This window comes from Larus michahellis, chromosome Z (genome assembly GCF_964199755.1).
Source record: "Larus michahellis chromosome Z, bLarMic1.1, whole genome shotgun sequence".
NCBI classification, from domain to species: Eukaryota; Metazoa; Chordata; class Aves; order Charadriiformes; family Laridae; genus Larus; species Larus michahellis.
Genome location: NC_133930.1, coordinates 87,132,827 through 87,418,050, shown reverse-complemented (window position 1 = coordinate 87,418,050; position 285,224 = coordinate 87,132,827). Strand labels below are relative to the sequence as shown.

The following is a 285,224-nucleotide window of genomic DNA, read 5'->3' as shown; positions in this document are numbered from 1 at the left end:
GGCAGGCACTCCGCTCCCGGCCCTGTAAATACTCACGCCGTGTATCACATTTTTTAGTGTAGAAATGGTTTTGACTTTGATGTTTTCAAGGCGGGTGTCCACATTTCTAGATGGTTACATAGTCCTTTTGATAGATACATTATACAGTGCTTTTTTTAAAAAAAGCAAAAAAGCTCACGAGCTGCAATCCATTCTGGGTGGAACAACAGGGAAAGGTGTCCCCAGCTTCTAAATTTACCCGGTTTCCACCACCGCACAACAAGGCCTGCCGAGCGGAACAGACCAGGCTCGTTCTGCTTCTCTCCAGCACACGGAGTGCAGGAACCCGCTCCTGGCGTGGGCCGAGCTCTTAGGGTCAGCGCTGCCCGGTTTGCAATAGGCTGCAGTGGGTTAATGTTGAAACCGTGCTTTATATTCAGCGAGACACACCTGGTCACCTACACAGAAATTCTTATCTCTCGGCCCTCTCAAAAATATCCTGCATTTCAGCAGACCAGTACCATTTCCATCATTTTTCAGTGTAGACTTAAATGGGGGGAAAAAACAGCACTGTGTCTCAAAATCAGTGTAAAATTACCGCCTTTGAGGGTGTAATGCCTGATTAATGGTTGTGAAAACACAACAATGACAAAATGTGAATACAAGTCATATTTCTACATTACCAGTGTATTTCTAACAGCTTAACAACTAGCTCGCACACAAATAAGAGTTATCGCAGCACACAACTGTCCCAGCTAAAGGCACGTTACTGAAAGGCTGTGCCTGGTGCCGAACTCAGCACATCTTCTTTAACCCCCCATCTCTAGCACATTTATTGAGATTTCTAATGACACAGCAACCGCTGGAAGAGTTTGGAAGGTTTTCCTTTTCCCAAAGAAGATGGTTCACACTCAACACGAAGGCACAGATGAAGCACCACCATGTCTCTTTTAATTACTACCAGTGACTGCAACTCATCACAAAGTAAACATACTCTGCATACTATTAACGACGAGGAATACCTGGCAAGAGCATCTGTCCGCGTTGGCAATATCTGAGCAGCTGCTGGGCACAGAGGAGAAGTGCATGGCTCTGCATCCAGCCAAAAACAGGGACACGGGGTACCCCAAAATTATGCCTACTGGAAAGTGCCTTTTTTTTTGTCACAAGAAAGGGGCAGATGGGGTTCTGTGTCCCAGGCAGGTCCTAACCCCTGCAGAGGCTATCTTTGTGGGATATTTTACGGGTTAAAAGGCAAACTAAGATGTATTTTAGAAAGCACAGGATCATAAAGCAAGGCCTAGAAGTGTTTTGTACTGAGGAAGGGTGCCTTGGACTAGCATTTTAGCACTCATTAAAAGGTGTGCTGTACGTCACCCGCCACAGTACCTGCTGCTTTCACTGGTCATTCTCAAATTTCTGTTTTTTCACTTTGCTTGTACCTCTAGACTGTAAATGAGAAATTACCTGTTCCCAAACCATTTAGTTCAGAGCTTCATATACTGCAAGACAGCAAAGAACTTTTATTCCTCTGGTTCAAGAGAAATACTGTCTTTTCCCTACCTACCAGGGTACTTTCTAAGTCGCCTTCTAAAACACATCCTCAAGCACAGCATCTTGCTGACACGGAGACACAAACACCCTCCATATCTAATACAAATTTCCCTCAAACCAGAACCACCTTATCCTTGAAAATAAGATGCTGAATTCATCGGGTTTGTACTCTACACTGCTTACAGAGATTTCTTTAGTTCCATAAATACCGATAAAAGCAACACAAGTTCTGTAAGTAAGCACATGTTTCTTGTTTTCTTATGTTAGGGCACCCTTACACTGAAGGCAAGTGGTAGGTTCTGCCAACTGTACTTAACGTGTTTGTAAAACCATAAAGATTAAACAGTATAATGTTATAAATCCTATTACAGTATATAATCTCTAAATTACACTCAAGTGGATAAAAAAATACACAGCTTGTTAATGAACTTTACATTTTCATAACACCATTTACTCTGCATAGAAGAATTCTGTTACTTTGGATAAAAAGTTTATGAAAATCCATTTCTCATAGCTGTTACGCACAACGGATTCTGTTTGTCCTGGAATCCATTCCCCTGACAATGTCGGCCTCGGAAAGGGGCGATTTCCTCACCCCCGTCCCCCTCACCTTCTCGGGGCTCTCGCACAGCACCTTGCGTGGGAGCAAGAAGCGAAGCGGAGGTGGCTCCTCGCTGGGTGCAGAACACAGACCCCGGGCCCCCGCCACCCCTCCCTGTCAGTCAGGAGGGCATCGGCGGCGCCGGGCCGGCAGAGGGACAGCAGAACGCGGATGGCGCAGGCCTGCGGACACCACCATTGCCTGCGGACACCCCCTTGGCTCGTGGACAACAACGCTGCCTGCCGACACCGGCATCACCCCCCGACACTGCCATCGGCCGCTAACCGCCTTCGCTCGCCCGGCCCGTGACAGCCGAAAACCGTCTTTCCTTCTGCCGGGCGCCAGGGAACCGCGCGGGCAGAGCGGCGCAAAGCACTGTTGTGTGAAAGGGAAAAAAGTATCTTTGTCTGTCCTGGTGGCTCAAAACGGAGGAAGCTGGAGTTTCAGAAACAGCTTTTTTGCAATGGATGAATGAGTTTTCCCGATCCCCTATAAATAACATGGAAACTAATGTAAATCTGTGAAGCCACAAAGCCCCACCACTGCCTCCTGGGTGGGTTTTTAAGGCGTCAGGTTGTAAAGCTGTTAACTTTCTGACCAACAGCAGAAGAACCGTATTTACCAAAACACATGAAGTTTTAGAACAGTTTCACACCAAGTGAGCAAAGAGACCTTAAGCACTAAAAATCAGCAATTCTGAATATAGCATACACAGGAGATAGCATGCTGCTTTATGAGCAAGGGGTTGTAAGATCCTAGTAACGTTATTTTTACTAGTAAAAGTGCTAGAAAAAATAAGTAAAATTACTTTCAAACAAATGTTAAGGCTGCAATCGCTATTCTAATTGTCAAAATGTGCCAGCATCAGTGAAAATAGGAGTATGTGAGGAAAACTGCAAAAGAAAAACATCCCCTTTTCAGATGCAAACTGCAAAACAATAAAAGGGTACAAACAACAACCTATAGCTAAGTGTTACTAGAGAACAGCCCTTCTTACCGTGGGTACTCAGGTAAATATGTTCAACTAAAGAAATTCAAACTACATAAACATTTACTGTAATGCTACTCATGTAGACTAAAAAAATGGTATCACAAAAATAAATCAATGGAAAAACACTTCACCAGTGACATTTTAACAAGGCCTACCATAACTGAGTTATGCAGCCATGAATTTTGTTACGGTGTTCCCCTCGCCCTCCATACTGTAATTCAGTTTATAAAATAAGGCATGCCTGTCGTCATAACTTTGAGAACAGGATTTGAAGGATCTGGCATCCTTGAGTCTGCAACAAGACGATCTGAATGCAGGATTTAACAAATTCATTTCAAACTCCTTAACTCCAAAGGTTTGAATCTTTTTAGTTTTTCTTCAAGAGGCTACAGAACTCAGCATTTCTCAACAGAAAGTGCAATTTTGCTGCAGTCAGACATCTGTCGCGTTTGGTCCCCGGGCAGCTGCCCCTCGCTCTCCACCCTCCCAGGCGGGAGCCGTCGTGGGCACAGGCGAGTGCCCCTTGCAGTGACACGGGCAGCCGGGCACCGGGACGTAAGGGACTGGAGCTGCATACCCCGGCCCCGTCTTCCAGGACGCGGCAGGCGGTATTCCCGGAGGGGAAACCTGGGTGCCTGGGCTCCGGGAATGGGAAGGTGAGCAGTGTGGGGAGCGGTGAGCAGCCCGTCCTGGGGCGGGCAGGACCAAGGCGACGGGGCGCCGTGGGCAGTGAGCCCAGACCCGCACAGGTCCTGTGGCGGTGGAGCTGTGTCTGCCTGGATGCCAGGACTGTCCCGTGCGAGCTCTTGCGGAAGGACGGGCAGTTCACAGCCCCTGGGAACTGTGTGCCACCTGCGGTTTTAAGGCACCGTTTTCATCTGCCTGCTCATGAGCTCAGTGCAACACTGCAAAACCGTCCTCTTGGCCGGCTCACTCTGATCCTTGGGCTGAAACAGAAGGAGGGACACAAAGGGGATGGGAAAGGTCCGGGAAGAAAATGGAGGTGAGGGAAAGGAGTGCCAGGAGGATCGTGAGTGTGCGATTTTGTAAGAGGTCCAGGAGGGAGCCAAACCGGGTACGAGGCACAGCCATACAGACGCCTCCCTTACCTCGCTCTGGGCACCCATCAGAATGAACACGCTAATATTTCATGATCCGACTCCAACCCAATGGCCACAGAAGTTGGTGGCGTGACTGACAGATAAGGGGATCAACGTTTGTCTCTAATTGTTTATTTGGTGACACTTACTTCAGCTTTTTAACCTCCAAGTCCTATTTTATGGCTCTGTGACTGGTCAAATAACTGCACATCCCACACACCTCTTGCTTATCAGCCACCCTAACAATATTCTGGGGTAGGACCATAAAAATATTTTTGCTGGTCTGATTTGCCTTCTGTCTCTTTTATAATTAACTCTTACTGGCAGTTCTGTGTAGCATGTAGCTAGATTCCAATTCCTTGAAAAAATTAAAAGCAAGGACCTCTACAGAGCACTGTCTCTTCTCTGCGCCATGAACGGGCTGCAGCTTTCAATTAAAAGGGGTGGTAAAACGATATTCCTGCAGCCATCATTAGAGAGGGACGGCATTTCCCAGTACCCACAGACAACTCGTGCTGATCTGGCAGACACGTCCCTGTGCCCTCTGTCACCGGCACCTGGTTCGAAGCGCTGGGGGGAAGAGCGTCTCAGGTAAACCCGCCTCATCTGCTAGATTACGAAAACACAGCCTGTCCAGCAAATCCAGAGGAAACTCTCTGCTGAACAGGTTTCTGAGGCTCCTTCAGGCTGACGCCATTCACACACGTCGGGCGGGCGCTCGCTGAGGAGACAGGATCTCGTCCCATGCTGGAATCCTGGTGCCGGCGCAGACTGACGGAGGCAGAGTGCTCAGCTGCCGGGGGAAGCTCCAATGACAGGACCCACACCAGAAGAACGAGCAGCTCCTGCCCACAGTCGCAAGGTGGGTCAGGGGGCTTTGACACGAGCAGCAGACCCAGGGACACCAAGGTGCTCCCGGCCCCACTGTGAAGGGCCGGCAGCCGGGCGGTTCGTCCCATGCCTTGTGTAACCTGAACAACTGTGGTACCGCAGAGCATCGTGTGATAGCAGGTGACCATCACCCCTCTTGCCGAAGGAGGACCATGGGACAGCAGGAAGGCGCGGAGGAGACCAGCACAGCCGCTGTCTGCTTCCCCTTTTGCAGCTGGGCTCTGCTCGATTCCCAGCAGTGTCAGTTTTCATGGAAGCATAAGAATGGGCTGAAGGTCCTTTGGATTTCTCTGGAATTCCTCATGGCACCCACGGAGACACACGTGGCAGCGTCTGTGAGGCCGTGTGTCCGGCAGCACCGTCACCAGCAGCCAGCTGAGCCCCCCTGGCGACGCCAATCGCCCCGAGCCCCCCACAGCACTGGCTGCACAGGCGCCACGGCCACCGCCACCGCGGCCACAGGCATGCCGATAGTGGCGAGGTGTCCCGCGGGGTCCAAGCAGAAGAGTAAGCAGACAAGGAATGAGATTCCCCCCAGAAGACAGTCTCACTGTTTTTTTCCTAGCATTGACCGAAAAAGGAAGAAAACACTTTTCAAAATATGACAATTGAACCCCAAACACTAAACTGAAGTACTAGTTATGGATTGTATGAGGCTGCTTTAACATCGCTATATAAAATTACAATATTATGATAAAAATTTAGTCAAATGGCAAATTTTGTAATTTTTTCCTTCAGTGTTAAGTATACAAAGTACAACATAGATGTACTTGTTTAACTTTGACTTTATGACTTATGCAAAGCATCACCTATTATTCCAGTGCAAGTCTCCTTAAATAAACTTTTCTAAGACGTTGTGAAATGGAGGTTGTGGATTAGCAAGCAGCGAAAGATGAGGTCATCTAGGCCTATTGAAACAGCGTTTTGAGACCTCGCGGACCAACAATAGCGGAACTTCAGCAAATCCTCTGAAGTACACCCCCTTGTTTTCCACGCAGCCTGGATTAGTCTTGAGCTTCTAGATCTAAAAATACAATAACCTTTTCACTCATATATAATAAAGAGAAATAGACTATAGTAAAAAAAAAACCCTAATAGGTTTATTTACATGCCCAGCACATAGAAGTCTTCTGTATTTACAATACAGAGGGCAAAACAATACAAAACAAATGGCAATTCAAAAAAATTGCGTTTTTTTCCAAGCCGTTTGGACGTAGTTTGCCATTTTCACAGTGGTGTAAAATAAGAGCCATTCATGTCTCAAACTGACAAATGCACGGGCCTCTAGTAGTATCAAGGCTGTATTTTAACAAACCTAGTTTTTAGGAGAACATAATAGTATAAGAATAAACAAATTCACATGCGCAATTAGGTCCACCAGAAATTCCTGAAAATGTGCAGAAGAAAAAGTTGAACACCATGGGCTGTTCTCTCCAATTTAGGGTTACTTTTGACAGAAATTGAGGTGTGTCTCGGGCAGATCCTGCAGCTGGGGAGCAAGAATTTTGCTACTGATTTCAGACAGGAAGCTCAAGCTTATAACAGAACGTGATTTTTATATAAACGCACATTTGACATTTCAAAGCCACTGAAAAAGAATCGAACTTATGACTCTACTTTGGTTTTTCAAGGTGTTCTGGCAACAGGAATAAAGGAAAATAACTCACAGGTATGCTATAAATAACGCCCGGTTTGTGCTGTCGAAGAGGACGGACGAGGGGCTCCACTTATCACAACAAAACGTGCGGGCAGGGCATTGCCACACCACACACAGACTTTTACATGAGAATTTTAGCACTCGACTCTTCTGCAGAGCTGTCATCACTTTATGCTGCGGGAACAATGTAATGGGGTCTTGAAAGGCTGGGAGTACCCCGGCTTGCTAAGGATAAGTGGGAAAAAACTGCACTACTGCTTTCTATGCCAGCTGCCTTCAGCCTTGAACAAAAAAGAGGAGGGAACACGGAGAGAAGAGCAGATCACCGGCGTATTTATTTCCTCCAGCAGTAAACAGTCGGCTACGGGCTTCATAGCAAACTCACCGCAGTTTTAAAGCCCACCATAGCAAGGTGGCTGAAAACAAGGAGCTGCAAGCACCATCCTATGGAGGCCACGCAGATGTAACAGGGGACCGGTCCCTGGTGTGTCAGTGTCTGGTTTTAGGGGCAAGAAAAAAATCTTACAGTAGTTTCCTCAGCTACCTGAATACGAAATGAATTCAAATACATCTTGACCCCTTACAGAAATAGTTATTTCTTCATAGTTTTAGGACAGTAGCAAGATGAAATTACTGTAGATCTTTCCATAATACCTAATTTCTGCATTAAAAAAATCTCAAACCTGAAGAAAATGTCTTTTTAGCAGTAGAAACGAAAAAATGCAGCCCTCATACGGCACACGTGCTTTGCAAAGCGGGGCAGCTACTCTCAAATCTCTGTCATGGGCTGGGGAATGGGGAGACAAAGGAAGCCACATGCCCAGGCTCACAGAGAAATCAGTCTCACCAGCCAGCACAAACTCATCTCTCGAGATTCCCCGTGTCCCAGGCACCATCACAGGGGTGGGATCTGCGTCCAGCCCTGTTTCACCCAGACAGAGAAGGGGCTGGCTGGGAACAACCATCCCAAGACTGAAGGCAGCTGCACCAGCACCACATTCATGGGCACCATGTTCATGGGCACCACATTCATGGGCATCATGTTGATGGGCACCATGTTCACGGACACCATGTTCATGGACATCACATTCATGGGAACCACGTTCACGGCCATCACGTTGATAGGCGCGACATTCATGGGCACCATGTTCACGGGCATCATGTTCATGGGCACCATGTTCACGGACACCGTGTTCATGGACATCACATTCATGGGAACCATGTTCACGGGCATCACATTCATGGGCATCATGTTCATGGGCAACCACGTTTGCTCCCATCCTTTGGTGAGAGCAGGCACGCACAGAGCTCTCTGGGCTGCATGTGGTGCGTGGTGCTGGCAGCCCCTGGGCACAGCGGGCGCACGGACTGGGCAGAGCCGCTGCTGGGCCAGGCTGACGGTGGCCGGGCCTGGGTGGCGTGGTGCTCCCGCGTGCGGTCAGGACGCGGTGGCAGCCCGTCCCTCGCGGGTGCGCCCAGCACACGCTCTGGCAGACCCGGCCCCTCGCGTTAAAGGCTGCTGGGAATTGACACTTCCGCGTCCCTGGTTTTGCTCGGCAGCTGAAACAAGCCGTTGCTGCAGGAGGAACGGCGGCAGGATTGCCCTGCTGTTGTCAGACACCCACCTCCCGCCACGAACCGCCGGGCTCGTGCCAGCCCCCAGCCTCCCTCCGCACTGTTAAAATAAATGCTGGAAGTGAAAAATCTCGGGAATCTGTTTTTTCTGTGAGGCACTTATCACTTAGAAGTAAATTTCTCTTGCATGTGCCAAGAAGGAAAGCCTCTTTTCTATGTTGCTGGCAAAACTGTCAATCATCTTGATGAGCAGCAAATAAATGAATGCCCAATGATGGGATTCTATATTATCCTTAAAAAAGAAATCCATCAAATAAACATCAACAGGTAAATGTTTATACCCGACAGCCATCAATTTCAGCTATCCATGCAAAGAGACAGGTGAGCTGGACTGGTAAACCTCGAAATTAGAGAGGTATTAATCATCTGCTCCCAGCCAATATAAACAGATGTTATTTTTAAACAGGCAAAATCATCTCTTCCTCTGAAATTTATTTGCAACAGATAATGTTCTGTTACATTTTTAATCAAGCAGATGAAGTTACATTTAAATTGAAAATCTGCTGCACTCAACTAATCAGGCAAGTAAAATTCTGAGATGATTGAACGGCGGTACAGAGCACACTATTACAGCAGGTAAATTGTGAAATTTACCTGTCACACCACACAGCTTATTGTTCAGCCACAGCGCCTGCAAGTTGGGAGCAAAGAACTAAGACAAAAAAAGGAAAGGCATGTTAAACATATTTATAAATCCATCGTATTTTAGGAAAACGCCACTAACAATGACAAGAAAAAAAAATAAGCTCCACCTCTTTCCTACAAAAAAGCCAATAAAGATTTACGCAGGTTACTCCTGTGTGCTTCATGTGAGTCTAAGCTGCGTGTCCGGATACGCTGAGATCAAGGCACGACATGAAAAACCTCTCATATTTCTCTCACAAAGTAAAAAGCAAGAAAAAAATACTTTAAAGTCTCTTAGGGAAAAACCAGAGTGATTTTTCTGTTACTCCATTTCCCATCTCTCCGACAGACGCGTCGGCAGGCTCTGTCCCCAACCTCTCCGTGCCGTACCTCACCCGCTTTCAAACGCCGCTGTCAGTGTCCCGACTCAGAGGTTCACTGACGATACACTCACTCATGTAAACGCTGCCGTGACAGAAGCAGCACTCATCTAAATAGATGAAATATAGAGTTCAACTACCTACTGTCTACAGAAACACCCTAAAAGACTTTGTTACAAGAAAAATGCCAGAAACGAGCATCTTTCATCTTAATTTTAAAATGAGATCCATACAGTCTTATGCATGACATTTATAAATTATGCATAGCTCTGAGGTTTTTTTATGTCAGGATGAACAGAAACTGACAGCAGACATCTGGAAGACTGTCAATTATTCCAGTTCCAGAGCACTCACACCTCTTAGGCGGCCGCGGGCCAAGTGCGGGGCGCAGACCCGGCACCATCCAGGGCGAGCTGCCGGTGACGCTTCGCTCCGGCCCGGCTGCTGCAGACCGGCACCGCTCATGAAAAACCACACAAACCCTGCCATAAATGCAGTAATCACGTTAATTTGTCCTTGCGAGTATCTGTAATTATCGCATGGTGCCAGAGTACGCACGCACTGCTTCAGCTCAGCAGCGCATTTCCACGTCCTCAGCCACACGATGCCAGCCAGTACTGCTTCAGAATGCATCTAGAACCTGCCACTCTCTTTAATAACAGGGTATTTTTAAACCTGAAAATAACACAGAGATCCTAATGCGCCAGGGTAAACACAGGCTACACGTGAAAGATTGCCGGAAAGTCGGGTCTGAAAGCGGAACACTTGTAAAGTTCTTTCATTTCCCTCACTACTTATAAAATAGTACAAAATAGTTACTATCACAAAATAGTAACTAAGACTAATTTCCCCCTTTTTTCCTCTAGGAATTTAATAAACTGTGTTATTTGCATATGTTATTTGTTAAACAATAGTTCCTACAACAAGAAGTTTAACCGTTAGTCTAGCACGGTGTATTTGGGCAAGGGGTACATCCTGCTGTTTAGAGTCCAGATTAGAAAAGCACAAGGTGTTTTAAAAAAAATCAATACAGTAATTTTCCGTTGGCATATTTTAAACACTGTAATAGTTCAGACAACGCAGCAGCTTAAAAAATAGCACCTACATAAAGACTTTTAAGTTCCAGTTAAAATGAATAATCTTAAATTCTGTAAGGCCTGTAGTTAAGCCCTGGTTGGCCATGACCCGGTGGCACCCGGTGTCGTCGCCGCAGTGACCCACAGGGAGAGCTGCTGCCCAGCCCGAGAGCTGGGGGGGTTCAGCCTGGAGAAGAGAAGGCTGCGGGAGACCTTCCAGCCCCTTCCAGGCCCTCAAGGGGCTCCAGGAAAGCTGGGGAGGGACTCTGGAGCAGGGAGGGGAGCCGTGGGAAGAGGGGGGTTTTAGACTGGAAGAGGGGAGGTTTAGATATCAGCATACAGTGTGCACCGGATGGGAATTTAAACCCTCCTTCCCCAGCTACCAACGTTTTCCACAGCTTCGCTCTAAAGTCGCAGGATCCCTGACCTATTTTTCTCCCTGCCCCCTGGTGAACTGCCTTATGGATGTCAGAGGAGAGTCTTGTGAAGGCTGCAGAGGACGCTCTATCTCCTGTGCAATCCTCACTGCAGCCAGAAATCGGGGACTCGCCTCGCATGGCGTTCAGGCAGCCATCTAGTACAGTCAAAGGAGCACAGCATTTACATTTCCCTCAACTGTTGTTGAAAAGTCGATAAAAATACGATTATTTCTTAAGTGAGGAAAGTCTTTCTTCACCAACCAGATAAAAAAGTTGCCCAAATTTTGAAAAGAACTCTGCTTATGTGTCCTGGAGAGATAAGACAGTATACATCCACCTGCGGTAGGAATGGTGTGGAGAAAAACGTTACAATACAGTTTCTGATTTCACTGTGATCACTCTCTATCAAATACATCAAGCAGTGAAAACGGATATTATCCAGAGTGTGCAACATTCTGGATTTTATTAATACGATTCAGCAAATGTAAAAAAGGAAGTGAACTACCCTAACGATGACCGAGCGGCTGCCCCGGACCCTGGTCTCGCGCTGCGTGGAACAGTTTTTAATGGCTGCTGCCAAACACCCAGGGTGCGTCACCTTCACCTGGGTGGGGGGCTTTGATGTTTTTTTTAAATAACTTACTAGACCCACAAAAAGGCTTGAAATGGACGTTATGTTAGAATTTAGAACAGGGCATCGGTCACGAAGACCCTGCCGGGCGGCGTGCAGGCGCCAGGAGCGCCCTGCCCCGAGGAGGCTGCGCCGGGCAGGGCGGGGGGAACCAGGGGACCAAATGGGCTCGCTCTCGACAGCTGCTGCCCAGGACAGTGCGGCTCTCCCGCTGCTGCACCGAGGTGCTCCTCGTGGCCGGGACGCGCACCCCTCCGCAACCCGTGGTGCGACTGTGCCGTGCCAGCGCCGTGTGCCCACCAGCCAGGATGAAACGTCCGGGCCACCTCCTGGAGGACACCGGAGAATGACCCCAAATCTGGAGGGCATAAGCGTGCATCTGAAGTTGAGCACGTGTCTGAGTGCTTGGCTGAACCAAAACCTTTGCGTGTTTCCATCTCATTCACTGCACACTGTTCAAATTATTAATTAAATGCCTGGGCAATTTTAACATTGGGCTTTATTTTTCTAAGCACTTCAAGTTTTTCCTTTGGTGCTACTTATTTCTGTGATTTTTCCCAGCATTTAAAAAACATTCTATCATGTCAAAAATCTACAGCAACTATAGAAAGCTATACACTGAGACGGATCATGCAAAAAAATTCCCTTTTCCTAGTTGCCCTTTGATACATCCAGTCTTTAAATCAGATTTCATGAGTTATGATGTAAGAAATAAACCCAGACTAAAGCAAACTAGTGTTCAAGTATTAGACGCACATAACAGAGGCCAAATCTTTGGGCAGCACTGTAGTATCATACTGCAAATTAATATAGAAGTCTGCGATTGTCCAAATTTGGAACTTCATCCAACAAACATTTAAATTTGATTGTTCACCGAGTGTCCCTGCAGACCTTGCTGTGGCCAACAAGTAGTTCCAGGCACCGCGGCCCTCGCGGCGTCCGGCTCTTCTCGCTTCAGACTCACTTCTCGCTCCTGACTTCAAACGCCAGGGCATGCGTAAACCTGCACATTATCACAGGGCTCGGCCGCTGAAGAACTCACATCACCAAGACAATTTCCTTCACACCACGATAGCTTTTAGAACTGAGACTTGGAAAATACCCAAGTCTGAGACAAGATATATTACGCAGTAACTTTTATTTTAAAGTTCTTTAGGAGTAACTTGCAACAAAATATTGTGATCAATTATTTAGAACTAATGTTGCATATTATTAAAGATCAGCACTTAATGTTAAAACTGCATAGCTTTGATACTTCAACTTAATATCTGTATTAAAGATTATTTTTGGACATAATTTTCCTTTCAAAGGAAACAGAAGTTAGCCAGAATTGACAAAGCCTTTAAATATTATAAAGCTGAAAATTCAGATGACATGAATTCACACATTCAAGAAAACTAAAAATTCCTTTCAAATGAGAAGCAATTAATTTCTAATCTTTCACATATCTGTAAGTGTTGCAATACTGCACAAACTAATTTTTTGCATATATTCTAATTTCTTTGGTATTTAACATGTGTTAAAATTGGCTTCTTCCCAAAATCAGGAAATAAATTTTGAAAATAATAGTATGGTATTATAGTGACACATTAACGATGAAATGAAAAATAACTTTGATTAATGTTAAATGGAAACGGAAGCAACTGCTAGCAAATTCTGCGATTCATTTATTTAAAATAAGAACTCTTCTCTCAAACGGGATGTTTCTCCGGAAGAGGCGGTGGTGCAGGGGCTGCTCCGAGCGGTTTGGTTTGTATTTCCAAGCAGTAAATCACAACCTTGTGCCTCCCGTTAAACCGGGGTGGGAAATGCACCTTCGAGACGTTTGAGCCCGAAACGTAAAAGGCTGTAGCTGGGCTGAGACTTCCGCCACCTCCGTTACAATTCAGACAATCTCTGCCTGCTCAGACCGGATTTCACGTGTTCCTGGAGAACGGGAAATCACACCCTGCGCTCACCGCTGCCACTCCTCGCTCTCAACTGCAGCGCTTGTTCTGAGAACTGGACACAAATAAACCCAGCCACCCCGCGCGCCCTGCGCTGCCTACCAGCCCGAATTACTCAAAAGATCACACAAAAAGAGTGAGGGAAGGTACTCGGGGAGGGGCAAGGGGCAGAGACCTCACTTCTGCTCTGGCGGCAACCTGGAAATGCAATGCGTGGAGTGACAGGAGCACGAGGGGCGTTTCGGCAGCGCAACCGGTGTGAATCCAGCAGAGCATGCCAAGGCAATTCGTGCTACGCAGCTTCCTCTTTTTTTGCCATTTTTTTTTTAATTAAAGGAAAACTGCTGTGCTAAAGACACAAAACTTACTGTAATTGAGACTTTTAGCTTCTAGAATCTGTGCTTGGTTACCGTAACCCAGCAGAAATTATTTTCTAAGATTTTGGAGGGCAGTTTTGTGTAGCACGTGACTACCTCTGACTTCACAGTCACAGCCAAGGCTGAAAGCATCACATCCGCAAGCGGTTCAGAAAAACCTGTGCCCCTCTGCTGCATGGGCCTCCGCCAAGCGCCCCCCCCATCCTGGCAGCACCCTCAGCTCTGCAGCCGGCTTCTCCGTGAAGTGCAGCACCGTACTTTCACTTCTTAAATCCAACAGTACTTGCTGGGTTTAAGGAGATCTTGGTGATATAGAATGAAATAATAAGAACTTCACTCAATTCACTGGTTTAACAGACTCATTAAACCCTGCTGTTCCCAGAAGAAACTATTATGTTTTTAATTGTGCATTTGTCACTTACCTGTTTTGTCACACTTCAAGCACAACAGCCAGGATTTCAGAAATAATAGCAAGCAAAGAGAAAAAGGACATGCACTAAAGTTTCTCTCTTGCACTAGACTTTTCTCTTGCAGTAATAACAGAAGCCGAGAGGAGGCTTCAAATAAAGATTACGATGAAAACCTGAATGTAACTCTGCTCCTCGGACCACTACCTTTACCACTTCAAGGGCAAGCCTGTTTTCAACACTTTTAGCAAAGTCAAGCTGTGCCTTGAGTAAACAGCCCAACTTGAGGAACACTCAGTTCACCAGGTACCGTATCTAAGTGAACAGCAGAAAAATCACACTTACTCTTTACCCTAACAAAAAAGGTGCACTTGACAGTTCCTATTCTGTATGTCCTCCCCCACTTCCATGAGCAGCAGGTGACTGTCTTCCTTCAGCCCCTGGCTGCGGAGACCTCAGCGCCCGCTGGGATGCGCCCGGAGGTGGGGCGTGGGGAGCAGCAGCCCCGGGCTCCAGCGCCCTGCTGCTGCCGGACCACCACGGCTCCCCCCTCGGTCGCCATAGACCTGAGGTGGACGCTGTGTGCACTCCCTGGAGAGAGTACACGAAGCATGGGAAATAAGTTTTGGCGTTTGGAATTTCTGTTGTTAAAGCTAGTTTATCAGAGGAGACCTATTAAAAGCTTTTCAAAGTTTTATTACTGTTTTTCTAATTAAAAAAATAATAGAACTAGTGTATTTTGCTCCATGTGTCATGTATCTTTGCTTGAATTAAGGAAGCCATGTTACTAAATAAACAAATTAATTTTTGTAAGTATCAGAAGAGCATCGTGAGCAGCAGCCTGAGGAATGACTGAAACTCTCCTCAAACTGCGACAATGAGCTTTTGCCCCACAAATCGCAAAGCTCACTGAACTACAGACCCAGCTCCTCCAGCGAGGCTGACTCCGGCGCGGGGCTGGAGGAAGGGCACAGCATGGCGGGGCAGAGCGTGGCCCCGCAGCGCGGGTGGCGACCCGCCTCACCCGGCTCTGCACGCGGCCCTCGGGGCTGCCCTGCGCTTCCACCAGTCTGTGAGCTACTGCGACGGCCGTGCACCTCCCCAGCGCGGTGGCCAACGGGTCCCAGGAGGAGTGGGAGCAAGAAGGGCTGGGGTGGGAAGGGGGCGTCAGGGTGGGGGTCGCAGGACCCTTCCCACCTGCCCCGCGTCCCCGCTGCCCCGGGCAGCAGTGCCCACGAGCGACGGGATGCAGCACCAGCCTTCGGGGCTGAGGACACCTGCGCCCCACCAGACACCCGCCAGCCGGTGAGGGGGGCTCACAGCCAGGTGTGCTGCTGGTCCCTCTCCCCAGACTGACCTCTCATGCTGAAATCTGTTCTCATGGCTCTCTGGCCACCAGCTCACGGTTGAAACATGAGTCTTCTGACTCGCTCCTTCTCTCCCACCATGTTGCTGCTCCAGGTGCCCCATCTCCAGGCTGCACCCGATGTCCTCCCAGTACACCCCTCACACAGCACGCTCCTCCCCCCCTCCACAAAGCCAGAGCAATTATCCAAACCCCCAGCATCCTTCATCTCCATCAGCCAGACACCTCCTCTCCTGGCCAGGGCATGCAGGGCCCGTTATCTCCACCTTCCATGCTGCTGCCCAGACAGCTCTCCCAGCCGTGGCCCTGCAAAGGGCTCCCTTCGAGCCACCAGCCATGGACTCCCCAAGAAGCCTCCGCGCTCTGCTCCCTACACCTTCAACAGCTCACTCCTGCCAGAGAGTGTGTGGTGTGGGAGGAGGGGAGACAGTCGTGTGGAGGATGGGTGAGGCGTGCACAAACCATGGCAGAGGCTGAGGACCCCCATTCCACAGGGAGGACGGCTGGCTGCCACCACAAGGCCCCCAGCACTGGGGCGTATGCCAGGGGTTTTGCTGGAGCCAGGCAAAACGTACCTGTCATGACCACAGACCAACTAGAAGTTGCCCAACTTTGCCCAATGTCCTCACTTGCTCCTTTTACTGCACCGCTCACCCCGATACTTAAATAAAGTGACTGCTTGTACAGAAGAGAGATGGAAGATAAGGCTGTGGCCCATGGGTTCATAAAAATCAAAAAACAGTGACATGGATTTTACTAATATCCATGGGGTGCAGACGTCGTGAATACGCTGACCTCAGCATGCTAACCACACAGGTGAGGCTGTTCCGTAACGGGGAACAAAAATTAGCATGTATGCTACCAAAATGCCCCTGAGAAAATCCCAAACTCCTACTTAAAATGTAAGATTTGTAGACAGAATGCACTGTCTCAACGTGTACCTGAAGTCCATCCCGTAAAAAAAAAAAAAAGAACAAAATAACACACTGTTACTATTTCCCTCTGAGTTTACTATAAAATTTGCCTTCTCAGTAGTGCATGTCTTCCTTTCACAAGTCTTAAATTCCACTGCAGCCTCTGCGTGAGGCTCCATGCTGCTCCAGTGATGCTCACCAAAAATGCACTGAGAAGTTTTGCACTGAAGGATTTTAATTATTGAGGTAATATAATCCTTGTTTCCTTGAATTACAATCCTGGAGCCTTAAAATCCCACCTGCCCTGCAGGGATTTCCTGCGCTGCAGGGTCATCTCCATTTAATAACAAGAAGTCCCAGCCAAATGCTCTTCCTTTTTAAGACGTAAGAGTTACTGATTTGGATTTCTGCTTTTCCAAACATAAACTAATGCAAGAAACTTGGTATGTTGAAGGCCCCTTGGGTTCAAAATCTGATTCTCATAATAGGACTTTTGAGCTGCCTTCTTCATTTCTATCTCTTTCTATGACCATGTGACCCACCTTCTGGATGCGGGGAAGGCTGTGGACGTTGTCTGTCTGGACTTTGGTAAGGCCTTTGACACTGTCCCCCACAGCATTCTCCTGGAGAAGCTGGCGAGTCATGGCATAGGCAAGCGTACCCTTCGCTGGGTTAAAAACTGGCTGGATGGCCGTGCCCAGAGAGTTGGGATTAATGGGGTGAAATCCTCTCAGCGGCCGCTCACCAGTGGTGTCCCTCAGGGCTCAGTTTTGGGGCTGGTTTTGTTTAATATCTTTATCAATGATCTGGATGAGGGGACTGAGTGCACCCTCAGTCAGTTTGCAGATGACACCAAACCAGGTGGGAGCGTTGATCTGCTGGAGGGTAGGAAGGCTCTACAGAGGGACCTGGACAGGCTGGATCCATGGGCCAAGGCCAACCGTATGAGGTTTAATAAGGCCGCGTGCCGGGTCCTGCATTTCGGTCACAACAACCCCAAGCAACGCTACAGGCTTGGGGCAGAGTGGCTGGAAAGCTGCCCGGCAGAAAAGGACCTGGGGGTGCTGGTGGAGCCAGCTTAACACGAGCCAGCAGTGTGCCCGGGTGGCCAAGAAGGCCAACAGCGTTCTGGCTTGTATCAGGAATAGCGTGGCCAGCAGGAATAGGGAAGTGACGGTGCCTCTGTACTCGGCGCTGGTGAGGCCTCACCTCGAGCGCTGTGTTCAGTTCTGGGCCCCGCTGTACAAGAGGGACATTGAGGTGCTGGAGCGTGTCCAGAGGAGAGCGACCAGGCTGGTGAGGGGTCTGGAGACCAGGGCATCTGAGGAGAGGCTGAGGGAGCTGGGCATGTTTAGCTTGGAGAAGAGGAGGCTGAGGGGAGACCTCATTGCCCTCTACAACTCCCTGAAAGGAGGGTGCAGAGAGGTGGGGGTTGGCCTCTTCTCCCAGGGGAATAATGACAGGCCCAGAGGAAATGGGCTGAAGCTGCGGCAGGGGAGGTTTAGGTTAGATATTAGGAAGAATGACTTTACCGAAAGAGCGGTCAGGCACTGGAACAGCCTGCCCAGGGAGGGGGTTGAGTCACCATCCCTAGAGGTGTTTAAGAAACGACCAGATGTGGCACTTCAGGGCATGCTCTAGTGGCAGAGACTGTAGGGGTTTTTTCTGTGTGTATGGTTGGACTCGATGATCTCAAAGGTCCTTTCCAACCATGAAGATTCTGTGATCCTATGGTTTACTTGACCAAATGTTGGAATGGCAGTTGGCAGGAAACTCTCCCATTTATAATTTTACAAAGGTATGAAATTTAGATGCCTAGCTTTTTATCCTACATTTGTTCTTTAAGCAGGACGTATTAGCAACCCACATACGCAATGCACCCTAAACACCAAGAAAACCTGGACTAAATTTGCTAATACTGAAGATGCTCACGGTTCAACGTGTGGCTGGAGTCACCGTGGCTGGAATCCTCCGGGGCCAGGGAGGAGCCTGTCCGTCCCTGCGCGGACATCGACCGTTGCACAGCGGGACCAATGACACAAGGCTGCAGGAGGCCCTTGACTGGAAGTGGCCAGAGCTTCCCCGTCCCATGCCATGCCATGCCATGCCATCCCGTCCTGTCCCGTTCTGTCCCATCCCAGTGGGGGCAGAGTCCCGCACAGAGTGAGAGTCAGGGCTGGATGCTGTTTGGGTCCTCAGCTGACGGACAAGTTGGCTCCCACCTGACACTGAGCACCTTCCCCAAGCCAGGATCTAACACCATCAGCACAAACAGCCAGCCGCCAAAGCTCAGACTGCCATGCTTAATTCAGGCTGGGCACAAGCCGACGTGAGCACCCCAGCCAGTCCAACCATTCTGGGACATTTCAAGCCACGCTGACTGATGCAGAAATGCTGGGACAGTTCTGCGGCACACCGGCTGCCAGAGGGCTCACTCACAGCTGGGGCTGAGCTCAAGCACTTGTGCTGCGTGCCACGGTGGCCACCCCACGCCCAGGGCTCAGGGGAGCACACTGTGGAGAGAGGCGAGCAACCCAGTGGCCAGTTTGGCTCTGGCAGGGCCAGCAGACTTCTGCCAGGGCTCATAAACCCCCCAGGGACCGAGCTACATTTCACAGGTGGCACCCGCTTTCCAAAACATCTTGTAGTACGTGACCATCAGCCTTTTCTTCTACTGGCTTGGTTACCTCATCTTTTACCTAATGCTAAACGGATGAGCATCATTGCGCACACCAGTCCTGTGCTCATACGGGTAAGAAAAGGTACCGCTGGTGAAAGACCTCCAGACTCTCGGGACTGGTCTGGATTGCCATTGCCAGACAACTCTTGCCTTGGAGTTGCAGCTGGATCCTGCAGCTGGATCCTGCAGCAGCACAATCTTCTCCTTCCCACCCGAGGTTATTTCTTCTGCAGCCAGCCTTTGGACTGCCTGATCGCGGCCACTCAGCACAGGCTCTCCCCAGAAGATGAAGAAAAGTCTGGCTCGTGGTGCTGGTGCAACTGCCTCCATCCTTCCACCTTTATCCTCGCCCCCTGTAATGGCCTGTTGCAGGGGGGACTGGAAGAGGCACAGCTGCACAGCAAACCCCACTCAGCTCCACCACGCACAGACGACTTTAGCCTGAGCTTCTGCCTCCTACCCCAACAGCACCTGCAGCTCCGTTCCCACCTCCCACCTCCTCCTCCAGAAGGTCTATAGATAAGGTGACCAGACCATTTTGTTGGCCGGGGGCCTCCTTAGACCCTGGTAGTAAAGAAGTCACCAGCACTAACACTAAGATGACGGGCTACACAAAACCGCCACTCAGCAAACATCAAGAAACAATACCAAATGCAGCAGCAGTCAGCATTAAGACATTCAATACCACCTCATAAACTCACACAACTCAGAAGATTCCCTTTCCCAAGCCACTGAAAATAACCTCTGCCTGCAAAATGGCATTTAACAGTTTTCCTTTCTTCTTTTTTTGGTGTGACAGCTAACACACACTTTAAGGCCACTGAGTCCACTACACAGCTGGTTGCTTTCTAGCCCTTATCATAGTTTTCAAAATGTATGAATAATTTAAAATGACGACATTGACAGTATTCCAATTAAATAACAATTTGACTGTATCCTTCAAACTATCACATGTGCCATCAAAAATGTTATCTGCATAATTCCATAGATGAGTTCCTCATTATTCGAAATTATGTCAAGGGATTACTTGGGGTCAGGGAGGTATAGGGCAAAAAGGCCAAGAAAAGTAATTTGGATGCTCAACGATGGAAATGAAGAGCTTTTGGCAAGATGACTAGAGGCCATTTTTCATACTTCGGATGATCCTGTAACTCACTGGTGGAACTTGGAAGAGGTGAATAAATTTTTAATCAGAATAAGTAGAGAAAAAAGAGCACAGTAGAGAAGCTGGCAGTAATGTTCTGCCTCTTTTAGGATGAAAAATAAGTATTCCACATTTGGGATGGGGTAACAAGACTGACCACGTCCCGCTATGTCATCTGGCAACTCCTACACCCATACTGCTCAGTCTCCATTTTGCCAAGCTCTCGCACACGATGGAAGAGGCACACCGTGTTGTAAACAAACAGTTCAATCTACGCCCAGAGAAATATAATTAAAATAGGACAGCTGTAGGAAGTATTTGTTGGAAAGCGATATTCGGGAAAAAATTACCCAATGAGCTTTGTCAACGGAAGAGCACACTGCTTAGAGGATCCGACACTGGCAGAGGAGCACCCCCAAAAGAGACACTGTGGACAATGCTCAGCACAGCGTGCCCGTCCCGGCTGGCCCATGCAACACCCCACCACTGAAAAGCATCTAAACTACACAAACTTGTTATCAACACATTTACATTCGCTACACGTGGAAGTGCACACGTTAGACACTAAGGGTGATCCGTGACCTAGGTCACCATTTCGCACCTCTGGCCACACATGACAAAATGTACCCCAAGTTCCCTTTCAATCAGCCTCGGCTTTTCCTATGGAAGATGGTGATCAGTGATGGAAGCGGTAAGAATCCAACCCACAAACTGGTTAAAATGTCGCCCTCCTGACGTGTGTTATGGCAATGGTGGTCTGGCTGCAAAGGAGTCAAGAGGGGACCGAGCAGTCTGAATGTGGGCAGTAAACGGCAAACGAGAACAGGATACGCAGACGGAATTCGGTCCAAAGGACGTCGCAGTCACAAACCCCCGCGGCCGGGGGACGAGAGCAAATTTGTACCAGATGCCCCGAAAGCCAGTCCCCGTCTGCTCCTCTCCATCAGCCAACACGACCCAGCTCACAGCCTCTCGTCGGGCAGAGGCACTGGGCCTTTGGCACATCCCGCTGCTGTCAAATGCAAGGCACAGAAACCTCGAGGAACATTAAGCCGCTGACAGAGCCCAACAACAACTTCTATTATTCTTTCCTTCCCTTGGATTGCTGATTATCTTCGAGCCCAGGGATAAAACACTGTAGTGTCAAAATGAAGAAAAAAGTTATCCTGACACCACAGGCTAACACTGAAACATCTTTCCAAAGGTAAAGCTTGCTAGTGCAGTAAAAAGACTGAAAAATTAAATTTCTCCAATATAGTGTAATATATATTAGAAATTCAGTCATTTTTCAGCTTCCAAAATACCTTGTGCCAAATTCTATGTGAATTACAGATTATTTATTACCAAAAAAAAAAAAAAGGCAAGTGAGAGTCTTTGTTCAAGACAGAAGTCACCATTAATGTGTTTTTCATAATTTGCAGTCAAACGAGGATTTTTTCTGTTCCCTTCCAACTTATTTATAGTTTTTAAAAGATCACCATATATTTTAAGGAATATCTCTCTTAAAAAAAAAAAAAAAGAAAAGAAAAAGAAACAAGTTAAACCAAACATGAAGTAGGAAACGTTACCTTAAAAGTTTTGCTTTAGTAGTTGCCAAGCAGTCTCATTGCGATTTCTGTAAAGCTTTTACAAGGCAAATACCTCGTACCATGTCAAAAGTAGCTTTGGAGGAGTAGCTTTCAATAGACAAGTGTTAAAGGTGAAAAAATCCAAAACACGGCTATTTCAGCTACGAATCGCCCCCAAACCGTAGCTGTATTCCCAAACACATCCTGTAACAACATTTCCTACACAAACTCATCTCATCTTTCTGCATCAGAAAACGAGAATGAAATAAAATTGGAAATCATATTTCTCCATTTTTGCTGGTTTAAGAAGATTATTTAAATGCAAGAAGCTTATTATTTTGCAAATTCATTTCATCTGGTTTTCTGGCGTATTTCAGCCATTGATATTTGGGTCCAGGACAGAATGCAGCTGAACTTACTGGTGCTAATATTTTGTCAGCAGTCTCTGGCATCAACAACTTAGCACAACCGTGGTTTTTGCAGTTCTTTGTAGTTGTCATTAACTATTTTGTGTTTAAATTTCAGAGACAACTAACATGTATCTCTTCACAGAGACTCCATCCTAAATGTTTTATCTAACTCCTGTGTAATCAGAGATATCATATATGCATAAATATAAGGATCCTTGCTGTAAATAAAAATACAGGGATGAATTTTGTTAAATAAAATTGGTGTGTGCGGAGTTTAAATGTATATGGGCAGCATAACTGGTTCTGCAAAGATACAATCAAAGTTTATTTTGAAGCTCTATGATTATACTGCATTTTGTATAAATATTACAGAAATTGCTCTATTAACTATGTGTTTTGGGGAAAAAAAAAGTCTTCAGAAGAGTCAACGCTAAAATGTAAATGAGGAAGTACCACGTCCCTCTGGTGGGCTGTAAGATGAGCCATTCCCTCCTTTTTTCTCATGTCTCTTTCAGACCACTCCCCTCTCAGTTTTACAAGGGGAAAATAACCTTAACTTCTGAATTAAAAACATATTCTTAGATCACTGATGGTTTCACACTTATTGCCTCCAGACTACCTTGTGCCACCCTTCTGCCCCCCATGACGCGCGGTGCCTGGGACGCAGCGCATTCTGCAGCCATCACTCACAGAAGAGCAGCATTAGTGATTTTAATTACTGCAATAACACACAAAATACCACCGAAAACATTGTCCTATATTGCTGTACCTGTTCCACTACTTACAAAGTACACTAGAAAATAGACAACTAACTGTATTTTTATCACAAAAAACTGTATTCCACTGCTTAGAGCAAAAAGCAGAAAAATCACTGATTTTTAATCAAGAAGCACATGTGGAGTTAGGATGCCTGTATTACGCAGCTGAATATGGAGGTGCAGCACTATCACCTGTATACAAATTTGATTAACGAAGTCATTAGTCAACTGTTTTCAACTCCAAGCATTGTTAATATTTATGCTCAGATCACCTGTCCTAATTTTTGCTCACTGAACCACACTGACATTGGTCAATAATTAAAACTTAGAATTTTAAGTGTGGGGAGATGTGAAGAGAGTCTGATACTGATGCCTTGATGTCATTTTGATTTTTCTTCCTTTCTCCTCCTCTCCTTTTTTCTTTTCCTTGATGAGAATTGCCTGAACGGACTCTGATTTTTCATTCCTTGCATACAGAATTGTGTCCTATATGGCAGTTAATTTTATTAATAAACTTCAAAATTACGATGATAGAGTTAAATGTTGGAAAACAAACTGAAAAGAACTCGCTGTCTGAATTTCACATTCATATTGGAAGAGCTTTTTTTATCCTTCCCTTCATCCTTGAATTGGTTGACATTAAGAGTAATTTTCATGTTTTCCTCATTGATGGTATGTAAACTATTTAAAAATAAACCAACTACCTAGACACAGGGCAATGGCTGTTCATTTCCTCCAAAACAGAACAGCCACTTCGATCCCAGTTATTGCCTACCCTGATTTATCCTGGGGACTTCTGATGAGCCCCTGCGGTCAGTGCCCTCAGAAAGAGATGGCAGAGAGCAGATTAAATGCCGAACATTTAATGCCACCACAGCTACCACCACCAGCCAGCGATCCTTTCCTGCCTCTCCTTATTTCAGGTGGCGCACCCAAAGTTAAAACCGACATAACTACTTAAGAGAAGATGAACCGCAAATACTGGCTGGCTAACTCAAAACCCTAACCCCCCCAACTCCGTCCCGGCAGACATCCCGTTGCTGGCAGTGGGACACACGTGCGGCCGATTCCTGCGCTGTGCTCGCGCTGCGGCGTGCCACGAAGCTCTGCGTGGGAACACCCGCAGATCCTGCCACGGGGACACGTAGGGTTTTTGCCGCGGGGACGTGTAGGGTTTGCTGTGTCCCTGCCAGGCACCGGGCTGTCCGTCTGGGGTGGATGCTGCTGCCATCACAACCCACCCCTGCTGGAAATGCTCTCCTTCGGGCATTTACATTCTCAGAGAAACTACAGAAAAACAGAGCTACAGCACGCTGAAAAGCTGTTCTTGCAGCTGTACCATTTCCGAACTATTGACAAGGATTTTTTGGTGTGTTTTTCATTTATGTCTATTTTATGAGCAGATGTCCTCTCCGTAAGATACAAACTGGAATGGCAACATCTGAGCAGACTGAGAAATGGTCTCAGTTTTACTGATGAAAAAAGCAGATATTTGCCAAATTCAAAAAAGAAAAAAAAGTTTAAATGAAGTTATCCTTAGCATCCAATAGATTTATAGTAAGAACATATACAGTAAGAATTAAAAAAAATGTCATTTGGGAAGAATACAGTTCCCAAAGAGCCTGCTTCCTCCTTCAAAGTCCTACAGAATTTTAGCTTCACAAAGCAACTCAAGATTAGTCAAGCTTTGAAATTAAAAAAAAAGAAAAAAAAGGAGTGGGGAGGACAACTTTGGAGGTGCATTCCCTGTGATGATGAATGTGGCATACAAAACAAACCAACTGACTGGGCTTTAAATTAACTACATACTTTAGATGTAAGGAATTTGCAGGCTCAAAACCAGTTAGCACTGAGTATCACTGTCCTCAGCCACCCTAATTCCAAGGGCAGCCCTATCCTTCCATCGGCATGAACAGCCTCGGGCCCAGGCGGCGTTGCTGGGTGCCCGCGGTGTCCCACGCTGTGACGAGGCGCGAGGGGCTCAGCAGAGAGCTGCCGGCCTGTCTCTGTCGGCGTTCATCTCCCTCCCCAGAGCTCGGACCACATGGGCTCAAAAGCAGCTTCAGCAGCTTTCTTCCCATTTTGACGCAGTGTTTCGCTGCCTCACCAAGTACCTGGAACGTTTTCATGTGCTCCCTCTAATTACTTGAGTCCACTGGAGAATGATTTTCAAATGGGTATTTCCATAAAAGGGAAAGTATTTCTCAGCTTTTGTCCCTCAGAGTGCACACGTGCATGCCACAAAAAAATTACATCACTGACATACGTCATAAGAGGTGTCACTTGTATTTAAAACCATACTGCACTTTGAACGTGCAGGCTAAGATATATATAACTAGCTTGCAAACTTCTCGCTCAAGACCTCAGCGAAAGAGAGCTTAAATAATGCTTGCCAAAAAAAAAAAAAGATTTTTGCAATTTACTGTTTTCTGAAGTCGGTAACTCCACGATCATTTCCAAGAGAAGGTAATTTTTAAGGTAAATCACAACACTCGGGTTCAGAACTGCCTATTAGCAACGGTGCTTCCACCCAGAAATGGCAAGAGCAGGACAGGAGACTGAAGCCGGCGGGCCCCGGCCGCGGACTCCTCAGAAGTAGTCAAACAGGGAAAAAACACTACGAGGAGAGAAAAAAATCATCATGAGCCTCTCCGATGAGACGCCAATCGGTGCCGAGCACGCACCGTCTCACACTGAATCCCGCCGCTGATCGGCCCCACAAGCGGCCGGAGCCCCCGCCGCGCCGGCAGCCCCCGCTGCCCCGCCGGGCCGATCGCCAGCCCCGCCGGGGGCCGCCTGCCGCCGGGCCGCGGGGGACGCGCGGGCCGGGCCGGGGCGAGGCGGGCCCGGGAAGGGCGGGCGGAGGGCAGGGGCGGGCGGGGACGCGGACAGGCCGGGCGGAAGGGGCAGGGACAGGCAGGGCGGGTTGGGGGCGCGGGCAGGCAGGGGCGGCCGGGGTTCGCGCACGGGCCCCCCCAGTGCAGCCGGGGGGCACCGGTGGCCGGAGGGTCCCCGGGAGCGTCCGGCGGAGCAGGGTCCGGAGCAGCGGCCGCGCCGCGGGGTTCGCAGCCTGCCTGAACCCCCCCAGAACGCGGCCGCCGCCGCTGCGCGCCGTGAGCGACTCGCTGCCCTCTGTGCTGGAGCAAGGGAGACGCCGTCGCTCCGCCTGCGCAAGGCTGCTGCCTAAAACGGGAAAAAACCGCACAACACGCAAGTGACTGCCTGATGCCTGGTCTTCAGGCTTCGTTTTTGACAAACGGACGTCGCACGAGGACAATTTAATTTTTTTTTTTTCTATCCAGAAATATAAAAGTTTCCAAAAGATTTTTTTAAAAAGAAGGGTGCGTCAAAAATTAAATAAGATAAAAACATACAAACACGCTAAATCACTACCACCTTAAAGGTCAGTACGGACGTGTTTCAGAAAAACTGCCTCAGGGAATAAACCGCCTCCAACGTCAGCTCACCAAAACCCCACAGAACAACCCACGGGGAGGTGCACAAACACACACACTACAAACGCCAGCTGAATTGTCCCTCTGCTCTGATGGCTGGCACGGATTTCTTAAAGGAATCCTCCTCTTTGCTATTTTAAATTTTATGCCAAAACAAAATTATAATTAAAAGTCTGATGAGGAAATCCCCCTAGTGCACTCCCACTCAGCTTTAGCTCTAGAAGTACCAAAAGTTCAGGGAAATGGTACGGAAACTGCACACATTCCCCGGCGCCTGGGGGAACGGTCCTGTTTGTGCGGGGCTGTGGGGGACTGAAGCCTCTTGCACCGACCTCCGCCATCTCGGCTGCGGATACAGGCTGGGGACGCTGCTGCCCCCCTCGGAGACGTATTTCAGAACACGAGAGGAATTCTCTGTTAAAAGTTGGCAACTTTTCTCACTTGAGTTTTCTTTGTAAAGCTGCATGTGCATGATATCCCACATCAACACGATGCAAGCGGAAAAGCTGAACCTTCACGTACACGTCTATAAATACACATACAAATACACACGTGTGCATATGCTTACACACGTGTAGTATTGCAGCCCGCCCGAAGCGCCACCGGAGCCCCCCATGGCCTCGGGGGGCGGGGGAAATCCCCGGACCGCTGCAGATAAAGTTTTAAAAGTACAAGATGCAGTCGTGGCTTACCTTCAGCAGCGTCTACGCCGGGACGTACGTACAACCGTAACGCAACTACTGTCACCGCGGAGGCTGCACAACACCCCCGTGCCTAAAGGGCAGGGAAAACTCTGCTGTTTCGCCATGCACAGGGAGTTTCAAAAAGAGACCGAAAAAAGCATCTGGCGTCCTCCCCCCGCCCCCGCCCCTCTCCCTCCGCCGCTGGGGGCTAGAGGGGCTGATGGAGGGGGATTTATCGAGTGCTGAGGGTGCCTGGCCGGGACCTCGCTGTGCCTGGCGGCTCGGGACTCTGGGGAGGGATGAGCCATAGCAGCCCCCGCAGCACGGCAAAGCGCAGGTAAAGCTATCTGCTTTGGGCAAAGGATTGCTTTGTGATCGTCGCCAAAACCTGCCATATCCAACAGGCCGCCTCAGCGCCTGCAAGTGTATTCCTCTCGCCTACACTGCAAAAGGAGGGAAATGGAAGAAAACCAACCACCATGTATGAGACCCGAGACTGTACGAAGAGGGCAAAGGAACTCACAGAACGAGCACCCAAAACACATCGAGGCAGCCAGTCCTGTGCATATGGCTCTCTACAGGGTGCGGGCGATGGCTTTACTGCTCAGCAACATAAGTCATGCATCACCTGCCCACAACGAGAAGTCCAGTTGACTAGATAGAGCTTTTATTTTCTTATTTTCACACTTCTAACAAAGTCACTATCTCCCAAGGTATATACTCAAGATACTTGGCGCTGTTGCATACAAAATAAAATCAGAGACATTAGCAAGAGTACCAGAGGAAAACCAGACAAACATCACCACCACCATAGGAAGTGCATAGAGGTTGAGCCTGGCAGATGGGAAACCTTCCTGGTGCTAGAAATTTTCATAAAAAATTAAACAGCTTAAAGCTGAATTCCACAACTGCAAAAACTGCCGCATTAATGGGAAATGCCGCTGTGAGCTGGAAACCCTCAGCAGAGGCAACGGGTGACGGCCTGCTCATACAACCTCCTGCACAGTCCTCGGTGTCACCCTCACCTCTCCCACCTTTGTCACCCTTGCCTCTCCCACCTTCCAAGGGCGATGAGCTCCGGCCAGCGGTGCTCCGGCACGGAGAGCTTCCTGGGAGAGCCTGGCCGTCATGAGCATCAGGCAACTGGAGAGGTTCTGGTGACAAAAACCTCCCTAATCCAGAGTTTCTCTGGATATTTGCGGCGTTACTCTGATTTACACATGGAGTTTGGAATCTGTCTCAGCACAGGCCGGAAGCGACCCAGGCAGTTACGGAAGCAGGAGGAAGCACAGGGATACAGAGCGCCAGGAGCGGGGTGAGGTGTGAGCCCACACCAGCCTCTTGCTGGCCGATGGCACGGTCCTTGCTGGCAAAACCCACTGGAGGAACGTGGTTGCGGGTGAAATACACGAAAGTCACGGAAGGCATGCAACACTTATCAATAAGAATACTGGGAATATCAATTATATACATTAACAGAGTATAAAGACAACCACTGTAACCATCCCAGGACTCGTCAGGTTGTGCTATAGATACTGTGTGTATGTACCTGCACACGCACAGATATTACAGTATTAAGGATCTACTCTGTATCTCCTCCAGACCGAAAAAGCAAAGAGCCACCCAATACCAACTGTTACAAGATGAACGGTTGCTGTGACGGTATCACAGCATAAGTTTTCTGTGCTCTTCATTAAGAAAGGTACAAACGGCCTAATGCGCTGCCTGCCGTGGTGGCAGCACAGCCGCTCAGCCCACCTGCACTTCGGACCTCTGCGGTGAGTCCCCTCCGCACCCCGAGACACAGCGAGGTCTCTGCAGCAAAAAGGGACCAGTTTCTCTAGAAATGGGCCAATTACAGCCTAAGGGCTCACAAAATGAAGCATGTGCTGTCCTTCTACACGTCGATTTTGTCCACAGCTTTGAAGGACAAAACCACTTCCACTAGGTGCTACGATAAACAGGACAACACGTAACAAAGCATTAACAACGGGCCATTTTATTCCTCCTGTCAGTCCTTCTCTGGACTTTTACTCTGTTTTAAAATTCATTAATATAAATTCTTTTTTTCCTGTGCTTATTCCATGCACATATCTGCATGATTTACGTCCCTTTGTAGCCCTACTAAAACTTAACTTTTCCCCTTTTTAAACCAGCAAGTCTTTTGTCTTCAGTATATTCTCTATTGCATTTTTTAATTACTTAAAAATCTTGAGCTTCTCGTTCAGAAGGATTAAATCAGTCTCCCAGCAGGATTCAAAAATTCAGTTGCAATATGAGAGTTTCTCCCCACCTGTAAGAAGCCCAGAGAAACAGGGACAAGGAAGAAAGATTAAACCGATGACAGAAGTGGAAAAAAAAATTCCCCTTATAACAATCAACAGAGCAGCAAAAAAAAGAGAAAAAAAGTGAAAAAGTCACCCAGAATATATGACCATGTAAGCATGGGCACTCTTGCAGAAAACCTAGTCAGCAATCCAAAGCCATGGGAAATTTAAATTAGAGCTAAGGTCCACAATAGCAGAGAAATCTGTACAGATAAAAGGGCCTGCTCAGGCTGCAGGTATACTTAGTCTGGATCTCTTCAGATTTTCAAAGGAACTTTATTAGTTTTATTAATTTTTTTTTCTTAAATAATCAAGAGATTCGAGTGTATCCACATTACACGGTAAAGAAGATTAAGTTTTTTTTCCTTTAATCAAAATATCCATATGCATGTGCTGTATCTTCCAAACGGGAGGTGGATTCCCACTGCTTATTACGGCTCCGGGGTGCATTCTGCTGCAGTAACTCACGCACAAAACACTCCTACTACATTTAGGTATCGTTAGGGTTCTAGCGAACACGAGCCAGAAGAAAACCCCCCAAATCGCAGGCAAAGCCCAAGCGCTCAGCGGGGCACCGTTGTGAGCAAAGCCGATACGGGGTTTCAGCAGCGCGTGCACAAACACACCAACACGGCAGCGGGTGACCTCGACCTGCGCCTCCCCGGCAGCCAGCACGACCTGGCACCACTGCGCCAGCGCCCCCTTCCCAGCCCCACGCCAGGCTCCCATCAGGAGTGGGGACAGGGACAGGGGGCTCCCGGCAGGGAGGGAGGACCAAGGACCCCCTCCTTGGGAAGCCCCTCCATCCCGAGCGAGCGTCGCAGGCGGCAGGGACGGCGCGGTGCCACGTGCGTGGCGTACCGGACAGCACGGGATGCTCGCCAACGCCGCTTTTACCCCAAGGCCTTCCCGCCTGCCGTGAGAGGACTCCTCCAGAGGGGATGCTGAGCCGCTGCCGCCGTGCGATGGCCACGGCCACCGTCTGCAACGTCCCCGCGTCTGCCCCGGCCCCCGGAGACGCAGCAGCGAGCGGAGACGCAGCGAGCTGTCGGCCGCCACGCAACCCTGCTTCTTCGGGGCTCGTGGCTGGGGTTTTACATCGGAGTTTGTACATGGACCACACTCGTAAGTCTTGCTGCTTCTAAGAAACGCAGCACCTACCATTATGTATTAGTAATAAAAACATTTTAATTGTGAAACTAATTTTCACCAAGAAATCTTTTTTACTTTTGAAAGCAACCTTTGCTGAAATTTAATTCAGCGATTCCACAACTTAGGCATCCAAAAAGCACAGGGAACTATGGCTCTAGAAATAGTTTTTCTGCAGCCTAACAAAAAGAAAAATTTCTTGTAGATATTTTTGTAAAAAGAGTAAGTTGGTGCTACAAATATCAAGACTCTAGAATAAAAACATACTATATTGTGCAAAGGTCGCGTTCAAAACTAGCTGTCAAGGGTAAATTAAAGAAGAAAAGCACAACTCACTGTACTTTTTTGTCATTTTAGAAAGAAGCTTACACCTCTTCACCATTTAAAAATACACTGAGGGATTTGAATAACAGCACAGAGAGAAAAAAAAACAGATGTGGTCAGATTTTTGAATAGTTTCTGTAGTATCACACAGAGTTAAGAGAAAATTAAGTCATACATCTAGAAGAAGCCATTTAAAAACTGATAGTTAACAAAGCGTATTTCCTTTTGAGCATGGCTGACAGAGATAAAACAATAAGCTAAATTTATCAGAGACTGCTATTTCTGTTTTGACTCCGTAAACCGTAGTTACTGCTGCTGAATAGAAAACTCCTTCCTATATTATTTTTTAGGGAAGAGGCAAAAATAAAATGCTTTAAAATTTCTTTTTTTCAGTTTAGGCATGAATTTTTTTATGCTTTCATTCACTAAATGTTTACATCCCGCCTCACTTTTTTTTTCATTTTACAGATGTATTTTTATTATGGTTTCTTTGACTAAATGAGAGGCTTGATTACTAAGGATAGAAATCAGTGCATAGCAAGACCTCTAAACCTGGTAAACAAGATGGAAATGGACGCCAAAAGGGAAAGCTGAAAAAACTGCTTTAGAAATACTAACTTGCGCTTCATTTTATGTTCACTATTTCTTTTTGTACAGGGCAGTTTTACAGGACAGCAGGAGCAAAAGTGGACACAAAACCCCATGCCTCAAGTGAAATGATTTACCCCTTGGATGCTGGCTTCCTTCCATAACTACTTTCAACACAGAAGATTAAAAATACTCGTATTTACCGAATTCCAGAAGTCAATCTGTTAGGAAACACAAAAATTACGTAATGTATTCAGACAGCTAGAAGGTCATGTGATAAACAAATTTAAAAATATCTGGCAACTCCCCGTAAGCCTCAGTTTTGTGCTTTCTGCTCTGAATCTTCTGCTCTTCGCTTGTCTGACGTTACCACCAGTGCCAAAGCAACACCAAGTACGGCTTCTACGCAGTCGTGGAACAAGATGGTTCAATAAAAGCATGGTGTCGTCCTTGGCAGAGCCCCTCTGCGCCCCCGGGCTGGAGCACGCTCCAGCTGCACAGGCACCGCTCCCGAGCAGAGGCTGAGTGGTCCCTGCTCCCGGCCCGGTGCTGTGGGGGGGAGGACCCCCGGGACCCCCGGGTGGCAGCTGCGCTGAGCGGCACACGTGGGAATGGCTCCAACTACCGCGTGGCCTGTCTCTGCCCGCAGATGTCATGAAAACGCGCCCAGAGCCGCTCAGAAGGTGGCCCCGGGGTTCCTGGGGAGCCTGTGGAGATGCCACCATGAAGGGCATCGGGACGCGATGCTCCGTGCCAGGGCAGAGCCGTACCCAGGGCTGGTGCTGTAACAGCAACCTCTTGTGCCAGCAGTAGTACCTCCAGCAATGCTCTTGTAAAAGCCTCACTACCGTGGTAACAGGAAAAAAAACAGCGCAGAGAAGAAAACAACCATTCCCTCTCTGTGAAGCCAGCAGAGTACCTATGTGCTGTTTTATAGAAACTTTGGATTAAAAAACAACTACGCAAACCTGCCAAGCCCAGAGTGTGATCACATTAGCCTGTTGTCTCCGAGGAAGGGACTGGGTGGGCAAAGGATGAAAGAGGGAGAAGATAAATTGTTTTTTGTACCCCTTAGTGGCCGGACACCAATGCTGCAGCTCTGAAAGCCGTCTTTCCAAAAGCCGTGAGGGAAAAAAAAGCACAGAGATTAGGATTGTGGCTATACATGGGAGAGGAAATATGTTAACAGGAAGCTTTTAATGAAGGAATGGATGAAAGACTTCCAACTACAGGAGATTAACGTTCTTATCATATATACTCTTATTGCAAAGTGGAGGAAAGGGGTGGGAGGGGAGAAACCTCCTTCAACGACCTGGAAACTCTATGACACTAAAAATGAATTTGGTACACTTAGTACAGTTTGTGATGATTCTCTTTGCACACTTTCTTCTAGACTCTAAACATTTAAAAAATCAGGTAAATCATACCAAACACGATTTTTTAAATGCCACGTGAAGCAGGTAGGACCTTTTTGCAACGTAACAACCCGCAGAAGCGCACTTTTCCAAATGCTGTGCAAGGAAACCCACAGGTGACCAGGTGGGGGCAAGTAATGCGCACAGGTTCGTGGTCACCGTCTTTCAGCTTGGCCGACCGTGGGTAATTGAAGTGCCTGCTTCGCTTCCAAGCTATGCACAATCTACCACAGAAAAACAAAGTCAGAGACACGATGGACACAGTAAGTGCTGTGCCTGACATTCCTCTGTGTGAAACAAGGAAGCCAGCGCCCATCCTCATATCCCAAATAACGAACGGCTGCCAATCAGCTGTACTTGCTGAGAAACCAGCAGACACGCAATGAAAAGTTGGATTTTACAGAAATACAGGGACAAACGTGATTTTGATTAACATGATATTAGACAAGCAAAAATAAAAAGTGAAAGGCATCTAAAGCCATTTGGAAAGAGGGCAGAAAGGGAGGAAAAGCTTTCAGCTGTGTACTGAACAGCAGTGTTTGTGGGGCAGCCCTGACTTTCAAGACGTCAACTGAGGACAGAAGGGTACAGGTGAATCTTGGTTTAGCATCAGGAAGCAGAGCTCATTTCCCAAGGCAAAGGGACATCTCCTCCGTCACAGCAGAAGGTGGTGGCTGAAGCTAGAAGGCCGCATAGGGGGAAGACTGTGCTGAAGGCATCAAGAAAGTGTTATTTGTTTATAGAGAATATTAAAAATAATAAGACTGTTAGACAAGAGCAGGGCAAGCAAGTAAGATGTAGAGGAGTTAACCAAATAAGGAGATACACTTAATTCCTTTCCTTGAGGGTTATTTCTGACTCTGGTGGAGCCTCAGCATCTCTATTTCAGGGACTAAGACATGAAAACAGACTCATCAAATGACTGACACAGTCAGAGAATTGTTCACGTTTCAGTTTCCTTTTCAATGTGAAGCAAACTGGACACTAGACAGGCCACGACACTGTCACAGGAGGTCTGTCCCGTTTACGCAGTCACAGGCAGTTTCAGGGGAGAAGGGAAAGGTCAAGGCTTCACCAGTCACTACACCCTACGTCCATTCTTACTGATACTATACTACTGATACTGATCCCTAAAATAGAAATTTACATACTCTGTAGTCACCTAGATACTTGATCTCGTTCTTTAGAAACCCTCAAAACAGAACTGTGCATGTCTCAAAATAATTTAAATTAATATCTTTGAGACAGTAATTTGGCAACACACATTTTTAAAATGCATTTCTTCCTTCGGATTTAAAACTTTTATGTTTACATTTCAGCAAAGGAATCCTATAAAGGACTATAAAGAACTGGAGTTCTATATGCTTCGTAAGCTTAACATACAAATTATGGTTACTTTACATTAGGAAGATTTATGTCTTTTTTTCCCTAATACTATTTTGATGCTGTTTTGGCTTTTCATTACATACACACATACATACATCACCAATTTATTTTAAGCCTGTGTCTTTGCATCCCCATCACCACACATGCTAGAAACAGGGTGCCTGAGCCAAACTTTCACGTGCCGGAGCTACCCGAGTATCATTCCCTGGAACGTGGGATGAGAAGCAGGGGTTTGAGGGGCGCCCGGTGCCACGGTACCCCAGTGCCAGCATGGGGCACGGCACCCACAAACGAGTCACCACTGGCCTGAGCACAGCCAGAAGAAACGCGCAAAGGTTACAGCTTTCTGCAAGGTCGTACGTACATAGGAAGGCAGCAGCCAAAACGAAGAGGGATGTGTGTGTACAACGAGCAGTGGCTCCCCAGGGGCCGCCTGTGCCTGATGCACGATCCAAACGTCCCACGTCCCCAGGCACGAGGCGGCTCTTGGCAAAACCACTATTGATGTGAGGCAAGACACAAAGAGGGGCTTTGGGGAGGTTGTGATGTGGCTTTGAGAATAAAAATCACAGTAGGAGAAGAACAGTTATATTTATGAGCCTCTTGTGTGACTGTCCACGACTTCCCATTCCAGCATCGCAAAAAATGCTTACATCACCCACATTAAATGAAACAATTTTTGTTCTTAAGAATATGTCAAGTTTACACACCACAGGAAAATTCTGCTCCTGCTACCTGGTTTGAATGCGGCTTGCTTATTGTCAACATCTATGAATAGATCTATATGAACAAAAAACATTACTACATTTGTTACAAAAACATGCCATAAGTTAGCAAAATTGTATCCTGATATTAACCTCCTGTATTGATTTTTAAAAGCCTCTTTCAGTTGGAACCGGCAGACCTTCACTAGAAAAGCATAAAGAATGAAGACACGAATTTTCATTTTCATGTTACACGTACTAACCATAATCACCCCGATAAATTAATTAGAGAATGTTCCCCAAAATGTGTATATGTAATTTTGAAATATGCTTAAAGTCTCAAGCACTGTTTAAACATTTTTCTGTCTTCTGTTTTTTTGAGTAATCTTTAGCGCTACCATCAGCAATTTTGGTACGTAAATCCAAGAAGATACACAGACTAAATTGAACAAAAGAAACTAACTCCTGGTCATTTGCCTGCCCAGCACTCATGAGGAAAATAGACGCTACCCAGAAAAGGTATTAACTGTGCTACGCACAAACTGCATCGCTGTTACAGCAGTCACCACACGTCACCAAACGTTAGCTTCCCAACAGGCAGAGTAATTTAAGAAAAAGACAGGCTAATTAGCTCTAGTTTCAAAGAAAAGGATGGGATGTGAAAATACAAAAAAGAAAGAGATTAATGGAATTTAGCAACTTCAAGTTAATTCTTAGAAACTGCATTTTAAAAGATTTATAGGGAGAAAAAAATTATATAAATTCCAAATATAACGTGGCTGTCTGGGGTTCTGGCACGGCAACTGAACGCTCTGCCACTCTCCTGGCATCGCACTGGGAATAGGAAAAGCATTTCTTAACTCTGCGAGGCTTGGCCAGGCACACCTTCTGAGATCAACTGCGGGCTACGGTCTGACTAGCAACAGGCGATGGGTAACTATGCAAAAACATACACAAGAACAACTCTAAGCAATAAGTTATTGAACATTTACGGGCAAGAAACAGGTGTTTTACCAGAAAAGAAGACAAAGACAATGTCTCAGCTTTCCCCTCTCAAACAGCGTACCAGCATGTGAACAGCAGCACTGTTTGCTCAGCCACCCCGAGGAAAAACTTCACCACTACCAGCCTGCAGAACATTTCATTTCCCTGCACCCAAAACCGCCTCATTTACATCTGTACCAAGTAAAATTATGGTATACTTTAAAAAAATAAAAAAAAGAAGAAAATTATTATAAACTTTTTTTTTTTTAAATGAAGCTTTTTAAACATCTGGCAAAGGTCCCCAGCACTGTGGCTGATGGGGCTCGCCCTGCCACCGAAGCAGCCTTCTGTCAAACTGGCAGGGGACGCTGTTTCTGGAAATCATCTTTGTGCACTGGGAAACCAGTGGGCAACAAGCAAGGATGGCTGACCGTCTAAGAGAGTTTTTAGTTGCTGGTGACAAGGTACGTATTCCATAGTATGATTATTACAAATGCGTATCTAAAATCTGCCGCGTTAACCATCACATTTAGTAACTTTGCATTGTAACGTGGAATAATATTTTGCAAAATACCCAAATGTTAGATGTTAAGCCTCAGCGGTTGGGAACCTCTCTGAATTATTCAGTGCAGAATCCATACAAGAAGTTACAGTAAATTTTATATCAACAGCCCAAACTGCCAGACTCCTGAAGGATGGGTTACAGAATCTGCTTCTGGAAGGAGAACCAGCTCAGGTGGTCCCCCCTCTGCTCCATGCCCTCCCCTGTGACGGTTCATCCCTCTCCTGAGCTCTGATTTCTCTGGTGTAGCACACAGCACAGCCTCAATGAGCACCAGTGTCTGCACCGCTGAGAGGCAACGAGGCAAGGCAGGCAGGGCAGGGGGGCAGAAACATCATCACACAAAAAGAGGAATGGCACTACTCCCTGGGTTACGAGCACCAATTACTTTCCTACCCTGCAGCACTTTTCAGCAAACTTTTTATTGTTAGGCAGTTCCTACCTCTGATTTTCTTTATGCCTTTAGTCCTCAAACTGTTTTTTTCCTGCTAACATTGTTTACAATTAGAAACCTTTTTATTTCACCTCCCTTCACCCTGCAACTTCTTATATACTCTTAGGAATACAAAATGCACAGCAAAGTTGTAAAGTTCACAAGATTAATCACTCTGATATCACTTCAGAATTTCTACCAGAAAAAATATTGTCTTTCCACATATGACACTACTGAAATAATGGTATTGAAATGGTATAAAAAATGGCCATTTCCTTCATCATAGTTTTGCACCCATCATTACATCCTCCAGTTTGCTTTCTGTTTATCTTTCTTTTCAAAGATTGGCATTGGTATCGTTGCAAACAAATCTTCCCACATACAGAAGAATAAACAAGCAATTAAAAAAAGTACTAACCTTCGCTGACAGGAGTTGCACAGCCTTCAAGGTTCAACATTATATCTTCATCTCCGTCATCTGCACCGGCTCCCAAAAGCATCCAGGTCTCGACATTATCACTTTCAGATAACAAGCTCTCCTCCTCCGAGCTGTCATCTATTACGAACACATCTTGGATGGCATCAGCTCCAGCAGAACTCACTGGGTCAAGCTTCCCACCAGCGCTTCCCCTTTGCCTTGAAACGTCAGTGCCCGATCCAGCAGCATACAGGGTATTACATCCAACAGCTTTGGCATGATTTGGCGTGGAAGATCCTGGAGGGATATGTATTTTACCTTGAGATGAAGAGCTTGTTGACTTCTTTACTTTGCTTTTGTAAACACTGTCTTCATCTGGTGTATCAGACAAGACAATGACCTCAGGGTCATGTGAAACCCGAGTACCACAATCAATCAATTCAATGATTTTCTCATCTTCACACCGTTTCTCAGTTAGAACTGAACTATCATCCATGGCTCCTGCAACATCAGCTTCTTCATCCATTTCCAGTGTGCTCATTTCTCCAAGATTTTGGGAATAGTGGATCTGGCTATAGAGATGAAATTCCACCTCACTATCAATGCTCTGCTCACTGGATGACTCCTCATTATAAAGTTCATCTTCATACACGTCAGTATCCTCGTTGTCTTCATATCCAACAAACATTCTGGAAAGCAAATAGTCTGTATCTACAAAAAACCAAAAGGTTATATCAGAATGGTCATGAATGTATGCCAAAACCCATCTGACAGATGATACCTTTGGTCTTTCTGAAATTGCTAAGGTTAGTCATGGAGCTCTGTGTACAGAAAGTAAAACTGAGCAGACTTAACAGCTGCAACAATCTATGCTCAAATACATAATAGCAAAAGCTACTTAAGGGTGCATCTGATTTAATCTCAACTACTACTATAACTACTACTACAACAACTACTACAACCCTCAGCGACTTTGGCTTCTGAAAGTTGCACTTGACATACTCTCAGCCTCCATAGCTGCTCTCCATCCTGGGTCCAAAGCCAGAATACCTGCATGGATCGGGAGGCAAATAAGTGCCTGAATCCGAGTTTTGATTGTTCCGCCAACTACTATTAATTCTGGGTACTTTGCAACTTGTTTTACTAAGTAACATCTTATATACATACCTGAAAGAGCAGGGAAGGCACATTCAGCAATATCTGACAGAACTAACTTGGAGCCTATCTACACTTGAGCTGCAAAGCCACCTGAGCTGGCACTTCAGAATGTAATCCTATGAGAAGTGCCAGGGCTATGATACAGAAGCACCCAGACACACTCTGCACAAGCTCAAGCCTGATGGTACCATAAAGAAAAAAAACAGTAAAGGTCGTATACAAATCTGCAGCCTTCATACGAACTAGCATGTCATATTGTCCCATTAGGACTTATGAACTGAGTTACAATGCCACGAACACGCAACTGCAATGTTCTTAGGCCTGAGGAGGATACGCCTGCGGTGTCTGCCCAGCTCAACACTAGCTATGACATCTCTGCGCTGCTACCAGTTTAACAATAATTATCTACAACCTTTAATAGCTGTTTTGGTCCATCTAGGATGAAAGCCCCAATGGCCCTTCTCATGTGCTCAGCGATACTGCTTTTTAAACAAATATGCTATAAGAGCTGGCTGATGGGACAAAGTGCACCCTCAGCAAGTTTGCAGATGATGCAAAATTGGGACGAGTGGTTGATACACCAGGTGGTCGTGCTGCCATTCAGTGGTGCCTCAAGGGGCTGGAGAAGTGGGCAAAGAGGATCCTCATGAAGGACAACAAAGGTAAACGTAAAGTCCTGCACGTGGGAAGGAGACATGCTGGGGGCCCACTGCCTGGAGAGCAGATTTGCAAAAAAGGACCCGGGGATGGGACAAGTTGACCATAAGCCAATACAATTCTGTGACAAAAAGCATCCTGGGCTCCTGAGGAGCAGGGTGAGGGAGGTTATCCTTCTGCTCTAGTGTGCACTCAAAGACCGTATCTGCAGTGCTACATACAGCTCTGGCCTCTCCAGTGCTGTAAAGATGGACATACTGGAGTCAGCACAGCAAAGGAGCACTAAAACAATTAAGGGACTGGAGTATCTGTCACACGAGGCCAGGACGAGACAGCAGGGACAGTTTCTCTTCTCATTCTTGAGAAGAGGAGGCTCAGAGGGATCTTATCCACGTACATAAATACCCGATGGGGGATGTAAATAAAAAAAATGGGGGAGGGGGCGTAAATAAGACAGAGCCAGGCTCTTCCAAGTGGTGTCCAGTGACATGACAAGACCAGTAGCAGAGCCAAAAAATAAAACACAGGAAATGCCACTTAAGCATAAGAAAAAAACCTCTTTTATTCTGGACCTCTTTTATTCAGAAAGGCTGTGGAACTTCATCCTTGAAGATGTTCAAAACCCAGACAGACATGGCCCTGAGCACACTGCTCACCATCACCCTGCTTTGAGTCAAGGCGGATGGATGAGACAACTGCCAGAGGTTCCTTCCAGCCTCAGCTATCCTGTGACCCCAGCCCAATGGCGAGTGGCTCCAGAGTTCACTACTGGTCCCCACTGAGACTGAACCCCAGAGAAATTCTGAAGTTACTTTGCCTAATTCATGGGATACATTATTTCATTTACATGACTACATCAGGAAGGGAGGAGAGGAAAGGGAATACTTTCTGTGAAAAGTCTCTCATTTTGGTGTTATAGTTACTCCTAGGGAAGGTAACAAGCTTTTTTAGACATGAAAACCGTCAGAGGGAGGTCAGTTTTTCAGTTGTGGAAGGAAGTGCATGGTATTGTTTGAATTCACATACTGATACACAGGTACCAAAATTTAGATTTGGAAGCCTTATACATAAGTAATTTGTGCGATTATGGTGTTTAAAGAACCAAAAGGCCCTTACTGTGACAGCTTTCTGTGCACAGCCTGCACGAGTCCTTCCCTGATCGTGATAGATTTGACCTCGTTTGTATTCTTCTTATACCAGCAGTCAAACTAAAGAGAAAAACATTTTTCCCACAAAAACAAAGCAAAACCACACAAAACATGAGCACACAAGCGGGAAAATGCAACGCTTACAGACAGTCTGTACTCTGTACCCTTTTCTGTTTAGGGTAGGTGTTCTACTTCCAGTAGATCAGCATACATCATCCCTCAAGAGTTACAGAGAGTAAGTACATGATCATTGCTGAAAACATGCAGCTAAACAAGACTGCTGGCTCACGAGTGTCAAAGAGCGCCCAAGGAGCTGACTCACACGCACTTCATAATGAGGACAAGAGTAAGAAGAGGCAGCATGGCACTACACTTACTTTGATCTATCCTCCCCAGAAGCTCAGGTCAACAACGGCTCCTCCTCTTCCTCAAAGGTCCACGCACGACTGGAATGATGAAGGGCTCTTCCTCTTGCTCAGCATGTATGGCAGGCCACTGGGAAACACGAAACACCAAACATCAGCACCACAACGCAGCCTGGAGATGCTGTTCACCATCCTCAAACTCAGGTAATAGCTAAGCCCCACCTCTTAACCACTGAGTGAAAAACACCTGTTTCAGGTGCTTGGCATCAAAGCAGACAAAAACACTGCCTCTAGGAAAGGGAAGAGGAGCTCAACAGACAAAGTTTTGACAGATTGTCAAAGTGAAGCAGTCTCTTACTCCATTCATACTGATACTCAAATAGAGAAAGACATATCTGACTGCCAGTCTTCAGCGACTTAGATTTCCTTTCACCACTGAAAGATTTCGACTATGGACAATTGTCCTTTTTGCTACCAGCTAGACTATGACAAAGACTTCTCTCATGTCTGGCACAGGCTAGACGATTTGATAGGTAATACAGGCTGCAGAGAGCATAACACACTGACGCATCATACTTTGGAACTGGCCTGCCTTACCTTTAAAAAACTGCCAAATGTCAAACCCTAGGCCCGTCCCCTCAACGAGAGGAATACCATTCCTACCTGAACCCAGAGCACAACTTTCCTCACAAGTACCTGACTGCCTCTCTGGTAGGACCTAAATAAGAACAGTTCAGGTAAGGGGCTAATGATCTTAAAATTCAAAAATCACGGCTATCTGAATGTCTTTTAGCCAATTCTGAACAAAACTCCAGAAGGCTATAGTTGGAAATGGCAGGAGATCATTTTCCCGGATCATTTACAAAGACGGCTTGCCAGCACGTTTTGTCTAGTCCATTAAAAAATCCAGCATCCCCAACTTGATAAAGTAACAGAAGCTGGCAGCAGCACAGTGCAGTCAGAAGGAAGGCGCTGAGGGTGACTTGTAGGGAGGAAGAGCACAAACAAGTTAATCAGAACACCCACAGCAACTTCCTCAGCCAAAATTCCACGGCAGCCTGGGACACTCAGCTGCAAGATAAGCGCAGAAGGGGCTTTGTGTAAGTGGCAGTAAGATGCCCAGGCCAGTCCTTCCCATGCCCATGCCAGTAGGTTTCTCCCTACCGACTCCTTTCTTCTGCTTAACTCCATTATTTTTGCTGCTCTTACTTTTTCAACTCTTAAAATCTTTCAGAGCTCACACAGTAACCTTTTCCTCTCTTCCTCTTGCCATTTGAAATATGCATTCTGCTTAACTTCAAATATTGTGATTTCTTGAAAGAAAAAACCCTCAAACAGACAAAAAATGAACTGCAAAAAAGATTACTTTTTCATCCTTTGCAAATATGGCTTTTCAGATAAGTGTACTACTCCCACCACAAATCACCAGTGATATCCAAATATTTCCTCATTTTTCTTGCTCTTTGCCTGATTTTTGCAGTAATGCCAAATCTAACACTTTATGACAAAGTCCGCACTGAAAATACAGCAACAAATGTATTTTCTGCTGTCTTAGGAGGTAAAGACAAGACATAACCCTATCATCAGTCTCTCTGTTACAGACAGGAACAACAATAAAATGGAAAAAAAAGGTCTTTTGAGGTAATTACCAAAAATTTCCTAAAACCACAAGGATCTATCAGAACAGAGGTTCAGACATCAGAATGGCAGCAGACATCAACAGGCTTCACAGCTGTGTGCAGAGCAGACCTTTTCTGTCTTCTATCTACTCATATTTTAATACATAAGCTGCCTTTAGACTGTTCAGATATGGCACAGGTACAACCAACATGAAATTGATAAGCAACTTAAATGTTCGAATATAGTTAAATGAAATCTTTCATTTCAGCTGGTGTAACTGCTTTTGTACCCTTCATCAGAAGTTGCATACCTCTGTTTTGGGAAAGATAAGCAAGCAAAATTATTAATTGTTATGAAGCCAAATCAAAAATGAAAATCTTTGTTCTTCTTGTTTACCTAAAAAGGCATACAAATGTCAAATCTGTATGTTTGTTTTTTTTTTAAAAAAACCCATCAATATGTGGTTATTATTGGAGTTTAATGTCAGGAGACAGTTTTTGTCTTCCTCTGTGCTGTGTTTCTGTACCAAATGTAACACAGATTACATTTAGGCTTACAGAGATAACTGAGCTGCACTCAAAGCAGATGAGAAAGAAACATTTTTCATTTGCCGCCCAAGGTGAGATGTGCAGCCATCAGAGACCTGGTCGCTCCCTGCACTGATGTGCTCAGTCTGGAGCAGAAATGTCCTCACAGTGAGACACTCAAAAACGCTGTAAGGTGGATTCCAGGGCAGTCACCCCCTTGGTTTTCAGGAAGCAAACCCCATCAGGTACATACTGCAGCTATCGTCTCAGTTTCAGGTAGCCAAGAAAAAGACCAACAGCACCATAAAGGTGATCTAATGGTGACATTAGTTATTTTGGGCTAAACTTTGTTACTTGTTTCTTGCAAGGATAACTTGCATTGATCAATGCTGAGATGTAAAACTCGCTCTGATGTCGATTTGCAGTGTGTTTGAGAACGCGTTTCTTTTCTGTACTTCCTTTAAATACAGTGCGAATAAGTGTAAAGGAAAGAAGAAAGAGAAGAGGTAAATGTTTTTCTAGTGACAAGTTATACCTTCAGGAGATCACTCGAATATATCTTCCACACACAAACCCTGCAAAATAACAAAACATTCGGAGTTTACTTTGAGCCTTTTAGAAGATTTTTTTTCTTCCTTCTTCCCCTCAGATCAACAGATTTGTTTTTTCCTGAGATCAGGACTGAACTTGGCCGGCTGACCCGGAGGCGGCTGTGCCAGCGGGAAGGAAATACGGATCCCCAGTATGTGGGGAGGAGAAAAAGGAGGAACCGGTTGAGGGGGGAACCGCTCCACACCGCGGCGGGGCCAGACCCCGGCGGCACCGGGGCGGGCCGGGCCCGGCCAGGCCAGGCCGGGTCGGGCCCGGCAGCCGGGGCCTTCCCGTGGGGGGAGGGAGCCGGGTCGGAAGGGCCGGGCGACGCCATGCCGTGAGGGGCCGTGCCGGGGGAAGGCGGGGGGAGACGGGGGGAAGCTGGGAGGGGGGTTCGGGGCCGGGGTCGGGCGGCCGGTACCGGCGCCGCTGCCGTACTCACTGCCGGCCGCGCCGGGACACGCCGAGCAGGAAGTGGCGGCGCGCGCGTGCTTCCGGTCCCGCCCACCCTCCTCGCCCCGCCCACCCTCCTCGCCCCGCCCACCAGGAGGCCCCTCCGCGTGCGGGGGGCGGGGCCTCCTGATGGGCGGGGCGAGGAGGGTGGGCGGGGGCTGTAGTGGGCGGGGCGCGGGGATGAACAGAATCACCGGGTTTTTGCCCCAAAATGGTCTAGGGGGCTGAGAGTTGGTGGGGTTCAGCCTGGAGAAGAGAAGGCTCCAGGGAGACCTCAGAGCCCCTTCCAGTCCCTCAAGGGGCTCCAGGAAAGCTGGGGAGGGACTCTGGAGCAGGGAGGGGAGCTGTGGGACGAGGGGGAAGGGTTTTAAACTGGAAGAGGGGAGATTTGGGTGAGATCTGAGGAAGAAGTTCTTGGCTGTGAGGGCGGTGAGCCCCTGGCCCAGGGTGCCCAGAGAAGCTGTGGCTGCCCCATCCCTGGAGGGGTTCAAGGCCAGGTTGGACGGGGCTTGGAGCAACCTGGGCTGGTGGGAGGTGTCCCTGCCCAGGGCAGGGGGGTTGGAACAAGATGATCTTTAAGGTCCCTTCAAAACCAAACCCTTCCATGATTCTACAAAAACCCTGGCCCAGGTTGCCCAGAGCGGTGGTAGGCACCCCATCCCTGGAAACCTTCCAGGTCAGGTTGGACAAGGCTCTGAGCAACCTGTGATAGGTTCGTGGTTGGACTCAATAATCTTTAAGGTCCCTCCCAACCTAGACAATTCTATGGTTCTATGGTCTAGTTGAAGATGTCCCTGCTCATTGCAGGGGGTTGGACCTGATGGCCTTTAAAGGTCCCTCCCAGCCCAAACTGCTCTGTGACTCTATGGTTTTTCAATCTCAAGCAGTGCCTGGAGAAGGCAGAGGACCTGGCCTGTGATGCTGCAGGGCATTTTGTAGGAGATGGGATGCTCTGGGTCAGCGATGAATTTGGCAGAGTAGCTGGATCCCTGTGGATGAACCAGAGCTGTCCTGTGCTGCGCTGCCAGGCCCTTGGGTGTACGGTGCCGGGCACATCCCGTGGCTGCAGGGCGAGCTTGCCCACCGTGCCCACTTGGTTACGGCGGTTACACCCCCGGCCCGGCCTTGTCTCCATCCAGGAGTGCGTCAAGGATCTCCAGTGCAGAGCTCCGTTCTGTCTGACAGTACAGACGATGAGTTGGGCTGTTTTCCTGAATGAAAACCCTGTGACAGCCCAAACGACCAAAGAGGGGTGCCCCTTCCACAGATGGGACCTGCTGGGCTGGCTGGAAGCCTCGCTGGTGCTTGTGGTTCCCAGCATCTGAAGGGACCCACTATTATCCATGCTATCCTCTCTTGATGGTGTTAGCTCTAATAATTAGCATTTTCAGTGACACTTTACGGAGCCTTAGGGCTTTTCTTACCGGGATCGTAATGAACCAGCACCTCCCAGTGCAAAATAGCAGCCTCTTCCCTGACTTGCTAATACAGGCATTTTTCTCATAATTCTGACCTGTCAGGGAGAGCAAGTGATCACGTTTCTTTATTTTACTGTCTTTGAATTTTAGAATGAATTTCTTCCAGCCAGGAGGGACACAACAAGTGTTGCAGATTTTCAGGTATATGCAGTTGTATGAGGATTTGCCTGAAACTGGAATGTTCACTTAAACCCCACTTAATATTTTTCATCTATAAATGGGTTTGGATATCATTGTTTCATAAAACCAAACATTCTGTGAGATGAATTTCTGCATCAGGCTGCTTTACCTCCTGCTCTGATGGCAGCAGTTCAAGGATTTTCCTATACAGCTTAATAAAGGTGAATAAAAATTAATGTAAGTAAAAGACTTTAAGGGAGCTAAAGTCACCCTCTGAGGTAAAAGTTTCCTCTGTGTAAAAGCATGTTCCAGAAACAAAATTGAAATGACTGATAGAAATTCTCGGTGACACCCCGGTACCCACCCGGAGGGTGCTGGAAAGTTTAAGATGCTTCCTTTTTATTGTTTTTTGCTTTCTAGTTCAAATGCTCACAAAAGATAGGAAAAGCAAGCAGTTTTCACTTAAACAACACCTAATTCTTTAACACACTGTGGACTTTCAAATAACTATCTTTGTCCTTTTTCTCTTGAAAGCAAACATCTGTGCCCATGTAGTTTTCAAATGCTCTGAGCTTGTGATGAGAATTCTCAGCTCACAGTTTTTGGTTGAGTTACTTCCATGGAAATCTCAGTGGTTTTATCAAGAACCGTTCCTCTTCACGTGGAGCAACGCTGGAGGGGATGGGGCCGGCTCAGTGGCCCAGCAGCAGCAGCATCTTCCCAGCCAGCGGTGGCCCTGGCCCGTGCTGTGGGGAGCAGGGCTGGCCACCCTGCGCCTCTCTTGTCACTGGGAACGCGGGGACAGCAAAGCCGGGAAGATACGGGGCAGGTTGGAAGTGGAGACCCTCAAGGGCATCACGGATAACTCACCAGTGGTCCATTACCGGCCGTTGGAGAAGCACAACCTTAGGAGCTGGGAAAAGCCTGCTCTGGCTTCGGGGAAGAGGCCGTGGCTGAGCAGGGGAGGAACAGGCCCAGCGGCCCATGGAAGCCACCCCTCTGCCTGCCCGCACCCTGCAGCCCACGGGGCATGGACATGGCCCCACATGCCGGGACGAGGGGACACCAGCTCGGTGCTGGCACCACCTCCAGGGGCAGCTGGCTCACCCCTGTGAGTGGCTGATGGCCAGCACCGTCCCCGCTGCCCCTGCACGGCGTGGGGGGACCAGGCTGCATAGACTGGTTCAGGATAAAGTTAATGAGTGTGCGCTGCTAATGAACATCGGTCGTCTTGTGAAGTTCAGACTGGCCTGATTTACCCTTCTTCCAAATGCCTCCATTGCAGCGATGTCTGACTGCCTCACACATCCCCAGTGCGCGTGTTCCATGGCAGCGCTGCTCGTGCTTGTGCGATGGCCGGCTGACCCTCCCCACCCCGGGCAGAGCCCCCAGTGCAGTCCCTTGGCATCACCCCTCCTCTGCCGGGTCAGGGATCCCCGCGGCGGGGGCTGCCCAGACCAGCAGCCCTGCGGGGAGAGGCCGCCGCGCCGCGTCCCCAGGCTGAGCACGTTTCCAGTGGCACACGACACACACACGGGGCACACACACAGAGGTGTGCTCTCCGCTGGCCATGCGGATCAGTGGGGACAGGAGCCACAACACTAGTGCAGACACAGGCAGCACCAAGGGCTTGTCTGGCCCCTCCCCGGCAGCTCAAGATGCAGGTCCCGTACGGGACAGCAGGTGCATATTCGTGTGTGCACGCACATGTATGCGGGTACCTACACATGTACGTGCACACGCCAGGCAGGTCCTGCCAGTTGCCGCCTTCGCCAGCCTGCCCAGGAGCTGTGGCTGCCCCTGTGTCCCCAGCGGCCGCAGGGACATGCGTGCACTGAGCAGACCTGGCTGCCGCGGGGACACGCGTGCACCAAGCAGGTCCAGCCTCGTGGGCTCTCACTAGACCTCTCAGATGGTCCGTCTCCCCTCCATCCACTGCTCTGACACCGGGCTCCCAAGCCTCCTGTCCTACTTGCTGGTCACCCCAGCTTGTCGTTGGCAGCGACGGTGCTCACCGACGGCATGCGCCCACACAGCACGGACGCACTGGCAGCTCCCTGGGTGCTGCACCACCACACACGGCCCCTCCGACCTGGGTCCAGCTCCTCCAGGTGGCTCTGGAACCTCTGCACAAAGGTGTGCACAGCACAGAGAGCTCCTCGCCCAGGGGAACAGATAGATGTCCTGTTTAATATGGCCAAACAAGGTCATATTACGGTCTGTGTGCTGTGCTTCTGCTCTCCTGGGCCTAACAGTCCTGCTGGGCTGCAGCAGGCAGCGTGGAGTCGCGCAGGGCGTGCGGGGAGCGGGAGAGGTGGGCAGGGAGCTGTGGGGACTTGAGCCATCCCTGCTGCCCCGTCACCCCCGTCCTGCCCGGGACGGGTCCCACATGCAGCGGGGCAGGGACACGCACGCACCGCTGCCTCCGCTCAGCCCAGAGCTTTCATTTTTCATTTCATTTTTTGTAGGCCTTTCAGACTTCGGGGGTTTCCTTAATGCACTGCTAGTACTCTATTTTCAACATTACTGGCATGTAATTAGAACCCGCGTTTTGCCTCTGGGAGCGTTAGCACAGGCGTGTACGTGTTGGCTGCAAAAGTGCCTCTCAAAGGGCAAAACGATCCGACTCTGTGATCTGGGAGGCTTTGGGTGCAGAGGGAGGAGAACAAACCCCGACCCACGAGGGTGAAGGTTTTACCCCTGTCAGGGAGCAAGCGGACCCTGGCAGAAACGTAGATAAGACACCTGACACTTGTGACAGGCACTTTGATCTAATTGTGACACCTTTCAAAACAAAAAGGTTTTTTACTGCCTCTGGATATTATGAAACCTTCTCAAATGTATCAGATAATTAATCATTGTAAAACATATGCCGTTAATACGATTAAAGGATGAACTGGAATTGCAAATCGTTACACAATGGTCAGGCCCCTGAGGACACCGATGGACTGTGTTGACCCAGGGCTGTGTCTGACCCCAGGTCCCCTCACCTGGTCCTGACCCTGACCCACAGGCTGGCATCCCCCACCCTGGCCTGTCCCCGTCCCCGTCGAGGTGCCTGACGCTGGGGCTGGGGGTGCCCCGGTGCCCCCAGCTGCTCCTGGCCGGGGCGGTGGGGGAGGCCCTGCCCGGTCAGCCTCCACCGGGGCAGCTACTGAAGGGGTGTAAAACACATGTTTGGAGAAAGACCTCAGGTCTGGAACCTTTCCTCAGAGTATCTCCAGAAAACAAAATTCCATGTTTCTAGAATAAGTACCAGAAAGATTAGAGGATTTGGGTTGAGCACTGACTACCACGGTATTTTACGCTTGCAAGAACTCATTCTTGCCAAATTTGACCTTCAAAGGAAGTTTCTTTTTGGTGGCGTCATTGTGGAAAGTCAGCAGCTGCCTCTGATGCATCCTGCACATGGTTGCCGGTCCCACAGCACCCTGGGGCCACCAGGGACCCTGGGGACACAGGGGACCTGGCAGCAGCCTCTTTAGCCCGCGAGGGACCAGTTCTCCTCCGCGCTGCCAGTTCATGAGCCCAGTCTGGGCCATAGGTATGTATGTATATGGGACCACCTTGTGATGGACACTTGGAAGGTTGGTCTTAATATGGTTTGTATTGCTCTGGTTTGCATGGGTGTTGACGGGTACAAACAAATCAGCACAAACTTTTCCACCAAGTGTGTGCCAACAGCATTCACTATTAGCCTCACCCAGTGGGAGTTCATGTCTTCTCTGGGTCTTCCAGTGCAGCTTCTCTAGTGGCCAGCTCTGTCTGCAGATGAGGCCATCAGGAGCCAGAATGGCTTCTACTGAGCTCAACTTGACAGCAGCCACCACTTCAGGACAGCACGGAAGCACAGTGGCTTAGGTGTGTCACTGAATTTCTGAATGTCGTGGGTCGTAGGAAAAGTGGGGCCACGTGTTTGCCCTCATGTTGTTTGCCTCTCCTTGAAGGAACAGCCCTCGTGAGAGCTTTTACATCATATTTTCCAAGTACGTCCACCCTAGGTGGGGAAGTGCCACAGTTCCGTTTTGGATGTTCTAGAGCGTACTTTGCTGCCACAGAGAAGCAGAGAGAGTTGGCTGCATTGAGTGCAATGGGATCCATGTGTGACCTGCAGGCGCCGGCATCGTCACCCCTGTGCCCTGTCACTCGGCCAAATTGAGCCCTGCTGCTACGTGGGCTTCTGAGCGTGGTTTCTCCAGAGGAATGACAACTTCCCCCTGTCATGCACCTGAACCCAGTCCAAACTGTTTGCCTCCTCCCCTCAACAGCCCATCCTTGGTGTGCCAGTGACTCATTCATGAGAGGAGAGGACCTCAGCGCATAGATTCAGGTTCTGACGCTCATACCTGGCCAGGACACGAGGGGGTGGCACCTCCTTTCCATCCCGTTCCTGGTGCTGTGAGACATCCGTGGCTGTGTCCTGCTCGGCTTGCAGAGTTGCACTCCCTCCCTGGAGAGAGGCCCCTCTTCTACACAGCTCGCAGCTTTCAAAGCGGCTCAGGGTGGAAGGAGGCACCTTCCAGCGTCCCAGAACTGGGTTCCAAGGCTGCGGGGAGCAGTGGGGTTGGAAACAACCCTCTCTGCTTCCTACCTGACACCGTCGGCTATAGCTGACTGCTCATGGCATCTCTTGCAAGGGCAGTGCAGTGAGTCCCAACTGCAGCACAGCGTGGGCATCCCCCACGCTGACCACCCCACGGGTTCCCCTGCAGGAGGGCTGATGATGCTTCAGCCACCGCAGTACCACCTTCCCGCTGCGATTTGCCCAGACCCCCCAGAAGTCACTGGCCATGCAGGGAAAGCAGCATCAGTTCTGCCATGCCCGAGAGTGCTGCCCCGCACCCTGCAGAGCCCAGTCCCTGCCCGCCTGCCCGCCCTGTGGGGAGGGAGCAGATGGCCGCACAAACCCAGCAAGGAGAATCAGGCATGGCAGGGTCTGCGGGGAAATCCTGAACAGGGAAACCTGCGCGGGTTGCAGGGAGGGAGGCGTTGCAGCATCTCCAACTGTCTGGGGACACTCCAGGTCCCCTTCAGTCTTCCACATTGCGGGAGCCCGGTGGAGACCGTCGATCTTCCACCAAAACCTTCACCTGCTTAAAAAGAAGAGGGAAGAAAGAGGGAAATTGTCCTTATATGGAAAATATGCCTAAACTGGCAATTTACAGCCCAAATGCCAGTAGGTGGCACCCAAGAGTGCGCAGCATTGTTCGCAGCCTTTGTGCGAGCCCGGCCGCTTGGCCACCAGACAGGTCTTCAGTCTCCGCGCTTCCGGAGCACCAGGGAAGCCATTGGGCTCTGCCGCTCGGGTGGACAGGGGTCAGAAAGGACCCTGGGCAACAGAAATGATGATTTTCCTTTCCTTGTTTTCAAAGCCTGTTTCTGAGCGCTGTAGGAAACAGCGTGAAGGAATCCAGAATTAGTCTCATGAATGTTACTCATCAATGTGGTGACCATGTCAGGATGCTGCTTTCTGGCGCTCGTAACTTTGCTAGACATCAGCCCTGTGAGGGAAAATGGCCCCCACGAGCTGCCGCTTCCCCTGGCGCTCCTTTGGGAATTTACACCTGGAACGAGCTGCCCTGCCCAGGAGCATCGATGAAGAAAGTCACAGGAGTCTTGGACACATTGGAAAGTTTGTGTGATGTTTCTTCTGGTCTGGAACAACACGGGGAAGTGACTGAAGAATGTGGACATGCAAGGAGGTCGATTAAATGTGAGCAAGCAATCATCTCGTTTTTAAGAACTTAATTTTGCAATCTTGTCGAATGCAATTTTTACCTGGACTCGCTGAGTGACATGGGTTGGACTTGTTTGTGGTCACCTGTGCTAAGGGAAGTTGTCTCTGACCCAGCGTAGGCTGTTTCCTGACAATCGTGTTGGTTTTGTCCAGCAGCTGCAGCTGATGGTATGTTTTCTGTTGGGTGTCTGGGCCTGTGAACTCCATTTTTGCCTCTCCTGACCCAGTAAAATACATAAACTTGAGGTGATGCAGTGCTCCTTCTCGTTGAAGCTCAACGGTGGACCTGCCGTGCTGTGGCGGGCAGGCGCAGCAGCGCCGTCTGCGCCGGCCTCGCTGGGAACCAGACAGGCGGCAGCTGCCGGGGGCTGAAACGGCTCGGAAATGCTGGGTAGGGAGGGGGAGGGAAACGGAGCAGAAGAACAAGTCTGGACAGGGAAGAGGTGGCAGACATCTGCCATTGCAGGTGCCATTTTCCCATCCTGCCGCCCATTTCGTCATCAGAAAGCTGCACTACCCGGGTCGCAGGAACGACACTTTGAAAACACTTTGCACGGACACGGCATGAAAATCGTGGGTTCTGAACCCTGACAGGCCTCAGGGTACTCGGTGGCCTGCGCCGGCTGGGTCCCACTGATGAGACCTTCACAACAGCCTGGAAGCGATGCACAGCTCCCAGTGCCGCTGGGCCTGGGCAGGGACCACGGGGACATTTGCGACCACACTGCAGTTGGACCTGGGCGACCTCCTGAGCTGCAGCCCATCAGCACCCTCCACCGAGTGCAGCAGGGACAGGAGCACTCTAGAAGTTAATTAAATTCCCACCCCCCACCCGATCTGCTCCTCCTCTTCCCAACGCTCCACTTTGCCGCTTCAAACCCAGCAGCGGGAGAGGGGAGGGAGTGTAATTATTTAGCTCCTTAGAGCTAGCTCTACAGTGCTTCATAGCTTGTTAATTACAGTTTCAGCTGTGCTAGTCAGTGGAGGGCCAGAAAAGCATGTGGGGAATGGGGGGCACGGGCTGAGGGAGGGGAGGGACTCGGTGTAGTTGGGAAGAAGCCACAAGAGCTGACAGCGGGGAGAGGCCGGAGTGAAACGGGGCAGAGGACCACGGCGCCGGCAGATAGGAACCTGGGCAAGAGCGGCAGGGAATGGGGAGCAGCTGGGGAGCAGGGGGAGGTGGGGAGGAGAGGGGAAAGAAGAGCCCGGCAGGGGCAGCAGCGTGGTCCATCTGCAGAGGGTGGTGGGGACAGAGGTCAGGCATCAAGGGATGCCGTGCACTGGCATCACCAAAGCGCGTCCTCCATGCCCACCTCTGGCAGAGCAGATAAATGCCCAGGATCCGAGTCCAAGCGCTGCCAGTGACTGTCCTGCAGTTGGGTGGGGATTCGTCTCTGGAAGACAGAATGGCTTTCGCAGCATATTGACCCTTGTCAGAGAAAGCGTTTCCTTTCCTCAGTGATCCTAATTTTCTCACTAAATGAGCAAAATAATCATAACAGTGCTCTGCATCTCTCCAAATTCCAGCAAGTAAGAATCCTCAACGTTTTCAGGGCAAAAAGCTCAACATCCCTGGTCTGATGCAGAGCTGAAGCCCTCTGAGGGACACGCACAGGACCCCACCTCAGAACATGCAGCACCGCAGAGCCCCCGCCAGCTGCCAAGCATCAGGGATCAGGCAGGAACCAGGGATAAGCGGGGATGTGTTTTTCTCTCCTGACAGCACGTCAGTGCTGGGTGCCCTGGCACGCTGCGGGTGAGCCGTGCTGGCCGCACTGGCCAAGCTGGCCGTGCTGGCAGCCCCCTCGGAGTGGGCAGAGGGGGCTGAGCAGCCACGGCAGCTCCATCCCCGGGCAGGCAGGTCCTGCTGCCTCGCCCCTCTCTCCTGCTTGCTCTGCTGTCTTGGTGGAGGTGACGTGGACCAAGCCAGTGAGGAGACCGATAGCTGTCCGTGTGCTCCCCGTGCCCCCGGGGCAGCCCCCCGCTAGAGAACAGCATTTCTGCTGCTGCCCCCTGCTCTGAGGTTCCCGGGCTTAAGGGAAGAGGTTGCCCTTCTGGACATCCACAGTTTCCAAAAATAATTATTTAAAAGAATGTGGTGGTGGGAAGAATGTGCAGGTCCTCTGTGGGAACCATTTTGGGCTTATCTACAGCTTCTGAAATGAACACGTGCGAATTTCCTCTTTTGACAGAAGTGAAAGGACAATTCAGAGCCAGAAAAGACTCTGTGCACAAAGACTTGATGCTGCACTGCCAGTAGTTTTTAACTCTGACTTCATGATTTCCATTTTCTTTTGGCAGCTCCCAGTCACTGTTTCTCTCCTTTTTCTGGAAAATTTCCCTTAAGGAACCACCAGTGATGGCCCAGGAGACGGTGTGTGAATGCTTTGCATTATGTAATGCTTTGACATTTGGCATTCCCATGGCATTATCCCCCATCAATGCAGAATAAGTTGTCAGAGCATGAAATTGGTATTTTTACATATTCTTAATGTACAGATGTCAGTCTGAAAGCCATGCACAAGCATTATGATTAAACTCTCTGTTTCATTCTCTGCCAGCGCATGGGTCTGTTTGGAACATTTCTTTCCTTTTGGGGGGTTATAGGGAAAAGACACAACCTTAAAAAGTAATAATTCTACTTAATAGTTCTATCAAAAGGTGAAGACTAAGTTTAAGACATTGTGCACTGAATGCAATATAGACTCATAAATCCAGAGCAATAGCGTTCAATTTCTAGCACCTGTGTTCCTGGCATGGTAGCAGAGAGTGAACAACAAGTACCAGATGCATAGAGGGAATATAATCACTGACCCAGTTTCTGGTGCCAAATATATCAACATGTTCCAAATCAAATGTGCTCAGAGTTTACAAGTTTGTTATTCTACGTTAATTACAATGTAAGAATGGCAGACCCTTATGGGAGGATTAATATGCCTAAACATAATGTACACGGAGAAAGAAGAGGAAGAGCATGACTAAGGATGCACCTAGGACTCCAAATTGCTTGATTTTGTTTGTTTGATCACAAATACAAAAAGAAGAGTAGCTCTTGAAAGCCACCTGCTTGGAGGCAAATCAGCAGATCCACCCTCTGCTGTCGGCCCCTGTCTCCAGGACCTGTGCTGTAACAGAAGCCAATATTGGTGAAAAATGATACAAGAAACTGCAATCTCCATCGTTGGGAGCTTTCAAGCCCATGCTGGGTAAAGTCGTGACCATCCCGCTCTGGTCTCGTAGCCAACCCTGCTGCGAGCATAGAGTGGGGCTAGAGACTTCTTGGGGTCCCTTCTGGCCTGAATTGTGCCGTGACCCTGTTGTCCTGCAGCAGAAGGTGGAGCACGAGGATGTTCAGCTCTTGTGTGACAGACCTTCCTGCTGGAGTTCTTCTTAGCGTTTGTCCAAAGAGCTCTTAAGGCTGTGCAGACCTGCACCCTGGAGCTGCTGCTCACCGTGATTTGACGTATGTCAAGAGTCCCTGAGCATCTGCAGAGCTACAGGAGGAGCCCACCTGCTCTGCCAGGCTTTCAGGTTACAGTGAAATCAGGAGAGAAGCCAAAGGCCTGATTTCTCTCCATGTATACCAGAAAACAGCCAATGGACTATTTTAAGCTGCATTTCCCTAAAAAATTAGTTATGCAGCTGTCTCATCAGTGATTGTTTGCTCCTCTTCCCTGTCCATCTTTCCACTGTCCCAGAAGATTCTGCTGTACAGGCCACCAGCTCTGGTCAAACACACCGGAGTTGTGAGGAACTCAAGAAGAGCTAAGCTCACAGGCTGTTCATGAAAAACAACATCTATGTGGAGAAGAGAGAGTCAGACTAGTGTCCTCACTGGTCACAGGGATCCAGAATGGTCTCATCAAGGGTCTGCGTGGCGTCCTGGCTTGGATATGGTCTAGGACCAGCCAGATCATGAGCTGCCTCTTGCTCAGTGCTAGTTAGAGGGGGTGAGGATGGTTGGGGGTACCGTCAAAGCAGCTGTGAAACAGCGGCTGTGAAACGGTAAATGCTGGGAACGTGGGAGTGGAAAGGAAGAGTAGGTTGCACAGAAAGCCAGAGGAGATGTGTTGAAGGAAACTGGGTTTATTGGAGTGAAGGAGGCACATGGGGAAAAAAGACCCTGTAAGTTCCATTAGTTATTAGAGAAATTGCTAATAGATGACATTCTTACTAGAAGTTCACCAGCATGAATAAATGATGGCACCTGTGCTTGGTTTTCTGCACTGAACGTACTCCTGGTGGCAGTTCAGGAGCAAATGGATGGACCACTGGGTGGATAAGGAATTGGTTGGATGGCCACACTCAAAAAGTTGTGGTCCAAGTGGCGGCCAGTGACAAGTGGTGTTCCTCAAGGGTCAGTGCTGGGACCGGTGCTGTATAACATCTTCGTTGGCAACATGGAAAGTAGGATTGAGTGCACCTTCAGCAAGTTTGCCAATGACACCAAGATGTGTGGCGCAGTCAACACACTGGAGGGGAGGGATACCATCCAGTCCTGGGCAGGCTTGAGAGGTGGGCCCATGCCGACCTCATGAAGTTCAATGAGGCCAAGTGCAAGGTCCTGCATGTGGGTTGGGGCAATCCCAAGCACAAACGCAGGCTGGGCAGAGAATGGCTTGAGAGCAGCCCTGAGGAGAGGAACTTGGGGGGTGTTGGTTGATAAGAAGCTCAACATGAGCCAGCAATATAGACTCATAGCCCAGGAAGCCAACTGCATCCTGGGCTGCATCCCCAGCAGCGTGGCCAGCAGGGCAAGGGAGGGGATTCTGCCCCTCTGCTCCACTGTGGGGAGACCCCACCTGGCGTACTGTGTCCAGGTCTGGGGCCGGCCCCCAGCACAAGTGTCCCAAGTGCTGGGTCCTGCACTAGGTCACAACAACCCCATGAATGCCACAGGCTGGGGCAGAGCTGCCCGGCAGAAAGGGACCTGGGGGTGTTGGTCGACAGCGGCTGAATATGAGCCACAGTGTGCCCAGGTGGCCAAGAAGGCCAACAGCATCCTCGCCTCTATCAGGGCCTCTATCAGGAACAGTGTGGCCAGCAGGACTGGGGCAGTGACCGTCCCCCTGTACTGGGCACTGGTGAGACCACACCTCGAGTCCTGTGTCCAGTTTTGGGCCCCTCACCACAAAAAACACATTGAGGTGCTGGAGCGTGTCCAGAGAAGGGTAATGGAGCTGGTGAGGGGTCTGGAGCACAAGTCCTGTGAGGAGCGGCTGAGGGAGCTGGGGGTGTTCAGCCTGGAGAAGAGGAGGCCGAGGGGAGACCTTCTCACTCTCTACAGCTCCCTGAAAGGAGGGAGTAGCCGGGGGGGGTCGGGCTCTTCTCCCAAGGAACAGGCGATAGGACAAGGGGAAACGGCCTCAAGTTGCGCCAGGGGAGGTTTAGGATGGATATTGGGAAAAAATTCTTCCCTGAAAGGGTTGTCAAGGATTGGAACAGGCTGCCCAGGGAAGGGGTTGAGATATTTAAAAGATGGGGAGACGTGGTGCTTAGAGACATGGTTTAGTGATGATTTTTGTCAGAGTTAGGTTGATGGTTGGATTCGATGATCTGAAAGATCCCTCCCAACCTGGGCAATTCTGTGATTCTATGATCTTAAAGGTCTCTTGCAACCAAACTATTCTATGTTTTTATAAGAGGGACATGGACCTGTTTGAGCAAGTCCAGAGGAGGCCATGAAGATGCTGGGAGGGCTCGAGCCCTGCTGCTGTGAGGACAGGCTGAGAGAGTTGGGGGGGTTTAGCCTGGAGAAGACTCCAGGGAGACCTTCCAGCCCCTTCCAGTCCCTAAAGGGGCTCCAGGAAAGCTGGGGAGGGACTTTTTACAATATGTAATGATAGGATGAGGGGTAATGACTTCAGGTATAAGGAAGAAATTCTTTGGTGTGAGGGTGGTGAGCCCCTGGCCCAGGTTGCCCAGAGAAGCTGTGGCTGCCCCATCCCTGGAGGGGTTCAAGGCCAGGTTGGACGGGGCTTGGAGCAACCTGGGCTGGTGGGAGGTGTCCCTGCCTGGGGCAGGGGCGTTGTAACAAGATGATCTTTAAGGTCCCTTCCAACCTGAACCATTCTGTGATTCTATTCTATGAAATTTGGAAGGAGTGATTCAAGCCACAGACACAATACAATGCTAGAAGAGTTTCAAGACTGCCTTTTGAAGTGGCCATTTATTATGCTTTTAAGTTCCCTCCTTTGCACCCAATGGCTGATAACAGGGTGCGCAGCTGTTGCGAGGGCCTGCCACATGGCCAGCACAGAAGCCCTAGTTCATGGGCTCTGAGATTGTCTGCAGACCCCGTGCAAAATCTGTCACAGACAGCAGAAAGTCTGCTGTTGTCTCTTGTGCAGATGGACAAGCACCTTCAGACCAAGAAGTTCACACCTCCCGGGTGCATACAACCTGCATCACTTATTTTGAAGGTGATGGACCGTTTTCCCTCTTTCTATAGGAGATTCTGAAGTTAAGACTTGAGCGGGGACTTCCAAGGGAAGTTTCACAGAAAACTGAAGAGGAGTTGCCCCAGGAAAGCCACTTTTTCCCCGCAGAGTGAATGTATTTCCCTTCCTACCCCTCTGCTCAGCTCCCTGCCTGAACATCAGCCTGACTGGGAAACGTCAGAATTTGGCCAGAATTCTGGGAAATTGGGAATTTGGCCAGGTAACTACCATCGAGTCCATGGAGTGCACCAGACTGCATCCAGCCACTGAGCCCTTTGAGCAGATGCCGTGCCTCTGCCGTCAAAGGTGTTGGGAACAGCGGAAAACAACCTGCGTGCAGTCCCTCCACTCTGTTGCTGAAGCCAGTCTAATGTGAAATACCTGAATGAGTCTCTTTTGGGAAATGAACCAAAGCCAAGTAGTTTCGGCAATGCTTAAGCAATGCTCCGAGGCTGCGGCAAGATCACCGTCTTGCACATTTGGTCCAGGAAGCAATGGGCAAGACAGCCTTTCTGCAGACTACAAGCATGAGCTACAGTGATCTACTGTATAACCACAGGTTCCCCTCCAGTGCACTCCACCAGGCTGCAGATCTTCTTCACTAGGCCCAGAAAAAGATGTAAATGTGAGCACAAATTGTTTTGCCTGAGAAAGAAAGACGCGCTGGACCTTCTGCGTGAAGTGGGCGATCATTGCAAGGACCTCAGGCCTTGCTACCAGTGGGATGGTACATTCAGATATGAATCTGTGCTTTGTCATCAGGAGCAGGCCAGCAGAGGAGAAAATAACCCATGCGGTGACTGTAAAGGGCGATCCTGAGCCAGTGGGGAACTTACATTTGCTGAAGAAAATGTTTGTTTTCCCAAACAGGAGTATGAAGTTAATCCTCATAAGGAGAAATCTAAGTCCTGTGCTACTCTCTGCAGGATTTCTCCTACTTCATTAAACTCTGACATCTCAGAGGGCAAATCCGCATTGTCACATGTCACTTGTGCTTGGGAAAAAAGTGCGTATCAATGCTTAATACAAGCTTATTTTCCCTTCTTATATTGCAAGTGTAATTACGTAGTAAATCGAACTGTGGGCTTTTATTTACTGGTTAGCACTAAGTGTGTATCAGGACATATGTTTAAACAAGGGTATTAGCACAGATTCTCTGGAGCAGAGTCGGTCTGTGCCAGCTGAAGACGTCTCTCCCGTCACCAGGAAGGTTTAAGGGAAAGGCGGTCAGAGGAGCAGTGACTTCAGCTCGGGTGACAGGCTGATGAACACCCTCATTTGCGAAGACAGCGGTATAATATTCCTGGCTGGTTATTTTGCCACCGAGATTTTGGTCTCATCTGATGATGGTTGCAGTAGGTGATCTGAAAGGTCCCTTCCAACCTAGGCAATTCTATGATTCTATGATCTAACATTGCTTTTCCCAGGAGTTTTTCTGTCTAGGCTGATGAAATCTTTAACGCTTGCAGGACCAAAGTTTCCAGGTTTCCATGAGTGTCCCTCCCTGCTGCAAGCACCGAAAACCTGGGAAGTGCCGGGAGCACAGCCCCCATGGGGGAACGGGCTGCTCCTCAGGTCCTGCCCCACAAACGGATTTCTGCTCCTGGCTGACCCCGCATTGGCCTGAAATGCCGCCTTCTGTTTATGGGGGATCATTATAGACCTTTTGGTATGTAAAAATGTGGGAAGAATCCTCATGAGCAGGAGGTGTGACCCAGGCAACACAGACCATGCATCTCCCCTAAACAATTTCCTGGTAGCTCCTGTAGCAATTGATGAAAACACCCCATTTGGGAAAAAATGTAACACGCAACAAAATCAACCTTCCTTGCAAGTTTTCCAGTACCACTCAGTAAATCACCCTGGTGCTGAATTGCCCTCACCATTCGAAACCATACGCGTTATTTCCAGTCTAGGTTTACCTGGCTCCAGGTGCCGGTCGTGCTCTAAATGTGCCTGCTGCATCCAACAGCCCCCTCTGCCAAATTTCTCCTTCCCAAGAACGCACTCGCGGGTAGTGATCACAATCTGATAAACTGAAATAGCCTGTGCAGCCTGGCCCCACGAGGCATCTTTCCAGTCCTTCCACCCCGTGCGGCTCCTCTCCGCGCTGCTCGCCCTGCTCCCCATCTGGGCTGAGCAGGGACGGGCAGCATGGGACCCCCAGGGCTGCTCAGGGACGGTCAGGCACCTCCGCTGTGCTGGGCTGCCTGCGACGACACCTCCTGCGACGGTACCTGACGTGGCAGCATGGCGTCACCACGGGACCCCCCGCCCCTGGTTGTCCCTCTTCATCCCCTGTGCCCTGGCTGCCCGGAGGGGTCTGCGCTGCCCGTCCCAGGCTGGCTCTGGCTGTGGCACAAGCTTTGTTGCTCGCTGTCAGGCAGTTTGCCAAGCAATCTCTGACTCTGCCAGAGATTCCTCCTTGCCATTGTTCACCTTCCTCCCTTCTGGAAGTGGCATCAGCAGAGATTTTACCTGTCCTGTCACAAAACTGGGAGAAATACCATCGATTCACCTGCATGAACGAGTCCCGAGGGAAGTCATCCTCTTGCGCGCACTCCAGGCGGATGCAGGTTTATTTCTTGTAGCCCAGTTTCCCTTCCTCCTGTGCACGAGAATTTCCAGTTAAACCCAGCAAGTTGTCCAGCTTACCCCATAGCTGCTTCTGCAGTGAGATGGACCCACTTCTCTTTTCTCTGTCCCACATCCGCCCCGCTTTGGCACTGGGCCCTGGCTAAGCCAGGAGGTGCGGCTGTGAAAGGACTCACCGTGGCAGTGGTGGTGCCGCGGCCCCAAGTCAGGGGGCCTCCAGAACAGCCAGACCTCATCAGGTAGCACTCGGGGAGGGAAAAACGCTTGCACCACCACATCCAACTCCACGCCAGTCCAAAACCAGCTCCCAGCACCATCTTTACTTCTTGGTGTCCTTCGTGGTGCTTGTTCATGGAAGGAAGATCCCAGCAGAGAACCGCTCAACTCGCTCTGCGGGTGGGGAGAGCAGAGGAGATGATGCTGGGAGTTAGGGAAGGCAGGGCTAGCTCTCAGGTTCTCCTCGCTCCTGAGCCTGTTCCTGCAGATGTTCAATATTTAATACCCCAGGGTGCTCTGTCTCCTGTGCAGCCCAAGATGCAATGGCAGCTCATGAAGAGCCACTTGGGCAAACTCCAGCGCAGCACAGGACACGGGACGTGAGCTGCTGTGGGGTGGGTTCTGTGGGACCCTGGGGGAACCCTCGGACCATGCTGTGCTCATCTCTGAGCTGCAGACCAGCCCCAGGTGTTGCTGGGGCCAGTGTCACCGGGCTGCGTGGTTCTCTGGGCGCGTTCTGCAGCCTGGCAGATCTGCCTTCCCCATGCGCAGGGTCTGCAGACAGGGAACGGAGCTGCACCAGGAGATGCCCCTGCAGCCCTGACCCCTGGCAGCACCCTGCAGAGCTCAGCCGTTGGTCCCTTGGGCATTCGTGAAGTGACATTTGATTTGAATGGCGCTCGGGAGCAGCTGGCTGTTGACAGGGCCAGACCCCAGGTGTCTCGCACGAGGTGTATAGCAAATCGGGGTAACGCGGCCAGTGCAGCCAGTGGGGAGGCGAAACAAGCCCGAAGTAGCCTGAGCGGTGCCACATACAAATGCCACAGATGAGGCACTGCCAGAGCCAGCAGCTGTGGGTACAGATGCAGCAGCATTAACCGTGAGGCCACCTCACAGCCTCCTGCCTCCTCCTTTGCTTTTCACTTCAGGAGGACAAACAGAGCAGGAATTGTGTCGCTAATAATGTCCAGTCAACCTTAGCCCTGCCTCATTCCTCCTGCTCCAGAGACGAGCTTCAGGAGAGCTCCCACCGGTCACCGCGCAGCTGCAAGGAGGGACACGCAGTGCCCAGGGCAGCCCGTGGTGGCATTGCCAGAACCCAGCACTCAGGCACAGTCTTTGGCACTCACGACCGAAGGTCTCTGGATTCAGTGTCTGTGATGGTGAAGAACGTGGAAAGCTGGTGTGTGAGTGTGTCTGCTGGGCGCGGAGGAGCGTTGTGTGGTGGTGAGGTGTCCACGCCAGCCAGCTCTGCGCGGTGCCCAGCTGTGGCTGCCCCAGAGTGTTTGCTCTCTGCTGTAGAGACCACAGAGGCGCATCCCCAGGGACACTGCGGGAGCCAAGCACCATGTCTCCTGTGAAGGCAAATGGGACATGTTAAGCCCAGACAAAGCAGGCCGTTGCTCGGGGCAGCTGGGGAGGCACAACTCTGCCCTTCGCCAGGGCGACGGGAAGCCAGACAGTGACAGAGGTACCAGGAGGTACCAGCCACCCTGAGCTGATGGGACCTGGGGTGGTGAACACATCTGCCAGCAGAGGAACACTGTCGTCATGATGATGTATGTAGGACTATTTTAAACATTGCAATTTTAGCTAATTCCATTGCTGAAAGAAGTAGTAGATACGAAGCTCAACATCCTGTTGAGCTGCTACTTCTTTCAGCAATGGAATTAGCTAAAATTGCTGATCTCTTCAGGGCTACCAAGCCTGTCCAGGTATTGCACGTCGCTATGAGCAGCCTGGTCCAGAATTGCACAAGTGGAAGGGTTTCATTGGCAGTTCTGGGGTAAGCTGATGGAGAGCAGGAGTCTCTAGAAGCTGCTGGAGGAAGCAAACAGTGGGTCTATTTAGTTGAAGCCCCTGCAATTAGTAGACAAAAAATGCCTCTGAAGACCTCTTTGGCTTGTCTTCCCTGTGCTGGAGAGACAGAATGGCTGCTCATCAATGGGCAGACTGAGAACAGGACAGTCCTGATGTCGAGTACTGGCATTTAGGAAAGGACCCAAATTCTGGTGACCTGCTGAACCTGGTGACCTTGATTCCCCAGGAGGACAAAGCCAAGGCAGAAGGGTCATGTTGTCCCAGGACGGCCTGTTCAGACCAGGCTGAAACAGACTGCTCATTGGCCTTACGAAACCAACACATGGCTCGGCTGGGGAGAGGGAGGGAGCAGAAGAAAGACAAGATGCTGCTTAATGTAGGTGGAAATTTGGGTGTGGAAATGCAGATGTGTAAGCCTGAGGAGTCCCCCCCTCAAAAGTGTGATATTCTCATGGTAAAAACTGGTCAAGGTAGTGCTCTGAAGCAAAATAATTCTGAAAAACAAGTTGTGGTAGGAATACAGCAATGACTGTTATATTCTTGAGAAACAATTACTTTTTATCAGAGCTCTCTCAGATAACAAATACACACACACATAAGCAACCCACCCAAAACCCAAACCATAATCTGAGTCATAGATGTGGTGTGGAAAACTTCGGCACAAACTCTTAAAATCTGGCAGAGGTGTAAGCAACTGTAGGTCTTATGGGAAGTGATGGCTGCACTCAGTTAAGCAGTGAAGCTTGAATCACCTATAATTAGGCAAGGAAACATGTGTGTATACCGGAAACTATACAAACAAGATATTAATAGCTGCTTCATTTTCACCATTCTCCAGCCAGCGGTTAGAGGTCTCGAGGCCCCGCTGGTGATGCTGGGGCTGGCCCAGCCGCGGTGGTCCCACGGTGAGATGCAGATGCCCTCGGACCTGCCCCATGGCACGGGCACGGGACCTGGCCCCACATCGCCTTCGGCGGGTCCTGTGGCCGCGTGGCGTCTCTGGGTGCAGCCAACAGCCAGCCGCAGGCCTTCCACGGGGACATGGGGACTCTGACCACCATCCCCTGTGGCAGAAAGCAGATGTCCGAAGGGGACACGCAGGCTGTAACCCAGTATTTTTCCTAGGTGACACGTCCCTTCCCTTTTCCCAGCAGCCCAAGACCATGGCCAAGGAAGGACAACGTGCTGCAAACAGCTTGTTCTGGAGATTTGACCGAGCTGTTCATATCCCATCACCCTGCTCGTCCATACGGCAAGGCCAGGAGACATTTCTGGTAGCAAGAATCCTTGGTCTGCTCTGTTGTGATGCTCCTCGCAGGTTCTCCATAGCACCTGTGTTCAGGAGGGCTGAATGGCGGCAGATCCTGAGCCGTGGAGACGGGAGAGGGAGCTCCCACCTCTGCATCCCCTCTGCTGGACATCAGATGGGCAGAGACCTCCCTGGTCCGGGATCCTTCACTGGACCTCCTGCCCACCTCCCCAGCTGCTTCCACGGGTTAGCACGTGGAGAGCTTTGACAAAAATGTTGTCATTGAATATCAATGTGGTGCCAGGAACAAGAGAAAGGATGGGTGTCTGTGGTGCAGGGAGCCAGAGGGCCACCATTGGCCGTCAGGGCAGGGGACAGACCTGCCTGGGTGCAGGGATGTTCCCAGGGGGGCGGAAAATATACTTAGTGCTGATGGAGCCCAGGATGGTGGAGTCACTCCCTTGTGCACAGGGTCTGTCCCCTTGGCAGGACTTGGGGACACAGGTGCTGGTGGCACAGGACAGCCGTGGGCATCAGCCCCTCTCTTCTCCCACCGCGTTGGACGCGTCAAGCATCCGCCGCTTCCCAGGCTGATCCTGGTCTGCCATGGGGCAGGGACTCTCCGGTGCCCAGCGAGTCCCCCACCGCCGGGACGGCACCGCAGCCACGCTCGGGGCGCGGGAGGGAGGGGAGGTGGCAAATCAGGACCAGAATGAGGGAGCAGAGCGGGTGCATTTGTACATCAGGCAGGATCTAAAGGATAAGGGATAAAATCCCAGTTGCTGGCAGGGGAAATACCTTCCCCTGCGGTTCGGTGGAGACACAGTCAGAGGAAATTCCCGACAGGACCGCCTGGCTCCTCTCTCTGAGCTGCTCCTGCCTGGGACCGTGAGATGCGAGCCATTACGTCTGCCCCGGTGACACGGGAGCGTGCCCCGCTGGGACCACGTTGGGTCAAGTGTCTGTGCTCTCCGTGAGCGTCCTTCCCCGTGAAGACGAAGGGGCTTTGCCTGGTAACAGAGGGCTCTGCTCTGTTCAAGAAATTTACAGGTGTCTCCCGTCTGTATCGCACCGGCAGCGCGCGGCTTCCCAGGCTATAAAACGTGGTGGAGACCTCACGGCTCCTTCGGTGTCCGGCTCCCCATCAGTGGGAAGGCAGATGGATGCCCTAAGTGTTCGTACATAAATGCTCGACTAAAATTACTCATTCACATGTTTTGCAGAAATACACTGGTCACCTTGTTACTGCACCGTCTGTGAGGCACGGGCTTAAGTGGGAGTCCTGGAAAAAGGACCGTCAGGGTAAATCCCAGAGGTTTAGGTTCAGACAGTCACCGTGGTGTATTTTAGCACTGGCTTTTCTGTGAATATCAATTTCTAGAAAGAACTAGAAATCTCTCTAATCTTTGTCTTGCTTAGTTAGAATTCATTGATTTCTGCTAGTGTTTCAATATTTTCCTTAGAAAAGGCAAATATTCCAGCCCTATTGACAAAAAGAAGCTTTTTTGATACATGCACATTACACGTATGGGTCTTTTAAAGCACAGCATTTAAGAATTATTTTGAAATCAAGCTGTGCCTGATGTCAGCTTTCTCTGTGCGGTGTGTTCGCGCCGTGTCGCCTCCTATTTAGTACACTCTGTCTGTTGAAGCACCCTATAGTTTCCAGGATGTTTTCTGAGGTATTTAGATTTATTTCAATGTTTGCAATGTATTTGTTGTTCATTAAACATATTTACCCAGGCTAACCCAACATGAAAGAAATTATCTTGTTTACAGTGGAATCTTGACAAAAATACATGCAGAAAAGATAGACAAACACACATAAACCTGGATTGCTGAGTGGAACATTGATCTGCTGCCACTTCCAATTTTTCTCATTAGAACTTATTTTATTTGAACATAACTCAGTACCCCGTGTAAATGTGAAGTTGTTAATCTTATTACTGTACGGAAAACAAATTAATTATTATGCATGATATTGGAAATGGGTTGTTAGGTTGGCATTGGGAAGATTAGAAAAATACACTCATTACTTCAAATGATATCTGATATACATGTACAACTCTGTTTTTAAAACAATTTGCTATATTCAAATAGCAAATACAGCAAGTAGAAAAGCCCTTCTTCCATGTGGTTTTAAAATTTCAGGCCCGTGTTCTGAAAGTTGGATTAAAGACTGTAGTTTGCAGTTAGACTTTTATATTTTAAAACTCCAGCATCGAACCAGAGCAAATGAAGTTGTTAGACTGAATTTCATCCAGCCGCAAGGTGGGATCCACTATGTTGATATAGGTAACTAGTATGAGACCCAGGTGGCTTACCTAGGCAGGACAAGGATCTGCATTTCAGGTCTGTCTCACCATGACTGCTTCCTAAAAACACTTGGACGTAGACGGAGGAAGCCCACTAGTGGTATTCTTTAAAAAAAATAAATACTTGGGGTAGGAAAGGGAACATGTGTGTAAGGTGTCTTTAGTGGTGAAGCTTGCATAGCTGCTGGTGCGCTGGGGAGCCAGGCTGTGGTCGGGACCTCTGGTTCCTGTGGTAGTAACAGCGTTTGAGGGTTTGGGGTCGTGGGAAGCTCATACTCTGTCTGTTGGGAGCGTGCAATTTCCTTGCTGGTGAGGCAATGAGAATGACTGGGGTGGGTGACGTGTCTTCTCCTCCTAATGGTCCTGGCAGTCCAACCTGTCGGCCGAGGGGTGAGGAGGACAGGCACGGACGGCTGACTCCATGTCCTCCTCAAGTCTCCAGTCACGGTAGTGATCGACACGTCTGCTGTGCAGAAGTGACACTCCTGGGGAGAAGGTGGTGCAGACAGACTCCAGCAGCCAGAGCTGCCAGGTCACCAGCAGCAGAACTGTAACTGTTAGCAAAATAGGTTTTTCCTTTTAACATGGAGCTGCCTTCTTCGCTGGTAGCTCTGCATGGTCAGGAGTTGCCTCTTGTAGCTTCTCCTCTGTGGTCCTGCAGATGCCAAATGTGTTGTTTCGTCCCAAGGAGAGCTGACAGTCCGGCGAGTTTCACATCAGCCCAAGTGGTGGAGCTTTTAACAAAAAGTACGTCAAATTTGAAACAAAAGAGGGACATAAAAGCAGTGGAGAGTTTCCACAGATGTTTGACTTGCTCATCACCTGGATTCATGCTGGGGTCTTTTTGGCCCTGATCACATAGATCTGGCAGATCTTAGGAGACGTTGAGCCCTGCCTTCCAGCCCAAACGCCCATCCAGGCTGGGGCACATAGGACCTGTCTTTTCCATGCCAGAGCCTTTCTGTTTTCCAGGTTAGGTCCTGTCTTCTCCCTGTAGGTTCCCCTCATGTCTATCCAGTACCAGCATGCTTTCCTTCTCAGGCTTGGACAGACCTTCCTTTCAAACATGCTGCTGGCACACCTCAGATGTTCTCTCTGCTGGGCAGACAGTGGCACAGAAAGAAGGGGAGATACCTGCTGATCACCCAGGCCACGCTGCAAAGCGCAAACCCACCTGGGTTTACATCCCTCCTGAACAGATCATGGCAGCCAGCAGAAGAGCCGGTGGCATCTTCCTTCACAGTGACGACAAATTCCACCTGCCTTGTGCAGTGGGAGAGGCTGGGCTGTGGGCCAGGGTGGTCTCTTTGACTCCAAAAGCTGCGGAGGGGAATAAAGGAAGGCATCTCTGCCAAAGAGCAAGATCTTTGTCACACCCGGAGTCTCCAGAGCTGGCACCGTGACCTCAGGAAACAAGGGGTTAAGAAAATTTCTGAAAAACTCCCCTGAAATCGGTTGCTATACTCAAAATAATACGTGTCCTACAGGGCAAGAAATAGAGACAAAACTAAAATAGCAGCATTAATGAGCGAAGTAAATATCAGAGCAGAGCTGTAAAAGCAGTGAGGAAATTCCCCTGAAGAATGTTTTGTTCCGCTTTAGTGCCGCTAGATACTAGGGTTCATCTTTGCCGCCTCGGACGTGCCAGAGGCTGCCACCAGCCCTGGTGACAAGAGCCCACCCTGGGCCAGCGGGAGGCTCGTCCCCAAAGCCGCACAGCTGGGGACAGCTGGGCCTTCGTTGGGCACCGCTCCCTCCCTGGAGCCACAGCTCCACCGAACAACCCGCTGGGATCGCCGACACGGGAAAAGAGACAGGCTAGATTTTAGTGGAAAACGAGCCTTTTCTTCCCATTTGAGCGGCGGAGCGGGCAGTCGCGCATGGGCAGCAGGGCTGGTCCTGCCTCCTGGCACGCCGGGGGTCCTGCCCAGCGTCCCCCCTGGCGGGGACGGCGGCTCTTCCCCAGCCCAGGTCGGGGCAGCCCCGGCCCCGCGCGTCAGGGGCTGCGGGTGAGGCCTCTTTGCAGGATGGCTTTTGCCGGCGAGATGCCGGGGAGTCCTGCCCACCAGCCGGAGTTTTGTCCCCCTCGGAGAGACATGCTGTATTTCTGCCCACACATCTTGCCTGATCTTTGCACTAAACTGAAATATGGTGTTTTTAAAGCAAGCAAGGCAATTCCTCAGTTTTCCTTCCTGCAGAACATATCGTGAGGTAAATGGCTTTTCACGGTGGTTATAGCTATATATTGAGCAAACGGGGTAAGTGTTATCAAACCGCTCTTTTTTAATTTTCTTCTTATTGATTTCAAAATTTAACTAAAAAAAGGTTTCAATTACAAGACAACCTTTTTATATTTCACACTTGGTAATTTTCATACAGCTGTATAATTGGAGGTAAGCAGTATCTGGAGTTAATGAAATAGATTTCTGTATTGTTCTTAAAGTCTCCAGTTAACTACAATTCGCTGTGCCATGATAAAGAGCAGAGCTCTTTGTCATCTGCTCCAAACACAGCCCCCGCCCTGCAGAATTAGAGTGAATGCAAATAAAGAAAAAGAAATTACACCAAAAATACCTAAGGAGGGGAAAAAAACAATCTCGTGCCGTAATTATTCTCAAAGGGGCGCAAGGACTGAAAACGCCCCGATCTGTCACTGTGCTGAGCTGCGCCAGTACGTTATTCACATCCCACACGGAGCGTCCTGTTACAACCCGCCTGCGGGATGGATTCACCCAAGCTCGCGTGTCCGTCCCTGTGGCATCTGGCAGCAGCGCTTTTGGTCCCCACTTTGGGGGCAGCAGAGGCGCAGGGACGAGCGGCCCCTGGGGCCGAGCTGGGCTCGCTCCCGTCGTCTCCCAAAGCCTGGAGGTTTGAAACGCTGCCCGAGAGGATTTCCAGGGGAAAGAAATGCTTTGTTTTGTTTTATGCCAGAGCGTAAGTTGCTGTGAGGCTAATGGCTTGGGTGCAGGTGAGAGAAAGGCAGCGAGAGCAGAAGGGGAGAAGTTGATTCTTGAAACGAAAAGGCAAGAAACCTTCCCAACCTTTTAAAGTAAAATAACTGATGAAGTACAGATAGCAAATGAGGCGAAACTTTCCTTTTTTGTTTTTATTTTTTTCACTTGTTGGGTAACAGGCTGTTTCCCCTGGTGTGCTGTTGGTCAGAGCAGAGACAGACGGAGATGGACGGTGACAGGGGGTGGCCCCACCTGGGGGTATCCTGGCAGGAGGCAAAACACAAGAGACAATCCCGGGAAAGCGTCAGTGCTGGGCAGAGGTGACGTTGCAGCAACGGAGAGGTGGGCAGCTGTCTGAGCACACCGTGTGCTGGCCAACCCTCGTCGGGTCACCCTGATGGCGGTGGGCCTGTCCTGCTGCCGCAGCAGACCGCTTCCAGCTCGTCCGAGACCATTCCAGCTGGATCCCGTGGGGACGGGGTGATGGAAACGCCGAGCAGCAAAACAACATAAAGGGAGCAGAGCTGGCAAGAGATGTAATCGCCTTTTTGAGCACCACAGCCAGAACACACGACCCTCGTGCTGGCCTGGCCGGTGTAGTGGGCTCTGTCCTGGCGTCCGAGGGAGCTGGGATGCAGGTGCTGGTGGGAAAGCCCCCGGCTGCCACTGCGAGCTCTGCCCCGGCCCAGCACCACACGTGCTGCCAACAGACAACCCAGCGGCACCTTCCCCGGGCCCTTCCCCAGCCGCTTGTCCCCGCAGTTTCCCTCCCAGTGATGCCCATGTTCCCGCAGCGAAGCACTGGCTGGCCATGGAGTTATTGCACAGGACAGCCGCTCAGGGTGGTTATCAATTATCTGTGTTGCGCCCGATCAGCCCCCAGAGATGGCTGCAGCGCAGAGGGGAGGCAGAGAGGAGGGTGTGAGACCTGCCTTTTTGGCTGTGGCTTCTTCCTGGACCTCCATGCCTCCATGGCCGTGATGTGCAACTGTTCTGTGTGAAAGGCAGAGCTGCGGCTGGCAAACCCACCCTGCCATGCAGGGACCTTGGGAGTGGTTTGGGCGCACGCACAAAAAGAAATTAAAAAAAACAACTGCAGAGCTTCAGCCTCTCCTGCCAAAAAGACATCTGCTTGTCCATGGTAGTGAGGGAAACACCTGAGTTGCTCCTGGTGGTGCTCCACAGGATATGAAAACCTGGCAAATTGCTGTGGGCGAGTCCTTTGCTTGCCCCAGGCCTCAGTGGCAGCAGCCCATGGAGGAGAGGAGCCCAGCGCCAGGGACATACATCCCACCCAAGCCCTCCCGGCCCACGTGTCTGACCAGGGTTTCACCCGGGCGCCTGGTAATGAAAAACTTCCTGGCTAGTAACAGCGTGGCCTGGGGCTCGCAAATGGGCAAACGTTTTCATCCGTGCTACTGCACTGCTCCTTTGAATATCTGCTGTCAGTATGTAGACCTTGCTGCGCGGCGGCTCTGGTGATTAGCATGATAAAATGCGTATTTAAATGCTCTTGCATGTACCGGTGTGGCTCCTGAAACTATGGAAGGAAACCTTTCTGCAGGCCATTGGATGGTGGTGGTTAAAACACCTACCTAAAGCACGTGCTATGAGGTATCTAATAAATATTCTAGGGAAAATTAGAAATCTCTTTAGAAGCAAAATATGTTAAGATGAAAAATCCTTCGGCAGCTGGGGTTTACAGTGGCATCTCTTTATGTACGTGGCAGCACGCCGACCGAGGGATGTGTTTACTTAACAATCAAGCAGTTAGACAAGGAGGGGCAGGAGAATATTGTACCATGTTCCTGTAGGTATTAAACACCCGATCTAGAGAGATTCTGGACAGAGCTGGACTCTGAGTGCTGCCCAGTTCCTGACCTCGGCCATTTATTTGATTAGAATTAATTACAGGTTCGGAGGCTGCGACCCACCACCCTTTTTTTCAATCAGTAGGAGAGAATCATGTTATTAATATGAAACCTAATCTAGGAAAGGTAACAGTTAATACCCGGGGTATGTCTCCTTTTGAGCCTCGAGTAAGCCTTAAATTTCTTAACCTCCTGTCTTCTGCTTGCATTTTCTGGACACTTTTATGTCTAGCAAAGGGCTCACTTAATCAACTGTATTTTCCTCTTCGCTGGCAATTGTTGGAAGCAGACTATTCACTGATTTAACTTCCTATCTCCCAATCTACCTCTTCTCCCAGCAATTCTCAAAGCAAAGGAATCAATTTGACCTTTTTCAGCGTTTTAATAGCAGCAAACACAGCAGTTACGGCATAGGATGAACTTGGGCTGAAATTTTTGTTCTTGGCTTTCTTGAGAGAGACTGGAAAAGCAAGCATTGTATAGCAAAGTCGATCGCTTTCCAGCCAGAGCTCCCATAAAAAAATATATCCCTGTTCTTGGTTTCTTTATTTTTCAGCAGAGCCAAAATGGGCCCCTTTTTTCAAAATATCCATGGGAGGATGCGTTCAGAGAGAGGGAAGCGGGGCTTATAACCGAGCGAGCTGTTCCTTCAAGCAAAACGGCAGCCCAGCAGCAAACTTCTCCATTCTGCGTAATGCAGAAATGAGGTTACAACCTGCCCCTCGGGGCGTCTCGTTTGCCAGGTGCCCAGGGCACCGTTACAGTCCCAGCCCACTGACAAAGGGCGGACTTCGAGGGTGCTTTTTCAGGAGGCCTCTGACCTACAGCTGCAGAGATGTGATTCCTGCTCTGTGCTCTGCCCGGACCTGTGCGCTTCCCAGGCACGGCACTGCGTGTCCCTGCTCTGCCCTGTGGAAAAGGGCTCAGCAGCCTCTGCCTTCTCCCACCTTCCCCAGGCCCGGCGGGGGCTGCTCTGCACCCCCAGACACCACAGCCCCAGCGCCACCACCTCTTTCAGGCGCCTGTTCCCCCCACTCTGCACCCTGGTCCCAAAAGCCACGCTCATCCTGCCTCTGCCGCTGCATCCGAAACCAGCCTTCCAAGGAGCCCACCAGGACGCAGTTGCCTGGGGGAATCCGGTTCTGCTGATGATGGTGCCTTGCGTCACCCTCTTCCGCTGGGCTCCAGCGAGGAGCTGCGCTGCAGGGCCGGGGAAGCCCGGGCTCTGTAGTCCAGCCGTGCTCCGCTCCCAGGAGGCCAGGCCCTCGCTCTACCACGTCACTGCAGTAATCTCAGAGGATATGGTGGGGTTTCTCGTAGAGCTCTCAGGAAGAGGTAGAAGCCAGCATCTGGTGTGGCTTGGCCTCCCCTGGCTCATTTTCAGCTGTGCATGTAAGCGTGTCACCAGGCAGAAAGTTCTGCAAAGCTGACTTTTAAAACCATGTCTTTTTAACTATCAAAATAACCACACTCGAGATCAGTGAAAGTGACAGAGAGAGGGGACCGAAGCATTTGCTGTGGCCCTGAACCCACACTAGACTGATAAAACAGGTATGAGCATGGTTTAGGCTATTCATCGCTTTGATAAATGAGGTTTGTCTTCCGCTTCGGCACAAATACATCTCTGAAAACACAGGCCCTGGTCACTGTGTGGTTGTGGACTAGAGGAAATAAGTCCCAGAGGAGAGAAAGGGCTGGCGAGGAGCAGCCCTCGGGGTACGGGCCGGCCGAGCCATGGGCAGCTTTTTCAGGAGAGCGCTTGGCCCCGCCGTGGTGCCGCTGCAGGGCGGCAGCAGCTCGCTCTGCTCAGTGCAGCTGACGAGGACACCGGCGCGCTGCTCGGCACCCGGTACAACCGGCAGCTCTTCTGAGGCAGCAGCGAGTGGTAGATGAGGGGAGAGCAAAAGTAATAACGCATATTGACTGAAAAAGAGAAGTCTCTCAGCGTTTCCTGCCCTTCTCTCACGCTCTCGAAAATAAAACCCTCTGGTTTTGTCAGCGGCGCCCCCTCGGCGCTGCCCCCTCGCTGGACTGACCAGGCTGGGTCATGGAGCCCTGACACGATCGTCGGCATCTCTCCCCATCCGGGGGGGACCGGGCACCCCCTCCACACGGACCACGGGCAACCGCCGCCGCTGGCGGGATGCTCTTCCCCACGCTCTCGTCTTTCAAGCCTCATTTCCCGACGGCTTCCCGCGGACAGCTCTCTGAAGACCGCTGAGGGTATTAGATTATGCTGCCCAAGTGCTCTCAACTTTACAGGACTGCCCATCTAACACCTTTTAAATTAGTTCGGTCTAATTAGCATATGCTTCTCAAAGTTCACTTTTATCTCTGGGAACACACTGGGCCGCGATCACCCCTAGATCTCCCATATTTTGAATTTAAAAGGACAGAGCCAGAGGAAAAAGAGTACTGCAGAGAAGCAGCGGCTATTTCTAAAACAGACTGCCTCCCCCCGAACCCTGCCTGGACTGGGGGGGCAGTTCATCATTTGTAGCGGTGCTCCCCCTCTCCCACATTTGGTATCGGTGTGTTTTACAGAAATGTGGGAAAACACAAATAACTGCAGGTGGTACCGGGCTTTGGATGCTCTGTGCGACCCTCTGCCCCTACACTTGCCCAAAATCACGGTGAACCGACCCTCGGGAGCAGCAGGGGTTCGGTACCGGGGAGCCCAGGCGATGCGGCCGCTCCGCTCCGCTCCGCAGGCCCCCGGTGCCCCGGCTGCGATCCGCCGCCCCGAGCCCCGGCAGCGCCGGGGGCTGCAGCCCGTGGGGAGGGGGCGATCCCTTCCCTTCCCAAGGCTACGCATCAGGGATAAAGGCACAAAAGGTCAGCCCGGGTTTGTGATCTTCTTGTCACTTGAGAGAGGGCCGGCAACGACAACTGTCCCTGGAAAACTCCAAGAAACACAGACTTCTGCCGCGCCACCGCCCCCCCGGCCGCTGCCGTTCCGCCCGCCGCCGGCCGCGGGACCCACCGTCTGCGGCCGCGGGGTAGTGGGGGACTGGCTCCCGAGCGGGAGGGGGCTCTGCCACGCTGCGACGTCGCGCCCCGGCAGAAGATGCTCCTGGGGGAGCGGGGGGCGTTTTCCAGGGACGTTCCCGGGAGCTCTGGCCCGCCCGAGCCGCAGCATCCCGGCTGCTTCCAGCCCCAGAAGCGCCGTCCCGGTGTGGGAACGGTGGCGGCTTTTCCCGGGCGCCCGCGGGGCCCCGGTTGCTCACACCAGGCCCCGAACCCCACGGCGGGGGCGCGGGGTGGGCCCGGGGCGCCGGGCGGGGCTCGGCTCCGCGCTGCCGCGGGCGCCCGCGGTGCCGGAGCCCGCTCCTCGGGGGGCAGGGAGCGGGGCTCCCCCCAGACACCGCACCCCGGGGCCGGGAGCGGGGCGGGGGGGCGGCCCCGCGCTGCTTTCGTTAACGCGCTGGCGGGGGTGCCCGGGCGCGGCGGGGGGCTCCCGCACGGCCCCGGGGGGCGGCGGCCCCGGCGGCGGCCCCGGTCCCCGCTCGCCGGCGGGGCGGCCCCGCACCCGCACCCCTGTCGCTGCGGGCCCCGCCGTCCCCACGCGTGCCGGCGCCCCGCGTGTCCCCGCGGGTCGGGCCGCGGCCCCTCCGCCGCCTCCCCACGCTCCTCCCCGGGCAGGGCCGAGCGGGCGGCTCCGCTGGCGCGGCGGGAGGGGAGGCGGGAGCCCCGCGGCCTGTTTTTTAGGACAATAAAGTGTTTTTCGTTCGTTTCCGTGCGTGAGGTCAAAAAGCGCTCCCGGGCTGCTCGTCGCCGCCGTGGCCGGGAGAGGCGAAGGGAGGAGAGCATCTGGAGGGATGGGGGGGATTCTGGTGATCATTCGGCCGGCTTTTGGGGGGCCTATTTTGGGGCTGCCTCTCCCCAGGGCAGCGCCGCGGGGAAGGTCCATCCCGCGGCGGTTGTTCGCATTTCGGGGCGAGCCGGCGGGCTCTGTCCGCCGGTTATTTTTGTGTAAGCAAATGAGAGCGAAGAAACGTTGGTGAAAAGGGAAGCAAAAGGGCGAGGAAGGCAGGAGCCGGCGTCCCTCCAGCCGCGCTGCTGGCAGGGATGGAGCCAGGCGTCCGGGGGTCCCGGTGGGCCCAGCCCGGGGCGGCCGGTCCTGGGATGCGACGGCGCCCGAAGCGGAGAGGCGGGCGGGAGGGGAAAGTCAGATTTTGGAGACAAAGTCATGTCCACACCAGCTCCCGGCGGGCGGGGGGTGTATGGGAGCGGGAGAAGCGGCCGGCAGCCCCTCTTTTACCGCCCTGGCGTCCCCAAATCCCGGCAGAACCCACCCGCGTCCCCCCTCCAGCGGGCGGTTCATCATCTCAGGGCGGGTTCCGTGGGGTGTGCGCGGGTGGGAGTGGGGTGCGTGGCTGCAGGCGATGGTGGGCCATGGGGGGACCCCCTCTCCGGGCCCGGTTTCACGGCAGACGCCCCGGGGGCGATGTTTTTTGTCCTTGGGGAAAGGGAGCGCCGGCGGAGGGACCCCCTGCGCCCCGCATGTGATGCGAGACGCGGGGGGTCCCTCCGCCGGCCCCCAGGCAAATCCCCGTCCCGCCCCCGCGGCGGCCCGTCCCGTCGGGGAGCACAGCCCCGGAGCTGCGGCGTCACCCCCGTCCCGGGAAGGGGAAGTCGGTTGCGCTGAAAAGTTGGTGACGGGAGGGGGGGGGAAGCAGAGCTGTGCCGGTGCCGGTGCCGGTGCCGCCGCTCCGCAGCAGCCGGCGGAGCGGTCGGAGGAGGAGGAAGAGTGCGGGGCGGGGGGGGAGCGGCTGGTTGGGAGCAAAGTTTGATTTCTGCTACAACAGATGTCAGAGTTTTCTTGGGTTTTGGCTGCGTCTGGGGACATCTTGTGATGTTTTAGAGAACAGGACATGATCTCACATGGCGAGGAGCTCTTTAGTTTCTTAATCATTTCACGGTTCCTTCAGAGGCTTTTTTTCCACCTAAAACGTTTAGTTTCAGCTCAGTGATCAGCTGCAAAAGCTCGGCGGGGAGCGGAAGAGTTGAATTATTCCAACCTGCGAGAGCCCTTCAAAAAAAAAAAAGGAAAGAAAAAAAAGAAAATAAAGAAGAAAAAGAAAGGAGAAAAAAGAAAAGAAAAGAAAAGAAAAGAAAAGAAAAGAAAAGAAAAGAAAAGAAAAGAAAATAAAAGAAAAGAAAAGAAAAGAAAAGAAAAGAAAAGAAAAGAGAAAAAGAAAAAAGAAAAGACGAGAAGAGAAAACAAAACAAGAAAAAAAGAGAAAAGGAGGAAAAAAGAAAGAAAAAAGAAGGCGATAACAACACGACGTGGAAACTTTTCTCTCTGTCCGTTCCCCAAGCCCTGACAAGCCGGGATGGAGTTGGATAAAAGCTACGCGACCCCCCGGGCCGGCCGCACAGGTGGGACTCGGGTGGGCGCCGGGGGGGGACGCCGAGACCCGCCGCCCGTCACGCGTGGGCCCGGGCGCGGGGCGGGCGGCGGGGCCGGCTCCCGCGAGGGCTGCCGAGACCCCCCTGCCCCGCTGGGGCCGCCTGGGTGTCCGTCGGGCCGGGCCGGGAGGGCGAGGGAGCGGGACCGGGGACCGGCGAGCGGCCGCGGGGAGCCGGGTGCCGGCGTGGCCGGGGTAGCCCGGGGCCGCTGTGGCCGCGGGGCCGGCGGCGGGCGCGGCTGTGGGCGCGGAGGCGACCTCAAGGCAGGGTGGCGGAATGCAATTCCGAAGCGATCGATGGGGCCTTTTATTAGTTAAATCGCCTGAATAATCGTTTAATCGATAAAGCATTTCATGGCGGCGCGCCGCACGCCCCGGGGGCAGGGGGGGGCCGGGGCGGCGGGATCGGCAGCACCGGCGGCTCTGCCCGGTGCGGCGGGGGGATCCCTGCGGGGTGCCGGGCCGAGGGGTCTCGCCCGCACGACCCGGGGGGAGGAGGAGGAGGAGGAGGAGGAGGGGAGGACGGAAGGATGCCGACAGCGATGAAGGCCAGGCGCGGGGGCGGGGGGGGCGACCCTGCCCTCCCGCACAGGCCGGCGCGGCCCCCCCCGGTCCCCGCGCCCCTCCCCGTCCCCCGGCATCTCCCCCGGGCCGAGGTGCTGACCAGCGGCGGGGTGCGGCCGGCCCGACGGCCCCGGGTCGGCTGCGGAGCTGCGCGGGAGCCCTCCGTCCCGTCCCGTCCCCGCGGCGGCGGCTCGGCCGCGCCCGGGAGTTTCGCGTTCAACGAAAACTCGCCCCGCGGTCGCCCGCCCCGCGCAGCCGTGGCCCCCATGCCCTCGGCGGGGCGGTGTCCGGGCGGGGGGGGCTCGGCGGGGCCGTGCGGACGGGCGCGGCGCGACCATCCGGCAGCCCCGGCCCGGGGCCGCCCGCTCTCGGCGGCCGGAGCGGGGAGCCGTCGGCGCTGGAGCCGCCGGGCGGACGGAGAAACCGACCCCGGCCCCGGCTCCCCGCGCCCTCGGCCGCTGCCCGGGCTGCCGGGGCACGGGGGTCCCACGGGCCCGGGATGCGGGGTCCGGCCGTCGGGGGTGCCACGGCGCCGGGGGCTCCGTCCACGCACCGGGTGACCCACGGTCCCGGGACGCGGGGTCCGGCCGTGGAGGGTCCCGATGCCCGGGGGGGGTCCGTCCACCCGCCGGGGCCCTGGGGCCCGGACGCAGGTCCCCCCCCCGGGCCCCCGCCGCACCCCCCCGCCCCGGTCTCGCGTGGCTGCGCCCCCGCCCCGCCCGGCGAGGCCGTGCGGCCCCGCCCCCCGCACCCATTGGCCCGTCGCCCACCAATCGGCGCCGGCACCGCCCGGCGGCCAATGCGGGGCGCCGCTCAAGTTAACTTTTGCTATTGGCCGCGGGCGGTGAGTGACGGGCGGCGGCCCCGCCCTCCCGCCGCTGTCCAGCCGCGCGGTGCTGAAGCGCCGCCCCCCCCCGCCGGGCGCGGGATCGGTCCCGGGGCGGCGCCCGCCCCGCCCCGCCCCGCCCCGCCCCGCCCCGCCCCGCCGCGAGCCCCCGCGCCGCCCCCGCCGCCCCCGCCGCCGCCACATCCCCGCCGCCGGCCGGCAGCGCCGGGCGACGGCCCCACCAGCCCCGCGCCGCCCCGCACCGGCGGCCCTCGGGGAGGGGGCGGCGGCGGCCCCGCGGCCCGGCGGGCGGCGGCGGGGGCGGCGATGGGCTCGGCCGGCGGCCGCTGACGGGGCGCCCCCGGTCCCGCGGGGCCCCGCGGCGAGGCGCGGCGAGCCCGGCCCCCGCCCCGCTCCCCGCCCTCTCGCACACCTTCCCCCGCCGCCGCCGCCGCCGCCCCGCCCGGCGCCGCGAGTCGCTGCCGGCGGCGCGGCGGGGGGCGGCACAGGCGGAGCGCGCCGCCGCCCCGGCACCGAGCCCCGCCGACGGGGCGCCCGCCCCCGCCCGCCCCGGCCGCCGCCGCCGCGCAGCCGCCGGCGCCGCCAGCACAAAGAGCCGTCGGGGAGGCAGCGCCGGGGCCGCCCGACCGCCGCGACCGCCTTCGCCGCGGAGCCGGCAGGCAAGAGCCGCGGCTCGGCGGCCGCCCGGGGAGCGGCTGGGGGCAGAGGCGCAGCCCGCGGCGGCCGCTGCTCGCCCCCCTTCTGTCCCCTCCCCCCCCTCCCCCCGCGCCCCCGACGGAGCCACCAGAGGTTGGAGCGGGAGGGGAGCCGCGCTCGGCCGGCGCTGTCGGATACCGGCACCCGCGCGGGGCGGGACTCGTCGGGCTTCTGTGGCTTTTTGCTTTTGCTCTTTTTGGGTTTGGTGTGTTTTGGTTTTTGGTTGGTTTTTTTTTTTGTTGTTGTTTTTTTCTGGGGGGGCTTTTTCTCCGCCTCCCTTCCACCCCCGCCTCCCCCAGCCCCAAAGCCGAGCGCCGCCGGCGAATCGAGACGTGCTCGGCGAGGCCGCCGCGGCCCGGACCGCTCCGATGGAAATACACTGTAAGCACGACCCGTTTGCAGCAATGCATAGTAAGTAGGCTGCCAGTTCAACTTCTCTGACACGGCCGCGACGGGCCCGGCGCGATCGCGGACGGGTCCGGGTCTCCCGCCCGCCGGGGGCTCCGGGGGTCCGGGCGCATGGCGGTCCCGGAGCCGTCGGGAACGGTGGCCGCGCCGCGGGGATGGTTTTGCCGGTGGACGGACGGCGGCGGGATGCTGCGGGCAGCGGGCTTGCCCGAGGTTTGTTGAATATGTGTTTAAGTGTACACATAGATATACACACACGCCTAACCGTATGCCTGTATCTGTCTGTACATATGCACGCAGCCGTATGTGTATATATATATGTGTGTGTGTGTATGTCTATTTTTTTCCCCTAAATCAAATCTTTGGGAAGAAAGCCGCCCGGTATTCCCGACGAACGGAAAAGTTTGCTGTACGATATTCTCCCTCTATTACAACATTTGGATATTCGTTAATTAAAAACAACCAAATAATAATAATAATAATAATAATGATAATTTTTAAAAAGTCAGACAAACACGAAGAGCGCGGAGCGGGGCTGGAGGGGAGATTTTCCTTTTTAACCATTCGAGGACGGGCAGAACGGTTCCTTGGCGAGCTCGGCGTCGGGCAGCGCGGCAGAGGACGAGCGGGCGGCAGAGCGGGCGGTGAAGTTAACAGGTCGCGCGCGATGGGCTTGCCTGAGATTTGTTGTGCTTGAGAGGTCGGGGAAGACTTATCCATTAGCACAGTGTTATGTGAAATGACATCTTCTCTCACGGTGAGTTAAACGCTGCATTACGGCGAGAGATTGCGAGGAAATTTAAGGTAGAACTAATCTCATTTCCTGGTGCACCGCAGCCCTTCTAGCTACAAGAAATTTGTTTGCAAAATAAACCATCCAGTGACCGGGCTGAAATTCTCCCTCGCTCCGTCCTCCCCTGGCTGGCCGCTGATCTGCCCGCTCCCCGCCCGTCCCGGGGGTGTGCGGGGCGGGGATGGCAGCCGGTCACCGCGGAACCGCCGCTGCCGCCCCCGTGAAAACGGACTTTCCCTCCCGCCACAACCCAGCCTTTCAAACCCGCCTTTATTCCGCTCCCGTCATTGAACCGAGCCGCATTTTTCCAAGGAGAACTTTGCGGGAGGAAAGCCGGCGGTGCGGGGCGCGGGGGGACGCGGAGCCGCCCGCCCGCCCGCCCGTTCCCGCACACGCAGCCCACGCAGGACGGGCTCCCTGCGGGGGGACGGACACCCCCGCCCGGGAGAAGCCGCGGCGGGTCCCCGCGGCGGCCGCCGTCATTCGCAGCCGTGGAAAATCGATACCTTCCGCAGGAATTTCGGGGCAAAACAGAAGGGAAAAAACCAAAACGCCGGTGCCTTCGCTCTGGCCCCGGCCGCAGCGGGGGAGCCCCCGGGGTCGTTCGCCGCCGAACGATCCCCGGACCCGCAGCTCCCCCGGTGGGGGGAGGGCGGGGAGCGGCCCCGGTGAAACGCGGCGGCGGGGGCCGGGATGGCGGCGGGGGCTGCCGCCGCGGGGGGAGCGGGGCCGGGGCGGTCCCGAGCGGGGGTTCGGCCCCTTCTGGCTCCCCCGTCCCACGGGGGCAGAGCCCGGGACCCCGCAGCGGGCGGGGGGCAGCCGGGGCGGCCCCGACCCCCGCGGTCGGCTCCCCGGAACCGGCCGCCGCTCGGGCCGGCCCGTCCTCACCCCGCCCCGGCTTCCCCGCCCGAGCGGGGGCTGCGGACCCCGCACCCGCTACCGCGCCGGGGCTTCCCCCGCGCCTCGCCCCGTCCCCGCTGCCGGAGGGACGCGGAGGGGGGAGCGGAGCAACGCACCAGCGCCGCTCCCCCAGCCCCACACGCACCGGCGCCCGGAGCCCCGTGTCCCCCCGCCGCCCCCCGGCCCGACGGGGCCCCCGGCGCCCGCCCGCAGCCGTGCGGCGAGGGGGACGCCGGACGGGCGGCGGGGGGGGCTCGGCGGCGGAGCCGCTTAGCGAGGCGGGGGCAGGTTTGGGGAGGGGTCCCCTGGCGCGGCGGGAGGGACGGCGGCGGCCCCAGCCTTTGTTCCCCCGCGGCGGCGGGGTCGGGTGCGCTCGGCCTGGGCAGGCCCGGGGCTGGAACGGGCTCCGGGAGGAGAACCAGCCCTTTCCCTGAGGAAACTCGTGTCTTAATGCTTTCTCTCTTTCTCGCGTTCCTTCTTTTTCTCTTTACTTTCTTTTTTTCTTTCTGTTTTTTTCTCACCTCTCCTTTCCTTCTCTCCCTTCCATTCTCCCTTTTCCTCTTTCTTGTTTTTCCTTTTTCTCCTTCTGTTTCCTCCTTTCCTTTCCTTTCCTTTCCTTTCCTTTCCTTTCCTTTCCTTTCCTTTCCTTTCCTTTCCTTTCCTTTCCTTTCCTTTCCTTTCCTTTCCTTTCCTTTCCTTTCCTTTCCTTTCCTTTCCTTTCCTTTCCTTTCCCTTTCCCTTTCCCTTTCCCTTTCCCTTTCCCTTTCCCTTTCCCTTTCCCTTTCCCTTTCCCTTTCCCTTTCCTTTCCCTTTCCTTTCCCTTTCCTTTCCCTTTCCTTTCCCTTTCCTTTCCCTTTCCTTTCCCTTTCCTTTCCCTTTCCTTTCCCTTTCCTTTCTCTTTCCGTTTTTTTCCTTCTTTCCTTCCCTCCTCCCCCCCTTCCCTCTCCCTCGACCACCGCCACAGCATTTTCCCACTCATATTGCATGCGCTGTGCGTGATTTTGTGCAATTAAAGCCACTGGTAGGTGAGGAGCCGGAGGTCTCGCTCGCTGCAGCGTTGCGGGGCTGCTCTCGCACACCTCAGCCATCGAGTTTCCCCGCTCTGGCTGCAGCATCGCCCCAGTCCCAGCACGTCCCTGCCGCTGCTGCCAGCCCATGGCTGGGGTCTGCTCCTGCACCCTGGGGGCTGCAGGGGGCCGGGGGGGCCGGGGCTGGCTCGGCCGCGGGCAGGGGTCTGCCTCTTGCACTGGCGAAGGCAGAGCAGGCGCTTTTCTGCTCGCCACAGGCTTTGGCAATCACGTATTTCATGTGGATTCATTATGCGTCCTGACAGTTTTAGAACGTGTTTGCAAAGTTTGACAGCAGTTTATCAATGGTGAAATGACTGGATTTAAATAAAAATAGCTCTATACAATTTTTTTTTTTTTAAACACTGAGGCATTTGGCTTGTCAGCTTATTCAGTACAGTTCAAGCCCTGGGCAAATAGAGAGATTTTCTGTATTATTTTTGTTCCAGAATTGGCATCCGTACTGCCCCTATTGCTTGTTTTCAGTTTCTCCACAGCACGAGGGTACATGGGATTATTTCATGTTCATGGGTTTTACACAGTTTCACTGCTGTTCATCCCAGCGGTCCCGTTTCCCACCAGATAGACGATTGACCTTGCTAAAGGTGAACAGTGCAAATCTGCTAAAAAAGGGATAATATACTGGGCTTACCTGAGTGTGGATGTTTCATTTGTGGGATCATAATATCTGCTAAGACTGCTATAAATTATAAGAGCAGAAATCATGCTCTGTTTTGTTTGTTTGGTGGTTTTTTTTTTTTTGGCTCTTGATTAAGTCAAGGCATTTGGAAAAAAAACCCCACAACATGTATTTAATTTCAGGTATCCCCTCCTGTGCTTAGACATGAATAGCGTGTGGGATGAGTGACCACCCTTGTTTTCAGTCAGGGGCTCGGTGGCAGCCTCTTCTCCCTGGGCAGCACCAGGCCTGGCCCTGGCCTCCGCGGTGGGGCGAACGCAGCCGCTGGCCTCGGGAGGAGGGTGGCCCGTGGCCGAGCCGGCCACCGCTGCCTGGTTTCCTGTGGCCATTTCCCAACACGGGGCCCGACCTGCCTCCTTGCAGGAGGGTCCTCCCCTCCGGCGAGTGGCATTGCAGCAGCGCAGCCAGCGCGGCCGCCGCCGTGCTGCGGGTCCCGGGGAAGAGCAGCTGGAGGCTGGAGCGACACTGGGGAGGTGATGCCCATTGCCGGGGGCCGCTGGGCTGGGGCGGGTCTGCCCTGCAGCAACGTCCGAAACTCTCACACAGCTCTTCTTCTCCTGCCCTTCTCCCCCTCCCCTGTGTGTTTCAGGACATGGAGGCGTGAATCAGCTGGGGGGTGTTTTCGTCAACGGCCGCCCCCTCCCAGATGTCGTCCGCCAAAGGATCGTGGAGCTCGCCCACCAAGGGGTCCGGCCGTGTGACATCTCCCGGCAGCTCCGCGTCAGCCACGGCTGCGTCAGCAAAATACTTGGCAGGTAAAAGGGGGGGAAGGCGAATCCTTCTGTGTCCGTCAAAAGTGTCACTGCCAGCCCCTTAATTGCGGGCTGCAAACAAATGCAGAGCAGTAGAAACCTCAGGAAATGAGTCCAGGGAGGAGAGGGGCTTCCTGACCACGCGAGGTTTTACGTGCCTGATGTGGGGAAAAAGTGCCACTATTCGCATGCCTGGTTTGCCCCTTTCACTGTTTCTTGTAGGGAATTGTAACACAAAGCGCAGAATGCCATGTGGGGGTTACGGGCTGCGTATATGGTGTATATCCCCCACCTCTCTGTTCTGAACAAGTAGAGAAATCTGGGAGTCATCTTCAGTAAAATGGAAAAAAAATAGAAGTTGTGCAAGTTGCTCATTTTGCTTTCTGAAGAAGACTCTCTTTTAGCAATAATATAATGGTATGTGATATATATACATCAACATAGCCGTGTGTTCATTCACAAAGGGTATTTTGCAGTATTTTCCACTGTTTAGTTCTACATCTTTTTCTACTCTTGTACTAGAATACGTTCTTATTGAAAGCACAGAATACCATAAGTAACTATTAACCGTCTTAATTTTGTCTGTTTTGTGAGTAGCCCTCTGCTCAGGCTGGAGCTGCTTGAACCACTACGGCAGTAGGAAGTTAAACTCTGAATGCATATAATTTCCTGATTTCGTTTTAAAATTTGACATAGGTTCAGGCCAAAAATACCATCCTTGCTTCTTTGTATCTTGTGAACAAATCTGAACATAATTTGTCTAAATTGCAGTGTTAAAATGGTTTTGGACTCCAGGTATTCTGAGGTAGTTGAACAACTCCTATTAAGGAAAACATTTTTTTTTGTTAGAATATGTTTTTCTTGGTAATCTGGAAAAGTTAATTCCTGAGCTGCTGACTAATTTTTCACAGTTAATTGTTTACAATTTTACTCTTAGGATTTTTATTTTTACCATCTTTTCCAATTTTTAAACAATTTGCTTTCCTGGACATAGCATAGCTACAAAGACTTGTTAAGGCAATTATTTTTTTGTCGTATCATGCAGGGGATCTGCTTGGATTCGCAGCATTTACAATCTCTCCGTGGCCATTTCAGTGCCCAGACTCGGACTGACTTGGCAAAGCCCCAGGCCCCTGGTTCTGTCACTCCTGACACCCTTTTCCCCGCAGACCCCTCTTCCCACCGTTGTTGTGGCTGCCGAGCGCCGTCTCCCTGTCCCCGCGCGGTGCGTGCGTGGAGCCACCGGAGCCGGCGCGGCGTCCCTGCGCCTCCTCTCATGCGTTCATGGCGGGGAGATGCATCCCCTGCGAGCCATGCATGCTCCTCCTGATGTAGGTTTGAGGGCGCTGGTGCCTTTGCTGTTTTAGAGGGGAAAACTTTCCGTGGGCTTTGTGTGAGTCCTGCCTGCCCATTGCAGGCTGTTTCGCTCGGTTGGGGCTCGGCGTCCACCGCCGCCATCGGCTCTGGCTCCAGCTCCCAGCCTGGCCGGCGCAGTTCGGCTGGTGATGCTCCTGGCTGCAGCAGGCTGGCCACCAATTCCCATCAGGACCAGCCACCGCTAAGAGGGGGGCTGTTTATTTACCTACTGGGCAATTGTCTGATGGTTTTACTGTTGATAGCTTGAATAGATCTACCGTTAGATATATTTGCAGTATAGGGCTAAGAGTGAGGCTCCAGAGCTTTGTCATTAAAGTTGTCAACAATAAATTGGAATTTCATAGCTCATTATTTTCATAACTAATAATTACAGTGGGTAAAATGTCACTGTAATTGGAGCTCTGTGTGTGTGCATTTTTCCATGTGCATGTGTGCATGTGGAAAACAGGGATCCTTACGATAAATCCTTACATTTGGAGTTTTGTGGTCGGAATTTTCCAGTGCTCGGTACAGTCTTAGAAAACCAGTCCAGAGGCAGGGAACCAGCGGTGGCAGTGCACGGGAAGCTCTCGCCCCTGTCCGGGGGGTACCGCGTGGGTGCCCACCCTTCGCCTGCACCAGCAACTTGCTGGCAGCAAACGGCCTGGACCTGATGCGCATAAAATGAAGGCGGCTGCGGCCGTCCTCGTGTTTAAAATGGAGCCGGGGGCACGGGGTGCCCGTGCTGTGCAGCCACAGGCTCCTGGCCGTGCGCCGGGGGCGAAGAGGAGGGAGGTGACGGTGGTGTCGCCGGGCGAGAGCCGTCCCCAGTGTCTGGGAGAAGGGCCTGGGCCCCATCCTGTGCCTCCCACCATTCCCTGATGTCCCCAGGGCTGCAGGGGTGGGGGCGGCCGGGTGGGCAGCGGCTGGGGGGTTTGGGAGTGGGGGTCTGGCTGTCCAGAGGGCACTGGGGCTTTGTACCATGGCGTGGGGGCCTTTGCCGTCACGGCGTACCCGGCACGGCGAGTCAGCCCTGGGGAACACCCTCTCCCCGCACCGGCGCGGATCCCGGGCTGTCCTACAGCTGCTGTGGGCACCGTGTCACTGCGGGCCCTGTGTCACCACGGGCACCATGTCACCAAGGCGCTGCTGGGAAAAGACACCTGGGAACATCCCTCAGATCAGTGGTTTCGACTGGAACTAAGAAAATTGCCACTTTTTGTTTGGTAGCATTCCCGGCATTGTCTGGCTTCCTTCGGCACCCTCCGCACAGGAGAGGTGCCAGCAGTGAAGGTTTGGGGCTGGGGGTACAGGGTTTTAGTGGGTTTATGGTCTGCATTCGCCATCATTTTGTCACGCCCTCGTGAGGAGCTGAATTTTACCCCCTGCCCTAAAGCTTGCTGCTGGGCTGCGTGTAGGGACACTGGGGGGTTAATCCATCCCTGACGCTTGACGCTTTTCATTACTAACATTGCTTAAACGGCTCGTGGAGACTGGTGGATCTGAGTCCACACCTGCATCCAGAAAATATCTGGAAAGATGCACAAACAACGCGGTGTGAGTCTCTCTGAAGGAATTTTGTGCCCTGCACACAGAGCTCTCCCAGAAAGATTGAAAACTGGTAGCCTGGCAGAAATTTTATGAACCCAGTTGCGTGTTACAGCGAGACAGACTTCGGCTGCACAGCCTGTTTGTGTTTTGATCACACTGGAAAGATTGGGGAATTAATTATTTTTTTTCCCCATATAATGGGTATGTCAAGCAGCTGCAGAGAAAATGTATTAATAAGCAGTCTGATGTTCTAACTTGGGAATCCTTTCCCAGCTCCCTGCTAGAAATACAGGCACGGTGAGGACGTGTTCACGCTGCCGAGAGCGTGCGGCTGGGTGGGCGCGGGATTGAAGTCAGGCTCCCGAAGTCGAGGTCTGCTCCGCACGGCGGGGCCAGGGCAGTCGGGGCAGGGTTTATTTTTCATCTGGTCGTGAGGAAAACCCGCGAGATAGAGAAGTGTGTGTCCGGGGTTGTGCCGTGTGGCGGAGTGGCTTCTCGCCCTGGGCCTCCGGTTGGCCCTCGGCGGGTGCGGGATGGATTCTGCTCTCAGCAGCATCTTCAGGGCTCGCTGAGGAGCAGGGGAGGCTGGCGGGGACGGGCGTCTCGGTGCCACGTCTCGCTGCGGTGCGGCCAGAAGCACTTGCTCTGCCGTGATTTACATGTGACGAAACCTGGCGGATTTCTGTGGGTTTCTGTGGGTTTAGGGAACCAGCCCCCTACCTTTGGTGTGGGATAAAGAGGCTGGTCCCGGGGAAGGGCCGCAGGGCTGGTGATGGAGACCAGACCCCACGGCGGCGGGAGCACGGGCAGCTCCCTTGTCCCTGACATTCGTGACGGAAACTACTAAAAACATGGCGCTAAAAAGAATACATTTTTGAAAAATGTTAACTATTAAAACCATAATATGCATATTAAAAGAATAAAATGGGAAAAAGATATGCCTGCATATTTATTCCGGAGGTGCAAATAAAATAAAATACCTAGCCTTCATTTCACTACGAACTGATAACAAGCCGTAGATATTAATGACAGAGAATTTCTGTAGAAACAGTAATTTACTACAGAAGAGTCCACCGCAAAAAGTGGTCTTTGGTGTGATTTGTTTCTATTATTGCCAGTACCGCTGATTAATAACACACATTTTCAGTTAATTTTGGATCCCAGCATGCCCTTTAATCTTGCATTGTTTCTTTTGTCTTGCTATTACAGAAAAATATATATTGTATCCCGAGACCCAATTCCAATTACTGTAAGTTAATCTATTAGGTGATAAAGCACTACATAGGCAGAAAATGCGTATGTGAAAGTGAAGATGTATCTCAGGATTTCCTGGGGTTTGGTTACCTTGAAATTATGTTCTCTATAAATCTCGAAGCATGTTCTCTGTCTATTTGTGATAACCGAAGCTTTGTTTTGGATGTTGTCCCAGGTATTACGAAACCGGGAGCATTAAGCCTGGAGTGATTGGAGGATCAAAACCAAAGGTCGCCACACCCAAAGTCGTCGAAAAAATTGCAGAGTACAAACGCCAAAATCCCACCATGTTTGCCTGGGAGATCAGGGATAGGCTCCTCGCTGAGCGAGTGTGTGACAACGACACCGTGCCCAGCGTCAGTTCAATTAACAGGTAAAATCCGCTGGTCCTGGGGAGGGGGACGCTCCTCGGGAGCCCGCTCGCTGTGTCCTCGTTTGTTGTTGGGACTGTCTGTTTGGGGCTGTTTGCAGCAAATGCAGGTGGCACGTGTCTCCGTGATGCCTCTGGGGTCGGGGGGGAGCGGTGGGCTTGCTGCGGCGGCCAGAGCATCCCAGATGGCGAGTGTTTCCTAGCGCGAGCAGGCTCTGCTGCTGGCCTTCCCGTCCTTCTTGTCCTCTTCCCAGTCTGTCAGTCGTGGTCCCCCTGGTCGCCATCCCGTGTGGTGGCTCCGGACGGGGCCTCGGTGGGGCAGGGGGTCAGTGGGAGTGCCTCCCCCCCGGCGAAACTCAGGTGGCCCCCAAATGGGGCAGCAGTCACCTGGCGAAGGGGGGCCAGGTGCCCACCAGGGGGGACGCGGGGTCCAGGGTCCCACTTCTGTCGTCCTGGTGCCTGCTCGGTCTTCCTGAAGTGGGCCCAGGACCGCGCTGGCTGCTGCCCTCGGCGTCAGTGTCACCGGGGGTTTGGTCGATAGCTTTCGGGTGCCTCGGCCGTCTGCTGGGGACGTGGATGCACTGAAGTGGCGTTGAACCGCTTTTGTGAAAATGCGGTGGAATCTCATGCGGAGCCTCAGTCCCGCCTTTGGGAGTTCTGCCCCGACCTTGCCGGGCAGGGCTGGGCCGCAGCGGGGCCGGGGGCTGTGCGGACCCACCGCCGTCGCGGTTACACCGCCTGCACCCACCCGCTCCCTTCGGCGTCGGGGAGGTGCCTGACGCCGGTGTGGAGCAAACCCAGTGAAACGCTGTGCTGTGTCTCCAGCCCTGCCACGCCGATGATAAGGGATTAACGCTTGGAAGGCAGAGTGCTTGGGCAGCCTCCCGCCGCCCGCGGCCCTGGCAAGCAGAGCCCTTTTCACTCAGGAGTGTGCTCTGTGCTGGGCACGGACCTCACCGCGCTGGTGAGATGGTTCTCACTTGTGCCACAGCATGCAAATTCTTTGAATGCAGCTAGCTATAAAGTCCCATCTGTGTCCATGGACATGAAATAAATTGATGCAATATTCTTTTATTGGCTATCCCAACCTGATTTGCATTCATGGAGTTGCCGCTTGAGTAGCTGGAGCGGCTTCCCCGGCGTTAGCAGAGAGAGGTGTCTCCGTCTTGCTGAGCTGAACGTTGAGTCATATCTTTGCGTGTTTAAGAGCAAAAATGGGTCAGTTCACGTGCAGCCTTTGCTGCTCCCCGGGAGCTCCGGGCTTGCTGGGACTCGAGAGCAGCATTCAGTAGCCCTACGGACATGGCATTTTCCGTTTTAAGAAGGATTTGAGGAATCATATGGACCCCAGGAAAACTGAGGGAAAATCCCACTCTGACTGTCCCCAAGCAACTAAGGGCAAACTCTGCTTCTGTTGAAGTCATCTTGAGCCCTGCCACGTGAGAAGCATTGCTGCTGTGCGCAGCCTTGTGTTTGTGTAGCAGGACTTCAGGCATCCTCCGAACACCTACCCAAAAGGCAGTCACAGCTCTAGAAAAATGAGAGACCTAAGTAGCGTCCAGTTGGGGTTTGAGCCAGTTTCCGTATTCTACCTCTTGCTGCATCCTTGTGTGTTCCCACATTGATAATGTCCACACGCCCGCGGCCATTGCATCAGAAACCTGTTTCATGACCCGCCACCAAGTTTTTTGGCCAGAAGTCTGGTTCTTTCTCATCTGCCTGCGGCTGTGGCCAAGATCTTTCCCTTTTCTTAAAGGTGTGAAATCCCTTTTTAAAAATGCATGCAATCTTTTTGAGTCGGTCTGCTCACCCAGAGAGAATTGTTTTTGCCAGCCTCAGAGCACATCCTGAAAACCCAGCCCACACTAACATGACAAGAAACCTGGAATTCACATCAAAACGCTTGGCCTCAATGTTGAATCCTCCCAGTCCAACGCGGCAGTCTGTGGGCTTTATCCCTATGTTTAAAATTGAATGTATACATTGAGGCTTGGCTGGTAGGGATGTTTTACATGCCGGGGATGCAGCCCCTGCTCCGAGGGGGTGATGGGTGCCCTGATGCACTGCTGAGGTGCAGACCAGGAGCTGCTCTGTGGCTGCGGACATGAACCCATGGGATGCAGCGCCGGGTTGTTCCCGTCCTGCGGTGGAAGGGTGATGCCGAGCAACTGGGATGAGGATGGAGCTGTGGCACTGCTCCCCGTCCCTGCGTCCCCGGGGCCGTTACCTCCCAGGAGGCTGTCGCTGCTCCTGGGGGACGCCATGGCTGCGGGGACACACTGTGTGCCCAGCACATCCCCGTGCAGAGGGTGCCTTTCAGCAGACGAATTTGAACTGCTGCCCCTGTGTATGAGTGAATAATAACTATTATTATTAATTAATAACATTAATTAATATTAATAATAGGCCACTCTTCCGCAGCAGGAGCAACTCTGTGTGATTAAGGTTTAATTAATCATTGCGATTAGTTTTGCTCAAATAAGCCGAGAGCTGCCCAGCTGCCCAGAAGTTCTCCAGTCCTCTGTCCCTCCGGAGATGAAGATGTTTATGTGTCAGAAGGCCCCGGATGCCCCTCCCGTGCCACGATGGCGAGGGGACCTTGTGTGGAGGGCTCTTTCCACGCTGGCTCACACAGGGTCCCAGGGCTTTGCCCACACAGTCCCCACAACGCTGCCCAGCTCCCTCTGGGGCCTTTCCGGGCTTGGCTGCTCCGGGTTTGGGTGCTCCGGGTTTGGGTGCTCTGGCCACTGCAGAAGACGTTTGACAGCCGTCAGCTTCGCTCTGGGGCTGGCAGCTGAAGCTGGCTCACTAACAGACCTCGCCAGCCTCCATCAGGCTCCGCAGGGCTGGGAGGGGACGGGGACGGCAGCGTGTCCCCTTCTGGGATGGGGCCAGACGTTGCCGGCCGTGGCTCCCCTTCCAGCTCTCGGGGTGGCTCTCAGGCCGGCGGCTGCTGTTTGCAGCTCCGTGCCCACGGCAGCTCCGTCTCATGCCCACCCTCCTCTCCTCTTTTCTGTGGTCAGGGCGGTGGGAGGCAGAGGGTTTTTTTGGGTGAGGAGGGGAGAAGCGCGTACCGCAGCTCTGCCAGAGCAGAGAGCACCGGGCAGTGAGACGTGGGGTGGGGGAGCGCCAAGCCTCCTGCGAGCCCATTCCCATCCCGCTGCAGCCCGTGGCAGAGCTGTGTTATCTCCAGAGGTGTCTCAGACCCTGTCTTTCCTTTTTTTTCACTGTGCATCGGCAGCGAGCGCTCGGCACAGCACCAACCCAGCTCCGCGGCGCAGCTGCCCCTGTCCTGACACACAGCACACGCCTTCGCATTTCCCTGCACCTCTGAATTTCTCCCGATTGACATCATTATAAATCAGAGCAGAGGCTGTCCCCAGTGGTGACAGTGTAGTTATTCAGCTTTTAAGATTAGCATTGAATCCAACACATTTTTGTTTTAATATTAATTTGGCTAAGCACGTCCTTTTCCAGGGTATCCAAGTGCTTTAGCTGTGAGTGCCGTGCCCGGGGGGGTCTCGGGACAGCCTCGGGAGTGTGTCCCAGCACCCACAGGTGCAGATTGCAGCCTGCTGGGATGCCTGGACTCAGGAGTGTCCATCTCCCTGCGGAGGTGGTGCTGCCCAAGGGCTCCCGGATCGCAGTAGGTGACTCTTTCCCAGGTGGGGAGGACTCGGTCCTCGAAGGGACCCAAGCACCGAACTCTGCAGCATCCCAAGGAGCGTGTCGGGGTCGGTCACCCAGACATCCCTGGTGACAGGGGCTGGGACACAGGAGCGCTGGGGCACAGGGACAGGGACCACGGGCACAAACATGGTCCTGGGGCACCCGCTGAACTTTGGACTTTCTGTGGGTGATGGGGGGTAACGCACAGGAAAGTGTTTTTGTATTGATGTAGGCGTCCTGAACTGAAAAAATAGCATCTGATGCCCCCCGCAATTGCCTGCTCGATGCTAAGTAGTCATTTCTTTTCAACTCCATACAGGATCATACGGACGAAGGTGCAGCAGCCACCCAATCAGCAGGTCCCAGCCTCCAGCCACAGCATAGGTAAGGAAAACTTTTTTTTTTTTTTAAATATTAAAAAAAAAGCATAATGGATTACAAATATTCTAAAGAACTTTTAATCATTCTTATGGACAGATAATTCTGCATAAAACACTTCAGCACACGTGCTAATGCGCCTTCTTTGTCATTCTCCAAGGGCTGAACATAGTAAATGAATTTTATAAATACTGCTAAAAGGTTTTGAATTTTACTGATTATTATGATAAATAGCTTTCACCATGAGACAGAAAATTGAAATCTAAACCAAAAAACCCCCACTAATGGGGGTCTATAGAATGTCAGATAATTAAAGTAATAAATCAAGAAAGGGATACTTATTCATAACATTTTCTGCATCATTAGTCAGTAAGTAGTTTTGAATGTGTTTTTTTCATCTATCAACCGTCCCTTCCATAATTCTTTGTGCACTTGCAGTCTTGAGTGAAGAGGTAGCAAAACTTTCCCAAACTTTAATTCAGCGGCAGACCAGCAATGCTGCGCCCTGAGGCCGGCGATGTCCCTGGCAGGGCATCCCCAGCCCTTCTGGGGGCTGATGGGGTCTCTCCGGGGATGGAGGGGCTCAGGCAGGGCTCGGGGATGCTCGACTTTTGTCCTTGGTCCCTGAAAGCTGCCGGAGAGCGGGTGAGCCCTTGCTCCGTAGGCAGAAGGGAGGCAGGATGGGGCCCCAGTTCCTCCCTGCTGCTGCTTGCTGTCCCCCTTGGCTGGGGTGGGCTGGCACCGTGGGACACGGAGTGTGGGGACAGAGCTGCCCGAACGCCGCAGGCTTGGTGAAGGAATCACGCTGCAGCCCCGTGTCCTGAGCCTTTTTCTGCGGGAAATGCCAAAATAGTCTCAGAGGAGGAAAAACATCCCTCAATTTGCTACGGTGGCTTAAGGGCTGCCCTCCTCGAGGAAAACAAGAGGAGAGAAATCTTGTTTCTCAGGGCTTGTGGTCGATAGAGCAGCAGGGATTCCCAACGCCCGTTCGCTCCATGTGGGCTGTGTCCGGGGGTCCTCAGCGTGGTCCTGCAGGGGACCCCCCGTGCTCAGGGGTGCACAGTGCTCTCCGGGCTGTGGGTACGTGCCAGCGCAGTGACGGAGGTGCTGCCTCCTCCGCCTGCTTCTGCACAGCCTCGGACTCCCACAGCATCGCGCAGCGTCTGCAGCCCCGGCCGGCGTCTCTAGGCTGTGATGAATGACGCCCCCTTGGCTGGGCACCCTTTCCCGAGGGCGCTGTTAAAGCAAAGCGGATTGAATTCCTATTTTGGGGAGTCTGAGGCCTTTCAGCCATGTGGCCCACAGCTGGCCGTCCCTGGGCAGCCCCAGCTGCCTGGGGTTCCTCTCCGGCTGGTGGCTGGGGCCGGCAGCAGGCAGGCAGCAAACCAAGTGCAGTGAGTGCAGGCTGCCCCGGGACCTCGCTGGGGACCCTGTCCGTGGAGGGAGACCCTTCTCTCTGCACAGCTGTTCTCCTCACCAGCTTTCTACACCTTGCTGGCTTGTCACCCGACGGCATCCCCTGGCCAGAGCAGTGCGCCTTCCCACCCTGCCCCACTCAGGACAGGGTGACGGGCCACTAAAGGCAGAGCATCCCCCACCCTGCAGTGCCTGTCCCCTCATGATGGGGGCGAGGGGTGACCCTGCCTCTGCTCCCACCCCTGCCCAGCGCTGCTGTGGGGCTGGGCTGGGCTGGGTCCTTCCTGAGCTGGGGGGGCTGTGGTGGCCGGCAGAGCTGCAGCCCACCTCAGTGATGCCGCGGGGGCCAGTGGCTTTGGGTGGGCTGGCGCTCGTGCTGTCCTGCCCGCTGACCGCCTGGCCTTGCCTTGCAGCCTCCACGGGGTCCGTGACCCAGGTGTCCTCCGTCAGCACCGACTCCGCCGGCTCGTCCTACTCCATCAGCGGCATCCTGGGCATCGCCTCCCCTGGCGCCGAGAGCAACAAGCGCAAGCGGGACGAAGGTAGCGGGAGCTGTGTTCTGGCATGGGGAGCGTGCAGTGGTGCGCGGCCGGGACGGGAGGGAGGGATGGGGATGGAGATGGAGCAGATGCCACATGCCTGTGCTGTGATGAAGCTGCAGTCACCCCCCATCGCCATCTGCTGCAGTGGGTTTGGTCCCGTTTCAGCAGGCCCTTGCCAAGGTCACAGCCCAGCCGGGGACCTTTGGTGTGACCCGGTGATGGAGGCAGGACCTCTTCAAGGAGTAGGGGCTTGTTAGGGTGTTTCAGAAGGCACTGGGCCTGTGCTACAGTTTTTAACCAGACCTTCCTCCTGACCGGGGAACATTTTGTTCCCCCCAGTGAAAAGGGGAAGAGTCACCATTGTGCTGACTCTGTGGCCACCTGAAATAAAAAAAATGTCAGGGAGGCGTCCCTATACACAGACAGAAAATTTACGGTAGAGCTGCATCTCAGCAGGTTTCCCCAGCGCCAGGGGATTCTGTCAGTGCGGGGGGTGGAAATGAGCACGGTGTGGTTGGGGTTGGGCATTGCTGTCACTCCTCAGATCTGCTGCTGGGTCTATGGTCCTGTTCCGTTCTGCATCCTGGACATTTTCCTGCTTTGGAGGGAAGGATACTGAGGACAGAGTGGAAGGGAAAAGGAGAAATTCTGCATTGGTGTCTTATAAAAGTGCCTTTAATATGGAGGATCCCTTTCGTTCAGTAAGAACTTACAGGGAGGAGTTGAGGCCAAGACAGTGGACACGTGTGGCAGTGGAGGGGACCCAGAGCCTCAGCGGAGATGCTGAGGTCCCGGCTGCAGGGGACACCTGGAGGAGGGGTGGCTGCTGGCCCTGTGCCAACACGGGTGGGCTGGGGACCCCTTTTGCTCTTGGTGGGGGTGTCGCCGTCCTGCCGGCCAGCTCAGGCTCCTGCCCCTTGCTGTGGAGCACCTGTGGTCCCCAGCTCCCGCGGCGCCGGTGTGGGTCCAGTGCCACCCTGCAGTCAGGGGGGTCCGCGTCCCTGTGCCCGCTGTCCTCCTGCCCCACTGGGACGGAGGGAGGGGTGGGCGGGTGGGCAGAAACTGCAGTGGCATTAACAAAATCCTGGAGGAAGCCCGGTTAAAACTGGGGGAGGGATGGCACAAACTGGGTTGGGTGTCTGCGGGTGAGCTGGTGGAAACGCCTGGTCTGCTCGTGGAGTAGCGCTTGTTTTATTGAAACTGGGGGAAAAACTGCAGGAGGTTTATGGGGCCAATTTCAGCCACGTGGGGACTGGTCTGATGGTGGGAGTATAAAACTCCCCGTGTTCAGGTACCCGCTGAACGTGCTGCTGTTAGGTTGTTAGTTAACTCTGTGATATCACATCTGATGTCTTTTTCCAAATTAACACCACAACTGCATAGATAAATATATGCATTAAAGCAAATAGGGTAGAAATTTTGTTTTTTATCAGCCATGTCAGGAGAGAGGCTGTCAGTGTTGAAACCACACAGCTCTGCTACAGCCCTGTCCCGAAGCACCAGCTCTTGGGTGCCTGTGAGTACAGAAGACCCTGGTTTAAGCCAGAGAAGACTCTGTCTAAGAAACAAGAAGCTTCCAAAATTGCAGAGAAAAGAATTAAATGTTTCCTTGGAAAGATCAGAAGCAGAGCTGAGAAATTCCCCACCTTTTCCCAGTTCATTTTCAGAAGGGAGCACATGATTTCTAAAACAGCCCCCGCCGTGTTGGCAGGATGAGTCATGACTTTTGAGCTTGTGAGCTGGACAGGAATGCTGTCCTCAGCAGACCATTTCAGCTGCTTTTATTATAGGCTCAGGTCTGCAGGTTTGCAGGGGCGTAAATGGATATTTCAGCATCTTCGTCCATTTGAGGGGAGCCCTGGGAGCGTCCATAACCCCCCCGGTCCTGCCCAGCACAAGGCCCCTCTGCGGGGGTGTCCCGAGGCTCCGCGCTGCGGGTGGTGGGGCGGTGGGTCGTGTGCGCTCGCCTCTAAGGTGGAGGAGAGAGGCTTGTCATCTTCTAGTTGTGGCCTGTATCGTGATGCGGATGCACAAGGGGGCAGAGTTAACTTTACCATTTCCCGACTTCGGAGGGCCGGGGAGAGACCACCTCCGTGAGGAGCCCCTCACACCCTGCCTTCCTCGGTGTCCGCTGCCGGGTGCGTGCTGGTGCTGTGCCTCCTGGGTACGCCTCCGGAGCTGGAGCCCCGGCCCGATGATGCTGGCAGTAGAGCGGGTGGACTCATCCCTCCGGCTTCCAGCTGCACCGAGCCCTCTGTGTGATCCATCACCCGGTTTTGTTCTCCTCACTCTTGACATTTTTTTAGCAGATGTCACCAGTCTTTAACCCAGTGGGGAGCTTGCTGGGTAGCAACAGGGGCAAACCAAATCAGACAGTCTTTATTGGTTTATATCGCTGAAGGTGTCATTTTTTTCCCTCTTGTAATACGGTCTTGGAGCAGATGTGCCTTCGTGGGGGATCGGCTGCTTTCACTTGTGGTTAAAGGACATGCTACTGGAGACTGACACCAGGAGCAGGCTGCTCGTAAGGAGGCAGGGATGCGGCCACAGGGGCTGCTGGGCAGCCTTCTTGCTGCTTGCCTCCTCCGAGTCCTGTGGCGCTACCTTCGCCTGGTCCCGCCAGGGAAAAGCCGTTGAGGCGCAGGAGGGCGGCAGGGGTGTGCAGGATGGTCCTGCTGTGCCGCCTTCGAGTGGACGGGGTGTGTTTCGGGGCAGCTGGGGCTGGGCAGCAAGACCACAGCGGGCGGATGCTCTCTCCAGTGCCCACAGCTGGAGGCAGGGCGGGGACAGGTTCCACCACGCGGCGCAGGGCTGGTCAGGTGGCTGGTGGTGGCCCCGTGATGGGACACCTGGCAGGGTCGGCATTTCTGGGAAGTGCTGAGCATCCCCTTTCTGAAAGTCAGAGCTCTCTGATGTGGGTTCAATAATCCTTGTTGAGAAGCGAGAGGAGGGTGAAAGGGAGCAGTGTCACAGGGCGGTGAGGGTGACAGGGTGCATTTTGGGGACGAGGGAGTCGCTGGGCTGCAGGTACTCTGGAGGAGGGTCTGGGGGTCCCGTGAAGGGATGGGGAGGAAGGGCAGAAGCACAGCAGAGCCCACCCCTTCTCCCCGCTTTGCTCCGCTCTCCCCCTGCCCCGGTTTCCGTCTGCGCTGCAGAGCTCTGCGGGGGCAGGAGAGCGGCAGGAGGGCTGGAGCCCGACAGAGGGACGCTCCTGGGGGCCGCAGAGAGGCGTGCCCGGCTCCTGCTGGGTTTGTGAACAGCGTCTGTAAGGATTATGTGAATCTCCCTTCTCATGCCTCTTCCTTGCTTTATGCAAAACCATTTCCCTGCAGGGGAGGAAAGACCTGTGGAGCAAATGCTGCATATTCTGATGATGACGTGTGTCTGGTTGTTCGTCTTCTATCAGCCACCTGATTCTGCACCCCTAGATATTCACATGCTTTTAGCAGCTTAGCCCAGCTCTGAGACTCACAGCCTGGCTGATGCAGAAATATGCTCGTGCCCTCACTTCTGGCACTGAAACACGCTGAAATTTCTCATGCTCTCAGGTAACGGGGGCAGTTTGTGAATGCAAGGAGCAGCCAAGCCAGGCTGAGATCTGTTTGCAGGCAGGAGTTGCTCCATAAGTCCAGGATGGCTGTTGTGTCGCTGATGATGAGACTGCTGGTGCACGGGCACAAACTTCGTCTGGCCTGCCCTGCTGTGGTTAGCACCATCCCGGCATGATTTTGGGGCGTGCAAGCTGGCGTCCCCTCGGCCAGCATCTGCCAATGCAGGGCTGGCACAAGGAGCATCACTCGCTGCTGCTCCTGTGGTGGTTCAGAGGGCGACAGGGTTTCCTGTCCGGGACGCGGGCTGTGCTAGACCAGCCGGCCCGTTTTCCCCCTCCTGTAGATGCAGCCGGGGAGAGCAAAGGGCTCCGTGCAGCAATGAGTGCCTGACTGCACGCTGCCGGCCCCGGCCAGGACACACCGTCGGAAGCGGGGCAGCAGAATCCAGCTGGACACCCTCATCAAGGCTCTGCACTGGACGCAGGGGTCTGCCGCCCACCCACCTCTTCTGGCTGCAGAAGAGGTTTGGCAGATTTCAATACCTGCACCGAACAGCTGCACACACCATATTTCAAATTTGCTGGTGTAGTCTTCTCGGCGGTTGGAGGCATTTGGGGAATTGAAACCGGTGTAGCAGGAGACCTTCACTCCTACGAGTTGTTTTGTTTCCATTCTCACCAACCATAACGCTGTGTTGCTGTCGGCATCTGGTGTGATGGTGTAGGTGCTTGTGCTTTGTTTTCTCATGCCATTCCTTTAAATGTAGACTTGGTGTCTTTGAAAGCATTTGGGTCACAGCCTTCTGTCTGGGAGAATAAGCCTCCACGAGGGGCAGGGACACTAACGGGAATGAGAAGAAGCCGGGGGTGGGTGCAATCCAGTGCCTGATAAAACCATTGGGTGTTGCGATTGGCACGTTTTCATGCAGGGATGCCCCAGGTTGGGCATGTCTGGGCCTCCAAGCAGTGCCGATGCCGCAGCTGCCAGGCATGTCTCCGGCAGTGCTAGCGTGGCAGCATCTGCGGGATCCCCCTGGCTCTGAGAGCTTTGCACTGACGAATGCGGACACGAGCTCACCGAGTCGGTGACACATCGGGGGGGGAAAGAGACCAGGAAAAGGAAAGCAAGCATGACTAAACAAGGGCGAGGACAAATAACACAGAGTATTTCTGCATTTTGTGTCTTCCCTCTGTACCAGGCCCGCTAGCTATGTTTTCGCAGTGGGACGGAGACAAGAAGCTGGTCTCACAGCTAGGCACAGACCTGCAGGCTGCGGATGTAAATGCCTTTGAGCCACACGGCAGACAGTCAGCAGCCCTGGAAGGGAGCACAATGCTGAGGAGATGCTGCCAGGGTCTGCTGCCATCTCCTCTTGTGGCTGAGGGACGGTGCAGCTTCCAGGACGTCCACTCTAGGAGGCTGCTGGGAAGGCTGTAAAGTATTTTTCCCCTTTGGTTTAGCTCCACTGTTTGAAGCACCAGAACCACAGCTGGTATGCGGCTCTGCTGAGCGTGGTCGGGTGTGATGTCCACAGCTCTGTCCCCATCTGAGCTCTGCCCCGTCATCTGCAGTGCCTTCATGAATCGTGTCCAGGGCCATGCTGCTGGTCCATCTTTTTGCGTTCTGCCCTCTCATTCCTGCTGTGCCGCCCGTGCCCCCTGTCCGTGCTGCTGGCAGGGAGCTCGCACCACCTCGCTGGGCACCGTGCCACGGGGGCTGAAGCCCAGGGTGGTGAGGGCTGCCTGCAGCTCTCCTGGGGGGGTTGTAAGGACACCCTGGCCAGCCATGGGGTTAGTCGTGGGTGTGTACCCCCAGCTTTCCGGCCACGGCTTTCCAAGTCTTCATAAATGCAAAGCCTCATAGCTACGCAAAACATCGTAGCTTCCCTGGCAATGGAGGATCTTCATAGAATCATAGAATCATCTTCATTCTTCTGTCTCTGAGGGCTGGAATGTGGGGCTGCTGTGGCCACCCTGGGACCCTCCTCCTGGCAGCCAATGCTGGTGGAGGACCTGGGTCCTCCTGGCTTTCCGGGTGCTCCTGGGCCTGGCTCATTCCAGGACACCTCTGGTGAGATACCGCTGTGGCGTACAAGCTCAGGGTGTTTCCTGAGTAGGTTCAGTCACCATTGGCGTGGGGGGTTTGAGCGAGGGCTCGCAGCGCTGCCAGGGGAGTGCGGGGAGCGAAGGAGCCCACGGACGTGTTTGTGCTGCCTCTCCCTGGGCCTGGGCATCGGCAGGGGGAAACAGGCTCTGCAGGCAGCTGGTGATGGAGTTCAGCACAGCAGATAACCAGGGATGGGCGCCTGCGTTGACACAAGTCCCCGTAGCTCCTCTCACCCCAGCTAAGGGCCCGAGCCTGACAGTATGTCCTGGTTTGAGGTGGGGATTGATATTGTCCTCTCTAGCTCTTCATTGGGATCTTCTGCACCGTGCAAGTGACATGGGAAGGACTGAAGCCTTTGGGGATCCAAGCCACAAGGGAAACAGTCAAAAACAGACTGTGAGGGGGAAAACGCAGGCAGTTATGGGGAGAAAAAGAATCACCTGCCAATAGAAACTTGAACTTTATGATGCCAAAGTGCCAAACTGTTAGTCTGGGCAGTGATGAGCCGGGAAGGGGTACCCTGGGGGACCCTGGGTGAGTGGAGCGGCGACTGGCCGTACCCCCCGGCCGTACCACACCAGGGCGATGACAGCCTGCAGCACGGGGACATGCAGGCGCAGACCCCGCTGACGACTCCGTGGCGGCCAGAAGGAGGCGGTGGAAAAGTGCGTGAAAAATCATAAACCGGACTCTCCGTAGTGCAGGTAGTCAGGTGAGGCGGGTGGAGCCACCCAAGTCCATGCGGAGGTTAAAGAGAAAGAAACCCCCTCCGAAGTCCTAGGGAGGTGCTGGAGTTTGCTTTGATAATTTCTGGGCCCACTTCAGCAGTGCTTACTGACTGGAGTTGTCTTTACTCCTGGGGATAACTTCAGTGACTGTAATGAGATGAAGCCTTTGAAGGGAATGAGGTTTCGCAGGGTCAGCAAGAGCTGATTTGAATTTCTTCTGCGGATGCAGATTGTCCTCTGTGTTCAGGGATCCTTTCCCAGTGCTGCAGAGTGGGGTGAGCCATTTGCCCCATCGGTTCGTTAGCTCCTTGGAAGAGACAGTTTTCCCTCACCACATGGACACTGAAATCATCCTTTTAAATAGAGTTTGATCCGGACTTCGCTAGTTACATTGCAGCGATGGCTTTGTCTGTGTTATATCCAGTGCAGTCTATGGCTTGGTGGAGGTTTTAATTTTTTACTGTCATTGAAAACTTTTTTCCTGAGTCCTTGCATACAATTTCCCACAACACATGGGACTTTTGTTTTGTTTCACTCATGGCATTTACCTTTTGTGCAGCGTACACAGGGCATTCTGAATGTGCTGAAACGGCAGCAGCCTCCAGCCATGCTGGCGTTTTGACACCGGCACCGACAGTGTTACCCATGGAGGGTGCTGCTTTGACACCAGGAGTGGCGGTGTCACCCGTGCAATGTGGTGGTTTGACACCAGTGGTGACAGTGTCACCTACAGATGGTGCTGCTTTGACACGAGCAGGGATGGTGTAGTCTGTGAATGGTGCTGGTTTGACACCACCAGCGACGGTGTCACCTATGGATGGTGTTGGGCGTCTGGAAGAGGAGCTGGACTCCGCCATGGCGCAAGACTAAAACTCTTGGGTGTTCCTATGAGCCACCCTCTGAGCCGGTCATCCTGGACATTAACAAGTGGAGCTCAACTGTCAGAGGATTTCTGTTTGAGAGAAAAAGAGAGTATTTTGGCATTCCTCATGAAATCCTAGAGAAAAAAGAATACACGTGGATCAGTTCAGATCTCAGCTACGGCAGAGTTAAAATGGCGTAGTCTGGGCTTCTGAGAAAGTTCTGCACATCTGAATTCATGAAAATGAAACAAAAAGCCACTTCAGTACCCAAGCCGAGCTGTTCTGACGTTTGAGGGCAACGTGTTCCCGTGGGTGCTGCTGAGGCAGGACGGTGTTTCTGGGGAGGGAAGGAGCAGCCTTTGCCCAGCCAGGGGATGGAGCTGGTGGACTGAGGTCCTCCATCACTGGGGCAGATCCCTGATGCTCTGCAGTCAGTGGGAGCACCCCACGCTCCCGCAGCCCTCCTCACGCTTCCCTGCCGCAGCCTGAGCTCCAGCTGTGGGACGCCGGAGGCTGCCAGCATCCCCGTCTGCCGGGGTCCCTGTGGATGAGGGGCACGGCTGGGACCTCCTCGAGGTTGCTAGGGCATGGCCGGGCGGGTGGCAGTGGCTGGTGGGCAGCCGTCCCCGGGGGCGGACGTCCCCGAGCCCTCGTGCCTGAGGGGTTTGGAGGGAGGGGCTGGAGCTGCCCGGCCGCCGGTGATGGTTGCCCGTGGGTGGTTTTACACCTTCGCAGCTCAGTGCAGGAGAAGTCCCCGCCAGCGCAGCTGCCCTTTCCGAGCAAGCGGGTTACCGGCTGTCTTGCGCGCACGTCAAGCGTGTTTGTCACTTTCTTCCTAATGCGGTCCCCGGGGCCCCTATTTTCAAGAGAGCTCTCCTCCCGCTCCGGGGTGAAGCCCTGCCGGTTTGCCACCGGCTTTGGTGGAGCGGGGATTTTCCCGGCACTATGTTAATGAAAAGCCCAGACTTCCACCGCTCCTTACAGCCCTGCTGCAGCTCCAGCTGTTCTCATCAGGAGCTGTCGAGTGCTAGATGCTTTTCAAGGAATAACCTCTTCATATACGTTTTGCTAAAATCCAGTTTAGGGGTAGGCGTCTTGTCAGATCATCCTGATGGTGCCGGTGACGGGGCTGGCCAGGATTCTTTTTCTGGAATACATTTTCCAAAGAAAAAGCAGTTTAGTGGAAAAGCGGGACTTGGCAATGTTGATGGATGTTTGTTATAAATGCTAATATAAAAGAAAATAGAAAGGTCAGGAGCAAGGTGAATCATTCTGATTTTATTGAGAAATGGGTGGCATCCAGAGAGGAGGAAATACCGAGAGGCAGTTACAGTGCGTCTATGTACGTATGTATCTATACAGAATACATACGTACATACCTCTAATGTACCTATCACCTACGCATATATGTAGAAAGATGTGATAAAAGTTTTGTCTTAGGATGGATATAGTATATTATTCACAGAATTTCACAATTAGCTTTCCACGTGGTGATGATAGTGATCTTTCAGAGGACTGAAGAACAAAACCAGGAAGAGAAAAGATTGTTGTTTGGGTTTTTGCTGGGGCACCCGGGTATTTTTGTGACGTTCTTTTCAAACGATGCGCTTGAGCGAGGTGTTTTTGTGAGAGGAGGGTCGCACGCCTCGTGTCGCGATGTGCGACGCTGCATTTTCCCCTTTTTTCTCTGCGCGTAGGTCCGCCTTGCTCGTGTCTGTCAGAACGCTTCTGCACCATTAAAATAAATGCTTTAATTTCAAGCGTGTAGGGGGCACTGTGGGGGCTGCGTCCAGCTCCGCGCACATCTGCCCTGGAAGAGGGAGATTCGGCCAGTTGCAGACGGCGCCTGCAGAGACGCGGGGGCGGTTCCCACAGAAAAGATCGATGCCAAAGCACAAGGGAAATGACCTGGCACCTCCATGGTCGCAGGAGCTCCCGAAGTGTCACCTGTTTCTGTGTCAGGCTTGGAAACGGTAATGGCTTCCCCATCGCCCCGAGCTCGCCTGCACCCTGGGGCAAGCGGCAGGTTATCCGGGTTCGCCATTCATGGCACAAAATGGGGTGCTGGTACCGGGATTATCAAGTCGGACTGAAATCTGCTTCTGTTGCAGCTGGTGCAGGATTTGATTCGAGCTTGCTGGGAATTTTAAGTCAGAATTATTTTCTTGGCTGAAATGGCAAATTCCTGAAATCCTGAACGAGAGCGGAAAGCCACTTTTTCTGTTGGTCCTTTGGGAAGAGCCAGAGTTAATATTTTAATGTGTAATTGCCGTTGTTGGCAACTGGGAAGTTCCCAGTAAGCAGACAGCGCAAAATCAGTGAGACGCAGAAAACCGGGGTGTCCTGAGGGTGGAGGTTTTCTCCCAGTACGGTTTTGTCTGCCGTGGCCTTTGCGTGTACTCTTTGCACGGAGGCTTATTTATTGCTGGAGGTGGTTGCACAGCATTGACTGAAAACTGCCCGTTTTGGCCTCCCCTACCATTTGCAGAACAGTCCCGTGATTTACAAATCTACCCCGTTATCCAACGAACATTGGAAGGAAATGCGGCACAGGCTGTGGGATTATTTGCGCCAGTCTTGGTGACTACATTGGGCACTTTGCAGTTTTTAGCTAATTGCACCAACGGCTGGTTGTACTGGCTGTGCAGAAGTATCGGACTCATAGCTGCAGGACGCCTGCATTCTCTGGATGTGCCTGACCCAGAAGAGCACCTTCACAAATTTGTCGTGGCGGAGTGACCGGGGTACAGCAGAGCCCGGAGAGAGCTGTGGTGCTTGCAGAGGACAGCGTTTTACTCACAATGTGCTGGAGCACGAGCTCCTGGGGCAGGGCTTCTTCTGCCGTGGAACCACAGGTGGAAACAGGGGTCCATGCGCTTTGCAGTGTGCGGTGGCCCCGGTGCGGCCAGCGTGTGCACGGCACACACGAGCCGTCAGCCCGCGGTACCCGGGCTCTCTCCATGCCCCGCCATGCCCGGGGCCTCCGTGTGCCCCCGCGGTGCCCGGGCTCTCTGCGTGCCCCACAATACCTGGCCTCTCTGCTCGCCCCATGGTGCCTGGGGCACCGGCAGCCTCTGCGTCCCAGCGTGTCTGGGCTCCCCGGGGTCCGGCAGCGCAGGCAGAGCAACAGCAGCCATCATCAGCAGTCGGCAGGAGCTTTGAGCAGATGGCAGGACATCCAGATGTGCTGCAGAGGTAGCCAGATACCTCTTTTTGTTCCTGTTTTGCTTGAATAGAGTTTGCAGATGGAAAAAGAAGGCCTAGGTGTGAAAATCCAGAGATACATGTCCCTACCTGCCCCAATAATAACACTTCTGTGTGTCTGGTAGATGAAGTATTCCACTGATATTTTGCCGAACTTCCACAAGAAGACGAATTTCAACTTGTTTCCCCACTTCATATTCAGCTAGGTGTTTTTTCTGTCTGTGCCTCTGGACGGTTGCCCCCGGTGGTCCGAGGTGTGGTTCCCTGCACTCCAGCTCTCCTGTCCTGACAGGGGCGATCCCAGCACTTGTGCAAACACACCCCACTGATAACTCAGGAGAAACTTTCTGGAAGCTTTTCCTTGGAGTCAATTCCAGAGCTACAGCCTTTGGTTTCTCTGTTTTCTTCATGAACCTCAGCTGTGGAGACTGGCGTGTTCATGGAGGTGCCTGCGCAGCTCCTTCCTTGTTTGTGTGTGTTCTCACTTCTGGAGCAGCGACCGTCCATGTAGATGCCCCTGACTTCAGAGATGGGAAGAGCAGTCAAACTGCATGAACTTCTGAAAGCAACTGGCGTCTTTTCTTCTGGCAGATGCCTAGAATACTCGAGTGTGGAGTTTTCCCATGTTTCATCTCCTCTGAAAATCTGCTGAGAGGCAGTTGTGCTTGAGGTAAACTTACAGTAATTACTTTAAGGTTATGGCTCTAGCATGGGACCGATTTTCCTTTGCTGCTGCAGTTCCACGCTAGAGGTGAAGGTTAGAACTCTAGGATCTTCAGGTGAGGTGCCTCTCAGGCACCTCTCAGGAGATGGCCTCCCCAGGTGCCATCTTGGAGGGAAATCCAGTTAAAATCTCCTGTCAGCTGGGCACTGATTTGGCTGATTTGGAGCATGGCAAAAGAGATGTCTACAGCGGAGGTCAGGGTATTGGAAATCTGTCAGGTACTGGCATTAGCAAAATGCAGTGGCTTTCTGATCGCATGGACGCCTCATCTTTGTAAAACAGGTTCCCCATAGCTGTGTACTTGGGTGAAAAAGCAGTGAAAAGGCTGAAGGCTGCATCTGCTTCTCCCTGAATTTCTTTGGTCACAGGCTGCGTAGGGATGTGCAGCTGTTGGCAGCACTTGGTTTGTTCAGGAACTTTCTGCAGCCCCATCACCGTGGTACTCTGACATCCTGCAAACAGGCACAGAGCTGGATAAAAGGTGTCCCTTGTCGGACTGAACATCAGGGATGGTTATGAGCAGAGCAGGCCAAGTGCTGTCGGGATGCTGTTCTTGTGGGAAATGAAGGCGTCACTGAGGGAAGGTTCTTCTTTTAGATGCTTTACACAAGTCACATCAACTTCTAGTCAAAAAAGTGAAGAGTGCAATCTAGAAAGCAAACTTGCAGTGAGGAGACTTCTGGAAGAACAATTTTGGTTGAGTGGTGACATCTCACAGCGCAGGGCTTAGTTTCGCCTCGTTGCAGCAGTAACTGGTGGGGCGCTGGGTTTTGCCCGGTGGGCTCTTGCGTTGCCCTGCAGGAGCTTGTGTGAGCTGGTGTCGCCTCCACACCACTGCTGATGGCCGGGGTATGTCTCCTCTTGGCCCATTTCGAGAGCGAGCAGGCGCAGCCCCAAGGCAGAAGCTGTGAGACGGTTGGTGCACAAGTGTGCACATCGAAGGCTTCGTGGTGGCTGAGCATTTCAGGTGACGACCCCAGAACTACTTATATCGACTAAACAGGCTTCAGCCCCAACCCGTTTTAATTCTGAGCCATTGCTGTTGGACTTTGTGGTCAATGTATTCTTTCTGGTTTCACTTTCCTTGTAATATAATTTTCTGTAGCTGTGGTCTCTGGGCCATTTGCATGTCAGGTTGTTCTTCATTTGGAAGGTCTCATAACGAGCTGTTGTTATAGGTCATGGCGGGCTGCAGCTGCCTGGCCATCATCAATATGATTCCTTTCAGTTGGACAGATTTTGTGGTGGTGGGGCTTTTAAAGAATTCAGATCCTTCAGACGTGGCACTGATTTCTTGATGGTCTAATCTAAGGGCTCAAAGTGTGTGCCTGAACGCAGGCAGCTGGTGCGATTCTGTCCCTGCTCACTGGAAACCTTTCAGTGATGCCCACTGGCTTGGGGTCGGACGCTAGCAGTGCCGGGACGGGCGCGTTCCTGCTCCCTCTGTGCGGCCCCTTGTCATCTGGGGGTGAAGGGAAGCCCCCAAACCAGCCGGCAAGTCGTCTCCCTGGCTCCGAGACCGCGTTCACAGAATCACAGAATCACAGAATGGTTCAGGTTGGAAGCAACCTTAAAGATCATCTCATTCCACCCCCTGCCCTGGGCAGGGACACCTCCCACCAGCCCAGGTTGCTCCAAGCCCCGTCCAACCTGGCCTTGAACCCCTCCAGGGATGGGGCAGCCACAGCTTCTCTGGGCAACCTGGGCTGGTGCCTCACTATCCTTACCGTAAACAATTTTTTCCTGATATCCAATCTAAATCTACCCTCTTTCAGCTTGAGGCTGTTACCCCATGTCCTATCATTACACTCCCTGCTCCAGAGTCCCTCCCCAGCTTTCCTGGAGCCCCTTGAGGGCCTGGAAGGGGCTGGAAGGTCTCCCCGGAGCCTTCTCTTCTCCAGGCTGAACCCGCCCAGCTCTCTCAGCCTGTGTGATGCCGTTCGCTGGTTCCTGTGGTTGGAGAGAGCTCAGGAGCCTCCCGCCGTGTCAACGGGGCTCCTCTGCATTTCCTCCCGTCCGCCTGTAATGGATTTTACACCTGAGTGGTTATTTTTGGTGGTACGATTCCTACCTGTCCCAAATGGGACATTTTGTCTCTTGTTACAACTCACAGAGCTAGACGGGGCTGCTGGTTTCATGCTGTGCGGCATCGACACATGATGCCCTTGTAAACATTACTGTCAGCAGTGGCAATTCCATCTCTATTGTCCCAATAAGATTTCATGCTTGACAGTGCCTGACTTTTTTTCTGAAAGTCGACTAATAGGAAATAGTCATGTAGCGGGTTTTTCCTTCTCTGATTCCCCGGTTTTCCAGTTGCTTCCCCGAGAACCGACACCCGGTCGTTCTCTCTTCATTCTCTCCCAGGTTTCCTTCCAGACAGGAGGACACAGGAGGTGGCATTTCTGGAAGAGTGAGGTTTTGTGACACAGCAGAGCCTGTCTTCTGCCTAGCACCAGTCGGGAGGACAGAGAAGGGTCCCCACCCCTCATGGCCTTGGCTGGCAATGAGGAGAGGGGCCAAGACCTGGTGCGGGTGGTCCAGGGTGGGAGGAACAACTATAGACATGCCCAAATCCAGGGAAGTTTTTTTTTGGAACTGTTCAGGTGTGTGCCTTTGAGTTTTGAATTTGAGTAGCTCTTCAGTTTACCCATTCTCCCTCTCTTACACCCACGTGGTCCTTGTTGCAGAGGCATTTGGTGCCCGACAGCTTGACCACCATGGCACCTTAGTGGGTCAGTTTACTTTAATGAGGGAAGTTAGAGTGTGGGGATGCTGAGAAATCCCTTCATGGTTCCCTGGGAAGTTAGTGTCCAGTGTGTGAAATCAGCGTAAACCTCTGGGACCTCTTGGTCTTGTTCAGATCGCCCTTCCAGAGCCTTCTCAGAGCCAAGGTAAGCTCCTGAGGACACTCCCTCCCGGGATCCCATGGATGAAAACGGAGCTGTTGAGTCGGTGACTTGGCTCCTGAGTATGAAACTGGTGTCACTTATTGTAGAATCATACGATAGTTTGGGTGGGAAAGGACCTTCAACAGCCATCTAGTCCAGCCCCCTGCCGTGGGCGGGGACATCTTCAACTATACCCAGAATCACAGAATGACAGGGGTTGGCAGGGACCTCTGGAGATCACCCAGTCCAACCCCTGCCAGAGCAGGGTCACCCAGAGCAGGTGGCACAGGAACGCCTCCAGGCGGGTTTGGAATGTCTCCAGAGACGGAGACTCCCCCACCTCTCTGGGCAGCCTGTGCCAGGGCTCTGCCACCCTCAAAGTGAAGAAGTTCCTCCTCATGTTTAGGTGGAACTTCCTATGCTCAAGTTTGTGCCCGCTACCTCTTGTCCTGTCCCCAGGCACCACTGAGAAGAGCCTGGCCCCATCCTCCTGTCACCCACCCTTTCAGTATTTGTAAGCATTGATGAGATCCCCCCTCAGTCGTCTTTTTTCCAGACTGAAAAGACCTAAGTCCCTCAGACCCTGGTTGCTCAAAGCCCCGTCCAGCCTGACCTGGAATGTTTACAGGGGTGGGGCATCCACAACCTCTCCGGGCAGCCTGGACTGGTATCTCACCACCCTCAGTGTAAAAAAATTTTTCCTTATATCTAGTCTAAACCTACACTCTGTGAGTGAAAAATTTGTTTTTCTGTGGGGTAGCCATGCGTGGTTCCCCCAGCCACTGCTGGTGTGGGATCCCCCGGCCGATGGTGAGCACCAAGGACAAGTTCTCACCACAGTTCCTGGGATGCTCCCTGGCAGAGCAAGGGCTATGGAGGCGGTGCGAGGAGCGGGGGTGGTGGCAGGGGTGGCCAGGCGATGTGGGGCAGAGCCGCAGGGAGGGGGGGCTGCCCCTCACCGCCTTGCAGAGCGGGTCCCTCAGGCAGCGGTGGGACTGGTGGTCACCGGCCAAAGCCATCTTGCTCGGCTGAAGCTCACAGCACTCTCCTCGCTTCGGGAGAGACACAAATCTTCCTGTGCGAGCTGTGAGCTTCAGCATCGCCTAGCACCACCAGCCATGGCACCACGCCTGCTGTGCACCCGTTTGTCACCTTGGAGACAAAAACGAGCCAAAATCGTTAATCTCTGTTCTGTCCTGTGGCTCTCCCAGCCGGGAGGCTTTCCTCACCTCTGATATTTAAAAAAAAGTAATGGTGCTGCTTGAATTTGCTTCCTGACGCCCATGCTGAGTTTGTAAGCTGGTCACATCTAACCAGTTACCACAAAATTGATTCTGGAGCCTTCTGTTTAGAAACCTGCAAGGTACATCCCAGGCAATCGCGCTATCTCCATCAGGCTCTGAATGAACCAGTCAATAATCACCATTGCAAAGGGTGCAGAGGTCTTTCTTATTATCCTTGATATTTTCTTTATGAGCATGTCTACATAGGGAATAGCTATATGGATGGGCAGATGGGTTACAGATGGTCACTATGCATGTGTATACGTGTAGTACATATATGTATAGCTAGATCTAGGTAGGTATAGGTAGTTGGGTGCGTTCCTCATAGCTTGTTCTCTTGCTTTCTGAATGCATCATTCAAATATATGGGCCCAGATTTTTAAACCAGCCTTAGCTAAACCCATACAGTTTGTGTCCAGAACTGGTGCTGTGGAAGAGCCAAGAGACCAGTTAAGAGCCACCCGCATGAGCACGGGGCCGTGCCGGCTCATCCCAGTGTGTTCCGGGGAACCCGTTGTCCCGGCCGGCACTGCCTCATGCAGAAGAGACACAGTGGCCTTTCGGGTTGATGGGATCGGTTCTCTTTGGTGGGTACCGTGCTTAGCTGGAGGAACGTGTGTGTTTGAGGATGTGTTTGCTCTCGCATTGCTGGTCTGTGCCCCATCCTCCCCACGCATTCGTGTACTGAGCCGGTGTACTCAGCACGGGGGAGTGACAGAGACACCTGAGTAAGGGCTCCCTCTGCGTCCGTGGAGGTTGTAACCAATTTTCTTGGGCTGTTTTGATGGGCTTTTACTCTCCCCTGCTTTTCCCCAGGTGACCCCACACGGTCTGTGGGGAGACGAAGGTGGCATGGGCAGAGCGGGGCAGGGGGGGGTTGGTCCTGCGTCGTGCACGTGGGTCAGGTGCGCTCTGCCCCTGAGGGACCTCACCTCTTCATCGCTGGTTGGCGTTCCCCTGCTCACTCTTCTGCTCTGCTTTACCTCCCGGGCACCCTCCAGATCCCACCACTGCTGTCAGCCTCTGGCTGCCGGGGACATTGGTGTTTGGGGGGTTGGACGAGATGACCTTTAAAGGTCCCTTCCAACTCAACACATTGTATGATTCTGTGATTCTATCACTGATGCCCAACTGCCAGCACTCCAACCCTGACAGTGTGGCTTGGTCCTGTCCCCTTTCCCTCGCTGTGGGCACGGGCAGAGGAGGAGGTAGAACATGGTGATGGGGTGTGAGTTTTGTTGTGGAGTGGGGTATTTTGGGGTCTTGTGCCAGCACTCATCACTGCTTCTGGAAGGTCGCAGCAGTGAGGGGAAGGTGTCTCATGCATTGCTTTGGTACATAAGCACCAGCGGGTGCCATGTCCTTTCTCCAGATGAGAGGAGACCCAGGGCTGCTGTGGTGGGGAAGGGTGGCGAGCACCCTCTGTCCCCGTCCCCGTCCCCACGCCTGCTCGCCGTGTGTCACAGCCCACTCACATAGCTGCTTGTCGCAGCAGCAGCTCATAACCTCCATTGCCTCTGGAGACCCCGTCACCTCCTGAAATAGAGCTGTTGGGCAGCAGCACCCACACTAATGAGGGTCCCTGCCGGTGGGGTGCACGGAGATGGCCGTCGGTGGCTGATGAGCATCGCGGGCGCCATGGCAGGGAGCGGGGTGGGCACAGCACGCAGAGCTGAAACCCGACTGCTGTGTGGGCACTGGTGGCTATCGAAAACAAATCATAAATGGCAATACCAGGTACAATTGCATCGAGATGGCAGAGGTCCTGAGGAGTCCTGATGGGCTGCCGATAGTCAGTTGAAACAAATTGCCCAGTGCTGTGATACCTCAGCTCCCAATAACAGAGGGCAAATGGCCTTCCAGGGGGAGATATAGATTTTCCTTTGAGATATGGAAAGGGAAATAAATTAAATTATGTTCGAACATAGGGTTCTCTCTCTCTCTCTCTCTCTCTCTCTCTTTAAGAAAAAGAAGGGGAGAGAGAAGGAGGAAGGGAAACGGGGGGAAAGAGAAAGAGACAGAAAATAAGCTTCAGCAGGCATTTGCAATTTAATTGATATTTGGCGGCAGGAAGCCAATCAGTATAAGTAAATTGACGTTATAAGATAAAAATAATAGCCTAATGGAATGCCTTCCCCCACGGCTGCGGCAGGCCAAATAAATACGGCATCGCATGTCGAAGCAGCGTGGTGGCCGCTCCTGGGCACAGCCTGCGCCGGCGGGGCTCGGTGCGGGCTGCGCATCATTTTTATGGCATCTGTCTCCGCTCCCTGAGAGCAGGCAATGAGGGGTTGCGCATTGATTGCCGCCCCAGCCAACGGCGGCTGAGGGAGAGACCGTAATTAATGGCTTTATTTGCTGGAGCACCGCTGAGAACAATCGAGTGTGTTATGGTAACGACCGGTGCCCGCATTCGGCAGCGCAGGGGAGCCCGGCGGGCAGCCCCCGGGCACCAGCACCCTCTCCACGGCCAGGCGCAGTGGTGGACAGGAGCCGTCGGCCCTCGGGGGGCTCCGCCGGCGTGGGCAGGCAGCGGGGGACGACGCCGGGGCAGGCACCGGGGCGAGCTCCCGGTTCATCCCAGTGGTGGTGGTGCGGCAGACCCCGGGTTGTTGGTCCGTCTGCGGCACAGCTGCTGCGGCGTCTTTGGGGAGAGGGAAGTCAGCGATGGGTGCTGGTGGAGGACCCTTTGTTTCCTACTGGGTGGGGTAACGGCTGCCCGACCCCCCTGTCTTTGCCCCCACCCCCAGCCACTGCCATCGTGCCTGCTGCCCAGTGGTAGCAGGGTTAGCTTTGCACGTTGCAAGTTTTCTTTCTTTTCTTTTTTTTTTTTTTTTCCTAAAAAAAATATGTCTCTTTCTGAGATTTCACCTGGCATGGTGCAAACCAGTCATTTTTGTAAACGGTGCGTGGTTCTGTGGTGTGCACTGGCTTTGGCTGGGGCGTGGGACGGTGGCGGCGGCTTTGCCAAGCACGTCTTGTGAAGAGCCCGTGGCCACGTGTAAGTGTTTGTGTACAGGCACGTGTACATATGTTTTAAGGAAAAATTTCAGGCAACGTGCATCCTGAATGTGCTTCCTTTCTTCCTGAAGGAAATAATGTCAAGAAGAGAGGTGGGCAAGTAAAACCATGAAAAATTATAATGAACCCCTCTTACAGAACCTGTGAATCTTTTCAACGGAAAAGTGCTTGTCTTCTACTTAACTATTTGTTGTTCATCACAAAGTACAAACTTGGAGATACTTTCAGTTTTCGATTAACAGAAACTAATTTACCTTAAAAAGCCTGTCAACTCCCCCTAAAAAAATTTATTTTTTGTTTCGCTAAGCATTTGAGGCAAAAGGTACAATGAAGAATAATCATGCCTTGAACAAGTTCTAGAAAATAATTTCAAGAGTTTGGTTACACCTAAACCACTGATACTCTAAAGTACCTGTTCTGTTGCCCTCGCTGCGTGGCGCGGCAGTTCGGTCTCTTGGGCTGCGGGCGTTTGCGCTCGCAACGAGAAGAGCGCCTCGGCGAGCGCCCCGCGCTCCGGGCGACGAGCTCTGAATGCTGAGACACAACGGGGACGGCAGCACGCGGCGGGCGAGGAGGGGCTGGGGCCGGGGCTTGGTCAGTCACAAGCAGTGAGGATTATTTACTTTTTAATAGTCGTATTAAATACATATATTTATATAAATAGATACAGATACATAGATAAAAAGCTACATAGATACATTGATATATAGATATATAAATAGATGATAGGACAAGAGGAAACAGCCTGAAGTTGCGGCAGGGGAGGTCTAGGATGGATATTAGGGGAAATATCTTCACCAAAAGGGTTGCCAAGCATTGGAAGAGGCTGCCCAGGGCTGTGGTGGAGTTGCCATCCCTGGAGATACTTCATAGCTGTGCAGACGTGGTGCTGAGGGACGTGGTTTAGTGTTAACTTGGCAGTGCGGGGTTAACGGTTGCACTCTGATCTTTTCAACCTCAGTGACTCTGTGATTCTATGATTCTATATAAGCTGATGACTTTATATTTAAATGGTTTTGAACTGGAAAGCTGAAATAACTTTCATTTGAAAGTCTCGGGGTATGCTCTCTCGAGACATTCAGGATTTTCCCCAGTAGGGCTTTGTGTCACGCAGTTCTTCAGAAATGATCCCTGCCTGTGAACAAGACTCAGTTTTAGTCAATCAACATTTTCCTATAGAAGAAAAAAATCTCAAAAATTTCCCCATCGCTGCAGGTTTGCAGTGCAGTCGGAGTCCCGTACCCCGCCCTTGGCTGCTGTGGCACTGAGTGAACCTGGAAAGGCGAGACCTGTGCCTGCCGCGCCGGGTGGTCGCTCTCAGACCACCATTACTGGTTCTGAGAAAATACTGGTTTGCCAACAGCCGGCTGTTGGGAAGAGAGAGGGAACATTCAGATACAGCAGTCTTCAGAAGTTGTTTGCCAAGCTCTAGCCATGTATATAGAGAATCATAGAATCACAGAATTGCCCAGGTTGGAAGGGACCTTTCAGATCATTGAGTCCAGCCACCAATCTAACTCTGACAAAAACCATCACTAAACCATATTGCTAAGCACTACATTTACCTGTCTGTTAAATACCTCCAGGGATGGTGCCTCAACCACTTCCCTGGGCAGCCTGTTCCAAGGCTTAATAACCCTCTCAGTGTAAAAATTTTTCCTAATATCCCATCTAAACCTCCCTTGGTACACCATTGCCAAACTTGAGGCCGTTTCCCCTTGTCCCATGGCCTGTTCCTTGGGAGAAGGGCCCGACCCCCCCTGGCTGCCCCCTCCTTTCAGGGAGCTGTGGAGAGCGAGAAGGTCTCCCCTCGGCCTCCTCTTCTCCAGGCTGAACACCCCCAGCTCCCTCAGCCGCTCCTCACAGGACTTGTGCTCCAGACCCCTCACCAGCTCCATTGCCCTTCTCTGGACTCGGTCCAGCACCTCAATGTCTTTTTTTGTGGTGAGGGGCCCAAAACTGGACACAGGACTCGAGGTGGGGCCTCACCAGTGCCCAGCACAGGGGGACGGTCACTGCCCCAGTCCTGCTGGCCACACTGTTCCTGATAGAGGCGAGGATGCTGTTGGCCTTCTTGGCCACCTGGGCACACTGTGGCTCATATTCAGCTGCTGTCGACCAACACCCCCAGGTCCCTTTCTGCCGGGCAGCTCTGCCCCAGCCTGTGGCGTTCATGGGGTTGGTGTGACCCAAGAGCGGGACCTGGCACTTGACCTTGGTGAACCTCATACCAATACATATATATCTAAAAATCTATCTATCTATATATATAAATATATATAAGAGAGTGTGTGTGTAGATACATATATATATAAAAGAAATACATCTATACCTATATACCTAAAAATATATGAATTATTTTTTTCCCCCTGGAGGAGTTATCCCGTTACATGGGAGGGGAACAATGATTGTAGGAAGACTGGCGCAGACCGGAGCGAGGGCGTTCTCAGCGGGTGGCGACGTGGGGCTGTTCCCAGCGTGTTTGCCTCAAGTGAGGCTGCAGGAACAGTCTTTCCCGCTCGAGAGGTCGTTGGCAGAATTCCTGTGACACAGCCCAAAAAGTGACGCGCTCAGCCTCCCTCTGAATGAAAGCACGGTCTGAAATAGTAGAAATTTGTGGAGGGAGATTCTCCCGTACTTGCTTAGTGAGGGCATCCGTGTGATAAGCACATTGTCAAGGGAGTTGTACTGTAGATTGCTGAGTTTACTGCAGGATAAATAATTAATGTTTAGATGACACTAATTAATTACAGTAATTAGCAAAGGGCTACACTGTTTTTCCGTAAAAGTAAAATCTTGGCCGATTGATTTTGTTCTGTGTCCAGTGCGTCAGAATGTTCGAGGCAGAACCGTAAGACACAAACATATTCAGGGAGATGTTGTTTTCTTTGGGTCACCGACTGCCTGTTTGTCCTCTTCTGTTCTGCAGTTTTAAAAAAAACAGGAGTGCGGAAGCAAGAATACATTTAGAAAGCTGAAATAGTGATAATAAAAACAAACATGACGTTTCACTGCCTCTGCAATTAAACCACCCAGTGTGACACTCTCGCACGTGCTGCGAGCTCCTCTCCCCGGGCGGGTGGACGGGACCTCCCTGGGCTGGGCTCGGCTCCATGTGCGAGCCGGGGAGAGCGGGACCCTCTGCCTGCCTGCGACCAGCGGGGACCCACGGCACCGCGACCTGCAAAAGGCACCCGTGAAAGGCTCCCCCTCTGCCTGACAGAGGCTGCCGGCTGCTCGCCGTGTGCTCTCTCCTCCTTCTCCTCTCCTCCTCATTCTCTTCCTTTTCCTCTTTCTCCTTCTCCTTCTCCTTCTCCTCCTTCTCCCTCTCCTTCTCCTTTTTGTCCTCCTTCTCTTCCTCCTCCTCCTCTTCGTCCTCCTCCTCCTCCTCCTCTTTGTCTTCCTCCTTCTCCTCCTCCTCCTCTTTGCCTTCATTCTTTTCCTTCTCTTCCTTCTCTTCTTCCTCCTCCTGCTTTTCCACCTCCTCCGTGGTGTGAAATCAGGTGAGGGTCAGAAATGGTAGTGTCTGACTTTCCTGTTTGAGACCTGTCCCCCTTGGATGGACGTGGTGTCGCAGGAGCAAGGGCGGGTGCTGAGGGCTGCCAAAGTCAGCACGTTGCCACCTCCCCCCATGTCTGCGTGCATGTGTGCGCATGCGTGTGCTCGCCCGTCGGCACCATGGTGAGACCCGTGAGTGCTGGTGTGTGGGATCCTGCTCGGCACACCCCGTTCATTCACGGCATCTCCCAAATCCAGGTGTGGGAGCCACGGCGGCAGTGTCGGCAGCGTTGTGACTCCCTTCTGGAGGGGGATACTGGGGCTGGGGGACGCCAAGGGCTTCCCCACGCAGGGGAGTTGCAGCCAGGAGGACCTCCCGGAGGTGCTGTTTCCCCGGGCACCGCTGGGCGACCCCCCTGGCTGTGGGAGCCGCCGGACCACAGGGCACAGGACATGGTTTGCTGCCTGCGGCGGTGGGTGGCCTCGGGGGAACTGCTGGGAGGCGCAGATCGGGCATGGTCTCACCACCCATGCACTGCACGCCCGTCTCTGGCTAACGGCAGCAGCCGCCTTGGTGGGATCCAGAAACCCCCTTGGCACCTCTCCTTCAGAAGCCGATTTATGGACCTTCTCCATTGTCCCCTTCTCTGCTTGGAGGAGGACAGAGCGTGGGGAAGCGCCGTACTCCGCTGCTGTTGCCGAGCCGAGGTGATGGATGCTGGGCAGGCAGCAGTGAGGGCAGCGTGCCCGGCAGCACCTGTGTCCCACCATGGTGACGGGTGCGGTTTTAGCTGAAAAGGCGTGTTGGACCCCGGCCCGGGGACGCCTGCAGCTCGTGGCTGGTGCGGGAGAGTGCAGCCGCCTTCGGGCAGAGAGAAAGTGCAGCTGAAAGGAGATGGATGTGCAGATGCAGCTCCTGGGTGTACAAAGAAAACAGAACAATTTTTGAGGCGTAAAAACCTACATTACACAGCGTGGAGGACTTTTAAAAGTTAATTTTGCCCAACTAATGCATGTGGATAAAATATACCATTAAACTTGCACTTTGTATAACTTGTAAAAATCTACAGGTGCATAGAATCATAGAATTCATGTAGGTTGGAAGGGACCTTTAAGGCATATTGTATTTTATAACAGTGTTTTACTCCTGTGTTTTGCATTATGCGTGTAAGCCATTCCGCTGAACTTGGTCAAGACGTTTCTTTGCTTCGTTGTAAGTGGGCACATTTGCAGATTTGAGACCACAATTCTGGATTTTGTAAAATGAGGCTTTGTTTAATTTATGCACGAGAAGAGCCTGCAGGTGTTAACAGCTTTCTCTGAGTGCCATTTGCGGACAAGTGGATGGCGAGTCCATCTTTGGAGTCCCCAACATCAGGAGGACACGGAGCTGTTGGAGCGGGGCCAGAGGAGGCCCCGGAGATGCTGGGAGGGCTGGAGCCCCTCTGCTGTGAGGACAGGCTGAGAGAGCTGGGGGGGTTCAGCCTGGAGAAGAGAAGGCTCCGCGGAGACCTTCCAGCCCCTTCCAGTCCCTCAAGGGGCTCCAGGAAAGCTGGGGAGGGACTCTGGAGCAGGGAGGGGAGCCATGGGACGAGGGGGAATGGTTTTACACTGAAAGAAGGGAGATTTAGGTGAGATCTGGGGAAGAAATTCTTTGGTGTGAGGGTGGTGAGCCCCTGGCCCAGGTTGCCCAGAGAAGCTGTGGCTGCCCCATCCCTGGAGGGGTTCAAGGCCAGGTTGGCCGGGGCTTGGAGCAACCTGGGCTGGTGGGAGGTGTCCCTGCCCAGGGCAGGGGGTGGCACTGGGTGGCCTTTAAGGTCCCTTCCAACCCAAAACACTCTATGATTCTATGATAACAACTGGCCAGGGTTATTGTACCGAACGATCACCCCTCTTTGCACAGACCCTGTCGGTCTGCGTTTGCATGTCCTACCACTGCCTTTTCCTTTGGCCTTCAGATTTCAGTCTCACAGTATTTTTCAAGCTGTAAATCCTCTCCCCTTCGGTCACAACCAGAGGCCAGTTTGCCATTTCCAAAAACACGCAGAGCACAATTTCATCTTCAGCCTGCTTTGGTCCATGTCACCCAAGCACACCTAGAAACGATTTTTTGAAAGAAATGATGAAAGGATGTGTTGTAGCATGGTGTGGAAGTAGGTATAAACTATGTTAAAATAGCTTCAAGGACCTTATAACAGCCATTTGAAGATGCACTTTGGAGCTGTGAGTACATGAAATAAAGTGCATGTCTCCACAGCTTGCTGCTGAACACGGCTTACAAAAACAGATTAGGAAAAGAATCAGTTTCTTGCAATCATTTGTTAGTAAACTTGTCATGATTTACTTTATATATGTAGTTACTGTGCTTATATCTCCCCTGAAGTATTACAGAAGTCATAGAAAGGTAATATAAAGTTATATCTCCCCTTAAGTGTTACAGAAGCCACAGAGAGGTAAGCCCACCCCGGCGCTGTGGCTGCCCGGGGCTGGCCCAGGCACCTGGCGTCCCCCGAGGCCCCGGGAGCTGCGGGGTCCCAGGTGTCCCCTGTGTGCGAGGGGGCCGGGGGCATCGGCTGCCCTGCGCAGCCTCTTCCTTCTGACCTCCGTCTCTGCGCTTCCGAATTCCCTGCCGAGCGGGAGGGAGGTAGCACCGACAACATTTTTCCTGCTTTTTGAACATAAAACCGCGTCAGAAGAGCAATGGCGAAACCCACAGAACCCACTTCATTCCCTCGGGCCACGTCCTCCGCTGAGCCCTGCCCCGCAGTGGGGCTGGTGGCCGTGGCCGTGGCCATGGCTCCCCGAGGGCGCTGCGGGGAGCCTGATGGTTTGGGACAGTCAAGATGACCACCCGTGCTGTCTCCTGTGCTGAGACCCCTACCAGGGTGGGTACCTCTGTGCAGCGAGCTTGGTGAGCTTGGTGAGCTTTGCCGCTGCCCCGGCGTGTGGCAGGGGATGGTCTCGAGAGCCCCAGGGCGCCCACCTCCCTCCACAGCCCTCACCGGAGCGCCGGCAGCAGAGCAAGCCCAGGCCTGCCCCAGGGTGCTCTGACCCGGCGGGAGGCCTCCAGCCCACCGGCACCGTCAGTGACGGGGCTGCGTCCTGCACCTGCAGAGCTTGCGGTGTGAGCAAAGCACCTGGGGAGGAATAACCCCCCGTCCAGGACAGGCTGGGGCTGGCCTGCTGGAGAGCAGCTCTGCAGAGGGGGACCCGGGAGTCCTGGTGGACAACAGGATGACCATGAGGCAGCAATGTGCCCTTGTGGCCAAGAAGGCCAATGGTCTCCTGGCGTGCATTGGCAAGAGCGTGGCCAGCGGGGGGGGGAGCTCATGCGCCCTCTCTGCTCTGCCCTCGTGGGGCCACATCTCCGCCCCGCAGACAGAGCCCTCGCAGGTGCACAAGTGACCCGGCCCCACTCCGTGGCACTATTTGCACAAGTGTTCGTTCAGGTCCATAGGCTGTCCCCTTCGCGTTAGGGCTGCCAAGGTGCAAGGTCTCACCATGCCTTCGTTGATCGCTCCAGAGGGAACGGTAGGATGCAGGAGACTGCAGGGCTTTCCTAGCACAAACTAGGAGATTTATAATAAAATTCCTGTGTGGCTGCTGCAGGATTAAAATCACTGTGGGAGGAGATGAGCCGTAACCTCATGGGAAATCTCTTCTGTTAAATAAAGCTCCCTTGTTGGGTGATGCCCATAATCAGCCGTGGAGCCGTGCCCCGGCTGTGCGGCCGTGCTGCGGGGAGGCACCTCCTGCACTACAGGCACGGCTCTGGCTCGTACATCTTGTGGGCATACCGAGTGGCTCCAGCTTGTGCATCAGGGTGGACCTCCAGCTGTCCTGGAGAGCAGAGACAAATGTTCTCACGGTGGAGAGGAGCTCCATCACTTCTCTGTGAAAGACCAGAGGGGGCTGGTTGATGATAAAAGTGCTAATCGCCGCGCTGCTGAGTGTTTTAGGAAGAGCAGCACTGACAGGCCCACGGCGCAGCTCCAATATTTCCATCTTCCTTTTCCCATTCCCCGCAGCCGGTGCAAACGCAGCGCTGAGTGTGCAGGCACCGGGCAGCCACCTGCCAGACATGCCCCGCAGGGTGGCACGGCATGGTGGGTTCACCACAGGGAGCCAGGAAGATGCAGCCTGGTTTGCAAGAGTGTGCAGGGGGTGAAGACACCCTGTCAAGAGGTGATGACACAAAACTGGGAGGAGTGACTGACACACCAGAAGGCTGTGCCACCATTCAGCAAGACCTGGACAGGCCAGAGAGCTGGGCGGAGAGGAACCTCATGGAGTTCAACGAGGACAAGTGCAGGGTGCTGCACCTGGGGAAGAATAACCTCCCGCACCAGGACAGGTTGGTGCTCACCTGCTCTGCAGAGAGGGACCCAGGAGTCCTGGTGGACAACAAGTTGACCTTGAGCCAGCAATGTTCCCCATTTGGCCAAGAAAGCCAGTGATCTCCTGGGGGGCATTGAGAAGAGCGTGGCCAGCAGGTGGAGGAAGGTCATCCTCCCCCTCTGCTCTGCCCTGGTGGGGCCACATCTGGAGTGCTGTGTCCAGTTCTGGGCTCCCCAGTTCAAGAAGGACACGGAACTGCTGGAGAGGGTCCAGCGGAGGCTACGAGGATCGTCAGGGGACTGGAACACCTCTCTGATGAGGAAAGGCTGAGAGCCCTGGGGCTGTTTAGCCTGGAGAAGACTGAGAGGGGGTCTCATCAATGCTCAGCAAGAGCTAAAGGGCGGGTGGCAAGAGGATGGGGCCAGACGAGGTGGTGGAGTCACCATCCCTGAATGTGTTTAAGAGTGGTTTAGATGTGGTGTTAAGGGATATGGTGTAAGGGTGAACTTTGTAGAGTGGAGCTGATGGTTGGACTTGATGATCCCAAGGGTCCTTTCCAACCTAAATGATTCTATGATTCTGTGATTCTTCTCCCGGGGACAGGACAAGGGGCAACGGGCACAAACTGGAACACGGGAAATCCCATCTCAACGTGAGGGAAAACTCCTTTCCTGTGAGGGTGGCAGAGCCCTGGCACAGGCTGCCCAGAGAGGTGGTGGAGTCTCCGTCTCTGGAGACATTCCAAACCCGCCTGGAGATGCCATCCTGTGCCACCTGCTCTGGGTGACCCTGCTCTGGCAGGGGGTTGGACTGGGTGATCTCCAGAGGCCCCTGCCAACCCCGGCCAGTCTGGGATTCTGGGATTCTGAGAAGAGCCAGGGTCCCCCCTTGCTGCTGGCTGGGGTGAGCGCAGCTGGGACCATGGTGGCGGTGGTCCTGTGCAGGCTGCACAGCCTGTGCAGGAGCAAAGGGTGGGATGGAGGGGAGGCGGGGGGCAGGCGGGGCGTACCCCGAACGTGCATCCGAATGGCGGGTGGGAAATGGCTGGAGACCCCCCGCTGCCCAGCACTAGGTGGGTGCAGGCAGATGCTGGGGGCAGGGTCGGTCGGGGCTGCCCCTGGGGCCGTGTGGCACCAACGGCCGGTGTGTGCAGCTGTGCCGTGCCGCGGGATGCAGCCCCGGTGTGCCACAAAACCGGTGTTCTCCCTCCTTGCCCAAGTGACAGCATGGGGTGGAGGCGGCCGGCGCTCACCAGAGGGCAGGGGGGCTCGGGCTGCTTGGACTCCTCGTGTCCTCACACCCATCCCGACTGCGAAATCAGTAAAATAGTCCTAAAAACACAACACGAAGGCGGGAGTGTTCAGCAGCCCCCGCGGCCCGGGTTTTTCCGAGCCCGGAGGCAGGACAATGCGCTGCGTCCGCAGATGCTGGTCGCTGTGTCTCCAGGAGGAGCAGAGCTGGTCCAAGTATATCTAACAGGTCAAGCCTTGAAATGAAGAAGCAATAAGCCACTGAAATGGTACTATCACCGAAACATGATTGATCAATTGAATTCTATCAGAGACAGTGGGCAGTGAGATTAACTCAGGCCTGATGGGTTCAATGAGTTAAAGCATGATGTTCATTTCAGCTTCATTTCACCAGTCTTTGCTTGTGAAATTGGTCAATCAATAGAGGTTGAAGATCATATATATATATATTGGTGACCATCTTATAGGGAATATAATCTAGCGTAGTCAGCTCCTGACTCCGGCTGCCTTCAGTGGGTAATGGAGACAGAGCAGAGACTCTATCAGTGCCATCGAAATGGCCTGATATCTTCTCCAAATGAAAAGTATTTTTGGATCTCTGATGATTTATCTTTTTTTTCCCCTCTTTCTCACTTTGATCTACGGCAAAACCCATACCCATCTTCGTGAAATGTAGTGATTTCTCTTGAAAATATTTGCGCGATGATCAGCTTTATACGCTTCAAAATATAAAGCTTCTTTTTAGTGATACTGTCCTTTGAAAAAATAAATAGCAGTGCTTAGAAAGCTCAAATAGTGTAAATGCAAAGATCTCTTGCTGTGTATGTGGTTCTGAAAGTAACGCCTTACCGGGAAGAGCTGCCAAATGCACACAATCCCGAGAAGGTGGCATGAAAATTCAGTTTACGTTTTAGACAAAGCCTTCCAAATGGTAATTAAAACAAAGTCTTTATCTTCTCTGGGCTAATTTACAGGCATGCTACAAGGAAACAAATCACCTTTTTGCCTCCTGGTAATATTTCATTTGCTTCGTAATGTTTTAAATGTGGTGAATAACATCCTTCCTAATTAGCCTGCATTTCCCTATAAGGTGGAGTAATTAGGTATGATACCAGGTAATGAAGTTGGACAGTACAAATTAGAGACAGAAACCATGTCCTTTATGAATATGGGCTGTTCGTGGTACTAGCTATTTACTTCCTTCATTAACCCTGTAAAACCGCACTGTTTAAAAAAAAGAAAACAACCTGAAGACCTGAAACCAGAAGATCCTCTTTTCCGTCAGAAAAGCAGCGCATCAGACAGATGTACCACGGACGCGTGCACTTCATGGTACATCATTATTATTAATTACACTGGCAGTATTATTCCAGTAGGATTTGCGGGTGGCACGTGTTTCTCAGCCTCCGTCACCCGGCTGAGGTCCTTGACTGGAGCCGTGCTCGCTCAGACCAGGGCAGGGTCTGTCCCTGAATAAAAAAAGACAAGGTGGGCTCGATCGTTTTCTTTAGTTCAGTGGTTTTTATTGGTACTTCTGTATTCTGACTTTTTTTTAGATGATAAGCTTTAGGACTTTTAAACGTGCCCTGGTGTTTTGTGAAGAAAGGGTTGAGGGTCATTTGCTGGCCTTATTTTGGCCCATAGTCTTGGAAATGTATAAGCAAAACACTATTTTAAATCAAATGAGTTACATGATGAGTATCAATAAAAATTTGTTTTAGGCGTCTTTGGCAATTTCAAATGTTCTCCTGCTGCTTCAGAAAACACATTATGGACAATGTCCTGGTTTCATCTGGGATAGAGTTAATTTTCTTCCTAGTCGCTGCTGTGTTTTGGATTTAGTATGAGAATAATGTTGATAACACATATTGTTTTAGTTGTTGCTAAGTAATGTTGACGTTAGTCAAGGACTTCTTCAGCATCCCATGGAAGCTGAGAGGGAGCACAGACAGGGTGAGCTGGCCCAAGGGATACTCCATTCCATAGGCGTCGTGCTCGGTATATAAATGGGGGTTGGCTGGGGGCAGGATCACTGCCCGGGTGGGCTGGGCAACCGATCATCGGGTGGTGAGACCAACTTGTGTTGTATCACTTTATTTTGTAAGTTCTTTTATTATTATTATTATTGTTTTCCTCTTCTGTTACTGATCTTTTAAACTGTTTTTATCTCAACCCATGATTCCCCTCCCCTTTTCTCCCTCTTCTCCCTACCTTCCTGGGGGGGCCGGGAAGCAGAGAGCGTCTGTGTGGTCCTAGTTGCTGGCTGGGGTTAAACCACAACGGACAAGTATTTAGCTGTAAAAAAAGTACGTTAAAAAAAATTAAATCACAATTTCTCAATCTGTTTAAACTGATCTTGCAGTTTGCCTAGGTCCCCAGAAAATAACTTGCTTTTAATTAATGAAGATGTAGTGTTTCTGGATGATAGCCGCACCGTTTAGACAGCCTTTGGTCATCAAGACCGTGCATGGTGTCTCTTCTCAGAGGTGGATCTGTTGTGTGCCTGAATCTTCCTAGACTGCCCAGACTCTGGTTAGCCATAGAAAATCTTTGCTGGTGTGTGACATTAACATTATGTTAGCCTTCAGCTGACGAAGCCAGGCTGGTTTCTTTGGAAGTGTGCCCAGCTTTTGTTTTGAAACCATGGGTCATTTTTCTGGGTAAGGCGCAAACAGGGTTCCTGCAGTTCAGAGTGAGGAACAATGGCTTTTCCCCGTGCCTAGCAAGTGCCCACCGGTGCATGGGGAACCAAGGAGGGGGTGTCCCTGGGACATTGCCCCATTCCAAGGTGTACCCAACTCGGCAAGTCATAGAATCATAAATGTTTTGGGTGGGAAGGGACCTTAAAGGCCACCCAGTGGCACCCCCTGCCCTGGGCAGGGACACCTCCCACCAGCCCAGGTTGCTCCAAGCCCCGTCCGACCTGGCCTTGAACCCCTCCAGGGATGGGGCAGCCACAGCTGCTCTGGGCACCCTGGGCCAGGGGCTCACCACCCTCAGAGTGAAAAATTTCTTCCCAAGTCCCCACTGCAGGAGAAGCCGAGCTGTGCCCAGATCAGTAGGGACGGTGCTTCTGGCCTCGTGCCGGGAGGGAGGTGCGCTGTGTCCGAGGTGGTTCAGAAAGTTGTGGTCTGACGGCACCACCTTGTCCCATCTGTGAGAGCTGCTGGAGATAAGGGATGCAATGTTTGCCTGAGAAGAATGTCCTCTTTTGCATTAAGAGGAGTATTATATTTGTGCTCTTCATTAGCATTTCTGGAAAGATGCCATTGGACTGGGAACTAATTGTTTTGCAGAGTAGGTAGGTACACACGTAGTGCTACTGTCAACAAAACATAACCCTCCTAGGTGGATGCATTGATTATATGAAGAATGTTTTTACCACTCCCTGGAGCATATTTATAACCCAAAGTGTTTCAAACCTGCCAACAGTATTTTAATTATCGAAGATATTCTAGAGTATTCAAACAATGCATAATGCTAATGGTAATTATCTCACATTTATATAATGTCTAACAGCCAAACGCATCCCAAAGACCTTCACGAACTTTCAGGTGTCATGTGCAGCGTGTAGAAAGTCCTGTACTCATGCAGTGAAACGCAGGACTGACTTACCTGCAGTTAGTCCGAGTTCAGGGAGCACGGTGCAAAAGAACGAGTTACTGCTTCGTTCATGGGACGCAGAGAGGGAGTGATAACAGGGGCGAGTGATGTTTGGGGGGTTCCCAGTCTCCTCTCACCAACGTGCTGGGTGCTCTGGGCAGTGACGGCCACCCCGGTGGTCCCAGCTCGTCCCCGTTCCTGCTGGGTCCCTCCCCGTCAGCGAACCCTGCGGGCACTGACCCCCATCTCAGCGCGGCGCGGATGGCTGAGGGATGGCCCTCCCCGATGGCTGCTCTGGCCGCGCTTCCACCACCCCACCAAATCCGTGTCTTCAGTTTCAAACCCCTCCAGAGCCCCACCTCCGCCCCCGCGGGATTTCGTGTGCTGCCACACTGCCCAGCGCCCTGCGGGACGGCACCTGGCCCGCTGGCTCCCTGCCGGCTCCCTCCGGCACCGTCTTTGCCCGCGGGTTTCCCTTGTGGGGGGAGATCTCCTCCTCTGCCTGACGTTTCTCGGGGGCCTTTCGAGGTGGTCCCCTGCTGGATCGGCATCGGGAGCCTGGCCCGGCCGAGGCTGCTGCGCCAGCCTTCGCCTTCTGCTGGCGCCTCTTCTCTGGCGTATTCACCCCAAAAAAACCCTGAGCTCTCTTCCCTAATACGAGTTCTGCTGGCGGAACGTGGGTCAGCTGCTCTGTATTTAAATGCGATGGGGTCTCATTATACACCTGATCTCCGGGTGTATAAACAATGTGCAAACGGCATTGGCATCACCAGGAACATTTTCCAGGTCATACCACGTCTTGGATCATTTCACTCCCTTTCATCACCCCCTTTAGACCAAAACTGCATAAAGCTTTAACTTTGATGCCAAATTGTGAATAACATTAGTTTAACCTGAAATTTAAAGCCAGAGTTTCCGTGCTCCAGAGACAGGGTCTCCCCGGCCTTTTGCTACCATGCAGCTAGCAACCAGAATTTTAATTTTATAATCCATGGTTGACTAAACCCAGCACTAGGTCTATTAGATAATATTTGATTTAGAATAGTAAAAAAAAAGAAAAAAAAAAAGATTTAAAGATACACTGCTCTCTTATGTCCCTTTGTATTTTTTCACAGCTCTGTGCATGTGCTTAGGGTTTCTATTCAGAGGACAGGTTCAGGGTTTTTTTCCTGTGTGGTATAAACTGACGTTTGCACTTCACAAAAGCCAGCATTGACTACTCTTGATTTAAGTTGCATGACTTTGTCTAAACAGGTAAATATAAAGCTGTTGTTGCCTAAATTGCTGAAAACTAAAATTTAGAAGGAAGTTCCCAGCACTAATTGTTACGACCAAATGCGTGTTCAGCGTAAGCAGCTTGTTATGGAGTGACCTGGGTGGAAGGAGTCCTTCTGTGTGTCGGCCCCTCGGTTTGAGAGATCTGTCTGACAGCAGCCTGGGTTTCTGGATACACGGCATTTCTGCAAAATCCAGCTGTGCTGAAGGATGATCTCAAATCAATAGTTCTTTGTGAAAAATCTTGTCTGCCGGGCATCACCCATGTTAGTGATGGTCAGCACGTGTCTGGGGACAAAACTGACGTCTGCAGCAGCAGGGTGTCCTTGCACGGACCCCTCTGGTCCTTGCCCTGAAAAAACTTGATGCAGAATCTACCACAGAAGGTCCGAGTGATGTTATTCCTCTGCAGACTATTTGGGTAGTAAGCCACTGCAACGCTCATGAAAATCTTGTTGTTAAGGATGCATTTGAATTCTGCTCCTCAAAACTACCTCGGCAGCGAGATTCTATTTTTAAAACGTTTCCTCACTCTGTCTAGTGCGGTGTTGCCATCTGGAGAAGAAATCTGATATTTACTGTTGTTCTTGGAGTTCCACCTCCTGGAGTCCTGGGAATACTGCAGACCTCAGCTTTCAGTGCGTAAAAGATACATTTCTTGCACTGACAGGTGAAGGAAAAGTAGGAAACCACTGTGAATCTGCAAAAAGCAAATGGAAACAAACCCCTCTATTGCAAGAGTCTTTTCGAACTGACAATCTAAACATTTTTCAAACTCGTCTCATGGCTTTTCAGCCATGGGCGGTCACTTATGACTTCTGATAAAATTCTCTGCCAAAGTCAGGAGAGGGAAAAAGCCCGTGCCTTGGAGCCCGGGCTTTCATCACGCCAATAGGCTTAAGAAACACGAAGTGAAGCTGCAGTGCCAGGAGGGTGCCTGGGATCGGGCCCCTCTGAGGCTGCTGCAGGGGTAACTCAGTGCCAGGGATGTCCTGCTGCAGTGTGGCACGGGCAGTGCCGGCGTTTCGGAGGTGCCTGGCCAGCGGGAGGTGGTGCTTCCAAAGCACAGAGCTCGGCACAGATGGGGCTGAGCCAGAGCTGCGGGTTCCGCAGGGAGCAGGTGAAGCGTTCGGGCTGAGATGGGGCAAAGCGGAACTGCCAGAGCTGACCCAAGTGGGCTCTGACTGCAGCTTCAGGTGGCGTCCTTATCCTCCCGTGTCTTCCTGCATCCAGACCATGAACCAGACACGTTCTTAGATGGTGGTGTAAAAGTGATGCAAGCAAAGATATGACCGTTGTCCTTTTGTCCTGCCTTTAAATTATGTGTGAAATCATCAATGGTAAATTGTGTTGAGGGTTGGCGGTGGTGGAAGACTGGTCAGAGCGTCTTCTGGCAATGTGTGTCTTGCTTGTAACCTCCTCTCAAAGAGTCCTCATGGTGTCACCAAACTGGTACCCACATCTATTTAGGGGATAAAATGAGGCGCTCCTCTGTAGGTCTCATCATTGCGATGACTGCTTATTCTCTGTCTTCTTTGTCCTCTTTGAAAGGTATTCAGGAATCTCCAGTACCAAATGGCCATTCTCTCCCGGGCAGAGATTTTCTTCGGAAACAGATGCGAGGAGACCTTTTCACTCAGCAGCAGCTAGAAGTGTTGGATCGAGTCTTCGAGAGGCAACATTATTCTGACATTTTCACAACAACTGAGCCCATCAAACCAGAACAGGTACTATTACAAACGTTCGGTGTTTTCCAGATGTGCTTTCCGCTGGCAGAGGTCTGTTTGGTGGACATCACCAAACACTTTTCAGAGTCACGGTAGAAAAACATGGAGAAAAGGTGTCACATCAAGCCCTACAGACAAGTGCATGTTAGGCATAAAGGACTTGAGGATTGAAAAATGAAAGAAAACACTTGCTGTGTAAACATTAGCAAGTGTTTGGGTATGAAATTACACCTGATCTGGGCCAGTTACATCAAATGAGTCCTTAAAGAGCATCACAGCTTCTGATGCTTTTGTTAGGTCTCAGGCAGGCTATGCAGGTAACAAGGAGAAGACTTGCAAAACTCAATGCCTAATTTTGCTTCATAGTTAGCATGATTGTGCACACAAATTAGATTTTTGTATCCAGAAAGGGCTTATTAGGCATGTAATTGGCCATTTGCTGAGAGAAACACCCAATTAGTGTGTGAAGGTAAATTAGTTGCACCTACAGATTAGCCGTGTGTTTGAGAAGGACTTGGCAGTAATTTTTTGGGAAAGTTCCATTTTTGCAGGCATGATACAGAAGCACATGCGAAAGCCGATGGGCTCTGTCTCTCTGTGTTTTCTTCTTCTTGGGTGGCAGCCTTTAATTTAGCTGCTGAGAGGGAGGTGGAAACGCATGCATTGCTGTCAGCACCAATAGTAGCTTGCTACTTAACGATGTGTCTGGCCATTAATCTTCAGCGTTCTTAATGTTAGACCTGCTTTTTAGCAAGGTGGATGAACGCTCAAACTGCAGACAGACGCTGATTTCCCTTGGAGGAATCTATACATTTGAGGGCCATTGGAGATTATCTCATGGCAGCCTACTACCATCGTGGCTTTAGTTAAGGAATATGTATTGGTATAAATTTTTTGAAAAATTACTTAGTTAGGCTGAAAGTCATATGGTAGAGTAGAAATTCCTCACGCCTTTCAGCTCACATCTGTCATTTGTTATTTCATTCCTAGAGCAATTTTTTTTTCACCAGCTTTTGCTGGTTTTGTGGTTTCCCTGGTTTGTATTTGCCGAGGAACTCTGTGGATCTGACCTCAAGCTGGAAAAAGATGGGGAAGATGCTGAGGTCAATTTGATTTTTTTTAAAAAACTCGTGAGGAAAGCCAAAGCAGCAGTGTCTCTGGAAGGTGAAATGGCCTTCACGTACCACTAGATGGTGGTTATCCCATCTGAACACGGGTGATACTGGGCAGGACAGGCACCGTGCCCGCTCCTACAGCCAGCCTTTCCAGTGTTGGTCACTTAGACATTGTGTGGTGTTAAATCTGCCCCTCTAGCGTCTATATGCCAAAAAAGTCATTACAAAGAGAGTGGTGATGGAAGAGGATTCTTTCTTTGTGTCTGTGTTCTGAAGTGTCTGAGCCATGTCGCTGTAGCTCAAGGGAGACAGTGCAGCAGTGAACGTTTATCCAGAGAGAAACTTTTGCTGGTTTAATAGAAAGAATGGGAAAAATGAATGAGGATGTAGCTGAAGTATTACCCTGATTGTCAAATATGGGCCATTCAGCTGTTGGTGGAGCAAGGATCTGCCTGGGTCCACATGAGCAGCTGTCGCTTGAATGGCTGTGCTGCCAGGGAGTTAAGACTGGAGATATGTCCCTGTTAATCTAGTTAACAGGGTACTCTCTGCATGCCCTGGGAAGTCACACAGATGCTGAGAAATGTGATATTGTGATGTGCAAAAGTGCTTAGCAGAAGCACCTTGCCTAGGCGTTCTAAAGTTTAATTACAAATGGAGTTCGTAGCTGTTTGCTTCCGTACATGTTGGAGCATTGTCGTTTGCTTTGGGAAGGCTGGGCCATGGTGAAGTGCTCGTGGTTCTTTGGGGTTAGCTTCTGCTTTTTGGTGGCATGTGATGTGTAACCCTCAATAGGAACGCGTGTGATATGTACGATCAGCTCTGGTTCACAAGGATGTGGCATGGCTGAAGCAGTCGTGTTTTACCTCTTGGGCGAGTCAAGCAAAGCTGTCATGATACTTAACCAAAGCAGAGAAGCTGTCTGGATCAATTAGTAAGGCCAAAGAAATCAATGAGAAAGAGAATACTGAGAACATTAGTGATGTGACTTGGAAAACCAGAGCTGTCCCTGCGAAAGATTGCTGTAGTAAACCAACACCTGGCTCCGGCGCCCGGCTGTGCAGAGCGACGCTGAGCCCAGGAGCCGAGCGCCGGGCAGCGGTGGATGTCTGGAGTCCGTAGCTATTGCTGTAGAGGAAAATGAGGAAAAGATGCTATAGAGACAAGATGTGGGGAGAAGCCTAGTAGGAGCCGTCGACCCACTGCTTGTCTATTTTACTAGAAACTTGGTCTGGTAGCAGCCAGCTGAATATCACTAATTTTACTTTGGCACAAAAACTTGTTGAGGTCCTTGCACTGTTCACCTGAGGAGGGCTCCAGGTATTTTAGTGGAAGGTTTGCTATTTTCTAGACAAGGAAGTTCCTTTTCCTCCCTCTTTTGCAGCACCTCTCCAAGTCTTCCTCCTTAAATGTGTGCTGGGAACAGTCCCGTGGCCACGCTGAGTTGTGGCACAGCAAAGCGTTGGCAGCCGCAGTGGCTGAAGTCTGGCTCCTGCTAACCAAAGTCCTCCTGATCCATTTTCTGGACAAAATTTGCCTGTTGGAAGGTGTACATCACCCCTCACGTAGGTGGGCGTGTAGATGGGCTGTGTGGGAGGGCTTGGTCACTGCTCCCGAACCTTTTACTTTGAGTTCTTCCAGTCTATTTCCTTTACTTTTCCATCTTTAATGTTTCCCTCAGTCCGCCTGTATATAATGGAGACTCACGAGTTACTTCTCACCTCAAAATACCTTGTTCCCCTGACAAGCATCATCTGAGTTTTCACGTCTGCTGTAAGCTGTGCCTTCTATAGAGAGACCCACAGGGAATGAGTACTTGTCTTTGGGGAAGGGCTCAGACAACGCCAAGAGAGAAGGCAACTGCTGGACAATGACAGGAAAATAAAATAGAATAGCAGGCAGTCTTTTGTTCAGAAACGGTGCCCGTGGCATGCTCTGGGTGAGGCAGGGATCCCACCGTGTGTTTGTATAATTAAAGACTGTCAGACCGCGCGCACTGCGGGGCAGAAGTAAGGAATCTCATATTATGCGCCTCGTTTTGCCACCTAATGCCGGGTGCTGCGGCCGTGTGTGCGTAGGTGTCTCTGCGGCACAGGTACATGGTGCCGACAGATACAGAGAGTAAGAAATTCTTTGGTGTGAGGGTGGTGAGCCCCTGGCCCAGGGTGCCCAGAGCAGCTGTGGCTGCCCCATCCCTGGAGGGGTTCAAGGCCAGGCTGGACGGGGCTTGGAGCAACCTGGGCTGGTGGGAGGTGTCCCTGCCCAGGGCAGGGGGTGCCACTGGGTGGGCTTTAGGGTCCCTCCGAACCCAAACCATTCCGTAATTCCATGACTCCCCTCACATCTGTGTGTTATGGGGAGTCGCCAAGGCATAAAGTGCTCTAGAAGCACCCTGGCCCCCACAGAACCTGCTATAAACATGAATCCATGTGTAAAATCAATGCCTTTCCCTCATGTTTGTGGCCTTTTGTGCTCATTTTTTGCAAACAGCCTATGATCGATTTGCATTGGCTGCAAATGTTCGTGGAAAACTGATTTCACGTATTTCTGGGCCCGGAATTTGAAATGCATATAGTGGGGTGTTTGCAGCACCTCCATTGTGCTGCCATTCTGCTCGTGGCTGCTGGCCACCATCGGCCAGGACAAAGTCCAGGGCTGGAACGTTGGGTAGCCCTCAGGTCCCAGAGAGGGAGACCCACTGCAGCGTCTGCCTCCCGGGCTGGCAGCGGCTTGGTTCTCCTCTCGGCGCCTCTCTGTGTGTGGGGACAGCTCTGCTGCTTCCCGCTGTCGGCTCCCCGGTGCAGTCCCACCGCTGCGGGCACCCAGACCTCCCTGGGAGCAAAGCTGTACTGACGCAACGAGTGGCTTTTCCTGCCCGCCCTGGACTTCTCCTGTACAGCCACCTCCATGGCGGACCATGGTACTCCCACCTGGCTCCTGTCACTGGCAAAACCCACCATGTCCTTCTGGTGCACAGAGCTGCTACTGCAAGTGGTGTGGTTTTCCAGTGCCTGGTCCTTTAGGAGCAACCGGCTGGGGGAACTGGAGATGCCCATGAGGCCCATCATCCTCTGATGGCTTCCCACCATTCCAGCCAGAAGGATGGAGGAGCTCGCGTGAACCATTGACTCGGATGCGTTCTCCAGTTAAAGCATGGGTGGGAGATGTTCCTGGAGATCAACCAAGACCTGCCGGGGCCAGGGGAGGCTGGACGGGTGCAGGGGGCAAGCCTGGCGCTCACGGACTGGTGTGCTTTTGGTGGCCATGGGAGCAAGAGGAATGCCTCTGCAGGGGAAAACCGTGGGGTGAAGGATACACAGCAGGATCCACTTGACAGGAAAGGCAGTGCATTAATCTCTTCAGAATAAAGAAGAGAATTATCAATGCTGGATTTCTGTCCACGACAGAAATGGATTCTCTTGTATTTTCAGCTTCACACATGGGTCCAATCGAATACTCATTGAAGCCAAGAGGAATATTTCTATTGACTTCAATAGACTTTAGATCAGGGCCATAATGAGGCATAACACGATGTGACCAGATTCAACACTATGTAGGTCACCGACTTAGAAGGAACTGCGTGCAGCTAATAGCGGATAATTCCCAGGCCTTTGCTGATGCTTTCCCATTGCTTGTAGCTAGAACTAAACTGAATGTCTGTTCTTGTATTTATTTCTGGATAAAATGTAGATATTCTGGTCTTAGGTAGAAACCAGGCAGTGCAGATAAGTCTGGATCTCGAGATAAGGACAGGCAGATGAAATCTGGATAACTAATGAACCTGAAAAAATTACTAATAAATTGAAAAAAAATGGAAAAAATATCATAGAATCATAGAACAGTTAGGGGTAGAAGGGACCTTTAAAGGTCGTCTAGTCCAAACTCTCCTGCAATGAGGGGATTTTTGCACAGCGTTAAAACCCCTCTGTTTCAGAGACAGTGGTGATGAAGAAGTTCTCTGAACTCACTAAGGGAGGGGCACAAGTCCTTTTGTAAATCTTCAGATTTTACTTTTATCTTCTTGGAAAGATGAAAATTTGTTTTTCACTGTATGGAGCTGTGATGGATGGTGCGTCCACAGGAACGCAGCTCCTGAGGGTGTGGAGATGTACGGTCCTCCTTAGTGTTGGGGTTTGATCTTCGGGAGTAAGAGGGAAAAGTCAGAAACGTGTCAGATAAAAGAAAGGTCAAGAAAAAGTCAGTTAAAGCCAGAAAGGGTGACTCATTTTTCTATTTGTGTGAATAATATGTTTTTTCCTGGGGGACGCTCCCTTTGGGTGGAGACTGGCTGCTGAGGATCTTCTTAAAGTACCCTGAGACTTGCGATGAGAAGTGCAGAGCTAGTATTTGCTTGTGTCATCGCAAAACTTTGTGTTGTCTGGTAACAGTGAAAATTATGCCACTAACTCATGGCTATATTTGAACATCCAGAGTAAATTTTTTTCTTGATGTGCCACCTGCAGAAGAGATTTCAGCATGTAGGTGTGAGCTGTTGCCCATGGCTTGAGTGGCAGGGTGGGGTAAATGAAGAGCAAGGAAAACAAGACAAGAACACGCGGCTCGACAAATGGACACAAATGCTAAAATTGAGATTAAAAAGACAGAGGAAAAGGAGAAGCGGAGTTTGTCATCGCTCTGCCGGCTCTGATGACAGCTCCTCGTGTGCTGGCGGGTCGGGAAGGCGAGACTCGGTGTGCTCGGCACCGTGCACGGCAGCGGAGCATCCCCTCAGCCCCGTGGGGGTGGCAGCGGGTGGACATGGCCATCGGGGTGCGCAGGGCCTGGTACGAGTTTGTGGGTGTTGCATTACCCCCGTGATGTTCCGTTTCCCCCCCAGCCAGCAGCCGGTCCCTGTCCTGCACCAGCGGAGCTTGTCTGGAGTCGGCAGCTGGATGGGCTGGGCTGGTGGCGGTGCTGGTGCTGGTGGTGGCGGGGGCAGTGGCGGGTGCTGCCTGCTCGCCCCCGTTTTGCCGTCAGCGTCAGCCCCTCTGCCTGCGGAGACGGGCTGCGGGCGGCGCGGGGAGCGCGGGCGGCTCCACGCTTCCCACATCTGCGGCTCTCCCAGCTGGAGCCGCCTCCGGCCCAGCCCGTGGCTTTATTGGTGGGAGGGGAAAGAAAACAACTCTAAAATCCAGCCTAGGAGAGCACATCAGGAGAGGAAAAACCTTCCCATATTTACTCTCAGTAGACTATTAAACAACACCAGGCTATTAATTTGGCTTTTGAGTCTTCACTAAAGCCCATAAAAGCGCACAGTTGTCAAATGGAGTTCATTTTAATTTCCTTTCAATCACAGTAAATTATTCAGGTGATAAATCAGCTGGGGCAGCCTCCTGGCTGTAATAGAAACCCTAATTCCTGGCTAATTATCCAGCCCGTTGCTGCCAGCAGATCAATACCCCTACCGAATGGAAAGGGCGCGGGGTCTGGGCCGGGGGACGGCAGCTGGGAGCAGGGTGGGCGCCCCTGACCGCTGCGGGGGGTCAGGCAGCTGTCCCCCCCCGCTGTCCGCAGGGGACGCGTCCCCTCCCGGGGCAGGGCAGACGTGGCTTGGGGGGGCACAGGGCGCCACGTCCCCGCATGCGGATGGAGGAGATGGAGCACGCTGGGGCTGGAGCGGGGGTTCGGCACTCCCCGCCCTGGGGGGGCCCTGCTGTGCTCTCGCCACTCGGTGGGCTGCGGTGCTGGCCCTTTGCCGCGGTTCTTCCGCTGATTCCCCGGGTGCGGGGCACGCGCAGGACGGGCCGTGTTGGGGTGCTCGGGCGGTGCGGGAGCGGGGGGCTGCCTCCCGGGCCACTGAGATGCCCGTGCTGCTGGTGCTGCCCATCTCTGCCGGCCGGCAGGACAGTGTCCTTTGAGGGAGTCAGAGGCTGCTCAGAAGGAGATCTCAGGCTGGTAATATTGTTTTGTGCTGAGTAGTATCTTTAAATAACAGCAAAATTTAAAGGGGCTGAGAAAAGACTGCAGAGGACCATTGCTCCGCTGTAACACAGGGCGCTTCACTGGGACGGAGCAGCAGCTCTCTGGAGACGACAGTGGCACTTGCCCCGGTCTCCCTGCGTAAGGTTCAAGGGCTGCTCCGTGCTCAAAGCTCTTCAAGCCCTGAGATGATGCTGCTGACCACGGCCTCCGGTTCACAGGCAGCCATCAGCTCCCGGCCAAATAACAGGGTTCTGCAGAGGTGCCAGGTAGAGCTCCTCTGTCTGCCGGGGTCTCGCGGGTCCTCCGGGGGGCTCGGAGCTCTGCACGGCCCCTGGCTTTGGAGGGTGAGCCTCCGGGATCCCTGTTCCTGTTCACCATCACCAGCATTGTCGCTTATTCACATGACGGTGGCGCTGGGAACAGCACGGGGCTGGGTGTTGTGCGCTGGCTGTCCCCGAAGGTCTCGCTGTCTGGATGGGGAAGACAAGTGGTGGCTGGGGAGAGGAAAGCAGTTTCCCTGCAGTGCAGATCCAGAGGGAGCAGCCGAATGCCGTGACGGTGCCACAGAGAGGCTGAAGTCTCTTCTCTGAGCCCTCCATCCTTCTGTCGCGCTGCTGGGGACAGAGCCGGGCACCGACTTTTCCTTTGGCTCTGCTCTGTTGTAGGGTCAAGAAAGAGAAGAGAACCCTGCCAGGGTACTTATTCCTGCTGAAAATCAGCTTCTACGCGTAGAAAGCCTTTTTTATTTTAGATTAGCAGTAGGAAGCACGACTCCTTGGGCCAGCACCTCCCATTCCCGTCCTTGCCGCTCTGCCCTCCCTTACAAGCCTTTTTTGTATGTGCGTGAGCTTCTGAAGGCTGCACAGCATTCCCTGCGCGTGCAGTCTTGTTGTGACATGTCGTGTTGGGTGGTGACAGTCACTGCGGACCGTGTGGTGTGACACCTGGTATTTTGTGTGACGGGGGGCTGCGGTGGTGGAGAGTTTTCTGGGGAAGCAACGTGACAGGAGCTGCGTATCCTGCTTGCGTCACTCCGCATCAGCATCATCTTTGCCGCGAGCACCCTGCAGCTTGCGTGGGCACCTGGGGGTGTTGTGTGGTCTGGGGCTGGGATGGAAACATCTGGTCTTTGACTGAGCAAAAGAGGTGGGAAGACACCCAGGTGGGGTGACCCAAGGGATGCCCGCTCCCCGGTCCAGGGAGAGAGCGGGGGGTGCCTGGCGACCCACCTGAGCTCGATGCCCTTTCCCACGGGAGCAGCTGGTGACGGCTTCTCCTGCTTGGTCTGGAGGTGGTGGGCAGCCTGGAATTTCTCCTGCAAACTTTTCCAGAAGGTGATAGGGAGAGTTTCCAGGGGTCTTTGGTGCCCAGCGTGCAATTCCCGTCAGTGCCGCTGCCGGGGGATGGAGCCGGGGTTTCACCGCACCGACCCTGCTGTGCTGGCAAAGCGTGGAGGTGCTCGTCGTGTCAGGAAGCCCACAGGCTGCTTCTTGTCCCCCTGGGTCAGTCTGTCTCAGCCCAGCTGCCGTGAGTCAGAGCCTGAAGAAACGGACCAAAAAGCAAACGAAATAGAGCTGCTGGGCCATCCTGGCTTCTTCCCTCTCCTCACAGCAACGTGTGGCCAAATCGCTGCCATAGAACCAGGCTGGGGGAGAGCAGCAGTGCGCACGTCTTGGGGATTTCGGGGTGTGTTTGAAAGACTGGAGGTCTCCCAGTGCCTGGTACTTCACTGGAGATGCCCCAGCGATGGCCTGGGTTTGTGCCGATGCAGGTGCCGAGTCTGTCACCTTGGGCTTGCTGCGGCTCGTTCCCAGCTCACCTGGCTTTGCCCAGGGACCACGTCTGGTTCTGGCGGGGCAGAGCCTGGGACCTTGTCACCTCCTCCCCTTGCCCCAGCAGGGAGGGGGAATCCCAAAACACCGAGGCAGACAATGCCTTCAGGAATTGCAGTGCATTCCTGCAAAACATCCCCCTTTTTTCCCCCTGGCTGCTCTCAGGTATGACCATATGTGAAAATACAAATTCCTGAGCTGAGGGAACGGCCAGCCTTGCTGTGTCTGGAGCTCCGACATCTCCGTTGTCCCTGTCTCTTGTCTCTTTGCTCTGTATGGATGCAGCATGGGATGTTTTTCCCCCAGGACGGCTCCCCGGGTAGGGCGGGGGCTCATGCAGAGGGGGTGTTGGCGATGTGCGGCACGTGGCCAGTGTGTCCCCGGCTGCTGTCCCTGGCGTCCCAGTAACGCTCCAGTGCTGCGGCAGGTGCCGAGGTCCAGCGCCAGCGAGGACAGACTGTCTCCCCCGTGTCCAGGCATGGCTGGGGGCTCCCCAGGGACTGAAACGCCACCGAGGGGGAGTGCAGTGTGCGCTTTCCCCCGGGGCTGGGGACGCGGTGCTTGGAAATGGCAGCCTTCGCACCGTTGCTGTTGGGTGACGCGGGCAGGGGATGCTTCACCAGTCAACAAGTTTCATCTCGGCACTTCACACCGGCCTTGCACCCGGGGATTAGTGACGACAGTGGAACACAGAGTCCGGCAAAGGCAGCGGGTGATCTCCTCCAGGAGACTCACCACAGCTTCCGTAAGTGTGCTACAGAGGTGGGAAATGTAAGAAAATTTCCCCTTGTGTTACCTTGCCAGGAGTGCCCACATTTCCTTGCAGCTTCGGAACTGGCTTTGACTAATTGTATCTCTTTGTTCATCATGTGTTTTGCAATAAACAGTTATTTTTTTTTAATATAGAGAGATAAATGAGGTCTATCACATCAGCAAGTTTTAAATAAAAGCTCGCATCTTTGTCTTCAGTGGAGTCCTCTTTCCAAGTTCTCATGTCACCAGCAGAGAGATAATGGGAAGTCTGTCATTACAGAAGTCACAGACAGTAGCCAGTCAAACAGTGGACTCTGCCTGAGAGCTGAGGAGAGCAGTGATTTACTGGCCACCCGTCAGATTTTCAATATCACGTCAAAGCGTAATATATGAGTAAGATGAGTGGAATTGTAATTGCTCATGTAGTCTTTGTCCGTTTGAAAAATGACAGGGGAGTCATCCATGCACTTTACAGTATGTATGTATGTGATGCTCCACTTGCATAGGAAAAGAGTTGCGGAATTGTCCTGAAGCTCGTTTTCACTGTGTAAAAAAGATAACGTTGTTTAATGGCACCAGTTGGCCGAGATTATGTCATAGCAAAATTGACCAACCTCCTTACGTCTGTGTTAGCCCTGCAAGAGGGGGAGAGACTAATCTGTGAGTAAACACACTTGCCCATTGATTTATTTGAAGCCTGGTCTGCTCACATTATACTTGAGGTGAAGGGCTTGCATTTGAAGAATGGAACAAGCCTTCTTAGTCTCCAGTAAATGTCTGGATCTCACAAGCTTTGAATAGTTTCAAATTCAGTTTCCACCCTTTGGTTTGAAAATCCGTGCTGTTTCACACTCATTCTGTAGACTTTCTCTAAATCTGTCCATCATTTTAATCAACAAAGATGAGTTTCTCAAAGTATGCTCCCTACACAGCGGTTGAACACCTGGAGATCTCAATGGGCTAAAGCATCTTGGAAGGAGCCAAACTCTTCATGGCAGTGGGACTACAAGACACATGAGCTGGCGCAGGAGAGGCTCTGCAGGGTCCAAGGGGGCACTTCTTCCCCCTGGGGACAGTCAGGAAGGGCAGAGGTTGCCTTCAGAAGTTGTGCAGTCTCCATCCGTGGTGGTTTTCAAGACCCAGCTGGATAAAGCCCTGAGCGACCTGGCCTGGCCCTATAGCTGGCCCTGCTTTGAGGGACCTCCGGAGGTTCCTTCCAGCCTGGATTATCCTACAACCTTGATGTCCAGAACCTGCTGTTCTTTCCAATGGTTATGATGTGACTTCGTATGGTTGCGATGGGCAATGTAAAGAGCGTGGTTGGGGTGGGAGAGCTCAGATCGTGTGGGGTGAGATGGACGAGGCGCCCAGGAGCCTAAGCAACTTGCTCAGTGCAGGTGCTGGGGTTTCAGAAGAATGACATAGTTTTGGGTTGCCATTTGTTTAGGGATTGAGTGAAACAACCTACAGAAGTGGTTGTATGAAGACGAAAAGCAATTGTGGAGACAAGCTGCTTCCAGAAAAAAGGGCTAGTTTCAAAATTCCTCCCTGCTCATGTGAATAATGGCTTCTTGAAAATTTGGTGGCAGCAGAATCTGCTGAAATGAAAAAAATAATTAATTCTGAAAGGACGGAAACTGTTAAATTAGGAGAGCAGCTTAACGCACAGGGGGATGGTTTCAGCCCTGCTCCTCTCACCTTGAAAATATAATTGAATAAGGTCGACCTGGGAGAGGCAGGGGTTTCCTCGGCTCGCTCTCCGTGCTGCAAAGGTCCCCTCCAGGCCAAGACTGACCCAAGGCCAGTCCAGACGAGGCACAGACAGAGCTGAACCCGCAGGGCTGGGGGCAGCGGTGCCTTTCTGAAATGGAAGTGGAGCCAGGCAGGAGAACTGTGCTCCTCAAATGCTGTGCTTGGCTAAAAGCGTTTGACCGATTACAGAGACCTGTCTAAATAATTAAAACACGCAATTAAATAATGGATAAAAATAAGGTAGATGAGAAATTGCCATCAGATTACGTGGCTGATGAGCAGTTTTCAAGCATTGCCAAGTAGAGAAGCTCTGCACGAGTGGGAGGTTTTGTTGAAGGCACAGACCCCGTGTCTGTGTTGTCGTTCAGGCAGGTGGCTGCTCTCTGGTTCTGGCGACTGTAGGTAGAGAAAAGTTTGGAAAATGTGACCCCAAATACACTTCTGGCGTAAAAATCAGGGAGTCTGTCAGGGTGCGAGAGACCCTCGGGTCACACCAGCAGTGGGTTCCCTTCTGGGTGCCCGATGCCATTCCCTTGTCGTGACGTTTCACGGCGTGCGCAGCGCCGGGGCGCCTCCAGCGCAGCCGACGTTTCAGCTGCAAAATGATGATTATTACAACAGCAGCGTGTCTGGCTGAACCTGTCTTTCCAACAAAGAATGTTTTGGTAAAAACTGAAATGTTTCACCGAAAGCTGTCATCTTTGATGATTTTTCCCCGTAGGAAGTCCCTTGCTGGAGCCGTTCACGGTGGTGAGGAGGTGCAGAGCCTCCAGCAGGCGGTGGGTGTCACCAGACAGAGGATCTTTGCCTGGAACCTATGGGTAAATGTACCCTATAGGTGTCCTATAGGTACCCTGTAGGTACAACGCTCTTTGGTCAGCCTGTGTGTTTTGCTTTGTTTTCTATAGCCCTGTGCAGACAATTTGTGACATTCCTGGGTGTTTTTGCTGACACTATGGAGCCCGTTTCCCTGTCCCTGTGCGGTCGGGATGGAGGGGGGTGTTCAAGGAGAGAACCAGGTGTTGCGGGGTGGGTGACACTCTCCATGAGAGCAGACCCTCCTTCTCCAGCGCCTTGTCCCGAAGCCCCTGGACCTGCTGCTGCTCAGGTTTGGTTGTCAGCGGGTCTCAGATAATTAGCAAAGGGGGAAACAGCTCAAGGTTTACCCCATGAGATTAGTAGGGTAAATCCTTGTGCCCGTTAATCCTTGTTGAATGTCACGGCTCTGCGCCATTCCCGGGATTTCCCCCTGCCCATCGTTCCCCTCCCCACTAAGCATCGCCTGCAGCACCTGGGAAGGGGAAGAAGCGTCTCCCACCGCACAGCCCCCGCGTCCCACCCTGGCACATCTCGTGTGCTGCACAGAACGCTCCGGTTTAGGGATGCCATCTGGGGAGTCGCGTTGCCCTCCGTGCACGGGCTGTTCCCCACCGAGTGCGGTTCCTGCTGCCTCTCTACTCTACCCGCCACCGCTGAGGACTCGTAACCAGAAAATGCTTTGTAAATCTTCCGGAAACAATGTTTGTCCATATATTTCTGTCTTTTCCATAAACACGCTGTAATGAAAGCTGGCTTGCAGTATTGTGGCCCTTTGCATCCCAGCGTTGGCTACAGGTGAAGAAATGGAAGAACAACTTCGGAAGATTATGTTTGGTTGGTTTTTTCTTTCTTTTTTTTTTTTTTTTTTTAATGTGGTCAGATCTACATTGGGGATTTGGTGGGGAATTCAGGATTGTAGAGAAAGTTGCCACCCCCAGAATGGAAAACAGAAGACTCCAGCCCCCATAGTGTCACCAGGCTCCCAGGGACCCCAACAGGAAAAGTGAAAGTCTTTTGGGAAACGAGGAGTGTGTGTTTGTGTCCAGGTTTGAAAGTGGCCTGAAATTCGGGAGTTGATGGGTTGATATGGGTTTGTTCAGCTTGGACTTGCCACAGAGCCCAGCAGAGTCCATGTCTCTCTCTCTGGGTTTGGCTGCGGCCAGAGATTTGCCCCCCCCGGGCCTGGGTCTGAGACAAACCCTTCCCTGGGGATATTTTGCCATTGGAACTGCTTTGGAACCGGTTTGTTGTGCACAACATGTAACATGATACAGAGGGTGTTATGAAAGGATTCTCAGGTGGCATCTGTGAAATGCCTTCAGATGGTTCATCTGAAAGCATTATGGAAATCATAGAATCATAGAACGTGTTGGGTTGGAAGGGACCTCTAAAGGCCATCTAGTCCAACCCCCCTGCAGTCAGCAGGGACATCTTCAACTAGATCAGGTTGCTCAGAGTCCCATGAAGCCTGGCCTTGAATGCCTCCAGGGATGGGGCTTCCACCACCTCTCGGGCAACCTGTTCAGAGATACAAACATTGTTCAAATACAAATGTTGTTCTTGCAAATTTGCACAAGGCTTCTCAAGAGTCAGGAGCTGCTGGTAGGATGGATTGAAGATCTGGCAATATTGATTTAAACTTCAGACAGATTCCGAGTATGCCTTCGTACTTCTGCTTTGTAGCAGTTCTCTGCTAAGGGAACTTCTCTGTAGGGAAATACTTGATGGTGCTGCTAGTTGTGTTTTCTTCCCTGCTCGCCCACGCCAGGTGCTTCAGTGGAAGCAGTGGAGCCACTGTGATAGCGGGTCATGCGTTTTCCCTCCTCTTATAGCTGAAACTGTTATTGCTGGGGGTGAAAGTGTCCAGTTCCCAACCTGAGAAACAGTGGGGTTTAGCAATATCTTGTGGCCGTGGGTGGCAAAAAGGGATTACGTGCTGTGTCTACAACACGCAAACTGCTTTTTCCACCAGGGTGGGGTGTGTTATGCTTTATTTCAGTTGGGTGTCAGTTGGGTGCCCCTTCTCTTGGCATTGCGCGTCGGGCGGCTGAGGCTGCAGCAGAGCGGGGAGACGACGGGGCGGTGGGTGCCGGGGTGAGGAGCCATGGGGACAAGAAGCACCCCGAGAATCCTGGGGGGAAGCTGGAGAGGAGTGAGTGGGGCTGCCGTGGGGGAGGAGGAGGAGGAGGAGAAGGCTGGGAGAGGGGTGGTCGGAGGGGGCTTGGGGCGATGCTGCTTCGGGGAGGGGAGGCGGCTGTTGTGCGGTGGTCGGGATGGGTGCGCAGTGCCGGCAACGGGAGAAGGGTCCTGCAGCATTTGTTGTGCAAAATTGCTCGCATTCCTCATTAAGCTGAACTGGGAGGTTCTGGCGTGGAAACAGCGGGCTGTTTCCAAGTTCCCCTGCTCCGGGCCGGAGCCGGCAGCGCTGAGGAGGGAGGGTGGGAGCTGGAGTCCATCATGGCTTCATTTCGTGTCCTGGGGGAACCAAGCAGTGTTTGTACCGCGAGAGGAAGGAGCTGTTGGGGATAAATGTGTGAGACTTGCCAATCCTGGCCGAAGCAGAGGTCAGCGCTGAGCGCTGCAGCTGCTGCTCATCCAGGTCCGAGTTATTGCGCTGGTGAGGCTGAAGCCTGGAAAAGCAGCGCCGCTCACCAGGGGGGGTTGTGCCCATTTACCTCCCTTGGGCTGGGTGATTTCCTATGGAGGCTTCTCCCTGCAAACCAGCAGTAAGGGTCCAGTGGGCTCCTTTGCCCCCGCCGGGAATGACCAGGGAAAGTCCTGGCTGGGAAACACCCGCGAGGGTCTGCAGGTCTCTGCTGTCCCCCCACCGGACCCTCCAGGAGAGGCTCCAGGATGGGGGCGCGATGGGCAGCCAGGTGGGGACTCGTCAGACCGATGGGTTCGTCACCCCCCGTGCGCATGCCCTGACGCCACGCAGGCTGTCCAGACCTTGCTTTTATTTGGTCTGCTAGCTCTGCCTAAGAAATAATAATAATAATAATAAAAAAAAAAAAGGAATGCTTTCAGCGTGAAGCTGTTTTCTGCGGGGCCGTTTCGTGGGGTTTTGTTGTTCGCCGCGGGCAGCCGCGGAGCGCGTGTGTGCGCGCGGGTGTGATTTACTGGCCTGTGCAATGCCACATGTCTTTAAAATTACAGTGCCCATTTCCTGCTGAAATAATTTCTACAAAGAGAGGCTCCTATTACAGCAAGAGGAGCGCGGACGTCATGATTTATTATTATTTATGGTCCCAGGGCCTTGTTTATGCACGATGGGTTAGGTGCTCAGGATAGAAATGCCATTATGCAAATGACATTGAATGTCCTTACTGAGCCTAAATAATTTTTGTGTTGGACGATTAAACCTCATCTGTTATTGATATGGGCTGCAGTCGGGCTATTAAAGAGTCCCAACAGTACTTACTCCCAGTAATGGGAAAATTGAGAGGAAGAGGCTAAACAATTGCCTCAAGTGTGCCGTGATTGTCTGGTAGGAGTGGAACATAACGAACCCCCTGAATGGAAATCGTGTTTACTACTTAGGGATAAATAAAAAGGGAGAACATGCAATAAATTATGCTTTGTGATGTGAATCGGCGCACCAGAGAATTTGCGTGCTTTCAATTTATTTATTTGAATTTTATTTATTTTTTTTTTGGGGGGTGTGGTGGTGGGGCGGGATGTGGACGCAGGGAGCAGGCAGGGAGGGCTCCCGCAGCGTGTGCCCCCGTCCGGGCGGCTGGGGAGAGCCGTCCTCCCCGGCGCCGCGCCGTCCGCTTTGACACAGCTGTGCGGTCACATTTTGATCAGTGTTGATAGCTTATGAATTCCAAAATTGACAAAATTTACGGAAAAATGAGGATAATCCATCTTCCTTAGCAGCCTGTCAGGAGCTGGCTATACTTCATAATCTTCAATTACAGATGCTATTTTCAGACATTTACATGCAGATATTAGAACAAAATGAAAATGAGAAACAAAGAGCGAATGGAAATGCAGCTATTTATATGTATAAAAGAAAAACAACAGGTAAATTCTTGGCATTTAGATTGGATTTGGGGGTCCCTTTGGAAAATCTGAGAACGGCTGCGTCCGCTTATGGATTGCACCGTGGAAATGTAAAACGTAGCGTGTTGTTTCCCACATGCAGATAATCGGAAGATTGGGTCAAAAACAGGTCAGTTATGCTGAAGCATGAGGGTAAATGTGTTCATGGCAGGGTGCACTGGCTAATTCCCACTATCTTCAGAGGAATCTCTGGGGATGCGCACAATTCTAATTGCATTTGGGCTAAAACAAAGCACAGCTGTTAATTTTTCAAAAACATGTATGTTTTGTGAAAGGGAGATTCAGAAATACTCCGTTTAAACTGAGGGAGAAGTATCGTACCACTGAAATCAAACTTCCATGCCCCGTGAGGCAGCAAGGAGCCCAATGTTGCCAAAAACAAAGAGAAACTGGTGTTCGGCCCCAAACAGCTGTGTAAATTGTGTTTACTCTGGAGCAGAGTTGGTTTTGGTGGCAGCACAGGGAATGTGACGTGGGTTATGAAGGGGGGTGTTAAGGCCGTGGTACGTGGGTTTTTGGGTGCCTCCCCCGTCCCGTCCCATCCCGTCTCGAGGTGGCTGAGCAGGAGGCGTTAGGGTGGATGCTCCATTCCCGTAAAATCGCCGGCGGAGCAGCACCGGTGCCCGTGCAGCTGCGAGGGGCGCTGGGTTCCTGAAAACCTGGGGAGGTTAATTAGGGCTGCTTTGGATTAAGCTCTCCGAACCATATCTAATGTTACAAATTCCTTCCCTTTGTCAGGCTGAGGTGGGGGTTTCCGTGCACAGCCTTCCTGGTGTGCACACTTCTGCCTATATTCATTAATTTTAAAGTATTAGGATGCGATGACTTGGAGATGTCGGGTACGGGGTGGGGTTGCTGCTGCCCCACGGCGCGAGCGAGGGCTTCGGTGGTGGTGACCTGGGAGACAGCACTGCGTCTTTTGGTGACCTCCAATTAATGTCTGGCTGGGTTAATTGAGGAGAAGCATTGTTTTTGGCAGCTTGCTGCGGTGCGGCCGTCCTGCTGCCCGGGCTGGCGTGGGCAGGGGGAGGTGGTATGAACTGCAAGAGCATGGCCACCTCCCAGACCCCCCACGCTGGCACGTTGCTCCGAGGGTCCGAGCCCATCCTGCTGCTGCCACTGCTGCCTCCTGAGCATCCGATGCGAGGGGAGGCATCACTTCGTGCCTGCTGAGTGTTTTGCAGGTGGTTTGGAAAACCAAACAGATGCAAAAACTGACACGTGCGAGTCCTGGTGGGCACCGGCTGGCTCCTTGCGATGGTCGCTCACCCTGCGCAGCAGACATCTCTTTTCTGTCTTTGCTTGGAGCGGTTTGGGGTCTGCACCCACGAAAAGGGCCAGGACAGGAGGGGGATGCATTTGTCTCATCCCGGCCCATGGGACCTCCCCGAGTTCCCCACGCCAGCACCCCAGAACCAGGCCGTTTCAGGGAGTGGTGGTGTTCCCCACTGTGCCTCCATCTTTGCCAGCCACTTTGGGAAAAAAATTCCAGGTAAATCTCAGAGAGAAAACTGCTGTACGTGTAGGGCGGGTTCACCTTTCGGTGGGCTGCACTCAGGCATCTTCTGCAGGAGAAGTGCAGGGTGGAGGCGGTGATGGGCTGTCTCGGTGTGTCACTGTAGTGCCGCAGGAGGCGGCAGAGCGTCCGGCGCACCGTGGAAATGGTTTCAAAATGGTACCAAAATGCTCCTGCACCCTCCTCCCTCCATCTGCCCATCACCTCCCCCTCCCTGGGGGGTCATACCTAGAACTGAACCTTTTGCAGGGGAGGTGTATGCGAAGAAATCTCCCGGTGTGTGCTCTGCAGGGGGGACTGGTGGGGCAGGACCCCACGGCCCGCGCAAGGGGGTGATCTGCTGCCCACAGGCGCCAGAGACCACCCCACGCCACCCCACCGAGCAGAGCGGGATGGGGCAGGGGGAGCACGAGACCCTGCCTCGCCCCGCCTTTCGGTTTGTCCTGCTCGGTCTCTCCTTTTATATTTTCCTCGTTTCACGTGTCTGTGTTTTCTCTCCTCCATGCTATGGCAGTGGTGCTCCATGCTGATGAGACAGTGCGTGGTACAACCGCAGGCAGTCATTTTTCAGGTAATTTCCAGGGTACTGAACACCCGACTCTTGCTTTTGCACCTACCGAGCAGCAGGTCGGGCTTCCTGCTGCGTGTGGAGGGACCCCTGGCCGTACCCGGCCATTCCGGGCTGTTCCGTGCCAGCGGCAGTGCCGGCTCGCCAGTGGAGCAGCCACATCTGAGACCCTTGTGCTGTCCCCGAGCGGCTGGGCAGGTCAGCAGGAGGGTCCTGATGGGGATCCTGGGTGAGGGGCTGCTCCACAAGCACGGCTCCCCCCGGGGTTTCTTCCCTCTGGACAGGGTGTCTGGAAGGATGAGCCCTGCTGGGGGGGGCAGCAAGAGGGGGGGCTCTGGAGCCCGTCACTGGTGGGGCCATCATCCCCCGGCCGGGCACGAGGGTGAGGGGGCTGCAGGCAGCACTGTGGTGGGCTTGGGGGTGGAGGCTCTTCTGCTCCCCACCCCTGGCTCCGTGGGGGCCAGAAGGTTCCTCCTTCTGACCCTCACCTCCCTGTAGCATCCCGGCCGCTGTGGGCCGTGGTGTTGCCTCCTCCTCTGCCCGCAGCTCCCTCCGCGCAAGGCTGGCGGCCGCGGCGCAGGTGCTGCTGCTCGGTGGGGGGAGCGGTGGCTGCAGGGGGGTGTGACACAGGGGTCACTCCTCCTCCAGGACCCTGCAAGGTGGCGGGGGGTCAGCAGCCTGAGGGGCCCTGCCTCGGCCCACGCTCTCACTGCCCGGGTGCCAGGAGCAGCGATGGTGGGCAGTGCGTGGTCGCTGTGGCTGCTGGTGGCTGATCACTGTTGGCCGTGAGAAGGGATGTGGGCAGAGTTTTGCCACAGGAACAGGGAAGTGGCATGAAAATCCCTGAAAATCCCTCTATTCTTGCCCCTGGGAAAAGTTGCTGGGCCACCGCGAAAGAGGCGCAGCTCCTGTCTGCAGCTCCTGGGATGGAAAGCTATGAGGGACCCCGAGTCTCCGTTTCCTCCGATGGCTCCATCTCCTGGAGCCCGGCAGCAGCTCTGCCCACCCATGGCTCTCCCTCCACACCGTACTGGGCAGCTGGAATGCTCCTGGTCTCTCCGGTCTGCTGGAGTGGTCCTGTGGTGTGCAGTGGTCCTGCTGCCCACGGCGGGGCTGTGCCCCTGTGCATCGCTCCATCTCCCTGTGGTGGGTGACGTGGATGAGCGTGGGGTGCCACCATCCCCTCCCCGGACAGGTGTGCTACACCCTGATAGCTGCTGGCTTCTGATGTGGAAACTGCTCAGCCCCTCTGAGCCTGAAGGGCCAAGCTCGCCGTTGGTGGATGTGGTGCTTCCACACCTTTATGGTTCAGAGGTGAGATGTGGCTGTGCTTCATGAAAGGCTGAGGGATTTGGGGTCTTTTCAGGCTGGAGACAAGAAGACTGAGGGGGGATCTTACCAATGCTTATAAATACTTGTCAGGAGGATGGGGCCAGGCTCTTTTCAGTGCTGCCCAGCGACAGGACAAGAGGTGACGGGCACAAACTTGAGCATAGGAAGTTCCACCTAAACATGAGGAGGAACTTCTTTCCTGTGAGGGTGGCAGAGCCCTGGCACAGGCTGCCCAGAGAGGTGGTGGAGGTGGTATCTCCATCCCTGGAGATATTCCAAACCCACCTGGACGCGTTCCTGTGCCACCTGCTCTGGGTGACCCTGCTCTGGCAGGGGTTGGACTGGATGATCTCCAGAGGTCCCTTCCAACCCCTGTTGTTCTGTGATTCCCCCTGGGCCCATTGCTCGGACCCCAGCAGGGCATAAAGATGCCGTGCATCGGTATCTGCAGCCATCTCCGGACTCCTGTCTCTGGGGTTTGTGGGCGAGGGCTTGGACTGTTCCCAGTTGGGCTTGTGTGAGGAGCAGCAGCCCCAGGAGCCACTTTTGGCAGAGGGGTTCGGCTGTGCCCCCCCTGCCCAGCCCTGCCAGTGTCCCAGCCTGTGGCACAGTGGGATGCTGCCTCCCCAGTGACCAGTGGCCGGTTTGTCCTTTGGGGTCTGGAACCCATGTTCACACCCTGACCATGGGGAGCAGAGGGTCACTGAGCTGCAGGAAGATCCAAAGAGATCTTCTAGTCTGGATGCCATGCGGTTACGGCTTTCCTAGAGCAGCTGGGGTGAAACACCGCATCCTCACCCACGGACTGGTGCGTGCTCTTCTCCAGACATCACAAATACCAAGCAGTAGCGCACAAGGACAGCTTTTTCCTCTGCTGTGTTGCAGCCCCATCCTGCACCGCTCATATATCACCAGCTCCCGGACGTCTCCACAGGGGTCCAGCTGTTTGGGGAACAAAAAACCCAACAGTGCCACCACACGCACCCAGTGCAGGGGGAAGGGGGCTTGCAGATGTGGGATGGCGTGGAGTGGTGGGGAAAGGCTGGAAAATGCATCTTAGTAGGATGTGGAATGAGGAGAAGGAGCTTTGGTTGCACTTGGAGGAAGGAGAAAGGCTGGGACCATCGCTGGTGTTCTCCTCAGAGGAGGGGTGCTCAGGGGCCGCCCTCCCCGAGGTGCAGAAGTGGGGCTGAAGCAGAGTTGTGGGAGTGTGTGTCTTTGAGGCAGCGTTGGTAGAAGAAAGGGGCTGGGAGCATGAAGGCAAGAGAAACGTGAGGGCATGGAGGGTGTCGGAGGAGGAATAAGCTGAAAGGGCTGAGGAACAGGACAAGTTTAACTCAAAGGCTCGTGATGAACATAGGAGACGGGTCTTTGCTGAGAATCCCTCGGTCCAGAGGACCCTGTAGTGCTGATCCATGGGACGGGTGAAGGGATGGGGACGGGGTGGGCAGCAGCTGGTCACTGGCAGAAAGCGTATGTCACGCTCGTCTGCAGGAGGTTTGTGTGGGAGATCCTTCAAGGTGACAGGGTGTACTCGTGCCTCGCGCAGATGGCATCCTCGGAGGAAACGTGCGTAGTAACACAGACCTGCTAATGGGGGGCTGTCCATGGAAATTAACTTCTGTTTGAGTGAGAACTGAGCAACAGAGACACAGATAGATCTGACCCGAAGTGCAGAGCTCATGGCAGATACCAGATCGTGTGCTGGGTTCTTGGTCACTTCCAAGAAACTTGCAGGAGGGAGAAAGACGTTTTCACTCAGATCAGCTTTTGTCTCCTTAAAAACCAGGAAAGTTAACTTTTTCACTTGGTCACTCAAAAAAAATCACGGGGTCCTGGGTTCCCCAACGTGGCTTCAGCTCTGCACAGCTTCTGCAGTGACTTAGTCTGCAGAAATACGGCGGGGATCAGCCTTGGAGTGGTTGTTGTTCAGTTTGTCTGTTCCTGTTGCTGTTCTTCACTGGACGTCGTCATCCTCCAGTTGCGGCAGGCGTGATTACAATCTCACAAAGACGGGATTAAAACTTTAAGTGCAAATAGCAACAGGGAAGGGAGAATGTTGAAAGGAAACTTGCCCGTTTTGTGTGAATGATCCTGACAATCAGAAATCATGGAAAAAGGCAAATGAAGATAAGCTTTCTGCCACGTATGTGGAAGTATCACCTGCTGTATATTGACATAGCTGTATGGAAATTTATAGGGTTATAGGACATAAGAAATACAATTTTTGAGGACCTGTGCTCATTTACCATAGCTTCGACTAATGAGATTAAAAAATTCCCATGAGATGAGAGGGCACCCTTACACCAGTCAGGCGATTTGTTTTAAAATAATTTGTATTTAGAAAGAGTTGTCTACAGATCCATCCATCAAGCAAACATTTCTATTTATGTGCACTTTATTTCTTGTGAGATGATGAGGAAATGCAGCGTTCGTGAGAAAAGGGGGGAAACGGGACACCCCGTTCCCACCTGCTCATTAATGTGTGTCTTGTCAAGTGCCACCACCGGAATAAGTAGAGTTTGGGTTAACTGGCACAAACATTTTCCTCTAACAAGCAAATAACTTTCCCTCAGCAGTTAACAGCCCCAGCTACTCTACAAAATTTCCTCTTTAAGGGACACCTTGTTACATATGGATGAGTTTGGCTTTGGTTTTATAAAGCAAGCCCATTTTGATGTTCTCCGAGAACATCGGTGTTGAGCACAGACACACTTATTGAGCACTTTGAATGCTTAACGGCCCTGTGTAAATGGGTATTGCCTTCAAAACTGACCGAACAAAGGATTTTTGAGTTCTGTTTTGCATCTACTTTTTGTCACATAGGCAGTAGGTCTTGAGCAGTAAATTTATTATCGCTAAAATGCCTTTTGTTTCATTTTGCAGGCAACTGAGTACTCAGCCATGGCATCGTTAGCTGGAGGATTAGACGACATGAAGGCCAACATAACCAGCCCTACTTCTGCAGATTTGGGAGCCAGCGTTCCCGGGCCTCAGTCATACCCTATCGTCACAGGTAAGCCATCTCCAGCGCCCATAAGTGCTGTGGACTCTGTGTGTGTGTGTGCACATTGCGGGGTGATGCCCGTTATGGAGGAGTTGTGGAATGTGGAGTCATTTGCTCCAAGAGTCTCTTTTTCAGCGCGATTTCGTAGCAGCTCTGTTGAAAGTCAGGTGCGTGGCTGGGACACATCACGAGTGTTTGCTTGGAGCCAACGGGTGAAGCATCCATCCCTCTGGTCCAGGAAGGGATATGGGCCTCCACCCCAAACCTGTGTCCTGCGCACCAGCATGTAACCAAAAAGCAGAACACCTGCCTCTGCTTTTGGGCTTCATCACTCATTTTTCATAAAGGCGCCTGGCATGTTTGGCTGGACGGGTTTTTTATGACCGTTCAAACTAGCCTGAATTTTGGATTCCTTTGATTCCTACAAATGCACGTGTTTTATACCATTTCTGGAATTGTGATTGTGCACTAGGGCTGAGCGTTTTAATGAAAAGCAAAGGTTGCTTTTTCAAGGAAGGAATGCAGCATCATCTGCATTTGTGCAGCTGGCATAGCGCGGGAGCTAAGGAACAGCTAGAATTTGATAAGTGCTTTGGGCACCTAGTTTTGGGAATGACCACATCGCTTGGAAGGAGGTTGCTCAAATGGTAAGAAAACGATGAAATTGTGTCCCGAAGGAATTGTGGGAATCAGAAAAAAGGGATTTTAAAACTTAAGGCTCTGTGTGTCCTATGCATGCTACCGCTGTGTGTTACTTCTGCCCTTGTGTCTAACCCATGCAGATTTCATCATTGAATTTTCTCAGTTTTGCCCAAGATTGGATTTACTTGTTTATTTTGTTGCTAAAACGGAAGGTGATACTTTTTTTAGCATAGAATTATCATATCTTGAAAGCACTGCAGTCTCATCTATCAGGAGAGCAGTTTTGAAAATGAATGTTGTTACAAAATTGTTTTAACCCAATATGGCATCAATATTTGGCTACTATTGCCAAAAGTTTAGGAGTATTCAAAAGAAATTAGAGTGTTTCACAAACTGTAAGGAAATCCATGTTTACCTTGAAGTGGGAGGGGAGAGACTTCTTGAAATAAGTGTCTGGTACCGGGTGGGTGTTTCGAGAGGCAGACTCATAGGTAAGAAACATGTCTAGGGTTGGATGGATGGACAGAAAGAGGGACTTCTGGACATGCGTGGCTTATGACAGGTAGGGAGAGAGAGTGTAGGTATAGATATATTTATAGAATCATAGAATCACAGAGTAGAAGGAATCTAAAAGGAATATAAAAGAAGGAACATGAACCGTCATGTTTGGGGCCATAAGCCCCCCATACAGCCTATGAAAGTTAAAAAGAAATGTCTCCTAAGGCAAATTATTCTGTAATTGTTTGCTGCAGAGCTCCTTGCCTCTTTCTTTGAGGCCTGAAGTGCTGCTCATTGCAAAAGACCCAGGCTGCCTTGGCCCATCACAGGTGTCCTCTTGCCCTTCGTTCGTTTTCTGGGTGTTTCTCTCTTGCTCGTCTGAGTCCCTGCCCCCGTGACAAGCCTGGTGCCCTCGTAGAGGCATTTGTGCTCTGCTGATGAACAGCAGCACCTCGGGTGCTGTGGGCATTGCTGTCTGGGGCTCTCCCACTGGGGAGCATCCGCAGCTGGCAGCGTGGGATGGGAACCGCTGGGAGCTGTGTCTTGAGCTGCATTATCAAGGAGTGAAAGGAAGGCAAGATGAGAGAGAAGCTGAGATGCTTCCTCGCTTCTGTCATCTTCCAAGGATCTGCCTATCCAGGATCTGCACTTGGTCAAAATCAGACTCAGCCAAAAGCTGTTTGATTCAATACTTCACCAGCACTTGTTCTTTTATGCTGGTTTAAGCACTTGTGCTTCTTGGGTTGCTCCTTCCTTAGAGCTGGGCGAACTGACTGGTCGTGTGTGTTAGAGCAAAACTGGCTGGAGACATGACGCTGCGGAGCTTGTTACAGGTCTCGCGTGGGTTCTCCCTGTGACATTAGCTACACTTGAGCAGAAGTTCCAAATGTTAAATTTACTAGTTCTCATCAAAAGCACGGAGCAGGCTTTATGAGTAGCAAACCTAGAAAAAAACTGCCATTGGTCTTAAACGTGACAGGGTGAGAGCTATAACAGAACACGTTTTACAAGGCAGTAGGTATTTATATCTTTAATTTAATATTGTTGTAGAGTTTTCTAACACCTGCATTCATAAAACTTAGATTTACACAAGCATATCAAACCCCTTTAAAACCTATGCCTTCTGATAATTTTCGGAGAGGATTGTCTGTTACCCTTCCTTTTCCTTTCCTAACACCCATTTTGTGCTGCCTGTGCTCTGGGAGCGCCCAGAAGCCCCTGGCACGATCTGAGCCCTGTATCTGGGGATGTACCGTACGCCTGAGCAGTGCTCCGCCTGAGTCTTTCCTTCGGAGATGAAGGGACGTACGGACTGTCTGGGGCAGAAGGATTTAAGCAGCAAGCCATACTTCGTAATGTGCAAGGCATCCAAGTGACAGCAGATTTGGTGATGTATTTCTTAGCACAGCTCTGGACAGACTTCTCCATTTTCTCCCAACAATTAACTCACTTTTTGAGTAATGCCTCTTTTTCCACCCCGTTTCCCTGGTGAGACAGGGGATTCAGAAGAGAAGACGCATTTAGGGATTGTTTTTCATTTGTAATCAAAAGCATATTGTTACTGGCCTTTCATCTGTCGTAGGTATCACTGAAAATTACAAGGACCTGGGCAATGATACACCGGGGTGGTTGTGCGTGCGAGATCCAACAGACATTTGCTAAGACACCATGTGCTCTGCCTTCTGGGAGCTTTTTTGTTGTCTGTGGTCTGACCAAAGCTATGGTAAAATTCAGTGTTTTAGTGTTCCTGAGCTGGAGCTGGGGTGGATGGTTGGATTTAGGTGGTAGATAAGGCAGGGAACACCTGGAAGAAGGTTAGCTTTGTGTCAGCCCCGCTTTGGTGGTCAGGAATAGACTCGCGAGAGACGTCCTGCCGGAGCCAGGTCCTGGACCTCGGCCCCTTGTCTGGCCAGCAAGAGCTTGAGCCTCACAGGCCTGTGATGGCATTTCTCCTGCAAACTGCTCCTCATTGGAGGAGGAATGGTGAACCTGAGTTCCAGTCTTTTCTTGAGACGCAGAAAGTTTAATTTTTTCACCCTTTTTTGCATGTTTCCACACTTCCTCGTTCCAGCCAGGCTCTTTGCGATGTGCCCAAGCACTGAAAGCATCGGGGTACAACTTGTTTCAGTCATGCTAGGTAGTGTGGTTTTTAGCTGTAAAAGTGAGGGGTGGCTGGATAAAGCTCCACAAAATGTCCAGACTCTGTGTCTGGTGGTGGTAATGGCTTGAGAGGCTGTAGACACTTTTGTAACAGCTTCACCGTCATGAGACCAAAAGCTGCTTAAAACTCTGGCAACTGAGTTGTAGCATCCAGAGGAGTCTGTTGGTGGGAAATGTTGTGTGTATCAGGAACTCTTGTGGTGGGTGTGAAGCAGAGCTGTGAACGTGCGATTGCGTGAGTCTTCAGCAGTGAGCAGGGCTATCAGTGGGAGTGGGGCTGGAAAGCTGCATTTCTGGGGTTAAAGAACTTGAAATATGATATACAGGGGTTTGAGCTGAGAACACTAATGTCCTTTCAATAGCTGGTATTTGCCGTTCGAACTTAATCAGTTTCTATGAGAAAGTCTGGAGACTTTCTGGGCTGCCATTGGTGAAGAGATCTAAGTCTAGTTCATTTTGTCAGTCTTAAGTCTGTAAGACAGATCATAAAAGAATTTAATGCAAATGAAGCTGAGAATGGAGGTCCTAAGTGAATTATGAGCACCGTCTTTCATTGTTCTTGTTGCTGGGATGTGATGTGGGCAGCAAAGCAGTGTCGAGGGTTGAGTTGCAAAAGATCCTCTGTCATCTGCTGGCAGAAAATGTAAGATTTCTTAACAAGCTGGTAGATCAAAACATTTGGGATACTTTTTGGAGATGAAAAGATTACTTAAACATTGGCATTCATGCCAGCACTTTCTGCTAGAATATGTCTAAGGAAAAATTTAGTGACAGTTCTCAGTACTGCTTCATCTGCCAGCTCCGTTGTGTTATGGACCACCAGCCAAACCTCTGGTTAGAGAACCACTCGATTTCTCTCCATCGTTTTTATGCCACATTAAATATTAAGTTTAAAAAAAAAAAACCCTTCCCTTACTGCTTGCTGCCACAGTCCATAAGCTCTCTCTCCATTTACAAGCCAATGACATGTGCCCAGCTCATTACTGCTGTAGTCAGCAGTTTCCAAGCAGCCCGTGATTGTTACTAATTACCTGCAGATGCATTTTCCCTGCGCCGGCTTGCTGATTTCAGCGTGGTCGGTATCACTTTGAGAGGACAGAGCCGTGCTGACACCTCGGCGTGTCTCTGTGGCGCAGCGCCGGGGGCAGATGGTGGGACATGCAGGCTGCAGGATCAGCTCGCATTAGCGGGGCTGGGAGCGACTGTCGGTCTCACCTGAGGCAGAGGAGACCCTTCCACTGCAGCAGGGTCTGACGCCAACTCTGTGTCACGCTGTTGAAAGAAGGAGCGCAGAGCACAGTGTTGGCAGTGGGCATCGGTCTTGCTCCTCCAGCAGATGTTGGAATGGGGGAGCCTGATCTTAGAATCATAGAATTGTAGAATCATTTTGGCGAGAAGAGCCCTTTAAGATCATCAAGTTCAACCATTAAGCCAACACTGACAAGTTACCACTACCCCATGTCCCTCAGCACCATGCCTGCCCCTCTCTTAAATCCCTCCAGGGATGGCGACTCCACCACTGCCCTGGGCAGCCTCTTCCAATGCTTGACAACCCTTTCCGTGAAGATATTTTTCCCAATATCCATCCTAAACCTCCCCTGGCGCAACTTGAGGCCGTTTCCTCTTGTCCCATCGCCTGTTCCTTGGGAGAAGAGCCCGACCCCCCTGGCTACACCCTCCTTTCAGGGAGCTGTAGAGAGCACGGTCTCCCCTGAGTCTTCTCCCATGCTGGGACATCTCCATCACCTTTTGCTTGCCTGCTCTTCCTGGTCGCTGCCGGGTCCCACTCGGACCTGCTGGCTTCCATCCTGACAAGCATGTCCTGAGGCAGCTCTACTGAGGCGGCTGCAGGACATTTCACAGCTTACAGACCCATGCAGGGACAGATGAGACTCTGCCACATATGGACAGGATTCCTGATCCTCTGCACCCAGCCTTGTAACCATGGAAGGAGTGTTACCTTGTGTGCTCCTGTGTGGGGTCAGCCTTGGAGACAACGGTCCTGTAGAGCCAAGTGCAGTGGCTTTCCTGCACAGTTTGTATGCACATCAGAATAAGCAAGAAGAAACAGAACAAAACCAGGAGTAGAGTCCGTTCATCATTTGGAGGGATGGAGAAGGAGAGACATTCTCAGTGGCAGTCAGCTTAGAGTGTCTGCTGTGGCTTGCGCTGGTGGACTTGGCCACCAGACATGTCTGATCCCAGACTTCAAGCTGAACTGAACACAGAGCGAGCAGGGTCGATGCTTCTGGCTGAATAGACTCCTCCACTCCTGGGAAGACCAGCTTGGCTTTTTCATTAGTGTGGGTGCATCCAGCACCTTAGATGTAGTGTATTATGCCGGGTAGTTATTTCTTCATAGGTGTCACCGGACTGTGGCTAATGCAGGTAACAGGGATATGCTTAACCTTCCATATTCCTGCATATTTTGTCAAATTTTTGTAGTTAGGAAATGAAATGACTAAAATTGGATAAATGCACGCCAAAAGACAAGCCATTCCTTGCTGCTGTACTGCTGTAATGTAAAGTCCTCCGCTGGCTGCTCTCATCATATTTTTCCTTGGGAGTGCGCAGTCTCGTAGAAGAATTGTGTTGCCTGACGCTTCATCCTTTTTCGTTCATCCTATCATGCTTTGACTGCAATTTATGAACCACAGTTTTGCCGTGTTTTGTTGCATGGCAGATATTGTTGGTCACTTCTGAAGCTACGCATGAGACGGTGACAAGGCAGTTGGACTGGAAACCTTGCCAAAATGAATCGTCCCTGGGCGGTTCAGTGTTTGCAGACAGTGTGGATTATGATGCCTTCAACAGCAAGGCAGAAAAGAGCTGCTCCTCTGAACTCCCAGACTGATCTCTTGCCAGGATTAAACACTGATAATATTTAGCTCAGTGCAATCTGAAAGAACTTCTTGATTTTTTATAGGAAAGCGAGTGCCATGTAGGATGCAGATCACCTTCAGAAGAAGCAATGAATCCTTCTCAGCCTATGGATGGAGGATTCATCTGAACAACCCTAGACACCAGCCTTTGGGTGGAGGAGTCTGGAGATGCGTTCCTCTCTCCAGACTAGAGTTTAGGCATGCAGTTAGGACTAGACATCTACTTTTTGCGTAACCTAAGTTAGGGGGTCTCATAGCACACTTGATCATGATCCTCCTGAGCTTCAGTCTCCTGCCGATTAGGGAGGGTCAGGCAGTTTTTGAGCCAATGCTGAGGAGGGCTCCTATGCAAGCAACAGGACTGGCAGACACAGCACTTTGTGCAGGAGGATGCAGGGGGGGCCAGAAACTCCGTGTGCAAGCTTGGAAGTGGTGATGGTGTGACCTGCTAGGGCTGGGAGTGTTTGCACTGAGGAAGGGGAGGCTTGCAGAGGGAGCCTTACCCGTGTGGGTCAATACTTGGTGGGGCTGAGCAAAGCAAATGCAAGCAGGCTCTTCTCGGTGGTGCCCGGGCAGGAGGCCATGGGCACAAATGGAGACAAGGGAAATTCCTCTTGCACATGAGAAAAAAACCTTTCTGCTGTGAGAGTGGTCAAATGCTGGCACAGGTTGCTCAGAGAGGCTGTGGAGTGTCTGTCCTTGGAGATGCTCAGAACTGGATTTGACATGGTCCTGGGCAGGCTGCTTTAGGTGACCCTGCTCTGAGCAAGAGCTGGGCTGGACGGTCTCCAGAGTTGCTTTCTAACCTCAGCTACTCTGTGTTTCTGTGATAGGCACAGGGCTTCCATGTTGCTGGGTAGGAGTCATTGTCTCTCTGGTGGGATCATGCCCAGTTCATGGAGGGTGAGGGTACCACTGGTACCTTCTGAGGGTCTGCCTCTGCTGGGATGTGCTGGAAAGGTGGGTGCAGAAGCTTTCTCACCCATTTATTTTGCTCTGTCTGTACCTGTGTTTAAAGGAACATTCTTTAGATACAACAAATCACGGAAGAAAAGGTAGATGTTTTCCTTTCACTTGTTTGTTTTGTGTGGTTTTGGCGGTTTTTGTTTTCCTTATCCCTTTTTTTCTATTCTTCCTCATCCCTGGCTCTCAACTCACCCAGCAAAAGATACCAGCGCTCAAAACCTTTCCCGGGGATTCTTAACCTGACCTAAGCTCTCCAACGAACACCGTAAGGGCTCTGCCTCTCTGGAGAAGAGGGGACATTGGGGTTGTCTAAGCAGCTTGGAATCTGGCCTATTTCTTTTTATGGCTTTGGAAACTGGGTGTCTTGGGGGTACACCAGAGAAATCAAGAGTTTTCTCGTAGTAAGAAGCTGCAGAGTGGTGTGTGGTGAGACGTGTACTTCTGGGTAGGGTGTTTAGTCAATGTGGATAGGTAAGATGGGAAATGGTGATGGGCTGAACCCTCTGGTGAAGGTCCGGGTGGGCCCTGAAGGAGGTGCTGGCTTCTTCACCATGTCTTGGCTGGACTCCGAGTGCACATCCCACATCAGAACTGAGTCACTGCATCTTTCCAAGGTTTCCTTCTCTTTGCTATTGCCAAGCTAAAGGCGGAAGTTTAACTGATAAACGATGCTCTTCTTTCTTCAACACCGGTGTGCTCTCTGGAGACGGTGCTGGAAGGAGCCAAGAAAGGGCCTCAAGCCCTTATTTGATGTGCCCTTCATGACCCGTTTCTGATGATGATGATCTGAGACAACTAAGCACTTTTTGCGTCAAATGGAAACAATAATGTGAAGCTTAGAAGCAAAAACAAAGCTTCCAATATGTGCCTTGGTGGAATACATAGTGAAATAGGATTTTTCACTCTTTCTTGCACACCTGATGTTCACAGGGAAGACAACTACTGCTTTAGAGATGCAAAAATATGGTACAGGGTCAATATTTCATTAACGTAAAGTGCCAAACTCCTTTTAGTAATTCTGGGAAATGCATTGTGAAGTCTGCTGTTGGTGATTCCTGGGAGGGAAAGAGGACATTTATTTTAATTTGTATGTTACTGTGGTAAAAAAGAAAAATCAGCCCCCAAACCTTGTATGTAGTTGATTCTGCAGTTGTAGTCTGTTTATTGTTGTGCATTTAGGTCTAAGCCCAGGTTTTACTGACCACAGTGGTAGAGCCTGGTTTCATTAGGAAACGCCTTAAATGAATTTGCTACTTTGCATTTTGAGAATGACCTGTCAGAGGAACTCTTTTCACTAATTTCTCACCGTTTAGGAGGTCAGTGGCTGGTCATCCCTGTAGCAAGGTCTCCAGGTATAAAGGAGAAAGCACCTGCAGGAGGTGACTTACCCCATGGATTTTTGGATATGAAGTTAGAGGTCCTCGTCAGAGGGTGCCTGTTTCTTTCCAGTGACTGTTGAGGTAGCTGAAGCCGGACCTGCGTGGGTGGGATGGACCTGCCCCGCGGAGGGGAAGGTGGGTCGCGTGAGGGTCCTGGAGGGAGTCGTTATCCAGCTGATGTTTGCTGAAATGTTGGTAAGTGACAGTTTTACAGCTGTGTTCTCACTAGCTGAATAAAAGGATTCCAATTATTTTGATTTCGAATTAAAAAAATATTTGCAGTTTTTTGATGAAAAGTAGTTTCAAAGGGAACAATGTCTATATTGCCATCCAACTCTCGAAAGTAAGAACAATGAAACATTTTCACAATTCTTTCTTCCTTTTTTTTCTTTTTTCTTTTTTTTTTTTTCACCTAAAATCAACACAGCTTGGAAGAAAGTAAAGAAAAGGTTTAGTTTTGTTGCAATTACCTTTTTTTTTCTGAAAAAATGTTTTTTTAATATTTTTTGTGGTCAATTGTAATAGCAATAATAAAAAGTCTTCTGAGGCCATCTTGTTTTGGTCATATAATCTGTCTCTATGACGAAATGTTGATCAGTGTCCTTTTATATTATCACCAAATTATACTTTAATTTCTGTGGGACTGTTTTGAAGTGCAAATCGGTGTTGGTAGATGGTTTCTAGTGCAGCATAATGCTAGATTTACAGCTTAGTCTGTACATTTAATAGATAAAAGTGCAGATGCATTTTCCAATAATCTATTCGTCACTCCCAATAGGGCCTGTCATGTTAAAGACTTGAAAAAAGGCCACATAAACTCCTGTGGAAAGGCAGCCAATCTGAAAAACAGAAGTGTCATTTTTAATGACAGGACAGAGTCTAACTGAAACACTGTTGAATTTTTTCCATTTTTATGAATTCTTATCTTGCCATTAAAAAAGAAACAAGCGCATTTGAGAAAGCAAACGAGGGCACTTGTACCCCACTAAGACCCAGGCTATTAACTGCCTCTTTTGATGATGTACAGCATCACTCTGTTGGGAGTTTGGCTGTGGATTTAAATGTTGAATTTAACTATGGTAAACATGTTTTGGTGCAAAGCATGTATAATAACAATTTGCATTTACATAGCATCTTTTACTTAAGGATTTTGCAATCTCTAATTAATTAAATCTGTTTCCCCCTGCCCCCGATACCGCTGTGGTATGGATAATAAATACAATTTTAAATGGAACAGCCATGGCAGGAGGATTAAGACAAGAGGGTTCTGGTGTGTCTGCACTGGTCCTGATTGTGGTGGGGCTGGGGCTTGTTCTGCAGACACCCCGAGCAGCCTCCTCCGTGCCCGCCCCGCTCTGAAATGCCCTGACAAAGGCTGGGCATCCAAACGGCTCCGCACGAGCAGGTGGGAAATGCCCGGCTGGCTCCAGCCACGGCTCCTCCACTGGTGTCCGGGTCCTGGGGATGCTGATCCACACCGTGCCACCGCTGCGGCAGGGCTGGCTTCAGGGCATCAACAGCTGATTCCGTCCACAGACAGCATTTCTCGCTGCCACAGAAAAGCTGTAAATCTGTCATAGATCTCCAAATTGGAAATAATAATAAAAAAAAAAATAGAAAGGAAAACACTCCAGCTAGCATAAATGCTTCCTAAATTGCTTTTTTTGGCCTGCAACACTACCAAAACACCTGAGAGTGTCTGTGCAAGCCTCCAAAATGGTATTTCCAGGTGGGGAGGGGGACAAATTGGCGTCTGTGTGTATGCACGGCACAAAAATAAAGTCTAGTGGTAGTCTGAGTCAGGCTACAGATGTCGTTTCTAGGACAAGGTAATTGTTTTGATGGCAGTGGTTGAAGACATCTCCAAGCTCCCTACACCACTGATGATATGACTGATGATAGGTGGCCTTAGTTGACCAAATATGACTTAATTCTCATCTGATACTCGACCATTTGGGAGATTCCATGTATTTACCCAGGGGACAATGAGACCAGCAGTTTGGGAAGTAGAGGGAATGGTTAAGCAGAGACAATTCGAGGGCTATGTGCACCGCTGGGCGGTGGACAGCATGCCACGGGGGCATCTGCCATCAACTTGCACGGTCATACCATCACCTAGAAATGGGAATGTGCCTTTTTTAAAAAAAACAAAACACATGGGAGGACTCAGGAAAGAAAAGCTGCGGACTGTGAAGTGTTCCAACACTGGATGGGCACAGAGCCTGCTGGGCACTTCCCGAAGGGCTTGGCTCCTCGGAGCCCGGCGCAACTCAAGGGGACGGGCTCCCCAGCTTCGAGCCATGGTCTGTGGGAGGCCAGCAGAGATGGTGTCGGTGCAGAGCCGGGACCAGGTGAGTGCTCCAACAGCTCCGTGCCACCAACGGCTCCTGGCTGTTCCCAGTTGCGGTCTGCCAAAAGTGCCCATCGCTGAGCCAGGGGAGAGAAAGCCAAAGGATCCAGGTGTTTTAATGGTGTTGCAGCACATTTTGGGAGAAGGAGAGCATCTTCTGTTGCAGAGTAGGAAAGAAAGCTCTTGCTTATTTTCCCTTCTGTCTTCTTTGAAAGAGCTCTTCCTGTAGTTCTGGCCCTGGGAAACACTGTGTTATCTATGAACAGAGATTTTATAAACCCATTTGGGGCTTTTTTTTAGTAATGGACCATTGTTTCTTTTTGACTTTGTATTCCGTCAGGCCAAAAATGTGTGAATTCCAGATTTTGATGTCATTTCTCATAAAAATTTTTAACTGTGATGAAAAAAAAAAGAAAATGCAAAAAGCAAAATGCAGTGGAAAAAAGAAAACGTCACTGGCATTTCTTCAAAATACAACTTGATGGAGTTTTATTTTTTTTTTTGAGCTGCTTGATGAAACTGGCACATTTACCAACAGTGAGGAATATCGCTTGTGGAAATCCCGTGAGAATCAACAGGGACAGGGACTGCCTGTGCTGCCACGGACTTGACACCTGACTTGTGATTTTCACATAGATGTGGCAGAAAAGTGAATTCAGTGAGGACATGAAAGGAGTATCGGGGTCCCACTGGAGTTTTCCTTCTTTACATCATACATGCTTTGCAACAGTCAAAATTCCTTCAGCTCAGCCCTGTGATGACACTGTACCTTTTTTGAGCGTTAACTTCTAAAGAAAGGCTTGTGCATCAGCAGTATCCCTGTAAAGAGGGGACACGTGTGGGTTATCCCCTTCCCAGGAGGTTTTGTTTCTGACAGGTGTGGGTCCAGACCTGGTGGCCTCCCCAGAGTTGAGCGTCCTCTGTGGGGAGACTGGTCCTGGACCTTTGGGGCTTGAGGATCTGCAGGAGCGGGGAGGGTTTGGAAGAGCGTGGTGGGAAGCAAAGTCTGTAAGAGGTGTGTGATACTGGGGGATGTGGATGAGATTCCCTTTGCCAGCAAATCTGGTTTTTGGTGCTAAAAAAAGGGCTTGGTTTTGCTCCATCTGCCCTTGTTAATATTGGAATAGTTATTGGAATATGGACACAAACTGTTCCCAGGCACTGATGCAGTCTTGAACAGGTCCGTTAGCTGTTCCCGTGGTCCTAGTGCTGCCTTCACCAGCTGCAACCGTCAGACCCAAATGTCTCCTGGTCTGGCTTGGCCCTGTGCTGGCACAGCCTGTTCCTGGGCAGCCTCTTCCAACGCTTGATAACCCTTTGAGTGAAGAAATTGTTCCCAATATCCATCCTAAACCTCCCCTGGCACAAGTTGAGGCTGTTTCCTCTTGTCCCATGGCCTGTTCCTTGGGAGAAGAGCCCGACCCCCCCTGGCTATCCCCTCCTTTCACGGAGGTCTCCCCTCAGCCTCCTTCTCTCCAGGCTGAACACCCCCAGCTCCCTCAGCCGCTCCTCACAAGACTTGTGCTGCAGACAGGGGGACGGTCACTGCCCCAGTCCTGCTGGCCACACTGTCCCTGATGCAGGCCAGGATGCTGTTGGCTTTCTTGGCTGCCTGGGCACACTGCTGGCTCTTATCCAGCCGGCTGTTGACCAGCGACCCCAGGTCCTTTTCCACCAGGCAGCTCTCTCTGACTGACTCTGCAGTCAAACATCTGCACCATGAGCTTGGCGTTGCCGAGACCAGCTGCTGCGCCGGCGCACGGGAGGTGCGGGCAGCTGTTGTGGCCTCTCGCTGCGAGGTTGCACAGGTCCACAGGAGATGCCTCAGTTCCTGGGGGGACGTGGAGAGGTGGGATCACCACCTCATGGCTCATTGCACCCTTGTCCAGTGTAGAAGGGTTCGCTGTTGCTTACCAGGGTCAGGGACGGGAGTGCTGCAGGCTGTGTTGGGTGGTTTACTGCTCAGCAGACAAATTTTGTCCATACTCTGTCCATTCACCACCTGCAGGTCTTGTCAGCCCAGGTTTTAATGGAAGAAGCTCTTAAGTTCCTAAGATATGAGTGGGATATTGGTGGGCCCTTCTGTGACATGGTTCGATAGCTCAGTGACTCTGTGGGGGGGTGTTACGAATGGTGGCTTTGGTACCGGAGCGCTGGTCAAGTGGACTCGTCAGTGCCTTGGAGCATGGTGTGGGCTCAGTAAGCCCACAGTAAGGTAGTGGCAGGTGAGGAGCAGGAGGTGGCCCTGTGGGCCCTGGTGGGGACCACTGTGTGGTGCCCTGTGCTGCCCTTCACCCCCGGTCCACCACCGGCGCTGGCCTCATCCTGCGAGTCTCATCTCCCTTTGTCTCCTGAGAACGGACCCGTCCGCCGTGCCAGCCACCCCAGCAGCTCTGCTCCCGCCATGGCCGGCCTGCGCTGGGCAGCGGTGCCTGTCCCCGGGCTCGGCCCCTTGGGCCTGGCACCTTGGCAGCCCCAGGGTGTCGCAGGCGGCGGGGACCCGGGGGTGGCAGCCGGCAGGGATGCTGGGCTGGACTGGGGTGGGGAGGCAGCATGGCATTCTGGCCCCGCTCTGGGACACGGTCCCGGCCTCTGCTTCCCCCGCGGAGCCCCCGGGCTGTCAGGGATGCCCCCAGCTTTGCTCAGCATCACCCCCCGCCAAGAGCAGGGCAGCACTGCCCCTGTCGTCAAAAGTGCTGTCCTGAAGGGACTCCTTTCTCTGACCTTTGTAATTATTCCTGTCCAGTCTTTCTTCATGTTTTCTTTTAATTATTTTTCCCTTTCTTCTCTCCCTCTCTTTTTTTCCCCCTAAAACTCGACCACTCCTCTCCAGTGTATTAAGGATGTGAGTGAAATTGATGGCTGGAATGTCTCAAGTCTTTATGATGATGAATGACTTTCACTGCCAAAGCTTTTATTGTCTGTGATTTGGGAAGAAGGGGAGCTGATTTATCGTGGCCGACTGTCATGCCATTTAATGCAGTTATAAATCCTGACGCCATGACGGGCACCGTGGGCTGGGGACCTCCTCTGGCCACTCTCCCACCCCCCTTTTTCCTCCCGAATCATCATCCTCAGCTGCAGTCCTTGGAGGGGAGCGGGCTGGGGGAGTTGCACTGAGAGCTCCCAGGATGAAGGTGATGCCCAATGGCTGGGCAAGCCCAGGGCATCTCACCGGGACCGGGCAAGCTCTTGGGTGGGTGGAGACGTCCCAGGGCCCAGCCTGGGCACCACCGCAGCATCCCCTGGTGCTGGTGCCGCGCTGGTGGGGATGCTCTGGTCCCGCTTGAAGGTGGCGGAAGGGGTATCTCCCACCTTGGCTTGGGAGCAAGATCCTATTTTCTGCTTTTTGTGTGCAAGAGCCCTCAAAAAGACATGTTGGTTAATATCTAGATATCCTAATTGCATTTTTTACTGTGTTTTAGTGATCCTAGTGTAATGAGATGGGGCACCTGTAGTTTTTGCAGGCAGGAGTAATGCGGTGCTGCCTCCTATGGCTGATGCTGCCATTGTTTGGCAAAGCTTTCCTGTCCCGGGACGACTGCCTGGTGCCGGGGTCCAGGCAGACCTGGATCCTGGCCTGTGTGGCAGCTTGGCCGAGTCCAGCCCGTGGGCCCCAGCCAAACCGGCGTCAGCACAAATGGCGGTGTTGGCATCGGGGAGAGAGCGGACACCCGCTTTGGATGGGAGAAGCGGCCAAGGGGGTTCCTGACACTTTCCGTAAAGTAATCCATGTGTTTTCTGTTTCCTGAACAACCTGGTACTTCAGTTGAGCCCTACATTTGACCACGCTGCGGGAGATGCTCTCTACCCACCGGGCAGCTGGGAGAGAGACGGGACTTGGAAACAGGAACTTGGTCCTGCTGTTTCACGGGCAGATGAAAAATGCAATTTTGCCTTAATGTGATTTCAAATTAGGTGTTTTGGGTTCTTTCCACCAAAGAGAATGACGTATTTGAATCTTGACAATTAAAAATATTTTGACAGAAAAATACTGAAACCCAAGTATCTCAACATTTCCAAAGTGTCACTTTTTCCATCACATAGAATCCAGGTAAAATGCCTGATTTCAGCTTTTCATCTTATTCCAGGATAAAAATAGCATTATTGAAATACCAGAAAAATCACACTTGGGTTGTCGATCTGAACTTTGTTGAGCCCTAATTAAGATGTTAAAATCTAGGGTGTAAATATTTTTCCTGTGAGGGGCAGAAAACTGCTGATTACATTAGCAATGATCCTTAGATTGGAAATGTCTCCATCTCAGATTAATTCCAGATGCAGATCATAAATATTGATTCTTGCGACATGGAAGATTTCAGCATGGGTTTAATGTCTCCACAAAACAGACTGGTGGAAGCTGTTGGCTTTTTTTTTCCCCATCTCTGTGCTTACCTAACAAGCTGAATATCTGATTGCCAGTATCCTCCCATCTTCCCCTGCCTGGATGCGCTGGGTCATGCCGGCCCGTGTCAGTGCTCCCAGGGCTCACCTGGGTGGGGAGCGGGTGGGATGGTGAAACCCCGGGTCATCTGGTGTCTCATTGAGCTTTGGCAGCCCCCGGTGCCCCACCGCCACGGGGTGCTGCTGGCCTGGTCGTGCCATGGCCCCAGGGATGATGCCACATGCCGTGGCCCTGGGGGGCGATGCCACCCGCTGGCATATTGTCACTCTTTGGGATGAGAGTTGGTGAAGGGTCTCCAGGGTCCAGCTTGGGATTCGCACCCAGGCAGGTGTGCAGGGCTCATGGTCTTCTCCTCCTGCTCTCACTGCTCCCAAAAGCCCTCTGGATGTCACTGCTGTCCTTCGCAAGGTGACTGGAAACCCACATCCTCCTCTTTCCCCTGGTGCCTGGCCTCGGTACCCCCCCGGGGCTGGTGCCAGGCCTCCCGCTGGCTCTCCCGAACCTAGCTCCAGGGGGACCACCAAGACTCTTCCCCACCAGCACCACCCCAGCCCGGCGGGTTGTGGCAGCGACCTGGGGCTCTGTGTCTTGCCAGCACAGGCTTGCTCGGCTTCTGGGACCCTTCCCAGGCCCCCATGCACCCCCTCAGACCTGGGGACAGTGTCTCCCAAGCTGTTGGGCTGGGAGGAGGAGGTGGGCTGCCCTGCCTGCTGCTCCTCGCTGTAGATGCTCTGAAGCAATGCCTGTACCCGCCTGGACATTTTGTGCTGGTGGCCAGCAAGCCCGTGTCACAGCCCGGTGTCCCCCTGATAGCAGCTGCCCCACTCCTGGCGGCAGCGGTACCGGGCGGCAGCAGGCAGCGGTGGCCACCACTGTCCTTGGATGCTCTTCAGGGAGCTCCATGGTGCTGAGGTTGGTGGAGGCTGTCACCACTCCTCTCCTTGAGGCCTGACGCAACGCCAGGGAAGGTGCTGGAGGGTGTCCGGAGTAAATCTTGCAGATCTCAGCCCAAATGAAGGGGGCTCTCCCTCGTGAGCAGCTCCTCGTCCTCAGGGCAGCTCCTGGCCGGAGCAAAGGCTTTGGACCCAAGGAGGGAACTGGAGCACAGGGGGTATGTGGCACCACCCGCCCTCCTCAGGGCTGGCTTTGGGACGTGTGTCCTTTTTATCAACTGCTAAATATTTGCCAAAGAGGTGTGAATCTGCAGCACGGGGCGGCGGGGGGGTGGGGGGGCAGTTGAAGAGGTGCTGGATTTCCATTTCTCAAGGAGGGAGAAGTTGGAGGCCAGCCATCTCTCTGCATGCGTATCCGTGCACGGGTTCCGTGAGCATCCATGGCTCCACGGTAAAATGCTGCCAATGCTCTTGTTTTCACCCCGTAGCTTGTAGCGTTTGTTTTTTTTTTTTCTTGTAGCTGCAGTGTCTGTAGTCCTGTCACAGCGAGAGGAGTTTGTAATTCTTCACAAACCCATACGAGCTTTACAGTCCTCCTGGTTGCAAAGAGAGGGTGAAAAATAGCTTCTGGGTGAATCCAAAAATTCAAACACTGGAAGAGAAACAAAAGGAAAAAAATATTTTATTTAAACGTCTTTTGTTAACTCTGTTGATGTGGTGATTTTTGTAGTGCACCGAGCAGGTAGCTCTGGGTTTGCAGGAACGGGGATTCCGTTGGACCACAAACTTTCCCAGATGCTGATCCTCTTGGTCATCCTGCAGCCTTCCAGCAGCACAGCGATCACTGCAGAGTCTCACAGAGCCTGCTGTGCTGCTCTTATTAGAAGTATTGCTGTGCAGCAGAAAGGAAACAACAATAAAGGGAATATGTTGCTTCTGCATGCGTTAAGAGCACTGATCAAACCACATGAGATCCCATTTCAGACATAATGTGCATTGGAGGGCAAAATTAGATTGAGAAGTAAATGGAGCCTAAAATTTCCATAGCTTTATTCGTCAGAAAGCTGTTTCATTGCGTGGTTTAATTCTCCTCGTTCTTTCATTCATTGCATGTAGCGTGCTGGCTGGAGTACATTTTAGAAATAATGGGATGAAAAACCCCCCATCTTTAATTTGGCCTCGGTTGTGAGGTGTGTAAGGGCCGTTCAGACCTGAGATGTGAGGGGATACGAAAAGCAGGAGCATGTTACACGGCAGCAGAAAAACAGCCAGACTGGCACTTTCTGCATTTTAGCCGTAAGAGGTGCTTTGTTTGGGGATTATTTATTTTTTTTGGCTTTTGGTTTTTTTTCTGATGCATTTATTTAAGTTCTGAACTATTTGAAGTTGGTTTTACTATTTCTATTTCAATGTAAAGTTTCATTTCATTGCTGCTTGTAAAATACCCCGCACGATGAACTGCACTTGTCCTAAAAACAGTATTTTCTAGGCTAAGACCTGCCATGGTGGTAAGCCCATTATTTTTATGTGAAATTTCTTTTCTCTCCGCGTTTAACGTGTCTGTTTGACAGGAGGAGGCTAACTGGTCTCTCAGATAAGTAGACACATGGGGTTTTTTGCCTTTGAAGGCTACACTTGATGTCATTTCCAAGCTGACGCAGATTGCCGAGCAGAGCGCTGGATGTGCAGAGAATCCCTTTTGAGAGAGGGAGCTGCGGGCGTGTGTAATTGGCGGCAGCGGCAGGAGTGGAGCCGGAGGAGGAGCCCACCGTGTCCCTGTCCCGCGCTCGCCTTTGCGCCTCCGTCCCCCCAGGATGCGGTTCCGTGGTCGGTTTTCCTTCGCAGCCCCTGGGAGCTGGCGCTTGGCTTCCCTCGCACTGCTTCGTCAATGCCCAGGCGCTAATTGTCTGCAGTTTTGCCGCTTCCCTCTTGCATCACGAGCTGTGGAAATGCAGACAGGGGAACGTGCCCACCAGAAGAATGCCCATTTTGGGCTGTTTTCAGCAAAGTCTGTCCCCTCCTTGCTGTAACAGGGGACAGGGGGATGCCAGTTCTCACCTTCGTGCTTTATCTCCATATGAAGAGAAGGGGTGACCAGGCCCAAAACTTCTATGAGTATCTCCAGGAATTTCAGCATTAAGCATGCAGTGGTCTTGTCGTTGCGATGGCATTTTGCCCACCAGCAGACTTCGTCCTGCTGGGGCCAGGAGGAGCCGCCTTCTGCTGCTCCCAGAGCCGGGGAAGGCGGGGAGATGCTTCTCCTCCACACTGGTGAGGGACTGAGCCCTGGACCAGGAGCCCATGGGGGCTTAGCCAAACTCAGGCTGTTGGGTTCTTGTGTCCCTGTAGCCCTTTTTGGGGTCTTCCGGAGGACGTGGGCTGAGCACACATGGTGCCCCAGCTCCCTTGGCTGGGGCAGAGCCCTGTGGACCCTGTGGCTGCTGATGGATGCTGAGAGGTACCCAAAACTAAGACTGATGGCAATGGGTTTCCTCTTCTGTGAAGATATTCAGGATTTCTACTTTTTTCAGGCCTATTTCTTAATAAAAAAGACCCACCAAATCTGAGGAAGGTTTAACAGCTGAAAGTAGCCAACAACGTAAAAAAAGCCCAGAGCAGTGTGCACCTCTCCTCTTGTTTTCGTTTGGACCACTTTTTGTATCTGTCCTCACTAGCTTACATTTTATGTAGCAAAGCCATTCCAAACTTGAAAATGAGTTTGTTTGTTGCTTTTTTTAAAGGAAAATGAAATATTCTAACATGTTCAAAGCTTTGTCTGGAAGCTTTTGGAGTTAAAATACCCAAATGAACAGCCTCTCTGCTTGCATAAACTCCAGCTTTCCACAGTTCAGGTTTTGTGGGGTGTTCCTGTCTCTTCATGAGAAGCTGTTGTTAGAAAAGTTCTTGGCTGGTTCTGCCATAGAGGCAAACCTGATGACCGTGGTCTGCCCCGCGTCATCCTTGCCATACACCAGAGGATGTCCCGGCGACGGCCCAGCGTGCTCGGGTCCTGAGCTGGCTTGTCTGCTGCGCTTTGCTTTCCCCTTATTTTTTCTTCCCCTACTCTTATTTAATGAGCCCACATCGCTGATGTTGACTCAAGAGAGCTGGACACACTGCTGGAGCCCGTGGAGGCTTTCAGCGTGGGGCAGCGATGCCTTCGGTGGCGGGGGAGCAGCCCTGGTGGGGAGGGGTGAGACCCCGCATCCGTGACCCTGCTTTGGGCAGCAGGGCAGGGCGTGGGACTGGATGATCGTTAAGGGCCCTTCCAACCCAAACCGTTCTGTGACTCTAGGATTTCATGGTTCTGTGATTGCTGAAGCACCAACGGTGCAGTACCTTTCTGGAGCTGGTATTGTCATGCACCCGGCGTGTGGTGGGACCCCCTCTGGCTGTCTGACACGCTTCCCCACGCCTCCCCACATCCTTCTCTGCATGTAACTGGGCACCTGAGACCCGACCACACGGTGCCTTGCTGAGCCTGGATCACCAGCGTATCTGCTGTTCCCGGACCTGCAGAGCGCACGCCCTGAGCTGGATGAAGGGAAAGCTTGCGAGGAGTGAAGGTTTCACTTACTCGGAGCCAGGGAGAGGTTAAATTATGCTGACACGTTTTAGTCCATGGCTAATAGTTGGCCACACAAGAATTCATAGAATCATAGAATGGTTTGGGTTGGAAGGGACCTTAAAGATCATCTAGTTCCACCCCCCTGCCCTGGGCAGGGACACCTCCCACCAGCCCAGGCTGCTCCAAGCCCCGTCCAACCTGGCCTTGAACCCCTCCAGGGATGGGGCAGCCACAGCTTCTCTGGGCACCCTGTTCCAGTTGAGTAGAATTGGGTAGGGGTGGGTTCTTCCAGAGGCGTTGTCCCCCCTAGAGTATCTTTTCCTAGTCTCCCTACAGATGTCTCCTCCAATACTTCGTGTGCGTGTGTGCGTTAAATGAGAGGTCAGACTGTGGATTTCTAACTTTGCCTGTGTTACGGGAGTGGAAAGAGACCCTGGCAAGCTTCAAATAATCGAGGTGGGTGACAGGGTACAGCTCAGCTCCGGTCTGCAGACAAAGCCTCCTCGTACCAGCAACCCTACAAAATACATGTAAAGGTGGACTGTTGGGCTGTTCGTAGGGTGCAAGAGCCTGATGGCTGCAAGGGAGACAGGACAGGAATTTTATGCAGCATCAGCCAAAGAGATTGTCCAGAAGAGACGAGGCTGAGGGCAGAGCACTCTGCAGCTCCAGGGACTGTTGCCTAAAAATTGCAGAGGAAACAGACTGGAATATTAGTCTGTACTTCTCCCCTGAAATTTTGCTCTAGCAGAAAGTACTGTTATTCCTTCCTTTTCCTTTTCCTTTTCCTTTTCCTTTTCCTTTTCCTTTTCCTTTTCCTTTTCCTTTTCCTTTTCCTTTTCCTTTTCCTTTTCCTTTTCCTTTTCCTTTTCCTTTTCCTTTTCCTTTCCCTTTCCCTTTTCCTTTTCCTTTTCCTTTCCCTTTCCCTTTCCCTTTCCCTTTTCCCTGCCCTGCCTCGTTTTTAAAAGCGTACTTCTGTCAATGGGAAGAGTAGGAAAGACACCCGCTAGGCAGGGCAGCCCTGGGCTCCTTCAGACGTCTGCCGCTGCCTTGCAGGTGAGGAGAAAAACAGACCCACATCTGCAGCCCCTGTTCCAGCGCAGTGTGCTTAATCTGAATTTTATGGCTGTGATAGCAGGTTACGGTGCCGCCGTCACCAGCCCTTGCAGCCCCAGTCACGGTGGACACTGCGCATTTCAATACCTCCGCCACTAATCTTTCCCCCACCGCTCCCATTCCCTGGCTGCTAATTTCACGCAGGCACTTAAACATGATGGATAATTGTGTTCTGCTTATCAATGTTTAATTTAAGGGCTGTTCCATCTGACCTGGATGCCCTCTGCAAGAGCTATGCCTCATTATTGATTTCATGGTCACACCTGTGACATTACCTGCTTTGTAGGAAGTAGACTTTGACATTCCTGTGAGGCTTTGGCAGCCAGAGCTAATTGTCAGAAGAATAATCGAGTCAGCAAAATCATTACAGGTGATCTGTGTGTTACCACTGTTTTATCTGCCTCTAATTAGGTGCAGGAGAGGTAACTCATTGCAGTAAGCATGCCGCACGAGCTCTGATGTCCGCAAATAGAGCTAGATGAGCATGGGAGGGGAGTTGTTCATTAAGAGTGGCATTTCGGCATGTTCCGTGCCAATGGCGTCTCCTTTCCCGCTGTGACAGGGCGAGATGTGATCCCACAGGCATTGGTGGGATGCAGCGTCCAAGATGCCTTCGGGCTGGATCCCACGCTGGGGCATGTGCACAGCAGCTCCGGGCTGAGGTGACGATGACGCTGCTGTGGTACTGGGCACGGAGCGGTGTTTCGTGTGTGATAAAACCAGATAATTTTCTTAAGACATGCCCGTCTCTGGTTTAGGTTCCTCCACTACCCCAGGCAGACCCTGGGTGTGACCCTGGGGAGCAGGTGCTGGTGATGGAGCTCCTCAGGTCCTTTTCCTGCTCACAGGGTTGTGCGTTTGGCCAAAATGTTTTCTTTAGAATAAAGACACTTTGCATCCCTGGAGGGGTTCGAGGCCAGGTTGGCCGGGGCTTGGAGCAACCTGGGCTGGTGGGAGGTGTCCCTGCCCAGGGCAGGGGGTGCCACTGGGTGGGCTTCAACTGTCCCTTGCAACTCCAACCATTCTATGATTCTATGGTTCTATAATGATTATAACGACAGGGTTGGTGTTATCAAAATCTTCACTGGGCAAAGAAAGAGCTGTTCTTAGTGAGAGCTGGATTTTTCAAAATAGCAGTCAGTTCTGGTAACAAGTTTGACTGAAATAGGCTGGAAATCTGGGTTTGCTTCCAGAGATGAAGTGGCTCCCAAAACACCATCTCTGCCAGTCACTTATTTTCATTTTCTCCAGCATGAGGCGAGTGCACCCCTGGCTGTAAGGCTCCGCTCCCTCACTGATGGGGCAGGCGGTGCCCGGCACAGCGCAGGGGCTGCCCAAGCCCATGGGTAGAAAGAGCGATGCATGCCGGTCCTGGGCGTCCTGACGGAGGGGGGACCAGTGGGGGTCCCCTCCTCCACTACTGACGTCTGCGGGCCTTGAGGAAGGTGGTGCCACATGCCAGGGCTGGGAACTGGACCTTGGGGCAGGTGCCGACCTTCTCCGGTCGCGCTGCGGGGCCTCAGGGACCACGCGAGGTCACTTCGGAAGGAGCCGACAGCCAAGTCCCACCCACCCGGCGCGGATGCCTTTGGGGCTGGTTTTGCCCGTTCTGCTGGTGCACTGCTGCGGTGGATACGCAGCGTCTCTGCCGCAGCCAGTGTCGGCGTTCCCAGCGCGCGGGGGCTGCCAACCCCCGGACAAAATGGGACGGTGCTGGAAGGTTGCGCCTCGCACGCTCCCATGGACGGGTCACGGTGAGCTGGTGCGGAGGCATCTCTTCGTCTCTGCTTCACTTAGCATACACCTGCCTTTTTAAAAACTGTTTTCTGGAAAGGCGCAAGGAGTGGGGCAGGGGTGCTGGTGCGTGAGAGGGACCTGGGGGAGCTGCTGCTGGCGGAGCACCCGGTGCGGGGCGTGAGGTGGTTGCACGGCGTGGGGCAGCCGTTCTGCCTCATGGTGCCGCCGGCGGTGGGAGTGAGCAGGCATGGGACGTGCCGGCAGCGGCGGCCCGGCTTTCCCAGTGCTGACGACCTGTTGGTGTTGAACTGCTGTCTCCGGAGAGGTGGGATTACCCCGCTAACCCAGCGCACCGCCTGACCGGTAACCACGCTCCTGAGCCGATGGCCATTTCACGTCTGCGGTAGGCGTGGAGCGGTGGGCGAAGGCTCGGTTCACCCCGGTGCAGCCTGTCCCACTGTCCGCGAGGAAAATCGGCCGCCCTGCGATTGCCGAGCACGGTTCTGCGGCAGCGGCCAAGGGGCTCTGTAAGCACCCTCCCCACCACCTGAACCCCCTGCATTTTCTAATGTATCCTTTGCAGTAATTAATTACCTCTCCAGTGGGTTCATTTCTTTCATACTGTTACTGGCAATCAGTTAGATAAAGGGAAAAAAACCACGTTGGTGCCCTGTGGTATTGAAAGTGAAGGGTTTTCACACTGTCAGGGTAATGAATTCTGCAAGGGTTTGAAGCACCTGAGCTTGGGGAAGTCCTCGTGTCATGTGTCTGGGAGTGACAACCCCCAGTGGTTAATTACTGCCATGGATGAGAGCTGAGCTGATAGCAAAATGAGATAATTTCATTAGTAGTTAAATTTGAAGTTAATTGGATTCACGTTTACACACAGTAGTGTACAAAGACGCACTTGGAAACGCTCTTTGCCGCGTTTTGATTTTTTTTTTGGAAAAGTAGAAGAACTGAAGAACCCTTCTAAACCGTTCCCTCTGTTTTTTCACTGCGGTTTGGCGACAGGGGAGCCCTTGGCTGCCTTGGGCGGCTCGTCCCACTGCGGGGACGTTTGCCGCTGCCCCAGTGCTGCTTGCCGCCTCTGCTCAGAGGAGCGCCGCTGACCTCTCCCGCAGCTGGCTGCAAAACCATTTCTTTTTATGGAAGAAAATTACTTATTTGCACTTTTTTTGACAAATGATAATTTGCTTTCAGCGCGAGCGTGCTGCCAGCTCCTGGTGAATGGAGGGACGGATGTTTGCTGCGTATCTTCTGTGTGCAGAGCCAAGCACTTTGCCACGTGGCTGCGCCCCCGCGTCCTGCAGTGCCAACTGATACCGTTATTATTCAGCATCGTCATATTCTGGCTTTCGGAGCAGTGCGGGATGAATTCTAGCAGGGATGTGCCTAAGGCTGAAAGCGACGTGCGAGGTCTCTTCCCCGTAGTGAGCTCGCGAGGGCTGTGTAGGTGCGGGAGCGCCTGCGGCAGAGGGGTTTGCCCCGCTCCCCCCGCCCTGTGGGCTGCGGGTGGTCCCCGTCCCCGCGTGCCCTCGCGCTGCCCCGGCCCCTCCTGGATGGGTCCAGCTGGGCTGGGACCGCGTGTTTTCAGGTGGATGTCCTCCCTCAGGGCACCCAGCCACACACGAGCACTTGGGGTTTTTAAAGAAATTAAAACTTTCCCAACATTCTTTGTAAGTCACACACTCTGTAACTGTGCCACATTTTTAGATCATTTTTCTTCATTTCCCCTCCTCCTCCTTTCAGATTCGCATCTCGTAAGGCATCGCAATGTGAAAACTGCATTTGCCCTTAAGAATACTGTTTGATAGTGGATGGGGCTTAAAAGTGGACGGGGCTTTGAACAGCCTGGGCTGGTGGGAGGTGTCCCTGCCCAGGGCAATGGGTGGCGCTGGGGGGGCTTTAAGGTCCCCTCCAGCCCAAACCGTTCTGTGATTCTATGATAATGTAAGTGCTGCTCATTAGTTTCCTAATGCTTAGAAACTCATTTAAAATACATGTTGAAGCCTTCTGAAAAATAACTAGTTTTCCCTGACTACTCATTGTTGAATATCTACAACCCCAGCTGGGGTATTTCACAGGTATTTACCGCTTCTGGAACTCAGGCCTAGCATGCCTTTGACTACACCCCAGACGTGGGCAGTGCCACAGGCTGTGCTGATCCCGCGCCGGGAAGCCCCGGATCCAGCATCACAGGCAGGTGCCCCTGAGCGGCGGTGGCTGCTCACAGGCTGGTTGGGGCGTTGCAGAGCTGGGCTCCAGGCTGAGTGCTTTTCTCGGAGCGGGAGAGCCAGGGGTCGCAAACCTTGCAGTGCGTCAGGACCTGCGGAGGAACCGTGGTGCAGACACGGGGACGCCGGGGAGCCCCGCAGGGTGGCTGGTGGTGAGCTCCCATGGGAAGTGTGGTGCCCATCCTGGTGTCTGCTCCATGCTGTCACCGCGCAATGCTGCCTGCCTGCCCGAGGGGCTGCTTGGCCAGTCTGTCCTGCAGCACCCTCAGTCCCTCAGACCTGCAGCAGCTCACCAAAGAAATAGTGAACTTCCTTCTCCATTGGAGAGATGGAAGGGCTGAGACTTGGAGAGGGAAAGCAGCTTGTCTGTAGCAGTACTTAAAGCTGGAAATGAGTCCCTCGCTTGCATCTCCAGGAGGTAGGCTTCTCCAGTCATCTTGACCTCAGGTCCTTTCTGCTCTGCATCTTTGTTTTTCAAAAAGGATATTTGCCTGTATCTGTGTGATGCTGTGGCAAGGGTCATGGCGCACAGATAATCCCATACTCACCTTTTTTGCCCAAACGCCACTTCTGGTGTTATCACTGTTTTTATCCTATCTCCATCAGCCTACTTCAAACCGGTCTCTGGCTTAGTTGCAGTCCTGGTGGATGGTGGCACTGTGCTCTCTGGCTTTTAGAAATAGGATGCTGCAAGAAAGTGGTGGACCGTTTGGCACCAGCGGCACGCCATGCTCATCTGGTGGCAGCCCAGCTCCTCAGCATCACACCTGACTGCTGGGCGCTCTCACGAGTCGCCGGAATATGTTAGCTCCAGCTGAATGCTCCCAACTCCTCACCTGCTGGCCTTGGCAGCCTGGGCCTGGGGTATCCCAGGTGCTGCTGAAGGTGAAGGGATGGAGCTTCACTCCTCTGGTGTGATGGAAAGCTTCTGTGGCAAGGTCACCTATGGAGGAGGCAGAGCTTGATCAGGACCCGGCCATGATGGGGGAAAGGACCTTCTTCCCATCCTGGGAAAGACACTGCCAGTCTCACTGCATTCCACTCAAAGAATGTGGACCTATTCTGCCTTCAGTAACACGACCATGGTGTATTGTGTGTGTTCTCAATGCACCCCCCCCGCACAGGTTGTCTAGACCCCCTCCCCTAAGACATTTCTCATTGGGTGCTGCCTGAGCAATGGATCCAAGCTGTTGTGGCGGTGGACCCCTTGGAGATGCTCTCTAGCAGTGTGGAGGAGCTCCGCGAGGTGGCTGGGAGGAGGCACCGGCGTGAAGGAGAAGGTAGGGTCCTCCATGGGAGCACGAGCAGGGGCACGAGAGCTGCCGTGTGCTCCCCCTGTCATGGAGGCGTGTTGGCTGCAGACCAGCAGATACCACTGAAGGTACCAGCGCTGCTGGGTCTACCACCCTCTCCATGGGCAGGCCACTCCCAGCAAGACTTAGCAAGGTATTTGGGTACCTGGTTTAGGTTTAGGCAGTGGCCCCATAGCCGTTCTTGGAAAGCCCTGCTAGGCTCTGCTCTGGTGATGCTTCTCCATAGGCTGGAGCTGGCAGCTGAGCTGCTCTGTCCTGCCTGAGGCTAGCCCAGCGGCAGAGAGGGAGGCAGCTCTGCCCACACCTACCCATGCATCGTCTCCAACTTTAGGTGTCTACCCTTAAAAAAGCCCAGACCAAAATTATGTAGGAATGAGTGTGTCTTGAGGGACATTGGTCTCTATGTCTCTGTGTCCCACTGCTAAAATGCAGAAGTTCGTTTCCTCTTGGCTGCTTTGCTCAGGTAGGGTAGGAACACTGTGGGGTGGAGGCTGCTTCTTGTCCTCTCTTTGTGCTGGGGTTATTAATGCTTCTCTGAAATATATTATTCCAGTGCAGTTGAAACTTGACAGTTTGGGGGGAAATCTCACAGAGGACAGGGATGCTGCACCCCTTTTTAGTGGGACTGGGGGAAGCACGTCAGATGCAATTAAGAGAATGAGGTGGGGTTGCAGCCCGCCTTGGCCACCTCCCAGCCCCTGCCTGAGGCCTGGCTGCAGTGACCCTGCTGTAGACATCTGTCAGCAGATGCCAGAACTTTTGATGTGGAAATGGGTTGTGATGGAAGCCAGACCAGACCTGTAGAACAGGCCATGAGTGGTGTTGTCTTGATTTACAGAGGAGCTGAGATGCTACTTTTCTTGGTGTCTCCAGTGGTGGCTACGTTGCTCAGTGCCCTTGACAATGACCCTGACCGTGGCGGGTGTGACAGTGGCTTTGGAGAAAGTGCAAAATGTTCTAATATTTCACTATATTGAAGTAAGTTGTAGGGCAATGTTTGTGGTTTTTTATAGCTATTGGAAACCGAGGTGTGGGGAGTGGTCGGTGTGGGACATGCTGGGAGGGGAGATTGCCCACAGACCTGGGCACCTCTGGGAGACAGGTGTCGCACCGTTCCGCAGTGACACCACCCCACCGAGGACGGGAAGAGCGGTGCTGGCCTTTCTTGGGTCAGTGGAGGGTTCCTGGGTGGTGGTACCCACCTGGAGGTGAGGCTGTGAGATGGTTTTTGTGGTAGGGATAGCCCTTGGTTGAGGGCTGCCAGTGCTGGGGGTGAAGTCTGCTTCTGCAACTAAATTTAAGTAGATCGCAGATACTTTTCCCTTCCCCAGGCTGTAAAGGTGATAGAATCGGAGTTTAATTTTGTGTGGGAGAGAAAGAAGCAGGGCAGTGACAAGGGGAGAGCATTTAATCTAAAAGAGCCATTTTCTGCTGCCGTTGAATAATTAGAATTCATGATGCCCTTCCGTAAGGGATCTGCCTTCCCCCTAGAACAAGAGAGCAAATTAATCAATTGTTTTGAACCTTAAATTCTTTCAGGATGTGGATGCACCATAAATATTCTGTAGGAAGGGCCTGGGAGGAACAGCACGCATCCCGATTTGTGGATGTAGAGTGCCAAGGAAAGTGGGGCATGTGCTGAGAGATCGCCGCAGCGATGCCCGGGTGCAGGCGCTGCCGGCGTCGCGGCGTGGACCCCTTCGACTGGCGGGGGCGGTGGGGGAAGCTGCCCGTGACCTGGGGGTGGTGAGCAGCAGTTGGCGGTATACTCGCATTCCCAGCTCTTGTCTCATCAGATGAGGTCTCATTTCTTCGACGGTAACAAAAAAAAAAAAGAAAGATTTTAAAATTTTATTTTTAGATCAGCTCAAAATGAAACCGTGGCTCAAAATCTCTGCCAACAGAAAAAGTTAAAAAATGATTTTGACTCCTGGGAAGACATTTGGTTTCAGCCTCTGCAAGCTCTGGAGACTTGAAAAAATCACCGTCATAAAATCAAGTGCCTACTTAAAGCAATTTGAGCATGAGGATCTCTGCATTTTTTCTGGTCAGTGGTGCTAAAATCAGCAAAGTCTCATAACTTTTCTTGTTGATCTGCCATGTCATGTTCTCGTGGAGGAACCTCTACTCATAGTGATTTTTGCCAGTTGGTTTGGCCTGGTTTGGGCCATTTGGGCTGGTTTGCGCCAGCAGCATCTCAGAGCACACTGTAGCCGGCGTGGTCCCTGCCGTGCTGGGGTTGGAGGAGCGTGGACTCATCCTCCAGGCAGGAGCCGGGAGGGTGGGTCCCCCCACTCCTGCTGGGCTCTCGAGGAGACGGGAAACCATGGGTAGGTTCCTTCTGTGGTGAAGGATGGATCCTCCCCGGTGGGGTTGCAGGAACATCCCTTTCTCCTGGAGACCCACTTGTGGCCACAGCAGACAGCGATCTCCCGGAATTCCTGCGGCAGGCACAGCGGCTATCCCAGATGCCTGCGCGGGAGGCAGGGTCCAGGCAGGTCCCATCTCCTCGGCAGCGCTTTGCCGCTGCATTGACTGCACATCCCGCCGTTGCTCCATGGGCATGACGTGTCCCTGCGGCGCTGGGAGCCGGGGGTGCGAGGGAGGGGACCCTAGGCCCTGGTCTGGGGCAGAGGGAGATGGGGGACACCCCATTGCCTGCTTTCCCCAGGGTTATTTCCGTGGAAGACCTGTGGGTACTTGGATAAAAAGGTGTGTTTCTGCGCTCTAAGTGAAGAGTGCTGCATCAGGCTGTGTCTGTGGATCTGAGCCTTCTTCTGGCACCACAGCAAACTGTATTTTAAACTGTCTTCACCTCTCTATGTCTTGTGTTTGTTCTTCTTTTTTTTTTTTTTAATTGGCTTTAATAAGAGATAAAAACAATGTCCTGCTTTGTATTTAGATCTCTGCAAACCACCAGCCTGTGCACGGTGATTTTCTGGAGAGTTTTCAGAGAAAGTGGCATTAAGATCAGCATTATTTCACATTTCGCTGTTTTCTGACTTTACAAATCTGAGCTTTGGAGGAACTTGGGAATAGGGGCGAGCAGCCGGAGTTCAGGCGGGCGCTTTCCTCTCCCCACAGAGCTCGGCTCTTCCCCTTCCCGTCTCTCACTTCATCGGAGCTTTGTGGCAGCTTATAGAGAAAGCAGAGCTGCGCCTGCCCTCCCTGCCAGGCTGGAAATCCCACGCTGGCCCTCGCAGAGCAGTGATGACAAATGCATGGCTGTGTTCTGGGCGCTCGGGGAGATGTAAAACCATGTCCGCTCGTCGCAATGCTCACGCGGTGATTTGTTGGTTTGATTCCTCAGGTCGCGAGCTGGCAAGCACAACCCTCCCAGGATACCCTCCGCACGTCCCGCCGGCCGGACAGGGCAGCTACTCCGCTCCGGCGCTGACAGGAATGGTGCCTGGTGAGTCTTCAGAACGGGGAGGAGAAAAAAAAAATTAAAGGGAAGGAAAAAGACAGTCTTTCAGGAGGAAAGCGCGGTGCTCCGTGGATGCTCCGTGCCGAGGCGAGCGTGAGGCAGCGGCCACGGGGCTGGCGGGGAAGGGGTTGGCCGAGGGGGGCCAAGGCTCCCCGGCGCGAGGGCAGCCCAGCCTCTGCACGGCCCGCGGGGTGCCGGCGGACCCCCGGCCTCCCTTCTGCGCAGCCCGCGGGTCGCGCCATTCTGGGCCGTGCTGGGATCTCCCCGTTTGACACAGGATTTGCTGTCACCCTGTTTCCTCCGAACACGCTGTGTCCCTCCGTGCCGTGTCCCGGGGGTGAGGACGTGTCCCGACCTCAACATTTCTCTGTGCAAAACTGCGCCCATCCAGCTGACTCCGTGGGGACACCGAGGTGTCCTCAGGGCTTTGTATTGCTGTCATTTCCTTCCCCTTTTTGGAGCCTCGCAGTGAGAAATGCCAGGTGGCATGAGCCGGCCAGTGGCCAGCGATTACCCCTGTGGCCAGTGAGAGCGGAGGGTGTGCAGGTGCCCGGGGTGGGCAGAGCAGGGTCTGCAGGCACGTAATGTCACTGGTGCCACCCTCCGTTGCTGCCGGCTGCGGATCTGTGGGTGACACCAGGTGCTGGCAGCGAGCAGCGGTGCGTGCGCAGTGGTGGGAGCACCGAGCTGGGCTCACGCCTGCCTGAGCGCCAGAGTTCATAGAATCATAGGATCACAGAATCTTCATGGTTGGAAGGGACCTTTGAGATCATCAAGTCCAACCATACACACAGAAAAAACCCCTACAGTCTCTGCCACTAGAGCCTGCCCTGAAGTGCCACATCTGGTCGTTTCTTAAACACCTCTAGGGATGGTGACTCAACCAGAGGTCAGATGCTGCTGGAAATCAGTGCACTTGTTTCAGCTGGAGAGAACTGCTGGGGTTTGTTCCCAGGCTCTGCTGCCATTGATCTGCACATGGCAGACACTGCTGGCTGCGAGGGAAAGCTGTATTCTCAGGCCCAAATACGTATGTTAAAAGTCATGAATCTGGCCTCCAGGTATCATAAGATTCAAAACGTGGTGATAACTTGGAGATTCTCTTTCTTTCCCCTATTGCTTTCCAAACCCATAAGGTCATTTGAGCCAGCTCTTCAGAGTCAGCAAGGTCAGAGTTACTGAGGAAAAATCCCCAAAGCGGAATTTCATGTGTAATCACATGACTTGGGGAGGTGGTGATTTAGAAAAAAATACTTGTAGTAGGAAAGTAGGAATTAGTGACAGTGATTTGATGTTCAGGCTCTTTTGGGGTTAATCTTTGTCGCCAACTTTGATTACGTCCTGCAAATTGAGTTCTACCAGATCACTAAGGAGTTAAGAAAAAATCAGAAATTTTATGTGTGTATTGGAGTTAGAAACCGACTACAGAAGTTAGGTCATAGGTTGTGTAGAAACCAATTTTTACCCACGGAAGTAATCTCTGAAAGAGCTGCTGTGAGGGTACCAGATGCAGTTTGTGAGGAGTGAGGATGAAAAGTGAACACCTGAAAGCAAATCTTGTTTGAAAAGAGCATGAGGTTTGGTCCTTGTTTCACGCCACTTCTCATAGAAACACACACCTACGGACACCCTTATTGGTACATTTCTTCTGTCCTCAGCCAGGCTGCTGGGCCAGGATGGCACAGCCGACTGCTGACAGCAGGTGAAGACTTGAACTTGCATCAGCTCTTTAGCTCGACCGCAGGCTGTGATCATAGAATCACAGAATGGTTTGGCTTGGAAGGGACCTTAAAGATCATCTTGTTCCAACCGCCCTGCCCTGGGCAGGGACACCTCCCACCAGCCCAGGGTGCTCCAAGCCCCGTCCAACCTGGCCTTGAACCCCTCCAGGGATGGGGCAGCCACAGCTTCTCTGGGCAACCTGGGCCAGGGGCTCACCACCCTCACAGCCAAGAATTCCTGCCTCAGATCTCACCTAAATCTCCCCTCTTCCCGTTTAAAACTGTTCCTCCTTGTCCCATGGCTCCCCTCCCTGCTCCAGAGTCCCTCCCCAGCTTTCCTGGAGCCCCTTTAGGGACTGGAAGGGGCTGGAAGGTCTCCGCGGAGCCTTCTCTTCTCCAGGCTGAACCCCCCCAGCTCTCTCAGCCTGTCCTCACAGCAGAGGGGCTCCAGCCCTCCCAGCATCTCTGGGGCCTCCTCTGGCCCCGCTCCAACAGCTCCGTGTCCTTCTGCTGTTGGTGCCCCGGAGCTGGAGGCAGTACTGCAGAGGGGTCTCACAGAGCGGAGCAGAGGGGCAGAATCCCCCCCTCACCCCCCTGCCCACTCTGCTGGGGATGCAGCCCAGGCTGCGGGGGCTTAAGGCTCAGTCGGTCGTGTCTGTTCCCGGGGGGTGATGTCCTGCCCCGCTGGCCCCCTCCTCTCCTGCCCGGTCCCGGCTCTTTACCGGTGCCCTGGGCCCCTCGTCGCTCCAGGGGCACCCTCCAGCCGAGGGTGATCATCAGAAAACCTGGGTGCATTGGATGCATCATTCCTGGTGAAGACAGCAATTTAGAGGCTTCTAGAAACCTTCTGGGAATCTACCACCTTCTTTCAGAGCACTTTTTTTCTGAATATCTGGCTGTGGGCCCCAGTTCCTTCCCCAGCTTAGGGCAACACTTGCTCTTCCGTCTTCTTTTGTGTGCTGGGGAATCAACACATCAGGAGTTACCAGCTGTTCAGGAGCAGCTGCCAGGGTGGAATGGCAAAACTGCAGGATGTGGGGCTCGGCAGTGCTGAGCCAGAGGAGATGCGGTGAGGGTTCGGTGATGTAGAGTCATCTGAGCTGATTTTCTCGGGTAATAGATTTTATTTTTAACTACACATAGGCTTGTGTGACCTATTATATTGAATAACTGCACTGTTCCTCTCACTGGTTCCTTTAATAACAACCTTCTGCTCCAGCTAGTGTGAAGGTCAGCTGCAATTCCTCTAGGTTCTCCCTTTCATTTAAGTGAGAATTTGCTAACTAGCATCCAAAATACCTTCTCGATCCTTCTTTGACTCCTGTCCCTTGCAGGATGGGTTTCAGAGCCTTGGTGGGGGAAGCACCCCGGTCCCTGAGGGTCTGACCCAGCTCTGGGTGATGGCTCCACTCTGGTCCCCGATTCTTCCGAAACGTCGGAATTGCCCAAACGTGTTTGTTGTGCCGAGGTCTCAGGGATTCATTTCACAACTTGCTGCTGTCTCAGTGTAGCTTTCGGAGTCTGTGTTAGAAATGTGCTTCCTTGATAAGATTTTTAATCGTTAGCCATGAATTTCTGCTCATAATTAAGTAATTGTGTGAGTTAAGTGCTTAGAGACGCGGGAGAAATGTATACATGATAAGACGTAGGGGGTGTTTTGTTGTGTGCTTGTTGCTGCTGCCGATGCTCGTGCTGCTGTGGGCAGCCCCGTCCCTCGCCGCGCTGACAGCGGTCCATGGGGCTGGGGGGACCTTCCCGCTCCCTGGCATTTCCAGGCTGGAAACCAGAACCGGGAGCTGTGCGGATTCAGCTGCTTGTTCTGTGCTTCTCTCTCCTCCAGCTCCCCCTGTTCATGCCAACCAGAGAGGCTTCGTCCCCCGTGGTCCCGGGTCCTTCCCTGCCTCTCCGGCAGGAGCCTGTCCCTGCTGCATCTCCATGCCTGGCACAAAATCCTGGTCCTCACTCTCAGACCTCCTCCCTTCCTTCCCTGCAAAAGCAGGGACTTGCGTATCAATGGGGAATTCCCTTTTTCACGTGGCTCATGGACGCAGAGAATAAATTAATCAAATACTTTTCTCTAAGGGAACCAAACAAGCAAACATGTGGCTTCAATTTCAGCCCAGAGCTTTATGAATGGGGATGTGGCATTGCTTGAGGCTCCTGTAAACAAGTTCCCTCCGCAGGTCACGGTCCCTGCTCGCTCCTCCTGCCCTTTGGTGACTGTCACCCCACAGAGGTGACGGGAGAGGAGCTCTCGAGGCACTGCAGCTCCGGCTGACCACGGTGCCCTGACGGCACAGGGCACAGCTGAAATGCTGAGGGGTGGACGGACGGGAAAACAACAGTTGGATGGTCAAGCCGCCACCCTTGGGTTAATGCCACGCTCCAGCTGGGTGGTGGTGGCACCCGTGGCACTGCAGGGTGCATTCAGGGCTCCTTCTTGGTTATCATCTTCATCCACAAACGGGAGCCAGCACACCTCGTCAGGTTCTCAGACTGATGCCGTCGGTGTGCCCCAGGGGAGGGCTGTCACCGGGAGGCGCCTGGGCAGGCTTGGGGAGGAACACGAAATCCAACATGGGCAGACATCAAATGTTGCAGCAGGGAGGGGAGCACTGTGCAGTGGAACGGGCTGGGGACTGTCTGGCTGATGGAGGGTACCGGGGGACGCAGATGGCGGGGGAGCCCAGCATGGGCCTGCAGCGAGGACGCAGCTGGAGGGAAGGGGTTGACCCCTTCTCTTGGCACTCAGGGACTCACAGTGGGAATAGCGCGGTTCGGGGACCCCAGCACAAAGAGGCAACAGGCATAAGCCGTTAACAGGAGGAGGACAGGTCGCTCTCTGGGAAGTGGAGGTGCCAGCAGTCCGCGCCAGTGCACAGATGGGACAGCTCTGCTCCGGACCCCGGTCACAATTAAACGACAGAGCTGTGAATCCCCCTCGGAGGCTGGAGGGAGCTGTATGGACAGGTTCCCTATCACAGGGCAGTGCCAAATGTCTAGACAGGGACTGGGAGGAATCGCCTCCACATTCCTGTGGCCATGTCTCACTCCCTGCAGCCCCGGCTCAGCATCCCCCTTCTGTCCCTGCTCCATGCTCTTTGACTGGCTCGCGTCCTCTGCCAAAAGGGGCAATGCTGCATAAAAGGGGTGACTGTTGGTGAATGCTCCTGGACGTGTTGGGAGCAGGCGGGAGATCCACAGCATCGTGTGGCGTCTGTCAGGGGAAGCCACGGGGTTCTGGGGCAGCCACCGCCTGCCCAGAGTCCTCGCCCGCCCGCTGCTGGGGTGGCGGACACAGCAGGTGGCCCAGAGTGGACATGTCTCTTCAGTCCTCGTCATCTGGTGGCTTATGCCTTGAAGGAAGAGAGTTTGTACCTCTTTTAAATGTTTATTTGGTCTAGTGTAGCTCTGTATGTTCTCATTAGCTATTTAGAGCTTTAATCCAGTATTGATTCCTGGATTTGTGGTCTCGGTACTGCCTCAAGGCACAGGATCCCACAGGTTAATGAGATACTGTCTGCAGAAATTATCTCCAATAATTTGGAATCATTGTTATTGTTTGTTCACACTGTCATTGTGCCCGTAAAGTGCTGTGGCTTTAGAAATGCGGAGCAGCGTTTTCCCAGCAGCCTCCCCTTTGTCTCTGGGAAGAGCAGGCAGGAGGAAACTGCATCTTCTCCATCCCATCCAGTACCTGCAGCCTGGAGCCCAGTCGGCTTTGCTTACACTTTTCTGAAGCGGCCATCGCAGGGCTGTTTGGCTCTCCTGATGCAGGTGGTGCCATCTTCCGCTTGCAGCATCTGCCCTGTTTGCTCCCGTGTGCTTAGACATATGGTTTAGTGATGGTTTTTGTCAGAGTTATGTTGATAGTTGGACTCGATGATCTGAAAGGTCCCTTCCAACCCGGGCAACTCTATGATTCTGTGATTCTTCACTGCCTCGCACTTGCGGATTTGGCTTTAGGAGCGTTCCAGCGGCTGGTTGGGAGCACATCACTGGGAAACGCAGTATTTGCCGGGAGTTTACTCCATGACCTGTGTGGGTGACCCAGAGCCTTTTTTGAGGTAAAGTGTTTGAAAGGGAGCATAGCTGCTAGAGCGACGGTCTACTGGTCGCAGAGAGCACACCGTTGCTGTGTTTCCCTCGCCCATGGGAGGCTGGACCTCCTCCTCCTCCTCCCGCCTGGGCCCTGGTCTGCCACTGGCTGGGGCTGGCATGGTGGTGGGGACCGGCACTGCTTGACCGGGGTCCTTTCTTGGTCCTCTCTTGCTCCACACACCACCAGCCTGTTTCCAGCATTGGGCCAGGTCTCTCTCCACAGATCTGTGGAGACTCATGTCTGTGGGACTGCTCCCAAGGTGTGTCTGAAGGTCTGCGTCCTCCCGTGTGTGGGGAAGTCGGTGGCCATCAGCAAGGGGGAGACACGAGGAGCAGTGCTGGAGCTGCAGCTTGCATGCCTGCTCTGAGGACCGCCGTCCCAGAAGCTGTGACCCGTTTGGGTCCTGGCCAGGATCGGGGCAGGGGAGCTCACGGTGGTTCCCACAGCAAACCGTGCCCGTGTCCAGCTCCAGCATCTGCTCGCCCTCACCATCAGGCTCATGGTGCACAGCTGAGCTGGAAAAGGTTATGCTGAGGTAGCCTTGATCATTCACCTAAATACTTACTCCAGTTCTTCCGTGAGATGTGCTGGGACAACAGCCCCCGCTGCCCCCCAGGTTCTTTTCCCCCCTCTTCCCTCTCCCCATCTCTGGGGACAGACCCCCCACCCCAGCCCTGTCACCCTTCTTCCCTCCCGGGACTGCCGTTCGCCCTGTCCCCTCCTCTCCTGGTGGGCCCTGTGCCCCCGGTGACAGGAAAGGGTAGACTGTCCGGAATAGTGATGCTGAAAATACAGTCATTAATGGGACTCTCGAAACCCAGATGTCCTTTCTGAACACCGGTAATTTGTTTTTAATGAAAAACCATGCAGTGACCCTGAACAAATGAATTTCCTTTATATGAAGTCTATGTGCAATTACCTGACTAAAGGGACCTGAAAACAGTGACATTCAAAACTGGGCTTTGAAAAGAAAAGCGTGAAAAATAGCAAAGGTGTCGTTAGCAATCTTTTATCTAGGAGAACATGCTAGTTCTAACGTGCAAAGCAGAAGGAGACGGTGTTGGGAAACAAAACATCTGGGTTTCAAATGCATTTTTTCCCCATGTCCAGCAGATACTAATGCGCAGGAGAAGTGACTGTGTGACCTCCGCCTGTGGGGGCTGTTTCTCCCCCTGGAGCCCGCTCCCTCCCGCTCCGTGGGGGACACAGCAGGGTTGGGGGGCAGTGGTGAGGGTGTAGGGGGTCTGGAATAAAGCCTGCGGGGTTTGGTGGGGTTTGGCGTCCCCCCAAGCACTCTGAATCATAGAATTGCCTAGGCTGGAAGGGACCTTTCAGATCATCTAGTCCAACCATCAGCCTAATTTTATTCATCCTTATTTTCATGAGTCTGTGTTATTTGTTCTGGCTCTGCCTTTGCCAAAGTTTTGCAATAGCATTTTGTAATCTTCTGGCATGCAACAGTAAATAAATTGAAAGTGAGGTAGCTGGGAGGTAAACTGCTTAAAAAGAGGGGCAGAGAATGCAAATTACAGTGTGTGGGATGACAGAGGGCATTGGTGGCAGAGCCTGGACCGGGTCCTCCTCTGAGGTACAGCAGAAGGCTGGAACCACTCAGTTGCTTGGGCAGTGACGCTGTTGTGGCCAGTAAAAGTGACAGGAAAATCAGACCCTTTCTCCTGGAAAGACCTGGAGCAAATGAGGAATAAACCGTGAAATTTCTTTGGTGAAGTGGAATGTTTACAGGTTACCTCCTTGGAGCCTGGCAGTGACTCCTAAGCCCGTTTTCTGTCTACTCCACCTGCTCCACGCTGCTATTACGGCGGGGGTGTGCATCTCTGCTTGGATTATGGGCACTTTTGTGCTGGTATCGCCACTTTTTGCATCTCACGTAGCTCAAACCCAGCCATCACCCGGTGCCCAGAAGCACCCACAGCTTCCACCGACAGAGCCAGAAGACCTGCTGCCAAGGGACAGAAGTATTGACATTTGGCATTTCAGCACATTTACCGTCTTTCCCCCAGTCTAGGGCTGCTCCACCAAGGTGCCTCTCCACCCTTCTGTAATCTCGGAATACAAATCCCAGAGAAGTTTCATCACGTTTGATGGAGCAAGTGATGTGCCGTCACAAATATCTTGGGGCAATACCAGATTGCAAATCAACTGACAAATGATTCCCTTAATTAATAATGAAGCAGTTAAGTAAATGGTATGCGTTTATCCGCTGCTCCTGTATGTTTTGAGTGAGGGGCTGCTGGGGTCTTGAAAGCCTGGAGAAACATTTTGGGTGTTCATCTCTCAGGAATGTAATTACTGCGCTTGCACAGAGTATAGACAAAATTTATATTGTTTTCAATATGATGTTGTCAGATATTATTTCATTAAATTTATTTAGAAATTATGCTGGAGAGGGCAACGAGGTGAAATGTTGGGAAGCCAGCAGTGGCTGGATCTGCTCTTCCCAAACCCGCCTCCCTCTGATAGACCCGATCCTCGACCAGGGTCTCTTCGCCCCGACCCGCGACCGCCGGGGTCTCTGCTGGTGGCACCAGCTGGGGATGTGCTCCCAAGTGTCGCCTGCGCGGCAGCGCCGGTGCCGCGGGTTTCCTCTGCTCCAGCCGCAATTCCTGCCTCCTCCCGTTGCAGTGGGAGGCTGCGCGTACCCAAACATAAGTAAGCAAGGCGAAGTGTGTATAAACAAAAGGGTCTGTATTCGGGAGCGAGGAGGAGGAGAGAAAACATATTGTATTGCTCCACTCTTTGGAAATTTCTATGCATTTGTAATAACAAAATTACCATAATTTGCTCGTTAACGCAGCTAGATCAGTCAAGCATTGTTCCAAACATGCAGAGGCTGCTTCTTGCTCTAGGTCTGCCAGTGAGTTAAGCACAGTGGAAATTAGCATGCAAATAGCCCTAATTCGGCGGCCGAGCTGTCAGATCCGCATTCAGCCGCTTGTTCCCTTTGAAATCCCTGACAGGAGCGGCTCAAGCAATCCCACCCTCAAGTAGATCCAGCCAGAAGAGGTACCAAGGGGGCACCTCCTGAGTGACAGTTTGGCTACCTTCAGTCAAATCTATCAGTCGCGTCAGCCGTGCAGCGACGCCGGGGGCTGCAGGGCTGGGGGTAGGGGGGGACATTTCCAGCCAGACCCCAATGCCAAAACTGTTCCCTCCCCACGCTGGGACAGTGCTGGGGTTTGGGGCTTTGATGCTGCCGGCAGGATAGGGGATCGCTCAGTTCAGACGCTGATTTTAAGTTAAGCTGCTGGTGGTGGCAAAAGACGTTGCTGTTGGGGGTGCTCAGCGCTGGGGGATGGAGCCAGGGTCTGGGGTCATTTCTTCTGGAACCCAGCCCAGGGGTCCTGGCTTGGCTGTGGCTACGGAGCTGGTGGAGCATCACTGGGGAAGATGCTGGGCTGGGGAAAGCAGCACGGGGTCGGCATCGGGTGGGGAGGGACTCTTCATCATGGAGGGGAGCGCGAGGATGAGGGGTGACTATTTTACACTGAAAGAGGGGAGATTGAGATGAGATGTGAGGAAGAAATTTTTTGCTTTGAGGGTGGTGAGCCCCTGGCCCAGGTTGCCCAGAGAAGCTGTGGCTGCCCCATCCCTGGAGGGGTTCAAGGCCAGGTTGGACGGGGCTTGGAGCAACCTGGGCTGGTGGGAGGTGTCCCTGCCCAGGGCAGGGGGTGCCACTGGATGGGCTTTAAGATCCCTTCCAACTCTAACCATCCCATGATTCTATGATTGTATGCTGCCTGCTGCTCTGTGGATGGCGAGGAGGGGGCTGGAGGTGCCCAGCTGATGGCACAGGGCTCATCCTGTGTCCCTGGCGGGGGACTGCGGGACCCCTCCAGCTGCGGTCTCTGCAGTGTGCTGAGGTTCCCACAAGGAGCCTGGCGGCAGCTGAACACAGGGGCTGTTTCCTGGTGACAGTTCATCTGGTGTTACAGGTCTGATGCATTGCCCACCTTTAAGTAATATCACTGATTATAAAAGCAACAGTGGGAATTCAAAAAGCCTTTTGTTGCTGTTCTTGTTTTTTTTATGTTACTAAACATTTTTTCTGTCCCCTGCAAGATAGTTGTTTTTGGGCTCCATCATGCTGGCAGCTACAACAAACGCGAGTCTCTGCCCCAGAGTGCCCAGGAATTTAAAGATGAGGTCCTTGCAGGTGAAATGTGTTAAAAGCTTGCTCTCTGCTCATTAATTGCATTAGCCATGTCGGACCTGTCATTGGGAACTGCCTGGTTGGCAGAGCTCGCCCGACACAGGGTCTGTCCCCCGCACTGAGGGGTCCCAGGGTCTCCTCCAGGCACCAGGGATGTCCCCTCTGCGTGCACGCTGTGGGGTGCACCATCCTCCTCCTCCTCCAGGAGGGCAGGAACAGCTTTACCAAAGGGCTCTGGCAGATCCGAACAGAGCAGTGACAGCAGCTCCATGGGCCATGTGCCCCTGAAATCAGAGCTCAGTGTCCGGGTGGGATGTAGCATACCGTGGGTGCAGATGCTGACCCATCCTCTGCCCTCCGTGGGTCCCCTCCTCTTTGCGCTGGTTTCGTCGTTATTGACGGCTGTCTATTGGTGGAAACACAGTAAGAAAGAGCAAACTGTAATTAGGAATCCATGAGGTCTAAATTTAGTTCTGATTTTGGAAAGCTGTGGTTTGGATTAGTGAAGGGGAACATGGAGAAGGTGGTTAAGGTGGCCAGTGTCCTGACCTTCGCAAGGGCATCTCCTCGGCAGTGGGACAGCACGGCTGGAGCCGACCCGGGGTGGCTGTTTTTTGCTGGGCTGAATTCAACCCCCTTGTTCGTGGTGAGGTTTCTCCGCCCAGAGTAACAGCCATGTCAGAGCACGCAAAATGCTTCATCACTTCAGAGAATTCAGCTTTTTTATGGTTGTGTCTCCTTGTGTTAGGTTGGTACCCAGAGTTTAAAAAAACTTGGAGATTCCAAAAGTGTCAGGGTTATGAACAGCAAGTTGCCGGGGCTCTGAGCACTGTGCTGTGCCCAGTGTCTGTCATGACAGCGGTGATTCGGGCGCCGGATCAGCTCCTGCGTCCCGGCACGTCCGAGCTCCGCAGCCCAACTGCTGGGGGCACAGTGGGTGCAGGGGGACGCAACTCCTTCTCCCCTGCGCATTGGACCACAGTGAGCCCCTCTGCTGCCCACGTTGGGCACCCCGTGGAAGGGGAGCTGCTCAGGCAGGATCCCAAGGCTCGGCTTCTGCGTGTGCTCAAAGACCAGTCTGGCTCTGGGGAATGAAGTCACAGTTTGGGACGGACTGGACACTGATGAACAACAGATGATCTCCCCCTCCTCTCACTCCAAGGAGAGGGGGGAGAGACAGAGACTTAGGAGTTTAGAAGGAACTAAACTACTTTAATGAAAGATGAATGAAATAATAAAAAGAAAATACTGAAATATATACAAAATATACAAAACAGTATCAAGCTCCCTGGATGACAAACTCGTCACCCAGACTGGGCTCGGTCATGGGTGGGAACTGGATTCCAGAGCTGGAGTCAGGAACACAGGGATAGGGATCCAAAGCAGATGAACAGACAGGGTCCTCCTCAGACACAGGCCATTGAAGAAAGAGGCCGACCCTCTGATCCCTCAGCTTTTACACGGAGCATGGGGCAGGTGGGATGGAAAACCCCCTTGGTCAGTTTGGGGTCCCCTCTCCTGTCCCCTCCTCCCTGCAGGTGGGACCCCTCTGTGCTTTTCTGCTTCCAACCCTCCAACGGGGCAAATAATTATGTGACCTTGGTTGTTACAGCAATAAATATAAGCAGGAGCCTCTCTGCGTACCATCCCTTGGTATTCACTATAAACATGAGGTTTTATCACTCTGAGAACAAACAGTCTCTCCACAATACACTGTAAATTTCAGAGAGTTCTGTTAGTTAGAAGAAGCTGAGCTGCAACATCAAATGACCAAAGAGAAACTCAGTTCTGTTTTACCTCAGACCAGGGCAGACAGCCAGATGGGATCTGCTGGGCTTCGTGGCCTTGGGAAGCACTTGCCAAGTTGTCCTGCCATGAGCTGGACGTCTTCTGCTACCAGTGGTTGCGTGGATGGGGGGGATGCTGGAGACCCATCCCTTTGCCTGGGCACCCCCGGCTCCCTGCACCTGCCCTTGTCCGTGGCGGCACAACCCATGCAGAGGTTTTGGGAGGGCTGCAGCTGTTCTCCTGCAGAGTGTTACTTCTGAATTCAGCATTTTTACCACTTGCTGGACTCGTTTTTCAAGACTGTAGGCTTGATTTCTGTGTGGTCATGGCTGGAGGGAGTTTGAACATAGAATATCTGCCCTGCGGTAAACCTCCAACACTCAGAACTGCTGTCTATTGAAATTAAATATTTTTCAGAAATCAAAACTGAATATTTTGAGAAATAAGTATTCTCTCTCCAGGTGTTTCTGGACACATTAAGGCTTTATCATAGAATCACAGAATGGTTCAGGTTGGAAGGGACCTTAAAGATCATCTTGTTCCAACCGCCCTGCCCTGGGCAGGGACACCTCCCACCAGCCCAGGTTGCTCCAAGCCCCGTCCAACCTGGCCTTGAACCCCTCCAGGGATGGGGCAGCCACAGCTTCTCTGGGCAACCTGGGCCAGGGGCTCACCACCCTCACAGCAAAGAATTTCTTCCTCACATTTCATCTCACTCTCCCCTCTTTCAGTGTAAAACCCTTCCCCCTCATCCTATGGCTCCCCTCCCTGATCCAGAGTCCCTGCCCTTCTCTCCTATAGGACACCTTTAGGAACTGGAAGGCTGCTGTAAGTCATCTGTCCCCTATGACTGCGATAGATTTGGGATCAGGCTCTGCATTGACTGCAGAGTGAGCTGGGAAATTTAAATGTAACCACCTTAATTTGTACATGAAAAAAGAGTAAAACCAGCACTCTGCTCCTGACCCGATGTCCGTTCAGCAGCAGATGCACCAAGTCCCATCAGTCTCGGGTAGCAGCAGCAAAGGCATCTTTGCCAGAGAAGCTTTGCTGCAGAATAAATAACTTCCAGGCACGTGCAGATGCTTTGCTCCCATGCAGAGGTGCATGATGGAGCTCCTGGAGGGATAAGCTGTGCCAAGGTTGCAGGGGGGCTGCATGCTGTGTCGGTGGCGGGCACTGGGCATGGGGTGGAGATGCTGCCCCGACTTCTCCTGCCAGTCTCCTTCAGCCCCAAGAAGCCGCCTCAGGCCAGGCTGTCCAGTCTTCATTTACCATCTAGTCTTCATCTTACATTCACTGAAGTCAGGAAATGTAATGCCATACCTCGGTGAGGAGCCTGGTCCTGCGGAGATGTGCCCTGGACTGTTGGGACATGTGGGGAGATGTGGATCCTGCCAGGGGACACGCCACGGCAGCCATGTTGGCCTTGAGTATCAGCCTTGGACAAGATGACACATCCATCTTGTTTCCTGCTGTGTGTCCTTGTCCTCAGCACAGTTTTGGCTGGATCAGGCCAGGCTCAGTGGCTGCAGGTGTTGCTGGGGAATGGCTTTGGTGACAAAACATTTGCCATCGGAGAGGCCGTCCCGCCAGAGGACTGAGCTGCCGCGCTCCCAGGGATTGACCTGAGACTGGCTGACATGTTTTTTCTCTGCATTAAAAGGATGACTGTAACGTGGATGTGGTGTAAAACCAAAGCAGTGCCATGAAAATCAAGTGAGAAATTATCTGTCTTCTGTCACTCAGGTGTTCATTTGCATTGTGTTTGGTGTCAGAAAGAAAAACTGACATCTCTGCTGGGACTGTGTCTCTGTATTTCAGAGCTTGCACAAGCTACCCGTGGTGACAGAAAGAAGCAAAGGGGGAAAGTGGACCCTGCTGATGTGCTACAGCCGCCGTGCAGGGGTGGGTGAAGCCTGGAGTCCAGCGGGAAGCCTGGCTGCGCAGGCGGGAGGGCGAAGGTGCTGAGGTTCGGGGTGGCTCAGCCAAGAGCGCTTGTCCACGCGGGGGTTTACAGGAGGACAAGAAGCTTTCCGTCTGTCGAAGGTGCTGCCGCCTCGGCTGAAAGGGCAGGACCCGGACGTTGCTGGGCATAGCTGGTCCCGGATGAGGTCCCAGCTGGGTCTGACATGGTGGCCGAGGATGGGGATGCTGAGAAGACGCCGGGGTGGGAAGATGGTCCCTCAGCTGTGCAGACCCTTTCCCGCCCCTGTCCACACGTACGTTCGCAGAGAGCCGAAGGCAACTTCCGTGTCAGCAGCAACGCACCTTTGTCAAGCTACCAAAATGCTTAACTTCCAGACTTTGCGATTTCCACACTGTCGTTACATTACTATGGCCTATAACATTATATGTACTTCTGCTACTAGCTAAATTACTTGTGTAATTCGTGGAAGAAACTTTGCATTACGTTATCATTATGAAGGCTGAGGTTATAAAGAAAGACTAAAGTCAGGATGAAGCACAGAGCGGAATATTTTCATCTGAACCAAGCGCAACATTTCCGTTACATAGTTTGGAGAATTTTTATCCCACAAGATACTTCTTGGTACTTTTTGCCCCAATTTGGGATGAAAGCGTATTGTAAAGCTTGGTGTTTTCCATGAGATGGGAGTTTTCCCTTCTGTTCCACCTGCACAAGCAGCTGGTCGGTCAGTCGGGAGCAGGTGACACCGTGCCTGCCCCACACACTGGAGGCTAGAGAGCCTGGGCACAAGGGCAGGGACCGAGTGACGCCCTGCGTGGGTGGGGGGCACCTGCTGCCCCCCGTCCCCTCCTTGCCCCTCGCCTTGCCCAGGTGCAGGGGGATGGGGCTGTCCTGGTTTAGCCCAGATCAGCCACTGGCAAGACCACAGAGACTCTACCCCACCACTTGCTCCAAGGAGAAGAGGAGGAGAGATAAAGAGATTTACAAGTTTAGAAGGAACTACCTCAATGAAATATTAAAATAAAAAGGAAATAGTGAAATATATACAACAGACAGAAAACCAGTATCGAGCTCCCAGGATGATGATCCCATCACCAGGCACTGGGGAAGTCCCAGACTGGACTCAGCGATGGATGGCAACTGGATTCCAGAGCTGGATTCCGGAATGCCCACACTGGGATTGAAGGCAGATGAACAGACAGGGTCCTCCTCAGACACAGGCCATTGAAGAAAGAGGCCGACCCTCTGATCCCTCAGCTTTTACACGGAGCATGGGGCAGATGTGATGGAAAACCCCCTTGGTCAGTTTGGGGTCCCCTCTCCTGTCCCCTTCTCCCCGTAGGCGGGACCCCTCTGTGCTTTTCTGCTTCCAACCCTCCAACAGGGCAAATAATTATGTGACCTTGGTTGTTACAGCAATAAATATAAGCAGGAGCCTCTCTGCATACCATCCCCTGCTATTCACTGTAAACACGAGTTGTTATCACTCTGAGAACGAACAGTTTCCTGCCCAATGTGCTGTTCATTTCAGAGAGTTAGAAGATGCCTAGCCAAGAAGTACAATTACTGAAGAGAAAGTTGGTTCTGTTCTACCTCAAACCAGGACAGGGCTTTGCGGGGGTCGCGGGCAGCCCCGCAGCCTTTGGGAGAGCTGTGAGCTGGTCCAGCGTGAGCAGCCACAGCATCAGCACAGAGCGGCACTGCATCCTGGCACCACATCCCAGCACCACATCTTGGCACTGTGTCCGGCAGCGCTGGTGCTGAGGCCCTGTGCATGGTGAGCATGGCGAGTGTGTCTCGCTGGGCTTGGCATTGCCGGCAGTGCAGCTTCTCACTGCTGGGTCTCTGCCCGGGGTCCCCAGGGGCTGCGTGTCGGTGGCTGGTGGATGACTCTTTGGGGGGGCAACCGGGAGAGGGAAGGGGCAAATTCCTCGTTGTGATTAATTGCAATGCCATTTTCTATGCCCATGAGTTGGGCAGTTGTCCTCCTGGTGCAGGGAGATAAATGTCTCCTAACGCAGTTCCAATATGGTTGCTCTGTGGCACCACCTACCTTTGTTGTATTAAAGTTAAATACCTTTGTGTACAAAAGTTTAAAGTGCATAGCTAAAACCTGTGTGCTTGCAGTAATTGCAGATGTAAATCTTTTTGTCACCCTGCAAAGACTAGGTGAGGTATTTCATAAATATGTCAGAAGCGGCATTAAAATTTTATGGCAGGCAGCACGGGTCGAGAATAGTACAGTGACTTCACAGCAAGGTACGTCCACCTTAACCCACAACTCATTAGTCATTGATGGGATTTCTGTGCCTTGTAGCTTCTTGGAAATGAGATAGTGTTACAAAAATCTGCGTGTTACTGTTTTCTTAAAACATGACAACCTACTCAGAACCATTATTAAAGATAAAATCGTATATCCTTAAACAGGCGCTAGTTAATATAAAGATAAAATAAGGGAGGAAATACTGTCCAATCTGTATGATCATAAAATTACATGCAACCTTCATTAGAAATTAATTGGCAGTCTAGATGGGACTGGGAACTTTGGAGAGACGTTGTCTGAATGTGACCAAGTGCCTTCCAGATGCACCTGCGATAAACTTCTGCCTGGCTGATGTGCAGGAAAAATTATCCAGTGTATGGGCTAATTTCATTTTGAAACCGGACATGTGAAAGTTTGGGTGATGGTTGCACCCAGACCGTTCATGGAAGGGTCAATCAGTGACTACAGGAGCGGGACGTGCTTTTGGCGACTGTAAGTGTAGCGGTGGAAGGGGTCACAGATGGTAATAACCGATCTATTGATCCGCTGGATTCTCACAGCGGATTTACCAGTGATGGAGCACAAAGGGTGCAAGAAGCATATTGGGGTTCCAGCCAGCAGGGTGTTCCTCCCACTTTTAGGAGAGAAATGAGCTTTAAAAGCAAAAGGTGTTTCACCGTTTGTTTGGGTTGGTTGGAGGAGGGTGTTGCAGAGTGCTGCTAACACCGCTGGCCGGGGTAATTAACGCTTGCTGCTGCATTTCCTGGCTGTTCTTTCAATGCTGTCTAATTAATTAAATGGCAGTAGCAGCACTACCTGGGATCCTGTGAGTGCCTGCGTACTCGTGGTCAGGCGGACTGCGGCAACACATTGCAGCTCCAAGGGCTCTGTCTTAGCTACAGCGGGATGGAATTTTTGACATAGTTTTATCATATTGTGTTTAAACAACATGGGTAGAGGGCTTAGTGCTCAAAGAACTTGCTGTTTGTCAGGGTTTTTTTTAAATTTAAAATCAAGAAATGAAGATTTTGTTCTGTGTCGGGAAAGTTTTACTTGAAAATCATCTGTGAGGGCTGTTCTTGTGTTGAAATCTATCGCTTTCAATTCCATCCTCCAAAAAAAAAGGGGGGGGAGGAAATATTAATTGTACAGAAAGCATTTCCCCTTTTCCATTTATTAATGCTTTATTCACTTATTTCCTGTGAGAACAGATAAATTGCTGGTTACAATGCCAGGTGAGCGAGGTTCCACAGACCGGGAGCAGGTTCCCATTTTGATGCAGAGGATCTTGGGCGGTTTGAAAAGCATCTTCCTTTTTTCAAAACTGCTCACTGAGGAGGTTTTCCAAAACGGCATTTTTCAGTCCCCTCGGGAAACGTTTCTTTTTCACTGAAGCTACTTCCAACCACAAACCTGACCGTGCCCAGGGCTGCGCAGGCTCGGAGTGTGTGTGATGCTGAGCATCATCCCGCCCCCCGGTGCCCCGTGGGGGAACACGGGCCTCTGGGCTGGACTGAGCCCCCGGGGACTCCTGACAGCCCTGGGGCCATCACCAGGCCAGCAGCGAGCTCCAGCTGTGGGTTGGTCTTAGGGGAGCAAAGAAGGGCAATGGAGCTGGTGAGGGGTCTGGAGCACAAGTCCTGTGAGGAGCGGCTGAGGGAGCTGGGGGTGTTCAGCCTGGAGAAGAGGAGGCTGAGGGGAGACCTTCTCGCTCTCTACAGCTCCCTGCAAGGAGGGGGTAGCCAGGGGGCGTCGGGCTCTTCTCCCAAGGAACAGGCGATGGGACAAGAGGAAACGGCCTCAAGTTGTGCCAGGGGAGGTTTAGATGGACATTAGGAAAAAATTTTACACTGAAAGGGTTGTCAAGCATTGGAAGAGGCTGCCCAGGGCAGTGGTGGAGTCGCCATCCCTGGAGGGATTTAAAAGCTGGGCAGACGTGGTGCTGAGGGACATGGGGTAGTGGTGGCCTTGGCAGTGCTGGGTCAATGGTTGGACGCGATAATCTGAAAGGTCCCTTCCAACCCAGACAGTTCTATGGTGGCATTCTATAAGCAGCAAGAGCACGGCGCCTGCCCCGTGCCTGGTCCTTTCTCTGCTCCCTGCAGGCGTCTGTCTCCTCAGGTACATCTTCGGGTACGATCGGCCAAGGAATCCTCTTTGCTTCTCCTGGGACTTTTAATTGGTTATCACCGTGGGTATTTCCACTGAGATAAATTGTGTAGAACATGATGGGCTTTTTGCTATATATAGTGTATTTTTCCTGCTTGGCTTTTCCCAGGGGGAACATCGTTTCTGAAATATATGTTTTGTTTCAGTAGCGCTGTACTTTGGTATTTTTTCCCTTTTTTTTGTGCTTCTGTTTTTTGTAGCGCATGGACTGCTCGGTCCAGAGCAGACAGGTTAATGCCCAAGTGTACTTGGTCCTTGGAACAGAAGGCAAAGTTATCAATGTCCTTCCTCCTGTGGGACTTCTCTGGACAAAGAAAATGCGAGAGACCAGGAGAAGTCCTGTCAGATTACTGGTGGTCAACCCATCGTGTGCCCTGGGTTTCTAGTCCCCCAGGTTAAATGCAGCAGATGTTTGCAGATTAGAGCAGTATAAATCATAGAATCATCATAGAATCATAGAATCACAGAATGGTTTGGGTTGGAGGGGACCTTAGAGACCACCTAGTTCAACCTCTCTGCCATGGGCAGGGATACCTCCCACTAGACCAGGTTAATCACCGATCCCGTTGTTTGCTAATGAATGTTAAAATTGGAAGAAAGTCCAAGGTTCAGTCAAAGGAAAAAATTACAAAGAAAATTGCTTTGGGCTTTACTTCAAAGATATAGTTTGTTTTCCAGTTGAGATTTTTGGAATTTTTTTTAGCCTCATTTGAACTCAATTCAAAAACTTAACATCACTCTGAATTAAAAAGAAAAAAGAAATTGTTCGGAAAACATCTGATTTTTTAAAAAAGTTAGAATCCAGGGTTCTTTCTAACTGAAGGGTTTTGTCAAAATCGTCACAAATTTGCAAAAGTATGTTAGTGATGCGAAACTACTGTTTTGTGTGAAAGCAAGTGTAGAGTGAAAGGTGTTTCCCAGCTCCCTCGTACACGGAGAAAACTTGTAAGAGAGAGAGTTTTGTGAGTGACGGAGGCTGCAGCTTCAGGCAGGGCTGCAGACCCCTCGCCCGGGGCCATGGCGGTGGCTGGGGATTTGCTTTACGGAGGGGAAAACCCGCCGTTGTTCTCTGCAGAGAGGCCAGACCATTTTCCCTCTTTCCCAAGGTTTCTCACCCGTCTTTATCACTCTAACTTTTCGCGGGACGCTGCCCAGGGCGGATGGATTGTGAATCCATCTCTGGGGTGGTGTTGGCATTCGGCAAGAAGCGATCTTTCCTTCTGTCCTGTGGTTTATATCGGCCTCCAGCGCAGGCGATGCTTTTGTGTGGCTTTTGTGTAATAGATTTTGTTGGGATAGCCATTACTTCGCAGTGCTAGCCGGCGATGCGCAGGCTGCTCGGGTGCGTTCGTGTGGCTCAGTGCAGTCTTTAGCCCTGCTCCCCATGCAGTCAAGCATATCTTAGCTACCGGGGTAATGATTGTTATTGGAATTCGCTGAAGAAATTTATGGTCCATGTGATTACTTCCACAAAAGGCAACAGCAGAAAACAAATAAAAGTCATGAGAATGTTAATTTTAAAAAGTTACAGTGAGGTCCTTTGGCGTAAGAGAAAGGTAGAGACTTCTGTAGCCGCTGTCAGGAGGTCGGGCGGGAGGAGAGAGGGGTTCAGCCGCAGGACGCCAACTCAGGGACAAGTACAGCAGATTGTATTTACACTTACCCAGGACCCCAACAAGGAATGGAAGAGGTGCTGCTGTTCTTGGCCAAGACACTCATTTTTGTCCCATAGCAGCCCATTCATGTCCCTCATGCAGTTGCATTTATTGAACACCATTTCTCCTGGTTTGTTTTAATTTTCTGCCAAAGGGAAGGGCTAAATAAGACACTGTCCTAAACCTGGAGCTTGGATGGCCAAAGGACCCAGCTAATGGGGACTGATGAAGAAGCTGGTGGCTGGGACAAGTCCAGCAGGACACATGGCATGGCCATGGGGTTGTGGTTGCTCTCCCTGTTGGCTGCCAGCAGCTCCAGCCAGTGCTCGCCAGGAGCTGTTGTGGGGTGGTCGCAGGGAGGAAGGCATGTTCCATCACCTGCACGTTCCATCACCTGCAGCCATCATACAGACACAACCACTCATCCCCATGGTCCTGATGGCTTCTCCCTGTCCCAAACACGTGTGCAAAAAGCTCATATCTGAGAGAATGCAACAGAAAGGGCACAAACACGTGTCCGCCTTCATGTAGCTGGATCTGGTTGAGCTGTGCTGGCTCTGGAACTGCTGAGTCATGGTGTCTTCTGAGACTCTGGGGACAGGAGCAACATATTGAACTTGGAGATGACATGTAAAAATTCTTTGTTAAGTATTTGTTCAAGTTTTGCGTTTCAGTCCAAAGGTACCAGCCGCTGGGTAACAAGCATGTCCCATGTTTGACTAGGCTGCTGGTTTCTGCTGGTGTTAAGTGCCACACGGTCCTAAGAAGACAAGGCTAAAGGACATGTTCTTGACTAATGGGACTGCAGACGTGTGCTCTGTGTGGTGAAGAGCAGTAGATAGGGACAGTGTCCAGGCTTTGTAGCAGGGGCCTGGAGAAGATGTGAAATCTCCATCTTGGGAGATTCCCATGCCTTGACAGGACATGGCCAATGTCAAAGCTGGCCCTGCTTTGAGCAGGGCTTTGGAGCGGGTAACCTACCAAGGCCCCATCCAACTTACGCTACTCTGTCGTTACAGTGTCCATGTTTAAAAAGAATTAGATGGCAAATAATTTGCATCCCCCTCCCCCTTGCTGAGATCCAAATCTGGCTGAGGGTGACCCTGGATCTGTCCCACTGCCCAGCAGACGTCTGATGGTGTCCTCTGCCCCTCTGCCTCATCCTTCTGCCTTTCGGTGCGGGAGGAGGGTTTCCAGCAGCCTCCTGCCCCAAGTCCAGCACCGAGGCGCCTGCGTCCTCCCCCGTCCCCTGTGGGGGCAGTTCTCTGAAGCCGTGGCTGTTTGAAAGACACCATGAAATCTCTTTCTTCACCTCTTGGTTCTTGAGATTTTTAAGCTCACGCTTTTCTGTTTTTCTGCACATCTCAAAGGAAACCTGCAGGAAGCTTACCTTAAAACCAAACAGACTGGTAAAAACAAGTTGATAATCCCCAGAGAAGATGCTGCAGAGCGGATAAAGCTGCCTTGCCTGCGGCAGCAGGTCCGTCCACCACCTTCAGGCTCTGTTTGCAGCCTCCCTGGGGACTCTCCCCGCAGGCAGAGGGGCAATGCCTCTGTGCCCCCGTCTCAGGGTGGTGGGCATCTCCCAGGGCTTCCTCCCGACTTGTAGCAGCAACCCCTGGGAGTCCTTGTCCCCTCTTCCCATGCACTTCTGCCTCTGCTGGTGGTGGGGTCTGACCCTTTTGGGCCACAGCTGCGTAAAGCACGGTGGAGCCAGGTCTGTGGCGAGAGGTGGACTCACCCTGCCAGAAGCCCGGGGTTTGGTGTCTTTGTGTCTTGGTGATGCCAGAGTGACTGAGGAGGGGTTCTACCGTCTCACCCTGTGCAGGCGGCACGGGCGGGCGCCTGCTCGTGTGTGCACCGCGCTGCACGTGTGCGCGTCCCCAGGCAGCCGATGTGCTGCGGTTTCGAATGGTCTGGGGGCTGGCCGCTAAGTGGGGCTGTCAAGAAGTGTGGCTGATGGACCTCGGAATATCTGGTGGAAATCGCAAGGCATTCATGCGGCGTTCATTCATCTAGCTTAGTTTCGCTTATGGCTGTGCCATTTGTCTGCCGAAGTGCTGCAATGGTAGTAGCAGGGCTCGAGACTTTTCTCCCCCGCTTCTCCTTTTCCCTTCCCCTCTCTCGTATGTCTTTTCTCTCATTTTCCTTCCCGCCCCCCCTTTGCGCGCACTCTCTCTCTCTCTCTCTCTCTATTTTTTTCCTCCTGCAAGGCTGATGGATATGCAGAGTATGTTAAGAAGCAAGCAATACTGTCACTGAGCTGATGGTGCTCAGTGACTCCTCGAGCTCCTGGCTGGTCTGTACTGCAGGAGCTTGACACCCTGACCACTGAGGCATAAAAAACAGAGAATTGGAAGCCTCAGCCTGACAGGCACCGGAGCATCCCCCAGAGAGGGTCCACGATGTGTGTCTGTGTGTGAGTGCGGGGAGGAGGGCAGTGGGGGCGGTGGGGGAGGAGAGCGAGGCAGGGGAGGATGAGACAATGAGATGTCAGCCCGTTCCCACCCGCAGCCCTGCCGCAGCGCTGATGAGCCCTCGGCACGCGCAGCCCCGCGGCCCGCGCAGGACAGAGCGGGTGCCGGCCACCTTGGGAGGACGGGAGTGGTGGTGCCAGGAGAGGGGGGCAGAGCTGAAAATGCGGGGCTGTCCTGTCCTCCGACAGGCACGGTGCCCTCCCTCGGTGTGCAGCAGCTCGCCAGGAGCCTCCTTAAAAGGCTGAGGAGCTGGGCAGGCTCCTGTGCCAAGAGCCCACACAGGGACAGTGTCTGTCCTGCCGTCCTGTCGTCCTGTCCCTCTGTCCGTCCACCCCGCAGCTCCCGGGGAGGACACGGCAGCAAGGCTTGTTCCCATCGCCTTAACATGTGTCACATTGGTCAGGCGGCGCGACTGTTTTGTGCAACTAAAACAGGGCTAAATGTCTGCATTCCTCGCTGCCGCGTGGGAAGGGAGAAGGGGAACCCCTGGGGAAGGTGAAGCACCAGACCCTGCCCATGGAAGAGGCACCCGGAGGATGAAGGGATTTTTGTGTGGCGCACACTGGAAGCAGGACCTGGCCGTGAGCCTTCAAGGACCGGGAGAGATTGTGTCACCCACCCGAGAAGTCGCCAGCCGGTTTGCCGTCTGAGGGCAAACGCAGGTCGGGCAGAGCCGGGGCAGAGACTCTGTGGAAGCCGAGGGGATTTGGGAGTCGGGGGAGAGCAGGGAGGGCTCTGGCTGCACAGACGGCGCCAGCGCAGCATCGTGAGGGAGAGGAGGGGACCAGAGAGGAGCTGACATGTCCTGCCGGGGAGACCTTGCTCCCTGGCTGGTGGGAGGCAATGGGGACACCTTTGGCAGTGGCCCTGGTGCCTCGGGTGGCTCCTGACATCGTTTCTGGCTTCGCTCTTTTAGAGTGGGCACGGTGATGGAGGTAACCTTCGGGTACTGAAGCCGTCTGTCATCCAGGACAGGTGGCAGGGAAGAAATGCAGATACGATGTCCTTCACCAGGAAGAAAGCTTTGGAAGCAGCTCTGTTCTCTGTAGCTCACGGTGAACTAATGCCATTCCCTAGAAGCAGTAACGAAAACCTGCTCTGAACGTGTACAGAAGAGTGCCCGGCACAGCCACGCGTGCTGAGCGCGCCGGTGCCTGCTGCTGCGGGGTTCAGCCCGGCGCCTGTTGCCCCGTCTGTGGACTCTCGCTCGGGGGGGAGGAGGTCGAGGCTGGCGGGTGCAGTCCCACGGGTCTGAAGGGCTGTGGGGAACAGAGAGGGTCTGTTAGCGGAGACCCCCTGGAGCACACCAGTGGTGGGCGGCTCTTGCCATCAGCACGTTCAGCGCAGTTACCGGCGTCCTTTGGTGCAGGCTGAGAGGCAGCTCGTTTTAACTGAAGCAGCAACACGTGGAGACCAAACTGCCCTGGGCCCGACCCCGTATTTTGTGTTACTGCTGAATCAGCAGAAAATACCTTTGCAGGGGGACGCAGCTGTCAGGACAGAGCGGCTCCTGCAGCCGCCGCGTTCCCAGCCAAGGGCTCCTGGCGGCGCAACCCCACCGGCCACCACAGCATCGTCCCCTCTCTCCCGGGGCCAGCGGGTCAGCAACTCGCCTAAACCGTGTCCTGAGCAAGGAGGTCGCTCATGGGCCCAGGGACCACGATGTGGTCCCCAGGGCAGGTCTGTGGTCGCGCCAGCCAGGGGTGCTGAGCCCGGGGAGCTGGGGATGGGGCGGCAGGGGTGGTCTCTGCCGCTCGACCAGGGTACGGGCAGCCCCTGGGTACGGGGAGAGGGACCAGGACAGGCGAAGGTTTCAGCGAGCATCTTCTGCACCAACCCTCTCCTCCTCTTGCCGTAGGAAACCTACTCCTTCTCCTGTGCCTGCGTGTATTTGTGTAGGAGAGAGGGAAAAGGAGAGGAGGGAGAAAGAGAGGAGGAGAGCGGGAAACTGTCATTTGTGGAAGTTTTCCTCATAAATCAGCGTCAGTGTTGGTATTTGCATGGTGGTGGAGCCGGGTGCCCTGCCCAGGGTCAGAGCCCCACGGTGCAAGGCTCTGTCCTGAAGAGCTTGCAGCTGAAGTATGAAACAGGAGGTGACATGTGAAGAGAACAAACAGATGGGGAGAGCAGGAGCTGGTGAGGAGATAAATAGCAATAACTCTTTGAGTCTTTTCTGTGTCTTTGTCTGGAGGGTTTCAAAGCCATCTGAAAGTGATGCTAGCATCCTTTTCCTTGGCTTAAAGTGATGGATGGGTGTCTGGGACCAAGAGCATGTTCTTCTGGAGAGCCTGGGAGGGTGCCCAGTATCTAGAAGGTGAGCTGGTCCATCTCCTGCCAGCAGAGAGCTTGACTGAGCAGCCCTGTCCTCGCATTGTGTCCCCTGCCCTGAGCGCTGTAGGTCTGTGGAGGCGAGGGACAGCCCCAGCAGGGTGTCCCAGACTCCGCTCCACCCCTCCTGCCTGTCCTGCTCCCGCAGCACAAGCTGCCTGAGAAAATCCCATCAGCTCAGCAGGCCTGGGCTGCAGCACGAAAAGGACGCGTAAAAGGTGGCTGCAACCATTTATTTAATAGTTCTCCCACCCATGTTGCCCTTCCTCAAAGAGGGTGGCCAGCATTGCTTGTTCTCTGGCCATCACTGGAGCACAGCACACACGGAAGGGCTCCTTCTCCCCGCAATGGTAACTGTGGTCCCAAATCAAATGATTTTTTGTTTTGTCTTTTTCTCTTTAACTTAGGGAGTGAGTTTTCTGGGAGCCCATACAGCCACCCACAATATTCAACGTACAACGACTCTTGGAGGTTTCCCAACCCTGGACTGCTGGGTAAGTTGCTGTCCCCACCTTGGGGGTTTGGTGCAGGCTGTGCCCCCTTTGCATCTGGATGGTGACCGCCGTGGTGGTCGGACGAGTGTCCTGGCGCCGTCCTGAGTCCCTGTGCGGGACTGCAGGTCTCCATTGGGGCATGCAACCACTCTTGGTTCCCTTCGCCCCATGCCTAAAACTCTTGTCTTCCCCTTTCTGCCCCCTGAAATCCTTCCAGAGACACAAGGTGTTGCCAGTAGGCACAAAGGACCACCTTTTTTTGAGGGTGAGGAATCCAGTTCACACTAAACTTGGGGCGCTTTATGGGGAGTGCTGGCTTCAGGGAGACACTGGGTTGACCATGGCCAAGCGTGAGTCCTGTCGCCCCCCACGTTGTTGTTTCTTGCTCCTTCAAGCACTTTGTGTTTCTCCCCAACCCCGCATTGCATCTGCTGCCCAGTTGTGTGTTCACCCGCTCCATCCCTCCTCTGCAAGGGACCACTGTGCCCGCACAGCCTCGCCGACGCCGGCACGGTCCCCACAGGCGGTGGGGGGGCAGGAGCCCCATGGCTCACGCAGGATCATGGCCCTCACGTGAAGGATAAACATAATCCATTTTACGCCACTGTCAAAAGCTGGCCCACTTTGACCTTATATACATGTAGCATGCAGTAATTAGAATTTTTCCCTGCATAATTTGCATGGATGAGGTAAGTAAAATACCAATTAATTGTCATCTCTCAACACAGGAGTAGCATGCCTTAGAGATTTCCAGATTTATGGATGACAGGGCTGTTATATGTGACCTCCAGCAGCGAAATAATTTTGAATTTTTGTCATAGTTTTTTCATCCAGTTTCTTTGTTTTAAGTAATTGAGTCCCCATGTAATTGAGCCACCCAGGCTGTATTCATCATGGTTCTTGTCCTTAAACAAATCCTCGGGGAGCAATAGACAGCCTCTGCCTCCCGTGCCATGGTGCTGGTGTAATGCTGCTATTTGCCGTGCCACATTTAAGGGTTTGTTAGCGGTTCCGTCATAAATCAGCAGGCAGATCTCCAGCTAATATCGATGGGCATAGCTGCACAACGCCGGGGGAGTCCCTGCGCTTGAGCCCGCAGTTTCCATGGCCACAGCCGGCAGCGCCTGTGGGGCTTGGGCTTGGAGTCCGGGGGAGGGTGCTTTAGCCAGGGGGAAGAGCGCGCACCGCGCTTTCTTCATTTCTGATGTTGCTCCTCCTTTGGAAGCCGGAGGGCTGCTGTAGGAAAGCTCTGCTGCATGGGCAGGCAGGGCGAGCCAGGTTTTAGATGGCGTGATGTTAAAAATGAATGAAAAATGCAGCCCCAACCCTGCCCTTCTGCATGGAGAGGGGGCTTTTGGCGAGGATCCCGGCTGCACACTGTGATCCCAGCTGTGGGTGCACCAGAGCCATCCTTGAGCCATCCTTGAGCCATCCCTGAGCCATCCCGGAGCCATCCCAGAGCCACCCTGGAGCTCCTGGCCACCCCGCAGGGATGGGCAGTGGCCCTTTGACTCCAGCAGCAGGAGGTTGTGCCCATGACCTGCTCGCCTCCTCGTTTCAGATGATGGGCTGGTGTACGTTCTGGCGCACTGGCCGGAGCGCTGGGCTGGGCACATCCCGGTGGTGCCCTGGCGATGGGCAGGTCCGGGTCAGGAGAGGACTTTAAACCAGTGGCAGGTCAGGAGCCAGCCGCTTGCTGCCAAGACACCTTTTACCTGTGCCATTCCCTTTTTTTTCCCCTGGTTCTTCTTCTTTTTCTCGTTTCCTTTTCAAACGATGCATTCTGGGGGCACATTTCGTCAGCTGAAAGGACAGCGTGGTCGCGCAGCAAGGCTCGGGTCTCAGCCTGGCGAGGATTTCTACAGCGGCATTGACGCAGCAGCGTGCTGTGAACATGCATTTAAGTGAGGGAAGGGCAAAAAGATTTGAATGGTACGACTTTCCTTCCGAATCTGCAGCTTTATTGAAATTGAAGTGTTTCACAGTATAATGACAACAGTGCCACGTTTGCTGGTGGGAATTGTTAAAAGGTATGATCTTGGCTTCCTTGTTTTTATCCTCTTTAAAATACTTTATTTCGGTATTTTCAAAATCTTATGTTTCAGTAAACACAGACTCAGTCGCTGCACAAATAACTGTATGTTGCTCTGGATGTGCAATGACACATTCGGAGTTACGAGACTGGAAGTTTTGATGCATCAAAAAGCAAAAGAAATGGGAATTCTTGTTTTTCAGCAAGTCCTAAGGATGAACTTACCATTCCAGTTCAGCCGGGTCACAAAACTGGGAGTGATGGAGTTTCCTGGAGGGGGAATCCCCTTGTCTGACCACTGGCAGTGTAGCCTGAACCCCCGTGCACTGCTCCAGGGCCCCGTGGGCACCCGTGAGAGCTGGGCACAGAGCTCTCGGTGAGCTGGACCTTGGATTCTCTTCCATTCGGGACCAGAGGAGGCCCCAGAGATGCTGGGGGGGCTGGAGCCCCTCTGCTGTGAGGACAGGCTGAGAGAGCTGGGGGGGTTCAGCCTGGAGAAGAGAAGGCTCCGTGGAGACCTTATAGCAGCCTTCCAGCACCTGAAGGGGGCCTACAGGAGGGGTGGGGAGGGACTCTGGATCAGCAAGTGTAATGATAGGATGAGGGGTAACAGCCTCAAACTGAAGGAGGGGAGATTTAGATTGGATATCAGGAAGAAATTCTTGGCTGTGAAGGTGGTGAGCCCCTGGCCCAGGTTGCCCAGAGAAGCTGTGGCTGCCCCATCCCTGGAGGGGTTCAAGGCCAGGTTGGACGGGGCTTGGAGCAACCTGGGCTGGTGGGAGGTGTCCCTGCCCAGGGCAGGGGGTGCCACTGGGTGGCCGTTAAGGTCCCTTCCAACGCAAACCATTCTGCAATTTCAAGCCTCTCTGTCAGAAAAACACCAAAAAAAAATGGTGGTGGTTGGTTTGGAAAGGCATTTATTAATCAACATCGTACCACACAGGCTGTTCGGAAGGTCCGTGACTCATCTATGTGGGGAATCCCAACCCGATTGCCCCTGGCATTTGGGGCTGGAGGTCAGTTCACGGAGCTGGTGCTCCGAGAGACATGGCAAGGTCCAGGTGCAGCTGTAGGACCCCAGCCAGAATGTCTCCCTCTGCACCCCCAGGCTGTGGGATGGACACATCTCTTGTGCCCTGCAGAGATCCTGCTCATCCACAGCTCCGCGTCCTCCCCATGAGCCTGATCCCACACTCCCTTCTCCCTGGGTGCCTGCTCATCCCGCTGGTGCTTCAGGGCAAGTAGGAATCTGTGGCAGAGCCTTAAAATCCTGCTCCGAGTCTCCTTGCACGCCCAGAAGGCTCTGTGTGATGAGCCCCAGCACCCGCAGTAGAGAGGAGGTTAATTTAAACTATATCCAGGATGCTTCCACTCTTCTCAGGAGTATACGTGAGTGTGTTTAGTAATTCTCTCCTGAGAGCAAGCTCTGGCAGTATCAGCCTCAAAGCAGAAACCTTGACAAAATTAATCAGGACTGGTACATGGACTGACACAGTTTGTTTTACTAAGTCCCGCTCCCTTCACCGAGATGAAAGTGTAATACTGTAAGCACTTAACAGCACCTACATTCAATTAATTCCCTGTGCTGGCAAGGAAGAATTGCACTGCAGCAATCACACCAGGCTGAGACCTGTGAAAAAGGAGCTAAAGGGAGAGATGCCGTGATCTGCAAGTGGCAGGAGGAAAGGATACTTCGGCTGAAAAATGATTTGGGGGGGAAATAAAGAGAATAGGAACAGAGAGAAAAAAGTTCTCCCTCCTCTCTGGGCCAGTCCCGAATGCTGTGCCCCATAGCTCTTGTGGAAGGGGAGATGACCAGGCTGCACTCCTCCAGGGTGGCATGAGAAGAAGAAGAAGGCACTTCCCTGCTGCAGCTCTGCAGCATTTTCCTGCTCTCCCACGCCATTGTTTGCCGCAGTGGCCCCCACAACCAGCTCTGCGTCAGGGCACCGCAGGCTTTGCTGTGTGGGGTGAGTCACCACTGTGCCCTGGTGGCCAAGAAGGCCAGTGGTCTCCTGGGGTGCACTGAAAAGAGCGTGGGCAGCAGGTCGAGGTAGGTCATCCTCCCACTCTGCTCTGCCCCGATGGGGCCACTTCTGGAGTGCTGTGTCCAGTTAGAATCATAGAATGTGTTGGGGTGGAAGGGACCTTTAATGGTCATCTAGTCCAGCCCCCTGCAGTGAGCAGGGACATCTTTAACTAGATCAGTTCTGCGCTCCCCAGTTCAAGAAGGACGGGGAACTGCTGGAGAGGGTCCAGCGGAGGCTACGAGGATCGTCAGGGGACTGGAACACCTCTCTGATGAGGAAAGGCTGAGAGCCCTGGGGCCGTTTAGCCTGGAGAAGACTGAGAGGGGGTCTCATCAATGCTCAGCAAGAGCTAAAGGGCAGATGGCAAGAGGATGGGGCCAGGCTCTTCTCAGTGGTGCCTGGGGACAGGACAAGGGGCAACGGGCACAAACTGGAACACGGGAAATTCCATCTCAACGTGAGGGAAAACTCCTTTCCTGTGAGGGTGGCAGAGCCCTGGCACAGGCTGCCCAGAGAGGTGTGGAGCCTCTGCTCTGGAGATTCTCCAAACCTGCCTGGAGATGCCATCCTGTGCCACCTGCTCTGGGTGACCCTGCTCTGGCAGGGGTTGGACTGCGTGATCTCCAGAGCTCCCTGCTGACTGTGGCCAGAGGGAGGACAGACCCCAAGTTCCCAGAGGCAACTGGCAAGAGGACACAAACCCTGACCACTCACGTGGCGTCTGGTGGCTGTAGCAGGCGTCCCCATCCCAAAGGCAGAAGAGGAGGTGGAGAAAGGGGCATCTTTTGTTTTGTTTTTTCCCCCCTCCCGGTGCTGTGGATGACCTGGAAGGGGACAGAGCAGGGGCGCACATGGCAGTGTGCACACAAGCACAGGGGAACCGTGCCTGGGGCTCAGTCCGTCGCTGTCGGCACGTCCTGACACATGCTGGCGTGGCCTCGGCTCAGCATGCACCACGAGCGGGCAACAGCAACACGGCCCAGTGAAGAAAAACGATTCAATTTTGCCCTGGCTTGTTGCAATAACTTCTCTACCATTTTTGCTCACTGTGTTCGGCGTGACGCTGCTCGCGCAGGGTTTCACTTGGCGCAGCGTCCCCGCTCCCGCCTGCACGCGGTCCCTGTGCTGTCGCGGTGCCACGGCTGCTGGTGCCGGCATGGTGAGGGCAGGGCTCGGAGCCCATCAACTAGGATTACATTCAGTTCTTCTGTGAAAAGATTAGAGAACAAGTAGGTACCAGAAATGACTGTGTCAAGAAATAAATTGATGGCAGTATGAATTAGAAAGGAAAAACGACAGAAGGACGGACAAGTCTGTTCTGGATGGGGGCATGGTGACAGGGAGGAAGAGTGAAGGCTTTGTGATGTGATGTTTTCATTTTTCACTTTAAACGCAAGCTTTTTTGATTTCGCTGCTGAAAGGCAAGCTGGAAAAATCAAACTTTAGGGAAGTGTAAGGCCATTGGAAAGCATGAAAGAAATATTGGGCTTTGGTAGCTGCACTGAGTCAGAACAGCAGCGAGGAAGAGGGAGGGGGAAAGCAAAGGCCCTGACCCCCAAAAGATCCTCTTTACCCCAAAACCTCAGGAGGTGCTGCGTCTGGCTCTGGTGGGACCCACACGTCACTCCGTGGGTCAGGGTGAAATTGTTTGGTGCCGCTAGACACCCTTTCCTGGATTTTCCACCCCTCTGCCTGAGCTGAGCTGCCATGGCTGGTGCCAGGCCCCGGCGTCTCCGCTGGCGGTCACACCAAGGAGCTGGACACCACCAGCCCCTGCTCCCCATTGACCTCCTGGTGCTGCAGTGGGTGAGGACAGCAGCTCCAGCAGCTCTTCGTGGGCCTGCAAGGGCTTTCACTTGGAGTTGCTGCCTGCCCCACAGCAGGAGCTGATCCCCAAGGACTCCTGGGCAGCAGGAGTGGCCCTGAGGGGACACAGACTCACAGGCTGGGCACCCTCGAGGGTTCACTGCCTGCAGAGAACATCCCCAAAACCCCAGCTAGACAGGGCATGCGCATTTCAAAGTCTGGTGAGCTCTTCAGTTCGCCTTTGCTCATTGAAGGCCGCCTCATTTGGCCAAGGGGGTAAAGGCAGGGAGGTCGGGATTGCTGGCACCTCTGGGGTGGGGTCACTTGTGAGACGAGACCGTACAGCCCAGCCAACTCCGGAGCCATTCCTCTTGTGGGCTCTTTGTCACTTGTCCACACCTGCCTGGGGGACTCAGATGCACGTGTCCGAGCGCGAGTCCTTCCAAGGGGCTTCTTCCACACCACAGCGTGGTGCATGGGAAAGTGCTGGTGACTTGGAGACCAACCTGGTAGTGCCCTGAAAAATTTTTTGCTTGACTCTTTTCTTACACGGAATCAGAGTTGGTTTCCTCTCCGGTGCACTTGGAAAGTATTTAATAGCTGGTGTCTGGTATCTCTCTGAATACATCTGAAGTCAAAGACTCTTCATGATCCAAGCAAATGGTCAAGGTTCCAGGTGATCCTTTGGTGACCACCCAATCTACCAGCACTTAACCCTGCAGGCCAGAAATGTCATTGCTGGTATTTTTCATGCCTTGTCATGGTAGAGGAGTGCCTTGGCATTCAGCAATCTCCAAAGCTCTAAGCCTCGCCTGCATAGTTCGTTTAGGTGTGTAACGCAGGTACTCAATCAAAAAATAGAGCATAAATTTGATCGGTTCGAGGCTTAGGTGTTCATTTCAAAAGCTGTGATATGCAATATCAAGTGCTTTGTTGGGTGAGGCATTATTTGCTGGAGGTGGCTGTAAACTACTTTCTGAGTTCAAATTTGTTACCACGTGAAAGTTGCCAATATTTTCTGAAGACAGTTTCTCCCTTCATCAAATGCATTGGATGCCGAAGGACTTTCCCTGGCTGGGCAGAAGCTGGCACAGTGTCATGATTCCAAAGCAAATCTGGTAGCACAACCTTGGCATTTTTTTCTGGAGCTCCAAGGTCGCTGTCAGAGCTAAGCAGAATCTGGGGCCTTATTCCCTGATAGAGGTAGTTTGAGAAAAGGGGGAGCTGTTGTTGAGTTGAGTGAAATACGTTGAACGCTTTGGGGTTCAACCTCCTTCTCCTCCCAAAATGAGGGGAAAAATAAATCAGAGAAGTCAGAGCGTGGTAACGTGTTAGGGCTGGAATATTTTTGACTTTGCATTCTGAAAAGCAATTCATGTTTTCGGTGAAGTAAATGAAACTAAGGTTGTGAGTAGAAGAAGGGAACCGGGTACCCTACAGCCATCAGAAATGCAAAGCGGTGGTAGCACAGTTCTCCTGCAGAGTGCGTGAGTGTGGTTTGTGTTTTAGTTACCGGGTCCTTATTGCTGTGGCTGTGAGCTCCCTGCTGCCCGTCTCGCCGGGCTGCGAGCTGGCACCTTTCCACCTTTGTCTTCCTCACGCTCATCCCTTCTCTTGCAGGCTCCCCCTACTACTACAGCGCTGCAGCCCGTGGGGCAGCCCCGCCGGCTGCCGCTGCCGCCTACGACCGCCACTGACACCGGGGTGCTGGCAGGGACCGCAGGCACCGCCTGGGCCACCGCCGCCACTCGCCTCGCTGCCGCCGCGCCAGCCGGACGGCGGGGGACAGAGGGAGGACGTACCCAGTAGGAACAGGCTAATTGAAGTTTTGCTCTTTGGACTTGGTGAACTGATGATTGTTGTTGTGTTCTCAAACCTGGTGGCACCGGCTGGGTTCTCAGATCAGACAAAGAACCAGGAGGAAGCGGTTCTCCTGACACTCTGTGTGATGGGAAAGGCGCGGTAGCTCCATGTCTTTTGCAGCCGGCTGGCTACTGCTTTAATGGCCTGTGGGTGCCACGGCTGTATCTGGGGATAAGGAAGAGGCGTGAGCAGCTCCCCTCGGGGCGGCTTCCTCTTGCTGCACACTGAAACAGGCTGTGAGACTCAAGGCAATTTTTTTTTTTGTTGTTGTTTTTTTTTTTTTAATTATTATTTTTCGGTGGCAAAAAAAAAAATCAGTCTGCTCAATTTTACACAAGCACCACTGTAAATACTGGCTTGTTTGTATTACGATAAGAGTGGCTTAAGCATAAGCAGCAACATTGTACAAATATGATCTCAAAACGCATCTGAAAATGTGTTTTGAAACTGGTGCACTGATTCAAAGAATCCAGTAAGCTTTAAGCAACTTTGAACCAGGTTAACACTCGTTATGACTATACTTTGGGCTGATGTTATTTCTGTATAGAGCATCCTATCTGACAGCCGTGTGTGATCATGCTGTATGCTGGTGTCAAACACATGGGCCACTGAAGAAATGGGCAGTTTTGTGACATTTTACTGCTTAATATTCATTTATGTTAATTTGTCATCATAATGAGTACTGAAACAAATTCTCTGGTTTCAAGTTAAGCAGCATCCAAGAAGGAATTCCTAAATAATAGTTGACACCTTATGTACATCTCAATAGGTTGTGTGCTAAAACCCAATTATAAGCATCCTGAGACGAAGGGGGATGAATACCACGGTGATGATTTTTGTTAAACGGATGTACTGAGCGGTGCGTACCAAACACGAGGGTGACCACACACACTTTCTGTGGCAAATTGGAGAGGAAGGCGTTTGCTTTGGGGGTCTGTGCATTTCAGTGAAGGCATTTCCAATTGGAGCCACCGCAGTCCAAACGAGTGCCGTGGCGGGCGGAGGTTTTGCTCTGTTGATTCCATGTTTCTTCCCTCCTGCTCAGAGAGGGAGTGCTAATAGTGACATGTCCTTCAATGTGTGGCTTCCTGGGGCTAATGAAGAGAGGAGAGCAGCTACAAACGACCTGCCAAGCAGCTACACCAGTCACTGCCATCTCATGTAGCAAGAACTGCTGATTTTCCCCTGCCCCGGGCTAAGGGGCAGCCAACCTCGGTCACGTATGGATGACAGACGTGACCCCATCCTCTCATCCTGAGGGTGGTGGAGAAGATCCCTGGCCCTGGCGAGATGAAGATCTGGCCGTAGCCTCCTTATTCCCAACCCAACCATCCTTATCTGCCCGGAGTAGTGCAGGCACTGCAGGGGGTCCTGCCTGTGTCCTGCGGCTGAAGAAGGGTTGTTGGTGTTGAACATGAGGTGCTTTCCCATGGATGAACGTTCAAGTATAAATGCTTGCCTCCAGCTGAACAAGCATTTCTCTGAAATGGCAGCTCCTGAGTTAATACTCCTCTCTCTCCTCCTCCTCCCTCCCCACCTCATCACTTGTGCTGCGTGTCCAGTGTCCTTAGTGGCCACTGACCACTGGCCATTGAGAAGCTCACTCTCCAACTCCAGTGGCATCTTCTCACACTGTGGAAATGCAGCCATCACTTCCAAGTTCACAGGGCAGATGTGTTCAGGTCCTCAAAAGCCATGGAAGCAGCCAGGTCCTACCAGCTTAACAATGTTTCAGTGAGATGTTCACAGATCCCATCAGGGGTCTTGGCCGGAGTCCTTCAAACTGTGTCCCTAACCCAGAAGTAAGTTTTGTGACAAACTTACCAGTGAGAAAAATCCTGCTTTTCATCTTTCAGCAATTAATAGCTGATACACACCCGTTTTTAACTGAAGATAAGTAACAGCATGGACAGTTTACACAGGGAACCTTCTGAAGCTTTCTGAGCACCCTGTGATTGCTTGATGCACCCTGCTGACAAAGCTGCAAAGGGTGTTTCTGCCCCTGGATGCTGGTCGCATGGGGATGCCCCGCAAGCCCCTGTCGAGGGGTGTGGGTTGTTTGCACCCAGAGTGCACACACCTTCTCTGTGAGCTCGGGAAGGGATGAGGCCATCCAGTGTCTTGTCTGAAGAGAAAAGAAACGAGAGCTTGAGTGTGGGCCACGAGGATGCGGGTGGTGGTTCCAGAGCAGAGGTGGGCTGAGCTACACCAGCTACGGAGCTACACCACCCACTTGGTGACCAGGCTGGTCTGAAACAAGTCTTTCCATCTGTCCAGCAAGGGAACAGCAGCTCCTGTCGACGGTGTGTAGGTCCTTCACCCACTCTGTGAACTGCCCAGAAAACACCCCTCCTTTACTTGCTCCCTCAGCGGCATGGCTTGTGTGACATACGCTAATTCAGATAACACTGAGGAGACCAAACATGAGACTTTGGCAGATGTTGACATGCTCAGGACGGAGGCTCTTGTAGTTGGGCTGGGGACTTAGGAAAGGCATGGCAGGTGTATTTCCCCTGAAGGATGCATGGATGCCGCTGGATGAAGTGACCTGAGGTTCTCAGAGCTGACTGGCGCTTTGGTTTCATTGGGACTCCCTGAGGGTGATCCTCAGCCAGAGCACGGTGGTGGGCTCCACTCTACCGGCCGTAGGCACTGGCAGGGCAGCAAAGAGGTCCTGGTTGGAGCCGTGGAGGGGAAACCCCTAATTCCCACCCTTGCATGTGCCAGGCAGGTGCCTGCACCCGGCAAACCTCCCAAAACACGGCAGCCGGGCTGGGACTGCTTCCCAGCTGGGACTGCTACTGGGACTGCTTCCCAGCAAGAAAGGCCAGTAAGAGCTGGCCCATTGAGTATGCACGCCGTACTTCTGAAAGAGACACTTCTTGGCAGTACTTTCTGGTTTTGAGAATATTTCACCTGGGGTTTACAAACTGCTTTCCTCGGGAGGCCAGGACTTTCTGTCCACAGTCTTCATTGTGGGAATCCTCCTCCTCGAGGAGCATCTTTGAAAGACACTGCTGGCAGAAGGTGGCCCCCTGGGGATGATGGAGAGCTGCTTGCTGCCACCCCGTGCTCTGTGTCCCTCCATGTCATGGTGGGTCACCAGCTGAGGTGGAAGCTGGAAGCATATGGCCCCTTGGGGCTGCAAAGAGGGGATAGAGCAAGACCAGAGTGGGGTTTGGGGTGACCTGCCTACCCTTCGCTCAGGCGGGATACCTGGCTGTGCAGCTATCTCTACCAGACTCTTCTCTTGTAGAAGTCAGCCCCATGGAGTGCCTTTGGGCAGTTTCAGCTCTAGACTCAGTAATATGCTTGGCTAGATGGAGGGTTTTGCAGTAGTATGCGCTCCAGCAATAAATTTATCAAGTACATTGCCTACACGGACAGGCTGAGGAATGAAAAGGGAGAGATGGAGAGGGAAAACGCTGCCGTAAGACTAAATCCACGGAGGCCATGAGCCAGGATTACATGAACTGACTTGTTGAGGAATCCCTCAGTCAAACGCTGTGAGAGTGTGACCATAAAGACGACATAAAATGCTGTAGGCATTGGGTGTCTGAAGGTTCCGTTTTGGAGGCGTTGTTGTTAGGCAGCTCCACTGACTGCAGAGCTCAGGATGTCTTGGGGACGGATCCACAGACCCAAAGCTTTGTTTGTTCGCTGTCAAACCAGGAAAACGCCCCGGGCTCTGGGAGTGTGGGGCTAGAGAGAGCATGTTGGTTCAGAGACGCAGAGGCGTCCCAGCAGGGCCCTGACCCCCACGGGGACTGATGGTGTCGGGGCAGCCTCGGGGCCTGAGGCACCCAGGATGGCAACGGCAAGGGAAGAAACGGCGCCAGCAAAAGGAAAAAGGAAAAAGAGGAAAAAGAAGGATGCTGAGAGGTGGTTTTTGGAAGGAAGCCTTTCTGGCCAGGGAGGGACAGTCCATGGAGCCCACAACTGTGGAGTGCTCTCGCCCGTCCCCTCCTTGGCTCCCTGTGGCACGTCCTGCCAGTGCCGTGGTGCCGGGGCAGCGCGATGGGCTCCCTGTGCTGGTGATGGCAGCCACCCGCTGTGGATAAATGCTCCACCATGCCTGGTCTTAACTGATGGGGTTGTATTCCTTTTCTTATTTTCTTTAATTTACCTATTCTACACGTCCTTCAGCGTGGAGGAGAGAGGAAGCCATGTTTCTGTGTTGCTTATTCCAACCGCGAGTACCCATAGCTTCAAAGAGCCATGGCCCGTTGCGGCGTTAACGCATGTGGCTGCTGCTGGCAGCTACGTCTGTGACTGCGTGTCCTCCCCGGTGCTGGGCTCTGTCCTGCTGCATGCGCCCAGGACGCATGAGGCCACGGCCACGACGGGGAGCACGGCACTAAGCTGACCCACCCTGTGACTCTGTCCCAGCAAACGCTGGGAAAACCTGCTTTTTCTTCTGGATTCACTGAGAAAATGACATTAGAGGGCCAGCGGCTCCTGGGTGACATGCCCTGCAGCCTCTTGCCGGGCACGTGGGCGATGCTCCTGCACGGTGTTACCCGGGTTAGGTGGCTGGCACCGATGCGGCCACCACTGACGCCGCCACTGCCGCTCCGTGCGCGGTGGCTGGGGACGCCAGCCGGGGAGCCCGGTTGTGCCCCTCGGACTGAGACCCGCTCCTGCCGCAGGTCCGCCTTACTGCAGCGCCAGAAATGGAGAGATCCACAAGGATCTGAACTGGTTATTGTCGCTTTTCTGGTGGAGCTGAGACGTGATGTGCAAACAGCACATGAAGGGCACGTCCAAGAGGTGCCCGGTGCCAGGGCTGTTGTTCTGGCACCGCAGCGGGTGTCGCTGCCGGCTCTGGCGGTGGCTGCGCTCCTCGATGGCGCTGCTGGAGGGGGCTCGGGCAGTGGAGCAGCCCCAGGGCAGGTGTGTGGGGACGGACGTGCACGCGCATGCGTATGTGTGGGGACACTTGGGTCCCCCAGACCCTGGGGGGGGTGGGGGTCATGGAGGGGGGACCCCAGTCCTGCGATGGCCCTGGCCACCACTGCCCGTGTCCAGGGTCTTCTGCGCTGCCCCGTCGAAGCGAGACGGGAATCTGGCCAGTGGGCGTTCAGTCCTGCCTTTCGCTTCGCTCAGCCTCCTGGGGGAAGAAACCTTGTCCTGGTTTTTCACTTTCTAGTGGCCTTTGTACATTCTGAAATTACAGAAACTCATTTCATTGCAAATGGAATTCCTTTCCAAGAAAAAAAAAAAAAAAAAAGAACAGGCTTTTTTTTTCTTAGAGACAAAACTACTTTGTATTAGGGACTTCTAGCATCAAAGAAATACATATCTGTTGTATCCACCAAAGTCTGCAATGCCTGCATTGAAGCTTACTTCTTAAAAAAGAGAGGAAAAATAAAAGAGAGGGAGAGAAATAGAAGCCTCCCCCCCTTGAAAAACACATACAAACAAAAAAAAATAACTTACAAAAAAACTCATAAAAATAACTGTTGAATTGCCTTTGAAAGTAGGGGATAACATCTGTTGCGAAACAGATGAAAAAATGCTTCTTAAAATGTGTATGTTTTGTATTCTTTTTTTCTAGTAGGAAAAGAACAGACTTGAAATCTTGGTGTTTTTTCCTTAGTGCTGTGTGTTGCTTTTGTGTGTTATAATATTTGAATGTAATTACAGCAGTGCCAATTTGCCAAAGATGTCGAACATTATTTTGGGGGTTTTGTTTTGGGGTTTGTTTTTGGGGAGCAAAGGGGGAGGTGGGCTGGGGCGCGGGGGTGCTAAGGCATGGGTCAAAAGGGAGGGTCCGTTTGAAGGTTTTTCTTTTCATTTATTTGGGTTTTTTTTCAATTCTTTTCCTTGTCAATACTGAAATTTGTGATTTTATTCTAAGTTAAATGGTTGACTGCAACACTTTTTATTTTTAGATTAGTTGAGGAAACATGCAATAAGATTGGCGTAGTTCAATATCTGTGTGTCTTTTCATGAGAGTGACTGTTACTTGTGGACATTTGGTTTTATGTAACCTTTATGTGAGATAATTATTTGTAAATATTTACCATAATTTTATTGGTTCCTAAAATAAAAGTAATTTTTTTAAGTTCAAAAAGCCGCTGTCACTCTTGTTTTCACCTCGTGTCCTGCATCCCTTGGAAGAAATACCAGGCGGTTGCATTAGAAACGGGAATTTGGGGGACCCCACTGAAAAGGCATCCATCACGCAGGGCTGGGGGTCACCGAACCTGCTGTGCCGGCTGGTGGCACCCTCGGACCGCAGCCACAACACATCCCGTGCCCCGTGGGGACTGAAGTGACGCCTCCAGCCCCACTGCCCACCTGATTGCTCCAGGCTGGCATTTGCCATCAAGACCCAGTGCCCCAAGTGACCTGGTGTCACTGGAGGGGGCAGGAACCCCCTGTGCTGTCCTCTGAGCCCTGGGACACTCAACGTCTGCTGGTGGTGACACCTCCTGGGGAGGAAGGAAAGCCCCCAGGCCTTCAGACCCCCCTGCATCAAAGTGGACGGCCCACCTCCCAGGCAGCAAGAGCGCAGAAGGGGTCTTGTGCTTGGACACCATGACCATTGGATGTCCTATGGCAGGGTATGGGCAAGTGCAGCTCCTAGCACTTCATGACGAGGACAGAGGGTGGATGGGCCCAACCACTTTTCCCTCCCAGAGCCCACGCCATTACATGGCAGCCTTTCTGGGAGATTCACGGCATGGTAGCAAAGGGACTTTCATAGAATCGTAGAATCATAGAATGGCCTAGGTTGGAAGGCACCTTTCAGATCATCGAATCTAACCATCAACTGAACACAGACAAAACCATCACTGAACCATGTCCCTCATCACCACGTCTACCTGTCTTTCAAATACTTCCAGGGATGACAATTCCACCACTTCCCTGGGCAGCCTGTTCCAACAGTTGACAACCCTTTCAGTGTAAAAATTTTTCCTCACATCCAATCTAAACCACCCCTGGCGCAACATGAGGCCATTTATTCTTGTCCCGTTGCCTGTTCGTTGGGAGAAGAGCCTGACCCCCCTGGCTACCCTCTCAGGGAGCTGTAGAGAGCAAGAAGGTCTCCCCTCAGCCTCCTTCTCTCCAGGCTGAACACCCCCAGCTCCCTCAGCTGCTCCTCACAAGGCTTGTGCTCCAAACAAGTTCTGCATTTGATCTTTGCAGAACTGTCAGTTGGTGACACCGGGAGCTGTGTTGTGGCTGTCGTCTCCTTGCAATGAGGTGCTGGTTGTGGGGATTTCTGTTCCTGGCTCTGTTTTTTGTACTTTTTGTACTTCCGCTGTCTTTCAGCTGCGCTGGGTTAAGAGAGGCGCAAATTGCCTGTCCCGCAGCAGGCAGGCAGTGCCCGTTCCTCATTAAGCCCTCCCATGTCTGGATGTGAAATGCCACGTCAGCCTGCTGGCAGCAGAACAGTGGGATCAGACCTGACAAAATTGCGGTGAGAGGCGCGGGATCTTCCTGTCTCTCCAGGTGTGAGGCCCCATACTGCTTCCTTCAGCGAGAATGCCCTTCAAGGATGCAAATACGGTTTTAGCTCAAGCCTCCGTACAAATGGCCATTGTTTAAGATGCCCGGGAATTGTCATTTAAACTTTTAATGAATAGGAAATGAAGACCCTTGGTTAAGCAAAGGAACGTCTCTGTATTGTAATAGAGTTTGCAGACAAGGGCAATATGCAGTCCAGGCAGGAAAGTCAGGAATGGAGATGGCGGGTACGCAGGAGCTGGTGCAAAGAGATCAAAGTGACAGCCCCTTTGCCAGGATTCCTGCAGTGGGCCATGATGGCTATGAGCAGGAACATCTGGAAATAATGTCACAGACAGCTGGTGAGAACTTGTGGCTTCCGTCATAGGATTTCATCAGTTATTCTCAAAAAAAAACAACCCACCCAAAGATTTGAAATATCCTGGGGGGAAAAGAAAATTCTCTGTCCATGTATACGCTGTCTCAGAGCCGTTAGGAGGCATACCCTAGGACAGCATTTCCCAAGTGGTGGGGCTACTGGCCATACTCCAGCAGCCACCCAGCTGGACGGACTTCTCTCTGCCTGCAAACATGTGGTGATTCTCACTCGACCACCCCTCCAAAGGCTCTGCTGGACAAGAGGCTTTGGGCACACACCTGAAACTGGATCCCATGCCCTCACTTCAAGCTGAGCTCTGGGCATTGGAAGTGTAGCCCAAACCGCACAGACAAAGCTTGTCACCACACACATGAAAAATTGTCCCACCCGCAGCAGAAGAGGTGAAGTTTGGCAGGCTGCAGCAACATCAGACTCAAATAAAGGCTGGAAGCATGAATTAGCAATGGGACATATTTTGCAGAAGCATCAAAAGAATATGAAGAAACAGATTCACCAGAGAATCTCTAAAAGGTACAAATTTGTGCATCACGCTGCATAATCTCATCTGAGTGTGCACCCAAACTGACCCAGTGCTCTGAAAGGGCAAGAGCCCTGCAAAAGGACTTGGAGGAAACCTTCCTTTCAGGGTGATTTTCTTAGATGGAAAGGTCTTCAAATCAATGCTTCCAGCCACATAAGCAGAGGCGTTGTCAGTGCAGGGCCATGGAGGGTTTTTAGGGTGGACCCTGGCCTTCTCCCAGGGCTGCTCCATCTCACTGTGACACACTACGGGGCAGCGCCGGTGCCCAGAGTGAGAACCCACCACATCCCTTCCCACCACCAAAGGGGTCTGAATCTCCTCAAACACAGCAGAAATTGCGCACTGGGTGGAACAGGGTCGAGGGAAGATGAAGATCATTTTCCATGGGACATTTGTAGGGGTTGCACAGGATTAGAGCATGGTAAGGGAATGACACCCTTGAAAGTAAAGCAACAGAAAATACTCCTGTTTGAGTCAACAGGACCTTAATTTGAGAAAGATCACAGAATCATAGAATCACAGAACTGTCTAGACTGGAAGGGAGCTTTAAGACTGAGTCAAACTGTTAACCCAGCTCTGCCAAGTTACCATGAAGCCATGTCCCTCTGCACTACATCTACCTGTATTTTAAATACCTCCAGGGATGGTGACTCCACCACTTCCCTGGGCAGTCTGTTCCAAGGTTTGATAACCCTTTCGAGTGAAGCAATTGTTCCTCATATCCAATCTAAACCTCCCCTGGTGCAACTTAGAATCATAGGATCACAGAATCTTCATGGTTGGAAAGGACCTTTGAGATCATCGAGTCCAACCATACACACAGAAAAAACCCCTACAGTCTCTGCCACTAGAGCCTGCCCTGAAGTGCCACATCTGGTCGTTTCTTAAACACCTCTAGGGATGGTGACTCAACCCCCTCCCTGGGCAGGCTGTTCCAGTGCCTGACCGCTCTTTCGGTAAAGTCATTCTTCCTAATATCTAACCTAAACCTCCCCTGCCGCAGCTTCAGCCCATTTCCTCTGGGCCTGTCATTATTCCCCTGGGAGAAGAGGCCAACCCCCACCTCTCTCCACCCTCCTTTCAGGGAGTTGTAGAGGGCAATGAGGTCTCCCCTCAGCCTCCTCTTCTCCAAGCTAAACATGCCCAGCTCCCTCAGCCTCTCCTCAGATGCCCTGGTCTCCAGACCCCTCACCAGCCTGGTCGCTCTCCTCTGGACACGCTCCAGCACCTCAATGTCCCTCTTGTACAGCGGGGCCCAGAACTGAACACAGCGCTCGAGGTGAGGCCTCACCAGCGCCGAGTACAGAGGCACCGTCACTTCCCTATTCCTGCTGGCCACGCTATTCCTGATACAAGCCAGAACGCTGTTGGCCTTCTTGGCCACCCGGGCACACTGCTGGCTCGTGTTAAGCTGGCTCCACCAGCACCCCCAGGTCCTTTTCTGCCGGGCAGCTTTCCAGCCACTCTGCCCCAAGCCTGTAGCGTTGCTTGGGGTTGTTGTGACCGAAATGCAGGACCCGGCACGTGGCCTTATTAAACCTCATACGGTTGGCCTTGGCCCATGGATCCAGCCTGTCCAGGTCCCTCTGTAGAGCCTTCCTACCCTCCAGCAGATCAACACTCCCACCTGGTTTGGTGTCATCTGCAAACTGACTGAGGGTGCACTCAGTCCCCTCATCCAGATCATTGATAAAGATATTAAACAAAACCAGCCCCAAAACTGAGCCCTGAGGGACACCACTGGTGAGCGGCCGCTGAGAGGATTTCACCCCATTAATCCCAACTCTCTGGGCACGGCCATCCAGACAGTTTTTAACCCAGTGAAGAGTACGCTTGTCTGTGCCATGATTCGCCAGCTTCTCCAGGAGAATGCTGTGGGGCCATTTCTTCTGTTGAGGCCATTTCTTCTCATCTTATTGCTTGTTCCTTGGGAGAATAGACTGACCCCCCCAGCTACCCCCTCCTTTCAGGGAGCTATAGAGAGCGAGAAGGTCTCCCCTCAGCCTCCTTTTCTCCAGGTCGAACACCCCCAGCTCCCTCAGCCACTCCTCACAAGACTTGTTCTCTAGATAAGATACAGGAAAGCTGAGAGGGGTCAAAAGGTTTTGCCAACACTCAACAGCAGGATAGTGGCGGCTCCGAGAATCACGCCCTATGGAGCTGAGCCAGGAGCAGATAGGAGAAGAGGAACAAGAACTTGGGTAGAGACCAGTTGGATTCTGGTACCACTAATGGAGTTCACATGCATGGGCCTCCTCTCTGGCCATAGCCCCAGGTTCTGTGGCTGGTGTGGTGAGCTGACCCCACCAACAGCTGAGTGCCCACCCAGCCGCTTGCTCATGACTCCTGCAGCGGGATGGAGGAGGGAATCAGAAGGGGACAAGTGAGAAGAACGTGTGAGTTGTGGTGATGACAGTATCCTCTTGGTTGGTTGAGGTCAGGTCTCCCCTGCCAGCCCTTTGCCCACCCCCAGCCCACTTGCTCGTGGGGCAGAGCAGGAGAAAGAGGAACCGTTGAGCCTGTGCAACAGATGCTCATCCATAACTGAACAGCAGCCCAAAACACAGCCCCACGCAGGCTGCTATGAAGAAAATTAACCCCATCCCAGCTAGAGCTGGTGCAGCAGGTAACACACCTGGGTCAGGCTGAGAGGGGTGCTCCAGCCACCCCCACCATGTGGTGTCCCCATTAAGCCTCTGCCACTTCACTGGGAAAGTCACACCTGATAGGAGACTGCTAAATTCCAGCTCCTAACTCTGTTAAACCCATGGTAAACAGTCCCTGATAACACTTTAAAATAATGGTCCATTACGGCAGCAATGCTTAATTAGAGTGGAACTGACAAATGGAGTCATCATGATTAATGTTATTATAATGAATACATCTGCAATTTGGTATAACACACAGAAACGTCTGGCTTCCCAGGAAACCCTCAGATGCAGAGGGTGTCTTTTATATTCATAGGGATATAATAATTCCTCTGAAGGAATCTCATCGTAATTTAGCATGAATTAATGTCCATTTATCACACTGTGTTACCCAGTGCAGCAATTTATCTAAAGCCTATATATGCAATGTAGACTCTTGTCTAAGAACACCCGATAATGGAGAAATCCTTTGAAGAAATACATTTACTGTAGATCATTAATGCTCAGTGTGCTAAGTGGCCTTTAAATTAAACTAAGTTAAATAAACTCTTCTTTAATATACCAGTGTAACTTTTTCATTAACAAACACATTAAGGCCTTTTTCATTTACATACAGCTCATGCAAGCGTATGATACGAAAAAGTTCAATTAGCAGAGCAAAATGTAATTCAGAGTGTCTATATGGTAAGGGAAGGCAGGGGAAGGCAGTGGTTTGTCACACCAACCTCGTGCCCTTGCATAACTGCACGCCGGTCCTGCAGGAACTCGCGGTAGGTTCCTCTGTGCCACCTGGCTGCAGGGTTTGCCGCAAAGGCTGCTCCTTGTAGAAGGACAATTGCTTCCAGGAAGGGGTAAAACCCAGCAGAGAAGGTTGCAGGCTGTCCTGGGGCACAACATTTTCTATAGGGGCGGAAGTGGTCCAAGCTGCTGTTGCTCGCCTCCCTCCACACACCTCCTGGGATGACGTGACCTGCTGTGGGTGCTTCTCATCAAGGCACCACCTGCACCCATATTTGGGCTCCAGCCCAGTTTCAGCAAACTGGTTTTAATGTGGCTCCTCTCCCTTCCTGGGGAGGGGAACTGGAGCTGCCCACCCGGTGGGCTCCAGGCACCATGGCAGAGCAGGCTGCGTCTGGAGCACTGTGTCCAGTTCTGGGCTCCCCGGTTCAAGAAGGACGGGGAACTGCTGGAGAGAGTGCAGCAGAGACCTACCAAGATGCTGAGGGCACTGGAACACCTCTCTGATGAAGAAAGGCTGAGGGATTTGGGTCTCTTCAGTCTGGAAAAAAGACGGCCGAGGGGGGAATCTCATCAACACTTACAAATGCTGAAAGGGTGGGTGTCAGGAGGATGGGGCCAGGCTCTTCTCAGTGGGGCCCAGGGACAGGACAAGGGGTAACGGGCACATACTTGACCATGGGAAGTTCCATCTCAACATGAGAAGGAACTTCTTCACTTTGAGGGTGGCAGAGCCCTCGCACAGGCTGCCCTGAGAGGTGGTGGAGTCTCCGTCTCTGGAGACATTCCAAACCCGCCTGGACGCGTTCCTGTGCTCTGGGTGACCCTGCTCTGGCAGGGGTTGGACTGGGTGAGCTCCAGAGGTCCCTGCCAACCCCTATCGTTCTGTGATTCTGTGGCTGTGGCAGTACATGGGGCAGTCCCACCACCGTGTCAGAGCAGGACCATAGCCGTACATGAGACAGTCCCACCACCAGCTGACTCTGCTCCCAGTGAGGAGTACGTAGATTGGCATGGGGGCTCCTGCTTGTGTGCCAGCCCCATTCCTCACACAAGGACCACAGGGAACCCTGACAGCAGAGCCCTGGTCAGAGCTAGAGGTGTCTCCTCCATCTGAGTAACAAAATGCCAGACCAGCGCGTTGCTGGTGTCTCCCTAGCAAACCTCTGAGCCTTGGCTTGCAAGACACTCTTGAAACAGACTCCAACAAAACTTCTACAGTGGTGTTTATCTTGATCCTCATGTACAAAATGTATTTGCACAAGAGTCTGTCTACAGGATTTCTGTTGAGACTGCAATACTAGGTATTTTTAAACAACAGTAAAGAACATTTCTTGTACAGGTAGAGGAATAATCTGCCTTCATTCCTGCCACATGCTTTCCATTTCCCTGTGTGCAGTCTATAGAAAGAGAAGCGATGGCTGTCCTTGGTCAGAGGAGAAATCCCAGTTAGTTAGTGATCTTCTACTGGGACTCACTGCCAACTCACTGACCGGTTGGTGCACCAAGGGGAAGCAAAGTAATGCATGCGAAGAACAGCGAGGGAAAAACGGGAAAGGGCTGTGTCCCAACGCTTAGAGCTGTATGGCTGTTACACCTCAGCTGGAAAAATATCTAATCTAAAAGAAGCACAGCAGCCTGTTCTGTGTGAATTCTGTTGCACAAGTCTGATGGTGGAAGAAAAGCTCTGTGCATGTTTAATTGGCTCTTGTGAAAATGGCACTGCACATATAGACCTCTTTGCCTTATGAAAGCCCTATTTAATACTTTGCTTTTTTTTTGTGGAAAATTCTTCTAAAAATCTTTCATCTTGCTTGTCTCAACATGCTCTGCATGTCCTAATTCAAGAGGCTGTTAAATAAACCAGAAGACATAGGATTGTTTGGCTCAGCGACTGACTCTGGGACCATGGGTTTAAATTCACTGACAAAAAAAATCAGGCTGATTACCAGGCTATAAAAAGTGCAAAATGAAGTACATTTAGTGTGCCTGCTCAGAGGGAAGGGGAGGTGCAAAAGCACTTGAATACCAACCAGAAAAACCAATATATAAAACAAAGAGAAGAAAAAACTTGGGGAGAATGGAGTGTTCAGAGCAGAAAAAAGAGGAGGAGGAGGAGAAGGAGGAGGAGGAAGTGGAAAAGGAGGAGGAGGAGGAAGAGGATGAAGAGGAAAAGGAGGAGGAGGAAGAGGATAGTTTTTGGTGGCAGAGCTGTTTTGGTGAGTGACTGTGCAGGGTCTTGCCTGGTCGATCCTGCTCTGCACTGGGCTCTGAGGCAACGCTAAAAAATGAGCTGCTTCTCCTGGAAAGAGCTCAGAATTTGGTCCCTTGGTGTTTTTCCGGCAATGGCGGGTTGTCTGGTTGGTTAGATGGTTGGTTGGTATTTTTTGCAGCATATTGGCTCTCATGGCTGAATTTGAGCCGTTAGGGAAGTGAGGTGGCATACCTTGTTACGTGCGTTAAACATAACCATACAAAGCTTTTGTAAGCCATACAGGAATTACCTAAACCACCATCTCCCAGAAACTGTGAAGATTGCTCTAACTACCTTTCTCTTTTGGTCCTTCCTTTAGTACCCAACCCCAGCTGCTGCACAGAGGGTACAGCTCAATGCAGCTGTTTGCTCAGTGTGGCACTGTTAACTCTGGTCAATCACCCACTTCATACCCTTCATATTGCACTAACGGCTATCAAAAACCATGGGTCACTCTCACCCTCCTCTGGAAACAAGAGCCTGTATGTACCTAATCCAAAAGTGATCATCCTGGAATTAAACTTCGGACAGAGGACATGCCATTTCCAAGGGGATGAAGGGAAACAGCGAGCAGGTTTAAACTTTCACGCTTACTCCGGCAGTCCCGCAATCATATGACAAAAAAAGAGCAGCAAGGGGGAAAAAAAAAGAGTTGTGTGAACTTTGCAGTCTGGGAGAGGAGGAAGGGAGGCAGGGAGACACTGTGCTGGATGGCCCCCAGATCATCATTGTGCAACAGATTTAGTGTGAAACTGAAGCATCTCTGATGGATGGAGGTAATATTGGCCCACAGCTCTAAAGACACTAAAAGCCTAGTGGAGATTTATCTTTTTGTTCTAAGCATAATTTGAGTAAGCATAGCAGGGATGGGGAAATCCCTCCTCGGTCACCCAAGCTGTGGTACCTATTTCAGATACGAGCAGATGTTCAGTTCAGGTCATTCCTCTTCTTGTTGATACCAAGAAAGGGCTCCCACAGGCGAGCAGCCCGCCACGGAGCAGGGCGGTGGAGTCAGGAGCTTGGCCCTTGGGCAAACCAAGGCTACTTCTTTGCAGGTCAATACCTTCCTCTCTTACTGCAGTGATGCTACTGCCGTCGATACACAACAGATAACAACTCCGTCTATGTTAACGAGTCCTGATTGCTGGCTGGAAAATAAAGTTTTGCAAGTAGAAAGAGCAAGAGAAGATTAAGATAAAAACTAATGTGATGCTGAAGGAAAATACTAAAGAAGCTTTTTTTTTCTTTTTTTGGTTCTCCTTTTCCTCGTCATTAGACAGAGATCCTAGGGCTCAGGCAGGCGGCCCACTACTAAGGATCATGAGTCGTGTACTGTTGGAAACAGAAGAGCACCATGGAAAACAAGGGAAATGCCTTTGGGTCTGCAAATTAGCTACAGCTAGAAGATGTAGGATGACTTGAGGTTTGGGTTTAAATCCTTCTTTTCCTCATCTCACTCTAGAAAGCAGAGGCGACCAGGTCAGATGTAAAGGATGCATGAGAAGAACGTATCTGTTTGGCATGAGACTGATGGGTATGGAGAACAACTTGAGAGTTTTGGAGTCCTAGATGAACATGCCCAACACAGTTGACCTTTCAGTCCCTTCAGGCAGAGGAAACAGTATAGTGTACCTGGGCCCATGACCTGAAATGGTGCAGCGGCAGCAACATTTGGTACTAGAAGCTCTATTAGGCAAACAACTGCTTGATTTCATTTGGATGCTGGAGACCCCAGGACCTGTGTGACATCTTAGAGAGGGGTGGGAAGGAGCAGAACTCACAGCATCAGCACATCTCCACACCTCCATTTCTTCTTATACTCCATGTCCAACCTGAAGACTGATAGCAGTTTATGTGTTTCTATACATCCTACAAAAGGGTCTTCACCCTGGCTGAGCTTCCAGAGCTACTGAAACACAGAAGATAGCAGAAAATTCTGGGTTTGGAGACAATTTGGCATGGCTTTGTGCTAACACCATCATGTTACATTTGTTTCATTTTCTGTCCTTTCATTTTATTCACGGCAATTTTATTTTGCCTAACAAAAGCATGAAAACCAGGAGATGTCCATTCTGTTGCTGTGTTAGCAGGAGCAGTGATTCAATGGTGGTTAAAGACACATGTGAGTTAAATACTAAGCTCTCAGTACAGAGAGGGTAATCCTTTGCTCCTGCAGTGACCGTCACAACCTGCATCTCACAGGTTCTGTGTGGAGGAACTGGACTAGCTGACACATGCCAAAACCAAAGACACCAAGGCCAAAGCCATGTTGATGAACATCTGCTCACTTGCCCAGATACAGACAGGACCAGAGCACCTGAGCAGTTTCAGATGATGTCACACACCTTCATTTTATACTCATCCTTTTGTTACTGTTAGGGGAACTGTGGCCTAGAATGACCTACTGAATTCAATGACTGCTATGTTCAGTATGGCAGCCAACAGTTCAGACTCCTCACTGTCCAGGATAGATGACTTGTGGCTACTTACACAGCCAAAGACAAAAAGAAACTGACAAAGAAGTGGGTGAGAGGTGTCCCCGTGGATAGTACCAGGGCTCAGGAGGCACAGGGATGATGCTCTGAGACACCCTGACCTACAGCTCAGCACTGCTACAGCAACACTAACATCAGAACCTCTCATAGATCAGCTGAATATCGCTCTTATCTCAGTCCTGTGGCTGTGAGGAGCCGCGGCAGCCACGGACTAACTCTCTTTACCATCGGTATCAGATGAGGTGCCAGGAGAAGGTCTGAAAACAGCTGAGAGATTCACAAAGTCACAGAGTGGTTGAGGTTGGAAGGGAGCGCTAAGCTCATCTGGTCTGACTGCCTTGCTCAAGGAAGGCCACCTAGAGCAGGTTCCCCAGGACCACATCCAGAGGGCTTTTGAGTACCTTCAAAGAGGGAGACTCCACAACCTCTGTGGGCAACCTGTGACAGTGCTTGGTCACCCTCACGGTGAAAAGGTGTTTCCTGATGCTCAGAGAGAACCTCCTGTGGTTCAGTGTGTGCCCGTTGCCTCTGGTCCTGGCACGGGGCACCACTGGAAAGAGCCTGGCTCCCTCATCTTCATTCCACCCATGAGGTATTTGCACACCTTGATGAGATCCCCCTGAGCCTTCTCTTCTCCAGGCTAGGCAGTCCCAGCTCTCTCAGCCTTTCCTCATAAGAGAGATACTCCAGTCCTTCAACACCTCAGATGCCCTTTGCTGGAGTCTCTCCAGTATGGGCGTGTCTCTCTCGTGCTGGGGAGCCCAGACTGGACACAGAGGAGGTCACAACAGAATTCAGATCTCCAGACCCAACCTGAACACCATCAGTCCCTCACATGAAATCCCTGCTGTCTGGTTTTGCTGTATTTCCCCCTCTGCAGTTATTTAGCTGTGAGCAGATGCTGATGTGTGGGTGATTTTTCAATATAGTATCATCTCTTTGTATAATCAATAAGAATTTAAATGAGAAGACCTTGGCTGATTCTTTAAATTCTATTATACCCAGACACCAATATTTACAGCCCTCAACAAAATTAAGCATTTTAGGACACAACCACAGCATAATAGCATTTGCAAGACGCCTTCTAATTTTTTGTTGGTGTGATTTGTGTGTTTTTAAATACGCCGCTTGCAGTTTTCTGTATCATGCTATGCATTTCATAAATAGCATGCATGCTGGCCCAGTTGTATGTCCTTCCTTGCTGCCTTGCAGCCAATTCTGCCTGGGTCATATCACTGCTTTTGCCTGTAAGCATTATAATCCCAGCTAACATAATCATTTTCTACTGTATTCACCTATTTCACAATTATGAAAGAAAGTCTTAAAACTGCCGCACGCGCCTCGCTTACTAATCAAGAACTAATGTGACCAGTATGAAACTCTGGCTTTGTGTATCCACATCCTGTCAGTGGAAGAGCAGCAATGTGCATGCAACGGAGGTTTTCACACTGTATGGGAAAAAATATGTAAATATAACAATCAACTCCAATGTAACAACTAAAATAACTTTTAATTGTTTTCCCTTCACTTATATTTTCTGCTTGGCTGACTCTGCTTATGGCTCCTGGAAAGGCCAGCTCATCAGTTTTTGTTGTTAATCAAGAACAGTAATTGTGTAAGTTATAAAGACACAAGATGATTCTTTGCTGAATAGGATAACAACTTCCAGAAAATGCAAAGTAGTTTTTTTAATGTTTTTTGATTAGTAATTTGTAAGACTGCTATCTGAGTAAACAAGGTCCCCAAGAGACTCTGGGAATCCAGACTCGGGGAAGGGTTTGCCCTCCTGTTCATGGTGTGGCAGATGCTGTTTCAGAAGAAGGGCTCTCATGGGGCACCACTGGCTTGGGGCACCGTGGATAGTCTGGTTCTGCCTCTGCTCAGGATCAGCAAATGCTGTGCAACCAGGGAAAATGCTGGGAAAATGTCCTCTCTGCACCTGGCACCATGATAAGTATCAGGACAAGCACTGTGAGAGTAGCGCCCTTGGAAGGTGCCTTGGTCCTCAGATGCTGGGGCAAGAAGCGGGGGCACATTGCAAGTCCAGCTGACCTGAAACATTAATTGCTGGCTTGTCCTCCAGCATGTGGCCCACAGGCATAGAATCATAGAATGTGTTGTTTTGGAAGGGACCTCTAAAGGCCATCTAGTGCAACCCCCCTGCAGTCAGCAGGGACACCTTCAACTAGATCAGGTTGCTCAGAGCCTCATCCAGCCTGGCCTTGAATGTCTCCAGGGATGGGGCCTCCACCACCTCTCTGGGCAGCCTGGGCCAGTGACTCACCACCCTCAGTGTAAAGAACTTCTTCCTAATGTCTGATCTAACCCTGCCCTGCTCGAGTTTAAACCATTGCCCCTCGTCCTGTCGCTACATGCCCTTGCCAACATCCCCTCCCCAGCTTTCCTGTAGGCCCCCTTCAGGGACTGGAAGGGGCTCTAAGGTCTCCCCAGAGCCTTCTCTTCTCCAGGCTGAACAACCCCAACGCTCTCAGCCTGTCCTCACAGCAGAGGGGCTCCAGCCCTTGGGTCATCTCTGTGGCCTCCTCTGGACCCACTCCAACTGGTCCGTGTCCTTCTTGTGCTGAGGGCTCCAGAGCTGGACACGGTACTCCAGGCGGGGTCTCTCCAGAGCAGAGTAGAGGGGAAGAAGGCCCTCTCTGGATCTGCTGGCCACGCTTCTTTTGATGCAGCCCAGGATGCGATCGGCCTTCTGGGCTGCAAGCGCACGTTGCTGGCTCATGTCCAGCTTTCCACCCACCAGGACCCCCAAGGCCTTTTCCGCAGGGCTGCTCTCTATCACGTCATCCCCCAGCCCGTATTGATAACGAGCGTTGTCCCAACCCAAGTGTAGGACCTTGCACTCGGCCTTGTTGAACTTCATAAGGTTTGCTCGGGCCCACCTCTCTAGCTCGTTCAGGTCCCTCTGGATGACATCCCATCCCTCTGGCACGTCGACTGCACCACTCAGCTTGGTGGCATCGGCAAACTTGCTGAGGGTGCATTTGATCCCACTGTCTAAGTCATTGATGAAGATATTGAACAGCACCAGTCCCAGTACAGATCCCTGAGGGACACCACTTACCACCCCTCTCCATGTGGACATTGAGCCATTGGCCTCTACCCTCCTTGGGCACAGCCCTGCCACCCATGCTCTGCCTGCAATGGCCCCACTCTTACAGCATCCATCCCTGTGAGCTGCTCCAGCCCCATCTCCCCACAGTCCTTCCACCTGGTGGGGAAGCATTTGCTGGTTTGTGGGTTTTTCTTGTCCAGGTGGGGCAGAAAATGGCCCCAAGGAGGAGAAGGCTGGGAGCAGCGTGAAGAGGGAAGAGAGGCTGGTGATTGAGAGGAGAGGAGGAAGAACCCTGCCATGCTGCCAGGAGCTGGGCTGTGGCACAGCACAGGAGACATGAGACCAAGGTGGGACATGGGCAAAGCCTGACTGCTGAATCGACTGCTTACTGTGCCAATTTGTGCTTAAAGCCTTCCTATTGCAATTTCAGTCTGCAGAAGTAGTCATGGAATCATAGAATGGTTTGGGTTGGAAGGGACCTTAAAGATCGTGTAGTTCCAACCCCCCCATGGGCAAGGACACTTCCCAGCAGACAAGGTTGCTCAAAGCCTCATCCAGCCTGGCCTTGAACCTCTCCAGGGATGGGGCATTGACAGCTTCCCTGGGCAACCTGGGCCGGGGGCTCACCGCCCTCACAGCAAACAATTTCTTCCCAATATCCAATCTAAATCCCCCCTCTTTCAGTTTGAAACCGTTGCCCCGTGTCCTATCATTGTACTTCCTGATTAAAAGTCCCTCCCCATCCTTCCTGTAGGCCCCCTTCATCGCAATACACTTTGTCACAGAAATGAAATACAAAAATGTGATCACAAGACAACCAGCATTTGACAAGGAACAGAAAACTCTGGAGGACCTTTGGGCAGGGTAGCGCCCACCACACCACAAAACAAGCCATTTTCTAACAAGAAGTGGGAATATTCAAAACAAAATGCTGAAAGTGGTGAAATGGGACAGTCTACCTCACTCTAAACATCAAGTCTGATTTCAATTTGATTATTAGCAGTGATTTTCATTTCTAACCAGAAAGCTTTGAGAGAGGAGATTGCCGGATTTTTCTTTAATACAGCTAGTTAAGTACCGCTGTGTCCTGAAATCCTTTTGTTGTATATCTACTGAGTTATGAAATGGATTTAAGTGGATGAACTCTGGTGCAGCCTGCTCAGCAATGCATGAAGAAAAGAGTTGGAGGTGTAAAAATGTCAAATAGCTTTCTCATATGCATTAAACTGTTAATAAAGATAAAGTGATCTTTATGTTTTCAGTTTATAATGTCTCTTTTGTGAAAGTAAGAAGTGGCGTTGATTCACGATTCGTTGGTTTCACTGCTTTGTGTCATTACTGGGAACACATCAAGAATCGCACCTGGAGCAGGCACTCAGTTGAGAGGAAAAGGTGGCAAAGGGAAGAGAAACGTTTCTGGGTTTTGAAGCCAGAGCGTTTCTTCTGTGGGGGTTCCTCCCTCAATGCGGGTGACCCAGCACACAGGGCATGGTGTCCAGGGCGAGGAGAGGGAAATGCCACTTGGTGGGAATTCCCAGAGCCAAAGTGAAGAGAAGCTCCTGGTGTTCCCAGGTTCGGCTGCACCCTGGCCCAGAGGGCATTTGCGCTCCTTGGGAACAGTGGTGAATGAACTCATTAAACATGGAAGAGATTATTACAGTTTCTTCACATCCATTTCTAATTCATAATTAAGGTATCCCAAAGTGTTGGCTGAATGGGAACCAGGATGCCCAAACATTGTACCCCAGGTCTCATGCTATCCGAAAGTCCCCAGTGAGTGGCCTGATTTCTGTCAATCTGAGCACTTGGAATAACTCATGGAGTAAAATTTCGTTAAGGCAAACAATAGCATCAGCCACAAACTCTGCGTTCTCTGAATCTGAAATAGAAGCCTAAATTTGGGAAAGTCTGAAGACCCAGCCCAGAATGTCAGGCATGGACCGAACCTGTTCCTGAAGAAAGTGTGCAAGCCCCCTCCTCTGGCTTTGCTCTTGGTGCAACTGCGAGTGCTGGGTGGGCAGCAGGAACCGTGGGCTGGTCCATGGTGCCCATCAGAGGCCCATCCACGAGCCCAGAGCAGCAAAGTGGCACAAAAGCAGTTGGGAACACAAAATTAGGGACTTGGGGGAAGGGACATCCCGTCCAAGACCCTCCCAGGGCTGTCCCAGGAAAGGCTCAGGGCCCCAGGGGAAGCTACCAGGCAGACCGAGTGTGTGCCCAGCTGGTGGAGGGGTGAACATGTATTCCTGAAGGGATGTATATATATTATTACCACTGGTGGATCTCTGTCCTACTCGCAAGAGAAGGAGTGGGATGAGGCCACTGGTGCTCTCTGCATTCATGTCTGTGCTCTGTGTGTCTGTGTGAATCTGTGTGGCTGCCTGTGCTCGTATACACACGTATATACACACATATATACAATATCCATGTGTATATCTACGTGTGTGACTGCTGGGACCATACGCTCAGCCATGCTGCTGGCTGGACCCAGGCCGTGGACCTCCCTTGGGCTGCTGGATGCAGCACCTACCACCACCCTCCTTCATCACCTTGCCAACTTGTGAGCCACGTCTCGTATTTCACTGAAATGTGGCTTCAACCACAAAATGTGTGACGCCCTCCACGGCAACACTTGCCTCAAATATGCAAAATTTGCATCTGCACTGTTTGTCTTGCCTGGTGCTAAAGCCACACCATGGACAATTTTTCTCCTGCTGGCAGCAAGTTGGACCACTCAAACATCAGCAGCTCTCTGGGGGAAAATTGTTTTTCCTAGGGGTGTACCTCAGCCCATGCAGATACGGTGCTCTTTTTCCAGAGCTGCTAACAGCTGAGGAAAACTTTCCAACATGAAGTGGAGGAATGAGGGTTGCCTGGCCAGCACAGGTGAGCCCCATCCCCTCTCCCACACCTCTGCAGAGCAGCGTGTAAGGCTGCAGAGCATTCTCCTTAAAATATTCTTCGGTCCCTCTATTTGGCAGACCCTGGGTGTCTGTCCCTCATGCAGCAACTTTCGGAATTTTGTTTGAAAAGCAGTGCTCCTCAGAAATACCTGGCCTACATCTGTGTTAGATGTATTAAATACACTCACGTGTTGTCCTCACTTCACAATGAGGAAAGGAGGATCCCAGGGCTTGGCCAAGTCTGCGAGGAGCACCCTCTGCAGACTGAAGACTTCACATCATGCTTTCCAAGTCCTCCATTTCTCTGAGGGTGGTGAGCCCCTGGCCCAGGTTGCCCAGAGAAGCTGTGGCTGCCCCATCCCTGGAGGGGTTCAAGGCCAGGTTGGACGGCGCTTGGAGCAACCTGGTCTGGTGGGAGGTGTCCCTGCCCAGGGCGTGGGGTGGCACTGGGTCTGGGTGGGCTTTAGGGTCCCTTCGCACCCAAACCGTCCTGTGATTCTATGCTTAACCCTGTAATTAACCACATCCTCAAGTGCCATGTGGTGCTTGCAGCTCTCTCTGCCTGCTGTACAGAACAACAAATAATTGCAGTTTTAAACCTATTCACTTATTTTAACTTTAACTGATTAACTAAGTTAAATTAATTATAGAGGTAAAATAACAAATGCTGTGGGTGACTGTTGCTAGGTAGAGGTAGATGTGGCCAAGTTAATGTACTGACAAGCCTGTCTATGCAGAAAAGTTGCAATAATTCAGTGACTGTAATTGAAACATTTCCACTGTTCCAATGACTTTACTCTCCTCTACGTGCATGTCTTGCAGGTGTAAGGGGGCCGGGGCAGAGCAAACATCCACCCCATTCAAAATCAGACTCCTTGTAGGGCTGGAAGAAAGGGTCATCAATTCACTCCGTTAACCTTGGGTCTAACCAGGGGGTCTGACATCCCACCGGACAGAGGGCAGTAGCTGCGCACTGAAACCTCTCCCACTGTATAACGTGAATGGCTTATTTTCAGGCCATCAAATTCATTTAACAGGGAGGTGAAATATGCAATTAGTATCATAGAAACGAGCTTCAGTTCATGATACATCTTAATTAACGATGTAATTTTATTTATGTTCCATTTGTAAAGTCCAGTCTTGTAATTACTGATTGAGTGTTGAGTGAAGGGTTTTTTTCAGCCTTGAAGCATAAAGGAAAGAGAAATGTTTGGCAAATGGTGAGGGAAGTTGCCTGAGGTTAAATGAGGCTTCAGCAGATACAGACTCCTCCGCTTCTTGAACGGCTGTGGATTACCTGTTGGCTTTTGGTCCTCAAGTCTACCAGTCAAACAAACTGAAAATCACAGCCATTCTGATGGGATCTGTTTACTTTTCATCATTTCTGGTGGGAGATACTCACATTTCATCTCAGGGAAAAGGGAGATTGCAGACACCAGCTTTTATTTTTTCTGTACTAGTCCTGCTTACTGGGGTTGGGTTTATTGTTTGCAGGAAAATCTGTTTCCCAAGATGGGAAATCACTCTTGTTTATCCACAATCCTTCGGGAAGCACGATGCTTGAAACACTGTTGTTTGGCAAGGAAGTCTCCTTTCCAGATGCATGTTTTTCTCTACCATTTTCCTACTTATTCACAATAATTAGCCATTACTGAACAAGTGGTGAATGAACCACTCTTGCTGGAGCATCCCCACGGCTGATCATGGCTTTTTTGTATTGGATTGGACTGGACAGCAGCAATGTTCTCCTCAGCAGACCTCAGACACCCTGAAAATGAGACCTCCAAATGCCCCTGGTGGGACCAACGTGACAGTGCAGGGTGCTGTAGAGTTTGTATGGCAAAGGGTGAGCAGAGGCACTTACTGGGGCAAGTATCAAAACCTGGGGAAAACACCGTCTTTCAAAGTCGAGGAAGAAGGATCCCACCTCCAGGGGAGGTGGGTGGCGATACCGCTGGCAGATCAGGAAAAATCACGGTTTCACAAGTACCCAAGGGCAGTGCTCAGCTCACTCCTGACAATCCAGCTACCCGTTAGCTTGGGGAGAAGCAAAGAAGCTTCATAGGAACCGGGGTATGCAAATTTAAGGAATCACTGGCATTTGACAGGCTAAAAAACTTCCACAGAGTTAGAGAATCATAGAACCATAGAATAGTTTGGGTGGGAAGAGACATTTAAAGGCCACCTAGTCCAACCCCCTGCCATGAGCAGGGACATCAATAGATCAGGTTGCTCAAAGGCCCATCCAACCTGACCTGGAATGTTTCAGGGATGGGGCATCTACCACTTCTCCAGGCAACCTGGGCCAGGGGCTCACCACCATCAGTGTAAAATATTTCTTTTTTATATCTAGTCTGAATCTCCCTTCTTCCAGTTTAAAACCCTTCCCCCTTGTCCTATGGCTCCCCTCCCTGCTCCAGAGTCCCTCCCCAGCTTTCCCGGAGCCCCTTTAGGGACTGGAAGGGGCTGGAAGGTCTCCGCGGAGCCTTCTCTTCTCCAGGCTGAACCCCCCCAGCTCTCTCAGCCTGTCCCCACAGCAGAGGGGCTCCAGCCCTCCCAGCATCTCCGGGGCCTCCTCTGGCCCCGCTCCAACAGCTCCGTGTCCTTCTGCTGTTGGTGCCCCAGCGCCGGAGGCAGCACTGCAGGGGGATCCCCCCAGAGCGGAGCAGAGGGGCAGAATCCCCCCCTCACCCCCCTGCCCACGCTGCTGGGGATGCAGCCCAGGCTGTGGGGGGTTCCTGGGCTGCCAGCGCACGTTGCCGGCTCATGGCCAGCTTTTTCCCCCCAGCACCCCAAGCCCTTCTCTCAGGGCTGCTCTCCATCCCTCCATCCCCAGCCTGGGCTGGGACCGGGTATTGCCCGATCCCAGGTGCAGAACCCTTCACTTGACCTTGTTGAACCTCATGATTTTCACATGGACCCACTTCTCCAGCCTGTCCATGTCCCTCTGGATGACATCCTACTGATGTCCTTAATCCAGACCCCAAAAAATATGTAACACCTCATGAATCTGCATGTCCCTCATTTGGGAACTGTGGACAGGTCATAGAGATCCGGTAAATTATAATTCGGTAGCCTGTTTTTAAAGAAGAAAAGTCATAAAAGGGAGTCAGCACGTTACCTTGGGGGCTCATTCCTCGGCTTTGCAAGGCATGTGTCATGTTGCTGTTTTTATTCAGAGAGGCATTTCATTAGACTGCAGAAAATGCTTTCATTTGGAAAGAGCTGCCTGCAAAACTAGCAACCATGTAAGGCCTTCTAAAACTACTCATGGTTACTTAATAGCTAATTAATAATTAACTAATAGTTTGTAATTAATTACAATAAGGACAACAATTCCTAGTTCTCCTGTGATGCAGAAGGGCTGAACTCCATCAGGCAAGTGACTGCAAAACCAGCACCAAATCATGATGCCTCTGATTGAACTCCTCAGTTCTCCTCTTGATCTGGAAATGCCCCTCTCCTGGACTGCCAACACGTCCTGGAAATGCAGCAGAAAGTTGTTGGGGATGGTAGCTGCAAGAGCTTCAGATTTTTCAGGTGGGTGGTGGGGAGCAGGATGACACCCAGAAAAATATCTCCCATCCTGGGGTATCAGCTGGATGTACTTTAGCAAAGCTGACCTTTTTCCGGGAGTGCAGTCGCTGTAACCAAGGTTTCCCTGGCATGCCTGGGATTCATCAGAGCGCAGGAACTTGACAGTTCCTGATAGACAGAACTAGGGAACCTTCTGCTGAACCTTCCTGAAAAGAGGAGATCACCACGTGGACAACACCGCCAGCACCTTGGAGGTCTGTTTCACCCCACTCCAGAGTCACAGGCATCCCAGAGAAGGTGGGGTCCAGAGGAGTCTGACTATGAAACCACCTCATCAAAACTGTCTTCTGGCCAAAACGCTGCTGCGGAAAGTAGGAGATGGGTGATTCCACCCCCACAGCCCAGCAGGCTGGGAGAATGGTGACCTGGGTCAGAAACCACAGGAGCTCAGGTATGCTCCCCAATGTTGGCTGCAGCATCTGCGTCCCGGCCCATGCTGCTTCAGATCAGTTATTCCTTTTTTTGTGTTTAGCAACGAAGGGATGAAGCCACCTGTGATGGCCCAGGCTGAGAGCAGAAGGACACCGGCTGCGCTGCTGGGGAAGCAGTGAAGGGAGCAGCTCTCTGCTTGTGTGGGGAAAGCAGGATCGATCTCCCTTGGCCAGAGGGTCTTAAATCAATGTATTTGCTGCTGCTCTCTGAAGAGCACAGCCCTGAGCTCTGAGGACAGCCTGGGTCCAACCATCCCCACAGGGCAGGAGCCCACAGCTCAACGGGGACTCTCCTTGAGCTCCAGCTCAGCCAGGAAGTGCAGGTACGTCCTCGCTATTGCAGAGCTGTGATTCTCCAAGCTCGGACAGGGAGAAGAGCACCCATTAATCACTCCCACTGCCTGCTCTCCCCCCATGTCTCCTTTTCTGTCTTTTTCCCCCTGGAATAATTCCCCATCCCACTGACCCTGGATCCCACTGACCCTGCAGAATCCCCAGCCTTACAGGAAGATCTGGTCTCCCGCTGCTGCATCCCCTGAGCTCTGCAGGGGTGGAATAGGACGGAGACGAGCAGAAATCCTTAAGGGGCTCTGCGGAGACGACCCAGGTGTGCGAGTCTGAGGCTGGTGCCAGAGTCGAGCCAGGACTTTCCTCTTCGTCACGGCGGTGCTGGCGGGGGAAGGGGAAGGTGTCTGGGTGCTCCGGCAGCCGCTCAGCGCCCGGCTTGTTGCTGACGAAAGAAAATCAGCTGCCTTTGATCTGATCTGCCACTAGGCTTGACACGGACCTGTGAGCTGTTTTCATTAGGGGAAGACACCAGCTGCTGAGGCCCTCAGGAGAGTCCCAGAGCTGCAGAGGAGGGAGGGATAAATGAATTGTGTCACTTTGCAGCGGCTTGGAAAGGGATAACAACATATCACAAGCTGCACCTTGGAGATCTTACTGTGCAAATAGGGTAAGAGACCGGAGATGAATAGAGCGAACCATGGTGATGCCAGTGATCACATCCAGAGCCAGAGCTGCCAGCACGTTTCTTGCAAGAGAGACACCACCATAATTGCAATTCCAGGGACAAACACCACACCCATCTCTCACTCCCGGGAATTTAGGCAACTTCCATTTAGGGAGGTTCGACTGTTTTCTCATTATGTGTTTCAATATCTTCAAATGGATTAAAACATGGAAAATAATCTGAAGAATTTCCTGAATTTTAACACTTCATCCTCTCCAGTGCAGACAGGAGCACTAGAGGACTTGAATTCCCCTAGAGCAGAATTTCTAAATTCCACTTTGCTCTATCAGGGACCAGGAAGAAAATCCCAAGCCCATACTGGCAAAGTCTGCAGATACCACAGGTTAGTGGAGTGTCTGGCTTGGCAGATCCCTTGAATCTGCAAAGTGTGCTCATTTTACTTGAACACCACATCTTTCACATCATGAAATGCAAGGTCCAGCAGGCACGAGCATGGAACTTTGTCAGGGAGGCACACACATCTGTGAAGGAGTGACAGAGAAAAGGATGTGTTGAGAGTCGAGGTGCAAAACCAACTGACCAAGAGCTCCCAGAGCCAGGCTGCGACCGGCAGATCAGGGATGGACCAGGAGTAGGGACGGCAGGGTAGGCAGGAACGCTGTTCCTTGGTACGGCACTAGTGGTACCGCAGCAAAGTTTCTCTGAGTCAGAAAAGATGTAGGCAAACTGGAGGTGGCTCAAGGGAAGTCTCCTAGAATAACTTGGGGGCTGGAAACCTTACTTGTGATGAGAGACTGAAGAAGGAGGAACCTCTTTGGTTGGTCCGAGAGTCAGTCAAAGGCGACTTGACCCGCCTGTTCTACAGGTGGGATCTTTGAGCACAATGCTGCAATCTGACAGAAGAGACCTCCTGCGCTGAGCAGAGAAAGTCGGAACAGGAGTCAAGAATTGTGTCAGATGAAGGTAGAGTACAGCATGCACATTTAATTTGGGGAACTAACTGAATACTGGACCATTTCCCTTTGCAATAAAACGTGTTTGTCACTGTAGACACCTCTAGATGTAGTTTCAAAAGGTAAATTGGCCTTGGACTTGCTGGGAACGGCTGATGGTATCAAACCATCTCATACTGGGAGACAGGGCAGGTGAGGTCGTGTTCCCTCCTGGCCTCCCCACATCTGACTCTACACATCGGCCTCAACAAGAGCATAACAACCTGCAAAGTTTTGGGGGTGGAGGGCATGCAGCATCACTTTTACTCCTGGGTCCCAGGAGTGGTGTGGTGGAACACACTTTTCTCTGAATATTGGAAACACGGGTCTGCTTTAACTCCTACAGTGCAAAACTAACATGGTGGGCAGAAGCCTTTAAAATGGAGGCTGGTAGGCCTGATTAAACTTACCATGTTGCCCTATTGCAACACCTCTGATGGCTCCCACCACAGGCAATGGACCTGTACTGGGAAGGTCCAAGTTCAGAATCCATAGGAATATCTGGCTGGAAGAGAGTGATGTCCAGCAGCTCCTAGGGAGAGGGCTGTGTGACCTCAGACCCCTGGACACCTGCATAACCGCTTTAAACCTCTTCTTTGGGTCAATAAATCCCTACCAACTATTTTCTAAAAAGGGGCGTATACAGGTGACAAACTGCTTACAATAGAAATAATGTGAATATTAAGTTAATCAAAGCACTCGCATTGGAAGGGATTCAAAGAGGGGCGGAAAAAAAAAACCCAGCTCATAACAAGCAATCCATGTCACTTTTTTTCCCTCCTGTGTACTCTTGCTCTGTCCCATTTGTCTAGCAGTAATCTACATTTCAAATGATTACATGGGAAGCTGAAGTGGTAGTGACAGGGATAAACGAAGCTTGTTAAACTAATAGCTGCACTAATGCCCAAATATGTGAACTTCCAGAGTCAGGCAGCATCCAAGGCTGCCGGAGCTGTCAGCCCCGCTCCCCCTGGGCTCGTCCGCCAGCCGCTGCCACATGATGAATGGCCCTGTCGAGTAAATTCATCCGGGGCCCAATTAAATAGGCAGAAATGAACTAGAGCCGTCAACCAGGGAGAGAGAAAGGGAGAGGGAGGAAGAAAGAGAGAAGATTTTTTTAAAAAAAAAAAAAAGGGTGGGAGGAGGGGAGAAATATTCCTCACAAAGTCAAGGAAGCTCCGGCGCAGTGAAGTCATTCTGTCAGAAAATGGCCATTTAATGCTTTGCCGAGCCCACGACAGATAAGTCATCTGAGGAAGCTTTAGTGGAGTCCCAGGGCATTTCATTTATTAATTATCAGCTTTGAGCAGGGATTGCAGCCTGCCTCTCCCTCTTTCCCATCCCTTTCTCTCTGCGAGCGCTGTCAGCGCCTTGCCTCCTCCCTGTCAGGCGGGAGGGCGGCCGCGGGCAGCGTGGGCACATGGTGGCAGAGACGGTGGGGAGAAGGAGTCACAAGCTCTTTGTGCGTCCTCCTTCTTCACCTTCCTCAAAAAATCCCGGTCATGGCCCCCGGCCATCGCCTCTCCCTCCTCCCGCTGCGCCCCAAATCCCCCACTTCCCTGGGAGGGAGCGGGCAAACCCTACACAACAGTCCGGCATGACCCACCGTGTCCCCTCCACACTCACCAACTCCTCCCCTCATGGTGAGCCAGGACACGGAGGAGACACCCCCCCCGCTGCAGGTGGTGCAGGAGCCGGCCCTGAGGATAAAGCAGCCCTTGGAAACCATGTCTTCCCTCAGGAAACCCAAAGGTGGGTTGAACGACTTCAGATGAGCACTGCGGGACTTCGCATCGTCCAGGTCCTCGCTTTATCCCACATGGCGCTGCTCCCACCCATGTCAGCTGGCTCGTCACCATTCCCTGCCCAATGAGGTGCATTGCCCATCGTTGGCAGGGCCGGGGCAGGCGAAGGCAGGCAAGGCAGAGCTGCTGAGCTGGGAGACTCCCGAGATGGTTGTCTCCAGCAGGCTCTGGCACAGCGAGGACAGCCAGCGGTGGGTGCAGCCCATGTCTGCGTCGGACTGGGAGATGCTGCTGCAGGAGGACAGACCCCTCCTTGCCTTGTTTGCGCTGCACAGAGCACGCCTGCTTTCCTTGGTCCAGAAAAGTCAGCAAGCAGAAGGTAAGTGGCTGCTGGAGGGAGGGAGAAGAGGAGGAGAAGGGATGGCAATCCCAGCATCCAAGGAAGAAGAGCCCAGGGATTTCAACAGAGCGAAGAGGAGGGTGCAAGTGGACCCGGTTACAAAGAAAAGGAGCAGACTGTGTGTCATGGTTTCACCCCAGACAACAACCAGGACCATGCAGTTGCTCGCTCACTCCCCCCTGGTGGGATTGGGGACAGAATGAGAAGAATATAAGTGAGAAAAAAAATCATGGGTTGAGATAAAGACAGTTTAATAAGCAAAGCAAAAGCCACGCACGCAGGCAAATCAGAGCAAGGAATTCATTCCCTGCTCCCCATCGCGGGCAGGTGTTCAGCCATCCCCAGGAAAACCGGGCTCCATCCCGCCTAACGGTGGCTTGGGAAGACAAACACCATCGCTCCCAGCGTCTCCCCCTTCCTTCTTCTTCCCCACCTTTATATTCCGAGCATGGAATGGCAGGGAACGTCCCTGTGGTCAGCCGGGGACCCGGCTGTGTCCCCTCCCAACTCCTTGTGCTCCCCCAGCCCATTGCTGGCGGGGCGGTGCAAGAGCAGGAACGGCCTTGGGAGTGTAGAACACCCAAACCCACCGGTGTGTTACCAACACCATTCCCATCCCAAACCCAAAACACAGCGCTGCGCCAGCTGCCACTAGACAGTCAGCCCCATCCCAGCTGAAACCACAACACTGTGATTCACCTTCTTAGGACTTTAGAAGAACCAGAAACCGTGCAGTGGACGCCCATAAAACCCCGCCGATCAGGGCTGATTTCTCCGCTCTCGTTGTGCCAGCTGATACCCCAAGGCACAAAGGTTTCAGGAGAAAGGCTGCCTGAGGCAGCTCCAACCACCCAGCCAGGCTCAGGCATGTGCTGGGAGGGAACAGGCGTCCCTGATGCTCTTCCCAGTGCCTTCTCTGAAGCAAGGGTTCCTCCCCTCAGCCCGCCCTCCACACAGGGCAAGGAGCACTAGGCACAGCTCAAGGAGAACCTGGCGTTGCTTTTGGTGAGGCTGACACATCACCCAGCGCCTGCCATGGTGTAAGCACCCAACTGGTGAAAACCAAAGGCTGTTATGCAGCACAGCTGTGTTCCCACCACAGAGCACTTGCCCCATCTCTCCTTTGGCCCTATTCTTACAACAATTTCTAAAAATAACAAAGGAGTTATTTTTGCGGGGGGAGACATGACATGATGTTCAGCTAAAGCACCTGAAGTAATGCAAGAACTCTCCCCCAGCGCAGCAAAGTGATGTTTTCCTAGCAAGAAGCTGGGAAAATGTGTTGTAGTTCACAGCGTTCATAGACAGTGAGACGCCTGAAGGGTGCACAGCCCAGCGGGGAGGTGCTGGAGAGGGGCTGGCAGCCCACTTGGGCTGTGCTCTCACCCCTGCTAACTGCTGGTGCTGCTCCGTGAGCCGTGGGGGCCGCAGGGCTGTGGCAGGGGCACAGTGACTCTTCAGCTGTGTGGAGGATCACAGCTCCATGCTCAGTTCTGTCCTGGCTCTGCTTGATTTGGCATTTCTCCCCGTCTAGAGACAACCTCCGTAGCACTGGGATTTTTGCTTGCCTCTACCAGGTCTCACTGGTCCCACAGACACAAGCATCAGCCAACTTCCTTCCCTTCCCTTCCCTTCCCTTCCCTTCCCTTCCCTTCCCTTCCCTTCCCTTCCCTTCCCTTCCCTTCCCTTCCCTTCCCTTCCCTTCCCTTCCCTTCCCTTCCCTTCCCTTCCCTTCCCTTCCCTTCCCTTCCCTTCCCTTCCCTTCCCTTCCCTTCCCTTCCCTTCCCTTCCCTTCCCTTCCCTTCCCTTCCCTTCCCTTCCCTTCCCTTCCCTTCCCTTCCCTTCCCTTCCCTTCCCTTCCCTTCCCTTTCAACTTCCCTCCCCTTTCAACTTCCCTCCCCTCCCCTCCCCTCCCCTTCCCTTCCCTTCCCTTCCCTTCCCTTCCCTTCCCTTCCCTTCCCTTCCCTTCCCTTCCCTTCCCTTCCCTTCCCTTCCCTTCCCTTCCCTTCCCTTCCCTTCCCTTCCCTTCCCTTCCCTTCCCTTCCCTTCCCTTCCCCGGCATTTTTCTGAATGTTTTGTGAGAGAAGTTGTCAAATACTCGTTGACAACCTACAGAAATAGTGCCAACTCGTCGTTCTTTCCACTGCTGTGTTAACGAGATTTCTCCATTCTTCAGGAATTCTGCACTGACATTCCTTGCCACTTTGCCGTCGTGTCTCCTATAGTCTGTGTATTTGGCTCTCCAGCTTGAAATGGCCAAAGCTGTCTCTGCAGAAGCTGCCCTGGTGTGCACTTCCCAGTAGTGCCCTCAACGAGAGTCCCGTTTGCTCTGCCCGGATCTACTGATGCATGCTAACAGGCGGCAGAGCATCGGGGTTGGCTCAGCCCAGCTGCTCTGAGGGCCACCACAAATCCAGGTGTGTTGTCCCCACTGGGAACCCACCCTCTGCCTCACTGCTGTGCCTGGCAGAAGACGTACCCCACAGTGTAGTGACATTATCAGTGGCAGTATGACGTTTCGGCGTAGCGGCAGCATTTGTTGCCAGAGCGCTGTGCTCCCTGGCTGGGGATCATTCAGGACTCACTGCGGCACCCAGCGCCTGGAGGATAGCTACAGGAATAATTAAAAGAGAAGCTCTGTTTGCACTAAAATGTCAGGATATTTTTTTTTTCTTCACAGGGCAAAGATTTTTCTTATCAAAAATCTATTCACTAAAATGCTAATGATAGTCAGTGATTAGAAACTGCTGCTCAAGTTTTGAAAGTTCCCAGTGGGTTTCGTAGACACGGCATGTAGCTTGTCAGTTCAAGAAATGCTTTCAACAAATCAAACTTCAGGGTATGCATTTTTAAAAAATATTTCATTTCCTTAATGCTTCACTGTGCTAAAGCCAATAGGGACTTTTGAGTTAAGTGACAAAGACCACATTATTAGTTGCAAAGTCAGTTCTGATAGGAGTCTCTCATGGCAAGATGTTCTCAGATAGGCATCGAGGAACTGCAAGCGAATGTGTGTAATGCTTATCTTAATTAAAAAGAACAATTGTTTTATTAAAATGAATTATGAACCTCTTTTTCTTTATTAGTGTGGGAGAAGTTCTCTGCCAACCAGAAGAAGGTTTTCCAACAAGAAGCACAGACCTTCAAGAAATGCAGGGCTTAGCTTCCTGCAACTCTAGTAGGAGTCAAACAAATTCGGTTGCAGGCAACACCGTGTTAATCCTTACTAATGCCAGCACCCGGCGTTCAGGACAGAAGCACTCAGGTCTGGCTGTGGAGCCTTTGGAAGTTTCCAAAGCACCGTTCCTGCTGCTGCTGCAGGTTTAGAGAGGAAAAGACGAGATTGCTGGTAACTCTGCAGTTGGGATCCCAGCCCTCAGCACTCAGCCTCTCATGGGATGTCCTCTTGCCCCAAGAGGAGCACTCCTCCAGCCTGCCACAGGCACTGCCTTATGGTCCCTCTTCTGGAAGAAACGGGTTTAAGCTTGTAGCCCAATTTTCATGGAAAAGATGCAGTTAGGTGAGGTGGTTCCCCAAGTACCTGGGGTACTTTGGACCCCTGAGTTATTGTTTTCCAGTGGAAGTGGGGCTAAAACACCACCCAACAGCTTCTGTCAAGTAAGCCCTATGCAAAGTGGACGAACACATTTGTGTCCTATGGCAGGACTATTCGATGTCCCATTGAATGAAGTCGATTGAGCAATGTCAATGGCTGAAGCAAAGCAGCTCTGCCTGTGCACACTTGCTTTTCAGCATGGTTGTTCTGTGGCACAGAGCCCTGTAAAGGACTGGTCCCATGTTACACGCTCCAGCTCTATGTGTCAAGACCTCATGAGAAGACTGGTATGACCAAGATGCATGATCTAGTTGAAGATGTCCCTGCTTACTGCAGGGGGAGTTGGACTAGATGGCCTTTAGAGGCCCCCTCCAACCCAACACATTCTGTGATTTTATGATTCTATGATTCTATGATTCTATGATTTGAATCTGATCAGAGAACAGGAACACATAGACCATCGCACTACTGGGGGAGGTGTATGGTGGTCAGCTGATGAAAAGCAGGAGAACTTCTCCTGGGTGCACCATAAGTTCCCCTTTTTCCATAGGGCTTGCAGGTTGGGGGGCACTGGACATCTCTTGATAGAGCTCAAAGTATGGAAGTGAAGTAAATTTGAGTTTCTCAAATCTGCTCCAGCCCCTGCACTGTATTAAGCAAGGAGGAGGGTTTAAAATCATAGGGAGAAAAGGGACAAGCTGTATCTCTGCTGATTGAGGAGCAAGCCCAACATATTCTGTAAGAAATGGATTATATTGCTTATTAAATGCCCCAGATTTTGTTCAAGTCCAGATTATCATAGAAATAAGAGGGGAGGTGTGAGTAGAAGGCTTTCTTTGCCATAGTAAAGCAGTAATGAGAAGCAGCAGAGAAGTTCAGTAGTAAGATGGTTTGTCTGGAGGTAAATGTACACGTGTGTACATGCACACCTCCACAGGTGAATGTCCCCACAAGCTGTAGAGGTCCAACGCTCTCCGGGATTGCCCCAGAAAACATGTCTTCACCCCAAAGTCCCAGCCCCCACCCTCCTGCTGGCCCCCGGTTGGCCAGGTCCTCGTCCACCCAGCAGCACCCTGCTCCTCCCCGGCTCCCGTCCCGCTACACACCCCTGCATTGTCCATCTCTCTTCTAGGATCGGCAAGCTTCCCCCCAGTAAGAGGTTTTACACCACATTGTAAACAGCTTGTCTGATGTCTGAGTGGGAGCACGATCCATCATTTTTAGTGTCTTGCCTGTCCCTCGGGGCGGGAGAGGAGGGGAGGAGCGTCAGCACCAGACTTGTCCCCTACAGGCACTTCGATGGAATGGTTGATGGCCCTTAAAGAAAAGGGAAATAAATAATAAATAAATAAATAAATTATAAATATGTTGAAAAGCCTTTCCTTGCCATCCTTACCCTGCAAGTATCCTTAGGAGAAAAGATGCCCTCTGAAATTCATAATCCTGGTTGAGATCAAAAGAACAGTTGGAAATCGCGAGGATGGAGGGATGCGTAACCACGGGCAGGGTGAAGGGGGGCCATGGCCCCTCGCATCCCCCCAGAGCTGCATCACCCTTTGCATCTGCCCGTCTCTGCTCTGCCACGGTCCTACCGGCCCCGCCGGAGCCTCCGCTCACCACCCCGCAGAAACAGAGGGGAAGCGGAGGATGACAACACTGGACAAGAGATCAAGGGAGGAAGGGAGGGACAGGCTGGCTGCAGCCAGTGGTCTCTCCGATCCAGTATCCTCCAGCAGCAGCAGTCAGCAAAGGGGTTTCCCGACACAGCACCAGATTTTCTGTGTTAGTCAGAAACCTTGGCTGTAAAACTGACTAGCTTTAGCTCAAATATGCTAAAGATGCAACATTACAGATCAAGTAAAAAATAATAATAATGGTGCGGGGTTTTTTAGAAATATTAAAATGCTTAATGAATAAAATGTCTGTTTTTGCAGGAAGAGCTGCATAATACTTTATCAATAAGGCTTAAATGGATGTATCTTCCATTTTGAAGTAAATTTTTTTTTTGTTTGATATTGGCCCAATAAAAGGTCTTCAAGAATTTAAAACAAACTAAACCAGAAAGGCTAAAATCAGGCAGATGTCTTTCTCTTTGCTTAGTTTCTCATAGATGGACAACTGGTTTTGCAGGCCAACCCAAAGCTTCTGGGCAGTCTACTTTAAAGTAAAGCCAAAGCCTGACTTTTCATAGGAATTTGGGATCCAGACTTTTCCTGCTTTGTTGTGGAAGCTGATTCATATGTAGAGACATTAAAAGTGACGAACAGGGAAGCAAACAGCCACGTGCGAATCTCCCCTGGGCTCAACTTCAACATAGCACCTTGCTGATTCTGTTTTAAATTTTCAGCAAAAGGGATAACAGAGATCATAGAAACATAGAATGGTTAGAGTTGGAAGGGAGTTAAAGCCCACCCAGTGCCACCCCCTGCCCTGGGCAGGGACACCTCCCACCAGCCCAGGTTGCTCCAAGCCCCCTCCAACCTGGCCTTGAACCCCTCCAGGGATGGGGCAGCCACAGCTTCTCTGGGCAACCTGCGCCAGGGGCTCAGCACCCTCACACCAAAGAATTTCTGCCTCAGATCTCACCTAAATCTCCCCTCTTTCAGTTTAAAACCATTCCCCCTTGTCCTGATCCAGAGTCCCTCCCCAGCTTTCCGACCCATCCACGAGGCATTTGCACAGCAGAAGCATGACAGCACCTTCGTTGATCTGAGGAAGGACGATGAAAATTTGGCCAGCAGACAGGATTGCATCTGTGTCAGGAGACGGGTAATGTGCCTCAGCCATGTTGCCTTGGTCCCACTGCAGATTTGCTGACAAGGAGGGACTTGGAAGCCCCCAGAGACCCCAGGTTCAAGACATCTTAGGAGGTGGCTTCTCGCTCCTGTGGACATGAACTAGAGCATGGAGAGAGGTTTCGCCCCTGGCCCTGGCCAGGAGCTGCCCCAACCTGCAGAGGGTCGGTCTGTGTCTGCCGTTTCAATACTTGCCAGCTCCCCGCTGCGTGCACCTCTAAATTGCAGTTCCTTTGCAAGCTCCCCAGCACAGATCTTTTTCCTGTGCTGTTGAAACTGGAAAATTTAAGCAAATGCCAATAATTTCCTTTCGTCCCTAAATTTCTTTTGTCATCATCATTGAACTTGTCTTACTAATGATTTCTTAGAGTTTCAGCTTGAATGGGCATCCATAGATTTTCCTTCTTTTTGGGTTAAACCTGGAGTTATCATCAGATGCATTTCTGTCAGCTCTTAACTGTTCCTTTCACTCGCCTGTGGCCAAGCCGCTGCATAAATCTGATGGAGAAGGGATCCAGTGGGGAAGGAAAAGGGCTTTATACCAGGGCCACATCGTTGCATGTATTATGCTGCAGCATCGCAGCACTTCATCAAGTTCTAATTACGCCCGGTTGACAAATTCCCAGCCCTTTCAACTGGAGATAGAGTGTCTTTGACTGAGTCCATTAGGGCTCGTAATTTTTGATAGTTGAGTTTGCCAGTTGTCTGCTTATACTGATTTTATACTGGATACTAAAACCAACTTTTATATAACTGCAAGTCTGGGTTCATTTACTTTATGTACAGGTCCCCTAAGAGGCAGAGAAGTGAATTATATTCTCCCTCTTGGTCTCGTGCAGTTACTAAATTACATTTTTAGCACCTGAAATTAACGGCTAACTGGAGGTAGGCAAGGGAGAGAGTAAAGTTAATGAATTGACTAAATATGATAGCGGAGGAAAGCGAAGAGCTGTGTTTCTTCTACCTGTTTTCACAAATTTTACTGAAGCAAGAAAGCAGCAATTAGACATCAGTCCCGGGGTGTCGGTGAACCAGACGAGCCAAAATGCCCACCGCGGGTGTCGATGCTCCCCTCACCCAGGCGGTGGCATTATTACGGGAAGCAACCCCCGGGAGCCGGGCAGCCCTCACTCCGGAGGCCGGGCAGGCGCTGTGCCTCTCCTCGCTCCTCCGCCTTCCCTGACACCGGGCGGCACCAGGACAACCGCAGGAAGGTCACGCAGCATGAACAGGAGGCTGCAGGTCAAGCTCAGGTGGATTTTGCTTTTCCACTCCCTGTGCCGGGCAGATCCGAGTTACCAGCTGCGCTGAAGGCACCCTCTTGGGCTTCGAGCAGAAAGCACGAGAGAGTTGTACCCACATGTTTTGTTTCAGCCTCCTGGAGGGATGCACAATGGTTAGTTCAGCTGATTGAAAGCTGTCTCTTTTTTTTGTTTGTTTTCTCTCTCTCTGTTTTTTTTTCCCCATTGTGTACAAGGCCCTGCCTCAGCCGGAGCCCCGTGCCTGCACTCTGCAGCTCGCTCTCGGCCGGGTCTCGGCGATGCCCCTGCCCCACTCAGCCCCAGGCTGCCAGCAGCCCCGTGCCCTGCCAAGGCTTGGCTCTCCCCGTGCCCGAGCATCCCCGCCCTCGGGCCATGGGTGCTGCAGACCCAGGCACTGGCTGCGGGTGCGAAACGCCCACAGGAGGGAGGGTTACCGACCAGCAAGAGGCGCCCACTGGAGAAAGATGTCCACCAAAGAAGGTTGCCCATCAGAAGGGGTGCCCACTGGAGAGGGGTGCCCACTGGAGAAGGATGCCCACGGGGGAAGGCTGCTTTCTGCGGGGGCTGCAAGAGTGAGGGATCCAGGGTCTGGCAGATTTTTAAGGCCCTGCCTGCAGCCCCACTCAGAGCTGGGCTTTGGCTGTGAGCATCACCACCTTGCGGCATCTTACAGCTGTTGGCCTGCCTGAAAGCACAGCAGCCTGCAGCCAGATTACGAGCTATTGGGTTTGTACCCCTGAGTCACTCAAAGACCTTTCCTGCTGTGCTCAAAGGGGGTGTTTCAATGCCACAGCATCTCTTGGTTTGGGGACGGGGCTGCAGCAGCGAGCCTATGCTCCTGCACTGTGGCTCTTGTGTCACTTCTCAGGGGGGTTCCTCAGCACAAAGTCCGTGTATGATTAATTTGGCCTTTTTTTGGAGCTATGCAAGACAGAAGCCAAACCGGTACTTGTTTGACTTGCCAGCACCTACCTGTTTTAGTGTTTACTAAATTAAAAACTAGCCAAATTAAAAACTCCCTGCCTCAGAGTTAGATGTTTTCATGCACTTACTTTTTTTCTGGATGTCCAAAGGTCTCTTCTGCTTCCCACCTGGTTTTACATCACAAATTGTAACTGCATTTTGAAAAAGATAATACCTACCTGTATCCTTATGTGAAATAATAAATTTTACATTTACAGTTATAGGATTTCCTCCTGGATTGGCATTGTACGCCAGATGTTTCTAAGTAGTACACTGGAGTTGTGATAACAAAGACTCAGTGAAGTGCCCCATGAAGGGGAGAGCAACATTATTTGAAGCAAACAGCCCCAGAAAGCCATGGAGTGTCCTGCTGCAGGTCCAGGCTTGCTTAGCGGAGGACTGGGAATCAGCTGGGTATCTTGAATCAGGATCCAGAGCAGCAGCAACTGGCTGTGGGAGACCAGCTCTTTAAAAGAGGACATCTTGAGACAACGTAAGAAAACATGGAAATTTAAATGTTAAAGTGGCATTTTTCATTGAAATAGGAGAATTTTTTTTTTCAGCCCCTGGCCATCTCCTCTCTGGTGGTGAAGGTGGTGATCACCATCATTAATGCAAATGGACTCCCCGGTGGGTGGAGCATGGCAAGCCACACGGCCGGGCAAAATCTTGAAATGTCAGGGCTTCGAAACTTGTGAAACTCCTGACTCAAAGTGAAATCGAGTATTTCCAGAGATGCCATGTGGAGCCATTGGCTCAGGAAAATTGGCATTCCACGACTGTGGCATTTCATGGACAAACTGAAGCCCTTTCAAATATGATTATTTTTTATTTCTCAATGTCACTTAACAACATCTCATGAGCTTACGGGGCAAGCACAAAAATAACGGAACTAGCCTCGCCCCTGCCCCCCCAAATATGAAAATCTCAAACTGCTGCTCTGGAATGTTTTAAAAAGAAGATTCCAAATTTGTAAATATGTTTTGGAAGTTTCTCCTGCTGAAATTTCTGAATTTCTCAAAATGAACACATATGCTAAGAGATCCTTTTTTGGATGAAATCAATGTTTTCCAACAAAAAGTGATGAAAAATTTGTGACCGACTTAAACTGGCTAACAGCCAGAGCAAGCAAACAAAAACAGGGTACAGCAACACGTTCCCATTAAAGCTAAGAGTTAATCAAGGTCCATGCTCCTGGAGGAAGAACTGTCAATTAACAGCATTGAGAAAAACCAGAAAGCAGGAGGAGTCTGTGACCACTAACATCCATGAGAAGGCTATGGACAAGTGATTTTGTTAAAAACATTTACTTGAGTAAAACTGGGAAACTTCTGTTGTGGGAGACATCACCAGTCTTGAGAGCAACGCAAATGCTCTGGCACCGGCAAAGCAAATCATAGAAACCTAGAATCATAGAATGGTCTAGTTCAGATCATCAAGCCCAAGCATCGACTTAACACTGACAAAACTCATCACTAACCCATATCTCTAAGCACTATGTCAACCCGTGTTTTAAATCCCTCCAGGGATGGTGCCTCAACCACTTCCCTGGGCAGCCTGTTCCAAGGCTTAATAACCCTTTCTGTGTAAAACTTTTTCCTAATATCCATCTAAACCTCCCCTGGCACAACTTGAGGCTGTTTCCTCTTGTCCCATCACCTGTTCCTTGGGAGAAGAGACCGACCCCCCCTGGCTACCCCCTCCTTGCAGGGAGCTGTAGAGAGCGAGAAGGTCTCCCCTCAGCCTCCTCTTCTCCAGGCTGAACACCCCCAGCTCCCTCAGCCGCTCCTCACAGGACTTGTGCTCCAGACCCCTCACCAGCTCCGTTGCCCTTCTCTGGACTCGCTCCAGCGCCTCAATGTCTTTTTTTCTGGTGGGGGGCCCAAAACTGGACACAGGACTCGAGGTGGGGCCTCACCAGTGCCCAGCACAGGGGGACGGTCACTGCCCCAGTCCTGCTGGCCACACTGTTCCTGATAGAGGCGAGGATGCTGTTGGCCTTCTTGGCCACCTGGGCACACTGTGGCTCATATTCAGCCACTGTCGACCAACACCCCCAGGACCTTTTCCGCCCGGCAGCTCTGCCCCAGCCTGTGGCATTCATGGGGTTGGTGTGACCCAAATCCTCAGACACCAGCAAAGCAAATCTTTGAACACTGGCCTCCCACTCTGGCCAGGTTCTTCTGAAGGAGAAGAAAATTGTCCCCATGTCCCCATGCCTCCAGCTGGAAACAAGTGTGCCACATTTATTTGGGATTTTTGCTTTTCTTGTGAGTGTGTTTTTCCCCTGCAGGAAGAATGGTGCCATGCTGGGCCTGGTGGTGCTGACCACCTGGAGCCATGCCGGTGCTGCAGAGGGGCCGGCATCCCCCCTGCGGGGCTCGTCCCCATCCCAGGAAAAGACGTGGCTGCGTCACATGGGGTGGTTCCCGCTACCCCTTGCTGCAGACTCTGCTCCCGCTCTGACTATGGCGTGTCCGCACCAGTCCCTCACGCGCAGCATCAACTTGCTTGAGATTCATCCCATTCCCTGAATTTCCATCCACCTGCATCCGTTTCATAAGAACCACAAACGCTGAGCACACACGGGCTCCAAACCTCAAAATGGCTTTGGCCGAGCACGCCTGGTCACCCTATGTGTGCCGGGCAGGTTTGACACACACGTTTGAACGAAATGGGAACTGACAGTGTTGAGGCACTGCACGGGCTCAGCTACAAAGGATTCATGCAATTATCTTTTGTCGGAATTCATCTTGTCAGCCCTGCACAGTGCTAATGTCTTTAGAAACTCTGAAGATGAAAAAATGAGAAAAAAAACCCACCACCAGTTAGAGCAGTCTCTGGTCATGACAGCATTTTTTGGGGTAGGACAAATGACAGACAGGGAAACCGGTGTTCGCAAAAGCAAGCACAGGGCTGGGAAATTGTCCTCTCGATCCAAGGGCTGAGGGTGCAACCGTGGGTCTACAGGAGTTAACATCTGTCAGTGAGTGACACCGCTCCACTGACGTCTGAGTCGGGGAGGGTGCGTGAAACATTCACCAAAAACAGTTCAACCATCACTAGTCTCAAGGTACGGAAAGGGGAATTTGGTTAATTGCACGCATGCTCGTTTGCTGCCTGCCCCTGGGAGAGACTTGCTGGCTCTGCGCCGCTCACCGGGATGACTCCAGGGCAAAACTCCCTGAAAATCTCTTGCAACGCTGCTATGGGCAGAGTCCTCTGAAAACTACCCATTCAGATCTGCAAAGACATTGTCAGAGACGTGTCCTGCAGTTCTGGAGGGAAATGTGCCTTCACCCTTTGCACAATTCGTTGGGTTGCAGTTTCACAGACAGCCTAACTTGGTATTTCTTGTAAACAGTTGCACTTTGGGGAAAAAAAAAAATTACCTTTCATGATCATTGATTTTTAATAAATTCATTCTGTTTTTCATTTCATTTTTCTTTTTCTTTCAAGATTTCAAAATTATTTATTTCAGCAGTTTTCAGCACTTTTTTTCAGTGCAAAAAGTTTGTTTCCTAAAAACAAACTCTAAAAATATCTCCAAAGAGTAAAAACATCTCTAAAAGTATTTCTAAAAATAATGTTTAGCTGATCTGATCAAAGAAAAAGTACTATTTTTCACATTTTTCTTTGAAAAAGCAGCATTCCCTTGTAAGTCCTTTATTACTTCTGTCCCAGGCATTTCCCGCTATGGCAGAGGCGACGGCAGAGGTGGCTGGGCAGGGGTTAGTGCCATCCCTGTGACGGAGCGCTGGGTCTGGTCCCCGACAGTCGGCTGGGCTTGGACGCGGCGCCGGGCTCCATGGGAATGGACACACTGACATCTGTTGACTGGACACAATTTCTCCAGCCTGTTAACGGAGCTCTTGGTGTAGCTGGAGTGATTAAGGCATGGGAATTGAAACACAAAGGATCACAGCTCTTATTTGTCATCAGGAAGGGCCTTATTAGGGAGCACGCGTATGTTTCTGGTGCTCAGGTTGTGCTCACAAAGCCTATTAAAAGGACATTAATGAACTGCTTGTAACTTGGAGAGATTTCTTGCTTTTGAATATGTAGGGTTATGTTTTACTGGCAACAAAATCTATTTCACAATTGCTCAATTAGATTAAAACCTTACTGTGCAAGGCTTTAAAAAACACTTTAAAAAAAAGCCTGTTTCAAAACATTTGCAGAATCTGAGATTTTGTTGACTCTCTCAGCCCTCAGACAATCCCACAGTCCATGATGGAAGAAAACATTACATTTACCTCCCATGAAGGCAGAGGCAGTCTCCAAAACCAAGACCCATAATTCAGCTTTATTCAGAAGTGGGGAAGCTGAAGTGAATCGCTGAGCTGGGAGACGGCCCCAAGTCTGCCTGCTGTTGGAACTTTTCTGGAAAGGCTCCTCTCCCAGCCTTGCTGAGGGAGAAACCCACCAGGCATGAAGGGATGCTCGATCATCAGGGAGAGAGACTGACTGGCTTGTGAGAGAGAGCCCTGGGGGAAACGCAACGTCTTCTGGCCTTTGACCATCAGAGTGGAGAGTTATCGAAAAAATTCGTGTGTCCTTCATGCCATTTGGCCTGAGCTTCTGTGGACTCATGGTCTCACACCAAGTCTCCAAAGCCAATGAGGACAGGGATGGGACACACAGCATTTTGCTGGCAGGAGAAAACACTGGATCTCTTGTGGGGGTGTGTGCTGGAAAACCAGGATTGACATGAGATTTGAGGAAGTGACACTTCAGATCCTGAAAGGAAAAGCAAGAGGTTAAGAAAGAAAAAGACATTTGGAGAAAAGCTGGAGTGAGAGCAATTAGGAAAAGGGGCCGAGATGTACCACTGTTGGCTTGGGAAGTGTGACCTCACACGCCTTCCTCAAGTGATGTTACTTTTGACGTAAAGGCCTGAGCATCTGCAGACACAGAACAAATCCTTTGATCTGAAAAAATGGAAATTCTGTGATCTCGCCCTTGCTTCCAGGGAATTTCTTACAGGCTGAGGTCTCATCATTTTGTCCGCAGGCAGTAATGAGTGCCATACAGAAAGCTAGCAGAACGTTTGTTGGAAAACGGAGATTCAAAAAAAAGCTGCAATGACACAACCTTATTGTAATTAGAACTGAATGGTTCAGTTTCCATCACAAAGAGCTTTACAAAATGCTTTTGCTTGTCTACAGTGGTTAAACCCAGAGCTTTATTCAGAAAGAAGAACTGAGAAATATATATATGTCTCTACCGGCTCCTGCAAGATCTGCCCCATCTGTTCGTAAGTTCATCAAGGGATGCAACTACCATCAAACTATCACTGTTTCAGTAACTTTTTAGAAGCCAAAGGTTGGTATTGTAAAGGAAAGGAAGGATAGAAATTCATCTTACTTACCATGACCTCCCTCAGGGTAGGTTTGAATTACACTCTCTGTGGGCTACGGAAATCTTTCATGTCTCTCGCTCCATTAGTTGGTACGCTTAGCGAAGGCTGGGTAATAACCAGACATACTCTTCTCGTCACGAACAAGACATGGCTGCACCTTTGCTCTGGTAATTTCTGCAATATCCCCTTCTCTGGGTGACCAGCATCACCCAGTTCTGTCCCGGCCGGCACAGCCCCGGGCTGGTGGGGGCAGCCAGGCTGTAGCCCCAGGGTCCGGCAGCGCTGCACTGGCTTCCAGCATCACCATCACCCATCCCTTCCGGCAGCACGAAGCAGAGGGAGCTTCCTCCAGAGAGTGCCCTACCATCACCTCCGAGGGCAAAGACGGGACATCCATAAGATAGATCCGAGAAGGGCACTCAGGCAGCAGTTGTGGAGTCAGTAAAAGATATCTCTTCCAATACAGCATCAGCTTGGTCTCACAATAAAACAATTAAAAAACACATTGTCTAAACAGGCATCAGCAATACTGGTATTGCTTTTAGTGGTTGGCTTAAATTTGTACATTACTGTTTTGTTTAAACTTCTACATCCTAGAATAACAAGGAAAAATGAAAAAGTCAGTTTCACTTAGAGGTTTAGGGAGAAACTCTTCCCTGCAGCAGTAAAGACTATTTCAAGAACTAGAAGGCAAATTGACAGACTCCAGTGAATTTATTTTCTTGTACAAAGCTCTGTGTAGAGGCTGCAGTGCCCCAGCGATGGAGGGGCGATCGGAAAGAGGCAACGGGCAGCTGCTGCTGGATTCCAATCACTGCAGAGTTGGGCAGAAGGAGAGAGAGAAGCAGAAACCTCCCCGCTGGGACACCGTCCCAGTTCAGGCACTTTGGAGGAAAAGGTGAGGCAGGAAAACGTGATAGCTGCAGGGCCGTGGGAGTCCTGTTCACAGCCTCACCTTAGTGACTTTGACGCGTGGTCCTGCCCCCTCGTGACAGAGTCCTCCTCCTTTGTCACCGACAGCACCCGCATGGGTCTGGTGGCTCCGCTGGACACGGTTGTGCCAGTGCACAACCAGCCCCGGCACTGGGGCCGCTGCCTGCTCTGCCCCAGGTCGTGGCGTGCCCACCAAGGTTCTCTGCAAGTGCCCTTCTGGGGTCCTCCTCACGGGGGGTCCGTGCGCAGCAGACGGCATGATAACAACTGGCATTTCAGCTTGCGGCATTACCAGCTGCCCTGAGCAGAGAAAGGCCTGTGGGTCATTTGCTGCTCCAGGCTGTAGCTGCCGGAGTCGGGGATGGCATCAAAAGCAGAATCCCCTTGCACAGCCACCTGCCACCCACCATGGAGCGGGCACCCAGTTCGGGAACAACCAGCTGTGCCTGGGCACCGTGTTTGTAGGCAGCTGAGGACTGGCGAGGTGAAACCCCTTCCACCTGTGCATTGCCTCTGGCATTAGATTTAGGCGAGAGTTTTTTTCCTAAAAGTCATGAAAATGCCTGGGGTAAAGGCCAGCACATGCTTGTAAAGCACCTTCGCAGAGAAGCGAAGATGACTTATTTTAAACTTTGTCATTTCAGCCTAATGGTTATAACATTTAAACGAAGTGAACTCCACGGGCCGGAGCGGAGCTGCTCTTGTAAGAACGACATGCTCACCATGTCTGGGAAGAGCAGCGTCTGACCCTAAACCAGCAAAAAATTAAAGAAAGGATGAAGAAGGTAAGTAAAGACAAATAATTCAAGGAGAGCAATTTAAACTCATATTGGCAACAATAATGTGCACTGGTCCACATCTGATCTTCAGCTATTTCTAAATTGCACAGAGATAATAAAAAAGAAAGGATCTGCTACACATTCATGTGCAGAACAAGACTCCGCAATTAGTAAGCCGAGCTCTATGGTTGATCAATAGTGACCCTCCCTGGTAGCTCTGAGTGTTTTTACAAGGGAAAGGTCATTTCTGCTATTCCAGCTGTACGGGGAAGAGAACTTCCCCTAGATGAGAAAGGGTTTACCCTGTCAGTGCTGGCTTTTTCTGGTGCAGCATTATGCCCATGAGGATTTTTTCTGATTTTTTCTATGACTCTATGATTCTATGACTTATGTATCTATCCAGATCATTTAACTATTCCCTAAATTGGTCATCCTTTACCAAGGATAAATACACCCCGCCCTGGCTTTCCCACTGGCCTCATCACCCATCTCGAGGCAGAGCTCTGCTGCTCTCACATCTCCCCCTCCTTGCCTTCCCACCTTGTCCTTCCTAAAGAGCCCGTACCCACCCAGTGCAACATGCCAGTCGTGCGAGCTATCCCACCACCTTTCCGCGGTCCCAGTGACACCATAACTCTGCAACAGCACGCGGATCCCTCATTACTCCTGCTCATGCCCTATGCAGCATGTGTTTGCGTACAGGTGTTTCAGAGAGGGACCCCCATGTGCTGTTGTCCCAGAAAGGGTATGAGGGCTCTCCCCATAACTCTGTCTGGTAGGTCCTTCTTTCTTTACGTGAATAATCTTGTTGCAGACATTCTTTAGTCCTGTTTTATTGATGACAAGCTCCCTCCTTTTCACTTTACCCTGTGCCTTTTGTTTGCCATCCTGGCCTAACAGTTGGTCATCTGGTTCTGGTGATCCTCTCCCCACCGCATGGATCCTAGTTTAAGGCTCTCCATACCAGACTGGCCAGGCTGTTGGCGAGGATCCTTTTGCCATAGTTGTTCAGGTGGATTCTGTCTCTTCCAAGCAAGCCTTAGTCTTCTAAGAGGGTCTCATGGTCATAAACACCAAAACCCTGTTGCCAACGTCAGGGGCATAACCCATTGCCAATTGGCAAGTTCGACCTACTCCTCCTCCAGCCCTTGCCCCTCGTTGTCAGGATGAAGGATAAAAACAGATGGGTCCCCACTGACCATCAGCCCAGAGCCACGCAGTCACCCTTGATGCTTCCCAGGTCACCCTGGCAGTAACTTTGGTGCCAGTTCCATGTCTGGGTTGGAGCAGGTGGATGGAGGACAAGAGTCGAGCTGCCCACAAAGATGAGCAGGGGGGATGACAGGAGACCTCCCAGGGGGCTGAGGAGCCCTTGCACACAGCAGTGGGTCCAGGGGACTCCACAGCAGCCTGATCAGCAGCACTAGACCTCCTGCACACTGCTGCAGCGACGGACTGCTCTTGCAGAGGTCTACATCTGCAATCCAAACAATTTCTAAAGGTTCTTAAAACATTTTATTCTATTTAGAAGCACAGGTAAGAGGTCTTTCCAAAAGTTTCAGGAGTCTGGATAAGAGATCTCAACCAGAGCATGCAGCCGTTCCAGCATCAAAATATATTACAGAGCTGGTCCATCATATATATATAAAAAAACTTCTAAAAGAGAAGACAGAGTTGAACTGAATCAATTGGATTTATGTAACTCAAAGGAGGTAAAAATGATTTGTTTTCACTTCCTCAGTTTCATTCATATTGTTCAGGTTTTTTTCTTCTGTTAAACCATTTATAATGCTGTACTGCAACTTTCTGACAGAATCGTAGAATCATATAATAGTTTGGGTTGGAAGGGACCTTTAAAGGCCATCTAGTCCAACCCTCCTGCAGTGAGCAGGGACATCTTCAACTACATGCTGTTGGACTTTTCGCAGGGCTTAAAATGGAATTTTTTCTTGTCAAATTTGTAGCTTGTATTTCACCCTTTGGAAAGAAAAATAATTAAAAAAAAAATGCAGCAAACCAGAAATCCTCATCCCAGTATGCTTCACCCTGTGTTTCTTCCAGAATCTCTGCCGGCACAGGAACACGTGGGCATTGACGGGGAGTTTGTGAGCAGGAGTCCGTGGGTCTGCCCCAGGTTAGCAGCAGTGATGCTAAACCTCATTTATAGCCCTGGACCCAGGCTGCTCTTTTGGCTTTATGGCAACAAACATCGAGCAGTGACAACTTGAGGAGATTTGATGTGGCTTGGCTGCCAGCATCCCTGGTGGCAGTGCTGGAGAGACAGGTCAATGCTTGCATCAGAGAGAGAGAGCTTGGCAGCGTGAATCAGCTGTAAAATCCAAACTGCAATGTTTTGCAATCGCAGAAAACGAGAGAAGGTGCTGCAGTAAGTATTTAAAGAGAGTTGAGCAGTTTTCTGGAATAAAATTGAAAAAAAAAAGCCCAAGTTATCCACAAAATGCCGGAGAAAGCAGACTGCAAAGCAGGACGCTTGCGAGCGGTTGGTGAGGTGCTGGTACAGCTGCCTGAGAGCGGCCCTGAGAGCACCAGCCAGTTTGGACGCTGGGTTCGACACCGTCGCTATCGCTGCCAGGCCTGGGCAGCCCGCCCGGGCAACACCAGTTCTCCTCCTCAAACACCTCAATTTCGGTACCTGCAGCAGAGGACGGGCGCAGGATGCAGCGCAGCCCCTCCAGCCGACACGCGGCGGAGCTCGGATAGAGTTTGAAGCCGAAGCTTTCAAACCCACAGCGGGAGGCCTTGCCGCTACATGAGGGTAATAAACCGGAGTGAAGGCGCGCCGCCTTCGACATGGCCATGTGCACTGGCCGCGTCCGCAGCGAGCCCTCTGCTCCGCACGCCGGTTCTGTCACATTAACTCATCCCGCGTAGCCATGGCAACGCGGGCGAAAAACACACTGCCGGCGGGCCGGGATCCCCTGGCCGCAGACCCCGGCGCTGCCGATCTTGGCCCTGGCGTGTGCTGCCCAGGGAGCACACTGCTAATGAGCGCCCTTAATTTTGTTCATTGGGAGCAGCTCTGCTCGCAGATTGATGATTTGAGACGTCTCGAAGAAAATTCCCAGAACCAAGGGGAAAAAAAGGAAAAATAAGGTGGTGTCTTCAGCCAAATAGCAAGACTCCGGGTGAGCACCAAACTGCCTCGTTATCTGCAAGGAGGAAGCACCAAAGCTGCGCAGCCGCCAGGCTGGTGGCTCATGAGCATCCAACGCTCACATTTGTGACGACCAAAATCCCAAATCCCCCTCCCCAGGCAGGGACCCTGGTACAGCTCCCCAGCAGCTCCCATCCCCTCCGGGACTGAGTGTGACGGAGACTTCATGGGGGCCCACATGGGGCTCTCCGGGGAGCCAAGGAGGGAGAAAGATCTGACAGGAGGCACGACTTAAAAGAAAAAAGGCAACGCTGGTGGCAGCAAGAGCGTGGGAAGGGGGGAAGGGAGCGGAAGGAAAGCACAAAATCCATCAAACCCGTATTTGTCTCATTAAAAGTATTTTTAATTTATAATGTCCTGGAATGTAGTTGTCACCCAGCTGCGCAGCCATCACCATGTTGCCTCTCACTTCTTTTTTTTCCCGGCCCCTCTCTCCCATCTCACTGGGACTGCCATCAATTTCTTCCCATCAGCAGCAGTTACAGTAAATGGATTCATTTGTGGGCAATGGGAGCTGAGAGACAAAGGTGACAATATAATTAAGGTTTTTAATTCTATGCCTGAACAGTTAAGTCCAGAACTCATGATAATTAGCTGGCTGCAATGAAAGATCTTTAGTCGTTATTTTCCCTTTGTTTCATATAATTGTTCACTTTGGCCAGCTACATTTGTCCTTTAATCTGAATCCTTGGTCGACAATGCTCTGCCTTTCCGTCCGTTCCCAGGGACTGCGGGAAGGGTGTTAGTAGTGCAGGAGCGCGCGCAGGGCGCACACGGGCGATGGCAGCATCCCCGGCCGCACGTGCAGGCGACAGGAGTGCTACCAGAGGAGGGCGGCCCCCTCGCTGCTGAGGAGCGGGTGGATGGAGAAGCAGGTGAAAAGCAAGAGAAGGAGGGTCCTGGCATCACAGCACCAAAACCAAACAAAGCAAGCGCTGTTTTCAACGCCGTGGACCTGCGCACACCAAGCACTTGGCCCTCGGCTGCTGTTAATACTCATAGAGAAATGGTTATCACAAAGTATCAGAAATGCATCCTCACATTTTTTTTCCATTAAAAAATGAACAGAAATGGTAATTGCGTGGTTAGCCTGCTAACTGACTTTATGGTTTTCCATTCCATAACCTACAGAACATCCACAGCTGAGCCACCACACTGTGCGAACAGAGAAGCCTCATCAACAGCGATGCCAGCAGAAGGCTGTCTTTCGAAGCAAGGAGGCAAAAACCTCTCCAAGATCTCCATTAGAAGGAAGAAAGAGGAAATGCCAAAAGATTGTTTTTTTAATACTGGGTGATGAAGATACCTCAAGGCCTGCCTCCTCCTCACTGGTTACACCACTGGCTCCTGGCGCTGCCAGCAGAAAACCTTCATGCCTGTCTTTGACCTTGCAGAACCAGACCATGAAGGCTGCCAGCACACACCGGCTCAACCTTCATCTGGGATAAATAAGCCCACAGGCCCACAGCACAGCCCTCCCAAATGTCAGGGGTGTCAAATACACTTCGACAGCATCACTGTTAGATGGCTGGAGCCCCTCTGCTGTGAGGACAGGCTGAGAGAGCTGGGGGGGTTCAGCCTGGAGAAGAGAAGGCTCCGGGGAGACCTTCCAGCCTCTTCCAGTCCCTCAAGGGGCTCCAGGAAAGCTGGGGAGGGACTCTGGATCAGGGAGGGGAGCCATGGGACAGGGGGGGATGGTTTTACACTGAAAGAGGGGAGATTTAGGTGAGATCTGAGGCAGAAATCCTTTGCTGTGAGGGTGGTGAGCTCCTGGAGGGGTTCAAGGCCAGGTTGGACGGGGCTTGGAGCAACCTGGACTGGTGGGAGGTGTCCCTGCCCAGGGCAGGGGGTGGCACTGGGTGGCCGTTAAGGTCCCTTCCAACCCAAACCATTGATTTTCTGATTCTGTGGTGTTTTGGTGTAGAGGGAGCTGTGTCAGCAGCATATCTTACCCTTTCCTCCCAGCCCGGTCCCAAACACATGCCCTCCACCGAGATCTGCAGAGAAGGGTCCTGCACGCTTTAGGTCTATGGGCTCAGAAAGTATTAGTCAATTTTTAGGGGTTTCAGAGTGACTTTTCTGTGATCCAAAGATCTAAAGAGCCAGAAATTCAGTGAGCATAAGCCAGACAACCTTCTATTGGACCTGCATTTAATCATAACTCAGAGGACTACGATCGAGTGAAAACAGGCATGCATTCGGTAGAAAGGCAGGAACAAGAAGCAGGAATCAGTGAGCAATAAGCGAACACATGCACTTGAAAAGTTTCCACAGGAATAAAACAGCAGCAGCATTGCAGAAAGCGAATCACTCTATGTACTGCAAAAACGGTTACAAGAAGTACTGGCAGAATGTTATGCAACGCTAACTTTGACTTATCACATAACTTAGCACATAACACCAATAAGACCCTGCAGAGAGACTATTTTGGCAAGTAATTTGCCCTCTCTGACCTGCCTGTAATCTGTGATAGCACTCTCATTGCTTCAACGCTGAGTGGACTCGAAAAGAGACAGAAAAAAATGTCTTTTGAAAAAAAGAAAAAGGGAAAAGTCAGTCCTAGAAAGGAAAATCAAACAGTGACAAGTCACATAATGAGTAAGTAGAAATGTTTCTGCCTACCTGATCCTTTATTATCTCCGGGTATGGCATCCCCCCTCCCAGCCCCCATGCACCAGTTCCTTTGCTTCAGGATAAAATTTCGTCCAGGGGCATAGACCTGTCTTTCAGAAGAGCTCTGTCTTGGTTACCTCCTTCTCCTAGGGGCTGTGCAAGGGTTTTCCTGCAGCTCAGAAAGCACGTGGCGTCTTGGACGAGCCGGACAAAGCCTGGCAAGGAAGGGAAGGGGTGGCACTTGGGGACATAATTCCACATGGCTCAGTCATGTCGAAAACCAGTTCAGCTCCAGGCTGATGATGGAGAACGCAGGCTACCTAGGAATAACAGCGTTGTCTTCTGTAAGAAGCATTTAAATCTGAATAAGTAGCTATTAATTACCGCTGGCACCAACACCCATGCCAGCGACTGGTCTGGCCATGTCTGCAGCTGCATCTGGTACCTGGGTGTTGGCTTTGAAGGAGCAGGGGGAAATATGAGGAACTCCAGCTTTCCACACCAAAATAACTCTTAAAGTCTGCCTCAATATGCCATAATTGCAATTTTAGTCCTCATCTCTCTTCTCCCCCCTTCCCAGTAGCTTTTTTATGGAAGTGAGCATCTCCTGGGAAAGTGTGTGCTCTTGTTAAGAGGAATTTGGTCTGATTCAGAGGTTCAGCTCAGCTCTTGCTGCAGATCTCACTTCAAATCAGTACAACTTATTATCCTAAGCTGGGATGGCACCTCTGCCCAAGGAGTTTTGAGCCCTTAGGCTTACTGCGCTACATTGCTTGGTCCAGCAGTTTCTTTCCTGTTAAGCTTTTATCAGGTGAACCTCACAAGCCGCCCCTGCAGGGACACGGGGCAGCAGAGGCAACTGCGCCGTTAATGCCACCAGCAGCTGTCCTGGGAGGGGGCTGGGAAAGAACAGGGAATGCACGTGCTACCCCGTTGGCTGCAGATGTCATGATTTTTAACGTTACTTTTGCAGGTGACTGCAGTGTCTATGTCTGTACCTGCATGTGGTGAGCAAGGCCATTCCTGGCTGCGCTCCCCATTGCAAATGAAGTCTCTGAGCGCCCCATCTCTGTGTCCCTCAGGACTCTATGGGGACATCAATCTGCTGAGGTGCAGAATGGTGAGCTGAAGGCTTTGATCAAAGAAAGGGAGGGTCACCCAAGAGGAACTGCAGAATTACAGAATCACAGGATGGTTTGGGTTGGAAGGGACCTGTAAAGGCCACCCAGTGCCACCCCCTGCCCTGGGCAGGAACACCTCCCACCAGACCAGGTTGCTCCAAGCCCCGTCCAACCTGGCCTTGAACCCCTCCAGGGATGGGGCAGCCACAGCTTCTCTGGGCAACCTGGGCCAGGGGCTCACCACCCTCACAGCAAAGAATTTCTTCCTGCACCTTATAAACCAGCAAGACCAGAAGAATTTTCCTCCTGTGCCATCTAAACCCACGGCATGCAGCTCTGGCTCGAGCTTGCCCCCCACGGTTCCTGAGATGGGTTCTGTTCCCCATATGGCACCGCATCAGCAAAGGCAAAGCTTCTACTAGTGCATGGGTTAGTGATGCCTTGGCTGTAGCTTGGACATCTACCACGCAGTAGCAGAGAAAGCATGCCATGTGCTGTCCTTCTGGAGGAATTCCCTTAGTTTCATTACTGGCTTTGGCAAAGCCATCCTGCTCTCCCCGCCGTCCGGCTCCAGGCTCTGCTGGGCGTCCCACTGCACCGACGGCTGCGTGTCGGTGCCTGCAGGGCTGGGAGACGTTCCCAGATCAGTATTTGGAAATCCCACTGTTCAACAGATGCGGGCGCTTGCACACCCTCTCCCCAAAGTTTTCATCCCGAACACTTCCTTATGCCTTCGCCTTTTCCCAGCTCCTGGGCAGGTTATTGAAACCTGCGGCAGGAGCTAATGTACACGTTCCCGTGCCCTTGAATCCATTAACTGCGGCAAAGTGATTAATTATTTTAGCCTCTTTATGGCATCACTGTTAACTTACTGCAAATTCATACTTCCAGTCATATAAATGATAGTCTTAAAATAAGGAGGACATGTGTTATTGAACTATTTATAATCGGCGCTGTCTGGAGCAGAAAAAGATCCAAACGGGCATAAGAAAGCAACAAAAGTTAATGATTCAGAGATAAAATACTATGTTTTAATCTACAGGGTGTGTGACAAATCCAAGAAATTAGAAGCTAAAAGGGTACATGACCAAGGCGAGAGCCCCAGGACACGTCTTCAGTCTCTCGGAGGGAGCAGCACTGTGGCTAAAACACACAGAAAACGCAGTGGCTTGTCGTGCCCGCAGTGCTTATCCTCACAGCGGCCTCACGGGGGGATCAGGAGGTAGCCGAGGCTGAAAGCTGTGCCTGGACCCCCAGCCAAGAAGGGGGATGCCCACGTCAGTGTCCCTCACCAGCTGTGGAGCCAGGGCGCCCTGTGAAGGCAAAACACCACAGGGGGAGCACTGATGGATCCGTGCCCCGGGGTCTTCCTGGGCCCCAGGGGCTTCCTTCCTGCCCCACAGGCTGTCAGGTGTCTGTGGGGGTTTTCTCCCCCCATTCTATCTCCACCTGTCCTCGTTGAACTGTCAGTCTTGATGGCAATGGAGATCTTACATCTGAAACAATTATCCTTGGTGCAATTTCCACTGGAGCATCCTCCTCCCACACGCCGTTACTGAACACTCGTCCTATGGACAAGGACACAGACCCAGTGGGTCGATTTTGGAGGTCTCCTGGAAAACCCCACGTCTTCTCCTAACCCACAACCACATCTGCTGCTCTCCATAAGTTACCCAGCTGGGGAGCATTTCTGCCACATTGTCTGACAAGAGTGGTGGGACACTTGTGCATGGAGATGCAGGACCAGAGTCAGTACATGAGACCCTCCCCTCCTGACGCCACCACATCCCCTCCCCGCATCCCAAGTGTCACAACCATCAACATCCAGGGCACCGCCCGGCTGCTGGGCTCTCCATCGCCCACAGCCAGGTGGGGGTCAGAGAGTTTTGTGCTGGGGACCTACAACAGCGCAACACAAAAGCCAGGCAAACATGGGCATGTTTAGAAAAGCTGGCCCAGATGCTTTCACCATGTGATTCACTCATCCTTATTCAGGTTAATTTCCTTTAGAAATGAGGGGAAAACATAAGTGAGGACAAAACACATTTAGCTTAGGAGCCTGAGCAGCTCTAAAGTGTTACTTGGCAAGGAAGATATCTGCTTTTTTCAGTGATGAATTTCTAATGGAATTAAAAATATTGATTCCACTGAACAGAACAGAACAGAACAGAATGGAGTGGAATAGGATAGGATAGGATAGGATAGGATAGGATAGGATAGGATAGGATAGGATAGGATAGGATAGGATAGGATAGGAAATTCAGCTGGAAGAGACCTCCAACGATCATCTTGTCCAACTGCTTGGCCACCTTAGGGCAGAAGCTTCTTTCTCACCACCATTTTCCCTTTCATTCTCCATCATATCTGCTGTGTGCAGAGACACAGAGACACAAACAGAAATCTGGAGTGAAATTTTCAGTTTGATCCAGAAGTCTTTTGCATATGTGTTAAAAGGAAAGCACTAGCTGTTGCTGGTGTTGGGTCTGCAGATGCCAGCCCTTTAGAGGCAGAGCCTTGGGGTGAGGGCTGCTGGACACAGCCCTGAGTATACATGGGGAGGTGTTTTGCTAATGTAGCCTGTACCTGTCCGAGGTTTAGTGCCTCAAAAGGACTGACCATGCATCGTTCGGCAAATAAGCATACCTTAGATAAGTTATTTTCTATTTATTTTAACTATATAGACCACTTCCATGTACTCAGCAAAGCAGCCCTGGAGTTCATTTGGATGACAATGCTGCAAGAGTTTGGGAGTCTTCCCATGTACAAATTATGAAATCTGATCGATTTTATGAACTCTGTGTACAACTGCTGGCTCATATACACTGAGTCAGGCAGTGGTTAAGAATATGTGGTCACAACCCTCAGAAACTGGTCTGAAAGGAGCTGTGGAGGGGATGGACGTGGAGGATGGGGGGCAGCAGCCACATGCGAGGTGTCTTATACACAGCAGATATCTACCCCCACCCTCTGCCATCTCTGCTGAACGTAAGAGCAAAACACGGCCAATGGATGTTCTCTTGCACCCCCAGCCCAATATCCTGATCTTTAAGCATCCTACATTGAAAAAAAAAAAAAAAAGGTTGTTCAGCCTGGAGAAAAGGAGGCTGAGGGGAGACCTTCTCGCTCTCTACAATTCCCTGAAAGGAGGGGGTAGCCAGGGGGAGGTCAGTCTCTTCTCCCAAGGAACAGGCGATAGGAAAAGTGGGAATGGCCTCAAGTTGTGCCAGGGGAGGTTTAGATTGGATATTAGGAAAAAATTTTACACTGAATGGGTTATCAAGCATTGGAACAGGTTGCCCATGGCAGTGGTTGAGGCACCATCCCTGGAGGGATTTAAAAGATGGGTAGGCGTAGTTCTTAGCTATATCATTAGTCAGAGTTAGGTTGATGATTGGACTTGATGATCTGAAAGGTCCCTTCCAATCTGGGCAATTCTGTGATTCTATGACACTATAAAGCCGTGGGGTCCTGGCCCCCTTGTGCTATAGGCCTGTGCAGCTCCTCAGCGCATGAGATCCTGTTCACCTTGGGGTTACTGCAGCATACGACCACCCACAGCAATAACGAAAGGTGCTCCTTGGGAGCTGCCCCATTAGTGAATTACTGATCACCGGATATTTGTATTGCACAAGAGCGGGAATGCCAGAAGTCCAGGCTGTAAAATCCCAGTTCCCGCCACACCACACCAATTGTAGGCAATTGAAAGCCCAGAGAAACCCAGAATTTGCGGATATACCCAATGCTCTGCTCTTGTCAAGTCCCTTCCAGGGAAGTCGTCACTTGTCACACAACTGCCGGCTCCCGGGAGTCCCCTGAGGGCTGTCACTGCTCTCATCCATCATCACCGAAGAGGTCCACCTGCTTCAGGGTGGATGCCTCAGATGTACTGGTGGCTAAGATGCAATAGGTACACCTTGTCCCCACCTTGACTGCTTTTATTTTTGGATGCTGCAAGGGCCCAGATGAGTGCTATTTATTCCCGAATATTTTGTGCACCAGTGCCTGCCCTTGGCTGTCTGCACTTACTGCAGGGAAGGTTCCAGGGCACCGTGTCCCCAGTCTGATTTGTCTTTCCATCCTGGTCTTGTCCCTACAGCTGTCTCTACTGGCAGGCAGAAAATGCCACCTCTCCGAATGCCTCTCACGTTCCCAAGGGAGATCACAGTATTTCCACTCTGCATCTCAACCTATAAGGTGAAGATTCTCTCCATAATAAATATCCACATTTAGTCTCTGAAGCCCGTATTTCAGACGAGTTAGCAATTTGATTTATCGCTGACTTTATAAACCCAGAAAGCACATAAAGCCAATTGGATTCTTCCCATAAAATGCCATGTTTTTAAGCCAGCCTCTGGACTCCCGGGATCTGCCTTGTTTTGGCATGCCAGAATCACTTTGTTCTACTTCCTGTTAAGCAATAACACCTTGGTAAAGCAGATTTATGCAAAGGGGATTTGTAATTTGTGCCTTGCTGCCCCATCGCTTGTGTTCCTGGGCTTTCACCAACCTTTACTTCTCCGTTTGTCTCTCTACAGAGCACCAAAGCCGCACCCTTAAAAGGTTCCCACCCGGCTTTTATAGAACAGCTGACGGTTTTAAAACTTCTCAAGATGAATTTCCAGCAGTTGAGCAGTTTGGATCAGATTTGCAAAGGTGCTCAAGTGCTGATACGTACAAATGGAGCTGTCAGGGCACTCCTGCAGATCCTCTCCACTGCAGGATTTCTTTCCCGCCCCAGCTGTTTAAAAGGCCAGTGTTTAGTTGCAGCTGGTGGCCCGACATCTTCTGCACTGATTTACATGCTTTTGGAAAATGGTGTGTCTGGTTTAGAGCCCCAGATCCCACCCCCTCTGAAGGGACTGCGATTTCTGACCCTTGGCAGCTCTGAAAATTTGGCCCAGGGAGCCTGAATCCCACAGGCTTCGGCCTGGAGTTGCTCCATAAAGAAAAGGGGAAGTTGGGAACATTCTCCTTTTCTCTATGCCTGTTGTTCCTTTGCATAGCTTGTACCCTGTGAATTATGTATAAATAAGCCCATGGGTTATGTAAAAAGCCTGTAACTTTAGCATCGTGTAACACCTCAAAAATGACAGTACACTGGTCTGAAACAACACCGCACTGTGACTCTGAAATTTTTTGAATTACCTTCTTTTTGCCCCGAGACAGTTGAACCACTTCAGGACATCGTAGTGTTAAACGTATCTGGATTTTTTACATTGTGTCTTCACAATTAACAGAAAAATGCATAGTGTTTTCATTCCTTCTTTTTCCCCTGAATACCACTCAAACTAAACTGAAATTCTGCAGTACAATCCTCAAATCCAGTAAGAAACGAGTCGTGCTTTCTACGTATTACACGCTGCAACCAGTGAAAAAGTAATTATTGGAGTAAAATTGGGTGGTGCTCATTTACACAAAACACAAGCCTGGGCAGATTTCCCTAGGTTTTGTGATAAGCCTAAAGCTACCTTTTAGTGAGAAACTGGCAGGAAAATCTGGAAAAATATCCTGTTGGTGGGGCTGTGGAGAGCACGGCTGTTTGTTTTGGCCATTCTCACGTCATACCTGTTTCTCCCACGATAAACTGATGAGGGCGTCAAACCCAACATCAAATGCAGCAGAATTCGGTCTAGTATTACTGTTTATGAACAAAGGCACTGCCTGTCTCAAGCCAGAAGACGGGAATGAAGTGGGTCTACGCCTTGTTGAGTGTTACACTTTGTGAAAGCTTTGCTGCACAGCTCACAAAGTTCGTCAGCTACATTTTATTCTGTGAAGTTTTTATGTCTTAAAAGCCTACCATCTTCATCTGCTTCCTACAAGCCTAAAAGAAGAATTGTATTAATATAATTATAATTTATTATTATAATTATTGTTATATTATTATTGTTTTCATTTTTAAATATAATTAAATAAAATACCCCACCAATAATAGAATGTAAAAATGTGTCATTTTCTGTTTGGTTTGGGGCAGGAGGGGATAATAGGGGAAGGGGAGACATGGCTGACTGATGAGGGTGCTGATGCTCTTAATTGGTAAAATGGCACAAAGCCATAAAAGCAAATGGAGAAGAGTAGGTGAAGAGAAGTGATGAGGCGTGTTTATTGGGCAGCTGTTAATAGTCTTCTCCCCGTCTCCATTTGGGAAAGATTTTGACAATGCAAAAGTGAAAATGAGGAAACTGGTAGGATGGTGCCTGACACAAGCCTGTGGTCAATCAGCGCACAAGGGAAAAGACACATCTGTGTCATAAAAAGAGTCCGTCAGTCTACAGGCATCCTCACCTCTGTACAGCGAAGTAATGTTTCCTTAATTGTCTTCAAGCACGAGCTTCTTAATGAGAGCGGAGCAATAATATGGGCAACGGAAAAGTACTAGCTTGTATGTATTACTCTGGGCTGTTCAGGCATTGGTTAAAAATGCCCAGAGCAACAGAACCAGGTCTTCTGGCCACCACCCTGAGTTTTGCATCAGGCCCCGCTGACCCTCTGTCCTCAGCCCTATGCGGTTGTCTTTAGTGGGGTGTTCGCTGCTACGCACTTCCTCAGCTTATTTTCCTGCCTTTGTGGAGGGGGAAGGAACCAATTGCTTTCCAAACTTGGTGAGCATCCCTACCTCCTCCAGGACCTGGTGTGACCACATCCGTCTGGGAGCACCAGGTTCCCCCTCTTCGACATGAAGACAATTTTGGAGTGAGGGATAGGTTATTTGTTCTCCTTATGGCCTGTAAATACTGCAACTTTTTGAACGTCAGCATTTAGTAACTTTATAGAATCAGAGAATGCTTTGGGTTGGAAGGGACCTTAAAGATCATCAAGTTCCAACTCCCCTGCCCTGGGCAGGGACACCTCCCACCAGCCCAGGTTGCTCCAAGCCCCATCCAACTTTGCCTTGAACCCCTCCAGGGATGGGGCAGCCACAGCTTCTCTGGGCAACCTGCGCCAGGGGCTCAGCACCCTCACAGCAAAGGATTTCTTCCTCAGATCTCATCTAAATCTCCCCCTTTTGGTGTAAAACCCTTCCCCCTCATCCCATGGCTCCCCTCCCTGCTCCAGAGTCCCTCCCCAGCTTTCCTGGAGCCCCTTTAAGGACTGGAAGGGGCTCTGAGGTCTCCCCGGAGCCTTCTCTTCTCCAGGCTGAACCCCCCCAGCTCTCTCAGCCTGTCCTCACAGCAGAGGGGCTCCAGCCCTCCCAGCATCTCTGGGGCCTCCTTGAAGTGCCTCCTTGCGAGTCCTGCACCTCCTATACAGCCTCACACGCACTGCCTGTGGCCTCCTAAAACCTCATGCATGAAACTGTAATATATACAAATATGAGATGAGTGAAGTCTTGCCATGTCTGTCAGATGTTGCAGAGTCCCTTACCCAAACCCCCCTCTGGAAGGGGTAGGCACCAACAGGCAGAGAAGGGTATCTCTGCAGGAGCAGAGGCAGACGCGGTCCCTTGAAGGTCTGTGCCCTCTAAATCTTGGAATGATGAAAAGAGCGTTCCTGCACTTCTGCTGTAAATCGTGGGGTTTCTCAATATCTAGCACCCTTCAGAATTAAGTTTTCACTTGACTTCAGCTGAACTTCCCATCAAGTCAGTCTGCTTGTACGAGGTGTTTTGCTGCTTGTAGTGCTGGAGAGTTTGTTGCTTGTTTATTTAGTTGGAAAAAAACTCTTAATCTGAGGCATATTATTGTTTTTCACAGATTTATATTGCTACTTTGATCAAATGCATTACTCGAGGATGTAGTTGAACAACCACGCAGTGCCAGCGCGAGGTTCACTCTTGGATGTGAATATGGGGGCTCAGAACAGGAACACACCCCAGGAGGGTGGCTTCTCTTCTTTCAGAGACCATGACAAGGTTCTTTATAACCTCAGGTGTAAATTACAGGCAAACCATGTTCCTGTAGTCAGTAGATGCTGCATCACTGCATAAGCCTTTGAAAAAGCCCAATGGTGATGGCTTTCAAGAACAGTTCAAAGAGACAAGTGGAAATATTAGTCCAGTCACGTTAAAAATTGTGTCCTTGATCAAAAGATGGCACTGGCCACTAGAAGGAAAAAGACCAATACCATGGCATGTTCCTAGCAAGTTCTCTAGCAGATGGAGCGAAGAGAGTCATTAATCCTGTTTAAATTTGCAGAAGTCATAAACACATTCAAAGGACCAGGAAGCAAAATATGGGAAGTCATCATTCACAGATAACAAAGCAACCGCTATTTGCATATATTGGTCTTCTGATGTTTCAGGAAATAACAAATTCGCATGTTCAATTTGTGATTATTGAACAGAAATTGTCTAAAATGGTGGAGGCTTTTGATTTATTTTAGGGAAAATTCCATTTTTATTCTAAGGAAAACAATTTCATTTCTTCTGAGCTACATAATATTCTTCTAGGCAGAGGTTTATATTCTACATAATTTGTGCCCCAGAATGATCTACTGGACCCAGTAAAATTGTATACCTGTTGTCCTCTCTACCCAGCCACAGCTAATAAGAGACCCTGTTTAAATATTCAGTAGACACAAAGGCCAAGAGAGCAAGACAATTCCCAATTTTCAGGTATATTTTCAGGGTATAACAGAAGAAGTGCTGTGCCCAGGGTCACCCACGCTTGCGGCAGGGACAGAAACCGCGATTCCTGCAGCCCTGGGTCGCAGCCCCCGTGTCCAGTCTGCAAACACTTGTGCGTGTTTTGTCTCGGGAAGATGCTGTGATAACATAAAAGGCTAAAACAAGTTTGTGAGGAAGCCATTGGGCAAATAAAAGGGGGAAATAAGAGATGGGGCAGGTTTCACTTTGTTTGCTCTCGCCGTGCTGTTCCCTCGACAGCTCAGACTGGCTGGGGGTCGCCTTCTCCTGCTCACAGCCTGCACCCTCCTGCTCCGAGTTGGGTCGGGGGATCAGAGCTCCCCTGGTCCTGCCCGTGCTGCCTGCCCTGCCTGCCCTGCCTTCTCTCCCTGCCCTGCCCACGCTGCCTGCCAGTCCAGGGGTCGGCGCCTCCCGCTGCTACCACAGGGGGCTGGGGGCAGTGGGCAGGGGGCAACAGGCAACAGGCAGGGGGCCAGGGGGCAGGGGTCAGTGTGCAGAGGGCAGCAACCGGCAGTTCAGACGCAGGGTCTGGGGGGCGGCGGGTGGTTTGGGGGTGCCCAGCAAGTGCAGAGCAGCTGTGGCAGTTGGCAGGGGAGGGACATGGGTGGATCCTACGCCCCGGACACCCCGGGGCTGGGTGTCCCCAGCTCCTCCATCCCAGGGCTCACACATGCCTGTCGAGCTCCGGCCCTTCACAGCAGTAGATCCCCCCAGGGGCTCCACTCCTGCCAGCTCCGGAGCACCTGCGCTGCAATCGTTTGCTTCCAGGCATCGGGACAGGCTGGCATCCCCAGGTCCTGCCTACCCGAGCACTGGCACCCAAAACACGGGGACCACTATTCCCAAAAAACCCCACCACGAGTGTGATCTGCTGTCCTGGTTTGAGCAACACAGGATTGCTTTTTTTTCAGTAATTTTACTTTTCAGTAAGATCTCTTCTAATGCTCAGGAAAACTGAACTTTTAAAAGACTTTAGTGTCTGAATTTGTGAAAATATTCACTTTATCACCAGCTCTGGTGTGTGGGCTTCAAGGTCTCCGTGTTTCCGAGCTCCCCAGGTGCGGGGATGAGGAGGAGCGAGACCCGGGCACTTGAACCAAGCTGCCAACAGGGTTATTTCCTACCATGAATGGCACATCCAACAGAAATCAGAAAGTTTGCTGAGGACCCCCCTCTCCCTCCCTCTCTCCCGTGCTGGCTGCCGTCCTGCGCACTCCTCGCCCCGGTGCCGGAGCCCTGAGCCCTTCCCTTCCTCCTGCAGCCGCAGCGCTGGCAGGGTCCCACACCGGCTGTCCCTGCGGGGAGCGCACGGCTCCTGAAGGCGTAATGGGACGGGTATAGTCCTGGAGTGTTTTACATTGGTGTTGGGATCAATATCAGGTCTTTAGTGTTATTGTTAATTATTTAGTCTTATTCTATTAAATCTGTTTACATTTCAACCATCAGGTTTCTTTATTTTTCCCCCGACTCCCCTTCCTGGGTAGGGAGGGATCACCAGGTGATAGAATAATTGTCTGAATGATAATACATTGTTATGGGTTTTCTCGAACCATGACATCTACCTCTGCCAAATTGTCTCACCACTGACTTCAAAAGTAGCTGTGCAATGAGCCCCTCCAGAACCTCCATCCAAGGCCTCGTCCTGGGGTTGCACGAGGGACTGACTTCTTGCCTTTGCCGTGCTCCTCGTCAGCTGTGTGTGCTTTGCGCGCGTAGACCTCACCAGCCGCAGGGCTGGGACTGTCCCACACTGTGCCCGTGGAGCGCAGGGAGGCTGGGCAGTGTGGAGAGGGGGTGCTCCTGGCCTCCCGGCTTCGGGAGTTTGCTGAAGGTGACGATGACCCTCCTGCACTGGTGGGAGGCAAAGCCCATGGAGAGAACATCATGAAAACTGGGGACTGGAGCCACAGAGGTAGAGTACATGGTAACGGGAAACATCCCCAGAGCTCAAACTGGTGTGCTCTGCCTCCGTGGACATCCTCATGGATGAAGCGGAAGGATGGAGAGGAGAAGGGGGAGCAGATTTGCAGTCAACGCCGTCTGATGCTTCTCCCCTGGCAGGCAGGAGAGCCGCCGTGGGACAGAGCCCCGCATGCCTGAGCAATGGTCACAGTGGGTCAGGGACCTGCCACCCGCCCGCTCTGTGACAAGGGCTGCATCCCCAGGTAGTTTTCTTGTTTCCCAGGATGAGGTGGATTTAGCGACCGCAGCTAGTAAAGCCCTAGAACGCACAAACCAAGCCCCGGCACAAACGGCCGCCGTCAGCACTGCCGCCGCAGCTCGCCTTCGGCCCCCAGCGTCCGCAGAGCTCCAGCAGAGGCTGGTTGGGTGGTACCTTGTCCCAGCTGCTCCCGTGGCACTCCCCACAATGGCCCTGCGTCCCTCGCAGCGCCTGGAGGCACAAGCTCTCAGCCCTGTGTCCCTAGCCACACTTGCTTGGCACGGTTTCCAGGAGCGACTTTGTTTCTGCACAAAACATTTCCACGGGTATGTGGAATAAATCCAGCACTTTCCGTTACAAACTGTTACTGTGGCTGCTGTGGTGTTTTTTCTGGAGTTATTTTTTGTGGCTGTTTGTTTGGTTTATGGCACAGGTAGCTCTATGTCTTGCGCCTTTTCAACTTTTCAGTGTTTAAATCTGCAAATTAACTATCTTAATATCTTTTTTCCTTTTGTGTCACATTACTATTATTGTATCTGGAAGAAGATAAAAGGGGACCATGCAGCCCAAGAAGGAAAGCATCCGAGGTAGCAGCCCGTGCAGCTACAAATACTTTAATATTTCATGTTTCAGCACCTGTTTTGAAAGCTTCATAATAATAAGGGGCTGGAAATATGACATATATAACATATATGTATATGCACACACACACATTTTCACCCTCTAATGACTGTAATGAAGTCTATTCATAGGGCTTGCAATCCTGAAGAGTTCTTATTTCAATTCAGACTTGTTCAGCACTGGAGTCTTCCCAGTCTTCCTTGGGAAAACCCTCCGGATGTTTGGATGGTTCAACACCTGGACTGTGCAGACAGACTTACTCTGTCTTGGGAAGCCTGGGCGAAGCTGCGTTCTGCTGGCCCTCACAGGAGGAGAGGTGTGGTGGGCTCAGGACTTGGCTCTGCGGCCGTTTCCATCCCAGCTTTCGGCAGGGTTTCTGCCGTCGGCTCTGGGCTCCCAGATGCTGCTGCCACTGTGGGATAAGAACCTTCCACCCCATTCGGAGACAGAAGGATCTCGAGCTCATATTTTCCAGACAGATAGCAGGCTACCAGGCAGCTCTGCTGTTGTGACAATGCTTTTTGTCCTCCTCAAGCAAAAGTCGTAAGACCTCAGCCTTTTCTGTGAAGTAGAAGCATCAGCTTCTGGTCAGCTTTGATAGCAAGAGCCTCTTCAGGCTAGTTGTCACTGAAACCAAAATGATTTTCTACTAAGTTTAAGGAATTCTGGATCTCTGAGTAGTACTGTATAAAAATGTCAGCAATAAAAAATGTGCTGATAGGATTAATTTCTTTGAGAAGAGCTTCAACGGACCCCAGGCGAGGCATTCCAGGTCATCAGCTTTGAATACACTAACGCTATTTTGGATGTATTTGTGAGCCACACCAGGTCATCGCCTAGGTGAGAAGGCCCAAGAAAAATCACCAAAATGGCTCAGAGAGTAAGGTCTCTTCAAACCTAAAAAATGGCCTAAAGTTGCGCCAAGGGAGGTTTAGGATGGATATTAGGAAAATTTTTTACACGGAAAGGGTTGTCAAGCATTGGAAGAGGCTGCCCAGGGAAGTGGTGGAGTCGCCATCCCTGGAGGGATCTAAAAGATATGTAGACATGATGATGAGGGGTGTGGGTTAGGGGGGGTTTTGGCAGTGCTGGGTTGTTTGTTGGACTTGATGATCTGAAACGTCCCTTCCAACCCGGGCAATTCTATGATTCTGTGATTCTAAACCATTCTATCATGCTATGGTTTACAAGGTCTTCTCAGTGATCCTGGCTGGGCTCTGACCTGTATGTGGAATCAGTGCCTTTCAGGAGAGGAAGGCTCCGAGCGCGGCTCTAACCGTGCCCCCTCCTCCGCAGGACGGGGACCCGGCGGACCCCGGATGACCGTGGGGGCTGTGGCGCGGTGGTCCCTGGAGCTGCAGGGGTGGGAAGCTGTGGAGTGGTCCCCTCGACGGGTAACTGATGGGATGGAGAGCCCTGTCTGACAGCGCGTCTGCTCGGCACCGCGGGCTCATCAGCCTCCCTGTCCTGCCTGCTAATAAATCCCGCACCGGGGACCATTCCGCTTGATGATCTCTCCTTGGGGAGTTTTTAAGGCTTCGCTCTGCGAAAACTACTTGGAGTCTATTAAAATTGCAGCTCTGCTGTTGTCATGTCGTCCCGGAGAGTCACGGGAGGTGCCTGTCAGCCGGGTGGAGGCAGCTATTACATATTCAAGTGAAAAAATAGCCCCTGCTTTGGGGAGACAGGCATTCCTGCTGGCAAACAGAACGGAAGGGCCCTTGCTCATCTCCTGGCCTGTCACGTTAAGGGACGAGCCTGAGGAAAAGACCCACAATGCCGAATCGCCGGTGCTGTGCGCTGGCCCTGCCGCTGAAAACACATGTGGTGCCTGTGCTGAAAGATTAAGCAAAAGGGTAATTATGGTCCCTGAGCTCTCTCTCGGTCGCCAGCCCGGCTCTGCCACTCCTGCTCCTCTGCCGGCCACTTTCTGTGCTGTGGGAACCCGGCAGCGTCTCCCCTCGCTGCCGGCACTGCCGCCGACGCAGCTCCATCGCTCAGCTCCGCCGGCAGGACGGGCTTCTGCCGCAGTGCATCTGCTCGCAGTCAGCCTGTGAAGGACGCTGCCTGCACACGTTAGAAGACGGCAGTTGTGGGATCTATCGTATCTGTGTGGAAGACGTATAAATAAATCAGTTTTAATTCTTTTCTCGGTTTCGCCTTTGGAGAGCTGAGGGGAGGCATCCTGAGAAGGGCTGGATGCAGCAAAGCAATGAAAAACCTTCCAGGTTGTTAAGCAGCTGTGGCTTTTGACTCAATCACCACATGAAAAGACCACAAGCCCCCGATATTCTTCTTTGTTTAAGATAAAAAGCTAATGAATGCAGAATCATGGGCCGAGTTGCTGCAAAATATTATTGTGAGATGTTAGCTTTGTCCTGCAGAGGCAAAGTCCGAACCCGTGCCAGGCCTGGGGGAACCTTCCAGCATCCCAGTACTGGCGACACTCCAGAAACACTCAGGCTGATCAAATGTCTGGCACATTCATAATGCACTTGTAGTGAGGCAGAAGGAATGAAATGCATGTCCGATTGACCAGATTAGATTATATAAATACCAAATAATTTAAAATTATGGACAGGCAGTCTCAGCGGCTAGAGAGATCTGTTCTTCCCTAAGCAAAGATTCCTCTGTTTCTTCCCCAGACTGAGCCACCCTAACAGAGGTTTCCCCAAACGCACAGTGGTGTCTGCAGACAGGTTCGTGCCTGGATGCTGTCCCCGTGTGTGCTCTCCGGCACAGACGGTGCAGTTTGCCATCCCTTTGAGGGAGGCTCTACAAGCTCCTGGGCTCTGGGAGGTGCTGAGCACTGGGGGGTGACCCACCGAGCAAGGGACATTTGGCTTTCTGTACACCTTGACACGCATGAATTGTGCCTATAGCTAGGAGGCATCAAAAGAAGGGAAGCGCTGGGGACATTTTCTGTATCTCCAGCGCTTCTTTCCATGCTGCAGGCTTGGGACGACTGGGTCTCTTCCATGGGTAGGCCTGCTGCTCCTCTACTGCAGGTTGCTTCCCACCTGTTTCGTTTCTGGCCGGTAGAAAGTGCGAGCCCTTTCATTTAGCAAGACACAACAACAGCCCTGCACACTGCAATTTAAAATCCCATGGATGCCCATGGCAACGACTTGCTCCACAACGGAGGTACCTGTGCTCCAGGGTGCTTGGTGTGCTCCGCAAAATCCCACTTTCTTTTCGTTTACTATAGTGGCAGAGAAATAAATCTCAGAAAGTCTCAGTGCTCTTGGGTTTTAGCAGTTCTGGAATAGCAACAGAGAACAACAAATATAGGGTAAGTTTTCTTGTTACCGCTTTGCAATCTTCCTCTTCAGATACTTCAGATACTTAAGCAGAAATCCCAAAGCCCAGCACTGCCTGTCACTGCATGATTTCAAGATTTCGTGGGTTTAGCTGGGAGGAGCGTGCCGAGCTCAGCCCCTTCGCAGGGCAGGCTGTGCACAGCCCAGCCTGAATTTAAAATTCAGGTCCCTTTGCGTATTGGACGCTCTAGTGGCCTTGTTACTGTGACAATGGTGACCACTCAGAGGAGGCACTCATCACTGATGTTATTCCAACCTTAACATTAACATCTGTTCATGTTGTATAATTTCGCAGGCATCCTTACACACAGCAATACCAAGGTAAATGTCAAAGGGGAAAAAAGCAAATTCTTTCATTAATTCCCACATGTCTTTCTTTTCACTGATTGGCAGAAATGGAAAGCACAATCATGGATGGCATCACACTTTGATTCAGAAGCTTACCTGAGACATGGGTAAGCTGGCCACGACTTGGGTACTGCCTGTTTTCCCTATTTAGTTTATGTTCAAGGTAAAACACATCAAAAAATGAGTATGGATTTCTGTATCCTGGGATACGGAAAGTGGCGGGATCCCAGATCCCTTGGTGGTGATGGAGGCTGCACATTGCAGTGGTTTGGGAGCTGGTGAGCAAGCTCTGCTTGTAAAGCATGACTTGACTGAGGCGGTAAGTGACCACTGTTCAGCAGAGCAGCGGTGGCCAGAGACCCATCAGCCGCACGTACAGGAGCCAACTGCTCCTTCTCCATGAGGCCGTGTCTCACTAAGTGTAAGCACAGCAGCTTCAGCGGCCATTAAAATGGTGGAATGTGCAAATTAATCACAATATTTAGAAGACAGTGTTCAGCTAATCAATCACAGCCTCTTTATTTTGCATACTGTAATTGTCTTTTTGAGAAGAGTTAGAGCGACTACAAAATCAAATCACTGCAGCCCTGGTTGTAACTGTACTGTGTGGTATTTTGATAACTCTTTCAAGGGAATTCCATCTCAGAGATTCTTCTTGTGCTTTTTGATGGCACATTAGTATATACCACTCCTATTATTTGCTAGAAGATCAATCCCATTGGTATTCCACCCACAGATCACCTCTGAATTTTGGTAAAAAAAAATAGCAAATTCCCAGCGTCAGTAACCTGGTGGCAACTAAACCCGCACCAAAGACTGAAGGTTACTCATGGCCCAAGTTTTGGGATCAAAATAACATGTTAGCATTACTGCTGTCCTGGCACCGGCAGTGCAAATGCATGTAATGTCTAGAGGGTCATTACATAGACAGTTGTCTCCTTTTGAGGACATTAATTCCTCTCACAAATGCTGGAGGTCCATTTGTTCTTATTCCTTGTTTCTTTCCTACCATTGTAGGTAGAGATACACATCCACTTCAGTGAAAAAAGCACCATGTTTGCCTCTACACTCAAAGCTACCAGTCTTGGGGCTTCTTAGAGGCTCTGTGTCACTGTGAAGATCTGTAATACCTGCTGCACACCCTCTCATAGAATCACAGAATGGTTCGGGTTGGAAGGGACCTTAAAGATCATCTTGTTTCATCCCCCCTGCCCTGGGCAGGGACACCTCCCACCAGCCCACGTTGCTCCAAGCCCCGTCCAACCTGGCCTTGAACCCTCCAGGGATGGGGCAGCCACAACTTCTCTGGGCAACCTGGGCCAGGGGCTCACCACCCTCACAGTAAAAAATTTCTTCCTATTTTTCTTTCCTATTTCTTCCTAAAGAGTTTCTTCATGACCCTGCTTCTACAGAAACATCTAGAGATGTAGCTTAGCGACACCCACAAACACTCCTGTCCAAGCAGCTTTTGACAGGAGCTGCAAGAGGCTGTTCCTGACCATGGTCCCCAGGTCCACCTCCCACGTCTCACCGGCACACAGGCCAGAGAGACACAATGGAGTCAAGAGGACAGGTCTTTCCTTACATCTGCATCCTGTAGCGTATCCCAAGACTTCCTTTTGCTGTCCTCAGAAAAGGAACTGGTATTCCAAAGGCAGCAGGTTTTCCTGTCATCACCACAGGCAATTTTTGAAGGTTGGTTAGCAAGACCACGAGGTCGCTGCTGCACATATTGCCTCTGTAGGAAGAGCAACCCGTGGATCCCAAGCTTTTGTTACCCTGTGGAGTGGAAGGGGAGTCAGGACCAGCAGCCAGACCCACGGTGCTATCTAGCTGGAAAGGATTCATAACGGAATAAAGTTCTTCCTGCCAGGAAGATCATAATGAATGTACTCCTTTCCAGGCCCTGCACCCAATACTAACAATATCTCAATTCTGAGTAGCTGATTCTCCTCTGAAGTGTGCTGCCTCAGCCTTCAATATCTCTCCTCGCTGTGCCACCACTGGGAGAAACTCAGGTATCCAGTGGGCTATGTGGCTGGTGGCTGCCGCAAATGGAGTTGCTGTGTTTTCTTTCACAGTAACTGTGATGACGGACTTTTGTCCCAGCACCTTCCAGCCTGTTGCACACTTCATCCCCTGTCCGCTGTGGTCTTGTCTTACTGCTTAATGAGGTCATGCCTTAATGGAGAGGCCTTGATAGCCTAACTCCAGCCTGGTGGCTGCTGTGGTAGGGAGGGAGCTGGTCACCACCGGGTGCTCCACAGCTGCCCAGCAGGTAAAGGTGCCATGCTTGCTCGCTCTCTCACACAGACCCAATCCCTCCATCACCCCCGAGACACGTATGTAGAGCCCTGTGCTAGGGCAGGGTGGACACGGAGCCAGCAGATAATGGATGAGCTGTAAATGGGACAGTTCCTATCGGAGTGGAAATGCAAATGACCAGCTGGCACTGATTGCTTGTAGTCCTGAAGAGGTGACAAAGGCATAGTTTAGTCCGAAAAACCACAATGAGATTTAGCAGTTGGGGTCCTGAGCAGCTGCAGCAGTGGAGCACAGGAGCATTAACCTGAAGCAGTGCAAAAACCCCACGTCTCCAGTGGGGTGAGGATACTGGTGACAGCTATCGCCTGGTCCCCTGCACTGCTCCCGTCACCCACTGCTTTGGCAGCTCTCCTGCAGAAACCGACCACGCTGCCGCAAACCAGGCACAAGCCTCAAAGCGAACATGTTCCAGCCACAGGAGACAGAGGAGAAGGATTAAACTGCATCCATAGCTTGTCTCCCTTTCAGGAGAAACCACATGGATGCCAGTGTATGGAATTTCCCTTCCTTAGCTCTTGGCATCAAAGCAACACTTTCATCTCCCAGAGGCAGAGTCCATTCAGGGTGTAGCTGCGGACAGTTTGTGACCCACCTTCAGCTTTCAAGCAATTTTCTTCGCCTCCATGAAAACCTTTCAGAAAGGTGTGGATCTGCCACAGAGGGAGCCTGGGGAACACTGGGTGAGATCATGTCCCACATCACCCGCTGGTCCACAAGGGTCCCTATCTTGCACAGCCGTTTGGCCACTGTGGCAAGTTGTGCACGTGGCAGACGGTTCCAGTGGCCACCTTGTCCCACGCTAAGCTCCAAGTCCAACTGTGTCCCATGGACTCCTGACTTTTTATTTTATATCAAATGACTTCTTTATATCTCTCCACTGTCACACAAGTTTTACAGCTGGTGTCTATATTAGCCTGCTAACTTTCTCTCTCATAATGATTTTTATAAATATTTATATATGTCCCGTTTATTGGTTAATATTAATACAAATGCTATAAAGCATCATCATTGACATTTCGATATAACCCCTTACATGCATTCCTCCTAACGGTTTGAGAGTGCACCAAGGCGCAGAGGGCATCTGTAAACCTCTCCCAGAGCATGGAGGGGTGCAGCACCGGGAGTGGGCCAGTGTTGGTTTTCACCTCTCCTCCCTGGGCTCCCTCTGGGGTCAGATCATCCTTTAGTCAGGTCAGCAGCAGATGCAGGTAAAACTTCTGCCTTTTTTTCCCCTGTGAAGACCAGGGGAGTGCTTTTTGCACAGCCCATGCAGGATGGGCACAGCGATGTCCGTGACCCGCTCTCCTCTGTGCCGGTGTGGCGGCAGCACGACTGCTCGGCAACGCTGCGGGTGGCGGAGGGGGACTGGCTGCCTCTGCCCTGTGTTGCCACAGAAGGTTGCCCAGACCACGTGTTCTGGTGAGTGATGACAGGGTATGTCTCTGACTGCAGCAGCGTGCGTGGGGCTGGTGTGCTCCTTTGCTGTTCCTGTGGCTGCCTGTTAAGGTTTGAGAATACCTATAACTATTTATTGTCATTCAGACAGTTATTCTGTCACCCTGTGATCCCTCCTCACCTGGGAAGGGGAATCAGGGAACACAAGAAAACATGAGGGTTGAAATATAAATACATTTAATAGGATAAGGATCCCAACACCAATGTAAAACACCCCAGGACTATACCCGGCCCACTCTGCCATCGGGAGCCATGCGCTCCCCGCAGGGACAGCCGGTGTGGGACCCTGCCAGCGCTGCGGCTGCAGGAGGAAGGGAAGGGCTCAGGGCTCCGGCACCGGGGCGAGGAGTGCGCAGGACGGCAGCCAGCACAGGAGAGAGGGAGGGAGAGGGGGGTCCTCAGCAAACTTTCTGATTTCTGTTGGATGTGCCATTCATGGTAGGAAATAACCCTGTTGGCAGCTTGGTTCGAGTGCCCGGGTCTCGCTCCTCCTCATCCCCGGACCTGGGGAGCTCGGAAACACGGAGACCTTGAATCCCACATAGCCTCGCTGTCTA

At 51.8% G+C, this 285,224-nt stretch overlaps 2 protein-coding genes across 3 annotated transcripts in view; one reads left to right on the top strand and one right to left on the bottom strand.

The window, feature by feature from the left end:
- Window positions 1–44,122, bottom strand: part of ZCCHC7 (zinc finger CCHC-type containing 7) — a 116,064-nt gene extending 71,942 nt beyond the window's left edge. The window contains exons 1-4 of one of the 2 annotated variants that reach the window (XM_074570586.1): window positions 44,045–44,122; window positions 43,547–43,586; window positions 40,877–40,994; window positions 37,537–38,247 (exon numbers count right to left, since the gene is read on the bottom strand). In XM_074570586.1, the coding sequence (XP_074426687.1) occupies window positions 37,537–38,224 (688 nt within the window). In that variant the 5' untranslated portion in view covers window positions 38,225–38,247; window positions 40,877–40,994; window positions 43,547–43,586; window positions 44,045–44,122. Of the gene's footprint in view, window positions 1–37,536; window positions 38,248–40,876; window positions 40,995–43,546; window positions 43,641–44,044 lie in introns of those variants that run through there. The other variant, XM_074570587.1, reaches the window with a different exon arrangement.
- A 31,622-nt stretch (window positions 44,123–75,744) lies between these two features.
- On the top strand, window positions 75,745–212,504 carry PAX5 (paired box 5). The gene is made up of 10 exons (XM_074569347.1): window positions 75,745–76,233; window positions 82,827–82,992; window positions 87,326–87,523; window positions 91,509–91,573; window positions 93,397–93,525; window positions 127,412–127,587; window positions 150,148–150,277; window positions 179,725–179,826; window positions 204,853–204,939; window positions 212,428–212,504. Exons 1-10 carry the CDS (start codon window positions 76,188–76,190, stop codon window positions 212,502–212,504), a joined length of 1,176 nt encoding a protein of 391 aa, XP_074425448.1. The 5' UTR covers window positions 75,745–76,187.
- The last annotated feature ends 72,720 nt before the right edge of the window (window positions 212,505–285,224 follow it).

Excerpts from the sequence above, each read along its gene's own strand:
- PAX5 (XM_074569347.1), top strand. The coding sequence starts at position 76,188 with ATGGAGTTGGATAAAAGCTACGCGACCCCCCGGGCCGGCCGCACAG. Across the intron at positions 179,827-204,852 it reads GCTGACAGGAATGGTGCCTG|GGAGTGAGTTTTCTGGGAGC; the intron begins GTGAGTCTTCAG and ends TCTTTAACTTAG. Across the intron at positions 204,940-212,427 it reads TCCCAACCCTGGACTGCTGG|GCTCCCCCTACTACTACAGC; the intron begins GTAAGTTGCTGT and ends CTTCTCTTGCAG.